Consider the following 288,358-nt stretch of genomic DNA (forward strand, 5'->3'; position numbering starts at 1 on the left):
GCCCATCATAATATGGCTGGCGGTGTCTATTAGACACCGCCACCATATTAAACCTTTTCCGCCCCGGTCGCCTTGCAACCAGGGCGGAAAAGCGCGGGCGGTCTTTCCGTCTGCCACGGTCCCCCCCGCCATCCTAATATGGCGGGGGGAATATAGGTGCGGATGGCGGGCGGATTGCCCCCGCCAGTCTGGCGGTGGCTACTGCCAGCCATCCTAATGGGCCCCTATATTTTTACTTTCGATATTTTTAACGAACACCAAATGACGACATTTTAAACACTCGATATTAACTACTCGATATATAAATATATTTTTTTAATTAATAAAACATACCTCGATATTACTTACCTCGATATTATTGCCATCTCGATATTCCTCATTCGATATTCTGTCCAGTCGATAAAAAAAACCTTGATATTTAGACTGCACACCCTTATGTTTCTGTCACCGGAGTCTAAAGGGGAAAGGACCCCCTACAATCCCACTCGGCAGTTGAGATCGACAGGAGCTCATCTGCTCAAAATACCGAAAATCAAAAGAGAGAGGATGAGTGCATACTCATTTGGCTATCTGGCAACCAAAAATTGGAACACTCTGCAACCTTCGCTGGGCGCAGAAAAATCTGAGAACGTCTTTCGTAGAGGCATTAAACCCTGGCTTTATCAGTTATAAGCTGCGTCTTCCTGTTTGACTCTTGCATGTAACTGCTTCTATAGCCCGAGGACACACCAGTGGGTGTAGCCAGGCTCTTTATAAATGTCTTTATTATTATTATTATTATTATTAATATTGAGGATCTTCTTTCGAAACCTGTGCAATCTAATAGCATAGCAAAGAATATGAGGAAGAGATCTCTGCTGAACCTCCAGCAAGTCAGATTTATTAATGTACATGGCATGTAAGCCATCTTAAAGGAAACATTAAGCCCACCTCTGTCCTCTGTGTGTAACTCCTGAGGCTGTATTCTAGAAAGTGTCCGGGGGGCGCAACAGGCATGTGAGCCCGCTTTGTGCTCCCAGGGGCACTTTGGTATTACAGAAGGGGCAGCAGACTCTTGTGTGGAATCTTCTGTAATATACATAGCGCTATTGCACATGTAGTGCCAGGGCTATCTCAAGAGAGCTCTCCCTCATTTGCATGGGGGTGGGGCTTCATGCAAATGAGGGAATCTGTTTACCTCTGCTCCCCCACCATATTAGGAATGTGGGCGCAAAGGAAAAGAAGCTGTCAGGGTGCCTTGAAAGTGCTCAACAAAAGGTGGCGCACTGTCAGTGCACCCCTGATGGCAGTCTTCTGGAGAACAAAGGGGGCACTATGGACCCCCCCAGACATCTCCTTGCAGTCAGGTGCAGTCACTCACACCTCTAATCCCTCTTAGAAGTACAAGCGGGTTGCCACCTGCACAGTGAAATATGGATTGGCTTTGAGCAGCCACTCCGTATTTTACCTGAATGTGCTGTCCCCAGGGCAGCACGAGTTCGTGACTGCCCTGAGGACAGCGCGTTCTATGTACTAGGACCTACTTTCGCTGTTTGTGCTTGGCGCACCTAGTTAAAAGCCGGCCATGGAGCAAACAGAAAAAGTGCACCGTATCTGTAATTTGGCCCCTGGTAGCTGAACAGGCTATATCCATCCAATTGTCTTCAGTTAGTGCCTTCTACTGCGAAACGTGTATCTGCCATTTTTTAGGTGGGACTGAACCTCTCAAAATGATATAGATCTGCAATGTGAAGTATCTCAAACTTTCAGGGTGGTCCCCAATGCAAAGATTTTGTCGTTAAAAACAGTCTGTCCTTCTTCCTGGTCCACAGAAGTTTCCTCCTGGGGTGTCTAGCAAAGGTCTGATCCAAGATGGATCAATGCTGTTTCTTCTTTTCCCTCAACCACTCCCAAAGATATCGGAGTTGGCTGGCTTTACAATGATGTTTTGTTTTTAGTTCTGCCTACAGATATATTTAGATGTCTAGCCACTTCATGTGAGTAGATTATTAAAATAATACAATACGTAGTTGTTTTGGCTACTACCAGCTATTGGCTTCCATGTTGTTTGACTGCTTTTTTATTGTTTTGGGGTGCCTTCTATTAAGACCATTCCATTTTGATAGTGTTTATATTGTCCGATTTGTGTTTCCATTAAGTTTTGTTGATGGGGCATCATGTGGTCCTTTTGTTAACCTGCACATGGGACATGTTGTCTGCAACTGAGGCCAAGGGGTCGATTCCGATTCGGGAAAAAATCGTCCTGCTCCTGGTACGAATCGTACTTTGTCGTACATACGGGGGAATTTTAAAGGGTACGATTCGTACAGGAAAAATGCTCCGTACGGCTATTCGGAGTGTTTTTTCCCGAATCAGAACCCCAAGTGTGTGTTCCTTGGTAAATTTATTTTGATAGCACAAACACATTTGAATTTATGATTTATAGTCTGAAGACCCAACTTATTCACGAATTTCCCTTCACTGTTCATTTGTTTCGCTTTGCCGTTGTGCTCATATGCTGTTGGGATTTTGTCACCAAATAAAGATGAGTGCAAAAATAGGCTTTTATAAAGATGCAACTAATATATCAGTCCTTTACGAAAGTACCTTCTCTGAATGGATTTTAAGTTCACCAATTACTACTCAAACTTCATCTTGTGACTCATTTTCGTAGCATTCCTCTAACAGGGTACAGTTCAACTCTGCAAGTGCGGTATGCTAGCATACTACCCGAGCCCCAGTTTCGATATTGTTGAATCCCAAGATACTGCTTCTTCATCAATATTCTTTATGGGACAGCAAGGGACAACACAAAGGAATCACTCAACTATGGCTATACACTTCTCATAATAAAATGTCAGACCTATCAGCTTTGCCATGCTTGTTTTTATTTCATTCTGTCCCCTTTGATTATATTTGCCAAATGGCTTCATGTGACGTATGACATGCTCACTAATTCCTAGTCTCAGTTTTTGTAACCTCTGGCACATTGCATTCTTTTTTTTTTATAAACCGTTTTTATTGATGAAAAGAAAAGAAAAACATAAGGCAATAATAAAGCAATAGTTGGGTCCACAGTACACATTTACAGACTTTAGTGCAGATGGCATTCGAAAAACACAGAACACGCCCTCCAGTTTAATCATAGTAATAATGGCCAGTATGTCCACCAAGTACCAACACATAAGAGATTAAATTTGCAAAACAGATACTTATGCCAGTTGGTACTTATTAAACGAGCAATCACCTTATTCAGTTCCGGGTAAGAGCACAGTATCGATACCAGAAATGTCCAATAGTGTATGTCATTCACGTTGTGATTCAACTGTAGGAGATAAGCAGATATTGCCTCTGTATCTATTCCACTTCCCCCATTTGTGGTCCCATTTCTTAGGGCAACCCCTATGTTTGAATACATCCTTCTCGGCGATCATTGCCCTGCCCATGTCAACCGCCCAGTCTTGTAGGGTCGGGCCGCCCCACCCCCCATTTTTGCATAATATTACGATTTGCGATGGCCCACCCCAGTGAAGCCCACATTTTCTCTGTTTGTATTAAATCAGTGGCATCCCATATATTTAGGAGACAGAGGCCCCCATTAGGATGACGGGCGGACTTTGTCCGCCCACCATCCCATCGAAAAAAGGGACCGCCCGCCATAAAGGCGGGGGTCCCTATTGTGGCATTAGGATGCGCCCGCCACAGTGGCGGGCGCATCCTGTATTTTTCCCATTGCGGCCGCCGCAATGGTAAAAATGCACCGCGCGGTGCCAGCCATGTTGCACTTTGAAATGCGGGGGTACCATAGGTACCCCCCATGTGCACCCCCCACCCCACGGAGTCCCTGGGGGCCCGCAACGGGCCCCCACAGGGATTCTCCGCATGCCTAAAGGCATTCAAATTGGCCCATCATAATATGGCTGGCGGTGTCTCATAGACACCGCCACCTTATTATACCTTTTCCACCCCGGTCGCCTTGCGACCGGGGCGGAAAAGCAGCGGACGGTCTATGGCGGGGGGGGGGGGTTTCAGAGCAAGGATGGCGGGCGGATCGCCCCCGCCAGGCCGGCGGTGGCTACCACCAGCCAGGCGGGGGCGATCCGCCCGCCATCCTAATGGGTCCCATAGTTGGGGGGATGCCTTCAGAGTCTTACCACCAGCTCTCTCCATCTGCTTTGTAACCCTGCTCCAGTATTGTTGCACTATTGAGCAGTCCCATAGGATATGAAAAAAGATTCCCGGTTGGTGGCATTGCCAAAGGCACAGGGGGTGAGTCCTCCTGCCCATTTTGACCAAGATCCCTGTGTCTAAGTATACACGATGGAGGCTCTTCAATGGAACCAGGCACAATCTTATTGGGATAGCCACTTTTCTGGGAGAAGCCAAAGCATCGTGCCAATCATTCTCATCTAAAATCCCCCAGGTGTGCCTCCCAGTGTTGCTGCAGGTGCAGCACGGGGTCCAGGCGATTAATTAACAGCTTTTTATATGTAAGGGAAATGGCTTTTTTTAGGCATATGGTCAAGTATCAGTCTGTCCACCAGCGGAGAGTCCTCGGGTAGAGGGGCATCCTTGGGTAAGGCAGCTGTGACTGCGTGGCTAATTTGTAAATATCTGAATGTCTCGGTTTGTGCTAGTTGGTATTTAGTCTGCAGGTCTGCAAAGGTGGCCAATCCCCCCCCACCCACATGTCCCCCACTGTCAAGATGCCTATCATGTCCCACCTGTCAAACCCAGGGCATTTGCTGAGCTGACCCAGCAGGTCTAGTTCCCAGAGTGGTGTGACTTTTGTAAGCTTGTTATGCCAGCCTCAATTCCTATTCACTCCATGCCAGACCTTCACTGTGCGTGCAATGGGTCCCGTGAGGTTAAGATTGCGGGGGTTTGTGTAGAGTGCCCTATTATATCTCCCCGTCCCAGGAGCCATCCGTCTGTATGGAAATTTGGGTTGTCGTATTACCTGTGTTCCCATTTGTTGATTGCAATCAGTTGGGATGCTTGATAATAAAGCTGCATGTCGAGTATTGCAATACCCCATCATACCATCCCATCATCAGTTTTTTCATGGCTTTGCGCGGGGCACGACCTTCCCACAGCAGCCATCGCACCACGCTTTCAATACTGGCAAAGTAAGTGTCAGGAATCGCATTAGGGGTTTTTTGCAATGCATAGAGGAAACGTGGCAGTGCTAACTTATTGAAAAGTGCAGCCCGTCCCAGGCGAGTAAAGGGGAGGGATCGCCAATGTTTAGCATCGGATCGAAGTCGGGTCAGGGGTACTAGCAAGTTTGACTCATAGAATAAAGTCGGATCTGGTGTAATATATAGGCCAAGGTACTTGAAGCCCTGTGATGCCTCTGGTATGTCATAGCCCCTAGGGTTGTGTGGCGGTGTACCCCACAGCACGAAGAGTTGGGACTTAGTCCAATTAATAGCATACCCCGAGTGGGCGGCAAAGATATGAAATATATGGAGGACTCGGCAGGGGGACTGTGAGGGTGAGGCCAAATATAGGAGTATGTTGTCCGCATATAATGAGATACGGTCTTCGTTGTCCTCTGTCCACTTCAGACCCCTGATCTCCGGGTCTCACCTGACCCAGACAGCCAATAGCTCTAGTACTAAGGCAAAGAGCAGGGGCGACAGAGGGCACCCCTGTCTAGTGCCCCTCCCCAAAGGGAATTGCTGTGATTGTTAACTGTCACATGCACGGTCAGTTTGGTATAGAGCAGTTGGATCCACTTTATAAAGTTAGGTCCAAATCCCATCCTTGTCAGCACTGTGAAAAGAAAGTCCCACTCGATGGTATTGAACGCCATGGATGCGTCCAACGATAGTAGAGCTGCGTTCTCCCTGATGTGTCATGTCTGCCCAGGACGCCATGCAGTCGCCTTAAGTTCAAGGCTGTGTTCCTCCCTGGCATAAACCCGGATTGATCCAGGTGTGCTAGCTCGGTAATACAGAGGATGAGTCTTTTGGCCAACGGTTTTGCTAGTATTTTCGCCTCAACCGTGAAGAGTGATAGGGGACGATAGGCTGTACAATCATTTGATGGTTTGCCCTGTTTGTGGATGACCACAATGGAGGCCATCCTAACATCAGCTATTAGGACCCCTACGTCAAGGCTTTCGGTATACATTTGCAGTAAGTGGGGAGAGAGTTTGGAAGCCATAGGCTTGAAGAGGCACATTGCATTCTTGGACTGGTACTTAGTCTTTTTAGATTGTTTGTATAGGGGTCAAATATACCAGAATGCAAAGTGTCGTTGGCTAAAAAGCAAAGACTAGCAGAACATTCAACTTATTACATCGGGTCAGTTGGCAGCTACAGGTTCCTTAACATCAAGTAGCAAAAACAGCCAAGCGTTATGAGTTTTTTGGGCATTCTGTGTCACCACCGCCTCTAACAAACTGATGAGGGGAGGTATTTACATAGTATCTAATGCAGTTTACAAGCTCAGGAAAATGGTGGTGTTGCACAGCACAAACACGTGTTTGGTTCACATTGATCTTTTTCAATCTGAAAACACATATCTCAAATTCCCACATGCCAGGTGTGAGTAGGTCATCTGTGCTTATTTTTAGGTCGAAGCCTACCAGACAGCACAGCTGTCTGGTTATGAAAAGACAGCTCAGGATTGCAATCTGCCCATTGGCTTGGAGTTTTGAAAGTCACATCTGCTTGCTTTCTGTTTGCTGACTTTATTTGTTTCAGGTTGTCCGGCATGCCTTTGTTCCTCCGTAAAGCATAACCTGTTTACCATCACTCCTTGAGCTCTTCCACGAGTGCTCACATTCTGTAAACAGGCATTTAAATATTGTTCTTATCTTATCACATTTGCTGTGCATTTAAAGACTGAAGTCAAATGTCAGGCTCACTCTTCCAAGGGAGCTTGGTGTGTACTTTCCTTTGCTGTTGAGAGGGTTTAAATGAAAATAATGCTGGATACTGGGGGTGGGAAAGGAAATGTTCTTTTCTAGCACTCAATAAAATGTAATGCCTGTAAATGATCTGTGCAAATATTTCAGAATATTTCAAAATTAGCAAAGCATAAATGAAGCACATTCTTTTTTGTAATTCTGAAGTGTGGTGGAAATAAATATTGTAATAAGAATGAAAACAAATCAACACACTGGGTGGTGCCCTTTTCCTCACATTATATTGTGTGTGCTGTATAGTTGTATGTGCCAAAGTAATGATCATTTCAGTTGAAAATGTGTTCTTTGTAATGGCAGTGCGCTACCATACCATACATACTGCATTTTATGCCACTCTACTCTATGGCGCTCTTCTCCACTCTGCGACACTCCACTCTGTGCCCCTCTATGGCACTCGGCTCCACTGTACTCTATGACACTCTTTTCTGTTAACCATTGTTTACCACAAATACTTTTCCCCGCAGGGAATTACAACGTGGTCGTTCCAACAACAGCGTTGTAACCACGCATACCATTACTCCACAAGTCAGACCAAAGACTTGCGGAGAGGGCAGTAGGTGTTGGCTTCTCTCTTGTGAAAACACTAGTGTACAGCCTTCTGCTGGAGAGATAGGTTTTGTGTGGAATCACAGGTTTTCCTATAAAAACTAAAAGTCCAAAGTCCAATTTTCAATATGGACACTTTGAAGACCTTTGGCTTCAGTGAAGAGCAGTTAAACAAAATACTTGGCTCAAATACAAATAGTGGCAATATCACAGTTATCCGAATGGAGGGGAAAAATGGAATCAACTAGTAAACCTAAAGAAAAAAATAATTCGCACTGAACTCCATGCGGAGTTCATGACACAATATGTAAGGGCAGGAACTATACCCATAGGACTTCAGGTACGTAACAGCCTGGGCTCTTTGTAAATAACACAAAATTTCTGGAGACGTGGACATTCATCTCGAACAGATGCAGTAGAGACTGGATGCTCCTCATAATAGAAACAGCCCAAAATACTATAATAATAGAAAAAAGAGAAATAGAAGAGCTGGAGAAAGTACTCTCAGATACCAATGTCTTGGAAGATGCCAAAAAAAAGATAGAGGAAATAAATCAGGACATGAATGGATATTATGAATATCTAACAAACAGGAAGACTCAGAAATTAAGAAAGGATATAAATAAGTTTAGCCAGGAGGTAATTTATCCTTTCTTAAACAAAGAGTACTATACAGAGAAACCGGAATAAAGTTGGGAAAGGGGACCTAGAGTCAGATTCCAGCCCAAAAGGCCGAGACATATAAACTTGTCAGGGACCTCAGAAAGCAGTGGGGATGATGAAGCACCCCTAAGGGATGATGATGAACATGCACATCCAAATAGGGAATATGAAAAAAAAATTAGGACAGCTCCCACAAAGATCTCGAAGGGGATTTTCGAACAGAGGCAGGGGATCCTACACAAGGAAGCCCACAATAAGAGACCAGGACTATCAGAAACCCCAGGCCCCTCAGGACTACAAAAGAACAAGGAACAAGGTGTATTGGAACTAGTGAAAACTCCTATAATAACCTTTCCAACAGGATACTCACAAAGCAGAAAAACAAGTATTAGGGATGGGATTTAATTTTGTCCCCACGGCAGGCATCAATAAATTCCAAGTAGAGAAAGACCTTAGGGCGTTTTTTAGAAAAATCAGACTACGTCGATTTTTCGAAAACAGACCTGAAAGAGATGCTCCAACAGACTCAGGACTTAGAGTAAAAAACACCTTCACCCCTAGCACAGGAATGGTAGATAAAAATATTGAAATTTTTGAATCGGTGGTAAAAATGGAAATAGGAAATCTAGTGGAGAAAAAACAACACAAATTCCATAACATCTCAAAAACTCAGAGAGAAGCCATAGAATCCTTAGCAAATGACACCCAAATCCCTATTAAACCAGCAGACAAGGGCGGGGGGTTTGTAATCTTTAACACAGATGATTACAATAAAAGAGTGATGTCCCTCTTGTCTAATGAATTACATTACACAAAAGTATCACAAACAAGACTTAAAACACTTAAAATGGAAGTAGAAATACTTCTACAAACAGCAAAAATGAATGGAGAAATTAGTGAAGATGAGTTCAAATTTTTGAGTAACAACAGCCCGAAAACTCCAGCAATCTATGGACTTCCAAAAGTTCATAAGAATATGGAAGACCCTCCCCTTAGACTGATAGTAGCATCCATTGATTCACTATTGGAACCCTTAAGCAAATATGCAGATATATTTCTCAAACCCATAGTACAAGCCCAGAAATCTTACATTAAAGATACATCTGACATGATAGGGAAAACAGAAGGCATAAGTTTTGTAGGTGAGAGAGAAATTATGGTGACTCTAGATGTAGAGTCTCTCTACACCAACATACCTCAAAGAGACACTATTGAAGTAATTAGGACAGTTTTGGAAAATACAGAGATTAGAGGAGCCAGTAAGGAATTTATATTACAATGTGTGTCCATGGTCCTACTAAATAATATTTTCCTGTTTAAAAAAGATCTATATATCCAGCGCAAGGGCACCAGTATGGGTGCAACCTGCGCACCAAGTCTAGCCTGTATCTACGTCAGTATGTTTGAAGAAAAACGCATCTATAATGAGGTCAGTCCATATTATGAAAACATCAGGAATTGGACCAGATTTATAGATGACATTTTCTTCATCTGGGTAGGAACGGATAATGATTTGAAGGATTTCTTAACCTGGATTAATCTAGGAGATGAGAATCTGAAGTTCACTGCATCCTATAGTAACTTTAAAGTGAATTTCTTGGACATCTGTATTAAAGCTGAGGGTAATCAACTAATGGTGGAGCTTTTCAAAAAAGGAGTCAGACCGAAATACGGTTTTACATTACAACAGCTACCACCCAAAGAGCCAAAAGGATACATACATTTTGGCGAATTTCTTAGTTTAAGAAGGGACTGTACAACAATCAATGACTACTACAAACACGCAGAAGAAATTAAACAAAAATTTCATGAGAGAGGCTATCCGAAAAAACTAATAAGCCATTCTTGAAAAAGAGCCCGGTACTATGATAGGGACAGTTTGCTGGATAAGGAGAGAGGTAAAAAAAAGGACATGGACAAAATAGTGATGGTGAGCCAATTTTCCAGTATCGCTAAGCAGATGAAAAATATCATTAATCGAAACTGGAAAATTATAAATGATGGTAAAGAAATCAGTATACCGCGTTCAATGTACGCCTATAGAAAAAAGCTATAGGACACCAATAATGTGGATCCTGTAGCATATGTGATCTATGCATGGTAACAAAAGAAGTTGTCCTAAACTCAGTTAAACATAAGATCACCCCCCTAAATAACTGTAGAAGTAAAAATGTGGTCTACCTGATTCTTTGTCCTTGTGGCATTGGATATATCGGTGAAACAGGTAGGGAACTAAGACTCAGAATAGGAGAACATAAATCTGCAATACGAACCAACAAAGAAAATGCCCCACTAGTAAACCACTGGAGAGAAAAGGGACACAATATTGAGGATATACAGTGGGTTATTCTGGAGAAAATAAAAGAACTAACTAGGATGGGCGATAGTAAAAAGAGGCGCAAACTGCAGGAACAGTGGTATATAGTCAAGTTCAACACCATTAAATTGGGTTTGAACTCAAAAGAGGACTGGGAAACACTAATCTGAAATATGAATAGATCACTAATTCAATGAAGAACCAGAGACTAGTAAAGATGAATTCTAAGTAATAATACAAATGTAGTCACAGGAAAATGAACGAAGGTTTCATACATTTAAGAATATAATAACAACGTGCTATAATACTACAACATGAGGTTTCCGCTTTATAGAAACCTAATACTGGGAATGTTTTCCCCGATCAAACAAATATAGCAAACATCTCTAGTGTTGTCGAACATATATAATGTCTCCTCTTAGGAGGGTAATAATTCCAATAAAGACTTGTAATTAGGTGTTTAAAATGTATTTAGAAATTTTTAAAAATGGAAGTACGGCAAACGGGAGAAGGTTTCCTTTAAAATTAAAATAAAAAAAAGACTAGTCGCACAATATTTATGAATAAGATCGCACGCACTCGCGCGCCGTAGTTTATGAAGAAAAAAGATAAAGGTTGGACATAGACTAACAGGAATACAGAAGTATAAACTAATCTATTTGCCGAAATAAATATATATAATTAAAACGCGTAGCAATCATCTATAGTATAAGGAAAATCTAAGATGGCGGCGCTACAAAATAAGGAAAAAACAATGATATGCGCATGCCTGGGAAAACGAGATACCACACACCTGTGTATCATGATTGATGTTTTCTTACGGGATAAAAAGGGTGCAAAATTTAGACTGACACCAGAACGAGGAAACGAGGTAGACGCACGTACTGAAAAGAACTCCGGTAAGTGTCCCCAAAAGACCCCGTAAATAGAAGTATGTAGAACCGGTAAATGCGACTTTAAATTCTTTCAATGTTATTTTAGAAACCCTCGGCTTATCTATGTAATAAAATTCCTTTTTTTTAAATAACGGACACTGATGCCCCGAGATTTAACTTTCCATGGGGATAGTTTGAGATATATAATCTTTTAAGGGCTTTGAAATCCTACCATTGGAACCTACGAAATCCTCGGGTTACATATTTTTCATTAAAAAAAAGGCTACTGCTGTCCCGAGGTTTATCGTTTTATCTGGTGATTTAAAACATCGTAAATCGTGTGTGGGAAGGTGGTGTGGCTATTGCCGCCTCGGGTGACCACACGCTTTCAGCATATGTTAGACGTTAATAAATTAAGTTCTAAACCGCAAACGACTCAACCACGGTAAATGGTTGGAAAAGGGAAGGGGGTGCGCCTTCTAATATATACATATTGTTTAATTGCGAAATACGTCTCAATTAGGAAAAAAAAATGTTCTCTTAGTAGTAAGAAACCAACGAAAATATATAGCACAGACATAGTTTAAAACATAGTGTGTCTCCTTAACGCATGTACCATAACAGGGGGGATAGTGATCACTAATTTGAAATACCATTATTATTACCCTACAGAACATATCCGGTTCATGAAAAACAGAAACAGGACGCTATACCTCGTTCTGAAAATGTTAATGCTAGATGAGGTAAGAATCGTTTTAATTAAGAAAACCAAACTATAACCTAGAGAGTGGGATAAATAATTGATATGCTGTAACATATTCTCAACAGAGCATAGTTGCTGAAAAAAAGAAAATAAGAAGAGTACATAGGAAACATTAACTGATGAATAGAAAGGCCGTACTGTTCCTGGGCATGCCGCTCAAAGGTAAATCAAAAGTATAAGAGAGAGAAAGATTGAAACAATGGATACATTGGAAAGAGATCTAAAATTATGTTTCCGACTATCTAGGTCAACTAGAAAAATAACCAGATTGAAGAAAAGTGGGACAGGAATATCAGCCTGAAATACAGAGTTCTTCTTTTCCTTTTTTGATAAAGAAAAGGTAATTCCTTTATAAATCAAAGGTAGAATAGAGGACAAACAAAAGATCAGTTATCTGAATATCGTCTATTGATCCCACAGGATAACATACGTAACAGGAAGCGAATACCCTATAAAGAAAACCCCTAAGGAGTAGAATCAATTCCTGGGCAGAAACATTGCCTCTCATTCTTTTTGGAGCTAAGGCAAGTATCGGGATTTGAGTGAATATATAGCTGATTATAGATATGTATAGCCCAACACTAAAGTATAACGGAGGGAGATAAGAGTCTTACTTATATTTGAAACCGTTGTGACTATGTTGTGAAGGAGAGGAAAAAAGAATTTTTCTTCCTCATATTAGCTATAATAGGGAGAGAAATAATAGGATAAAAACATGCTTTGTTCTTATAGTAAAGACATAAACTAGAAATTAGAATGTAAGGAAAGAGAATGTTTTTAAAATCCTCTTCTTAATTTGTGATTCATTACTGTCTTATATATACAGAAAGGAAATTTAGAAACGATGACCCCATGAATTTTGCTGTCCTGAAGAAGGTGTTACTGTACCAGTGAAATAACACCGAAACGCGTCGACGCATAGAAAATTAGAATCCAATAAAAGCCCAACGAAATAGCAGATATACCAAAAGTTTGGATACTGTAATTTCTGTTTTGAAAATAATATGAGGCTATTGGGTCACTAAAGCACGTTAGTAGGAACCTTTGAACCTACAGGTTAAAAGGGGTTGTTGAATGTGATTTAATATGTACTGTAAAGTCTTGATAATTTAGTTGTAAGAAATTTGTGGTTTCATTTTTATTTTGTTTTTAATATTGTATGTTTTATGAATTATTATGAACAATTGTTTCAAATGTAATATACCATGTATGTTTTTAAACAATGCTTTTCAGAAAGTTTTCTGATTTTTAATGAAAAAAACACAAACTAATAAAATACAAAGAGTGTAAACGTCATATTTTTGTGTTGGTTTGATACATATATAAAAATCCTGTTGCTCTTAAGGTTTGGGTGTGTATAAGTAAAGTCCACATTTGTAAAGCGCACAATCACCCGTAAGGGTCTCTAGGCTCTGGGGGCCGTCGTGAAGATTAAGCGAGCTATTGCCCAGAGTCACATGGTGCTGGGCTAATCTGCCGCCGGAGCCGGGGATCGAACCGTGATCCCCAGATTCCAGCATCAGTCGCCCTGGCCGCGGCGCCACACCTCTCCCCTATATGAAATTAGGGGAGACCTAACACCTCTCCCTGTATGAAATTTAAGAGTGTGAAGAAGAGCATATGTAGTCCAGGGATCCTTTTTTGACGTTGGATTTAAAATCCAACACCTTCCCTACTGTTGCACATACTGGAGTAGGAATAGTAAATTATATTATTCCAACATCCAGCACCCCTCCTCCAAAAGTCATTGTTATGACTTTTGGGGTAATGGTATGCGTGGTTATAATGCGGGCGTTATAACAACCGCATTGAAATTCCCTGCGAGGAAAAAGAATGTGTTAAAAAGAGGTATATTTCTCTTCTCTACAACACTCCACTCTACGGCATTCCATGCCACTACACTCTATCTGACTCCACTCTACGACACTCCACTCTAGGACACTCCACTCTACGCCACTCCACTCCATAACACTCCATTCTATGCCACTCTACATCCCACCTCTCTACTCCACTCTAGGCCACTTCACTCTAGGCTACTCTACTCCACACTGTACCATTCCACTCTACGCCTTTTCACTCTACACCACTTCACTCTACGACAGTCCACTCTAGGACACTCGACTTTAATCCACTCTCCGCCTCTCCGCTCTATGCTATGCCACTCTGCTCTATGACACTTTACTCTACTCAACACTACGCCCCTCCACTACACTCTATGGCACTCCACTCTACTATACTCTATGACACTTTATTCCACTCCACAACACTCCACTCTACACCCCTCCACTCAATGGCACTCTACTCTACTCTACGACACTCTACTCCACTCTACACTGCTCCGTTCTGCGTCACTCCACTGTATGTCACTCCACCATATGATTCTACCCTATGACTCTACTCCACTCTATGCCACACCACTCAATGACACTCCACTCTACTCCACTCTACACCACTAGATGCCACTCCACTCTATGACACTTTACTGAACTCTATGCTACTCCACGCCATACCCCTCCATTCTATGACCATCAACTCTACAATGCTCCACTCTACTCTACTCCACTCTACGCCACTCCATTCTACGTCACTCCACTCTTTAACTCTTTACTCCACTCTACGCCACTCCATGCCACTCTACTCTATGACACTTTACTGAACTCAATGCTACTCCAATCCATTCCATGCCACATCCCTCCACTCTAAACCCCTCCAGTCTATGACCATCCATTCTACAACACTCCACTCCTCTCTATGACACTCCACAACACCCTACACCCCCCACTCTGTGACCCTCAACTCTATGACCCTCCACTTTACAACACTCTATTCTAACACTTTTCTTCACTCTATGCAACTCTACAATACTCTGCTCCACTCTACTTCACTTCACTCCACTCCACTCCCCTCTACGCAATTCCCTCTATTGCACTTCACAACACTTTACTCTGCTCTATGCATCTCTCATCAATGACACTCCAACCTATGCCACCTCACAACTCTCCACTCCATTATATGCCACTTTACTCAAATCTACGCCACTGCACAACACTTTACTCAACTCCATGCCACTCCACTCTACGCCCATCCACATCTGACACTTTACTCCACTCTCCGTACCTTCACTCTCCATCCCTCCACTCTGTGCCCCTCCTTTCTACGACCCTCCACTTGACGACCCTCAACTCGACTCCACTACACTCCATCCTACATCACTCCACTGTACTCTACTTAGTCACTCCACTGTATTCCACTGCTCTACTTAACCCCACTCCACTGTATACCACTCTATGCCACTCCAGTGTACGCCACTCTGTGCCACTCCACTCTACGACACTATTCCACTCCACTCTATGACACTCTACTCCACTCTATGCCCCTTCATTCTGCTCCACTCTCGTCCCCTCTCGTCCCCACCACGCGACAACACTCTACTCTACAGCATTCAACACACCTCCTCTCTATCCCAATCTACACTGCTTCACTCTACGACAATCTATGCAAATCCCTTAATGTCACTCCATGTCACTTTATGCCACTCAACACCACTCCCCTCTCTACAACACTGCAGTCTCCGACACTCCAATTTATGGCACTCCACTCTGCTCTATTCCACTCTATTCCACTGATGCCAGTCTATGCCAGTTGACTCTATGACACTCTATGCCCGTCCACTCTACATTTTGACCCTTTAGCCCACTCTAAGTCATTCTATGCCAATCCATTCTACGCCACTTGCGCTACTCCACTCTACTCTATGCCACTTTATCCCACTCTACGTTGTGCCACTCCAACTTGCGCCACTTTGCTCTATGCCACTCCACTCTATGAGACACCACCCTATGACACTCTACTCCACTCTGTGCCACTCCACTCTACCACACTCTACTGTACATTATGCCATTCTATGACACTCTACTCCATGCCACTCCACTCTACTTGAATTTACATAACTCACTCTACACCACTTTATTCCACTCTACTCTACTCCATTCCATGACAAACTACTCCACTCTAATCTACTCAACTCCTCTAGTCTACACCACTCAACTGTACGCAACTCTATGCCACTCCACTCTATGACATTCTATACCGCTCCACGACACTCTACCACTTGACTTTATGACACTCTGCCCATCTACCCCACTTCACTCTACAACACTTTACTGCTCTCTACACCCCTACACTCTATGTAAATGTAAGGGTCTCAAGGCGCTTGTACGAATAGCGCTGTGGAACCCATCCTGGCTTTCCCTCTGAGGTGTCCACTCCTGGGCACCCCCAATGTGGAGGCCAGGCATCCTTAGCGTTGTGGGGGCCGTTGTGGAGATTAAGCAAGCTATTGCCCAGTGTTACAGAGTGGGACTCCATGATTGGAATAGGCACCGAGGCGAGAATTATCAGGTCCGTGGAATTTTTGAGCCCAAGACCCGCCGAGGCGGGGAATTGAACCCTGGTCCCGGGCTAGACCTCTGCATCAGGGTCTGCCGCTTTAACCATTGAGCCACACTTCTCCATGACACTCCACTCAATGACACTCTATGCCACTCTACGCCACTCCATTCTACAAGACTTTACTCCACTCTACACCACTCCAAGCTATGTCCCTCCACTCAATAGCACTTTACTCCACTCTACACCACTCCACTTCAGTCGATTGCACTCCTCTTTACACCACTCCACTCTACAACACTTTACTCCACTATTCACTATTCTACTCTACGGTACTCCACTCTTTGCCCCCTACTCTATGCCTCTCCTCTGTATGACACTTTTCTCTATGACAGTCGAATCCACTTTATGACACTATTCTCCACTCTATACCACTCTACTCCACTCCGCTCTATGCCAGTTCACTCTACTCAATTCCACCCTATGGCACTCCATTCTACAGCATTCCACGCCACTCCACTCTATTACACTCCAGGGCACTCCATTCTATGCCACTTTACTCCACTCTACACCGTGCACTAAACTCCACAATACTTTACTCCACTGTGCCCTTCCACCCAATTACCCTCCATTATATGGCACTCCCCTCCACTCTATACCGTTTTCACCCCTTCAGTCTGTGACCCTCCACTCTACAACCCTCCACTCTGTGACACTCGACTCTATTACACTCTAATCCTCTTTATTCCACTCCACTCTGCCCCACTCTCCTCAATTCGCTCTATGCCACTCCATGCCACTTTAGTGAATTCTATGCCCCTCCAATCTACGCCCCTTCACTCTGTGACACTCCACCGAGGCGAGAATTATCAGGTCCGTGGAATTTTTTAGCCCAAGACCCGCCGAGGCGGGGAATTGAACCCTGGTCCCGGGCTAGACCTCTGCATCAGGGTCTGCCGCTTTAACCATTGAGCCACACTTCTCCATGACACTCCACTCAATGACACTCTATGCCACTCTACGCCACTCCATTCTACAAGACTTTACTCCACTCTACACCACTCCAAGCTATATCCCTCCACTCAATAGCACTTTACTCCACTCTACACCACTCCACTTCAGTCGATTGCACTCCTCTTTACACCACTCCACTCTACAACACTTTACTCCACTATTCACTATTCTACTCTACGGTACTCCACTCTTTCCCCCCTACTCTATGCCTCTCCTCTGTGTGACACTCTTCTCTATGACAGTCTAATCCACTTTATGACACTATTCTCCACTCTATACCACTCTACTCCACTCCGCTCTATGCCAGTTCACTCTACTCAATTCCACCCTATGCCACTCCATTCTACAGCATTCCACGCCACTCCACTCTATTACACTCCAGGGCACTCCACTCTATGCCACTTTACTCCACTCTACACCGTGCACTAAACTCCACAATACTTTACTCCACTGTGCCCTTCCACCCAATTACCCTCCATTATATGGCACTCCCCTCCACTCTATACCGTTTTCACCCCTTCAGTCTGTGACCCTCCACTCTACAACCCTCCACTCTGTGACACTCGACTCTATTACACTCTAATCCTCTTTATTCCACTCCACTCTGCCCCACTCTCCTCAATTCGCTCTATGCCACTCCATGCCACTTTAGTGAATTCTATGCCCCTCCAATCTACGCCCCTTCACTCTGTGACACTCCACTCTACGACACTACACAACCCTCCGTACCACTCTAGGACCCCTCACTCTACGCCACTCCACTCTGATACTCTACTCAGTTCCCTCTATGCCACTCCACTTTACCTTACACCACTCCACTCTACGACACTCCACGACAGTCTACTCTATGACATTCCAGTCCACAACACTCTACTCCTCCCCACTTAGCAACACACCACTCTACGCCCCTCAACTCTACACCACTCCACTCCTCTTCTCCCCTCTATGCCACTCTACTTCACGCCACTCCATTTTCTGACTCTGTACTCCACTCTAGGCCACTCAACTCTTCGCCCATCCACTCTACTTCACATAACTCTACTCCACTTTACTGCATTCCACAACAGTCATCTCCACAACACTCCACCCCACTCTTTAATACTCTTCGCTACTCCACTGTAAGACACTCCACTTCAGTCTCATCTACCCCAATAACTTTGAGCCATGCTGAACAACAGCCACTCTGGTGCACATCATGACTAAAACACATTGGCAAAGCCAATAGCTCTTGCATAGGCGGGACCTATTTGCTGTGTCATTGCTTGTTTTCCTTACCTTTTTTGGAACTGTGTTTTTCCTATTGCAGTGACAGGACTACAGGTGCCAGAATGTCTAGAAAATAAATATCAAGGTAACTTAAGGTACTCATGATTGGGGCGGGGATCATTATGACTGCCAACACTGATGCTACCTGTCTTTTAGGCACCGTTTTCAATAATAATGTGTTCTATGTGGCTCGTCATACTGCATTTCTGTAATTTCTAAGCGCTTAAACCTCTGGTCTTCTCAGCTTTTCACTGGTTCTCTGGACCAACATACAAAGCTACCAGGTTCCCGAGGTCCACGTGAGACTAGTTAGTCCAGTACCTGTTCTTAGAATTCTGGAACTTATGGTCCTGGCTTTATACTGGGTGACTACAAGATAAGACTACAAGTCCCAGAATTCTACGCTGGTCTAACTAGTCACTCATGGACATGGGAAAAGTGCCTGAAATTAACATACTGAAAGATATTAAGGGGTTGATTATACTGACGGTGAGACCGCCACCGACAGCCTGTCAGTGCCGGTCTCACCGCCATCGTGTGCATGTTTACTACCCGCCATATTATGCTGGTGGGCAGGCGGTCGGGGTGGAAAGACCATCTAACAGTAATCCGACTGGTAATATTTAACAATGGGGCAGCCATTCGTTTTAGACTGTATATATGTATCATAATGTTACTGTTTTCACTTTGCACCATTGAGCACTATGCCGAATACACTATTGTACAGCACAATATCATGGAATAGTGTATAAAAATGTGTAATTGGATACAACTTAAAGGCTGTGTTTATTCTGTGTTCTGATAGATAAGGCATCTCCAACAAGTAGCTCGTGAGCTACCAGTAGCTCTCCAGCTACCTGTGAGTGGTTCTTTTCTGTGCAGCCCAGACCACTAAATTAGAAGCTTTTGCTTGGTTGAATTATTTGTTTACCAAAATTAACAAGCATTGGCATAGCCAATAGGTCTCACCTTTGGGACCTTATAAGTGTTTAGTTATCCAGCACAATATCCTTGGTGCAATAACATCAAGTGTTGCATGGCTAAACACTTATAAGGTACTAAAGGCGAGACCTATTGGCTATGCCAATGTCTGTTTGCTTTGCGGCGGGTACTGCAGCCAGCAGTACCTGCCGCAATGCAAAATATAGGCATTGTGACTGTCGTGGTGGCGATCGCTTCCTAATGCCTACAGCGGGACCGCCGGCAGCCTGTCGGGCGGTCCCAATCGCCGCCATCGTAAATCAAGCGTTACTAGTTAGTTAGGTCTCGCTTTGTATTTACATGATGCTACATGCAGCTTTGTTGTACCTTCATGAGATAAAGCCCAAGAGTACTAGGATAAGCTACTCCTACCTCACACTAGGCGCTTCCATTTGTGTTATGGTATAGCTGGCACGTGCACCATTGCCATGCGTGACACCTTCATCGAGAGCCGGTTTTCCAGCCACCAGCGCTTCGAAACAAGTATTTTATGGCATCTTTTTAGAAGAGGAAAAAACTCAAAAGTACCAGAATTCCAAGTGGTGAGGACTAAAAGCCAGGACTGGCGGAGGGTGTCACGCCTGACTTGCAGCCCTCGGGCTCTCTGCGGGACCCGCGGGATGCCTGGGTGAATTCTACGTGCTTAATAATCCAAGGAAGTGGCGCGGCAGGTCTGGCGAGTTCTGGGTGCCTGCCTGATTACCTGTGCCAGGTGCAAGGAGGTTCCCGGCCTCCCCTCCCTGCCCTTCCGCCAGCCACAAGAGCCTCACTCCCTCCCAAACTTTCAGAAGCCGCGGTTGGCAGCACCGCATGGTCCACCCGCGGAGGCTCTGACTTCTCGCCTGAAAGGTCGCCATGGCCAGCTCGCAGGTAGGTGGGGAGGCTTGGGGGTTCACCCTGCGAACAATACCGTGGATTCATCCCAGCTCGGGCATGTCTGTGCTGGGTGCCCGCGGCGTGTGTGTGTGCGCGCCTTGTTTTCCAGTTTCGCTGCGAGATGTTGGCACACGGGCGTTGCCTGGTAATTTAGGGACAGGTACAGGCGGTATGTATACAATTATTATGCTTATTCAAAAAAGAAAAAATGTATTATTATCCCGCGAAACAGCCATCATGCCTGTTTGTGTAAGATCAGGCCACGTTTTGAGAAAGTATGAGCACTCAGGAAACGAACTTAATAATTGCTTTTTAGAAAACTTACTGAAATAACTTTTTTTCATTGTGTTGTTTTAGTTTTTGTGTTTCATTCTTGCATCGTATTTTGTCAGCCAACACTGTAGAATAGGAAAAGAAGAGGACAGCGCTGATAAACTGGTGCTGAAGGGATGATAACTGTTAGAAAAGCCCTATTCATTTGAAGGATTGTTTACTTGTGGCAAGTGCTTAATTTGATCCGGTGGTTTCTGGTGCTCGGCACCAGCACTGGCACTTAATTGTCAATATCGGAGCTTGTAACAATCTGCCAAATGGTGTAAGTGAGAGATGAGCCCAGCAACAGTTGTTTATTCATTCAATATACATTTAAAAATTACTATTGATTGCCTCCTAAACCATTCTTATAGCTTTGGGGGCCTTGCATAGGCTGAATTGTCACTCTTGTAGGAGTGTGATGATTAGTAATTGTATTGGCGCTGCCATTGGCAGCACTGTCTGTCTGGGGCAGTGTGTGGTGCAAGCTGCAGTAGCCTCCCGATGAGGGCCCGGGTATTTTTATTTATTTACCAACTAAGCACTGATCTTGAGGTGTTGGGATTTATCTCTGAGGCGTTATCTTTGACACCCCAGTCTGTGTGGTTCCTCTGGAGAACGTTCTCGCTTTGCTGCAGTATTTTGGAATCAAGGGTGCTAGTGTTTTGAATCCTGAGTGGGCGTGGTCTCAATAAACGGAAAGTATACATTTTAAACCATTTGTAGAGCTCCCGAAATTCCCGATTTCATGCATGACTTGCTTATGTAGACCAGTTTTCTTTATTTGCATTCTGGTAGTTGTAGTCCTGACTCCTGGACTTCTAGTTGGATAAAGACAGAGGACTACAAGAGCCAGAATGCAAAGCGGAAAAAATTGTTGTTGTGATCCCCTCTACCACGAGCGCCACTAGTTCAGCAGCTGTGCCCTGCTGTGTTCCCTGGGCTGGTAGAGGCGCTTTAAAACTAGCGAGTGAACGAAACAAACTGGGAAAACGCTTCAATGTTACGGAATCGGGCTCAGCAACAGTAGTGGCTGCTTCGCCGCAAGTCATCCGACATTGTTCCTGTCTTAACTCGTCAGAATTATGTGTTCAGGATGATGCAGACAAGATAGGGTTGGATGCGGAGAATTAGTGAGACAGGAAAGACTAGAGGAGGGGAAACAAAGGGGTGGAAGGGAAGAAGGCGACGAGGACGAGTAGAGACGGCGGTAGAGAGAAAGAGTAGAAGGGGGAAGGGGAAGAGAAAGTCAACTGGCAGGAGAAAAGGGGAGAGAGATGGAGATAGGGAGGAGAGGGGAAAGACAAATAGAAAAAGAAACGCAAAAACCCATAAGTAGTGGGGTAGCTTTCATTGGTGCAGTAGGTGCAAAATCACGTGTGAACAAGGGTTCGAATGATCCAGTAACCTACATCTATGGCTGTCTTTTTATATCGAGCTGAATGTGAGCTTGCATTAGGGCCCAGGATCCTCTCTCTACACCACTGGTTTGTACTACAACTGTGCACAATCAGACACACTCTCAAGTGTCTTGATTTCATTTGTGTGTGTGTATATATATATATATATATATATATATATATATATATATATATATATATATATATATATATATATATATATATATATAATATAATATAATATAATATATGTTTGTATATATGTGTGTGTGGGTGTATGTGTGTATGTATATATATATGTGTGGGTGTATGTGTGTGTATATGTTTGTGTGTATATAATATGTGTATATATATATATATATATTCACAGCACACGTTCTCCAGTCTCACAAGAACGACGTCCAGGCCAGCTTAGTTTTCAAAAAACCGGTGTTTATTCACAGCCCACTCAACGTTTCGGGAACCACTTCCCTTGCTCACGAGTGATCGTGTCTGTTTACACCCAGTGTTTTATGGTTTGACATGTGATCAGAAACAAAATAAACATAATCAACAGACTCCCATTTCATTCGTTCTCTGGAGCTGCGAAGACAGACTTCTATACACAGTCAGTAGAACGTGGCACACTTTTCGAAATTCTCATTTAAATAAATGAAATAAGTTTATGCGTCCTTCAATTGTGAAAATAAAATAATTTACATAATTAAATACTTGCATTGGCGGTGTGTTTTGGCCATACTCATAATGCTCAGGTTTAAACGCTGTTTGGCCTCTGTTTCACCTCAACTGGTGATATGGTAGTATTTCATATCCTCACGTGATTCTCGGCCCCAGTGGGCAAAACAAAACATTGCAATTTTAAACTTTGCATAAATCATGCAGTGTCAATTCAGCATACTCCAAGTTGACTCACTCGTGGTAGTTCAAAACAGATCCTGCTGCTCACGTCGTGAATACTACTCTGATACAGCCCAAGTGGGCGTTTAAGTCACCAGTTCTCAGTAGCCAATCATTTACCACTTGACGCATTGTGTCACATTCTTTCCGTGCTGCATTAGTTGTCTCACACTCTCCCAAAATAAACGTTTTTAGGTACCTGTAAAATAAATAAATACAGTGATTAACTTAATCTAAGTTATCTTCCTACCAACCATTAAAAACAACAAAATACTTTGAAACAGCCAGACACATTACTACTTCGTCCAATGTACTTATCATTCACTGTCAGTTTTTATCCAAGGTGGACACTCAATGCCTCATCAGAATTATGCCCAACCGGTTGCATAGTATGGTACTTGATTATAAACCTGGACTCCAGTCTCCTCAGTTCCTGCAATCTATTCCCCCCTCTCTCCCTTGTAGGTATTTGATCTAACACTACAAACGATAGGAGGTTACAGTTGCCTTGGTGGTGCGTTGCAAAATGCCTTGCTACAGGGTACTGTTTGTCATGATTTTTTATTGCTCTGAGGTGCTGCAACACCCTATCCTTTGCAGGTTTGATAGTGCTCCCTACATACCATTTTTTGCAGGGACATTTCAGGGCATATACCACATATTCAGTGTGGCATGACACATGTTTGGTGATTCTGTATGGTTCACAATCATTGGACAGTTTAATTTCTTTGACACTGTGGCTGAATTTACATGCCTTGCACCGCCCACATACGAAAAATCCTTGGACTGGATTCTCGTTCCGTTTCTTGTGTGTTACTAGTGTTTGGCAGATTCTGTCTTTCAGAGATGCCGGTCTCCTGTATGTTATCTGCGCATGCTCTTGGATGCCTGCTTTAATATCCTTATCTGTCATGAGGGCACTCCAGTATTTGTTAATAGCTCCTCTGACCTGTTTGGCTTGGGGATTATAATCTGTAATAAACCTAACCCCCTCCTCCTTTGTGTTACTTACTTCTGTGGTAGCAGGATTCATGTTAACAGTCTGTACACTAACATCCCCCATGAGATGGGAGTTAAAGCCTGCAGACATTTCTTTAAAAGCAGGTCAGTCTCTTACCTCTTTCATACAGACATGCTATTAGACATGATCTATACCTGCTTAACCCAAAATTATTTTTTATTCAATGGCACCATATACCACCAGTTACTTGGGACTTCAATGGGCACTTGCTTTGCTCCTTCTTTTGCTGGAATCTACTTAGGTTGGTGGGAAGAACAAATTGTTAGACAGCTCAACCAATTTCGTACCGGAGTATGTACTTGGCTCCGGTACATAGACGATATTTTTATCGTTTGGAAAGGTACAGCAAAGGAGGCAGAAGAGTTTGTGGACGTTTTAAATGTAAATGACTACAATCTCTCCTTCACAAGCCACATAAATGAGGTATCTGTGGATTTTTTAGATCTAAGGGTCACTAAAGAGAATGACCGGCTGGTAACGACTCTATACCGGAAGGAGACGGCTGGAAACAGCCTTCTGCACGCACAGAGCGGCCACCCGAGAAATCTGATTAACTCTATCCCCTATGGCGAACTGTTGAGAGCAAAGAGGAACTGCTCCAAAGTAGAAGATTTTGAAAAAGAAAAAATCATTATGTGTGAAAGATTTAAAACCAGGGGGTACAGCAAAAAGTGCATTAGTGAAGCGGTGCGCAAGGCAATGGAGAAAAACATGAATCCTGCTACCACAGAAGTAAGTAACACAAAGGAGGAGGGGGTTAGGTTTATTACAGATTATAATCCCCAAGCCAAACAGGTCAGAGGAGCTATTAACAAATACTGGAGTGCCCTCATGACAGATAAGGATATTAAAGCAGGCATCCAAGAGCATGCGCAGATAACATACAGGAGACCGGCATCTCTGAAAGACAGAATCTGCCAAACACTAGTAACACACAAGAAACGGAACGAGAATCCAGTCCAAGGATTTTTCGTATGTGGGTGGTGCAAGGCATGTAAATTCAGCCACAGTGTCAAAGAAATTAAACTGTCCAATGATTGTGAACCATACAGAATCACCAAACATGTGTCATGCCACACTGAATATGTGGTATATGCCCTGAAATGTCCCTGCAAAAAATGGTATGTAGGGAGCACTATCAAACCTGCAAAGGATAGGGTGTTGCAGCACCTCAGAGCAATAAAAAATCATGACAAACAGTACCCTGTAGCAAGGCATTTTGCAACGCACCACCAAGGCAACTGTAACCTCCTATCGTTTGTAGTGTTAGATCAAATACCTACAAGGGAGAGAGGGGGAATAGATTGCAGGAACTGAGGAGACTGGAGTCCAGGTTTATAATCAAGTACCATACTATGCAACCGGTTGGGCATAATTCTGATGAGGCATTGAGTGTCCACCTTGGATAAAAACTGACAGTGAATGATAAGTACATTGGACGAAGTAGTAATGTGTCTGGCTGTTTCAAAGTATTTTGTTGTTTTTAATGGTTGGTAGGAAGATAACTTAGATTAAGTTAATCACTGTATTTATTTATTTTACAGGTACCTAAAAACGTTTATTTTGGGAGAGTGTGAGACAACTAATGCAGCACGGAAAGAATGTGACACAATGCGTCAAGTGGTAAATGATTGGCTACTGAGAACTGGTGACTTAAACGCCCACTTGGGCTGTATCAGAGTAGTATTCACGACGTGAGCAGCAGGATCTGTTTTGAACTACCACGAGTGAGTCAACTTGGAGTATGCTGAATTGACACTGCATGATTTATGCAAAGTTTAAAATTGCAATGTTTTGTTTTGCCCACTGGGGCCGAGAATCACGTGAGGATATGAAATACTACCATATCACCAGTTGAGGTGAAACAGAGGCCAAACAGCGTTTAAACCTGAGCATTATGAGTATGGCCAAAACACACCGCCAATGCAAGTATTTAATTATGTAAATTATTTTATTTTCACAATTGAAGGACGCATAAACTTATTTCATTTATTTAAATGAGAATTTCGAAAAGTGTGCCACGTTCTACTGACTGTGTATAGAAGTCTGTCTTCGCAGCTCCAGAGAACGAATTAAATGGGAGTCTGTTGATTATGTTTATTTTGTTTCTGATCACATGTCAAACCATAAAACACTGGGTGTAAACAGACACGATCACTCGTGAGCAAGGGAAGTGGTTCCCGAAACGTTGAGTGGGCTGTGAATAAACACCGGTTTTTTGAAAACTAAGCTGGCCTGGACGTCGTTCTTGTGAGACTGGAGAACGTGTGCTGTGAATTCGTAGGGAGTGGCGCTCCCGTCCTGGCCCGCCGCTGCAAGCGGCCACTTATGCTTCGCGCCAAACGTTGGAGTTGGATATATATATATATATATATATATATATATATATATATATATATATATATATATATATATATATATACAGGGCTCGAGTCAGGGTACCACACGGGTGGACGGCGTCCCCCCACTTATTTTACCGGGGGGACGCCATCCTCCCTGCCAAACAGCTGTCCTTCTCTCTTTGGCCTCTCTGGGACGTGGAGCTCGGCACCTTTCGTAACATCACTTCCTGTCGTGACGTCACTTCCGGTGACAGCGTCTCCCCAATTCTTTTTTTTTTTACGACTTGTGCCCTGTATATGTGTGTGTGTGTGTGTGCGTGTGTATTATGCGTTACAGAGAACGTCAAGGCCTTGTTTCTGTTTTAAAGTGTGGATTAAAGTTTCTCGGAGTATTTTAAATAGAAGATCGTGGCCTGTCTCTTGCCAAGGAGTTCACACCCTTGGAGGAACAGGTTGTAGCTCAGCTGGTTATCAGCTCCTCCGTCATAGACACCTTCCGCCTACACAATGTACTCACTCTGCTTACGTTTATATAATTAGGAGTAGTGCTTTAAATGGGCATGTACTGTCCGGTACTTAGAACCTGCACGTTATGCACTTCTATATTTCCATTTATAGCACAGTAAATAGAAACCTTTAATAGGAAAACACGCCTCTGAAGGTGGCAACGGCTTTTCTGTGTTGTATACAATTCTTTCAAGCCGCCGTTGCTGAAGCACTAGCAACCTTCCTTGCTGATTTTTTAAAACAAATAACTATAATAAAACAAAACTTGAAGCTTCTTTTATTCTCAGTAACTGTTGTATCAAAAGACCATGGACACTATAGCATCGATTAGATAGCCTGAGTGGATGGACATATGTGAAAAAATCTTTACTAAACATCTTCAAAGAGTCTTAAGGAATTGATTGAGACTGCAAGTATACTATTAAACCTCCAAATGGATGGGTGCTAATTACCCAATTATTTGTTGAAACATACTCATTTCAAAAGAAAATCTTCCTATATGTGGCTTAAATTGAACTTAAAACAGCCTTCAATTCACTCAACAGAAACATTTTATGGAACAAAATGATGGGATTAGGAGGCCATCTACCTGTGCTACATCTAATAATTGAGCTACACTAGGATTTTTGGTCTCAGATACAGATGGGGAAAATAGTGCCTTGTCATATAAAATTCTGACCTCCTTCGGGTTAAGGCAGGGATGTATCTTAGCACCGTTATTATTTTTAGTCTACCGTTCTGATGTTGTAGAAGATGTTTTCTGCTTCCCACCTAAACTACACCACAAAACCATACATTGTGTTTTTATGCAGATGACACACATCTTTGAGTTGATGCTGATTGGTATGCAGCATTCAGCAAACAAAGTTGGGGGAATAATTTTTATAAACTATCATTCACAAGACATGGACATAAAATCCTTTATGGTTCCTTTAATCGCTCCATCTGTTACTTGGATAATTGTTAATGGGTTAGGTTAGTCAACAGAGCCTTGGGGGAGATTGGATGCCAAGATGGGTTAAAAGTCTATCCAAGTTTTAAAAGAGGCTTATGAACTGAATATAGTTAATCTCTTATTACATAGGCTCAAGGTCGTGCGTAAGAAGGTCTTAAGTCGATTTTATTCCTTAGACATGTCTATATGGAAATGGTTGCTAAGACTTGCACAAGGTACATTGGGATTCACACTTAGATTAGAATTAGGAATGATATTTATCATTTTTAAACATTACAAAAGAAACCTAGCATATTGCAAACATATTACATCTGGAGAGAGAGCTCTATTTGGCACACTATAATACAATATCAAAGGTAATACTGACAGACTCTAGTATGAAAACACCCAAATGTCAATCTATATATAGATCTCATTGAAGAAAGCAATAAGGCATGTAAAAAACAAGTAAGGGCATAGCTAAACGAGAACATTGTAAAGGTCCCCAATGTGCCTGCTCTGGTAAAATTAAATATGAGCATATAAAAGTGATCATTGAGTCCCCCCTCCAACAGAACAGCCCAATGTGGTGGGCATATATTCACAAGCAGTAAGGAGATAAATACGTTTAAACCAGCTTCCAATCCTGGAGGTTAGGGTTCTGTGGAGCAAAAAGGGGACTCAAGAATTATTGTACCAGTTACGTCATACCACTCCCCAAACCTTGATTAATGCATTATTATTTCCTGACGCGCTGGATGAGTATGATAATAATTTGTTAATACTGATATATATATTTTAAAAAAAGCAAATCTGCAGAGCACAAGATTGGTAAAATACGACATACAATGTAAGGATTTTCAATTTATTTTTAATCTTAACAGGCTGTGTTTTTTTACAGTTTGTGAGAATAAGGTGAAAGATTGTAATTTAGTTTTTTGAAATGATACTTTAGATACCTTGTGCAGAATTTTTTTTACATAAAAAAATGGAAAGATGATTGCATATAGAGTATTGCCTGGATCGTCTAAAAAAACAAACGTAAACACAGTGGATGTCGTTCGTGGAGGATAAACTGACCGTCCATCGGATTCAGGCCTCGAAGCCAATTTCTAGACTTTGTCTTGGTGACAGGTGCAAATGGGTTATTACTCAAGGACAGAAGGAGTAGTTGGGTTGTTTCACATTCTGGGTGTTAACAAATGAGTAATAGTAGCTTTATTTAGTTTCACGATGCAGATAGCCTTCTATTATCGGATTTTCAAGAGGCACTTTTCTAGGGCAATTTAATGAATATCTTGTTACTAATGCATATTGTCATAGCAGATATAGAGAAAGGAGTGTTCACCACTTGTCCTCAGGGGGTTGCCGAGTAAGAGCAACACAGGAGACTGTTGAGGGATTTTACACGCCTCAAGACAAATTACACAATAATGGTGGAAAGAGAATCCACCTCTTATAATATTCCACTCTCTAGAGGGAGGCATAACTGGGTCATGTTCGGTGTTCAGGGATGTACTAAAGTTTAGAAGCACAACACAAATAAAATCGAACACCATTTTGGAAAAATAGAGTAAAATGTAATAAATTATTTGAGCCAAAAATGACAAACATACAATTAGTAAAACTGAGATATACAATTTCACAGGTTTTGTGAAGATCAAGCGATATGAAGCAAAAAGCGCCAAACTCCGTTATCTGGTCGCAGTAGACTGGGTCCATGTCACAAGTTCAGCCTGACTGTGAGGAAACGTGGACCTGAAACAGGACTGTGTTCAGTCAGCTGAGAAAGTACCTTGTGGGCCTGGGTTTGGAGATATGAAGTCCCTGCATTGCACGGAGCTGAGATGCAAGGTCTGTCATCGAGATGCATTGCATAGTGGTGGTTGATGAGCTGTCAACGAGGAGATGCATTGTGCAGCGATATGTCAAGGAGCCATTTACAAAGAGATATAATGTGAGGTACTGTGTCGTCGAGGAAGCCGCCAGGGTTAGCAAGGACTTGTGCTGAGATGCTTCGAAGTGCGAGCTGCGTCACACTAGATTGGAGTTGATGGTGAGCAGTGCCATGCTGCATTAATGTGTTGTCGTCGAGTAAGTCTGTTATTCCCCTGTGGCATAGAACAGGGGGGCAGCCAATTGACCCTTGGAGATTTACTGGAGTACCACAACCACACAGACAGGCTGGATTCAACAGAGCAGTTCACTGCAGCAGAAGTGTCCTGGTGCAGCACTAGTATGCCTTGGGCAGCAAAGCAATCGCTGGACAGCAAGCAGGGCTGACTACACAGCTGGGCAATCCTTCTTCCTGACAGAGTCTACAAGTGCAGAACTGATTGGACGTTTTGGGTCCGAAAGTCCATTATTTATAGCATGTGCCTACTTTGAAATGGGAGAAGCTTCTAGCCCCCCTTACCGAGATGTCTGGAATTTCCTTCCTCCCTCCCCCGACCCCTGCTTGTTTGGGTGCACAAAAGACTAGCTTGAAACCCTTTGTGAGTGTGCTGAGGCAGAGTCTTTGTGAAGTGCAACTGTGCTAGGTAACAACTTCTACCCCTTGTCAAGTCAGAGATGGCCCATCCCACCAACACCTATTCCCCCATTGTTTCAGTGTCTGGGAGCAATACACAAAGACCAACTGCCAGCTACACCTAGTTATGTGACCCAGGATATAAGCTGCAGGCGCCAAATGGTTTGGACAAGAAAATGCTAACTTTCTAAATGTGGTATTTTCAAAATTGTAACTTAAAATCCGACATTACCATTAAAGAAGCTTTTAAATTAAAAATCTTTAGACACCAAACGCAACATTCCTACATGCTCCCAATTGAAAGTTATCACTTATTCAATGTACCAAGGCAATCCAATGTTATCCAATGTGAAAGGCAGACCTTGCAGGAGTGAAAAACAAATGTAAGAGTTTTTCACTGCCAACACACGTAAAAGTTAAAAGTAAATTTCCAACTTTTTAAGTTCACTGTATCCTTTCCTATGGGCTGTTTAGGATCGACGCTGCGAGTGGGTTATATGTAATAAAAATAAAGGTTTAGGCCTGCCAAAAGCTTTATCTTGCCAGGTCGAAATGGCAGTTTAAAACTGCTCTCACAGGCAGCACTGGCAGGCCTGAGACACGTTTAAAAGGCTATTTAAGTAGGTGGCACAATGAGTGATGCCGGCCCACTAATAGCACTTAATTTTCAGGTCCTGGGTACATATAGTAAAACTTTACTAAGGACTTACAAGTAAATTAAATGTGAAAATCGAGTGTAAGCCACTTTGACCATCTTTAGAAAAGCAAGCACTTTGGCACTGGTTAGCAGTGGTATAGTGTGCAGAGTCCTAAAAGTCCACAAAAACGGGTTCAGAAAACTGAAGGGTGAAGGAAAAAAGTTCAGGGATGATCCTGCATAGAAGGCCAAGTCTAACAGCAGGCCTTGCTTCGTTCTTCAGTAAGGACAGTATGTGAACTGGAGTGGGTAGAGAAGAATGTTCATAAACTGAGCTTGGAATTAAGACTTTTTTTCTTGAGAATCTTGGATATGGTGACTAGGTGTTTTGGTTCCAGTGCTGCTAGTTGAACGTAGAATAGTTTCAGTAGCCTACTTCGATATCCATGTGCCAAGAGATCTGACTCAGTCTACCATGAGGCCTCGTCATTGTATACCGCATGGATAATGATGGTGGTATCTCTCAGGAAGCCATCTTGCTGAAGACAGCACATGCTTGTTAGAAGAACATCTATTATGCTCACTGATAAACCCTCTGTTGTACTGTGTCACAGAAATTACACTTCTCCTCAGTTTAAGCCATATGAGGTTTTGAAGACTCTAGTTCACAGCTGGCAGTGCTACACACTTGTGTTTACCCTTCTTTGTTTCCTTGGTTCCTACTTGTATAATATTGAAGATCACCACACTCCTGACCAGTCCACCAGTCTACTCAAAATCACTTCATTTCTGATCAGTCCACTTGTTTCAAGATCCCCGAGCTATCCCAACGTTATGGCACGGGAAGGCAGGGGGATATGACCCAATGACTTCTATCCTTAGAACTGTTTTCCACTAAAGACATTCCCACTTCTTCCCACAGGTGGCACTCTAGGTGATGGGCCTTTGGTTACTGATGATGGCCCTATTGATTCCAATGTCTAGCTTTAATTTTCCATTCCATTCTAAACCACTCCACTCTAGTCTATGCCACTCCCCTCTATGCCTCTCCCCTCTATGCCACTCCCCTCTATGCCACTCCCCTCTATGCCACTCCCCTCTATGCCACTCCCCTCTATGCCACTCTACTCTATGCCACTCTACTCTATGCCACTCTACTCCTCTACTTTATACCACTCTATTCTTTGCCCCTCCCCTCTGTGCCACTCCACTCTGTGCCACTCATTGCTGCGCCACCCCAATCTGTGCTGTGTCGTAGAGTGTCATGGCAGAGAGTCCAATATTATGAACAGCCACAAAGACAGTGATCAGGAATGAGACAAAAGGGTGGTTTTACCTAAAAGACCAATTTCACTCTGAACAGCAGACTGCAGCCCACTTCACCTCCACCTTCTAACAAATGGCAATGTCACAGGAAAGACCTATTCGAATTTCTATAGCAGCCTTATTTCATTTGTTCTCACTTCACTGTCTAGGTCTCCTCCAGTAGCGACTCCTGGTGGGAGTGCTGCCGGGCGGTGACGTGGGGCAGGGGAGAGGCAGGATGGGGGGTAGTAAACACCGGAATACGGATGAATGCAGGTAAATAAACAACTAAATAAATAAAACACATTTTGGTGCACGCGCTGCATCGCGAGCGCAACAAAATTTGCTTTATTGATTTAGTTGTCTACTTACCTGCATTCATCCTTATTCCAGCGTTTACAACCCCCCCATCCCACGTCACCGCCCGGCAGCAGTCCCGCCAGGAGCCACTACTGGTCTCCTCCCTCCTGCATCCTAACACAATTCACTGTCTGGGAAAACAACATTACCCCCAACTTGTCCACAGCAACAGGCCTGGGACGCTCAAATGGAACCCACAGGCTTTCGTCCCTGTGCTTCGCATATGCCTACAATGCTTATACTACAATAACTACATATACAAACAAACACAACTATGTCTTATTGTAATCCTGCAATTGGCTCATACCTTGTTTAATAGACCATAACCACTCCTCTTTAAAACCATATCCCTGTAATCTAACATTACCTAATCACTGCCAGCTAATCTATCTCACCTACCACTCGCTGAAGCCACTTGGCCCCCACTAATGCTCCCACCTATCTGGTATTACTATATCAAAATTAAATGGTGTAACTGCATGAAATATTTTCTTGAGAGCGCATGACTAACTGCAATAACCACCAAATACCTCTAGATTAGCCACAGACTTTGGGTTACGGAGTTATGTTCTACTCGCCATGAAGCGCTGCAATGCCTCGTTAGTGGTAGTAAGCGCAATATAAATCCAATTACTATTTGTTGACCTTTTGGGTCAAGACTGATTTGCATATGGCTGGGTCCAAACTGGGGTAGCTTGGTTAGCAAAAAAACAATGAATTAAACCCAAATCTTTGTGAATGGGGGCGAATGGTTGCATTGTTCAGCATTTCATCCATCATATGTTCCTTTTGCTTTTGTTGCCCTAAGTGGGAAGGGTATGCCCAGAAGTGGGTCCCGTGCTCACTGCACCACTGGTTTCAAGCTAGCCTGGCTAATGAGGGGTGATGCCCCGAAACCAGTCCCAGGATGCTTGTTTCTGGTCCAAGGAGGACCTGGCTTGGCTGTTTGGTCTGGACTGTTCCCATGAGAAGCAGGGTCAAGGCTAATTTGCACATGGCTGGGTCCAAACTCGGGTGGCATGGTGAGCAAAAGAATGAGAGATTAAACCCAGATCTTTCTGACGGGGGTGAATGTTTTCATTGTTCAGCATTCCGTCCATCATATGTTCCTTTTTGCTTTTCTTTCCAGCACTTGAAATTTTAATTTTCCTTCCTCTGTGTGAATGCCTCATATGTTCTGATGTTTTTGATGTTATTGCAGTGTATGTGAAGTAGGTATGGACATGTGGCCTTATTTTCTATTTGTATGTTTATTTCATGTCTTCACTGTATGTTCTTAAATTCATTACCTTTGTTTTAATTTTCTTAGAATTCCGGTATACAAAAATTGAACTTTTTGTATATATTTTACAAATCATTGTCTGGAATACTTCCCTGTGTTTCAGACTAATTATTTTAATTTGCATACCAACCGTCAAATAATTTCATACAAATACCATTGTCTGTTTTGTGTTTTGGTTGTCTCTACCTATTTGTTGTACTTTCGGGGTTAGCTTCCTCCATTATATTGGAATTTGTTGTTATGGCCTGTGAGGGTTGAGTGTGTCTCTTCTGTTTTAGCTCCTAGTGATTTGCTGTCTGAGCATGTCCGTTTGCCAGCTCTCTTAATAAGAGATAGAAACCATGTCTAGAGATTGAACAATGACATTAATAAAGAGGAAACGCACAGTTAGAAATATTCTACCCTGGGGGCGTGGCTAGCAGCCAACGAGAATGGCCGCTGCCTAACGAAGCACCCGTTCCCTGTATTCCTATCCTGCCCTCTCCTAAGCCATCCACGGCTACAAATACACTAAAAGTGCTTGGACTCCTTACCTGACTCCCCCCCCCCCCCGAGAAGATTGGCCAACCCTATGGTGTGTGTGAAGTGTTGGACCCCTTCTTCCTGAAGCTCTGGCCGGAGAGGTGATGGAGGCTCCCTGAGGAAGAGTGGGGGAGGTGCTAATTACTTATTGAATCCAGTAGCGGCCCGGCAGAGCCCCGTGCACAGAAGTGAGGCTGGTGACGCCCGGGGGAGATCGGGCGGCGCTGCCTTGTCTGTGGCCGCCCGACCTGCGAAGCAGTAGTACGTGTTGGCGAGACGCGGTGGGGGCCGGAGACCCCGGACCAGCGACCTGGGTGCTGCCGCAAGTAGAACAGCCTGCGCTGATCTTTGAGGCGTGAGGGTGAGCGAGCCCGGCCGGATGTGAATGACGGGCGCTGCCGGGTATTGAGGTCGGGCCCAGAGGCTCGGCCGGCACACTTCACTGCCTGGGAGAAGTGAACGGAGGTAGATGCGGAGGCCGGAAGATTGAAGTAGGCGGAGCTATTCCACAAATCAAGGCCCCGGCTTTGAGGCCTACCGCGAATCCTGCAACTGGTGAGGTGCTGGGGGCGAGAGAGCAGCAGGCGGGGCGGCGACTTAAACGCTGGGTATGAGGCGCCAAGAAATAAAAAGCGCACATGGGAGATGGTCCAGCAGGAGCTGCTGGCGCTGATTGTTAGTGCTAATGGACATGTCTGCTGGCCTTAAGCTACAGCGCGACAGGGCCTGCATAAACACATGTGGGTCCTGAGTCTCCTGCAGTCCGAGATATAACAGTTTAAAGTCTGGTGCCCACTTGAATGCCCGAATAGCTGGATGTGAGCAGGCCTGGTAGTACCATGGGGATCGGGCTCTCCACTGCAGGGTAAAGACTGAAGGCAGAGGAGGAGGTTATGAGTTAAGACTGTCCCACCATCGAGCATTCACACTGAAGTAACCCCTGTAAGATGCACAGTCTCCCAAAGGCCTAAGGCACAGTTTTCACTGGTCCACCTATTGAGAGCGGACTGGGGCCTGTGGTGTCCGGCGATGTGATATATAGTCCCGGCTTGGAGTGTGTACCTGGTGGGACAGCTGGGCCCAAAGGCTGTGACTGACCGGGACGGGGGCAAATATAAGGAGGTGCCTGGGGAGTGGATCCAGGAGGTGGCACTTGCTGGCAGCGGTAAGACGGGAGCGCAAAGGCGAAGCCTAAATTAGGCGGTGAGCGCAGCTGCAACCTGCCGGGGGGACCTTGTGCTAGTGGCAGAGCCTGACCTACAGAGCCAGAGACAGGGGCAGGAGCAGATGAGAGACGGTTCAGAGGAGTTGTAGTGTTGCCTAGACATTCCTCTTACCAGGTTGCAGATACCCCAGGAGTTGGTCTGTCACCTTGTCTGAAGTGCTAACAGTTTACCCGCACATATGGCATCGGGCGGGAAGGGTCCCAAGGCTAACACTCAAAAACAACCTGCCAAGTTTGCCTGGTCTAAGGCAGGAGACAAAGGGTATCTGGTGCAGATGGAGAAAGACCGTTGCCCCCAAGCAGGGATCGGAGCCAACCTTGCATGATGTTATGGCGGCTATTAATGGGGTGCGTACCTCGCTGGATTCGGTGACGGTTGAGGTCTCCCTTATTACGGCGGATTTCCGGAAGATAGATGAAAAAGTCAAGGAGCTTAAGATAGTTACAAGCGTTCTACAAACGGATACCTTGGAACTACAAATACAGATGCTCGAATTGCAAAAGAAGCAGGAGTGGATGTCGCAACAGTTGGATGATTATGAAGGCCGGGCTCGCCGTAATAATATTCGCATCCTAGGAGTTCTGGAGAGAGCAGAGGGCCTGGCGGCGGACCTATTTGTGGAAGATCTCATTACCAAGCACCTCAGGCCTAAGACTCTGTCCAGCTATTTTTCCATTGAAAGGCCCACAGAGTGCCGGGTGGGAGGCCGAAGCCGGGAGCACCGCCAAGGCCCCTCATAGAGTGTGTAACTATCGAGACAGGGACATAATCCTTCAGACATCAAGATCTAGTCCCCCGCTGAATATAGACAACTACGAGGTTGCCTTCTTCCCAGACTTTACGGCTAAGGTCCAGGCCCAAACAACGCAGCTTTCAGGTGGTCAAGAAGGAACTGCGCAAACATGAGGTTAAATATGCGATGCTCTTCCCTGCAAAGATATGAGTGGAATCAGATGGCAAATCATGGTGCTTTGAGTTACCAGACGCAGTTTGGGACTGGATGGAAGGCTGGAACATGGTTGGGGGAAATAGAAGAGATCATTCTGGTAGATCTGGAAACCCAAGAGGTAACCGCACAGAGACAGCGACTAACAGCACAGCGGAGGAGGACTCTCGGACGAAGGAGCAGGAGTGACGACACCTAGAGAAGGTGGTGCAGTGTTGGGACCTTGTTGAGAGTGCAAGTATGGGGGGAGGGGGGAAGGGGGATGAGGGGTGAAATACTCATTGGCGTGAGAAAGTTTAGAGTTGATCCAGTATACACACCGAGACTAATGGGACAAATAGATGTGATTTGATTCAGACTAGCACGATGGGAATCGTGGATGGCTAATATTCAAGACGATTGTGATGTGTACAGAGGGGGATGGGAGTTCAATAACCCCGTGCATCTTCAGCATTTCAGGGGGGGTGAGTGGCACTCTGCCATGTTCGGGTGTGGGTAGTTTTAAATCCACGGGCAGGGGGGCAAGAAGGGGGGGTAGGGAACAGGGGGAGGAGTAGAGAAGGGAGTTCCAATGTTTCTTGCTTTATTGGTGCACAATGTGGTTTTGATCAGGTATTGCGAAATGGGGCCTTACGTAAGCAACAGCAATTTAGGATGAGTGCGGTACTGCAGAATTTTTCTCACTTCAAATTGATCTGTAGGTTGGAAACTGAGGTTGCAGGTGACTATGGAGGGGATGGAGACCGGGTGCTTTCTGTATTGACTTGGAATGTGAATGGATTGGGGGATAAGATCAAGAGGGGGATAGTGCAACAGTACTTGAAGAGTCAGGCACCTGATGTGGTTCTCCTGCAAGAAACCCACTTGGTGGGACAGAAGACTAAGGCCCTCACCAGATGGGGATACAAACTTCTGGTACACGCAGACTACACCACAGATTCGCGTGGGACGGCAATCCTGGTAAAAAAGAGTACACCCCTTAAAGTTCATAAGACGTGGGCCGATCCAAGAGGCAGGTTCGCAGGAGTTGAGGCCCAATAGGATGGTAGAGATATAAATATACTGTTGGTTTACCTACCACCTGCTCTGGGTAAAACAGTGTTAGAAGACCTGAGTTGTAAGCTGACGGGACTCAGGGAAGGCACTCTAGTCTTGGGGGGGGGATTACAATATGACTCTTGATGGATGGATCGGTGCCCGCCGAGGCCTAAAGCAAAATCTGATGGGCAAATGGCTGAATTCATGAGGGCATTGGGGCTGGCGGATATAGGCCGGGTGCTTCAACCAACAGGGAACTTATACACATAATTCTCAAACGTGCACTGTAGTTTGTCGCAAATTGATTACTTTCTTAAGCACACGTCCGCCATAGGGAATTTTGCCCAGTCTCGAGTCCTGCCGGGAGGCATATCGGACCACTCCCCAGTCTGGGTAGACTACACACACTGGGAACGCCAGATGCGTACCACCATATTAATCAACCCATGCCTCTTACATATCCCAGACATAAGGGAGGAACTCCGCACGCAGTCAGAGAACTATTTTACTGAAAATTTGGGCTCAGTTGTGTCCACGCACTCAATTTGGGAAGCATATAAGGTAGTCTTGAAAGGCCAAGCTCTATCCTTAAAGATGGGTAATATTGCCAAGAAGCGTGAACTTCTTGTTCAGGTGGAGGAAGACCTCTTACTGGCAGAGTGGGAACATGTATGTGATCCCTCACCAGACACTAGTCACAGGCTTTTGCTGAGGCAGGATGAATATCGGAAAAAAAACAGAGAACACATGCTGGCCAAATATCGACATAGCCAACACAGGATATATGAGCTGGGAGATAGAGCAGGCAGGACATTGGTGTGGCTGGAAAGGTGAGAACAGGGTTCGAGATGGATGCACAAACTGAAAACGCCAGAGGGGGACACCGTGACACACCCACAGGAAATTGCAGATGCTTTCACTGCCCACCTAGAGAGGGTATATTCCCCGTCTACCCATTACACAGCTGAAGATTCGAGACAGCTCCTCCAGGATAGTGACGTACCAGCCCTCTCAGATGAGGAGAGAGAGCCCTTTGATGGGGACCCCTCACATGACGAAATCAGCAAGGCCATAGGGCAGATTAAATCTGGGAAAGCAATGGGGCCCAATGGTATCCTGATTGAGTTTCTGAAAGCTACTGCCTCTCTAACTGTGCCACACCTGAAGGCCATGTATTTGGAAAGTCTGGAGAAAGGCAGGCTTCCAGTAGACCAATGGTTGGCTACCATAGTAGTGATCCATAAGCCAGGCAAGCCACCAGATAGTTGTAGTTCTTATAGACCTATTTTGTGATAAATGTAGAAGCGAAGGTTTTGGCTAAGGTTCTGGCGAACAGGTTAGCGACGGTTATTACATCATTGGTTCACCCGGACCAGTCTGGGTTTATTCCAGGGAGGAATACGGCCCTCAATATCCGGCGTTTGCATAACGTGCTTGCTCAGAGGGAATATATCGAGGAAGACGCTGCAGTGCTGTCTCTGGACGCTTCAATGGCCATCGATTCTATAGAGTGGCCCTACTTGTTTGAGGTCCCGGAGAGGGCGAGACTGGGTCCTAAGTAAATAGCTTGGGTGAAGCTGCTATATACAGACGTTTTGGGGCAGGTGAGGGTCAATGGATACACATCCCAGACATTTGGACTACGCAGAGGCACCAGGCAGGGATGCCCGCTGTCCCCGCTTCTGTTCTCCCTTTTGCTAGAGGCCCTCGCGGCCTGGGTACGCTGAGATGTGATGGTGCGGGGAATGCGTTGGGCGACTGATGTGGAGGATCGTATATCTCTATATGCCGACGACGTACTGCTGTATTTAGGATCCCCATACAAGTCCATTAGTGTGGTACTTGATATCTTCGCGAATTTCGGGAAATATTCCGGGTATGCGAATAACTGGCACAAGTCCGTCCTGTTTATGCTGCATGGTCCGGTTTCCCAGCTTCCGGCTGGGTATACCATAGCGGTAGCTTAAGACTGCTTCCGATATTTGGGGATTTTCGTTACTGCGGATCAGGCTTGTTTCTATAGCTCTAATTTGGCCCCTCCATTGGCTTGTCTGCGTGCGGATGTGAAGTATTGGAGATCCCTCCCTCTCTCGCTGGTAGGGCGTGCTGCACTCTTTAAGATGTTGGCTGTCCCGCGCTTTCTTTACATTCTTCAAAACTGCCCGCACAGAGTCCCTTATTCATATTTCAAGGCAGTAGAAGGAGAACTTTGAATGCTGCTGTGGGATGGAAAGGCCCCTCGAGTGGCGTTAAAGAAACTCACAAAGGGGTGGTACGACGGGGGCATAGCTTTACCCAACTTTCAGCTTTACTAATGGGCGGTGAACCACTGGATATACTACCCCCCGATAACCCAGCGTATGCTCTAGACTGGTATCAAACTGACCGCTCCGGGTATTTGGGCGCCCCTATAATACTAATAGGACAAACAAGCAGAAATTCTTTGGACCCACCAAACATACGCAAGACGTTTGTCGCATAGTGCATTCCCATCTGGGCTGGGCAGGCGTCCTTTCCAAGATGGCGCGGTTGTGATACACGCAGAAATTGGGAATGCTGTGCTATCAGCCTTGGTTTGAAAAGTGGGACCTTATAGGGATCTCGGTGGTGAACGATCTAGTTCGGCAGGGAACTGTATTGACATTTGGGGAGCTTCAGAGCTGTTACCACTTGGCCCAGGGTGAACTGTACAGATATTTGCAAATTAGACATGCACTCCAGACGGCTTTCCCATCCTTTATGGACATACCTGATTCATCTCCATTGGAAGACTGGTTGTTAGATGGGCCCTTAAGTTCCAAGGCGATATCCCTCACATATAAAAAGCTATGTAATAACTTACTGAACACCTTTCCACAACTCGGGGAGCGGTGGCAGGACAATCTGGGCCAAATAAGTGATGACGTCTGGCTGGCAGGCGGCTCTTATGTCTCCTCGAGAAGCGGCCATCATGCTTAAGTTTTTGCTCATACAGCTTAGGATACTTCATTGATCATATATGACAGGTAAGACCCTGGCTAAAATTGGTTCTAGACCTGACGACCTATGTCTGAGGGGATGTGGATAGCACTCCACTTTCTATCATATTCTGTGGAGCTGCCAGAAAATACGTACACTCTGGGAGGGAGCCTCAGATCATATGCAGACAGCCCTGAGCAAAGAGGTAGTGTTGACACCACAATTGGGACTGATGAATATATGGGAGGCGACTGATCTCACTGAAACTGAACAACACTTCACAACACTGGGATACACATTGGTTATGCGGGAACTGGCGAGGGGGTGGGGGAAATCCAGTGTGCCGCATACTACAATGTGGGCGAAGGTAATGGACAGGTGCATGCTGGCGGAGACTGAGGTGTTTGTGGCCAGGGGAGGCCCCAGGAAGTGGGATCGGAAGTGGTCAAAGTGGAACAAATATCATGGTGAGCCTTGTATATCCCCTGTAGTAAAATTGGAGATGCAGAGAAATGTTGAGAACAATGTTGCTTTGTAATGATTCATTTGATTACTGCTTACCCGGAAACCTTACGGCTTGATTTGGAAAGTGTTGTATGCTGATATGTGTAAGGCTGTAAGAATACCAATAAACAAAAAAACAAAAAAACAAAAGCAGACTGAAAGCAGAACTGCAAGGACTTGCTGCTACACATTTATCGTGAAGCTTCTTCCTGGAATCCACACAAAAACTGAATTGCTGCTGCCAGCACTATGAAGATTGTTTACTGCTCTTCTTTCAGCATCTGCCTGTGAAAATACCCTCCTTATGTGGGGGCTAAAACCATCATAGTAAAAGCCATTATCATTCTGGAGTGAACCACTCCTCTCATTGCGAAATAAAAATGTGTGTGAGGTTTTTGTCCCCCCCCAAAAAAAATAATAATAAGATATTCTACCCATTATCGGAGAAAATGTCAATCTAAAAGGAATGCAAAACTGCAGTTGTAGTCAAACCTTCACTCTGCAGGTGTATATCAAAGCTGTGGTCGAGATGAGTTTATATTGTCTAACTATAGCATAGGTTGCAAAGTAAAGCCATTCATTCTTCCTCTCCTAATAGCATTGTGCCTAAAGTGATGGTTCATATATGGATAAGAAGAAGTTTAAGTAAGCCTGCTACATCTATTGTCCACTAATGATGCCGGTTGTCGCGGTGACTATACCCATCCTAACTAACCATGTGATCCTGTGCTGGGATGCGTTACAGCATTTCCTCCTGCAATTCAAGACACCACTCAAGCCATGATACTGAAGGAGTAGCGTGCCTTCAGCCAACAGCATAATTACCAATGCTGGGGAGTAGTCTCCCTTGCTAAGGAAGGTGTTTAAACCTGAAACATTGTCCTGGAACCTACCCCATTTTTAGGTCAAACCTACTAACCAGAGGTGGCCGGCACTGATCGGTGGTGGAGCGTCTGGGAAGTAGGGGTGGGGTAAGGGGGTGAATAAAAAAATTAAGAACTTGCCTCCTGCTCCGCGTCATCCGCGTTGCATCTCTCCACTCCTTACTCTGGAAAAGGAAAGACACCAGAAACACCCAGGCTCCCCTGAGCCTATCACAACACTACAATCCAGCATTGTGATTGGTCTGAGCGCCGTGGTTTGGCGCTCAGACGGGGAATGGGAGCCTGAGCATGTTTTCCACCCAGGCTGTAATGCAGCCTGGGTGGAGAGCATGCTAGGTGAGCATGAATGTTTGGGGGCCCGAGATGGCCGGTCCAACATTAATGCGCATGTAGGGAGTTAAAACCACTCCTCCCCTGCTCCTTTAGCTGAGCTGCTGTGCCCACTTTGAAAAACTAAAAATAAAATGAGAACATTGAGTTATTAGCATTTTATTGTTTCTTACACTGCTGAACAGCAGTGGGCCGACGTTCCTCTGCCTTAGCGGAAGAGCCGCCACTGCAACTAACCAATGCAATATCTGTTGCAAAGCATATCGTGGCATTAGCACATATAGGTGCTTTGAGCCCTGCCTGTGTTCTTCTCTACCCCCTACTCCATTGCTCTCAACCGACCATTGCTTCTTTTCTCTGACCCCTTCATCGAGTTGCTTCACCCCATCACCTGCCCCACTGTGCTGTTTCCCCCTCTCTAGCATTCCTACGAAATTACGTAGATGTTGTCTTTATAGAGATTTTACATTTTTTTACATTTTATTTTAACGTTTATTTCTATCCGGGATGCTGTACAGCATGGCTGAAACCACTGGTAATGTCAGTAGGTCCCAAAGACAAGATCCATGGCTTTGCCAAAGCTTGTTAAAAACTGTGAACCGTCTTTTCAGCACACCTTGATTTTGATAAAATGTTTAGAGTTTCTGGTCTACCAGCATTCTTGCACACGTTTTATCTTTAGTTATGAACAGACTACAGACCATCTCTGTATCATGGCTGATATTGAATTGATAAGAAATGGAAGGTCTTAGTCTACAGTAGAGAATTATTGTTCCATTCGCTCTTTTTGGATAAATTAAGCACTATAGCCCACTGATGAGGGCAATAATGGCTGTAAGGCCTGAACCAGGCCTGAACAGGCGAGAACTTCAGGCGAGGGCCTACATTGAGGGTGAGGGCCTTTTAGTAATGGATATAATTTGAGGCAGAATGACTGTAAGGATATTATTACATTCCACCCACTGGAGCAAGAATATTGGAAAATAAAGAGGGAGAAACCGGCAAGCAGATTATTGGAGCAGGTCTGTACCAGCCATTATGGGTCCTGAGCACTCTATTGTCTTCAGTGGAGCTCTCAACATTCTAGTGGCCTATTATTAATATACAGGCCCTTTGGCTCGAGCCTTTAACGACCGGTATAGCCCCCTACGGCAAGGTATAAGGCTATTAGAAAATTGCGCCCCAGGAGGGTAGAATGTGCTAATTAAAAAAACAAAGGCCCCCACGTGGCTCTTAAGCCTTTGTTTCACAGCTTTTGCTGTGATTGTTCAAAAGAATTTGGCTGTTAGCATCTTCACTGCGGCGCAAATTCCGCAGCAGTGCTCGACATTCCAATCGCGGGCGTGGTCATGACGGCTCCCGGCCGTGATGAGCACACACCCACCGTGAGTCATGACCGCCAGGGGCCGTCATGAGCATGGAAGAGGTTAACTGTTGAACATTCAAAGCTATAGCTGTAAAAGAAGGCTGAAGTCAGCCCCTTATTCTCCCTAGGCTCAGCTAAGCTGCATTTCCTCATTCAGCCGAGCCAGGGAGACCGGGAGGTGAGCAGCATCCCCCGTCACCCCCTTTCCTTCTGAGCGTCCAGTGACACTGAGCTACGGAAGAAGGAAGGGGAAAGCCTCCTGTGTGCCCTGCTGCAGGTTTTTAAAGGCCATTTTCTCCAATAGAGCTCTCAACATTCCAAGGTTCTATATACTTTAGCAAACCAGTCTTTGTCCACTGGCTTGATTACTGTATTTAAATTCAAGAAGCTGTGATGTAGTGTACAATATATTCTAGCATGCGACATTCCTACGGGTTGGTGTGCCATTTAAAGTGGGAAAGAAGCAAATCAAGAACCATAGAGCGGGTTATATCTGTCTTTCTGTATTTATACACAGAGTTTGAGTTAAGACTTACTAACATCCTATTTGAATATAAACAGAGGTTGCTCATTTATTGGCCTGGTCTTTTACAATCTGAAGAGGGCTCGTTGAGGCATTTTTTAAAGCTCTACTTACAAGGGAAATATGTAAATCAATGTGTAGACAACCTACAGGAAATGCAGTCTTTCCTGAATATCCCTGCCTGGTATGTCCCCTTAAACAGGTCATTGTTCCAACAGAAATAAGCAATAAAATGTTGGGTAAAAGAGTGCTCGCGAACAGCGACCTTGCTAATGTTTGTAATATAATTAACCTTCAGCATTTATTGGCCACAGATTATAGCGTTTTCATCCAGTCTTACCTGCCAGATGTGAAAAGTAGATCTATTAGGGGGTGGGCCCTGAAGGGCCCGCTGGGCCAGGTCCCTTCCTTCATTAGGTGGGAAGGGATTAGTCAGGCGGGGTTTTTACTAGGCTATCTGCCCTGTTTGCAAGCTTGATGCAGTGCCACTTTCGCACATACTTGTCTTCTGTGCTAATTTTGCTAAAATAAGGAGTAGCCTGTTACTGACGGTTTTTAAAAAGATGCAGGTTGGTCGCATCAATGACTTGATGAGCACAAGTCTGCAGTGTAATAACATGTCGGTGTGTTGGGTCTAAGCCTTAGACCATTCTTGTCTGTTGTAGCCGAAAAGTTAGCGACCAGGACTACTTTTAGTTGGAGATTTATGTTAGCTCTGTAATTGATCCTCTTAGTCGTAGCTCAGGCTTTCTCAGCCTGGAACTATTGTATGTACAATTTTTTTATAATAAGGAAATGTTGATTTAAAAATATATATATATGTTGTTCCTTGCACAAGAATGTTGGCCGTTGGGTCGGTACGCATTTTATTCGTCCTCCACCTCTTAACATTGATCAATGTTACCTTTTATGCAGCTTTGCACAATTTTCCTATATAGTGCATACCCAGGGGTATTTCTAGGACCTGGCTTGTGTTTGTCCAAGCAGCATCCGATCCTGTATTGAGGTTGGTGTATGCACTGTAACTATCTTTTTAAGCTTTATATGTTTACTTGTTTTCATCTTGCGTACTGTCCGTAGTTCCTCAATTGGAAGTATTGGCCTGTATGTGAATATTGTTTGTTTTGATTGGTGATTTTATAAATTTTGTCGAATATTGTCTTTTCATTGATATGTTGTCGGACGGGAGGTTTGAGTTGCCTAATTGGCATGATATCAAACTAATACAAATATACAATATGGTACTTATTCACTGTGAAGGCTTAATGCTCAACCGCCTCTGTCCCAACAATGTGAGTAGAAATGCATTAGTTCACAGGCCCACACTAAACAGATGAACCTTATTACCGAGGATACTAGGTATGAAGGGAGCTATACAGACCATGAACTGAAATCATGGCACTAGTCCTCCCTTAGTCAAAATTCAAATTAGTAAAAAGCAGGGATCCAGAGATGTATCACAATCTATTGTATTGAAATATAATCTATTGGTTGATGACCCTTACAAAGGTTACAAATATTGCTGAGGTGGTCACGTTATTAGGGACAAGCGAGACAGAAGGATGAGTCCCATACCTGTCCATGGAGCACCAAAACTGTGGTAGATGTCAGGAGAGAAGGATATTGACTTTTCGGTCTGTTTGGCCCATGCACAAATTGTCCTCTGTGTATTTTTCCAAGTCCACTGTTATAATTAGTGATGCGTTTCACAGAACTCCCCTGATTTCAACTTGTATTTCATTCCAGTTTGCAGACGTTTCGTCTGAAATTGAAGCTCAAACCAGCAGTGCTTTGAGGATTAAGTAGGAGGGATTGTTTGATGAACTGTTTACCCTGGCTCAAAAACAGAAAACTTAGGTCAACAAAATACTTAAGTGCTGAACACTAATGCTGTATTTGTGCCTCAGTGCCCAGTATTTGCACACACGTCATTCGCATTTGCGTTGTTTCTTCGCTTGTCTGGACAGACGTACTCAGTGGTTTGTATCGACTGTCTAAGCCTGCTTTATTTTAGAATCTTATTTCCTTCCATAAACTTCCACAACATTTTTGTGTATTGTTCATGTGGAATCTTATCAGAGAGACCACTCACATATTGTTTTAATGCTGCCCAGCAGACTTGTAGGCTCCTCTCCAAACAAAGCAGGCAAAAGACTGTCCCAAAAGGGTCCTCCTATTGTTTGTCCATAATGAGGCAACACCCCTCCTGCCTACCTTACTATGTGGGTAACGACTGAGGGTAGCGAATGTATCGTTTCTAGTAGGCCTACTCCAATATCGTCTCTTCCAAGGGGTTAGGTGTATGCTTCTCTCTCCCCCTTTTTTGCAGCACCGATGCTGTCTATGGCAATTAACTCAACAATTGTATTTGGGGGGGGGGAGGCATGTGTGCATGTACCTAAGGGTAAGTCAACTGACCCCCGAGTTAGTACCCCTCCATCGGCTCTCTAGGGCAACTCCCTGCTCCCGACTTCCCTTGAAACCCAGACTTCTATCACTCCTCCTTCACTCAGGGAGATATCTTTGTGAGCTTTTTCTCATGCCACCTTTTAATGCTTTCCAGATCAGATGGGGTGGTTGGGGTTAATATACTTCCTCCCCCCCTTAGTGGGGGTATAGAGGGAAAAAGGTTTTCATTTATATAGCACTTCCTACCCCTGACGAGGCGTTGAAGTGCTTTTTCTGCAAGTAGCACGCTACTCCAGAACCCATAATGGATTAGCCGTGATTAGTACAGTGAAATATGAAATTAATTTGAGTGGTGGACATGTTAGTAATTTGGATTAAAAAGGATAGTGGAGGGGCGTGGCTAGCAGCCGATGATGGCGGCCGCTGCTTAGGGAGGCTCCCGGGAAGAAGCGGCTTCCCGCACCGATCCGTAATAATTATCCTTTCCTCGTCAGCTGGGTGAGGCGGACCGGACCCGGAGTCCGTGCGGCAAACATTGCCAGAATTTTGGGAGCGGCGAAGGCTTCACCGAGTGCGGAATCACCGATTGCAGGCGGGGGAGGAGTGGGGCCTGCTTTCCACGACACAGCCGCGGAGCCACAGTGCGTTTGCAGCCGGCCGGAAGCGGCCTGAAGTCGGAGGTGGGGTGTCCGGAAGTGCCGGTGAGCCGGGTGAATCGATCCGAGCAGCCACGGAGCCCCGTCCGGAGCCTTCCAGCCTTGGGGGCGTCCGATAACAGCCCTAGCACATCTCTTGACCCTCGAGCTACACTCCGGGGAGCGGAGGTCGCTGTGCGCCTCGAGTTCGGCGCCGCCGCTTTCCCGCTGCACCGACGCGCAAGGGCCAGGTAACGGCCGTCTACTCCTCATGGTGCCCGCTGTGTAGGGGTGCTGAAATCGCCTCAAGGGCATCCGAACGGCGCTAACCAGTGGATCCATCGGCAGGGCAGGGGATCGGACAACATCACATTACGGGGGCACTGTGGTGGGGCGGCCCACGGGGCATACCACGGAGGCGAGGCCCGAGGCTCCCCGTCGGGCCCGCTACTGGGGTGCAGATCCGACTTAGATCCGGCGGACGGCCAGTGCGCAGCGTGGGCTGGGGCGACCCCCCCCCCCCGCCTGCTACAACCTTGCGAGGAACCGTCCTCAGCCCATATTGGATACTCTATTCACGCATTGAAACGACCGACAGTCGAGGTGTAAGGGGGTGACTCGGCTCCTCTCGAACGGGTCCAACGGCAGCCCCCCCCTCGGGGCGAATACAGCCTGCGCCATGTCAAATAGGGGCCCTCGAAACACCTCAACCCAAGCCAGGCTGGACAAGTTTGCATATGACAGACAGTCACCGCCCCAGGAGCAACGTAAAAATGCTGGTAAGATGGCGGAGACCGAAGGGGCGAAGAAAGCCACATTGGATGATGTCCTGGCGGCGTTGGCCCAAGTGCAGGCGACGGTGGGGGCCACAGCGACTGAAGTCACCTTAATACGGGCGGATCTCCAGAAGATGAACGAGAGGGTCAAACAGGTTGAAGTGGTCACCAAATCGCTGGTCGAGGACGTGTCCGAACTGCAAACGGCGATGGAACGGCTGCAGGCTGATAACAAGTTGCTCAAAGACAAGCTGGACGACCAGGAAGGTCGTTCCAGACGCAACAATGTCCGTATTATAGGCGTGCCGGAATCGGAGGACACGGGGGCGATGGATCTCTACGTGGAGGACTTGATCAAGTCTCGGCTGCAACCCAAGGGGCTGTCAAACTTTTTTTCGGTCGAAAGGGCTCACCGTGTTCCGGGAGGAAAACACAAAACGGGGGCGCGCCACGACCGATATTGGCCAGGATGTTCAATTTCCGCGATCGCGACGCCATTCTGCAGGCCGCGAGAGTGGCGCCAGCCATTCAGATCCACAACTCAAGGATTGCTTTCTTCCCGGACTACACGGCGGAGGTGTCCAGAAGGAGGAGAACGTTCCTGGAAGTGAAAAAGACCCTGCGAGAAAAGGAACTACCATACTCCATGTTATTCCCGGCTAGGCTTCGAGTGGTGGCAGACAAAAAGGTGTGGTTCTTCGATAACCCTGAAACGGCCCGAGACTGGCTGGAGGGCTGGCACACTGTTGGGAGACAACGCAAGACGCAATGGCCGAATCCAGACCGCAGGGGTGGCAGCAAGACAGACTCCCAAACCTCTGGTCGAATGGAGGGAGCGGAACGGTCTCCGTCCCATGGATTTGAAGGGGGAGGTGGGGACGAATGACTCCTACCCCGAACTCTGCATTGCTAAAGGTCGCTGGTTCCCGAGATGACTTGTTGTTTGAACTGCTGCACGTCGACTCTGGCATGGCCACCCCGACGGCTTACAGGGAGGCCGCCTGCCCGGGGAGACACTCTCCCCCCTACGCGCAAGTACTCTGGTTGTGGGATGGGTAAAGCACTCTGCTTGGTTGGGGTGGCGGGCAGTTCAAAGTCCGTTTGGCAGGGGAGCAGGGAGGGGGGTTTGTTCTGAATGGTGTTTGTTGATGTTGGGAATGTATACCTGCGGTCGGGGTCCTTGGTTTAGTCCCTATGTGCGCCAGTGCATGTTGCTGGGGAAGGACTGTGATACTATGCCCCCATAATGTCCCTGGCTTTTTTGCTGTGCAAGGGCGCGGCCACTAGTACTAATTGGCTTTTCATCCGGTACGCCCCGAGCCCGTTATGCACCGATGGCTGATGAATCTGGCCCGGCAGTGGCTGTAGATTCCTCTGACTCACCCTGTCCTCCCCTACGTTTGCTGTCCTGGAATGTGAGGGGCTTGGGGGACAAGGTTAAACGGGGGTTGGTGTTGACTGCACTTAAGCGCCAGCGACCTGCCTTGGCCCTGTTGCAAGAGACTCATTTGGTGGGAGGGGCAGTGAAAGCGTTAGACAGACGCGGCTATAAAATGTGGGTCCACTCTGAATTTACGTCAGGATCCAGGGGGTCCGGCATTCTGATACAAAAAAACTCACGATTCCTGCCCTTATCGACTAAGATTGATGACCAGGCGTGCTTCGCAGCCATTCATGGACAATGGGAGGGTAAGCTCTTCAATGTGGTGTCTGTATATATCCCGCCAGCTTTGCAATCGGTCCACCTCCCTAAGTTAGGAAAATTCCTTTTGACTCTTCCTGAGGGCGAGACCATTCTGGGGGGGGATTTTAATGCGGTTATGGACGCGCAACTAGACAAACACCCCGCACCGGTTCCACAAGGGGGGGGCTCCTACTTCCAGCGCTTCGCAGCAGCTATGGGTTTGACTGATATTTGGAGACACTTACACCCCAGCGCGCAGCAGTACACTTTCCACTCTGCGGTGCATGGCAGCCTTTCGCGCATTGACTATTTCCTTTCGCTGGGGGAGGGCCTCCAATATGTTGATGCAATGGTAATTCACCCTAGAGGGATTTCTGACCACTCGCCACTCACGCTGTCACTTTCCTCGCAGACTAGCATACGTAAACGCATCTACCCCATTAGTGCTGCATACCTCACGGTCCCACAGGTTCGTAAGGCTCTAAAAACCGCAACGAAGCAGTATTTCCTTGAGAACGTGCACTCTGTGCGCTCCCCGGCGACACTCTGGGAAGCTTATAAAACGGTCCTACGGGGGCAAGCCCTTAATTCCATCACGGGGCATAGAAAGCAGCTGTCACGGGAACTAGCCGATCTTGAGGTGGCACTGCAGGACCAAACGGAAGCCCATGAGCGTAACCCCTCCTCCACCGGTCTTCACGCCCTCACCCTCCAACAACACTTATATACTGCTCACCTGCGCCAGCTGGTAAAAGGACACATAGCTGATACTCGCAATAGAATATATGAGGTAGGGGACAAAGCGGGGAAAATGTTGGTATGGCTAGATCAGCGGGAGGGTAGTTCTAGGGGGATTCAAAGTCTGAAGGATGAGAACGGGGTGGTGCATACTGATCCACGGCGTATCACGGAGATACTGGCGGCCCATTTTGAGCGAGTGTACACCCCGGAACGTACGGTCACGGCTGAGAGGGCCAGGACCCTCTTAGCTCCGATAGCGGTCCAGACGTTGTCGCGGGAGGCCTCCGATGAGCTGGAGGCGGACATTACTGCTGACGAAATACAGTTGGCAATTAAGGCCCTACATCCGGGTAAAGCGGTGGGCCCGAACGGCATTCCCGTTGAATGGTACCAAGCGATGCCTGAGATCCTCAGTGTGCATCTGTTGGAGATGTATAAGGATTGCCTGGAAGGGGGTTCCCTCCCGCCAGACCAGCGGGCAGCGACCATCGTGACCATCCCCAAGCCCGGCAAGCCGCCGGTGGAATGTACCTCTTATCGGCCCATTTCCTTACTGAATGCCGAAGTGAAGATATTGGCTAAACTCCTGGCGCAAAGGGTCTTGCCCCATCTGTCATCGATTATACATCCGGACCAGTCCGGATTTATGCCGCATAGAAATACATCGTTGAATCTGCGGCGGCTGCATGGGGTACTGGCGAGGGCGGATACCATCGACACGCCAGCAGTGATTTTGGCACTTGACGCCAAAATGGCTTTTGACTTGGTGGAATGGGAGTACCTTTTCGAGACGTTGCGCCGCCTGGGATTCGGACCCCGCTTTATTGCATGGATCAAACTATTATACACCGACCCGGTGGCCCACGTGGTGGCTAACGGCCATATGTCACGCACACTTCCGCTGGGGAGGGGCACGCGGCAGGGGTGCCCTCTGTGGCCCCTGCTGTTTGCAATCTCTTTGGAGCCTCTAGCGACCCTTTTAAGGACCTCGCCTCTCCTCAAGGGCATAACGTGGAAGGGGGGTTGGGAGGACCGTCTGTCATTATACACAGACGATATGCTGCTATACTTAACAGACCCTGTGAACGGGGTGCCAGCGCTGCTAGATATTTGTGATACGTATGGCAGTGTTTCTGGTTATGCGTTGAATTGGACCAAATCGGAGCTCTATGTGTTGCGGGGTCCGGCCCCGGTTCTGGCCGACACGTGCCCACTGAAGTTGGCGGGCTCTTCATTTAAATACCTAGGTATCCATATCACCAGAGACCCGAGTGAATTTGTTGATAAAAATTTGAAACCCCACCTGGACAGGCTGAAACGGGATGTCAAGTTCTGGTCTGGCCTGCCGCTGACGCTCCTGGGCAGGGCGGCGCTTTACAAAATGATGGCGCTGCCACGTTTCTTGTACGTTCTCGAAAATACACCCTACCCCGTGGCTCCCCGATTCTTCCAGAATGTGGCTGCTCTGGTTTCGAACCTTCTATGGGGGAACCTCCCGGCGCGCGTGGCGCAATCGAAGCTGTATAGAGATTGGTACGACGGGGGTATAGCGCTGCCAAACCTTAGGTTGTATTACTGGGCTGCACACCTGAAGCCAATAAATCATTGGATTCACGCCCCACACACCGAACTGGCCTTCGAGTCAGATAGGGCACAATTGGGCACGAATACCTTGTTGGGTCCGTTGTATGATCACCGCAGGGTGCGGGCCTTAGTGGGCCCCACTAAATTGACCGTTCAGTTGTGGCATACGGCAACGGCGGCGCTGGGTTGGAAGGGGAAGATCACTAGGATGACTCCGCTGTGGGACTCGCGGGCACTGGGCAACATGAGGACTACTAAGGGTTTTGAACAATGGGACACGATAGGTATTTCCACGGTGGGTGATTTGTGGGAGAGGAATGCCGTGATGCCCTTTGTCCGTCTAAAAGAATTGTATGGTTTGGGCGACAGGGAGCTTTATAGATACATCCAAATACAGCACGCACTGCTCACGGCCCTATCCCCAGACACACCGTTACCCGAATCCTCTCCGTTGGAAGATCGCCTCATCACTGAATACATGTTAGAAAGGGCAACGTCACTCACTTACCGCAAGTTGCTCAACAACTCCCCGGATCCAACACTCCAACTGAAAGCGAAGTGGGAGGGGGAAGTAGGAGACATGGATGAACATGAATGGTATGAAGCTCTAGGATCCCCCAAAGAGGTGGGCATCTCGTCGCGCATGAACGCCTGGTACAGTTCAAAATCCTACACAGGGTTTACTACACGAGGACCATGTTACACCGCATACACAGGGCGCCCCATCCGTTTTGTCTTCGCGGGTGTGGGGAGGAGGGCACGTTTTTTCACACCATGTGGGAGTGCCCCAAGGTACAGGACTATTGGAGGTAAATACTCCGTATGATTTCCCAAGCATTGAATCGGTCCCTACTGCCCGACCCACGGAGGTGCTTACTTAACATTTGGGAGCCCAATGACCTGTCCAGGTATGAACAACTCTGGGTCGCAGTGGGGTTGATGGTGGCGAAGCGTGACATAGCGCAGCGATGGGGTGTGGCAGACCTCCCGTCCAAGTCCCAATGGTGCCTGCATATGGATACGGTGATGGTGACCGAGAGGGCGGTGTATTCTAGGCGAGCCTGCCCAGGGAAATGGAACAAAGTATGGTTGCAATGGAATGGATATAGGGGGGACATTTGTGATCCATTAGTGGAGGATGAACAGGAGGACTCTGACGAGGAGGGGGAGGAGGGGTGAACTTAATAGAAATGGTTAGGCAAGGGAGCGGCCGGGGCTGTTAAGCGCGTCACCTCCTTTGGCTGGCAGAATGAGGGACAGGGGTGGACGTGAGCATGATGTGGGTAGGGACACTGACATACTGGGGCGAGGGATAAGAGTAGGCCTCTCCCTAGAGGCGCTTATCATCTGCATTATTGACCCGTATATGACCGTATTATCATTCCTTTTGTTTTAGGTGTAGAGTTTGTTGTTATACAAAAAGACAAAATGCCATCAAAACCTCGTCTACTGTTTGCAATGATATTTCGAATGCACTTTTACTTTGTAGGATGCTCTACTGGACTCCTACGAGCGCTGTTGATTTTTGTGTTACACCGCACAGCTATGCCATGTTTATCATCCACATATTAGCGGCCGGCCCGTGGGGTTGTAGGCGATCCGCTGTGTGAATATGCAAAGTGCAATAAAGGTTTTGAAAAAAAAAGGATAGTGGAGGGATAGAAGAGTGAAAAAGGTTTGCTTTTATATAGCACTTTCTACCCCTGATAAGGTGTTGAACTACTTTTTCGCGAGTATCCTGCTACTCTGGAACCCATAAAGGATTAATGATGAATTAGTAGAGTGAAAATATGAAACTAATTTGAGTGGTGGGTGTTGTGGAAGCCACAACAGGACTCTGGGTCATGGTCCCTGTGTACTGAAAATAAATAAATCTCTATCTCCATTTCTCTATCCATTCACATGTGTGGGGGTGGTGTCAAAGAGACTCTCCAATTGGCTGTTCACAACAAAGACATCATGCTGTAGCAGGACTGGTGAGCATGGTCCCCTCAGAACAGCATTGTAGTGAATTCCAGGATTTGATGGTCACAAATAATGAGCACATGTAAAGGGTGATAACAGATTGTAGTCAGACTATGCATCATTTGTTGTTGATGTCGGTCTCATTTTAGGAATAGTGAGTACTCTGGTGAGTTTAAATTGTGTAAAAAAAACAAAAACAAGCTCAGCCTCTGCTGCGATTTGCTAAGCCATATTTGAAAGCAAATTATTTTCTCTGATGATTTTCTCATAGAGGTTATGGAAGGTGCTCCAGAAGCTAAAATGAGAGCACATATCCTATAATTTCACACTATTTTCCTCAGCCATTTGAGAATAAAGTCTGATATTCTAAGTAAAACATACTTCCAACAGCAGCAGCAGCCTGTAAATTGAATCGCCACAGTGTCCTAATGAACAACTAGAGGGCTAACATTCAGTTTTCATTACAAGTGTGGGACACCTAAACATCATCTTGGTGGAACAAATGGTAGCATTTCCTGCAAAGGAGACTGCAGTAAATGAACAAAATGGGTTTTTTGTTTTCATAGAAATTATAGTTAGTGAAGTAGAAAGCTAAAATGGAGACCTATATTCTATGGGTTCTCAAATATCTTCCTCATCTATTTCAGTAAAATATTCTGACATGCAGAGTAAAACATACTTCCCACACCGGAAGCAGTCTGTTAGATAACTCCATAGTAATCAACTAAATGTAATTGTATTGGGATGAGAGTTATTGAATTTAAAGATTTCCGTGAGGAGTACATTGAAGTAAATGAGCATTGAGATGTTAATGTAGGTCTGAAACCAGCAGGTGAAAAAATGTGAGGGGAGGAATGCGTTTTCACCAATTTGAAGCATCTGTTTACCTGTTTACTCGCCCTACTCATTTTCAGTCGCCTAATAGAGCCCCAGCTTAAAAATACATATATTCACGGAAAAAAAAGGTTAAAGAGGCGTTCTAGTTAGGCTAGGTATTAAAACCTTAACTTTTGTTAAACACCCCCACCAAGCAAATTCACAACAATAAACAGTGGTTAAAGTGATGTACTAGTTCGGTGTTGGAATGAGTCGTGAGTTAAAGTTAAAAATAAATAAATAAACAAAAATCCTCTGTAATACACCAGTTCTAGTTTAGGAAACGAAACTAATTTGTGCCTCCACCATGCACTGCTCATAACATCCCATATTGCATCACTCATGACCTGTTAGATGACATCCTGATATCTCAGTCAAAGGCCCCAGCCAGACCCTGCATTCAAGTTGTATTAAGAAGTGGGCTCAGTGCCAAAGTCCTGTAAGGCCCCCTCAGCTGCATGCAATCTTCAGCCATAAGTGGGATATGCGTGACACAGGGCTTAGCCTGTAACCAGGGTCTACACCCACCCATTCAAAAGCAGCCAACCTCCACTGTGCACTGACTTTGGATAAGTGGAGATGGCCTGCAAGGCCTGCGGTCACACCAGAATGTGCATCCAACATACAGTAGAGGTTGGGTGGTGGGCTTGCCCATTGGCTAGACCCTACACCCAGCCGTCCGCATGTGGTGTACCCCGGAGGTTTGCCACCGGATCTGTGGACTGACCATGCACCCAACTCTCTATTACCACCTTACTCCCTGCTTGCTCAGCCTTCAGCCCTGCACAGCAAAGGTTGATCACAGGGTCTAGTGTTTAATTAAATTTAGCGGCAAGCTTCCCATAAGTGACCTACCCCCACTGCACCCATCCTTTGTGTGAATACAAGTAAAAAGACAATTGCATCCATCAAAAGTGCTTCCCTTCAGAAATATCCTATTTCTATTCCAGCAGAATCCCATACCTTGCAAAATACCTATACAGTATGCCTTTACAAGTTTAAAACTAACCCGGAATGGCAACGTGGGCCACTTTTCTAGCTCTGGGGCCACCTCTACTAGTCTGGTGTCTGGGCCTATTTCTTATCCCAGTCCAATCTTGCCACTCTCCTGGACAGTGTGAAATCACAGTATCCTCTTCCTGCCAGCCCAAGTCACATCCTACAGCACCAGCCATTGAGCCGGGGCATGAACTGTAATCAAACAAAGCACGTACGTGCCCATATAAATGCCAGAGAAAAACATCTAGAACTCCAGACCAGTTGCAGCCGACACCAAGTCCAAAGAACTATCCTGGGTTAAACATTGTTTGGACGATTGATATGATATGTCTACGGAAACATCACGCAGTGCTTCACCTGTACCAGATCACTATTGACAAAACACAATTAACAAATGAAAGCTGACATCCCAGAGATGGTAACTGGCAGGAGGCAAGGTTGAGGCCGGCTCAAGTCAGATTAAGGCCAGCCAGTGCAGGGGTATACATCACATGAAAACAAAAGCTAAATTGATCTCTGTAGTGGGTGCATTAGTTCGTGTTCCTTGGAGGTTCCTGGAAAAATGAGTGCTGCTCAGATGGGTAATAGTAATCCGTGGTATCTACAGTGCTGAAAAGGAGCAAAAAATGCAGTAGGAGATAGGTAAAGCGCCCAATTAATAAATGGACATACCTCTTGTTCAGTCCTCTACTGCATGTCAAAAGTGTGGTCCGCATGCCTTTTTAAACTAACAAATCAGTAATGTTAGTGGTGAGTTTAAAACTGAAGCAAGTTTTAAGCAAAGTATTTAGACCCGTGTTAGATTTAATTCAGGGAATTTGTTTTTCCTTTTTCGTTAATAATCCAGTCCTGGGTGTTAGTTTTCTACTTCATCACGATTCCGTGAATACGGAGCACATAGAGAAATGGAGAGGAAAATAGAAGCGCTAAGACATGGCCATCACTTAAAAAAATTTTTTTTAGAGCCAGGCTGCACAGCTGCGCTGCTGTACAATGCGGCTAAAAAAATTGACCAAGTCAATAGCTCTCGTAGGACGAGAACTATAGACGTTGCCTGTGCTTTTTGACTTTGCCTTGACTGCTGAGCAGTCACCAAACCTTATATGGTGAACAGAAAAAATACTTTAAGAAGTACTACTGAGAAGGGGGATTTCACTCCATCCACATATTAATAAACTTGAGTCGGGGCATTTAATTGGATGATACTTGTGTGTCTCCCTTTATTAAGAAGTTCCATTGTTGTGTGTCTTGTCTGCCTCCCGCTTCTCTCTCTGGTCTTGCAACTGTTCAAAGCACGAAAGGGCGCCCCAGATTCTGGGTCTTTCAAGATTCCTTAACAATGAACAGCCATTAAGCTCCTTGATAAAGAACGGTTTGCTTGTAATTATTCTGTCACTCCGATTACAGCATTTCCTCTTTATTTTAGTATGGACTGTAGTCATTCAAAGAGTCGCATGGCATGAATATTATACTTGCATGCCTTCGATATAAATGATGTACATTTCGCTGCCGAAAACTTTAGTAGTTGGCTGTACAATAAATGTAGCAAAGAGTTAGTGCAAAATTTCACAGAACAAAAGTTGTGATAATCATTTTTCGTTCAGGAATCAAAAAACCCTGTGTAAAATCAGTATTTAACTTGTTATCCTACTTTTTATTTTATGTAGACTGTCTCAGCGTTTTATTGGTGGAACTGTGTCTAATTTGTGTTTTGCCACCTCCAGTGGCGGCTTCCTCGAACCTGGGTGGAGGTTTAAAAAAAAGAAATAGATAATCTTCCCTGTCTCTTCCCAAGACAAAAAGTTGTTTAAAAACGATTTTCACTTTCTGTGTTTACTGTCTATGCCTGTGGTTGTTACAGTTAAAAATTGTAGTTTTAGCCTGCCTGTAATTGCATATTTTATCACCTGTGTTGTGTTTTAAATTTGTGGTTTTCCCTGCCCATGATTGCCTTCATTTAGTGTGTTTAATTGTGGGATTTGCAGTCCAACCTCTGTAGTTTGTCCCTCTGATTCCTTGATGACAAATCTGTTTTCCCTCCAAATTTCTCCTTTGCTCTGTGCTTAGGCCTGTGTGCTCAAACAGTGCACCCCCAGCCACCATTTTGTGTTCACAAGCCAGTGAGGCCAGACCCCTGCCTCCCCCCCCCCCAGCAACAGGGATTTTCTACATCAGAGGGTGCTTCTGTCCGCTGTTAAAACTGTATTTACTGGGGCCTGTGCACTTCGTTTTTTGGCCAGCAGGGGGCGTAAAGATTTATTCAAACAGTATTGTTAGATTTCGAGTTAGTGAAGCCTTTACCTGCGGAAGTCCAAAGTTGTGGATTGAGCCTGTCTGTCTCCTAGGAGATTCTGAACAGGAGCAAGCAGCTGCCCAGTCCCACCCCCAGGCCAGCATTGACCATTGGCTATTCAGCTACCAGGCAAGTCTGAGCCCTCCTCTCACACCTGCCCAGTCCCGTTAAGGCCTTGCTGGGTGCATCCCAAATCATTCTCCTCCATCTTGTGAGTTTCAGGCTACATGTGCCCCAGATAGCAGTGAGCAGAGTCCAGGAAGTGGTAAGGAGACAGACTAGTGTTGTCTCTTCCCAAGACAAAAAGTTGTTTAAAAAACGATTTTCACTTTCTGTGTTTACTGTCTATACCTGTGGTAGTTACAGTTAAAAATTGTAGTTTTAGCCTGCCTGTAATTGCATATTTTATCACCTGTGTTGTGTTTTAAATTTGTGGTTTTCCCTGCCCATGATTGCCTTCATTTAGTGTGCTGAATTGAGGGATTTGCAGTCCAACCTCTGTAGTTTGTCCCTCTCATTCCTTGGTGACAAATCTGTTTTCCCTCCAAATTTCTCCTTTGCTCTGTGCTTAGGCCTGTGTGCTCAAACAGTGCACCCCAGCCATCATTTTGTGTTCACAAGCCAGTGAGGCCAGCCCCCCTGCCTCCCTCCCCCCTCCCCCCTCCCCCCAGCAACAGGGATTTTCTACATCAGAGGGTGCTTCTGTGAGCTGTTTAAACTGTATTTACTGGGGCATGTGCACTTTGTTTTTTGGCCAGCAGGGGGAGTAAAGCTTTATTCAAACAGTATTGTTAGATTTTGAGTTAGTGAAGCCTTTACCTGCAGAAGTCCAAAATTGTGGATTGAGCCTGTCTGTCTCCTAGGAGATTCTGAACAGGAGCAAGCAGCTTCCAACTCCCTGGCCAGCAAACCTTGTCTGAGGTTGCTGGGACCTTATATGGTGTGCTAGTGGTTGGCACATGTGTACACTGATTGGTGGTTGTATCTGGTGTTTCTATTGGGTTAGGGTTAATGTCCTCATTGGTTGGGTATTTGAGGGTTCTGATTGGTTTCTCGGTCTGTGATTCAATCATTGCAGGGTTGGGACTAGGGCTAGGGTTAGGATTTCTATTGGAAGTAGGGACTAGGGCTTCCTATGTTATTGGTTGTTGGGAGTAGGGTGGGACTAGGGGTAGGGTTAGACCTTTAATTGGAAGTTGCTATTTAGGACTTCTGGTGTGATTGGTTGTTGGACCAGTTGTGGGACTAAGAGTAGGGTTAGGCTTTCTATTGGAAGTAGGGACTAGGGCTACCTGTACCATTGGCTGCTTGGACTTGGGTTGGGACTAGTGGTAGGGCTAAGGCCTTTATTGGACGTAGAGATCAGGGTTTTTGAACTGATTGGGTGCTTGAACTAGGGTTAAGATTGGCTGCAAGGTCCTGGTCTCCTATTGTTTCTAGATGTTAGGGCTAGTGTTGTGATTGGATAGTGTTAGGGCTAAGGTTCCCATTGGCTGAAGGGGTCACCTGATTACCAGGGCTACAAAAAAGGCCAGGTTTAGGGCGTCTCAGCCCGGGCGTCGAGGTGAAGGGCGGAGAGGACAAGGGTAGTTGCCTGTTTGAGCCTGTTAAGGGCGGAGAGGACAAGGGTAGTTGCCTGTTTGAGCCTGTTAAGGGCAGAGAGGACAAGGGTAGTTGCCTGTTTGAGCCTGTTAAGGGCGGAGAGGACAAGGGTAGTTGCCTGTCTGAGCCTGTTCGAGATTGGTCGGTACTAGGGCCAGAAATGCTGCCCTTTTTCTCATTTAACAATACCCAGCCCACACCATCCACAATCACAAACAGAGCAACACACTCACACCAAATATACACCACGCACAACACTATGCACAGATTAATGTACCAGCATGCACCACCAACCCAACCAAACCACATCTACACACCCTACTATCCCAACTACCACACATATCCACCATCACCCACAAACAGTACACAACTCTATCCTATACCACTAACCAATACACTCATTACTAACACAACCCCAATCAACACCATAAATAACTACATCCCACTCAGACACACTCACCCTGCTATAAGTACACCTAACAGACCACATTTTATCACTAATAAATATATAATGATCCTTCCATCAGTTGTCCAACAAACACCCTCCTCTCCCTTCTACTATAATAACACTAACACACAACACACACACTGCACACCACTACACTTTGTAACTCTTGAAACTAACCAGTCTAAGATAAACACTCTCACCTCTACTTCATTCCCTCCTCCATACAACATACACTTTAACACATCACCACCCCCTCTATGTCACAATACCAATACCACTATTATGATCGCCAAAATAACGTTTTCTAGACTCTCTCCTGCTCCAACCCTCCTTGCATCATCTGACACCTCTTTTTACTACAAAGATCCCCTAAAACAAACATTTCTAAACTCTCCCCTCTGACTCCTTCCCTCCAAAACTCCTTTTTACTCATCCAAAAGCCTCTTCCTACTGCTAAGACTTAAAAAAAAATCCTTCACTCTTTTATCCCTCCACTATACTTTTTCAATCAAAATTAACAGACTAACATGTTCACTTCTCAAATTCCATATTCCATATTCAACTATACTAATATACTGCCCAAATAACTGAATAACATATGTACTACTCAAATTATTTCATATTTATACTATACTCATTTTCAACAGTAATCCTCTATGGGTTCCGGAGTGGCGTACTACTCGCCAGAAAAGCGCTTCAACACCCATCAGGGGTAACAAGTGCTATATGAATGCAAATCTTTCTTCCCCTTTTATACATCCGCTATCCTTCTCACTCCAAGTAACAGACTAATATCCACCACTGAAATTACCTCATATTTCACCATATTAATTCACCACTAATCCTTTATAGGCTCCCTGAATAGCATGCGTCAACAAGCAAGCGATAAATAAATACAAACCTTTGTCCTACTCTATCCTTCTGCTATCATTCCAAATCCAAATAACTGACTAACCTATCCACCATTTAAAATGTACTTGCATGTTTCACTATACTAATTTAACACTAATCCTCTATGGGTCCCGGAGTAGCGTGCTACCCGCCGAAAAAGCGCTTTGACGCCTCGTCAGGGGTAGTAAGCGCTATATAAAAGCAATTACAATACAATACAAAATCACGACGCTGGCTGAGCAGCGTTGTGATTGGTCTGAGCGGCCTGTTTGGCTGCTCAGGCAGTGTTCTGGAGCCTCTGCATGTTCTCCATCAGGCTGTGCAACACAGCCAGGTGGAGAATATGGTAAGTGCACTTAAATGTTTGGTCGGCCCAAAAGACCGGCCAAACATTTTTGCCCATTTAGGGAGTGCAAACCACTCCTCACTGTGCTCAGCCCTGCCCTGGCTTCAGTCCTGCACAGAAAAATAAAATTATGATAACTTCTTGTTATTAACATTTTCTTTGTCTACTGCTCAAATAGCAGTGGGGCGACGCTCCTCTGCCTAAGCGGAGGAGCCGCCACTCTCGGCATCTTGGTTTTTCTCATTGTGGCTGCCAACAGGAGCCACAACTTGGGGCTAATACTTCACTGTACCCTGTAGTGTGACTGTCTCGCAAGTCAGAGCACTGCCTGTGTCTGCCAGTGCCTGTGTTGTGGCTACACAATGTTTGTCTCCAGGTGCTCTTTAATGGCTGCGGCTGCAGCGTGAGCCAAAGATTCTAACTGTGTATACTGGCTGCCTAATGATTCAGCCTGCCCTGACTCCCTCCATGTGTGCGCCATAGTGCCGGCTCGCCCTCCATTCACTCTGCACTCTCTGCTATTGGCATTTTACTCTAGACCTGTCTGCAGTAGTTTTATTGTTGTTTATAATGTAGTTGTATTTATATAGGGCGTACTACACCTGACGAGCCATCGAAGTGCTCATTGGCGAGTATCGCCCTACTCTGGAAACCAAAAAAGGATTAGTGGGGAATTAGTTTGCGGAAATATGTGTTAATTTGAGCAGTGGACATGTGAGTCTGTTAGTTGTATTAAATAGGATAATGGAGGGATAAAAGAAGGAAGACTCTAGAAGGTGTTATTTGGGAGATCATAGCAGAAAAAACCCTGACATGGCTTCAAATCGCTTTTCAGCGAGTAGTATGCTGCTCGGGAAGACTAAATAGTTTCAGAATTTCATGTCTTAATTGATTGAAAGGTCCCATACAAGGCCTCTTCTGATCGCAAGTGTCACTACCTTAATTAGCGCTGGTGCTGATCCAGAAAAGTTAGAAGTGTGATCTACAACACATATATCCTGACATACAGTAGATCACATCTTTAAAATATGCACATGGATGCGAGTTGTCATTGCTGGCGTACAGGTGGGTGAACTGGAAGGCCTACTGTAGGTTTACTGGCAATGATAAGCCCCTAACGAATATATAACACAAGTAACATAGGAATAACTCTGCATGCTTGCTATGTGAACCATAAATACAAGCAGGAACTTAGCCTTCTGGTATTTGCACACAGAGGTTTGCCCACAGAAAGCCAAATCATCAAGGGTAGCTTTGGACTGGTAACAGTGGCGGCTCATAATGTCGACGAGTAGTGGGGCGGGCACGCACAAGCACACTCCCTTCCTTCCATCCCTCACAAGCACCCACACACACATACTCACTCCCACTCATCTACATGTGCACTTACACCCATCCATTCACAAGCGTGCACACATACACCCATCATTCGCTAGCTCATACCCATGCACACACCCATTCAAAGCACACAGCACTAATTCACATACATTCATGCAGTCGCGGCTGACATTACGGGCAGGTGGGTGGGGTGGAAATGGGGTCGTCACGCCGCGGAGGGAATGGGGGGAGGCGGGAGGGGTTTAAGGGAAAAATATATATAAAATAAAAGTTAAACTTACCGTCCCGCTTTTCCTCAAGTCCCGAGACTCCCGACTTCCGACTCCCGCCGTCCGGCTTTTTGAATTCTTCAGACCTCGTCATCAGGAAGGCTGCAGGCAGCCTCCCTCCCCTCCACCAGTCACAACTCCGCAATAGCAGCGTTGTGATTGGTGAGACGGCTGCTCCACCGGGGTCATTTTCTCTCTGTATGCTGCAGCATACAGAGAGAACAGGGAGAGTGGGCGGTGTTTCTAGAGAGCAGGGGGGAGTGGCTTGCCCACTGTTGTTCATATTCACTGTTTGGGCGGCCTCAGGCTGCCCAAAAGGTCAGTATGAACAACAGTGGGCAAGCCACTCCCCCTGCCCTCGAGAAACACCGCCCAGTCCCAACCATGAACTTCAGCTTTCTCGCCGTGCGAGAAGGCAGAAACAGATGGTAGTTATTACCATTTATGTATCTGCCTTCTCGCACTGCGAGAAAGCAGGGGGGCGGCGCCCAAACGCCCCTATAGAGGAGCCACCACTGACTGGTAAGTAAACCACATACATGAAACAATACAGAAATTATTAAAGGAGTGCGTCTCAATCTAACTGATAGCATGCCAGCAGGGAGAATTCCAGGCTAAATAAGACCCGATATAATGGGCACCATATTATCAAACGAGATGTTCGTCATTTATTGTCCACACAGTTAGAAGTGACGGCTGTTTTTAATATTTACATAGACGAAATGCTGTTTTAAATGTGAAACAAGTGAATAAGACAAAAGTAATAAAAAAATGACAATTTCTAATACAATTGGATTGATACAAAATATTTAAGCAGCACGCATGCATTCATAAACTAAGAGTTGAACTTTAATTGTGCTAGACTGCATTGCGAGAGCGCAAGGTTTCACTACATTCAAATACCTGGCATTATATGGTTTGTTGGTTGCCTACCCTGGGGTAGCCGACCTGTGGAGCCAGAATCATCATGAAGTCCTAAAAAGAATGATAGAGGAAACTAACCAAAACAAATCACTACACCAAGCAAACAAGACAAGGGCCTTGACAGTGGAGGAAATCCGGTGTGTACATTGATCAGTATGCTGACAGTGCCTGCCTGCTGAAAAATGAGAAACCCATGTGCTAGAAGTCCCTGCGTGATTGTTTGGGTGATGACTGGGGAGTGCTGCTTGGTGTGGTTGAGCTCTGCTTCTCCTCTTTGATAATGTTTCCTGTGTTGTCACAAATATAGTGGATTTAATAGCACTTGCTACCTCGTTCCTTGCCTCTAGCAAGTTTCAAGAATTAATAAAAATGTCAAGAAAAGTTTTGACTCATAAAGTTGCTCATAGGGTTAATATGCCTGCTGCCAAGCATGTGCACCATGTAGATCACAGAAGTGCATATAATGTAAATAGTTCAGTGGGTTACTGCGTTTGTCGGAGAGATCCATTTATTACTTGCACTTTATGAATTAAAACCCTAATATAGACCTGTGAGCTATTAACTGTCATCAAAGAGCTGGGTGGAAACTGCAAGGTATTGGTTAAGGCGTTGATTACTGCCACAGTCTTTCATAATCCTAATGTTGCCAAAAGGGGTCACTTGGGTAGAAATCAATTCTTATTAGTAAAGACAACCCCCAACCATGGTGGCACATTTTAAATTCTGAATTTGTGCTTCTCCAAATCAAGCACTCTTAAACTTTCCCCAGTATGATTAACATGTGACTCCCATTTACTAGTCCTCTTTATTATATACCATTTCCTATACACTGATTTACACATGTGTGATTCATTGTCTCTGTGTGCTGTAAAGTGCTACGACACCCTACACTGGTATGAGTAGCTCTATAAAACAAAAGAAAAGCATGTGAGAGAAGGGTTATGGAGACTTGACAGTCACTGTTAAAGGGTGGGTGTGAGGGAATTCATGGAGAAGGAGGTCATTGGGGAGGTGCCAACAATCATACTCGTACAGGGCACCACCAGCACTAATGCCGGTCCTGTCCCCGAATGCCTTGTACTCGGGCTGCCTGCCGCAGCTTTGTATTGCTGTTCTTTGAGAAGCAAAGCAAGCAGCGGCAGCTCCTCTCCTAAGGTGGAGGAGCGTCTCCCCACTGCTCTGCGAGCAGTTTGAAAAGGAAAAATTCAATGATAACGCAATGTTATTGTATTTTCCATTCCTGCTAAGGGGTGGGGCTGGGCTGGGCTGGCCAGAGCAGGGGCCAGGGGAAGGAGTGGTGAGCACACTCTAAGTCAGTGTTTAATTTGTAAAATATTAAGTGCCAGGGCTCTGACTAGGAGGCCACTGTAGCTTGCACCACCCATCGCCCTTGTCATCGCTGCCAAACAAGCTACTAACCATCTCTCTCATATGTAAATGCGACAGTTCAGATTATTTCAGGTCCCCAAAGCTAAAGGAATGGCTGGGGTGGCAGGTATTGGCACTATTTTAAAGTATATTGTATTCCTAAACAACCCTTGTTCTGCTCATCTCTAAATTAGATGAGCAGCACCACCGTGTGGTAGACTGTTCTAAATATGGTGTTGACAATTAAGTGCCGGTGCTGAGCACCGGAAAGCACCAGCTTAAATTAAGCACTGCTCTAAGTGCACATGACAGTTTGGCCGGCCGTCTTGGGCTGGCCAAACAATCATGCACACTTTGCTTGTTCTCCATGGGCTGTGTTGCACAGCCTGGGTGGAGAACATGCACAGACTGCTAGTCCCCATTTGAGCGCCAAACAACAGCACTCAGCCCAATCACGACGCTGCTGTCATGCTGGTGATAGCAGCATTGTAATTGGCCAGGGGAGCTTGTGTGATTCCTGTGTGTCGACGAACGAAGAGGACCAGGAGGCAGCGGCTTGCCTGCAGGCAAGTTGATTATTTTTTACCCCCTGCCCTGCCACCTGTGTTAAGCTGCAGCCGCCACTGGAAGCAAGCAAGCAGGCACAATAAAAGAGGCTGAGTGTGGAAATATTAAAACCCTCCATTGCAGCTTAACTGCATCAGGGGCTTGAGATTCCACCACTAATTATTTTTTAAAGACAGAGGGCGATGGGAACACTCTTTACTGTGACGTTTCAGGGCAGATACTATAAAATACTCTGTTTCCCGTTGAGCTCCCAGAGCAACTTTGAATCCAGATGGTGCCCATGTCATGATGACATCTTTGGACAAACAAGATTACATTTTATCTTGTTTTGTGTTTTTTTTCAAAAGATTTACCATAATGTTTATAACCTTTTTTTGTGAAGTCCAAAAACTTTGGGCAATGCATTAAGCCACCATTTCTTATAACAGCTATCTGAGGATGAGACCTGTTTTTTATGTAAGCTATTTTCTGCTCGCCGCAGTGCGTTCTCGGGGCACAGTGCACTTTGATTAAATATGTCTTATCGATCCAATTAAAATTTGTTCATAAGATGATACGTGTGTTTTTTTATCTGTATTTTTATCTGCTGATTGGAAATGACCTGGATAAACTGGCTATGCAATGTTAATTTTTTATTGCATTCCTGCACTTTTATGGCTGCTCTTGCAACCCAATAAAGTTTGTTTTGACTTTTGTATTGTGGTTCCTTGCACTTCTGGTATGTGGTTGGTTCCTGAACCGCTTTACTCCTCTGCAACTTTTTCCTTGAACTGTAGCTGCCTCTCAGTACACGGGACCATGACTGTATGCCGGGACCCTGTGCTGCAGTTTGTTTTGACTTTTGTATTGTAGTTCCTTTCACTTCTGATATGTGGCTGCCTCTGAACCGCTTTACTCCTTTGTTCACCAGCAGTTGAACTAGGGTCCTTGGGAATTAACTGACTGATCAAGCCCTCTCTCCTCTCATCCCCCATAAATGTGTCAACTGGCAGCAAGCACTGTTGGACATTGAGTTGGTTTGAGATTGAAGATTAAGTGCCACATGTATCAACCTATTTTGCTTTCTCAAATGGTGCGAATCGCTAAATTTTACCGTTTGCGAAATAGCCTTTCAAGATGTTTGAAAGGCTTTGGCAGGCATTTTAGGTAATCACAATTTTTTGCTATTACATAAAATTGCGACTACAAATAGGGAATCACAGCTATCATTTTCTAAATGCAAACTGTGCTTTTAGGAAGTGCTATTACCATTGACTTCAAGTCAATAATAACCATGTGTAATTTTGGAAAATGCACAAAAAATGAATTTTTCAAAGTTCAATATTCTGCACACTTGCCCCTAAGGCATCTGTATGCTTTAAATGTGCACGTTTGTTTTTGGGGTGCTTCAGAGGGGCCTTAGGCCCCCGGGCACCCTTGGTTGTGCATTACCCGAATTTACAGCTTGACTTGCACGTTAATAAAACCACGTCTACGTGCATGATGCTGTTACGCATGTTGCGTAAAGTTCTGCCCCTTCTCCCTGCCCATGCCAGGCCGGAAGTAGTTCGCGGTACTATACTAAGTCGTTTAGATTACTGTAACGCACTACTTCTGGAGGCCCCAAAAAATCTAGTGGGGAAGTTACAACGAGTGCAGAACATGGCCGCCAAGTTGGCTCTCTCATGGCCTAGGTCTAGTTCTTCTACCCTAGCTTTGAGAGAATTACACTGGCTCCCGGTACATCTGAGAGTGCTGTACAAAGCTGCTTGCTTAGTGTTCAAAGCTATACATCATTTGGGCCCGATACCTCTGCAGAATATGTTCTCCTGGTACTCTGCCCCGCGACTTCTTCGATCCTCTTCTGCGCATCTGTTGGTAGTCCCGAGGTTCCAGAGAGTCAGGATGGGTGGCCGCTCATTCAGTGTGGCAGCGGCCAAATTTTGGAACTCCCTGCCTCTCTCCTTGAGAAGCCACAGCAACTATCTTCCGTTCAGGAAAGCTCTTAAAACGCACTTATTTCCTAAAAATGCTGTGTAAGTGAATAGTGCTGTCGCTCAAGTTCAAGCGCCAGGATGCCCTCTGGGTGACAGGTTTGCGCTCTATAAATACACTAAATAAATAAATTACCTAATTTGCGATTACCAATTAAGTAATCTCAAATTAGGTAAAGCAAAACCATTCACACATATGGGACTTTAGTCCCATAGGAACAACTGGAGTAATATTGCCTCTGTAAGAATCGCTATTTGGTAATCGCTATATTCTTACATATCAATTTGCATCCCTTAAATAGCGATTACCTAAAATTCGCTATTTATGGAATACAAAAAGGAACTTTGATACATATGGCCCTAAGTCTTTTGCCCAGAATCATGCTTAGAATTTTAGCCCTATCAATAATATAGTGACTTTTCAGTCCAGGATGCTACACAATAGGTCCAGGATTGGACAAATGTACTGGCATGAGACAGTGGAATGTGGAGGAACGTGGTTTTTAAGGAGTGTAGTTTTATATGTTGGGCAGTCATCTTATCTTTTACTTCCATCAGCATAAAAGAAGAGAGCTGGATATTAGTAAGTGAAAAAATCTTGTGGTTAAGCTATTTGCCATAAGTATAATGATGGTAAAAAATGTGAGTGCTTTAACAAAGCTCCAAGAAGTTCTAAGCAAAGGTCGAAAAGAGTTGGAGGTAAAGTGAACCCTGATGAACACCCTGAGACAAAGGGTCGAATGTGAGATCTAGTTGTCCAGTTCCACCTGTTGGGTTCAATTAGTCAGTTGAGAAATGAACAAGTTGAGTCCAGTCCCCTCGATGCAAATACATTCTCTCAGGATGTTAATAAGAATACCATGAAGAACAGTATGTATTGAAGATGGTGGTAGATAAATCCAGTACAACAAGTAGTCAGTCAGTCAAGTTCACTTTATTCGATTTGTTAAAAATCATAAAAGACTTTAAAACATTTATATACAAATTTACAAAGTTTACAGGATTCATAAATTTACGAAGAACAGGCAAAAAACATTATGTACAATACAAAAACACAAGCAGTGCAAATGAATATGATTTAAATTCAGTTTAAAGAGCTAGGTGGGGCCCCCCAATGCCACCAAATTTGTTCTCGTTCAACAAGTAGAAAACTTGTTTGCATCAAGGATGCATAAGGCATTATCTGCCACCTGTAGCAAGGTTTTTTTCTACGCTGCAAACTTGTCTGAAGCCAGGTTGGGAGTCCTCGAGTAGATCATTGTTGAGTGATGTGTTGAGAGAGAGGCATGCCACTTCAATAATTTTAGCAATTAAAGGAACTGTAAAACAGGTCTGTGACTATTGAAGCCTCGTGAGTTGGCAGATGGGTTCTTCCGTAAGGGTGTGATCTGGCCTATTTTTAGTTAATACAGAATAACTCCTAGAGCCAGGAGCAGATTCACTAACCTAGTACAGTAATATAGATGTGGGGCCTGCTCTTTGGAGATGTGTGGCAGGGCGGGATTGATATGGTGATTGGAGGGATTCACATTACCAATAAGTTTAAAAAGCGTTTTATCTACGAATACAACAAGCTAAAGTCAAGTTTATTGCATGTTGCTAGTGTTTGTTTTTCACTTTTTCATCAAAAAAATTTGCAATGTCTTCTGCTTTTGTGTTAAGGTCTTCAAACCTAAGGGCAATTGAATGATTGTTAGCACATTTTGACTATTTTATTATTATTTTTTGGAAAGGCAATAACAGATTTGAAATGTCATGCCTTTGCTTCAAACATATGATTCTTTTATTGTTTTCTGGTGGCTCAGAGTTCAATTAGGTTGGAGTTAGATGGAGAACTTTACAAATTTTCTTGAGCATCCTAAGAATTTTCCTTTTTTTGTAAAGTTCTCTGGAGAACTTGGGGGAAAGGGAATGGGTCTTTGCATTTAGATTTGGGGTGGAACTACTAGTTCAAGGAAATTGAAAATTCATTTATTATAGCTTGACAGGTGGATCTAGACATATTGGTTGGTGATAATGGGGAAAGTAGAATAGAGGCTTTTAGTGTGAATAAACCGTTGTAGAGATGTTTTGTTATTGCGGTACACAGTTACCTCCTTTTGTACCGTTCAGCAGAGCAGAGAGCAAGAGAAAAATATATCTGGTGGTGATTGGACATGTCTATCTGGATTTTGTCATCAACCGTAAGCAGGTAAAACATGATTACATCCAAGATGGCACCTACATTGTGAGTATGTTTCAAACAGTTTTGTGTGAGGTCTTCATTATCATCACTGGAACTGAATGAGGAAAAGCGTGTTTGCAGGAATATCACTAGAATTCCACCCTTGAAGTTTAAAGTCATTTGTTGGATTTGAAAAGCATGAGTTTGTTGGTGATGTGTTTCATACATCCTTCTAATAAAGGATCAATTGTCACACAGTGGATGGTCCATGAAATTTAGAGACTAAGGGGGAGCATTTGAGGCTTTGATTTCTATGAGCAGGCATTGGAAAATCGAGTAGGATTCAGACTATAATTACTTGTAGCGTACTGAATTCTTATGTATGACTGCCACCCCTCCACTTATTCCAACTTCTTGTTCACATTAAGTGATAGTTTAGTCAAGAAGAAGGCCTATGAAGTTATGCGTATTGTTGTTATACCAAGACTTCATAAGAACAATGAGGTTAACATTTTTGTTTACTATAGTGTCAACGATTTCCAGTTTGTGTTTTATTGCAGATCTACGGTTGTGTAGGTGGCAGTTCAGGTATGTTTGCTCCGTTCTAGAGAAAGGTGGGATGGTTGGTTCTAATTGTATATGATACATTTCTTGTGGTCAATCAAACTCCATCCATGAGTCACGAGAGGGGATCGATGGCCCAAGAAGATCTGGCTTTTTGGAATGACAGCATGAACTTTCCGCCATGTGCTGGAGGGAGCGTGGTCATAGTCATCCAGGAGTGTTTAAATCTTATTGCCAAAAAGAACGGCCTTGGTCTATATGTTTATGGCTCAGTACTCTTTCAGCATTTATATGGTGCAGCAATGGTAACTGTTGAGATTAGGGGGGTACTTTTCTGAACCCAAAGATGAATGCAGTTGTGACATCCTCTCTCTTCTCCCTCTATCTGAGATCGCGCCCTAGCCTTTCTCTTTTTCCTGCTGCTGTCTTTCTGTCACATCTACCTCTGCTTTCCTCCTCTCGGTTCCTATGCCTGTGCGGTGCCTGCTGCTGACTGAGACTGAGAGAGGCAGCCCTGGGCCTTCAAAAAGCAGCCTCCACTGGCACCATCCCCCTTGGAAAATGGCTGCTGCGGTAAATGCCAGGATCTGTATTCAATGACCAAGAACTTGTTATGGGTTCCATTAAATAGTTGTGGAGTGACTCAGTAGGAAGCATGGTAGATGCTGAAGCATCAGCAGGACTTGGGATTGGAGCGCAAGGATTACAAATTGCACTTCTATGTAAGTGGGTGGCAAGTGTTCACTAGTGAAATAATATTGGCTTTTTATGTGCCAATCCAAACCTAGGTGAAACACTTAAAAAAACAGTCATTGGTAAATCCAATAGGTCACGCCTTTGTGAGAAATATTGGCTTTGCCAATGTCTTTTGTCTATGTTGTAGAGCAGTGTGATTGAAGAAGAAATAAAAAACAAAAGGAAGCAACACAAATGGAAGAAGAAAAAACAAAAATAGTACCACACTCAGCACGAGCAGTGGAAGGACACTAATCAAGATGAAGCAATCAGTACTTGGTCCGTTCTCTACACAAAAGAAAGGAAAACTGAAGCCAGCCCACGCTGGCCAATTATAAGGCAGCAAGTGAGAGTGCCAATGAAGCCAACATATGGTAAGCAGTTGGCAGACCCCCAGCCCCTTGTAGAAAACATATCTCTTTGTTGTGTTTTGCAATAGAGAATATCTTTAGTCCAATCCTCTATGGTCGGCACTGGGCCGTTAGCCCAATGCATTGCAACTCTGCAATTAGCAAGCAGCAGGCCCATCGCAACTAGTCTCCTCGCACTTTTATCAACCCCCATGTCATGTCCCAACAAGCCGAGCAACGGATCATGTTCGAGGCAGAGACCCATAATCTCATTCAAAGTGCGGAAGATCTTCCCCCAGAACTCTAGAATCCTTGGGCAATACCAAGCTACGTTTAAGAATCCAGCCTTTTGCTCTGTGCAGCGGTGACATACCGCCGAATCGACTAGTCCATACTGGCAGGGCCTCTCAGGTGTGTAATACACTCTATTCATGTATTTCAAATGGATTAGTCAGTGTCTACCATTTAGAGATGTGTCTTGTCACTTCGCAGCAATACTGCCAACTTTTTTGTCATCTATAACTAGGTCTAGATATTTCTGCCAGTCCTGGTGAGCTTTCATTGTGTGGCCTTCTTGATTCCTGTGCAAAGCTATAAATTCTAGTTTCCAGCTTAGCAGGAGTGGTAGATCTTATAGGAAGGTGTTGACATCTCTAGTGGTTCCTCCATATCTTCGCCCAGGAGGTCGCATAATGCATGTTGGGCTCTGAGGTATTGATATTGGGCAAGAGTCGAAGGTATATGTCCCTCCTCCAAAATGTCCTTCTACTTACTCACTACCCCGTCGTGAAAGTAATCGCCCATCTTCGATATAGCTAGTGTCCGCAATGTTTTTGAAGCATCCCTTTCTCTCCCTGTCGGAAACCAGGAACACCATTCTAGGGGGCATATGGGGAGTACATCAAAGCTCTTGCCTGTCTCACGCATGTACTGTTGGGTTTAAAGAATCAAGGGTAGTGTGTTGTCTTATTCTGAGAGACCTTTGGTTGCGTTGTTCCTCTTATGTTCTAAAAGCACTTTCTCAGACCCTGGCCCATCAGTAAACCAAAATCAAACTGATGTTTTACTGCCTTCTGACCCTAAGACTGGTGAAGGTGACTGTCCTGCTTCTTCCGCCAAATATGCTTTGAAAAACCATTCTATATGGATGTTAAAATCAGCAGCAGCAACTGACTGTGTTTTCCTAATATGATCACCTTTTTGTTTACTCTCTCCCAGCTCGATCAGTAGAAGAAAATGTAAATGTGTTGGTTTTTTTTTTAATCCAGTATGGCATTTAATACAGGGCTTTACTCACCTGTTTGCAGCCTTATTTTGGAAGTAGAGGTCTTATAAATGATTCGCTCGTTACCACAGAGTATAAACATATTTTTCGTTTTCTGCATGAGTATATTCAGGGCTCAATCCTGCAGCTCTTCTATATTCCATTGTTCCTTTTGTGTTATAATGTTTGCCTCTTTTTTTGCGCCCTTCCTGCATGTCACTGTTTGTTGGTGCTTGTTTGTTAATTTTCCATGTTTCTGTTTCGGAAATCTGGATCATTCTCTTGGTGCCTTCTGCTGTCTTGATATGTTTTAACTGGCTCCATAAACATCAAATGGTAACCACGCATCTACCCTTTTCTGAATAACCACCATACACCCATTCCTCAGCTCAATCTTCAACTTTTTCCAACATCTGGGATCTACGACCTCCCAAATATATCCAGAGTAATTATGTGCAAACCTAGGCTCTAAATATACCATGATTTGGCCTATTGTAACCTGTGTGGCCATTTTCTGTGTCCTCTGCTCTAACTGCCTGATTTGGCAATGGCCACACCCAAGCTAACATTGACTGTGTGGTTTTCCTTCCAGGTAACGCCCTTATAGCAGTTAGCTCTGCATTTAAAGAGCTGTACCAATAACCAAAGCAAGTCACTTGAATTAAATAGCTATTCTGTGGAATTCAAAAATGACTGCTCCTTTGTCAAGCTCCGCACCATTGTGTAGCATGTCACCCACGCCCCATGCTTGACACCATTATCGGGACGAGTCATAAACACGTTCTCTCCCTGTCCACACACCGTTCCCCCCAATGCCTCTCCGTTCTACTCGCTGGCTTTAAAGGAGAGCATCGCCGATTGGAAAATAACAGCAAAGAAAGCTTTGCACTTTCCCAGGTGTATTTTGTGCATTCTTGGCGAAGATTATGTATTTCTCTGCGTTCACAGGCAGTAGTTCTTTAAACTGATACCCAAATAATTGGCTTAGTTTCTTCCACTGCACCCTGGTCCACGCCTGCGATAAAAAATATCATTTAACCATGTTCATTGTAGCTTCACCTGTCCCAATCTGATCCCAATAATTCCTCTCTTAACCTTCATCTGGCTTCAAACATTTTGCTAAGCTATTTGGGGCACACCAGTAGGTGAGGGAGGGGGGAGCACTGACACAGACACCAAATTAGTGTGATAAAGGCCGCTTTATTGGAATCAGGTGCACCTACCACAATGTCCCACCTGTCCTGTGCCGAACAAAACTACTGCTCACTAAATAACAACTGCCTAACAGCCCCCACCCCCACCTCTAAAGTTAACCCCAACATTGCAACTGAAAATACAACACATCCGCTCAGCAACCTACCCCCCGACTGAATGCCACATTGACCTCCATGACCTCACCCCCGCCTACCATACAGTCCCAGGCCTCCAGCAAATCCACCATATCTCCTTAGGAAAGCGCCCCTAGTAACCGCACCTGTTCCAGCGACACCACAACTTAAACACCCTAAACCAGTGCACCATCGACCAACAAAACCCCTCAAAACCAGGACCAATCCCGCCACTAAAAATCCCCGAGGGAAAATTACAGGGAGGGCGGGAGGAACAAAAAGCTGCCTACAGACCCCTGGCTGCTGTGTCACTGCACCACAAAACAGTGTGCAGTGACACAAAATGGCCACATATATAGGGGCCAAGCTCAAAACAAGCCCAAAGAGCCCAACCAGCCCAACCAGCCCAAGCAGCCCTAGCTACGGGGAGCCCCGAGTGCCAAACTTCCACCCCCCCCTCCCCTGGTGCCCCAAACTTTCCCGGGGGGGAGAGCCTCCCGATGGTCGGCCACCCCCCCAAATCCCCATTGGGGCACACCAGTAGGTGAGGGGGTGAAGCACTGACACAGACACCAAATTAGTGTGATAAAGGCCGCTTTATTGGAATCAGGTGCACCTACCACAATGTCCCACCTGGCCTGTGCCGAACAAAACTACTGCTCACTAAATAACAACTGCCTAACAGCCCCCACCCCTAAAGTTAACCCCAACATTGCAACTGAAAATACAACACATCCGCTCAGCAACCTACCCCCCGACTGAATGCCACATTGACCTCCATGACCTCACCCCCGCCTACCATACAGTCCCAGGCCTCCAGCAAATCCACCCTATCTCCTTAGGAAAGCGCCACTCAAAAATCGCTTACGACTTTCGACCCCCCCCAGGACTCCTGCCTTCTGGGATACCTGAGCACCCCCAACGCCCCATCCAAAGCCTCCCTCAACTGGACGAGGTACAATTCCATGCCATACCGGGACAAGTGAACCCCATCCTCCCTGAAAAAATAGACCGCGCCATAGCACAACTCCGGGTGCTCCATCCTCCCCACCCCCTCCCTGGCACAAAATTCCCTCATCTCCCGATTAATCTTCCTCCGTGCCCTGTCTATGGCTCCTGGGCGCTCCGCTCCCCTCCAAACCCGCCTGGGGATGAACTCGGACCAGATAACATGACAGCCAGCCCATTGCTTCTTAATTTCCCTCAGGTCCCTCTTCATTTGCTTGAGCAATGCCAGCCCCTTGCACTGCACCAAATCATTTTCACCCAGATGAATCACCACCACATCCGGGCACCCCCCCCTCTCACTACTGTGTTCAACAATGGCAACAACTCATGCCAACGCCTACCCCATTTTCCCCTCCAATGACAACGGTACAGCCCCGCATCCAATCCCAAATTGAGTGTCCGATGCCTGTCCCACTCCGCCTGCTCTGCCCTCTTGACGAATGAGTGTCCCACAATATATAAATTCAGAACAGCCACCTCCGGCCCCCCCATAGCACCTGTAAAGACACACATATCAAAATCGGCAAACACTGTTACAACACCCCATCCGCCTCCCTCAACCGCACATACGTCCGGTAACAAACCGACTTCCACCGTCCCAGCCTCTGAATCTCCTCCTTACCCCACCCCCTCCGTGCCGCCTCCGTTGCCGCCCCGATCCGGAAGGAATGCGTCCCGAAAGCCAGCGGGTCCTCACCCATGTACCGCAGGGCGCGCTGCAGTACCCACAACGCCTGAGCCGCTGTCACCCCGTCACCCCCCTCTCGACCAAAAACCTCCCCCTCCTTCTCGCCGCAGCCTGCCATCAACCTCCTCCCCCACGCCGCCGGGCACACCCCCTCCCTGCTGCCAGGGCCCAGTACCACCCAGGTCCCGACCCCCGCTGGTCCGTCTTTGAGCGACGCAAACGCACCGCCACCTCCTGTGCTCGCAGCTCCACATCCTCCCACAACACCCCCCACCTTCTCCTTGAGCCCAGCAACTCCGACACCCGGAACGCTCCCAAGAACAGCCAGGACATCAGGGTAGAAAACCGCACCGCCTCACCCTCATCCCTGCACACCGCCGGGAGCGCGCCAATGACTCTTCCCAGCAACTCCACAGTGATAGGACGTCGCAGCCGCACCGTCGCACCCCGCTCTCTCGCCCACCCCTCGAGCAGCCGGGTCCCCAATTCCCCCGCCGACGGGGAGTAACCCCACCACAACTTTCCCATGAACGCCACCGCCGACAACTTGCCCGCAATCGTCACCCGCGACAGCCCTCTATCCATGAGCACCAACATGAACCTCACCACCTGTTCCTCGCGCAGCCACCGGTCCCCTCGCCTTACCGCGCCCGACTGCAGGAATTCCTCCCACGCCTGCTCGTATGCCTTCCACGTTGACACCGCCACTGACGCCTTCACCAGCTGAAAGACTCGGCCTCGCCCACCGACCACAGATCCTCCGGCAACGGCGTCCTGACGTCCTCCGCCGCCGTGGCTAGCCCATGGAACCTCTCCCACTGTGAACGAGACAAAGCATCCGTAATGTCATTGTCCACTCCTGGAACGTGGCGCGCCTGAAACAGGATGTCATTCTCTAAGCAACGCAAAACAAACACCCTCATCAACTTCAGCACCTGCGGGTCCCGGGCCGACTGTCTGTTCACCACCTGCACCACGGCCATGTTGTCTACCCGAAACAGCACGCGCTTGTGCGCCAGCGCCCTTGACCACACCATGACTGCCACCACCAACGGGAACAACTCCAAAAACGCAATGCTCCGCCCGCCTGCCTGCCAGTGCTCCGGCCACTGCTCCGCACACCACTTTCCCTCCCAATACAGACCGAAACCACCGACGCCCGCCGCATCCGAGAACATGGTGACGTCCCACTCCCAGTCCTCCGCCGGCGCCATGGGAACTCCGTTGAACCGTTCCAAGAACGCCCGCCACATGCGCAAATCCTCCTTCATTCCCGCCGAGAGGCGCACGTGGTGATGCGGCAAGGTCAAACCGGACAACGCCAAACCCAAACGCCTGCAAAACGTTCGGCCCGCCCGCACCACGCGACAGGCAAAATTCAAATGTCCCAACAGCACCTGCACCTCCCTCACAATCACCTTCCTTTTTGCCAACATCCCGTCACCAAAACCAGCATTGCTGACCGCTTGTCTTCTGGTAGGCGCGCTTCCATGGCGACCGAGTCGAGCTCGATACCGAGAAAGGACAACACCGTACTGGGACTGCACGTCTTCTCTGGTGCCAGGGGAACCTCAAATTCCCCCATCAACCCGACCAAACCGTCCAGCTGCCGCTGGCAGTCCGCCGCTCCGGGCCGCCCCACCAGGAAAAAGTCATCCAGGTAGTGCATCACTGACTCCGAGCCTGTGCGCCTGGAAAAAACCCACAGCAAGAATGAACTGAAACGCTCAAATAGCGCGCACGAAATGGAGCACCCCATCGGCAGCGCCTTGTCCACAAATATGAGTCCCTGAAACTGGATCCCCAACAACTGGTGATCCGTCGGGTGGACCGGAAGGAGTCGGAAAGCCGACTTGACATCGCATTTTGCCATCAGCGCTCCCCTCCCCGCCGCCGAGACGAGCCTCCGCGCCACGTCCACCGACGAGTAAGTCACCGACGCCAATTCCGCCGAAATGTAGGCATTGACCGACTCCCCCTCCGGCCAGGACAAGTGTTGTATCAGCCGGAACTGCCCCTCCTCCTTCTTGGGCACCACCCCGATGGGGGAGATGATCAAGCGGACCAGTGGCGGTTCCAAGAACAGGCCCGCCATCCTACCTTCCCTGACCTCTTTGAAAAGTTTCTCTCTCACAATGCCCTTGTGCGCGTTCACTGACTTTAGATTGTCCGCCCAGCGAGCAATCTGAGGGCCCTCGTAGCCCAGCCGAAACCCCTCCCGAAAACCCCGACGCAGCACCGCAGCATCCTCCGCCCGCGGATATGCCGCCAACCAGGGCTCGATCCGCTCGATCCTAACCGGCGTATGAGCCTTTGCCCAAAGCTCCGGCTCCCCCCCTCTGGCTCCTCCCCTCCCACCACCCTGTCCCCCTCCGGCTTGGGCACTTCCCTGCGCGGACTGTTGTCCCGGTGGGACCCCAACAGCGCAGCACTGGGTGCCGCCGCCCGCATTTCGAGCACTCGTGCCGGAAACGGCATGCCGCCCGCCGCATGCTCCTCTATTGAAGTCCCAGCAGGCCGCGACCGCGGCCTGGCCACCAGAGTCTCCCTGCCCCACCCTCCCTCGGGTGGGGCGGGCTGCAAAAGGGGGCGGCACCAGCGGCAAACCGCTGGCCGTGTAAACGGTGCGGCCAAACTTGGCCCCGCCCATCGTCTGCTGATACAGATCCGAATCCAGCTCCCCCCATTGCGCTTCCGGGTCCGCCGCCATGCGCGCCCTGAATTCCTCGTCGTAGTGCGACCACGCGAACCCACCGTAAGTCACCTGTGCCCGCCGCACCACATCCATGTACTTGAACAGCGCGACGGACCGGTCCGGAAACTTCTCGCAATACACGCTCGCGTATATGAGGAAAGCCGCTGACCAGTTGTCTAGCGTTAGGGGCACCTTTGGGCGCCTAGCTAACTCCTGCTCTTCCTCCTTCGACCCCTCCTTGGACGTCAACTCCCTGTGGAGAAGCTTCAAAATGTCAATGTACTCCCCTTTCCAGATCTTCTCCTTCGTTGCCGCCGACAGGTGCGCCCCCAGCGGCTTAGTCAGCCCATTGTACGGTAACTTACGCACCGGCACCACACAATTCTCCTTCCCCCCGCCCACCGGCTCCTTCTCGCCAACCGCCGCCGACCTCCCGCCCGTGCTTGTCCCGTCTCCACCCATCGCCGCGCCGTCCGTGCCCACTCCAGCGTCCTGCACGTACCGTCCGCGCACCAGCCGCCATCCCTCTTCCCCATCGCCCCCGTCCCCACCGAAACATGTACACAGCGCCGCTTTCCACTCCCCGCTCCGTCTCCCGCCTTACCTGGCATCAAGGTTGGCGTCCTTGCCGGATCCCGCTGCCTAACCAGTGGAGCTGAGGGGGCCGTCACTCTGGGCACTTCTCGCCTTGCTGGCACCGGTAATACACTGCTAACAACATTACAAGACCCCCCGTCCTCCCGAATCTCTCCTTCCTCCTCCAACTCTCCATCAGCCGGCTCCACACCACCCCGGCCCCCCACCTGGGGTTCCAGCCGGCTCAAACCCGCTCTCTCACGACACACCCGCATCAAATCCACCAAGTCCACACTCCCACTCCCATCCGTCACACTCGCAGTCCAATCAGAAGTATGCGCATCCGTCCTCACTCCCCTACCCCCGGCGGCCGTAATGACCCTTCGGGGAGGGGCCGGCGGAGACGAATCCCGCCTCCATTCGCCGCGGTCATGATCCAGGTCCCTCGCTGGAGCTCGGCCGCCCGCACCAGACAGAGCCGGCCCATCCTCTCGGTGGGTTGGAGCCGCATGCTGCTCACCCCAGCGCCGCGCAAACAGCTCCTGCCAAGGAAAAAAGGTGGAGTCCAGCATGCCAGGGTGAAAAGACCCCCCTTCCCCCTCCCACGCGCCGCCCCCTCCCCCGCTCCCCCAACCCAGTGCCGCCCCCCGCCCCCATCCTGCCGAGTGACCTCCGCGCCGTGACGGGATCCCCCCACCACCCAGGCCCCAACCCCCCTCCCAATCCCAGCCCCCGGCCCTCCCCACCCCCCAAAACCCCAACTCGGCCCGCACCCCCCACGCCCCCCTCCCCAGACCCCCCCTGCCGCGCCCCCGCTCCCCTCCCCCTCGCCGTAACACACCCCTGGCCCGCCACTACCCCCCGCCCCCCCACACCCCCCTGCTACCCCGCCACTACCCCAACCGACCCACCCACCCGGCTCTGGCCCACCCCTCCTGCCCGCCGCTCCTCCGCCTCCCCACACCCCCCCAAGACCCCTGGCCTGCCACACCCCCCTGCTTGGCCCCCACCCCCACCCCTCCCCCGCTGCCCCGGCGACACCTGCCTGCTCGGGCCTACCATGCCACCTCCCTGCTCCGATGACGATGAACCCCAATCCAGCTCTGTGTCCACCCCCCCTCCCCCTCTCCACATCCGTATCTTCAATCAATAGCAGTGAAGCCTCCTTACGCGGTCCCCGCCCTTCACCCCTCCGCCCCCCCTCCCGTCGCGCTGAGCCGGCCGCCGCCGTGACCACGGCGGCTCACGTGCAAGCACAGCTGCAGCGGCGCCGTTGGCAGCGCGCCGCTGTGGCCTTACCTGGAGTCGGGCCGCACGATGTACATGCGGCCCGCCTCGCCCAACAGCCGCAAAGCCTCGGCCACCCGTGGATCCGACCACGCCGCCATCCCGCAACAGCAACCACCGCCTAGGCACGACACACCGCGCACGACCACGCTGCCAGACAACGTCCACAGCGACAATCTAGCCTCGCCACGAGTCCAACAAAAAGCTGCCTACAGACCCCTGGCTGCTGTGTCACTGCACCACAAAACAGTGTGCAGTGACACATATATAGGGGCCAAGCCCAAAACCAGCCCAACCAGCCCAACCAGCCCAACCAGCCCAAGCAGCCCTAGCTACGGGGAACCCCGAGTGCCAAACTTCCACCCCCCCCCCCTCCCCTGGTGCCCCAAACTTCCCCGGGGGGGGGAGAGCCTCCCGATGGTCAGCCACCCCCCCAAATCCCCATTTTGCAGTTTTATATATTGTGAACCTGATCCGTAGGTATCAGTGCGCTTTACATGATCACCAGTTGTGTTACAGATAGCAGGGCACATACATTTTTTAGGCATGAGGAGACTATGTGATTTGCCCCGAATCACAGGATGTTTGAGCCTACTGCCAGAATCGAACCTAGTTCCCCAGTTTCAAAGTCGGCCACCCTAGCCGTTAAGCCACAAACTTTGCAAGGTCCCCTTTAAACGGGGATCTTTTTATTTTTAATTAGTGCCATTGTAATTGCATTTATATAGCGCTTACTAAACCTGACTAGGCGTCAAAGCACTTTTTCGGTGAGTAGCATGCTACTCCGGAATCCAAAAAGGATTAGTAGTGAATTAGTAAAGGGAAATATGTAATTAGTTTGAGCAGTGGACAAATTAGTCTTTTATTTGAATTGAAAAAGGATAGTGGAGGGATAGAGGGAAGAGTTTGAGGTTTTGAAGGACTTTTTTCTGGGTAGCACGCTACTCCGGAAACCAAACTGGATTAGTGGGGAAATTATATAGGGGAATATGAAATTAATTAGAGGAGTGGACATGTGGATTTGTTATTTGGATTGAAAAAGGAAAGTGGAGGGATAGAAGAGGGAAGAGTTTCAATTTATATCGCTCGCTACCCCTGATGAGGTGTTGAAGCACTTTTTGCTGGGTAGCACGCTACTCCGGGATCCAAATAGGATTAGTGGGGAATGAGTATAGGGGAATATGAAAATAATTTGAGGGGTGGGCATGTGGGTTTGTTATTTGGATTGAAAAAGGACAGTGGAGGGATAAAGAGGAAAGAGTTTGAATTTATATAGTGCTTGCTACCCCTGATGACGTCTTGAAGCGCTTTTTTGCGGGTAGCACGCTACTCCGGAACCAAACAGTATTTGTGTTGGGAAATATGAAATATGAAATTAATGTGGGCGATGGACATGTTTCTGTTATTTTGGATTGAAAAGCATAGTGGTTAGATAGAAAATGGAAAGGTCTAGAGAGTTTTTTTTTTCTTGGATCTCCAAGTAGTAGGAGGAGGCTTGGGGTGAGTAAAGGTGAGGTGGAGGGAGAAGAGTCAGAGGGAAGGGTATAGATTGGAGGCTTGTTTGGGAGATATGAATATTAAAATTGGTAAGAGATGATGCAAGGAGAGGAGAGTTGGGAAGATTCTAGAAAGGGTTATTTTAGGGATCATAGTAGTAGAATGCTGCTTTGGGATGAATGAGAGAGTTGAGGTAGAGGATATATTGAGAGGGGTATAGGGCGAGAAATAGGGTAGTGCATTGGAGATGCTGAATTAGAAGCAAAGTAATAAATATAAGGACACATAAGTGCATGGAAAGCAGATATGTATAAGGAACGTGATATATGTAGATTTAAGTTGTATTTAATAAACTCAGACTTTCAAGTGTTGATGTACTTTAAGTTATTTGAATGAGAATTGCTCTTTAGTCATTCAAGGGACAATTGGAAACCTGGGCAACCACCATGGCTGTCCTTCCTTTTATTTGATCTGCTCAGGAGGCTAATCAAAATAAATGGCCTATGCCGGTGACCAATAAAACGGATCATGCTTTTCTGTGGTGAATGTTTTGTGCTCTACTCCGATCACTGACACCCGGGTCGCACATAGGCCAACCCAACCTGTGGAATGAACCAACCAGAAACAAAAATGCTTTCCACAAAAAAGACATTGGTGTCAGTTAGTAAACTTGCTGTACAGCATAGCAACAACGTTATTTGTTACAATCCTCACATGAGCTAGAGGTAAGCAATGCTGCGCCTGCCTAACCTTTCCCACTTCACTCAAGGGACACTAATGTACTGCAGTGGGACTCATTTAATGGTACTGACCTCCCACACATCTCGCAATGTACACTAACACAATGCTTCATAAAATATCAAACCATCAGAACATCTAGATGGTCCTGATGAGGTGGCTGGGTCTTTGATTGTCCTTAAAAGAGTGGTGTCCAGCAGTTGTCAGGCAACAATAAAAACGTCAAGTTAAATCTGGTGATTAATGTTCCTGCTGGAGAGATAAGAGTTTTGTCAAGTGGCAGTTTGGGATGCAATAAAGTAGGGCAGGGGTTTGATATGAACTTTCTTTTATGTGGATAGTTCTGTGGGTTGCTGCTTTTGTCACAGAGATTCTTTTGTTGTAGTTCATCAGTTACAATCCTGACGTAGCAAAGGGACCTATGAACTGTCATTAAAGAGCTGCATCCACACTGCATGGTATAGGTTAGAACATTATGTTTTCCCAGTCTGTCGTTATCCTCATGTTGCTAAAAAGTGTGAGATTTTATAGAAATATATTCTTATTAGTAAAGCCAAACCCAAACATTGTGGCATGTTTGAAATTCCAAGTTTGTGCTTCTCAAAAAATGCACTGCCTACTGTATGGATGACATGTGAGTCCGACACCTTGCAGTTCTTTGATTTATGTAACATTTCCTATATAATGATTTACACATGTATGATTATTTGTCTCTGTATATTGTTTGTGTAATGTAAAGTGCTCTGCCACCCTACACTGGTATGAGTAGCGCTATAAAACAAATGGTGAAATGCATGTGAAAGAGGGGATATGGAGAGATTAGGGGCTCTGATGGAGGGTGGTTGTGAGGGAATCCATGAAGTAGGATGTCATGGGGCGGACTAATAAAATGATTGAACGGACCCCTCCATCGCTAAAGCCGGGCCTGCACGAGACCAGTACTGTGGCAACCTGGTGAAGACTGCCATGATGCAGGGATTACACCTGAAATACTGACTTTATATGCTTCCATGATCAGGGGCGGACTGGGAACCAAAACCGGACCTGGCAAAGTGCTCGGCCGGCCCCCCCCCCCCCACGACCCAGGGAGGGGTTGGGGGTGCGACCGCGCTCTTTGCCAGGGCCAGTTTTCGGACGATTTTGTTACAGGGACGATTGCCCGGTGCCCGCAACGGCCAGTTCGGGCCTGTCCATGATGAGTGTAGCTGACTCCGGGAGCAGGGAGGGGGCTAAGGCACAGGCACCGCCGTCCTCCCCCCCCATCACCAACCCCCTTCGAGGGCAGATACAAGCGATTCTGCATTATCCATTGCAAATTTTGGTAACTGGCTACAAAAAGCGTTGTCCCTGCTAGTGTACAAACTGGTTTAGCCTAGGCAGACCGACCTGATTAGAAGAACCTAGTTTCCGAGACAGGTAGCCTGTTTCGAGTTTCATAGTGAGTCATTGTACACACTTGACAGTGCTGCAAACCATCCTAATCAGTGTATTACTAGTAAACCCATATTCCACAAGCTTTGGCAAAGCCAATAGGTTGCACATTTGCCACAAGCAATTTGGCCCTGTCGATGCTTGTTTTGTCATGATTTTGTAAAACTTTATTGTGGGGGAAGTTGCCAGACTCATGTAAATGTAAACAACAAAAAAAAGTAGCTGAAACTAAAAACATTTCTCGGTCTCAAAATAAAAGTACATTTTGCCATAGTAGTCCCTGGCACTTGAGGGTAATAAACTTGTGTGTGGATAGGCTTCTCGTGAAAGGGCAGAATGGCATCACTCACAGTGAAGTTAACCAGTGGCTTACATGGGCTGAACCAATGCCCCATGCTGTATGGTTGCAAAACATGTGAATGACAAAACAGACCAATGGATCAAGAGGGCCAGTAAAAGTTGCTATAATTTGCTTTATTATATGCACAATTTTAGTAAAAATCAAAAGGCCACCAGACCTAAAATGCCTTCCTCCCCTCACATGCTGACGTTAGGCTGATTTGTGAGTACATCTGTCCAGGAGTCCTCGTTGTATGCTATTGCACTAATATCTTAAAATAACCTTTTATCCAAGCAGGGGGGCCACGTCCCTGGCTATGATCTGATCTCGTCCTTTTGTTTCCATTGATGGAGGGTGGAAATGTATGCAAGTCTAAACCTGAGATTGACTTCCTTTTCTAGCGTTTACTGTGAGGATAGTGTGCATACACCCACATTGTGAAATTTAATTGCTTCTATGCACAGAGGCACAGGGCTCGAGTATGAGGCAATTGGATCAGTCCCACGTAAGCCAGAGAGTTATTTATTGACAAAGTTTTATATAGTGCGAACATGACCCCAAAGGGTATCGGAGGTTAAAACAGTTCAGGGGTTGTGGTGCCATACTTGGGCCGTGGTGGTAATGTTGAACTAGTTCAGCAGGCATTAGCAAGGCCTAATACACATTAAACAGTATATGGGCAATGCATTTTTGACCAAACACATAGTGGAGAAATGGGGAGAGAAGGGTGTGCTTGAATGCAGGGGTTGGTGGCAGGCACGTAACTCAGGTCCCCGCAGCCCCCGCAGTGTGGGGGGCCCGTGCTACAGGGGGTCCTTCAGCACCGTACTCCGGCCTAAGAGCCCCATCTTAAATACTGAGTGGGGCCCCTTCACGTACCTTGAAGGGGGGCCCCTTCAACTTTCGTTACGCCAGTGGTTGGCGGAAGTGGGTCTTGGGTAGCGGTTTGAACTGCGTCAGTGGTTGCGAGTCATGGGTTGTCAGGTCATTCTAGAGGCAGGAGGCTGCATCGACTGTTGAGCGTAAGTTATGTTGAGGTGTGTCACAATTTTTGTCATGGAACATTTATTTGTAAGTGAGACATAAAACAGTCTTTGGTCCTGGTCTGAAAATACTCCAGGGTATCTTTAATAGGAAGACTCCTTCTAGAACGCTGCATCTTGTCTCTGGTTACCTTTTGAGTGTTGCTCTATGTAAAAGAACTAGATCTGTAAGGTGATACTTGAATGTTGGACCTGCCGCTTTGGAATTCATAACCTATGGATATGAAAATGTTAGAATATCCTTACGCCTTCAAGAGAGCTCCAAAACCATACTTATTTTGTACATTGTGGTGAGACCCACCCAAAGCACTCCACTTTAAGTGCCTGGTAGGCTTTTGGCATCGAGGCGCTTCATAAGCTGTTTCAATTCAGGCAGAAAATCTTGGAAATTATTCTGTTTTTTTACTGGCAATCTGGGTAGATTTTTGAAATAAACAGCTGCTGGATCATGTTTTACAGGCCAACACTCTCCCTGATGGGGTTTTCATATACCTGTCTTTTAATTTGGTAAGCTTACACCTCTAGTCTTGAGTTGACCAATACCACGACTGTGATGGGGTTGTGGCGGGTGGGTGCAGAACTGGGAGCAGTTTGAATTGATAAGAGATTTTTACTACTCTTCTTCTGGAATTTCAGTCTGTGGTCCACATACCACATCACTCGTAAATGTCCTGTTTTTATTTTGAAGGGCACTTGTTTGACATAAAAGTGAGGTGTCACTAGGTGCACAGAAACTTTGCACAGAAAACTTATCATAGAGCTACAATTAGGAGCTTCGCAAAACTTTACAAGCAATAAAAAAGTCACATCCCTTTTAGCCCAGGATCAGACATTCGGCTTTAGTGTACTAGGTGTCTACTGTGGAGCCATATGTTGGGTATGAGAGTTCTAGGTTTCTGAGCCTGTGGTTAGGGGTTCATGGTTTGCATCCTGCCTACTCCTTGACACTCTCTGGAATACAAGGCTGTGCCTAAGTGCACGGAGTCAGTGAAGACCCGACCCATCCTCTCAAACGTTCCGAAGCTCACACCGAGCGCCAGTCTGTACCATGCAGTTGTCTCACCTGAAGACCGTGGGGCTGTATCATGCTGACTGCACCCCCCCCCCCAATGCACAGTAAAGAGTAGCTAGCCCCAGCTTTGATGGAGGGGATCTGTCAGAAAGGACACATTGGCCCTCTTTACGATGAGAGTCGGAAAGCTTCTGACCTGTGATTGGAGGCTTTCTGAGGATCATCGCGAAATTAGTTTTGATTGCCACATTATGATGCAGGCATTCAAAAGTGAAACCGGCCGGTCATTCTGGCTGGCGGTCGGCCAGTTGGAGACTGGCACATAATCCCTATGGACGGTTTTTCCGCCATAGGGATTACGATGTTGGTTTCTGACAGGATTTCCAGGTTGGGCTTTCTGACATGGAGAAGCCTGTTGGTAAACAGCATTGAGGGCCCCTAGCAGGGCCCCCTTCACCTTGCGACCACTGATTGGGGTCTCCTATGGTGCACCCTGTTAATCCCTGCACCGTGTGGCAGACACCATGAGGGGCCTGCTATGGGGTGCAAGGATGAACAGATTCCCCATTTGTCTATGGGAGTTTTTTGCCGCAGACGGTTTACGACCACAGCGCAAGCTCCCATAGACAAATGGGAATATGCGACCGCACCATCGTAATTAGGCCCATTGTGTCTGTAGATGAACCAAGATTAGGACCAGAGGAGTCCAGTCCAAAAGCCAAGAATTTTGACACTGAGCAGGAGATGGGATGGGGGGGGGGGTACAGTATCAAGATACTTGCTCAAAGGGATTGAGTGCCCTATTAAAGTTAATATCCATCCATTCCAATGAATGGATTAAAACATATATAAAGAGCAACAGCTAGCCTAGCAGAGTGTCCAGGCGCTAGAAGAGAGACTATTACAGATGAGACATTAGCGCTTAGCACATTCATATTAATGCCCGGTTTGGCGGTCCTCGGTGAATGATCCAGAGAAGGGTGAAGATGTAGCTTACCCACAGACAGAGTTCTGCAAGAGGACCATTAATTCTCTGGCCTATCACATATGAGAGCATTTCTCATACCTGCTTTCGCGCTCCTTCAATAACAGATCAAAAACGATTGGAGCCAGTAACCTAGAACGATACTCAGGCCTTCACAGCAGGCGCATTCACAGATCGAGTCACCATCTACTAAAGTTCTATTAAAATGAGTCGGTTTCTCTGCGTGCAACACAGAGAGTTTGGATGCTGGTACCCAGTCCCCCTGCTCGGAGTACAGAAAATGCTCACCTGCGGATCCCACCCCCATCTCCCCGGACTACTGACGATGTTCACCTGTATTAAGAGGACAGGCGAATACAAACAGCACTGCCACATCCTTTGCCGGCATGATGTATGCTGTGTTATTGTGTGCCTCGGGCTCTCTTCCTTGCCGCATGCATATACCCAAGGTTCAAAAGAGTACCCTTCAGATTAGCCTCTGCAGCAGCAATATTCCAGAGATTAATGCAGGTTATCTTCAAGGATGAACCTAATCTTTTAATTTTCCAAGATGACATTATGGTCATGTGTGCTAACAGAGATGAACATGATGCCAGGCTAGCCAAAGTCTTAGAAATCCTTGAGGATAAAGGTCTTCTTGCTGATATTATTAAATGCTAATTTGCTGAGACCAGTGTCACAAACTTAGGGCATGAGATTTCTGGAGATGGCATTAAACCTAAGAAACAGTTACTGTCAGCTATAAAAGAAGCTCCTTCCCCCAAGAAACCAAGATAATGTTAGAGCCTTCTTAGGTCGCTCAGAGTTTTATGCCAAATTCGTGCAGGATTTCTCCACCAAGACTTTCATTTTAAGACTGCTTAGAAACCAAACAAAAAAAAGTAATGGACTGATGCTTGTGAAGTAGCGTTTACTAAGATTAAAAATGATATTTGTGAGTCACCACCTTTACAAGGGTTTGATCCCTCTTTACATTGCATTGTTACCACAGATGCTAGCGGTAGAGGTTGTGAAGCAGTATTGAGTCAAACTGATGTGAATGGCAATGAAAGGACCATCGCATTTACCTACTGTTCTATTACACCCACTGAAGAAAGGTACTCCGTAATAGAATGAGAGGCTCTTGCAATGCCATGGGGCTTGGAGCATTTCAGGTAATACATTTGGGGATACCTCGTCTCTTTTAGAAGTGATAACAAACCTCTTGTACAGATTTTTACTACCAAAGGACTACAAAGTGCCTCACCCCCCTTGGCATGGCTGTCTGTCAGAATGATGGATTTCAATTATGTGGTACAATACGTTCCAGGCGTTAAAAATGTTGTGGCTGACTGTTTGAGGCGTTTGCCTTTACCTGATGTATGTGAATCTGCTTTGGATATAGAGTCATTCTGTGTAGCTAACATTCTGGAAGAAATTCCCTGCATTTCTCAATCGAATGGTCATTGGCCCATGATGCCGATGCTGTTTTGTGCGAAGTGAGAAAGTAAGTCATGGGCGGTTGGTCTACTAAAAAAGACGTCTCTAACCACATGCGTAGTTTTTGGGAGTCAAGACATGATTTGTCTTGTGAAGGATGTCTAATTTTTAGAAGTGGAAAAGTAATACCCCTCCGTTTGCCTGCGGTAATAACATTTTGATATTTGCCACGAGGGACACTGGCAAATAGGCATTGGCAACTCTTTTGGTGGCCAGGGTTGGACCTTGAAATTGAAAGGAAAGTAAGGGATTGTTCAGCATGTGGAAATTCTGACAAGTTCCATTGCACTTTTAGACCACCGTTGCAACCTCTTCCAGCCCTAGTATGCCTTGTACTAGAATGGGGATCGAAAATTTCTGGCCCTATTAGGGAGAACGTTAAACAATTGTACCTCATTGTTTTGCTAGACCACTTTTAAAGATGGCCAGAATTGGAGGTTGTACATAAAACTGATACCAAGACCATTTAAAAAAATTTGCAGAAGTTATTTTTGAGAGAAAGTTTGCCTAATTGAATAGTGAGCGACAATGATCCCTAATTTGTTTCTGATGATTTCAAGAAATTTATGAAGGATAACGGTATCACTCAAAAGACTACCTCTCTGTACCACCCAGCTGGTAATGGTACTGTAGAGAGATTCAATTGAGTTATTAAAGGTATTGTCCAGCTTGCTAACCACAATGATCTATGTTGGAGGAAAGAATTGATACACAATCTGTGGGCTTTCCGTGTCACGCCTTGCAAATCTACAGGTTCAAGCCCTTTCGTATTATTGAGGGGTAGGACTCCCATCACTAAGGATAATGTGGGGTGGTTGTTAGCACCCAGTAAAGCAGTTTGGTCCTCAGAAGGGGTTAAAGAGAAACTCCTACTCTCTCAAATTACTAGCAAGAAATATTACGATTCCAAACATGGATGCAAATCTGTTAGCATTCGCATAGGTGACAAAGTCAGAGTTAAAAAAAGTGGTTTTGTAAAAAGAGGACAGCGTCATTTTTCACAGCCCTTGGTGGTTGAGAAAATTTTCTGCAATTCATCTCTTTTGAATGATGGCAATATTTGGCATGTTTCATCTTTTCCATTGTGTAGAGGAGAAGGAAAGGTGGTGCAACAGCAAACGGGTTCTGGGTGCCACAGGTCTTCAATCAACCTCAATTTTGATTGGCTTTTGGATGATGAGGCCAGGAGGGATGGTAACCTTGAAGGTGCTGTTGGTGGATCTACGAGTGTTATGGTGGTGCAGAGTGGTGACGCTGTGCAGAATGATAACAGGGATTACTGTGTCCAGGCCCAGACTGCCCGTCACAGGCACCGGGCAATTCCCCGGTGCGCCGCAAGGGTGGGGGCCGGTTTTGGGCCCTGGGGGCCGTTTTTGTTACAGGTCAGTTTTTGCAGCTTAGCTGCAAAATCGGCTCTGTGACAAAATCGGCCGAAAACCGGCCCCAGCAAAGAGCTCAGTGGCACCCCCAGGGGGGCCGGCCGAGCACTTTGCCAGGGCCGGTTTTGGTTCTCAGTCCGGCCCTGACTGTGTCAGTGATGATACTGAGGATGATGTACTGCATGATCCAGTTGTGGGTAGGGAGAAAGATATGCAAAGCAAGGATGATGAGACTGTTGAACAAGACTGTTCATTTCATAATGACTCTTATAAGGAGGAAGGAACCACGAAGTAACCCCTCGTGAGCAGACGAGGAAGGGAAGCCAAAGTACCCGCAAAGTTGCAGGACTTTGTGTGTGAATAACTCCATCCATGTCCCTCATACTCATAGGAAGATGTGTATTAATTTACAGGTATCCATCTAGCATGTCCTCACACTGCATTGTTTTTTTCTTCTCCCCCATTTATATCGCCCCCCCTTCATTTTGTACCCTCTCCCTTTAGCCACTTATTGTTATCCAGTTTATTTCCTTGCATTGCTCACCATGTTTCCACAGATTACACTTCACTTTATTGTTTGATATAAAGGAGATGTGTTGTGTTTTACTGTGTGCCTCGCGCTCTCTTCCTTGCCACGTGAATATGCCCAGGGGTCTCTGACACCCATACGTTCTAGAGTAGAACCTTGGGCATAGACAACGGTTGGGAAGACAGTTGAGGCTGACTTCTTGAACAGACTACACGCTGTATTGGTGTCAGGCCATTTCTTACAATAAAGACTTACCTTCTTCAAGTTGCTTCGCCTCACTGAGTCTACCTGCCTCTCGCTACCTCTCCCCCTCGGTCCCTGCACCCAGGGTCATGCACCTCTTGCCCCACTCCGTGGCTTCTCCCCGGGGGGTCTGGCCTCCCACAGTCACAGCCACGGTAGCCAATGGGCTCCGGCCATCACTAGTCACTGGTTGAAATGAATTAAATGAAATGAAATGGATTTATAGAGCGCATGGCTGCCCGAGAGCGTCCCAGCGCTATAGAACAAGGAATGCCAGGGACAGTGCCAGCGTCTAGGGATCCTGGGGAAACAGAAAAGTTTTGAGGAGCTTTCGAAACTTCGGAGGGCTCGGCTCCATCCGAATCCTGGGTGGAAGAGCATTCCACAAGGTCGCTGAGTTCACTGAAAAACGGCGACCCCCAGTCCGCGTCCGCCTCACTCTCTGCACAGTTGCCAGATTGGCATGATCGGAACGAAGCGATCTAATGGGCTTATACGGGCGAACAAGATGCCCTAAAATGGGGGTCCGTTCCCCTGCAGGGACTTGTGAGCAATACATAGGGACTTAAATTTGACCCTTTCACGAATTGGTAGCCAATGGAGGGCTTTGAGTGCGGGTCTGGCTGATGATCTGCGCGAGGTACCAGTAAGCAGTCTTGCTGCTGAGCTCTGGACTCGTTGAAGAGAATTAATTGTAGATTCGGGGGCTGCCAGAAGAAGGGCGTTACTATAATCCAGTCTTGATAGGATCAGTCCCTGAATAAGTAGCCTCCTCGAATGCTCTGGCAATAGAGAGAATTTTACGAGCAGAAAGAAGTAACCCTATGCAGATGCAGGTTGGAGGAGCCTGAAGAAACTTGTCAAAGTGAAAGAGGGGAGTGGAGGGCTGAGGGCAAGGAGGAGGGAAAGGAATCCGGTGAGGCCTCACAATCACTGCCAGGGCAGCCCCTGCCCGAGGCTGGGCGGCAGGAGAGTGACTCATTGTCACAGGAGAGCACTGTTTGCTGAGGCTGCGAGCATGTGCACAGCACACTGGACTGAACCGCCTCTTGGCGCTGTGATGTGGAACAGAATTGTGCAAGCTAGGATTAGAACTCTGTTGAAGTTGCACAGGTCACATTGTATCAGATCGACCGCTCAACCATATCCGCCCCTTCTTTGCAGTGTGCGCTGGACAACAGGGAAGAGTGAACTAATAACAGCATTCTCTCCACTCGAAGACAATGTAAATTGATTTACGACAATCCTCCTGTGGGTAGCCCCTCACAATGGCCCATAAAACATGCCCAGGAGTACACGGCGCCTGCGCATTATTCATGGTATACACCGCTGTGCCTCTCAGGGTAATGAAGGGAAGCGCTGAGATGTATTGCACCACTTTGTCACAATAACAACAGGAACTGGGACGCCAGGCAGGAACGAGATATTTTATTACTTTAGACTGTTCTCATTTTTCGGGGCTGAAAGCTCGTAATCAGTGAGCATGGAGTGCTCCAAAGGCAAAACCCCTTGTTCTGTTTAATTAAAAAGCTCACTGAAGAATCTATTGTTCGGCCCCCATCTTGTAATCTGACATTGGGACACCCTAAAGCTGGAATCTTAGTTCAGGAAAGTTTTGGCACTGGCTGCAAATACATTTGGGGTGATTTCAGACAAGTGGCGGGTCTGTTCATCTGCAAGGCTTGAACTTCATGGGGGCACATTAATGGATATGCTACTTGTGGTTTTGGGTCTGGCTGCAGGCGGCTTCAGTTATCTGAAGACCTAATGTCATCAATTCTTAACGAAATACACAATAACATGAAGTACAGAGAGTGAGAGGGAGCTTTGCATCTCCTCCCTCATCCCCTGGCGTTCCTACGTTTTGTGTGTTTTGCCATTGGCTGGATGGGCTGTTTATCAAGTCCATTGCTTTTTAAGGTTGGTTACACAGTTCCATCTGTGTTTCCATTAGGTTTATGTGATGGGGTTTTAAATATTTCTTTTGTTAGACTGAAGATGTGACTTGACGTAGCTTGTAAGTGAACTTCCCTGATTATTTTTGGGGTAGTTTCCCTTGCTGGCAACTTAACAGCTGCTCCCTCTTCACATATGGAAGTTATCAGCCTTCCAGAGTCCAGAGAGGCAAGACTTTCTCAAGCACAACTCTATCTTACATGCACAACCTCAGGCCGACCCTGAATGCTGCACGTGGTGCTTTATGTACTAATACCTGTGTGTTTAGGTTAAAATTAATGGGAAAGGTGACCTGTCTGGGCCTTGATGACTTGATCGTTGGTGTGATGTGCTTGGCTCGGGGATCATTTTGCAAGCAGATCAGTTTTAGGATTCTGGATTTTTATTTTTACTTGTTTCTAATATTTTCTTCATACATGTTTTTTGAAATGTTATATTTGGATCCACTTTATTCAACAATTTTTAGTAAATGTGTGCTGCAAAATCCATGATTTGAATCCATTTTTTAAAAAAAATGTTCTTGCTGGGTGAGATATCCTTATTTTGTACTTCGGACTAGCTCTCTCAATATACTCTGGTATAAAATGTACGTCCCACCACTTTCAAAATCCACCAGACGCCACTGGATAAAACCTGAAGTGATGCCTCTTGAGAGTGCTCGCTAACTTGATGTGCTCGTGGTGTTGAATGGTGTTTATTCTTTCAGTATTTTTTAGTTCTGCTGAAAGCATAGGTCTAGTTCGGCTTTTGGAGCATCAATGAGATACGGGATTGCTTATGCGTGTCAACCACTTTGCCTTCATTTGATGACTTTGGTCACTCCGGTGGCTAGTATGTCTGGGTGGACTCAGTGCAAATGCAGCGGGCAGGCATCCCCTTCAAGCTTTCTAGGACAAGGGCTTTCAAAGAAGGCAAGCACATTGTCTCTTATTGTTTAAGTGAAGCTAAATGCTTATAGGTCTGTGCACAAGTATTGGAAGTCCAAGAATTGGGAACGTTGTTGATATTGATAACTGGTTTTTTTGTTTTTGGTGGTGGGACTTTGTTTATGAAGAAAGTGGGCAGAAAGTTACAAAATAGCTGATTTTGTGGTATAGATGATGCTGTACAGTAGGGGCTGATGCATTTTTGCACACCCTTTGAAGGGGCTGTTCAATGATAACATGGGTATGTTTGTGGAATAGTTCTATTTTGCATTGACATTTGCTTAGTCGTATCGTGTGCATGTATGCTTGAGATTTCGGAATGAGGCTAGAATTTAATGTTTGCACCCGGTTGTTTTACATTTGTGACAATTGGTGTTATGTCTATTTTTGCTTTTTGTAGAACAGTGCATATCTCTTCAGCATGAGTGATGTTCTTTGTGGGAACAGAGGATGTTGTTATGGGAGGTTTTGATGATCATGCCATGTAGGTTAGTTCCCAGCGTGGTGTTCCACATGTTTAGGCTGTCCTGTTTTCAGTGTTTATTTTGTGTGGATTTCACTGGTCTTTTTTTCACTATTCCTAAAACCTGTTAAAAACGCTGTTTATCAGTGTTTATTCAGTTGCCTAACTTAATAAAATAGCAAACACTGTGTTTTCCAGTTGTTCATTGGCAGTGATTGTTATAAAGCGGTAAACATCGTTTACAACGATGTTTTCACAACGCGGTACCTTTACACCGCGGCTGTGACAACGCAAGTCGTTACCACGACTTGCGCTGGAGGGCGCTCAAGGTCTAAAAATAGTTAATTTACTATCCTAACACCTTCCCTAGGGTCCACGGGGACTGGTGTTAGAATAGTAAATTAAACTATTCGAAATCCGCGCCCCCCCAACGCAAGTCGTGGTAACGACTTGCGTTGTCACGGCCGCGTTGTAAAGGTATGCGTTGTGACGGTACGCGTTGTACCGTCATATATCCTTATAAAGCACATATTTAATTTAACGGGGAAGCACTGCATGGTATGAAGTGTCTTCCTATTGGCAGTGTGTCCAATGGATGTATGTTACAATGGTTTAAGCATAGAAAGTCTGTGTATTGCTTTCACACATATTTTAGTACCTCTCACACTCGCAGTCAGGACTCTTTCTGGTTTACAGGACTGTTAATGGTTTAAGAAGGTAAGAGTTCTACATTCAAATGTATCAATAAACACATTTCTGGACTCAGCTGGGGGCCATTTACGTACTCCTTACTGAATATTATGACATTTTAGAGATGGTCAAACCCTGCCCAGCAGCATGATAATGTCTGAAAACTTTCCATTTAAAAGAAAATTTGATTTGAACCAGATTAATTTGTACTACTGCATTCTAATGCACCTGAAACGTCACGGTGTAAGAATGTTGTGAGAAGTTGGCCTGGTAGGGGATGTTTCCAATTCTGGAACCACCTACTACCTGACCAAACAATCCCTTATGGTGTCTGGTTGTAAGTCAACCTTATTAGACAAGCTATCCTAGGGGTAGCATGGACTAAGCAGCCTAAAGGCTTAACTTAAGAGGTCGTGTTAAGCGAGCTGTTTTACCACATACAATCCTGTAATATCAAATGAAAGGACACCACACAAGTATATATTATAAAAATATATGTGTGTATTACTAAAAACAATCCCCAGTATTCTTTATGAATAAAGGGGCACAAGCGTTAAATCAAAAGCACTGTTTAAACATACAAGTTGCACAATTATGGATGAGGGCGGGTGGCCACTCAAACCATATACTAAACAAGTGGTATAAGAGAGGCCACTCGAACAGTGGTTAGGCCTAGGGCCTAGGGAATCGCTGGGAGCAGTCAGGACAAGCAATGCTGAAGTCGGGAATGGCCCTCGGGATTCGGGAGATGTGCGGAAAGCGCACGCATGCACCAATGTTAACCAATGGTGCGTAAAAGTCATAAAGTTAAAGTTTAAGGACACTTCCGCTGGACCTAGAGGAACAAAACTTAACACACAGACCCTAGAGATGTGCACCAGTGTGGGAACACCGGCGGAGCAAAGTTACCTCACCCACAGGAAGTGGGTGCACAGGGTCGACACGGCGTCGGGTTTTGACACGCAGGCTCTTGGTGCTTGAAGCTGAAAGGGCTGCAGGTGGGTTGAAGATGAAGTGTCCGGTGGAGTCCAAGGGTGGACTCAAGTTGTAGAGTACCTGAAAGCAGAGGGGACAGAGTCTGGGTCACTCAGCAGTGACCAGGGTGGAACCAGGACGGAACCAGGCAATGTCGGGCGCAATCAGGTGGTCGTCGAGGAGCTTCTCTCCGCTGTCACGTGGGCTCTGGGGCATCTGCGACGTCCAGGAGCAGGTCACGATCTGTCCCACGCAGGCTCTCACCGTCGGTGCAGTCGGCTTCAAGTTTGGAGCAAACAAGCCTTGGCAAGAGCAATCCACGCGGGATCAGAAGATTGCTTCTCACTCGGACCAGGAAGGTCAGAGTCGGGGCTCCTTTTCAGGGGAGCTGGTGTGGATCTGGAGCAATCAGATTCACGAGTCTTCTTTGTAGTTTCGTCGGCACAGGGACCACTAGCCAGCTGGCAAGTGACCGGGCCAACGCGTTGAGCCAAATAGAGCCAAAGGGCCCCACGCAGCACTCGTCGAGTGTGGAGGGCTGAACTTCGGCTCAGGAGCAGCTCAGGGTGGGGGCTTCTCAAACCCCGGTGCACAGCTTCGAGGGTCACTCGTGGGCTGCACGGTCAGCGTCTCGTGGTCAATTCAAGATGGCGTGCCCCACGCTTCCGGTCGCCTCCACGGGTCTCAGCTCTGCAGGGACTGTGGATCGGGCTGTTGGAAGGCAGGCAAGCTTGATCTCGTCGATCTCAGTCGCTCGAGTTCCGGCGGGAACTGCAACTAAGTAGACGTCGAGGGCTGGATGGTGCCTGCTGCTGCAGGGTGGTCACTCCTTGACCACAAGGGAGATTCTTCGGGCTTCCACGTTGAGATGGAGGTCCAAGGGTCCAGAGTTTTGTTTCTAATGTTTCTTCCAGGAAATCTGCTGTGCATTGGCACTGCTCCCACTCTTATTCCAATCTGGGGGGCGTGATTACCTGCTAGGTCCCCTCCTATGGGTGGGACCCAGGAAGTGGGTGGATACACCCCCTTCCTTTGATCCAGGCCGCCCTGGCACGAGGGCTGGAGTGCCCCAGAACCGGTTTGGCCGGATTATGCAAGGGGCAGCCTTGTGCGCCCCAGGCAGTGTCTGGTTTCTTTCAAACCTCCCTGCTACAATCCACTATCTCCTGTCTGGAGGGCGGTGACACCCTCCTGTGACAGGAAACCCTTTGTCCAGGACCCATTTGGTTGAGTTTCGGTCAACTGCAGGGGTCCAGACATTTGTCTGTGGCAGAGGCATCCATTTTGTGGATCTTAAGGTCTTTGGAGAAATTAACCGCATTTAAGTGAAGTAACATGTCTTACCCCTCTAGAGGGGTGGAATGCTATCCCCGTCACCAGAACTGGCGAGGGGATAGTATTCCAAATCGTATGACACCTTACACGACATGTTTTGATAAAGCCAAACCAAAGTTGCTATTTAACCGCGAGGATTATAAGGCACTTAAGAGTATATGGTATGGCATTATCCTGAAACAGCTTAGGGAGTTGTTCCCGACAGCTGCAGACAGGCTCAGCTCATGCTAGAGCTCCATCTCACATAAAACCACGCACTCTGCCTCCAGGATTGATGAGGCCTTCCATAGGAGTGGCTCACAGGTTCACATGTGTCCAGATATAGGTTTAGATACAGGTATACTATATCTAAGCAAGGGGTGATTACACCACCTTACCCCAGCTGAGTGATCAGCCAGTTGTGTCAATTTAAGAACCAGCCAGGGGTGGCAAAAGATATGCTGCAGCCCCTGGTAGGCCTTGGTGGCCCCTATGCCCTGGGCACCTATAGTGCATTATACAGGGGCTGACAAGGAGTCCATTTCCAATTGTGGTATGTACCTAGGGTACATGGAATCCATTTTACAGAGAGAGCAGATGGCCTGGGGCCCTGATTAGCAGGGAACCAGGTCAACTAAGTCAAAAAACCAGCTAAACACAGGCAAAAAATCTGGGGTAACCATAGTCAGGTAGCCACCTTCCTACATAACCCCCCCCCCAAACGAAAGGAGATAAGGCTATCCTTGGCCAGGTAAGCCTATATTGCCTGAGTGGCCATATAAGGAAGTACCTGCACTAGCATGGGTACCCCCTGTCTCATGGTCCACTAAGCAGTCCCTCCCCCTTGGGGTATCAGAGGGTCTCCACCATAGGGAATCACTACCTTGGGTGTGTTTATGCAAGGTTAAAGGCTGGTTTGGATATGGAGTATTGAAGTGAGGCCCTACTAAGTTAGGGCTTGGCTTCCTCCAATTATCTTCCACCATGTGTGCCTTTCTTTCTTTAACTGAGTTGCACTGTGCTCTCAGGGTCAACCTCTGGCTACCTAAAGCTGGAGGCTGGGCCCCTCTGTTTGGCTTGCTGGGGGGACAGTTCAGGTTTGGGCCCTTTGGGTCCCAGGTTTGGCTGTGCCCAACAGAAGTCATCTGTGGGAGGTCCCTAACTGTATTTAAGGGGGCTCCCTCAGGAGTTTTTAAAGTTTTCACCTTACTAGGGCTACTAGTTTTGGTGCACCTAATCTTTTGATGGGGGTGCTTTATTTGACAGGGGGCCCTCTGGGTCTCACTGTCCTTCTTGCCCTCTGCAGCCCTGGGCTGGCTAAGGCAAGGTAGAGAGGGGCAGGTTACCTGCTCCAGACTGGGTCCCACCTGAGAAGGGTCCACCGCCATCAGAGGCTCTGTCAGGCCAGGCCTAACAACCTCTGGGGCAGTTCCTTCATCAGGGGTAAGATCAGTTCCCTGAGGAGGCTGATCCTGTCCTAAAGTCTGGTGAGGGGGAGATTTCTCTTCCTCCTCCATGCTCTCAGTTTGTGTGGAGTTATCCATCATTTCAGGTTTCCCAACACACATATCAGTTTGAGTTTGGGCTGTGGCCATCACAGCCCCACCAACCTTTTCAGGAGGAGACTCAGTTTGGGTTTCTGCTGTTATCATAACAGCTTTGCTATTCTGTTCAGGAAGAGCTTTTACTAAAGATGGGGCAGAGAGTCTCTCAGCCCTACCAACCTTTTCAGGAAGGACATCTTGCATTGGGGCTGTAGCCATTACAGCCCCACTAACCTTTCCATTGGAATTTACCATTCTAGAATGGGTTTCCTGTTCAACCTCAGCCCAGGCTGAGATCTCCAAATCATTACCAAGTAGGCAGTCTACAGGCAAGTTTGGTGACACTGCCACTCTCTTTGGGCCAATGACACCTCCCCAGCTGAGACTTACTACTGCCATGGGATGATTTGTTTGGATTCCATCAATGTTTGTAACCTGGTATGTGGCACCAGGTAAAAGTTGCTTAGAGGGGACTATGCCATCAGCCACCATGGTGATGCTAGCCCCTGTGTCTCTAAAAGCTTCAACTTTCAAACCATTGATGATGGGTTCTTGTCTATACTTGCTCAAAGTATTTGGGCAAGCAGAGAAGTTGGCAAACCCCATGCCAGTCTCATAAACAAGATCATTGGGTGATGGGGACCTGGATAGGCCAGGGTCCACCTGAGCTCCAACAGTAAACCCACCCAGATTCCTGGGTGTGCTTCCACTTCCTGGGGGATTACTGCTGACAGTAACAGGAGGTGTTGAAGCTGGCTTTGGAGGTATATTTTCTTTATTGTTATTCTTGGGACAACAGTTGTCTGTTTTGTAATGCCCCACCTGTTTACAGGCATAACAATAAGGCTTTTTCTCAGTTGAAGAAGTGTCTTGGGACCCACCCCCATCCTTGGAGTTTTGGGGCCCTGGGGAAGTCTTTTCTTTACTTTTATCCCCACCCTTATCTTGAGGCTTGGTAGACTCCTTCTTCTGGTTACTGTCCTGATTCTTAGGCCTAATCCTGGTTCTGACCCATTTGTCTGCCTTCTTTCCCAATTCTTGGGGAGAGGTCAGATCAGAGTCCACCAGGTGCTGGTGTAAGAGCTGGTTCTGACAATTACTTAGGATCTGCTCCCTCATAATCAAATTATACAATCCTGTAAAGTCATGTACTTTGCTGCCATGTAGCCAACCCTCCAGAGCCTTAGTTGCACAATCAACAAAATCAGTCCAGTCCTGAGTCTGTGTCTTCTGGGTATCTCTGAACTTCAACCTGTACTGTTCAGTGGTTAAGCCAAACCCATCTATCAGAACACTCTTCAGGACTTTGTAATTGTTTGCATCCTCATGTCTAACAGTGAGGAGCTTATCTCTCCCTTTTTCTGAAAAGGAGTACCATAAGATTGCTGCCCACTGTTCCTCAGGAACCTGCTGTACCATGCAGGCTCTCTCAAGAGCAGTTATCCACTTGTGGATGTCATCCCCTTCCTTGTAGGGGGGCACAATCTTTGTCAGGTTTCTACTATCATAGGACCTGGGTTTCTCTTTAGGAATATTGCTGCCACCAGTGGCATCTAAGCCACACAATTTCTGCTCTCTTGCCAAGGTAAGTCTAGCTTGAGCCAAGGTAAGTTTAGCTTGAGCCAGGGCTACCTCCTCCCTCTCTATCTGGAGTCTGACAGCCCTCATTCTGGCCCTATGCTCAGTCTTTTGAGAGGCAGTCATACCTCTCTCAGATTCTCTGGAGGCACTAGAAATATGAGAGTCCCCTGAGGGAGATCTCACTCTTCTGTTGCCTGGGAGAATAAGACTGTGGGATCTGGGGAGGTGCTGGCCCTCTCCATTTCCCAGTAGGTTTAAATTGGCCTGGCTAAGCCTGGCAAATCCAACCTGGCTACCCTCCTGACCCTGGTCTTCTGTGTCCTCAATCTCTGAGTCCTCATCCACCTCTTCTCCTTCTTCCTCCTGAGGGGTACCAGTTACAGCTGGGTTCTCTCCATCTCCTGACCTTAGGGGAATTCCCTTCGCCCTTTCTAAGTCATCCTGTTCTAGAATGGCTATCAGGATTGGACAGGTGGGGCTTCTGCCCCTTTTTAACCCTCTTGATTTGCACAAGGCAACCAAGTCCTTTCGGGTTAGCTTGTCATAGCTGGAAGTTGCCTGGGTAAGGTCAACTGTCACAGGAGTAGACCCTGAGGCTTTTCCTGTGTCAGACATGACTCTAGTGTGGTGTAAGTGATGCACCTACCTACACTAAGTGTTTTCCTACTGTACCTTACTAGTGAGTTGTAGTCAGGGTGTGCTAATCCCTTCAACCTACAACTACTAAGTTCAGTAGAACTTAATATGCTAAGCTTTTGATTTTATATGTACCTAGAGGTACTTGATGTGATCTTTCAATTTGATACAAAGATTGCAATGGTAAAACAACAGCAAGCTCAAATCCGCACCGCTGCTCACCAATGTGAGAAGTTGGCCTGGTAGGGGATGTTTCCAATTCTGGAACCACCTACTACCTGACCAAACAATCCCTTATGGTGTCTGGTTGTAAGTCAACCTTATTAGACAAGCTATCCTAGGGGTAGCATGGACTAAGCAGCCTAAAGGCTTAACTTAAGAGGTCGTGTTAAGCGAGCTGTTTTACCACATACAATCCTGTAATATCAAATGAAAAGACACCACACAAGTATATATTATAAAAATATATGTGTTTATTACTAAAAACAATCCCCAGTATTCTTTATGAATAAAGGGGCACAAGCGTTAAATCAAAAGCACTGTTTAAACATACAAGTTGCACAATTATGGATGAGGGCGGGTGGCCACTCAAACCATATACTAAACAAGTGGTATAAGAGAGGCCACTCGAACAGTGGTTAGGCCTAGGGCCTAGGGAATCGCTGGGAGCAGTCAGGACAAGCAATGCTGAAGTCGGGAATGGCCCTCGGGATTCGGGAGATGTGCGGAAAGCGCACGCATGCACCAATGTTAACCAATGGTGCGTAAAAGTCATAAAGTTAAAGTTTAAGGACACTTCCGCTGGACCTAGAGGAACAAAACTTAACACACAGACCCTAGAGATGTGCACCAGTGTGGGAACACCGGCGGAGCAAAGTTACCTCGCCCACAGGAAGTGGGTGCACAGGGTTGAAGTGGCGTCGGGTTTTGACACGCAGGCTCTTGGTGCTTGAAGCTGAAAGGGCTGCAGGCGGGTTGAAGATGAAGTGTCCGGTGGAGTCCAAGGGTGGACTCAAGTTGTAGAGTACCTGAAAGCAGAGGGGACAGAGTCTGGGTCACTCAGCAGTGACCAGGGTGGAACCAGGACGGAACCAGGCAATGTCGGGCGCAATCAGGTGGTCGTCGAGGAGCTTCTCTCCGCTGTCACGTGGGCTCTGGGGCATCTGCGACGTCCAGGAGCAGGTCACGATCTGTCCCACGCAGGCTCTCACCGTCGGTGCAGTCGGCTTCAAGTTTGGAGCAAACAAGCCTTGGCAAGAGCAATCCACGCGGGATCGGAAGATTGCTTCTCACTCGGACCAGGAAGGTCAGAGTCGGGGCTCCTTTTCAGGGGAGCTGGTGTGGATCTGGAGCAACCAGATTCACGAGTCTTCTTTGTAGTTTCGTCGGCACAGGGACCACTAGCCAGCTGGCAAGTGACCGGGCCAACGCGTTGAGCCAAATAGAGCCAAAGGGCCCCACGCAGCACTCGTCGAGTGTGGAGGGCTGAACTTCGGCTCAGGAGCAGCTCAGGGTGGGGGCTTCTCAAACCCCGGTGCACAGCTTCGAGGGTCACTCGTGGGCTGCACGGTCAGCGTCTCGTGGTCAATTCAAGATGGCGTGCCCCACGCTTCCGGTCGCCTCCACGGGTCTCAGCTCTGCAGGGACTGTGGATCGGGCTGTTGGAAGGCAGGCAAGCTTGATCTCGTCGATCTCAGTCGCTCGAGTTCCGGCGGGAACTGCAACTAAGTAGACGTCGAGGGCTGGATGGTGCCTGCTGCTGCAGGGTGGTCACTCCTTGACCACAAGGGAGATTCTTCGGGCTTCCACGTTGAGATGGAGGTCCAAGGGTCCAGAGTTTCGTTTCTAATGTTTCTTCCAGGAAATCTGCTGTGCATTGGCACTGCTCCCACTCTTATTCCAATCTGGGGGGCGTGATTACCTGCTAGGTCCCCTCCTATGGGTGGGACCCAGGAAGTGGGTGGATACACCCCCTTCCTTTGATCCAGGCCGCCCTGGCACGAGGGCTGGAGTGCCCCAGAACCGGTTTGGCCGGATTATGCAAGGGGCAGCCTTGTGCGCCCCAGGCAGTGTCTGGTTTCTTTCAAACCTCCCTGCTACAATCCACTATCTCCTGTCTGGAGGGCGGTGACACCCTCCTGTGACAGGAAACCCTTTGTCCAGGACCCATTTGGTTGAGTTTCGGTCAACTGCAGGGGTCCAGACATTTGTCTGTGGCAGAGGCATCCATTTTGTGGATCTTAAGGTCTTTGGAGAAATTAACCGCATTTAAGTGAAGTAACATGTCTTACCCCTCTAGAGGGGTGGAATGCTATCCCCGTCGCCAGAACTGGCGAGGGGATAGTATTCCAAATCGTATGACACCTTACACGACATGTTTTGATAAAGCCAAACCAAAGTTGCTATTTAACCGCGAGGATTATAAGGCACTTAAGAGTATATGGTATGGCATTATCCTGAAACAGCTTAGGGAGTTGTTCCCGACAGCTGCAGACAGGCTCAGCTCATGCTAGAGCTCCATCTCACATAAAACCACGCACTCTGCCTCCAGGATTGATGAGGCCTTCCATAGGAGTGGCTCACAGGTTCACATGTGTCCAGATATAGGTTTAGATACAGGTATACTATATCTAAGCAAGGGGTGATTACACCACCTTACCCCAGCTGAGTGATCAGCCAGTTGTGTCAATTTAAGAACCAGCCAGGGGTGGCAAAAGATATGCTGCAGCCCCTGGTAGGCCTTGGTGGCCCCTATGCCCTGGGCACCTATAGTGCATTATACAGGGGCTGACAAGGAGTCCATTTCCAATTGTGGTATGTACCTAGGGTACATGGAATCCATTTTACAGAGAGAGCAGATGGCCTGGGGCCCTGATTAGCAGGGAACCAGGTCAACTAAGTCAAAAACCCAGCTAAACACAGGCAAAAAATCTGGGGTAACCATAGTCAGGTAGCCACCTTCCTACAAATGTTCACCCCTCCTTTCAAGCACTCGTTGCCTGGCAACATTAAGGTGGTGCTGCTGTTGTGTGAACATTCCTAATTGAAAAGTGTGCCCAAGGCAAATGTCTTGCATGAAGTCAGTCCTGACCTTTTAACTGACATTACATTGTATTCTGGGATTTAAAATGTTGCTGTTAACTTTGCAACTGTGGGCTCATAAACCCTCTGAGCGTGCAGCTGGGGTTTAAAGCCAGGATTCGCTGAAGGTATCCTACATAGCAATGAGGCGCCGTGCAGCTATGGATTTTGTTATGAGGAAAGTCTTGTATCATGTTTTCACCACTATCCCAACGCATGGGATCTCTTTTCACAGGTACCTGTCACTACACCTTGCATTAAATGGTTAAAACCACGGGGTTCAGCAGTTGACTTGCTATCAATACTGACTTTCTGGAAAAGGGGCTGATGTATCAAAGGGTTTTACCCATTCTGTGTCTGTGGGTATGTGTTATTGAACATATTGTCAAAGATTATTATGAAACGGCCATTTCACCAATCAGTTAAAGAATTAAACACAGCCAAAAGATAAAATGTGATTTTAATATTCTCAGGTTCTCTACACTGTAAACAATATTCAGACATAAAGCATGCTTTAAACCCTACACGTTTAATTCAAGCACAGCAAGCTAGAGAAGACACAAGGTAGAACTAACAGTATTTACTCGACATCCCTAAACAACAAACCTCAACCTGAATAATCGTGTGCCAGTGTTTCCTGCTGCGAACGGGTATAATGAAGTTTCATTGTGTTGGTCCCTTCAGGAAGAAATAAAAATGATATTTTATTTTGTGGATGTGCAGGTGTTTATCAGTCTTTATATGTTTACACTGATGAGGGTCAAACCATGGAAGAAGTGTAAGGGGGAGGAGTGGTGCCTACAAGTCTCACTTAGGTACAGTATCTCAATAGTGATATATTTTATATAAAAAAACGTTATTTATGCATTTGAATACATACAGAAAACCCCAAAAATCCAACACAACAGGTAGTGCATGTTCCATATCACGTTTCCTACTGGAGGAATTGCCAGAACCATCGCAGAGTAAATAACATCATATGTACCAAGTCGGCCTACAAATCACGGACACTAATAACCCAAAAATCCTACTTGGTAATGTCAACTCTCTTACTTAATAATGCACTATGTATCATCGCGTCTCCGGATCTCCCCACAGTAGTGACATTTGTTGTGTGACTGAAGCGTATAGAGTATTTCCAATTGTAGGATCTCCAAAGTATCTGTACTGTTTTGAAGATGGGATTGTGCTGTCCTGGAGCTCGTCATTCTCTGCAAAGTCTTCACAATACAACTTTCCTGCTAATCCTTAAGAAAACACAGTGTTGCATTGAGTAGCTGATCATAAAATGTAGGTAGCTGGAAGTCCTCTGCAAACTTGGGGACTGGGATGCCAAGCTCCCTGACTAGATCTGCCTGCATCGTCATGTATAGTTTGATAATGTGAAAGACCGGACTGACCCTTGGATACCTCTCCGCAATGCGACAGCAATCCACTCTGGATTTTACATGGTTAACAGTGAGTGAATTGGGAAGACTTACTGCCATGCAGCTTTCTGTAAGTGGCTTTAGGCTTCTTGAGATGTCCATGAATGCTTTTGATGCGGGAGGGTGAGCACTGAAAATGTGCACCGCTTTTTACATTTTTAGGGCTCGCCTGCTGATGCGCTTCAGCGCATAGCTGGCGAAGCTCTATTGCGGCTTAAACAGAGGTTAACCACCACTGGCGATTTCACTGGCGATTGCATGTAGTGCATGTGCTTTTTAGGTCATTGCGCTTGCGCAAGCCCTAAAAAGCGCGTGCACAATGCCACCAGCCGCCTGCCTGCCTGCCTCGCGTTACCACATCAAAGGCAGCCCTCCGAGCGCATTTCTCACCCCCTAATTGTTCACGGACGGTCGGCAGGCACATCAAAGGCTGCTGCTGCCATGACTCGCATTTCTCCTCCCTCCTCCCCTATCACTGCCCAGGCCGGCCGTACTTTCTCTTTACACGGGCGCCCATTCCTGAATCACTTGAAATCTCTCCACATTATTTGCATTTTGTTAATTAAAAAAATAACGCTATCTGTTCTGAACTTTACCAAGGTGCTCGGCCCCTTCTTTCTTCATTTCTTACTGACACGTGTCAAATATATTTTAAAAATTTACGTTGCGTAGTATATTTTTGTCATTTTTGCCCAGTGTTTTATCACGGTATTGACAACATCGAGTCTGCTGTGTCCTAGAATAAAAAAGATTTGGCGTTGTGGTTATGCAAACACTTTCCTTTTTTGATAGCATAAGTCATATGCTTGTGTTTTGATGTGGACATTTTGCATTTGCAATGCCAGCTTCCATGCACGTTGTGAAGGAGGGCTGCCGCCTTGTCCACGTTGACGATGATGCTTGATGGGCGCATGCGATTTGTCCAATGCGCTATTTTCCATAATCGTGGGTTCTCCGGTTTCAGTTAAACAGTTACAAGCTGTCTCTGGAATGCGGCCATGAATCCCCCGACGTATCTGGCTCAAGGTTGCAGTAGGAATGTTTCTGTTACATTTGGCAGCAGTGCGATGACATCGTGCTGTTTTGCTTCGGTAGAAAAAAACAGGTCGGGGAAGGCAGTACCAGAGGATGCTTTGCTAGGGTACTCCCAATTCAGGCATAGGACGCACGCAAGGGCTGCATGTGCAGGCATTCTCCACGAGGAAAGATTGTATGGCTTGGAGCGAATGTTAATTACATTCTGTTTTTGCATGCCGTGTGTCTCTTGCTACATTTTATAGCATCTCGAGGTGTCGAAGGTACATCGTAACCCATGTAGAAAAATTATTTTCCATTTCCATGGTGGCCTATTGTTGAAAAATCCTTACTTCACCCTTAGAAGTTAAAACAAAACTGGAGCTTGACAATAATACATTTGATTCATGATTGATGCTACAAGAAAGCGAAGTTTTTTTCTTCTGAAATAACTAGTATCGCTGTAGTTTAATTTGAACCCAATTATGAAAATGTTTCTTATTTGATGTTTGCATTTTGTGTTTAAGGGTTCTTCCGAGGCCTATTTAAATGAAGCGTAGCCACCACAGTTTAAAGGCCACAATCTCCACCCTCACTCACCCTCACTCACCCTCACCCTCACTCACTCTCACTCACCCTCACCCTCACTCACCCTCACTCACCCTCACCCTCACTCACCCTCACCCACACTCACCCTCACCCTCACTCACCCTCAACGCCTCACCCTCACTCACCCTCAACCCCTCAACCCCTCACCCTCAACCCCTCACCCTCACCCACCCTCAACCCTTCACCCTCAACCCCTCACTCACCCTCACTCTCACTCACCCTCACTCACCCTCAACCCCTCAGCCTCACCCTCACCCTCACTCACCCTCAACCCCTCACCCTCACTCACCCTCACCCTCACTCACCCTCAACCCCTCACACTCACTCACCCTCACCCTCACTCACCCTCAACCCCTCACCCTCACCCTCACTCACCCTCACTCACCCTCACCCTCACTCACCCTCAACCCCTCACCCTCACCCACCCTCACCCACCCTCACCCACCCTCACCCTCACTCACCCTCAACCCCTCACCCTCACCCACCCTCACCCACCCCCACCCACCCTCACCCTCACTCACCCTCAACCCCTCACCCTCACTCACCCTCAACCCCTCACCCTCACTCACCCTCAACCCCTCACCCTCACTCACCCTCACTCACCCTCAATCACCCTCACTCACCCTCAACCCCTCACCCTCACTCACCCTCACTCACCCTCAACCCCTCACCCTCACTCACCCTCAACCCCTCACCCTCACTCTCACTCACCCTCACTCACCCTCACTCACCCTCAACCCCTCACCCTCACTCACCCTCACTCACCCTCACTCACCCTCACCCTCACTCACCCTCAACCCCTCACCCTCACCCACCCTCACCCACCCTCACCCACCCTCACTCACCCTCAACCCCTCACCCTCACCCTCACTCACCCTCAACCCCTCACCCTCACTCACCCTCAACCCCTCACCCTCACTCACCCTCACTCACCCTCACTCACCCTCAACCCCTCACCCTCACTCACCCTCACTCACCCTCACCCTCACTCACCCTCAACCCCTCACCCTCACTCACCCTCACTCACCCTCACTCACCCTCACCCTCACTCACCCTCACCCACACTCAACCTCACCCTCACTCACCCTCAACGCCTCACCCTCACTCACCCTCAACCCCTCAACCCCTCACCCACCCTCAACCCCTCACCCTCACCCACCCTCAACCCTTCACCCTCAACCCCTCACTCACCCTCACTCTCACTCACCCTCACTCACCCTCAACCCCTCACCCTCACTCACCCTCAACCCCTCACCCTCACTCACCCTCACCCTCACTCACCCTCAACCCCTCACACTCACTCACCCTCACCCTCACTCACCCTCAACCCCTCACCCTCACTCACCCTCAACACCTCACCCTCACTCACCCTCAACCCCTCACCCTCAACCCCTCACCCTCACCCTCACTCACCCTCAACCCCTCACCCTCAACACCTCACCCTCACTCACCCTCAACCCCTCACCCTCAACCCCTCACCCTCACCCTCACTCACCCTCAACCCCTCACCCTCAACCCCTCACCCTCACTCACCCTCACTCACCCTCACAACACATATTGTGTTACAATAGGTGTCACATTTGCGAAAGATAAAACTATCTAGAGATGTAGCATAACGACCAGAGCTGCCATATAAGTCACGTAAATACAAAACATGTTGCATTCCAAATGCTATAGGTGTCACATTCGCGAAAGTTATAACTATTGGCATTGTAAATGACAAAGCCATCAATTTAGCAATTTTAACAACGAAAAAATAAATAAATTATGTCATTTACAAGACCAATAACTACAACTTTTCTAATGCGAGACCTATTGCATTCCAACCCCACTCATCCACGCAACGCCACTCACACACGCAATGCCACTCACACACGCAACGCCACTCACACACGCAACGCCACTCACACACGCAACGCCACTCACACACGCAACGCCACTCACACACGCCACTCATCCACGCAACGCCACTCATCCACGCAACGCCACTCATCCACGCAACGCCACTCATCCACGCAACGCCACTCATCCACGCAACGCCACTCATCCACGCAACGCCACTCATCCACGCAACGCCACTCATCCATTTGCAAAACGAAAAATGTCAAACTCTTCTATTGCGAGACCTATTGCATTTTCAATGCTTGTTTTATTTTATTTTTATTTTTAACTTTCCACCCTGGTGCACGAGCACTGCTTATGAAGAGCAGGCGTTCAGTCTCTTTTATCCAGTCCTTAGTTTCACTCTTGGGATTTTTTTTTATAAAAGGGTCTAACTGTGAGGGTTCTCCTGCCCTGCAGTTGTCTTAGATTACTTGCTCACACTGCAAGTGCCACTGAAATTCCGTCATACTCTGTCAGCTTTTCTGCTGCCTCTGTTTTATTTCAAACTACGTTTGCCAAACCTCTTCTTAAGAGCCCTGGTTCCAACACACTTCAAAACGCATCAGGAAATAGGAAAGGCTGAAGACCCTACAAAACAATCTTTCTAAAAGCAGAACTGGCAACTTTAGTAGGGTGACCAGAATTTTAAAGCAAAAAACCGGGACATTTCACACAAATAGAAGAAGGACTATAACTTTACGTCAAGCGAGCGCACAGGATGACAGTGCTCCTCAGCAGACAATTACAAAACAGGCAGTAAGAACATACAACGCTGCAACGCATCCAGAACACCTCGGCAGAGAGGCCTGCATTGGCTACCTGTCAACAACAGGCTCACTTTCAAACTCCTCATCCACGCACACAAAGTCCTACACAACGCCGGACCAGCATACCTCAACGACCGACTCAGCTTCTACACCCCCACCCGCAGCCTCCGCTCTGCCAACCTCGCCCTCGCCACGGTTCCACGCTTCCGGAAAACCACCGCCGGCGGCAGATCCTTCTCCTACCTCACCGCCAAGACCTCTCTCCCTACCAGCCTACGACAGACCCAGGACCTGCTGGCCTTCAGAAGACTTCTCAAGACCTGGCTTTTCGATCAGCAGCAGCCCCCCTCCCCCCCCCCAGCACATTGAGACCCTCACGGGTATGTAGCACGCTTTACAAATGAAATGATTGATTGATTGATACATAAGATGCAATTTTTAAACCCAGTAGCTTGCCTGTGAATTAAATAGCTTTTTTGGAACAACTGCTAACAATCCCTGCTTTGTAAAACATAAAAAAACACCCCCCCTCCCGTTTTTAGTCGACCTTCTCCAAAAACCGGGACATGAGCTAAATTTCTTGAAATCTACCCGGGCAGCTGGTGAAAAACGGGGACCGTCCTGGCAAATCCGGGACACCTGGTCACCCTAAACCTTAGTCACATTTACAAATGAGAGGAACACCGAAGCACCAGCAGCAGATGGTGCAGGTTGGAGAGGTGGGGAGGGGGGGATGTCCCCATTCGATGGGATAGGATTTATTTATTTATTTATTTATTTAATTTTCCCTATTCCCTCACCTGTCGACATTCCGTCCCACCCTGCCCCACTGCGCTTACCTGCACCGGCCGCTGCTGCAATGCCCCACGCAAGTGATTGTTATGATGGAGCAACCGTTCTGTTTTTAAAACGTCCAGTCCACTGAATTGCAGCCTTTCACCGCCGAGCACCATGCTTGCTACTGGAGCATGAAATTGCACGTAGAAATCATAGAAAGAGTTTGGGGCTGCCTGTAAGTCCAGGACACCATAGCAGGGACAACGGTCAAAGGCAAAAAATATCCTCTCCAAGTCTTTCTATTAAAACCTCAAACCACTACTTGTTCCAGCGATGACAACCGTCAAACTAATCATAGCAGCTTGTAGAAACTTGCAAACTATCTCTCACCATACCTCAAAACCATAAACGCCATTATCAAGGCCACTCTTCTCCATGCTTTGTCGGATGCCTTTAGGGTTTTGTGCTGCCCTTGGGTTGCTCCAGACACTGCGGTGACAGAAGAAATGGAAAGGATGGAACATAAATGAAAAGGAGGGAGCAAAAGTGAGGTATGAGGAAGGGCCCTTGAAAATGGAATAATGTTCTCGGGCCAACTGGTCTGTTGGTTAGGCAGGAGGAAAGCAGAAGAGGCAAAGGTAGGGTTAATGCAAAGTATAGGCAGGTGGATGCACGAACCATCTGCCCCCCCCAAACACTACCACTTGGGCACCAATGACCAAGGGCCTTCAAATGACATAGTTGTGATGTAGTATTGTGACCACTGCGTTCCATTCAGCATAGGACCTCAGTTGAGGGTCATGACTTAAAGAACAGCACAGTTTCTTCCTTGGAATTCTGATGAGTCAGATGGACAGGAACACAGAGCCTTAGTGGTTGTGTCATAAGCCCAGAGATATATCCTCACAAGTGATGGGGAGTTCAGAGGTCTGTGTAAGGATTTTCCGGGCTGTCCAGGTTTAGATGCACAGGTGGTGAGCCAAGATGGTACAAATGGACCACATGCCACTGAGTATTTGGCAGGCATAATGCATGTGCAAGGGCTGAATTCCGAAAATGGCGACAAGGACTGGCAAATACCTCATAGGTCTTACCTCGTCCTGCTGGTGTTCGGAAGTACTTTGAGGCAACTTGTGGACAACAGCAAGCAAGTCAACCAGAGCTAAACATGGCACATTCTAGGTTTACAAATGGAAATTTCACTACTTGGGTTTTAATGCGGTATCTTCCATTCTCTCTTAAGCGCCCACTTATCTGGCTGGTACATAAAATAATATGGAAGGACCTTTTTTGCAGTTGTCAGTGGAATATAGGGGCCATACTCGTCGTAAAATCCTACCTTACTTCCAAGACACCGTGAGAGCCCATTTTGGCTTTAATTTTTTTTTTTTAAGTACCGTAATGCCTTGTTTTTATGTAGGCATATCTCTGAGCTTCGCAATTCTAAATAACTGAGCAAATAATATAATCACAATTGATTAAGCTATAATTCCATTTGTATGTTTAATTTTTTTGTTTTGCATCATTTTTGTTCTGTTTAGAGGGCCAGTCGAAGTGGCTAAGTCTATGAAGGTTTGGCCCCAATCTGATGTTTGTGACTATAATGATCAACACATTTGAGGCATCAGATAGGACGTTCACTGTGCCGGTGTGTTTAAAGGCATATAATGTTGTGTTTTTGTGGGTCTTTGTTCTTTACTTTATGTTATTCACTCCTGCATTTTTCTAGTGATCATATCTGGCTACGTTTTGGAAGAAGTAGAAGTTTAGCGAAAATAAGACCAGGCAACGTATTGTTTCGAAGGAGTCTAAGGGGCACATGCATCAAAATTTCAATTTGCGATTACCAATTAATGATTTATAAGATATCGCTATTTGATAATAGCAAAATGCAATGCAACAACACAAACCGCAAATAGAGATTCTCTAATTGTGTTTCCTTAAGAATCGCTAACGCAATTAGGGAATCGTTATTTGCAATTGCAACTCCATTCTTTCCTATGGGCTTCAACGGCCCATAGGTGAGAATAGTCTTGCATTGCCTAAATTATGATTACCTAATTGTTAATTGCAAACTAGGTAATGCAAAGGCAAGGGTGCCCGGGGTCCCATGGCCCACCTGACGTGCCCCTAACAAAAAAAATGCACATATAAGGCACACACATGCCGCTCCACTTGGCACTTTGAAAAATGCAGTTTTGTGCATTTTTCAAAGTATGCACGTGGTTACAATCAATTTGAAGTTGATGGTAATTAGTGTTTCCTAAATGCACAGTTTGCATTTAGGAAATGCATCTTGCATGTGCATTAGGTAATCGCAAATTGCGATTCCCTATTTGCATCCGCAATTTAGGGAATCTCAAAAAATTGCAATTACCTAAATTGTGAATAAAAAACCTTCATGCATTAGAAAAGGCCATTTTGCAAACGCAATCGGACGATTTTTGCGACTCGCACTGTTTGCGATCACAAAATAGCTTGAGGCATTTGCCCCTATCACTTTAAACAGGAGCAAAGGCGAATGTCTAGTCTTGAGAGAGGAAAAGGTATCTGCCTCCGACTAGCTCAGCAATGCACAAATAAATCATACAGTTCTCAACAAGATGCTACACGCCCCACGATTCCTCGGTCTTTGAAGCACTACAAATGTGACAAGATAAATACAAAATGGAAAGACATCTTTATTTATTACTCTTTTGCGACCCACCAGAAATCAGCTGGCGACTGTTTGTGAAAAGCTGATCTATGGAATCCCTTATGATTTTCCTCACTTTTCTTTAATTTCTTATAAGCATACCACAAATTTAGGATTAACCTTTCCTAACGTTTTCTGACAAATCTTTTGTTCAAATCGTTGAAATAGTTAATTCTTTACTACAGAAACCTCTTCTTTCAGTTTTTTTTATGACTTTGGACAATTCTTTATAGATTTACCATGACAATTCTATGAGTACTTATTGAGCGTAGCATACACTTTAGTCATAAAAGCCTTATTCTGCTTCACAATGCAGGTTTTGTTGAAATCATCAGGCCATGTCCTTTGCATTTGTAGTACTGGATCAGGGTTGTGATATGTACTCTCTGAATACTCTCCCTCGGTGGCTGATATTCTGCTTGTCTGGAGTTTTTCTCAGTGTTGTTATGGGGTGTGGTGTTAGTTTAACTTTCTCGATTAAAGCATATAGGGGCATATTATCAAGGGGGTTTATCTCCGCTTTTTTGGCTTTAAAAGCCAAGAAAGCGGAGATAAAATTCTCTCCCTATTACCTAGCTGTCGCTAACACCAGTTAGCGACAGCTAGTAGGAGATAGCGACCATCTTGGGCCCCACTTTGCATGTCAGTGATATTTATCACTAATGACATGCAAAGTGGGCGTGCCAAGATGTTAGCGACTGGAAACAGTCGCTAACATCGCTATCTCCTATTACCAATTTATGGAGATATTCGCTCTAAGCGCGAATATCTCCAAAAGATAACACCTGCCCTGAGCAGTTCTTAGCCATGTTATCCAATGGGAGGTGGATAACATGGCTAAGAGCATTAGCTCGATAATGCATGAATATCGCTGACTTTTCAGCGATATTCATGCATTGCGGCCGATATTTATCGCATTTGCGATAAACCTTGGTAATACCAAGGTTTATTTGCGATAAAAATCGCCACAGCTCAGCGGTAAATTTTTGTCTCTAACCAAGCAATAGCGATATCGCTATTGCTTGGTAATAAGCCCCTATGTTCCTGTGCTTGGTCATTTGAGTAGGTCAGTGCTGAAGCTCGATTATCAGTACTGAGTGTAGTTTCCTCAAACGACTTTGTCAAGTTGCAGAGGCTTAGTGTGCTGAAAGCCTCTAAATAATATGTAACCAATACTATAAGCCTTAAGTATGCACACTCTTTCATTTAGGATGATTTTCAATGCTCTTTGTGTGTTTTAGCCTGAGAAGAAGGTCTCCCACTTGGAACCTGGAAGTCCTTTGTAACAGACCGGGAAATGTTTACTCAGCCACTCCCATCGCTGTTCTCATAACCAATTCAAAGATAACAATTTTTTTCTCCCTTATTGAATGTTTCCTCCTACATAACTGGTTGTGTAACCAATAGGTGCAAGAAGTTCAAGATAATAAAAATCCCCAAAAATTATGTTGGCAAGTTGCCAGTAAAATACCAAACAAATATTTACTTGAAGTAAGTGAGAATTGTTAAATAGGTCTGTGTTGTTGCTGTATTTTCGCCATGTATGTACAGTATGCTTTTATGACTTATTGAAATCGAATAAAGTATTTGATGACGATGACTAAAGCTGTGGTTCATGCGATTCCCCACCAAACAGAGGGTCGTTAAACTTTTTTTGATGTATTTTTGAGAAAAGGTTTAGAATAAACTTACATAAGGAACAATCTAGTCTAATCTAGTGAACCATTTCATTAAAAAACATGCGAAAAGCTCTGTACAGTACTGCTTTGTACAACTCCAGGACATATTATATTTAGTCGAGAGGGCAAATATTGTAGGAGTGCTTACAATGAGCTGTTGACCGCTGCACTCCTGTTGGCGTTGTCTAAAGACCTTACTTTATACCTCTCATGCCAGCACTACTCACTCTGTCATATGGAAGATGCAATGGGAAATTATGAGGGGCAAAGTCTCTCTCCATGCCCCTGTTGGCTCATTAAGACCTGTGCATTGGCCAATCTTCATTCCAAGAAGTACCGGTGGTAGCCAGAAGGCATGGATGATGCACTTCTTAGGAAATAGGAAGCCTATTGATGGATTGCTAAACGGGTCACTGAGGTTTATTCCATACATGCTGATTATTGTCCTACTCCAGCCTTGAGGGCACTGTGTACTGTAATGGGTGAGTGTGTTCAAGGATTGCATTCAGCGAAGGAGGTTGCTTCCCTTCCGAAATAAGTAATTAGGAAAATGTCCTTGTGAAATGAGGAGACGTACCTGAAATAGGGCGGAATTTCAAAATGACTTTGACGAGCGGATAGGGATGGTGGTTCTGGTATGACATCACTGGAGGCTCTATGCTGGTTTGGGCACTGCATCATACAGTTTTTTGTATCTGAGGAAGTACTGTCATCCTAGGTAGACCAGGACCCAGAGATGTAGTCAAGTAGATTTATTAGTTAAGGTAAGTATGCTTCCTCTTCACCTCTTGCTCTTTGTGAAATGTGTTGGGTACGTCAATGAGAAGTTTTGTCTGGAGTGCTTGGGCTTCTTATCCTAGATTTTCTTGTTTGTGCCTTGACTAGTTTGTAAGGCAGAAAAAAAGTGTGGTGTTTTGGAATGCGAGTAGCCGGCTGAAGATGACCTTCACCAAGACTCCGATTTTAAGTTAGGCTCTTAAGAATCTCAGCTGCGAAAACTTCAGAGCCTGGTCTGACCACTCTCACAGGTGCAACATTTGACAGTAGGGCAATGACTAGGAGAATACTGGTGTAACGTGCAAAAGAACAAAGCTATTCTTTTGGTGGTTAATACTTCAGATTCTAAGGATTATTCTCAGAAAATCCTCTTCTTGAATTCTGCAAGATGATGAAGAATTGGCTTTTCAATTAACCAGCCACCTCTAGGCCTGGCTAGGCACACATAACTGCTCAGCAGGATACCCTCACAGGTGATAGTGTGCTTTACAAATACACTTGTTTTAATAGACAAGGGAACCCAAATGTGTACAAGAGACTATGGGTACAAGTATTTATAAAAAAACAAGGGGTCCCATACTGCATAATATCACTAAACATAAGTAATAGAGGAAAAATGTATTCTATGTCAGAAAATCCAAATGGATATATACATGTGTTTATTCAATCATACAATGCACACCAAAAAAGTAATAAAAGTGAGGAGCAACAAGAAAAACAAGAAATAAAACTTCTAAAGCTCAGACATTTTCTAGTGACTGTAGAAATAATAAACAGGTTATGTCACATTTCAGTTTGAAGTACCAATGCTACCATAATTAAAAAACAACAACATTTGCCGTAGTCATTGTATGATTTGTCGACGATGTTTCGATCCCACTTTACAATATGGGGATCATCATCAGGACTTAAATAAATATGCCGGATAAGAAAATAAATGCCTATTCACAAGCACAAATTGGGGTACTGCAATTCCTAAAAGGGGGGGCATCAATCCTTGTCCCAGCAGTGCATGATATCTGCTGGTAAAATAAGGTGTCCAAACGGATAAAAGTTGGATATTGAGAGAGCAACAAGACTGGGGCTGCAGATCGTGAGTAACGTGTTTCGGCAGCTATCGCTGGTACGTGAGGCAAACACCAAGTATGCATCATCCTGTTGGTCAGAGTGTGGAAGAAGGTGCCCAGGTTTCATACAGCCTTCAGTTACAGGATCACAGCTTCTGAAAGGCACCCATATGCGTTTCCAAGCAGCCTCGCACAAATACACATAACAAAACATACTGACCTCAAAAAGTGCAATATTCCTTCAGGGAGATATAAGCAATATTAACACCTATTGTACACAGAGTGCACAGGGTCTGGCTCTACTATTTATTTGTCTATCAAATTTGTTTATTGAGTAATTAATGTGGATGACACAAAGCAACAGGAAACCACACCTACAGGGATATGCCTGCAGTGTAATCTGATGCAATAAATCTTCCTCCCAAGTTACTTGGAGAACCTGAAACCACAGCACTAAAGTTGGCGTCTGCCAAAAATTAGTTGCTTATCTAGTTCTGGGTTTAACTCCGCCTTCTTGTACTTGCTGTTTCCCCCACAGTAATTGAAGTACCTCAGATATAAGTATGTACATTAAAGAATCAGGTGGACGGGAATACAAAACGTAAGTTTACAAAGAAGTTGCTGTTTACACACAGCCTTCAATTGTTCTGTGTATATACTGTTGCAAAATGCCCATTTGCTGGGATTTGCAAAAAATCCTACCTTATAAAGAGGCAAACTTTTGTTTTTAAATCATATCAAATGGCTGTGAATGCAGATATGGAGGTCTGCGAGGGACCACAGGTCCGCATTTGCACTTGGGGCCAGATGTAGGAGCCCTAATACTGGTCGGTAACGGCCGAATTCGGCCGTTACCGACCGGTATTTGGTGATTGAGATGTAGGGGCCATTATTTTACAGAATCGGTAAATTTCTGTAAAATACCGAATCGGTAATTTTACCGATTCAGTAAATCCATATGTAGGTGACACTCCTAAGAGTGCCACAGGTCCTTAAGAGTCGGTATTTTACCAAACAATCCTATTGTGTGGTAAAATACCGAATTCAGGTGTGCATGCACATCTGTGCATGCACATCTGTGCAATGTGACACACAGACATGCCCTTAGGGCATGTATGTGTGCCACATGTCACGCATGCCTGAACTTGGGGTGCTAGAGGGTGTCAAAGTGACACCCCCTGCACCCTTGCAGGAATCGGTATTTACCGAATCGGTAAATACCGATTCGGTATTGCCCATTGATTCCTATGGGCTTCAAGGCCCATAGTAATCAATGGGCAATACTGAATCGGTATTTACCGATTCGGTAAATACCGAATATTACTGATTTGGTAAATCAAAAATAAAATTTACCTACATCTCCCTCCTTCAAATTTACCAATTCATAAATACCGAATCGGTAAAGAGACGAGTTACAATGAAAAAAAAAACAACACATGATGCCAGCTGACTTGATAGCCACCTGCTCCCCAATATCTGCAGCTGTGAAACACAAAGTGGAAGCTGTCCTTGGATAGCTTCAACTTTGCAAATTCAGTACCACCTTTTTGAAGTGTTGGTATTTTAGCAGGTTTACGACCATATTTGTGATCACAAACCATTGATACACATCATTGCGAACCACTAGGAAGCCGGCCATTGCTAGGATTCTGAATGCGGGGCAATGTGTGCATGGCAAGTCGCAAATCCATTACTGATTCATTATGTACCTTTGGTGTTTGTGCTCTCAAAACCTGTGACTTTGTTCACCACAAAAACATCTTCTACCTCTGCCCCATTACTGGAAGAGTTAATCACACCTAACATGGGCCATCCTGAAAGGTCTTCTCAAATCTTTTAATGTTGCCATTCCATTCACCATTCTCACCCTGAACGAAGGACAGATGACGATGAATGGAAGTGAAGCGCTTTGTAAAACATACTTCTTTATGCCTCCCGTACTGGGGCTTCCTTCCAGTCTCCCTGCAGTTGGGCTAGCTGGACCGGAATTTAAATCACAGTGCTAACCTTCAGGTAACCTTCAAGTAACCTTCAGGTAACCTTCAACTAACCTGCAGGTGACCTTCAACTAACCTTCAGGTAACACTGATGGAATACATCGATCTTGGCTAGCAAGAGAGATCCACAAGGAGTGACTGGAGCTCTAGGTAGCCCTGATGTATTTGCCTGAGTTGGTATATTTTTGTTACTTGAGGGATAGCTCTGACATACCTCATTTGGTAAGGCTTCTACTGGTTTGGAAGAAAAGTTTTGAAGTAACTAAGCAATTTAAATATTTAAGGTTCTTTGGGCTATTTATAAACCACATGCCTAGGCTCAAATGGCTGGAGCATGTTGTAAAGAGCAACCGGGTGTGTAGCCAGCAAGTGAGATTAGGGACAAGAAGGAATGAAGCGAACATGAAGATAGATGCAAACCGGTACGGTCACAATCAGAATGTGGATCTGTAAATGTCTACATGTTAAAGAGAAACCCCATTTGGGTTGGGTGAGGTAGGGTGTGGTGGGGTACAATGTAGGTTTTGAGACTTTTCCTTAATTGCACCACAAAACTGAGATGTAAAGTGTGGTTGCTTCGGACCATTTCTGCACATGCTAAGGAAGCATGTTGGTGCATACATTTAATAAACAGAACTGGTGGTAGGCAATAGGTGAATGGCGCTCTCAGGTTATATCACACTTGTCAAGTAGTTATAGCAAAATCTGGCACGGTGCATTAGGTAGGGCAAAACTACCACATCCCCAGGTGTGTGCCAGCTACCAGACCACTTTCCTACATAGAAAACAAATCCTCTGCACAGGTTTTGAAATTATAAGCATGAAATAGCATCAATGTATCACAAATACGACAAGTCTTATATAAATCAAAGTCATTTATTCAGTTTCATCTGTAAGCGAAGTATGTGCTGTACTTCACTTGGTTTGTTTCTTAGCCAACACGTGTGGTTCGTCTCTGTTACATGGGATTACCCCGTGACTTCTTCAGGGCTATTGTCAGTGTCTTGAGATCTATTATTTTCGGTGATACTTTCAACCCGAAAAGGGTTTCTGTATGAGGAATACTGATCCTGGAGATGTCCTCTCCTGTGGTTTATCTTTTTCTTTTTTTTTTTTTCCTTCTTTTTTATTCTTTGGTATGGTGCGTAAGGTTGCAGAATAACAACCTGCTGCCCAATCCGGCAGGATTGTTGAAAGGGTTAGGTTCCTCAACTCCGGCGTGTACGCCGCTTGAGTCCGCATTGCTCGTGCATACATTCTAAAATAGTCTGTGCTACGACATTAGAGGTTTCCCTCCAATCACACATTTCTCACATGCCCACACATAAGGCAATGGATCTATATGTCTGGTGGTGAGGCGGGTCTAAATGCAGAGATGCTACTGATGTTGCTGGTTTAGAACTGGTCCCATGCTTTCTAGGGAACAAGTGTTTGTGAAGACCTGCCTATAGAGTTGGAGCACTATCTTCCGCCAGCATTATCAAATTCCATTAATGTAAATGATTCAAGTTCATTAGCAGAGTGTTGACCATCCCCAGCCAGCGTGGTGCTCTTTTGATAAGTGATGGAGTATTTTGAGTGTTCTAATGATTGTTCTTTCATTGCAGGGTAACCAACATCCGCCATATGATACTCCTCCACCACCATACAATAACGTCCCTTTTGATCTCTACTATGCTACTCCCAATGGTTCCCATGTATACCCTGCTTCACAAAGACCAGCGGCAAGCCAAGGGACAGTTTATCATCCGAACGTCATACAACCTGCGCAACCTGCAGCAAATTGTGACAGCCAGCATCCAAATAGAGGTATGGTTTTCAAGCAAATTGCCTGCAGCACTCACAACATAAGCCTCTAGGAAATATTGCCTCCTCCCTTGACCCTCCAACTGCTTTCTCAGACCCTCCAGCTGCCTTCCCCGACCCACCAGTCACCTTCGCCAACTCTCCAGACCCCTATCCCACCAGGGCCCTTGTCAAACATAAGGCACACTTATCCTGTTTGCTCCATGGGATACCTTCAAATAGGTGTGCTGTGCACAAACAGGGAACATGCACCCTATTACAGAGAATGTGCTGCAATCAGGACAGCCGCAAATTTGTGCTGCTCTGGGGGCAGCGCATTCAAGGGAGATCGGAGCAGCTGCTTCAAAACAGCTCAGTGTTTCACAGTGCAGGTGGCAACCTGCCTGCACCTGGAGGAGGGATTGTAGATCTCTTGAAGGCGGGTGCAGTGAGTGAGGGCACCTGTCTGCTATGTGACGTCTGGTGAGTCCATTGGACTCTTTACCCTCCTCTAGAGGGCTGCCGTTAGGGGGTGCACTGACAGTGCGCAACCTTTCTGTGGCGCAATGTCAGTGCGCCTTGTGATGACTTCTTTGTCTTTGCGCACGCATTTGTAACACAGCGCAGGTGAGAAAGCAAAGTGAGTCCCGCATGCAAATGAGTGAATGCCCTCTTGAGATACATTGGCGCTCCACTTGCGCCAGGGCTATCAGTATTACAGAAGGGGTCGCACAAGTATCTGCAGCCCCTTTTGGAAAACCAAAGTACCCTGGGGGTGCCGAAAGTGCACCCCCGGGATACTTTCTGCAATACAGCCCAAGGTAGGTAAGTCCAGGCTAAAGCAGAAACAACTCAGTCTCCAGTGAACCTAGCATCTCCCCCTCCCCAACCCTTTGCCCGTGTAGGAAACTCCTTCCAAAGGCTCAACTCCATCTTTAGGCAGACTAGGAAGCCCCCACCGACTCCCCCCCCCCTCAAATCTGGTCGGTAACTTATGGAAAATCACAACTTGATCTCCTTGGGATAGGCCGCACGTTGGACACTTGTTGACAGATTAACTGGACTTCTGTAACACTGCGGCTTTGTGTCAACCCAAGGCTTTGTAGAAATTGTGAAGGGTATTTCTACAAAACAAAGAGATTCTAGAAATAATCAGAGCGGTGTATATAGTGCAGTAAATAAATGCTAAAACTGAGTTTTAAGTAAAATAACGTTTATTAAATAGAGCCCCTCATTTCTGCCTTAATGTTCTTCTGGGAAAATGTATCGACTTGCTGGCATATACAATCATTCAGCAACCCAGCTGCTGTGTCTGAGACCCCACCCAAGTAACTATGAGATACGTCAATAAATGTTTTGTTTCATTTTATTGGATATTGTACAAGTAATAAATAGGGAGTAGGCGGGCTTCGCTTTAATGGCTGCTTGCACTATTGTGTGGCAATACAAACGATGGCGTATGGGGCTTAAAAGCTTTCACAGGTTTTTTTTGTTCTTTATTGTTTTTATGATCTGGTGTATTTTTGTACTTCCGCCTCAGTGCTCTCCCTCACAAATTCTCAAACGTTCCACATCTGTTGGGTTTTAAGTAAAATAAATGTGTTGTATTGAACTTCTTGAGTTCTTGTCTCCTATGTACTGCCTTTGGAAGCCGGAAGGAGAGGGCCAGCAGGTCAGCAAGGGTAAAAAATGCATGCACCAGAAACCAGCAAACAGGGTGGTGTTGTGGGGTTTTCCAGAAGATATCATGGCAGGAGAGAAGCAGCTGACGAGCATATCCAAATACCAAGAAGGGAGAGAGAAAAAAAAACACAAACCACAGAGAGCAGAGCACAGGAGGGAAATGAGGGTGGACCTCTTGGGTCATAAAGGTGGCTAAAGGGATGGGGAAGCTTTGTCACTATTTTTAATTTTGCATAACACATGTATTAATTTGCACCACATATACAAGTATATAAGGTGTAATGTTCACATTAAATTAGCCATTGTTTACATACACCTCCATTTAAATGATTCAAGCTAAGATGGAGATGTTTTTTAGGCTACTGTGCTCTTTCTCCCATTTCAGGAGCTAAGCTGGAGTAGTTCACACTTGTTAGAAAGTTACAAAATGTTTGGTTTCTGTGAGAATTGTTTATCTGACTGTGATGTAACATCCTTCTATGAGATATCTCTCAAAGGACATGCAGCAGAAAACTTTCATTGTGTGATGGCAGGGTAGAATGTTGACCCCCTCAATATCGAGAAATCTTCGATCCTTATTGGTCTCCTCTATCTGGGTAATTGTGGGGAGTGTTACATCTTTTTTTTTTTGTCCTCATACGCCATTAAATCTTGCCAGAGCAGCTTGATTACCTCGGCTATCCCTACTATCAGATGGGAACAGCGCGAGAGCTCTTATTTTAATGGTTTGCACTTTACACAGAACCTCTCGTACTTTGTCTGTTCTTTTCTTCTATCTGTGTGCCCCAGAACTGACCCGAGTGGTGAAGTAATGCCATGTAAAGGCATAATCATTGGACAAACATACCCATAATTCAAAGATTATCCATCCATTCTCTACATGGTATCCAAAAAGCCCTTTTCTTGTTATAATCTTTACGTATGTCAATATACAATTTCATTACATATTTTATAGAGTGAAGCCAATCTAAATTGATTCAACATTCACAAATTTCTCTACGCGCTAATAGGAATTTCTCTACGCGCTAATAGGAATTAGGGGTAATAGGAAGGGAGTGTTGCATCTTGTCAAGAATTGTATGATTCATTTGTGCATTTCTGTACTAGTTGAAGGTAGATGCCTCTTCCACTCTCAAGACTAGACAATCACCTTTGCTCCTGTTCAACGAGTTAGGCTCCTGAGAAAATCCATTCTCATTTCGTTGATTGAATCTGTTTTTGATTTGAAGCGTTTTAGAGGTTTTACTTGCTGAGCCCCTCAGCTTGACTTCCTGATTTCCACTAGCTTAACACACTAGATACTCTTCATTTCAGGGGAAACTGAATTTGCTTATGACCACTTTAAACAGTTTTTCTTTTGTATTTGCTATTTTTTATCGCTTTGAATTATACTGACAAATGCATTTATGTATATGATGAATATTGAGCTATGACTAATTTGGACACTTTGAGTTTGTAACTTTAATAATCTGCTAATAAGCCTTCATGGTTTGCAAATCTACTACTCTGTCATTGTGGGGCTACGCGCTTCACCATTGTTGATGTATCTTTGACTTGTTGGTGATAAGCCTAAATCCAGGATTAAAGGTCCATTGTTTGAGTGCAGTTTGTATTTGAGTTTGTGCTAACGATCTGCAAGGTGCAAATCTCATTCTTGCTACACGGTATCAGAGGATGGTTCCAGCTGAGGTTTAGAGAGTTAACATTTGCCTCAGAGTTAGCCAGAATCTGCCCAGCCCAGTTCGCATCCCGAAATTCCTTTGTCCAGATCAGAGAGTTGGCTTGTTCTGGCGTTCCTTAAGCAGATACGGTGTACTAGGAGTTTGAGTATTAGCACAATTATGCGTCTTTGATTATGTGTTATCAAGCATTGTGGTGTTTGTGACTTTGCGGTAGTGTTTCACAGTGCGGTGTCCATTTGGATCCACGAGGGCTCTCTATTGAAGTTGAGACTTAAAGAGAAACATACTTGCTACAACGAGTTGAAGTCTGGCTTTCAGATTTGTTGTAGTCTAAGATCCCAGGATAGATATTAAGTTATATTAATTTGTAAGGTTTCTGTTCAGGTTTGCGATGTCGGACCTTGAAGTGCTTTCAGCCACACTGCACAAAGGGACTTATTAAACGTCCATTATGGCGGTCTATTAACTGAGATTGGTGTTCGATTGAAACCTTTGGGCATAAGAGTAGACCACACTAGTTGGGTTTATTTCCCACTGGTCGAGAATTCACTTTGCATGTGTGTGATCACATCAGGAGGTCATCATTCCCAATTTTTCCCTTAGAATGATCAAGGACTTTTAACTTTCTTTAGTGGAACATACAAGAGTGACTGTTTTGTTTTTCAATAATTTGCTGGTGAATAGCTGATCACTGCTGAGTGGGAGCTTCTGTGGGACGCTTTGAGTTACATCATGAAGTTTAGTTTTGCTATTGGTCGGTTGGTGTGTGTGCCATGCTGGGATTGGTCACTACAAGCTATGCATGGTCTGTTCTGTGATGTCGTGCTGAGGTTAGATGTTAGTATTGTTGCATATTTGATTGTGATTTGCTGAGAATTGTGGTAATTTCAATTGAGGTCTATTGATTTTTGTGTTGTGCTGCATACAGAGTGAAGATGATAATTTTTCAAGAAGCTAACAGCTTTTTTTTTTAGAGATGTCAGTTTTCCTGTCCATGAGGGCAAGTGGCCCCTCTAGAGGCCACACCCACACATTACTTGACAACCAAGGTCGGTTTACACCCATGTATTTGTTTCAAAAAATGGAATAACATCAAGCGGGCGAAGGATCCCAGCAGTTTCCCTGCATGGTAGCTTTAATCTGTGGATAATTGTGAATTTGAGGCGAGCGTTGCATGAGATGAACTACCCCACCCAGACCAGCCCAATATGAGGCTTTGAATGCATAAGAACATGCCGCACATGGGTGAAAGAAGGAGAAATACAAGATCCGAATAAGGGCCTGCGGGTGGATGGAAGCAAGATTAGATGCAGAACAACAAGAATGAAGGGCTAGAAGGAATCGACGGCATGGAGGGAACCCAACACCTGTACATCCAGGTACAAGTGCGCCTGTCAGTCGGAGTCTCCCAGAGGGTGGTTTACCCTTTGTAACACCATGGTCCTTCATTAGGAGCCCTAAGTACCACTGTAATTATGACAGCCACAGTCGTCTTACAAGCATGCCTAGCAGCTTTGTTGCTCAGGAATAAGAGTTTCTATTTCTTCTAACCATGTATGAATCCCAACTCAAGATTTCCTCAAACTCTGCCTCTACTATCAAAACATCCAAGACCCTCAAAGGGGCATTCCCCCTCTGGGGTTTGAGGCTTCCTCAACTTCTACAACAGGTGCACTCACAATGGAAGTTGCTCCTGTTGGAGGTCGTGCTCCTGAATCCAAGGTAGCACCATCACTTGGTGTAGTGCAACTGTTATAACTGTGGATGGTTCTGTTTGCACCTTAGAAGGTGTAGTAGAAGCCTCCTATTTGTGCATTGTAACCTCCGCACAGGTGGCTGAAATGTTCACTCTTCCTTGAGCCTATTGTGTCTCCAACAATTTATGAGTTACCTGTTACACTGATAGCCAATATGGGTTTGGTGTGGTTCATGATTTTGGATAGTAGTGATCTTAGTCGGTTTCATGACCATAGATGGCTGCACTATCTGCAATGGAACTTATGTAATGGATGTGCTTGCTCCTGGACGGCTACCTGCTGAATTAGCACTTGTGAAATGTGTAGCACACAGGTGTGGATGTGATTTTGTGACTGCTGGCAACCTCTACACGGATGGGATGGCCAGATACTGCACTCTTAGGTCTTGCACATTGAATATGGACCATTCAATGATTCTGAAAATGGTGTTGCTGCAAGCTTTCTGTTGACTGTTGATGGTATGTGGGGAGAGACCACTAAATATGCAGGAGAAAATCCCAGAAAGTAAGGAGGGATCACAGCAGTGTGTGTGAAGGACCAGGATGAGATTATGAATTTAACAGATGGGACACCTGTTTTACAATGTCTAGATATTTTCATGGTCCAGCCCATGTAGGGAGAGACACAATGGTGCGCTTGTTTAAGATACACTGGTTCAACTGCCAGCAGTTAACTGTGGGCAGGATAATGGTGGTAACAATTAGTCAAATAGAACAATCAAGCAGTACTTTCAATCACTTGCAACTTGATTTTGTTGGGATACCTGTATCCAATAGGCTCTGTTACATCTTAGTGGTGATGTGTATCCTTTTCCGTTGGGTAAAAGTGTACCCGATTAGCAGGAATGACCGCTTAACTGTGGCCAAGAGGGAATTGATTTCTCGTTTCAGCTTTCCGGTTTCTCTGGAATCTGGAGTCTGATCATCACTTCATTCTTGAAGCGAGGTTCATGAAGATGCTGTGTGTAACCCTGCAGGTGGACCAGAGATTTCATTGTAGTCACAGGCCTGAGGCATCTGGTATCATCTAAAAGATCAATGGGATGCTAAAGTTCCATCTTGCCAAAGTGTGTGTCTAGGGGCCTATTATCAAGGCCAGGCGATAAACTTATTGACGCTTTAGCGTCTGGTTTCGGGCGTTAAGCGGCGATAACTTTATCGCTTAATCAACAAGGACACGCTAGTGCGTGTTTTGCTTACTTAGCCCCTGTTTCCAGCACGCCTAACTTCGCATCGCTAATGAGATGCAAAGTAGGCGTGGCTGTGAAACCAACTAGGGAAAATATCGCAAAGGCAGCTTTGCGATATTATCAAGGAAGGGTAACGATATTTGAAATCGCGTTACGTATGCCTTAACACAGGCATTTAACGTCTGTTAAACTCCTGACTAAGGCATACCTAACATGGGGTGTGGATTGTGTGGCTAAGACTACAGGCCCCATCCTCAAGGATATTGCCGTTTTCCATGTAACATCGCTGGAAAACCAACGATGTTCCATGGCAAACACCGCTATCACTGGAAAAATTATCACCATTGAGCTATGCGTTGTTGATACAGTGCTAGCATGGCGATAATTTCCAGCGATAGCCGGCGATATAAAATCTCATGCTGAGAGCGGCCAGCGATAATTATCGGTGGCCATTGATAATATGCCCCCACATTCCTAAAGTAGCCTTATACCCTTCCCTTGGTGCTGATGAGTCTCCAAAACACTCCTAATCAGAATACAGAACTGCCCCCACTGATTCCTATTGGGTAGAGCCTTGAGACCTCTGCTATGTTTGTGAATATTGTCGATTATCTGGTTCTCGACTACTGCACAGGACTGGCTAATATGGTGCGGCTAATATGGTGCGTTCTGAATCTCATCAGGTCAAGGCAGTGATCCCCCTTCCAAGCCAAAAACAGTTCAGTGACTTAATTCCAGGAGTGTGAGTCCTTGTGAAGAAACATGTCAGGAAAAGTTGTCTGGAGCCCTGATGGCGTTTCTTTCAGTTCATCCTTCTGACAAATTCTGCTGTGAATTGTGGTGGCCTTGTGAACAGGATTTATGCTTCTCATCCCCGAAGAGTGAAACAAGCTTGTGAAGAGGTGGTGACCACAACTACTGATTTGCAGAGTCAAACTCCAGTACACCTTGATAGATCGGACGGGGGAGGGGAAGGGAACGGGGGCGAGAAGAGTGTGCCGCCACGATTAAAGATACCACAATGAAGCTTGACTGATTTTTGACTGACTTGATCCAAGTGAACTGAATAAATAGACTAAGAACTTTGCTGAGATATATGTACCTTATTAGGGTCCAGGATCCAGTAGAAGAGTAGAGTTGTATTTTTGGAAGAAGCTGATGTAGGGTTAGGGATAACTTTTGAAGATATATATATATGCTCCCTTGTGTCTGGACAAAGCTATACCTCTCTGAAGAGCTCTATTGAGAGCGGAACACGTGTCAAGGGTTGCTTTTATTAATTTCAGGTTGGCTTGGATGGTATTTTACCAATCCAAAGCTGTAATACTGTGCCTGAAGTGGTAAAAGGCTTTACAGCTCGGCATTGATAGCACTGTGCTAATCCTATGCTTATAGACTTTGCTGTGGAAATGGTAAAAGAGTTTGTCCCTTTCTATCTTGGTGTTGATGGCACTGTGCTAACCCTACGTTTCAAGACTTTGATAGAAAAGCAGACATTTGAGGTGAGCACATTTTGGGCCTCATTAGGATGGCGGTTTTTCCGCATCCTCCGGGCCGGCGGAAGTGTCCGCCGGCCTGGAGGATGCGGAAAAACCACGGCGGAGACTCCAAAGACCCACCGCCAAATTAGGATGGCTGGTGGGTCTGGAATTCCGTCCGCCGCTTTTCTGCCGCGGTCGGCTTCCGACCGCGGCGGAAAAGCTATAACATGGCAGGCGGTGTCTATGAGACACCGTCCGCCATATTATGATGTTTGTGTAAATATGCTTTTCCACAGCGGCTTTTCCGCCATGGAAAAGCATACGGACATTCACTTTGGGGGCCCGTTGCGGGCCCCCTGGGTGAATGGGGGGTGCACATGGGGGGTACCTATGGTACCCCCCTGCATTTGCGTACACAAAGCAGCAGGCACCGTGCGGTGCCTGCCGCTTTGTGCATGTAAATGCAACACATGCATTTTTAACATTGCGGCGGGTGCAGCTTGAAGCTGCACCCGCCGCAATGTTAAAAATAGAGGATGTGACCGCCACCCTGGCGGTCACATCCTAATTGCCATGGAGGGGCCGCCGCTGCCCATGCGGACGGTCCCTCCTACTCAGGGGTGGCGGACGGACGCAAGTCCGTCCGCCATCCTAATCGGCCCCTTTGTGTGTCACTGTTGTTGAGAGTGCTCTATACTGGAGTTGCTTTCCACCTAAACTTGAGTACTACCCAGAGTTCTCAGCTTCTCTTTTTTTGCGCACACACACACACACACACACACATATACATATATATTTATATTTATATTGCCTACTGGCGGTTGCCAGTAGGTAGTTATAGTTAGGACCTAGTTTCCATAGGAAAACAGTTTTTTGATTTGGCAATATCTTTGGCGCCGTTTGACAAATCTTCACAACATTTTCAAAACTAATGGGGCGCTCCGGTCAGCTCCTGTCTTAAAAGTACCGGGTGATTCGCCAAGCGGGGGCCGAGAAAAAAGGGTGTCCCAAAATGTGTTTTCTCCATGTTCATTTCCATAGGACACTTTAGAACAGGCTATAGCTCAAACTGCTGAACAGAATTACACCACATTTGGCAAAAATGTAGCTCTTTGCTCAGAAAGTGATCTTTTCTTTTAAATGGTGTAAATCCGCTCAGTAGTTCTTGAGAAATTCAAAACATAAAAAATATTGATATCTGGTGACCGCAGTGGATCCGCAAACCCTCCAGAGCACAAGCTTCTTGTAAAACCGAGTCACAAGAAAAAATGGAAGAAAATGGTTTTAATAAAAAGAAAAGGGGGGCAGGGTAGAAACACCCTAACCCCCTAGTCCTGGTCAGGGCATCCCACAGGGGACCCCATGGCCCAAAAAAGCATTAAAAAAAAATAATTCGGCAGGATTCACGTACAGTATGCGAATCTAGCTGAAAAAATAAAATAAAAACGAAATGCGATGTCCCGTGCTTTGTTTTAAAAAGCCCCAGGGTGGGCCAGGTCCCGAGGGCAATGTTATTAATATTTGCGGGCACCGCAGCCCCAGGGACTGCCACCTCCCTGGGGCATTTTAAAATTTTGGGTGGTGGGCTCGCGGGCCCCCCCAAGTCCTGGGACCGGCAACTCCCCGGGGCTTCGATGTTTAAACGGGGGGGGGAGTCACGCCCCCCCCCCACCCCCAGAGCCCCTGGGACCACCACCTCCCTGGGGCATACAGAAATTAGAATATGGGGGTCCGTTGCAGACCCCCTGGGACAACCACCTCCCTTGAGCTATGTAAATGTTGGGAGGGGGGCTGTGCAGCCCCCTCCTGGAGCCCTAGATAGCCCTGGGGACCGCCATCACCCAGGGCCGGCTCCAGCAATGTCCCGGGGTGCGTACCCCATCGACATTAGAGTTTGCTGTAACAGGGTGGGAGCACTGCTCCCTCCCTGCCATAGCAAACACTGCTTTGCTTCATGGAAGCGAGAGCAGGAAATGTGCTCTCTCTTCCACAAAGCAAAGCAGAATTGCTTTTGGGCAAAGGGAGCTGCATGTCAGCGGCTCCCTTTGCCCAAAAGCAATGCCAGCTCTCAAAGGAAGCGGGGAGCCAGCAGGGACCGCAGGGACATTGGGGCGGTCCCCAGCGTGGGGGCCGGCCCCGGGGTCGAAATCGGCCTCAGGATGGGGACCGCGCAGGCCCTTCCCGTATTTAATTTTTTAATCAAAAGTGGCAACCCCTGGGGGATGGGGTCCCCAGGGCCCAGAAAATATTGATATAAGGAGGGCCACACAGCCCCCCTTATAATAGGGGAAAAAAAGCTGCCATCTTGCTGGAGGCCCCACCCCCTCCCTGCAGCACACTGCAAACGCACCTCCTGGCACGTTGTGGGTTGGGGGATTAAGTCCCCTAGAACCTTAAAGGCCCTTAGGGGCCAACTAGTGCATCAGGTATCTCCAGCAAGTCCCACACAATGGGATTGCTGAGAGGTGGTCCGAGGCCATGTCCCTCCCTACACCCTACTACGCACACTTCTCATCTGAAAAGGTATGGGGAGGAACCAGCTTCTCCTTTTAGACCTCTCTCTGAGATGATGGGTGTGCGTAGTAGGGTGTGGGGTGGGACTGGCCTCTTCTTTCAGATCTCTCTACTGCGTACACTCTTCATCTGAGAGGGAACGATCTGAAAGGAGAGTCCAGTCCCTCCCCACAAAATAATGTTGCACATAGGATATATATTCTCCAGTTATTCTACCATCCATGCACTCAAAAAATAATTAATTTACTTTAAAAAACTTTAGACATTCACTGAAAAAAACAAAGGTTAAAGTAACATTATAGTCAGGTGTGTTAAAAAGATCTGTTTTTGTTTTAAAAGAAAAAATGTCACTGAAAAAAGCAAAGGGTAAAGGAATGTTATAGTGAGGTGAATTTAACAGTGACATCATTAATGTTTTGAACTAAAAGAAACACAAATTCACCAGTTTTCACGGATTTTTTACACATAAAAACAGACAGAAAACCATGTGTTTTCAGTCTGCATTTATTTTTAAAAGTGGATAAATACAGAAATGTTGCTCCTTTTAAGTGACTCTCCATGCTGTCTTTGATGAATATAGGTCAGCAGCTGAGCATATAGACAGCACGGGAAATGACAGGATGAAATGTATTTAAATAACAGCACGGGAAATAGACAGGATGAAATGTATTTAAATAACGGCATATGTCAACATACATATATGATATAATGCTAGTATTTACCAGTGGATGTATTGTTATGTAATATTTGACAGCTTAAATAGCTAAAACACAACAGACATCAAAGTATGAGTGCGCATCTATCAGTTAAATAAATATGGAAATGTACAGTTTTTCAACTACATTTAAATGCAAAACACAAAATAAATATGGATAAATACAGATAAAATGGCCCAAAAATAAATATGGATAAATACAGACGGAAATGTAAAAAAAAAAATACCATAAAACCGGGAGCCCTAGTTATAATTAGCAGCACTAACTATAACTTGCCCCCCCGCAATGTACTGCTTATGTCCTCATATATAAAATCACTCACAACATGTTCTATGACATCATGTAAACGTTTTGAGATCACTACTGCACATAAGCCCTGGCTCACCACTCCTCCCCGTGTACCTGGAAACGGCCTGGTTTCCATCTCAGACCTAATAGCCCTCGCTGCGGTACTGTATTGGCTACGATTAAACCGCAACCAGTCTTTTCTGAGATCAGTGCTTGAAGTGTTTCCCCTGCATGGAAAATCTATCATAACCCCTGGGTAAGTTATGTAAAAAGCGATCTCCAAAACCTTGGTTTTGAGAATCTTTGGAATGAGTCAGCTAACATGGACAGCACCACCATCCAGGCCTGGACTGGCCGTTGCAGGCACCGGGCAATCCCCCGGTCGGCCGCATGGGTGGGGGCTGGTCTTGGGCCCCAGGGGGCCGGTTTTGTTACAGGGCCGTTTTTTGCAGCATAGCTGCAAAAACGGCCCTGTAACAAAATCGGCTGAAAACCGGCCCTGGCAAAGAGTGCGGCCGCACCCCCAGGGTAGAGGGGGGGCCGGCTGAGCACTTTGCCAGGGCCGATTTCGGGTCCCAGTCCGGCCCTGCCACCATCTGCATGGTAAAGAAAGCATTTCTGCACACCAAACGTAAGACAGGCATAGGAAAAGCACGCTCTTCTGTTCTATCCTGCAACTATTTGCACACCCTGGGCATGGAGCAGTATCTGATTGATATTAGCCCTGATGCACGCCGCAGCCTATATCTAAAATTCCGTACGTTGTTTAATTATCTCAAGGCCGCACCATCTCCAAACACTGCGAATGCACAGTGGGTGGTAGTAAGTCCATAATACACTTTATGCTATTTGCACCAAAACCAAGCACTTTCGCACAAAGTGGTTCATCCCACTATTTGAACTGTTTTTAATTACACCTTGCGCAGATGCACTAGTATTTTGTGCCGGATTCGATCTGCCAACTATCTATAAGCCCATGTTGAGCTACAATATGGGAGCATTGCTTATTGTAAGAACATCATAGAGATTTCCTCATCGTGGCAATCAAGGAACTGATACCATAATAGATGCTGTTTAAGGTATTCAGGTCCTGCCACCTGAAGAGCCTTAAAAGCCAAACATAAGGCCTTAAATTCAGCTCTCTTCTTCACCGGTAACCAGTGAAGGTGTTTAAGGCCATGGAACACAGACTGGAACTTAGGGATATTCAACAACATCCTGGCAGTGGAGTTTTGAACCTGTTGCAGTTTGAGGAGGTGTTGTTTCTGTAAAGCCAAATAAAGGGCATTACCGTAGTCCAGTCTCGCCAAAGTTGTTATCAGTGTTTTAACTGCAGCTGGCGGAATATAAGGTTTCACCTTCTGAATTAGTTTTAGAGTTAGATGCACCTGAGAGGCGACCTTATTGGTTTGAGATTGAAACGTCAGGCCATCGTCAAAAATGACTCCTAGATTTTAGGCCTTTTTTACTGGTTTGGGAAGAGTTCCCATTGTATGAGGCCACCATTTCTCAGACCACATAGAGGAGTCAGAGCCCAGGAGAAGCACCTCAGTTTTGCTTCCATTCAGCCTTAGGCAGTTCGTACTCATCCAATGATCCACGCAGGCCATACATCGCCTGAAACAGGCCGCTGTTTCATCTGGATTCCCAGAGATAGAGACTACGATCTGGGTATCATCAGCGTAGGACACTAGTGAGAAGCCGAACTGCCTGATGACATCCTCTAAGGGGGTAACGTACAGATGAACAGCGTAGGGCTCAGAGATGAGCCCTGCAGGACCCCACAATGAAGTGAGAATTGCATTGAATATGAGTCGTCGATCTGAACAAACTGTTGCCTACTGTTAAGGTAGGATTTAAACAAACTTAAAGCTAGGCCTGAGATTCCAAGCTTCTGTAGCCTTAGAATAAGTATGTCGTGGTTCACGGTGTCCGAGAGATCTAAAAGGATCAAGGCGGCCCGTGCACCGGAATCCAGTGAGGAGCGAAGCTCCTCTGCTGCCGTAACCAGGGCTGTCTCTGTACCATGTCCCTGCCGGAAACCATATTGTGTGGGGTCCAACAAATTTTTCGAGGCAACGATGGACGTCAGTTGAAGGTTCATGATTTTTTCTACAACTTTAGCTGGAAACGGAAATCTAGCTATAGGTCGATAGTTACTATGATCACTAGGTTCCAGACCAGGTTTTTTCAACAGGGGAAGAACAGAGACCCTCTTCCACACATCTAGAAAAATACAGGAATTTAAGATTTCTTTAAAAAGTAGACAAAGTTGTTCGCTGATTTCCTCAGCTGCATATTTAAATATTTTTGGAGAACAGGGGTCAGAGGGAGCCCCTGGTTTCACCTGTCTGATTATTTGCGTAACCTGTTCAATATTTGGAGGGACGAAGGCAGTCAAGCTGTGATTGGGCTGTTACGATGAGAGGAAGGTTGGACCACTTGAAACTCATTGTTATTTCCACAGAATGTATCATAAATTGTAGTGTAGTTCCTATTATCCCAATAGGCTCTGCGCATTGGAATAATACCTTCAATAGTAAAGGCCTAGACCAGACGTTAACTAGGTCTACTACTGTCGATATTAGACTTAAAGTTTTGGGTTTGCCAGCTAGCTCAGAGTTCACTAGAAACTTTCTCGAATGTTCAGGAAGGAATTAACTTCCCTGATTAGACAAGAAGGGATTTAGTTTCTGACAACCATAGAACATGACAACTTTGCTCTCCCCTAATCAAGAGTGTATCTCGAGAGTCGTGTGAACAAAAGGCAATTTATTTTACTCAGTCAGTACGTGCATTCTTAGTCTCATCAGAATGTAGAGAAAAGGAAGAGACGGGCGTGTTCAATAAAAAGGTGTTATTTATTGATCAGTCTCTTTTCTCGTACAAGAGAAATGGATCGATATTATTGCAATACTTATAGCTAAGTAAAGTGCATACATTAGAAGCAGAAGTATAAAATAATACTGTAAAAACATTGATATGGTTTCTAAGCCATAAGATGTTTTAAAATGAATAAAATATATTACATACACATATACATTTGACTAAACGTACTCAACTGGTGTTTCTAAATACGCCTATCCCGTGTACCTGACCTAAGCCTAATACGTGGGCGGGAATAGAAAGTTACAGTTTAAGTTAAGTTTGTTTTTGCCAAGTGAATAACTAAAGAATTCTCTGCGAGGGGTTATTCAGTTCTGTACCTGGAATCTAGGTTGAATGAGGGATGGTATCTCTCTCTCTGGTCTCGATATTCCAGGCTGCCTGCGAGGGCTACCCGGAAGCGCCGGTGCTGGATTTCTCGGCAGGAGAAAGCAGCGCGTCTCGTTCTCAGCGCGTCAGGAAGGCGGGGCTGCGCCAGCGGGGTCTGCTCTGCTCTTCGCTTCGGCAAGTATGGCTGCTCCGTCTCGTCACCACCGCGTGTGTTTGCATAGGGCAATATCGGTAATATTTATACCTTTAAGGTGCCGAGATTGACGTAAGGATGGACATAGATACGTCAATAAGGATGTCATACGACTTGCTCGTTAGCACATTCTTTTGCTGAAGTTCTCGCTGAAATCAAAACAATGGCCGCAGGGTTTTGCCCAGGTTGTCATAGGTTTGATTTGTTATGAGAACTCCGTATGCCTTATCAGGGGCTGGAGGAATATCGCTTGTCTAATTAGATCGCAAGCGTTATGACCTAATCAGATAACACGTTCCTGTGCCGTAGTGTGACTGCGTCAGATAACGGTATCTGCATCATGGGGGTTTTCTGCCTCATGGGCTGACTGCTAGTTAACTTGTTGGTTTGTTTAACCAGAATAGGGTCAGGAATAGGGGGATCGATTCAGAACCTATAGGAATACATCAAACCCACTCCACGCTAACTATGGACATATTTACTAATCTATGCATAGTAAAACATACTATAGAGTATAGTGTATACCTTACCACCCCAAAATACATAAATGCATTTTGAAATTTTTCAAATATACGGAAGAATTGCAATCATATGTATTGTATGCACTCAAGCTGTAGAATAATGCCAAAGTAATCACGCATTTGTATACATTATTGCTATTTGGTATATGAGAATTTACACATGAAATGGCTCTTAATACAGAAAAAAAGTTCGAGACCATTCCATCACAGAATACAATATTTATGAACATACCAGCAGGCAGCTAATGTCTATAAGCTATCTAAAATTTAGAAACCTTAGTTCTCTAAGAATAGTTCTTACTTTAAGCAGAAGATAGTGTCCCGAAAAATATGCAAAAATATTTTGGGGCTGCTGAAAAATTGCTGTCCGTGAACTGGAGGTAAAATTGTTCATGTGACTTTATTTTTAAAGTTGAAGGCCGAATTCAGGGAACGCCGTGTGCGAGCTTGCTCAAAAGTCTCTATTTCTGCTCTGGTGAGAACATCATATCATTTAGGCTTTCGAAAAAGCTGTCAACAGCTTCCTGGGAAAGTTCCACTAACTCGGAAAAAGGTGTAACCATGCATTCGTGCGCATGATTGTCTCCATTGACATTCTGATTCGCATTGCTGACAGAAGGTCGTACCTGTTCGATGAGGCTTTCATCTTGAACTTCACTACCCCTCAATCGTAGTGGTAAAGCTTCCACGAATGCCGTCATCAGGATTGGTAGCCTTTGAGGGCAGCACAAAGCGTGAACCTTAATCGGGCTCAACAATGTTTCTGCATCCATTGGCGCATCCGATTGTAGCGTCAGACAGGTGTCTAACACGCATTCTTCTCCGCATAGCAGACACCTTAATACAGGCAAAACACATCTTTGCCACATTGGTCGAAATGATAGAAACCAAGTCATGTTCAGGTCTCTAAGCCGGGAGAGTCCCAGGATTTTTGATATCCGGTCCCGGTATCCAATGGCTAGGATTGTTTCTTCCCTTGTCGCAAGAGTTTTGTCTGTGACATGGGTTGCCATAACGAAAAATAAGGACTAAGAATAGGATTCCTGCAATTAGTCCCAAGTCAGGGGAAGTCCGCCAAAAATCGAATGGACGAAATCTGGAAAAATACCCAGTATGGCTTTGAATGGTGTTAATGCCATCGAAAATACTGTCTTAAATACCTTTGAGACCCCATTGGTATCAGAAATATTTAAGATTTCATTCAGGATTTCTGCGAAATGTATGGGGGAATTAGTTGATAACAACGAATGTATCTCTGCAGTCGTCCTTGCGACTTGTAGATCATACGTTTCTTTTGATGACGTGAGCTTTGTAGGCGTCTGAAGAAGCACTGTTTTCATTCTGCTTAAAGTATCTATTCGAATAGAAGTAATTTTCAAATTGGGCCATGCCCTTGCCTCCCTGTCTGGAAAGGAGCTGGGGAACAATGAGCGTCCACAGCACTTGACCTTCGCAGTCGTAGTTACGAGATAAGGAGTCCCGGGCATAAGACTACAACATCTGCGATCTACAATAAGAATGTAACTCCCATTATAGAGTCTTTGAAAGAATGGTTCTATCTCTGTTGCAGGTGCGCCTTGCTGGTGACATGAAAGGTTGTATGAATTCCCTTCACAGGCTCCATGCAAACTAATTCCGTTACACAGAAGCGTGCCGCTTAGTGACATCGCACAATTATTGCCACTAAGAAACACTTTCTGTCCTTTATTACTGACACATGCATGTGAATAGGGCAGGTTCCATGTTGTTTTAATGTACCCCTTTCCCAATTTCTCGTACATGCCAGCCTGTATATATTTTTGGCAGTATTGAAACCTGAAGGTTGAGATTGGAATATTTATTATCCCATGTATTATCCATTCACTGACAGGTCGTTCTGACATTGTCACTGGTAATCTTTCGAGTTTTTCAATGCTCAAGATTGTATAATCAGCACCCTTTTGTGCCATACTGACTTGTCTATCAGTAAGGTTAAAGATTTGGAATAGTGACGTTGTGTTGATTAAACGCCAAGGCACATAGCCTGAACGTAGATTTTGTAACGTCCAGCCAAGCTGTACAATAGAACGCAATTGAGACTGACCGTGTTGTAGCAACAGTAAGTCTTGCGATAATATGTCGATTGCTGAAGACACAATGCTGTCCAAAGAAAAAATTCTGGAGGACAGAGTCATTAACCCATTGTCCACTACAGAAAGTGATTTTTCCAAATTAATACGGCCAATTTCCCGTATTCTCTCTGCTGTTTCAATTTGAGTAACCTTCCAGGCCTCATTGTATGCTGCATATACAGAGGCTGCTATGAAACGTTTTTGACGCTGTTTGCGCGGTCCCATAATGAAATCACGCAAGTCAGCACCATCAGTAAGTAAAGTTAGGTGTTGCTTAATTTCTGCCAGTGTGGAAGTTTGTAGCCATTGAAGGCATAATTTGCCCACACTGTAGGTGGTTATTATCCCTGGGTGATGTCTTTGAGGATATCTAGGGTCTGGCCTGGTCATTTTGAACCCCTGTGTTTTGTTCAGGAATCTGTCTTGACAGTTATTAGTATCTGTGGGCCAGATCAACCACTGTTTCCAATCTGGATGTGTTCTGTTTTGGTTTAATACATAATTTACGTCTATCTCTTCATCTATAGAGCTATTGCTGCTCATTGTTGGCTTTGGAATAGACGGTTTATTTAAGTCTTTGATTTTGGCTAGGCCAAGACAGGTAGTTTGTTGAACAGTGTCATTTAAAAATATCATTTGTTCTGGGATCATGCAGGCTCTAAACAAAGATTCTATACCCTGTACTTGCCATTCTTTTGTACCCCAAACACTTTTCAATTCAACATTTTTGTCCCAATAATCAAAACCAAAAGTATTCATTTTTTCAAAGAATGAGTCTGAATATATCAATTTTGTGTTTGTTATCATGGTCTTAGTTCCTGTCTTGTTCGACAATTTGAAATAAAATGCTTCAGCATTACTTGTGTTAAAACCTGAAAAGTATGAATATTTGGCATAGAAGGTTCTTGAGCTTCCTTTTGGAGGGGTTGCACAATGTTCCCATTGATTATAATTTAAAACATTTCTAGGTTGTGCAGATCTATGTAAAAAATGGTTACCATAGTGGTTATAACAGTACATACTATCATAATTTGTAGAACCCTGCAAATAATCATGTTTGGTAAATTTAGCAGACATTACTAAGTCAGACATCATATTATTAATGCTTTCGAAGTCCCAATCATCAGCAAATGAGCTTGGTTTTGCAAAGTCACTCAATGAGATCTTAATTTGGTGTGGATATTTCAGGATTTCGACCGGACCATAAATTTCATAGTCAGTGTTGTCCCAGGCTACCCCACCCGGTATCGGATTGGCTGTGAAGTTGACTGAAGAAAGTTCTCTTTTCTCGACGTGTGAAGATGTGTGTGGTTTGAGGATCAAGTTGATTTTCTGACTTGCTGTGTCCATTTTAGCATATTTTCCCTCAATGAAGCGTCCCAAAGTAAGTACCATGATGAGCCAAAGTATGAGGATAAATGCACCAAAACCCACCCAAAATTCGATCCATGGAGAAATCAGATATGTTTCTTTTAGTTGATTCAAAAGTTCTTTTGCTTTATCTTTAAAGGTTTTTGATGATGGCTGTGTCTTTGATTCACTGAAGCCTTCAGAGGAATCATCGAAGTTTATGAAGTAGCCGGATGCAGTTCTGTCAATTGTTCCAATTGTTTCTGGATTACTGTTTCTTGCATTTTCGCTTGGTACTTCATTATAGATTGGTGTGTCTCTGCTAAATGTTTTTATTTGGGTTTTCAGAGGTCTGAGTTCTATTGCATTGTTGCATAGTCCTTGTTGTTCTTCTGTAGGCGTTTCGAATGTGATGAGCCTCTTCGTTAGGACCTCTGTACTGGTAGCAAACCTTGGTGTTCGGCTACTTATTGGGAGTCCACTTGGCCTACTGTTTGTTATCGGCCACATGATTGTGGTTTTACCAGGTCGATGGATACAACTCGGTTCTCCTTTTTACCAGCAAGTGGCGGTAGTACAACTGATCTTGTCCCGTTGATAGACAAGACAGGAACTGCTTTTCTGTAAGAAGGCCCAAATTCCTTCTTTACCGCGATCTTTTCCCTGACTAGATCCCCGACTTTTGGAATCCAGACAGGTCTTGCTGGGACAGGTGGTGGTTCTTCAGTGGTTGTTGGCTGTTGTTTCAACTTTATGTTGCTCAGGTCTTTTCTTGTTTTGTTTAAGTCCTGCAAAATAGCCAAACGGTCTTTGATATCAAAGCTTTTTTCTTTCACCACTGAAGTCTGACTATCAATGTCAGAGATCAACATCCTAGTTCCAAATAATAATTCGTACGCACTGAATCCCTTCAGAGAATTTCTTGGCAAGTTATTTAGACTACGTTGGACACTTATTAGATGTTTGACCCACCCAGCTCTCGAACCTAATATCCTTTCCGTTATAGATTGCTTTATGCCTTGGTTTTTTCTTTACACCATCCCGTATCCCTCAGGAAGGAAGTGAGAAGATTCCCGCTGTGCTATGCTCATTTGGCCATGTTTCCCCTCAGGCTGGAGGGCTAGAGTGAAAACAATGGTCAAACGTAGCATGCTCTTAGCGTATATGCCATTTAGACTCGCAAATCTTTGTATAACAGTCCAGACGTCAGCCGAGTGCTGGTGATCTACATTATAAGTGGAAACTAGCCTGTATATGTTAATCGCAAGCCTTCCTTTTTACTCTTGATTTTTTCTGGAGTAAAACGACGAGGTATTAAACTTTTTCTCTCCCCACTGCGATCTCTGTTGCAGTTTGGGCAGTTTTTTACAAACATGGTGTGACGCAGGCTCATGCCTGGCCACCAGTACCGTGATTGTAATTCTTCCAGAGAATCTTTTAGTTTGAGGTGTCTGAGACCCTCGCCCATATGTGCGTCTGCGATTAACAAGTTTCTCCTGTCCATGTTTGGAATCACTCCATTGCAATTTCGAGCAAAAGGGACGGAGTTTGCATCGATTATGTATGTATAATTGAGTGGATAGTTGATAGGTAGCGCTGAGCAGTCGCCTTTTGATGACGTTTTCACCGCCAGCACTGTTTCACCGTCAATGTATTTTAATGTACGCTTTTTTCGAACTACGGGAGCCGATTTAGTGGCTGCCGCTGTGGCTGTCTCAGCCAATGAATTCCCTGCAACGTGAACGCCATCACGCTGATGACTCAGTGAGTGTGTCACGTGAGTCTTTGGTAGCTCTTTTTGTAAAAGAGCTATTTGTTCCCAGAGCAGTTTATGCTTTATTGGTGCATCTGTGTCATCTTTGTAACCGTTTTGAATCCATGTCTGCAAATCCTTGTTATATGATTTGACGCAGTAATATGAATCTGACACTATAAGTGTCGGGAATTCGTGATCCGCATTATCTAGCGCCATTTTCAATGCTAGTATTTCAGTTTGTTGTTCTGAATTAGTTTCTACTGAGTGTGTTTTTGTTAATAGAGGTTTTAGTTTACCTCCGCGCCACACTTCTTTTGTAATCCCACATGTGGGGTTGTATGCCTGTTCTCCCCAAACGGGGGGTTGAGCATGTCCGTCTGTATAAATTACACAGGCGTAATGTCGTAAAGGCAGAATGTCGATTGGCAGAGGATATGTTTCTTCATATTCTAGATTTTTTAATTCTTCTAGTTCTGGATCAAAGTAGTAGTATACTTTGTCCGTTGTAATTGAATTCACCCATTGTATCCATTCCAGATTCAGTGTTGTTGTTGGTAAATTACACGGTGTTGTTAGTGCCTCAAAGGCTGATTCTGCTGTTCTGACTGTGACATGTCTACCGTCAGCTTGATCTTTTTCTCTAGCTATTGCGGTTTGAACAGCATGAACAATTTTTTATTTAATGCTGAACTTCTTTTCAGCTTCTGTGTACAAGTGTGATTTGAATGCAATTGGTACCTTTTCTCCCTCATTAGAGGTCAGGTATGTGAATCCGCATCTCCCTGGGATGACTCGAATCACAAGATTGCGTGTGTTATCACGTGTTTCTAATTTTGTTTTAATTAGCATGTCTGTTTGTAAGGATCTCAAAATCTCTGTGTGTTTTTGAGTCCAATTGGATCTTTTAAAATCTGGTTTTATCAGATCATAAAGGGGTTTGACCCTTTCTGCGTAATTTGAAATGTATGTTCTTCCGAAATTTAGGAAGCCTAGAATCGACTGTAGGTTTTTTAGTGTTCTAGGTGCTTGGATTACGGCACATTTCTCTAGGAAATTGTCAGCCAGGCTTTTGCCTTCACTTGATAATTCATATCCTAAGAACAGGACTGTCAGATGGGCAATTCTGGATTTTTTAAAGTTGAATTTGTAACCCTCTGCTGCGAACCCAAGTATTATGGTGTTCACTCTCTTCAAGTGAGTCTCCAAGTCATCATCTGTTAAGTAAATGTCGTCGACATAAGATAATGCTTCATCATCATATATTTGTAGTAATTCTGTTACTCTTGCTGAGAATACTCCCGGGCTGTTCTTGTACCCCTGGGCTAACCGACAGAATTGTTTTTGAGTGCCATTTATTGAGAACGCAGACAAATATCTGCTCTCTGGTGCTATGTTTTGACAAAAGAATCCATTAGAGATGTCTAAGGTTGTTTTGTATTTTTTGCGCACTATGTTATTCATTAGTGCAGCACTATGCGAATTTTGCACTGCAAAAGTTTTGCAACATGTGTTAAGGTGTCGGTAATCCAAAACTAGACGATATGAACTGTCTGGTTTGGAGACCGGAAACAAAGGGTTGTTCATTTGTGAGGTGCAAGTTTCAATCACCCCCTGGTATTCTAGCTGATCTAGTATTTCTTTTACCTGTTTTTTAGCTTCTTGCTTAATTGGGTACTGCCTTTGTGCAGTAGGTTGTGATTTTAACTGGATTTTGTGAGGAGGAGAGTCCTCATCCCATCCCACGTGATTTTTATATAAAGCAGGAGCTAGAGCCACTGCCCACTTTCTAGCAAGTGTGTATTTTTTATGAATTGGGATATGATTTGAGAAGGCAGGCATAATTACTTCTTCGCCATGAGGGCAATCCCTGACAAACTCTGGTGGCCAGTCTTTTTCAGCTAGAAGGATATCATAGCCCTTGGAGAGATTATCCCAAAATAGTCCCCTTATTTTTCTAGTCTTATCCCCCTCTATACGCAATGTTATTTCGTATATTTTGTGAGGTTTGCTAACTCTGGTGTCCGCAGTTTCCACTTGAAGATATTCATTCGTGTCCACTGTCTCCAGATGATTCATAAGGACTTTGCGAGCTATGCTCACTTCTGCTGCGCTGTCTAGCATTGTCTGAGCCCATTCCCCGTTTTTCAGTTGTGTCCTCAGAATTCTCGGCATTGTTAACTATTTTAATGCTAGCTACCTTCTTCTTTGGAAATTGTAATTTCTTTTTTAGCTGAGCAGGTTCCTTGTCTTTGGACTTGGCGTGCTCTTCTCTTTGTTCTGATCGTCCTCTTCTTTCCGATTTCTGCGAGGAAGTCTGAAAAGATTGAGAGGGACGTGTATCAATGTCTTGATATCTATCAGGCTTTTTTATATTATCCCTGTTTCTAAGGTTATATCTTTTCCCAGAGGGGTCACTCTGGGGTGACCTGTGTCTTTGGTTCGGAGATTTCTCTCTTCGCCTAGGAGACCTTCCTCTGGACTGGAATTTCTTTTCTTTGGGATTGGATTGTTTGTTTCCATCCCAGCTCTTTTTCTGTGATGTTGAATTATTATTAAAAAATATTTTTTCAGGACTTTCAATCAGTTGTGGTTTTACTGGTATTCCACCTAAACTATCTCTACCTAGTTCCTCATAGGATTTTTCTATGATTCTGGCAATTTCAGCTGGTTGGTCTGCTATATCTGTTTCCTTTAACCTCTGGCGGATCGCCACGTTTGCTGCTTCTCCCTTTATGTTGGCTAATAATATAGCCGAGACCTGCTTGAAGTCTTTTAGTAATTTCATACCAAGAGTTAAAGCGGGTTCTGGACCGTATTCATCTTGAATTTGTTTTAGCACATCTGGTATTACCGAAATGGATGGAACACCGTGCGTTTTTGTGTAGATGGAAGCAAAGACTGTACCCCAAGTGTCACAGTCCTCAATGTGTGGTGCGATTCCCATTGGAAGACAGATAGTCAGAATCCTGTGCTTTTCTAGCGGGGTGGTGTCTGGAAACACCGCCTCTATTTGGGTGATTTTCTGCGCTAGCCAGAATGGTATTTGTTCCCGTTTAGCCGGTACTTTACCTAGGCAGGACTGGATGTTCTGTGGTGTAATTTTATTTGTGTTCCCCTGGTGAGGGGTCAGCTGTGGGAGTTTAATCGCTGGCTGAATTGTTGAAGTCCGCATCACATACTGGACTAATTGTCTATGTATTTTTATTAATTGTTTTAGCTGTGTTAACAGGTTAGCTGCAGACATCCCGTCGATGTCTGGATGTGGTGTGTATCCGGCTAGGACCGGCCACGTTGCTCCTAGTCTACCTAAAGGACCGAGCCTGGTGATGTGATTGTTATGTTTTAGGGCGCCATCAAATAAGAGCAAATGCTCTTGAAATTTGAGTGGTACTTCCACCTCCTCGAAAGGAGTGTACGTTTCAGGAGGTTCCTCTATTTTGTAATAGTGGAAGTACTTTGTTACAGGATTTGCTGCTGGAAAGTTTATCCATGAATAGTATACCTCTGTCTGCCGATATTCGTGTGCCTCAATTACGAATATGACTGTACCACCTCTAGGTGTCAGTCCATTTTCTATAAGTTTTAAAGTTATAGATTTCCTTTTGATGACCGGGATGAGTATTATATCCGGGTCTGCTTCTTGCATGGTAGCATCAGCTGCCGCGAGTTCAGTTGCTAATCTAACTGCCTCTCTTTCTTCATCACTGTCTACCATTTTACTGACAGGATGGTTATTTCTTTTGTTTGCAGATCAGGTTTCTTATGGAAACAAAGATTAGATGCACAATATTTTGGAACAGTGTATCCTTCAACGTTGACTATACCAAGAACCATACATAGGAGTTCCCTCCTGCGAGGTCTGGCGGATATAACCTTTTACCCACTCCAGACGTCTTTGGAGTATTATGGGAGAAAGGGGTCTGAGTGAGAAAGCACGACTGAGTTACTTTAAATGTCTTACGTTAGTTTTATCGCCCTTTCCAAACGCGTTGGGCGCCATGTAGTGTAGTTCCTATTATCCCAATAGGCTCTGCGCATTGGAATAATACCTTCAATAGTAAAGGCCTAGACCAGACGTTAACTAGGTCTACTACTGTCGATATTAGACTTAAAGTTTTGGGTTTGCCAGCTAGCTCAGAGTTCACTAGAAACTTTCTCGAATGTTCAGGAAGGAATTAACTTCCCTGATTAGACAAGAAGGGATTTAGTTTCTGACAACCATAGAACATGACAACTTTGCTCTCCCCTAATCAAGAGTGTATCTCGAGAGTCGTGTGAACAAAAGGCAATTTATTTTACTCAGTCAGTACGTGCATTCTTAGTCTCATCAGAATGTAGAGAAAAGGAAGAGACGGGCGTGTTCAATAAAAAGGTGTTATTTATTGATCAGTCTCTTTTCTCGTACAAGAGAAATGGATCGATATTATTGCAATACTTATAGCTAAGTAAAGTGCATACATTAGAAGCAGAAGTATAAAATAATACTGTAAAAACATTGATATGGTTTCTAAGCCATAAGATGTTTTAAAATGAATAAAATATATTACATACACATATACATTTGACTAAACGTACTCAACTGGTGTTTCTAAATACGCCTACCCCGTGTACCTGACCTAAGCCTAATACGTGGGCGGGAATAGAAAGTTACAGTTTAAGTTAAGTTTGTTTTTGCCAAGTGAATAACTAAAGAATTCTCTGCGAGGGGTTATTCAGTTCTGTACCTGGAATCTAGGTTGAATGAGGGATGGTATCTCTCTCTCTGGTCTCGATATTCCAGGCTGCCTGCGAGGGCTACCCGGAAGCGCCGGTGCTGGATTTCTCGGCAGGAGAAAGCAGCGCGTCTCGTTCTCAGCGCGTCAGGAAGGCGGGGCTGCGCCAGCGGGGTCTGCTCTGCTCTTCGCTTCGGCAAGTATGGCTGCTCCGTCTCATCACCACCGCGTGTGTTTGCATAGGGCAATATCGGTAATATTTATACCTTTAAGGTGCCGAGATTGACGTAAGGATGGACATAGATACGTCAATAAGGATGTCATACGACTTGCTCGTTAGCACATTCTTTTGCTGAAGTTCTCGGTGAAATCAAAACAATGGCCGCAGGGTTTTGCCCAGGTTGTCATAGGTTTGATTTGTTATGAGAACTCCGTATGCCTTATCAGGGGCTGGAGGAATATCGCTTGTCTAATTAGATCGCAAGCGTTATGACCTAATCAGATAACACGTTCCTGTGCCGTAGTGTGACTGCGTCAGATAACGGTATCTGCATCATGGGGGTTTTCTGCCTCATGGGCTGACTGCTAGTTAACTTGTTGGTTTGTTTAACCAGAATAGGGTCAGGAATAGGGGGATCGATTCAGAACCTATAGGAATACATCACAAAATAGAGAGTACCTTGTCCCTAAAGAAGTCTGCCAATTGATTGCAGAAGGCAGTGTTGCTGTTCAGTGTAGATAGGGTCGGAAGTGTCACTAATTCCTTTAATACTGAAAAGAGTGTTGACTGTGCCAGCAGGCACGATGGACCTGAATGTTAATTGTCTAATTTATGTAGTTTTATTGTTAGTGCAATAAGATGGAAATGGCTTTTTTTCTCAAGGTGAGTCTTTGTGTCCTTAAGGAGCCTGCCACGGTCATTGAGACACTCCAGAGCCCCCAACTTTGCACCAAACCCAGCACTTTATTTGCGGTTTACACGGTATGGACTAGTACCAGCATGCAATTTTACTGCCTTATAAAAATGTATTGTTTGTGTATTTAAAATTGTATGATGAAGAGCTGAAACAATACAGTTACCCGAGAGACCTCACTGATAACATCTCAAATGGCATCATTGATTACATCACTGGTGACTTTATCAGGGAGTGTGTTAGCTTGTTTTATAATTTATATAGTGGCTGGTAATCATCATATTTCTTTTCTACCTCATTTTATACAGCATGTTTCCAGCTAATCAGTATATTTGTTTACAAAACACATGTGCTCCTAATATACCATAGGAGTGTAGAGGTATTGAACAAGTTATAAATCTTTGTATTCAAGATTAAAATCTGTGTGCAGGTGACTGCTGACCTGTGATTATTACGTTCCACACATGTTTTACTACTTACTAAGTATTGTAAGCAGCCTTGAGTAATTAGACAGAATCGTCTCAGCAGGACACTTTCTACTTAACATACAAGACTATGTGCAGCAGGTACTAACCTATGGACATGTGCTTGTTTTGCTTTGTAAGATGGACTAGCTGTAAAAGTTTCACAGAATGAAGGCTGCTGGAAGTATGATCCTTAGCACCTTCAGACCTTTGTTATTTTAAACGAATAGTCGCTCTTTGAACAAGTTTTGCATAGACTGTACACTGTTCTTAATAGATACTCTTTAATATTTTGTAGTGTGTTTCTCATGAGTGTTCCATTGTCTACAAACAAACTGGTAGAGTAAACAGTGTCAACAGTACACAATTTTTACTTATATCCGCTTCTTTCCTCAGTGTAAGTTCGGTGACTTTTAGGGGTTTTAAATACGTAAAGATTGTCCGCAGTGGGGCATTAGTTATGTAACAGGACTTCAGTATCTGAAGGAACTTGGTTTTCCTGAACAGTTGTATACAGATTGAACACCGTGTGCAGGATAGGTCACCCTTTAATCTGTGGCTTCTAGTTAACATTAACTCAGCTACCCATGAAGTGTATTTGATAGGGTCAATTTTTCACACAACACAAGTTTGATTTACCTATAGGAGTTGTATGTATGATAGCAGTAATGACGCTACATATTATTCTGAGCTATTTAATTTATTTATTTATTTATACAGGATTCGTAATGCGCATGGCTGCCTCAGCGACGAGGCGTCCCAGCGCAGCCAGAAATCAGAAAAGAGACAGGGAGACACAGCGAGCGGCAAATATCAGATAGTGGGAAACAGCAAAGTTTTTAAGGATTTCCAAAACATCAGAAGATTAGGGGTGGCTCGGATGCTTGCTGGAAGGGAGTTCCACAGTTTGGCTGCCAAAAGGCCAAACGAACGACCCCCTGCCCTCGCTTTCTTAACTTGAGGGACACAGACCAGACCATGGTTAGCCGAACGCAGAGCGCGTCTGGGCAAATAGGGCTTCAGTAAGCCTGATAACCCCATAGGGGCTTGGAGCCGCAGAATTTTATGCGCAATGCATAGTGCCTTAAACTGAATGCGGGCTTCGATTGGCAGCCAGTGCAGCTTCAAGAGCTCCCGGGCCACTGAGTGAGATCTTGGGAGTGCCACTAGCATACGTGCTGCTGCGTTCTGAACCCTCTGCAGGCGCTTGATGCTAGCTTTATTGGCACCTAGATATAAGGCGTTGCCATAATCAAGCCTCGCAAGGATGGAAGCCTGCAAGATGGTTTGGCGTACTCTGGGAGGAAAGAAGCCAAGCAAGGGCCTCAGTCCTCTCAAAAACCCAAAGCAGAAGAGCTACAGCTCTTGTCTGCTTATCGAATGTTAGTCCGGGGTCGAACCAAACACCCAAGTTTTTTACCGTCTCCTTCGGTGACGGCGCGGGTTTCAGATGATCAGGCCACCATTGCTCTGACCAGGGCTCCTGGTCCTTCCGATACAATAGAATCTCGGATTTACTGGTGTTTAATTGAAGGCAGTTAGCCTTCATCCAGTCCGAGATAATCGATAGATCCTCCTTAAAATTCTCCAGGTTGGTGCGGCATTTTTTAGAGAAAGCGATCACCAGCTGGGTGTCGTCTGCATACGACACCAAGGACAGCCCCCTGCCTCTGGCCACCTCCGCCAAGGGTCCCACATACAGATTAAATAAAAGTGGGCTCAGGATGGAACCTTGAGGAACCCCCCGGCCCAGGGCATGTTCCTGAGAATGGAACGGTGGCACAGACACTTGGAACGACCGCCCAGCCAGGAATGACCGGATCCACTCCAGGGCAACATACCTAATGCAGACCATCCAGAGACGTTGAAGAAGGATCTCATGTGACACCATATCAAATGCGGCACTTAGATCCAATAGGACCAAGGCCGCAGAATCACCTACATCCAACCTACTACGGATGGATTCCGTGACCGCAAGAATTTTGCACTTATTTTCATAGTTTTAATGCTATACCCATTTATAGAGCAATGTGTACAAAAGAAGCTTGGATGATGTCTTCAGTGATACGACAAATAATGCCATTTTAGATGCCACCAGTGATGTCATCAATGTTGTCATAGAACATGTCATGAGTGAAGTAATATGTGAGGTCATAAGCAGTGCGTGGCTGGGGCACAAGTTATATTTAGTGCTGCTAACTGGTGAATTTCTGCGTTTTAATGTTTTTTTTATTCCAAAACTTTAACAATGTAACTGTCAAATTCTCCTAAACATAACGCTACTTTAACTTTTGGTTTTCTCAGTAAATTTCTACTTTTTTTTTTAACTAAACCAGATCTTTTTATTACACCTAACTATAACGCTACTTTAATCTTTCAGTGGGCTTAAATTCTCCTGTTGATCATGCTTCCACTATAGCTAAGCCTAATTCAACTCACCTAGATACACAGCGTAGATTTAGTATGAAGATCTTACATAGAGATTGTTTGAAAGAAATGATTCTAATAATGTCTACTTTAACCTGTTGCATGAATATTCAGTCATGCACGATTGCTATAGCTGCACATGTTTACCCACATCCACTTCATTTTCTGTAGTGTAGCTCTTAGTCTTTTTTATTATCTGGGTCGATTTGAATACTATTTTTCAAATTTGATTTAGTTTTGATGAGGTGCCTCTGTAGATACATTTTGAGCCTCATTATAATGCTAGATATATAGATCTGGAATGGCATTTCTTTATGTCTCAAACAAAGATTGATGTTCCCCGTTTCTAGAACGAAAGAACAAGCCATAAGTTGACTAGATCTGAGATAGATTTTATTGAAAAATTAGAAGACAGAATGGAAGAATTTGAGCTATAGGCAAAGAAAGAGAGGAATTGAGGGTGAGTGGGAGACGGAAGAACAACTGAAGATTGCTGGGATATACCCAAAGTTGTTTAGAGTGGCAACATTAATGAAAGCTTTTTTTGTGAAGGGAAAAATAAAAGATTAGAAACCCTCAAATGATGAATTGGAGTAAATTAGTGGAGACGTTTGAAGTTTTGACAGATCGAGTGTTTGGTGGAAAGGATCCTGGTAACCCTGGGATTTATTATATTTGCGGGGAAGATACTTATTTTCAACTTCCTGAAAATTGGTTTGGCAGCTGCTATTTAACTTTAATGTTCCCTAAGGTGTATCATGTGAATTAGATACATAAGGGAATAGTGTTTCATGTGACAGCTAGGCTTGTGCTTCACACATAGTTGGAGACATCTTAAGCACTGTGATTCTTCTGTAGAAGTAGTTTTAAATGACCTCAAGATTAGGAAGCTCTCTACATTTGTAAACGGTCTTGCATCCAACACAGCCAGTGCATTAAATGCTAGTTTCAACAACAAGCTTGTAGCAATTAGAGCAATCGTTCTACTGAATAGACTTGCTTTAGAGACCTTAACTGCAAAAGAGTGTTGAGTCTGTTGCATGTTACGTGTTCAGCAGTGCTGCATGTGCTTGCATAACAAGAGTAGAGAAACAAACAAGTTTATCTCTAACATATTTGATTTTTCTAAATATTTGAAGGAGTTGGAGACAACAAGTGCTTGGGAGACATCTGGGAAAGGATTTTCAGCATTTGGTTGATGACTTGATAGCATTGGCAATGGACTATTAGGAACCACTTTGTCCCCCATATTGATCATTGCTATTTTAGGCTGATACATATATTTGTATAAGGGAGATTAGATCGATTGGAAGGAATGGATCGAAGTGTAAGGGACGAGAATCCGTTACTAAGGGGAATGGCAGAAAACGAAAGAGCGAAGCAATGAAGCTTTAGGATTTGCAGAGTCACCTGTATGATGAGTAGAGTGATCTTGGGGAAGTCTAGATGTAAACAGTAGAAGTCAACAACTGCCATTTGAGAATCTCTCAGAAAGGAACTTCAGAATGTATAGTGTGATAACTCAGAGCATCACCAGTCCCCCCTCTGTTGACTCGGACACAGTTTGTTCATTTTGTATAACATATATTAATCTGCACCACATATACAAGTACATAACATGTAATATTCACGTTACGTTAGCTACAGTTAGTGCAAGTCTCAGTTTAAATGATTCATGGTAACACGGAAATGTACTTTTGGCTGCTATATTCTTTCTCTTTCTTTCGTTTCAGGAGCCAATCTGCAGTAGTTCAGACTAATTAGAAAGTTACAAAATGTTTTCATTTCTGTGAGATAGTCAATTTTTTCACCTGTGCCTGGGAAAAGCTGACTGTAATGCGGCATCCTGCGGTGCGATATCACTGGAAGGTTTTGCAGCTCAAAACATCCTTTGTGATGAATCCCCCCGACCTGATACTGTGCAATGTTCGATCTTGATTGGTTTCTCCCTGTGAATCATGGGGAGTATTGCATCTTGTTGAGAATTGAGGTTTTTTTGTGCATTGCTGAACTACTTGGAGGCAGACACGACTCTTCCACTCTCAAGACTAGACATTCACCTTTGCTCCTGCTCAAAGAGTTAGACTCCTGAGCAAATCCATTCTCGTTTGTTTGATTGAATCTGTATTTGATTCTGCCTTTTAGAGGCTTTACTTGCTGAAACCTCTTACTGAACTTCTCATTCGGGGTGGGTGGTAAACTTCACTCCTCCGGCGAAGTTTTGTCCACTCCACTTGGAGCACAGAGGTCAACAAAAACTCTGTCAACCACCCCATGGCAGAGTTTTTCTCGCACGTGGCTCGCCAATGTTAAGGTGGTGAGCGCGAGCGAGGAAAAAAGAGCACTAATTTCTCAATGCGGGCGGTCACGACAGGTCTCTTCCACTTGCGTTGAGAAGGTTGCCACGCACATTGCAAAAGCTGCCGGTCGCGTTGCAAAAGCTGCCGCTAGAGTAGCAAATCTACTGGAGAGGCAGAAAGGAGCAGCGCCCTCTGGCATGCCGTGAGGTGCGTTTGTTCTAAATTTTACAGTGCGGGACAAGCTCTGATGCTAAACATCAACACAGGCAGCACGACGTACCAGAATTCCCCTGCATGCTGAACTCTGCAGAATCTCGCAGAGTTTTTTAAAGTAACTGCGGAATTCCACCAAGCAAAACATCGCAAATTCCACCCACCCACACATCTCATACAATTTTCCTGAGTTCCTCTAGTTTAACACATTAGGTAATCTTCCCTTCAGGGGAAACTAAATTTGCTCGATTTGTTTATGATACCTTTAAACAGTTTGTCTTTGTATTTACTATTTTGAATAACTTTGAATTATACTGACCGATGCGTGTATAACTGGTTTATGGCTAATTTAAGTTTGTAACTCTACTAATCTGTTAATAGACCTTCTGGTTTGCAAATTTAGTACTCTGTCATCATTGTGGGGATTAATATGTTCACCATCATTGATGTTCTGTTGGCTGGTTGATGATAAGCTGTACTCCAGGACTAAGGGTCCATTTGTTCGAGTACAGCTTGTACCTGAGTTTGTACCAACAATCTGCACTGTGCAAATGCTATCCCTGCTGCAGCAGGGAACAAGTGCCAAACACTACAGCCTTCATTACAAGTGCCCCCAGTAATCCCGATAGAGCTAATAACTGAACCTGTAATTCAGATGGGGCTGATGAAGCCAATCACTCTTGGGGGAAATTGTCACAAATTAAACATAAAGGGAGTGTAATATTGCTAATTCTTGTCTCAAAGAAGTTCTATTAAAAACATAATTTAACTTTCAAAACTGAATATCAGAATATGAAAAACCGAGGTAACTCAGTCATCAGTGAAAGAAACATTCAGTTTCTACAAAAACACTACACTAGAGCCATAAATTATTATATAAAATATTTAGAAGTTTTAAAATACCATTGTTTGTTAAAACAATATTTAATAATTGTTTAAGCCATTATCATTTTTAACTTATGAATGTTGTAACTTCTGTATGTTTAAATAATGCTACCTTTATTATCATAGATGACATGTTTCATAATTCTATAAAGTTGGCAGATTAAAACATTTGAAGTAACTCTCATAGTAAAATAACAAGACTAATATTTTTTGAGTAGTAAAGGTGATTGAAAAACATTTGATGAACAATATCATAAGCTTTAAAAGTGAACTATGTTGGCGTGGCTAGCAGCCAAGCATGGCGGCGGTGTAAAGCGGGAGCTCCCCACGGCATAACGGCCTTGCATGAAATCCGACGCACTGATCCGTCCCATTGCCCGCCTGAAGTAGCGGTGCCGGCTCAGGAACCCAAGCGGCACCACCCGGTCCGGTTCCGGTCAAAATAGTGATCCGAGAACTGCTCCCTCCGCCACTGACGCACGAGGGCCTGCGGCTCCCAGCCGGCACCGGACTTGCGTGCCAGCCGGGCCCGGCGGAAGTGCGACCTGACCGGCCAAGGTCCGGTGACAGTGACCGCCCCCCTGCCGGGGACGGAACGGAAGACACACCGGCGGAGGCGGCGAAAGTGAGAGCCCCCTGCGAGCTCGCCGAGGCGTGAGACGCTGGACAAAACTATCGGAGACGGTGAGATTCCGCGGAGGACCCGCAGCGGAGGCTGCAAGGTAGAGGTCTCCGAGCGCTGAGTGACGCTTCAGTTCTAGCGGACCGCCATAGTGGAGACTGCGCCTGATCGGGGTAAGGGACACGGGGGAAGCCCTGACAGATACCCCTTCAATGCGATATCGGCCCTTGGGACACTGCGCAAAGCGGTCGGCGATGAGGGAAAGTGCCCCCGGAACCCTGCAGAGACCCGCATAAACACAGGAGAGAGACAGTGTGCTGAGCCGTTGGCGGTGTGGCCCACACCGGGGGGGGGTTTAACAGAGAGCACCCCAGCGCCTACTGATCCGGTGAACTCCTGGGCAGCCTCCAAGCACTGCTGCCGTGTAGAACCTGCCTGCCTGTGGGACTGGCGGTGGCGCAAGACCAGCGCTGAGACACTCCGGTCAGCGACACGAGCCATACGGTGGGGTTGGGGCCACATGCGCCAACTGAAAACGGAACGCGACGCTACGTGCGAGACGCGGGAGGGCTGCTTATCGAATTGATGCCCCGCCGCCACGGTCCAGTACCTACTGACCAAGGTCACACTGCGGAGGTATTCCGAGACCGGAGCAAGAGAGAGGGTGCATGAGTGGCTGCGCTGCGTCACGCGCGTTAGGGGTCTGAGAAGGACGGAAGGACGAGACACCTCTACCAACGGACACTGGACCTGCCGGCACAGAGCACACTCCGGGACCTGAGAACAGGCGACACCCCAACCGGACCACGTGCCCCTGACCCTCGGCGCAGACACACAGATCCCTGCCGCGAGCGGACCGCGGTGCTGTCGGAGACGGGGTACAAGCGCCGCACGTCTCGAAAAATGGCAGGTAAAGGGACCAGGAGTGGTTCGACGCAAGCTAGGCTGGAAAAATTTGTATATAGCCAGCACGGACAGTCCCAGATCAATGGACGTAATTCCACGGGCACTGCTCCAGACACGGAGGGGACCAAGAAAGTAACCTTGGAGGACATTATGAAGACTCTCTCAGAAGTACAGGCAACAGTGGGCTCCATCTCCTCTGAGGTTACTCTGCTCCGAGCGGACTTTCAGAAAATGACTGAAAGGGTGTCTCAAGTTGAGGTGGTTACGAAGTCACTTATTGAGGACACCTCGGAACTGCAAGTGGCAATGGAACGCATGGAGAAAGTCACCAAGATGCTACAAGACAAGCTGGATGACCAGGAAGGGCGTTCACGAAGAAATAACATACGCATCCTTGGTCTTCCAGAAACAGAAGGAAAAGAGGCGATGGACTTGTATGTGGAGGACCTCATCAAAAATAAGCTTCAACCTAAGGGCCTGTCGCACTTCTTTTCAATAGAACGGGCGCACAGGGTCCCTGGTGGAACACCGAAACCAGGAGCTGCGCCGCGACCTGTCCTGGCTAGACTTTTTAATTTTAGAGACAGGGACGCGATTCTGCAAGCAGCAAGAGTCTCACCGCCTGTCAAGCTCCAGAACTCGACTCTAGCCTTCTTTCCGGACTATACAGCGGAAGTGGCCAGGCGCCGGAAATCGTTTACGGAGGTGAAAAAGGCGCTGAGAGACAAAGGCCTGCCATACGCTATGTTGTTCCCTGCGAAGTTACGGATTGTGGCCGATGGAAAAGCGTGGTTTTTCGACAAGCCTGAAGTTGCACGGGACTGGCTGAATGAATGGCGACAGTTGGGCCAACACCAACGTCCGCATAGAGATCGACCGCGCAATCGTGACAGCAGGCATTCGACTACGCCGCCCAGTCATCCTGCAAGCCAGGACGATGCAGCGAGAGGGAACTCTGATCTGGAACGGGACCCACTGGACTCCGGACAGCCGAACCTGGGGTAGTGGTGGCTCTTTCTACTCCAGGACGAATGCGACACGAGGGAACCTGATGCTGGTACAGCTGAGTAGGGTGGGCATTAGCCGGTGCCTGTAGGGGACTCACCAACCCCACGAGCAAGTAAGATGGTTCAAATTGGGGGGAAAAAGCACTCTGCCAAGTTGGGGAAGCGGGCGGGGAACAGTCCGGGGAGCAGGGAGGGGGGTTGGGGGAGGGGTTGCAATGTTAATGTTATTGTTGACTGTCATCATTTCTGTACCGAACTTCACAAACACGCCACTTGCCACATGGTTCCGAAGCACCAACGCACGGGGCAGCATACGCATTGAGATAGGCTGCCGATCACCCACACCGCTATTCACACGACCCAATGGCCCAGCAACTACACGCAGCACCCGCTGAGGGCCCCCGTACGACCACGGAAGTGCCCCCCCTGCGCCTGCTCACTTGGAACGTTAGAGGCTTGGGGGATAAAATTAAGAGAGGGCTGGTTCTGCAGGCCATCAAACGCCAGGTTCCTGACCTAGTGATGATTCAAGAGACACACCTCACAGGGACGACGTGTAAGGCGCTGGATAGACGTGGGTATATGATGACAGTGCATGCAGAATACACAACGGGATCCAGGGGGACTGGGATACTCATGAAAAAAACGTCACCTTTCTTGGTGGAACATCGTAAGGCGGGTGACCAGGGTCGATTCGCTGCGCTCCATGGCCAATGGGAAGAGAGGCCTCTCAATATAGTCTCTGTGTACGCTCCCCCGGCGCTCCACTCTACGACACTGTCGGCACTGGGCAAATTCCTCCTAGAACTTCCAGAGGGTGACACGATCATAGGGGGGATCTTAATGCAATAGCGGACCCCATGTTAGACACCTTTCCCATAAGAAACCGCCCAGGGAGTGCTACCGCACTCCCTGGCTTCCTGGAGGCCATGGGACTTACAGATGTGTGGCGACAGCTGAACCCGACAGCGCACCAATACACGTACTACTCCGCTACACACAACAGCCTTTCACGAATAGACTACTTTTTGTTTCTGAGAGTAGGCCTGGGATCAGTAGACAAGTTAGAAATCCTGCCCAGAGGCGTGTCAGACCACTCTCCAATATCCCTGTTGATCACCACCAAAGAAAGAAAATGCGCTAGAATATACCCATTATACCCAAACTATTTAAAAGTCCCCAAGGTCAGGAGGAAACTTAAATTAGTGACCGCACAGTACTTTCAGGAAAACAGTGGGACAGTGTCCTCGCCATCGGTCCTATGGGAGGCTTACAAAGCGGTCCTCCGAGGGGAGGCAATCGCAGTGATAGCAGGTTATAAACGGGATTCGAGGCGCGAACTCACGGAACTAGAACTGGCACTCCATAACGCAAACACTACTCACATGTCGGACCCCACCCCAGAAACGACGCACCTTCTACAACTCCGCCAACAGCAATACCAGGCCCACCTCAAAACGACCGTTAAAGGCTATATCGCAAACACAGCACATAGAATATATGACGTGGGTGATAAGGCCGGGAAAATGTTGGCATGGTTAGACAGGAGAGGGGGCAGTAGCAGAGGTATACAGAGACTTTACACTCACGACGGTCAGCTGCAGACACACCCTGAACAAATAGTATGCACCCTGGCGCGTCACTTCCAGGAGATCTATACCCCGGACCGGGATGTCACTGCGCAGACAGCGGCAACCTCACTTGAGCACATTACCATCCCCAGACTCCCGCAGGAAGCACAGCAGGAACTAGAGACTGATCTGTCAGAAGAAGAGATTCAACTGGCAATACATGCACTGCAATCCGGCAAGGCGTTGGGTCCCAATGGGCTGCCCGTGGAATGGTACAAAGCAATGGCCTCAACACTAAGTAGACCACTGCTGGATATGTATACCGAAAGCCTCGAGAAAGCGGAATTACCGCTTGATCAACGTACAGCCACGATTGTGGCCATTCCGAAGCCAAATAAGCCACCGACTGCCAGCACCTCGTATCGCCCTATCTCCCTGTTAAACGTAGAAGCTAAAATCCTGGCGAAGCTCCTGGCTAGCCGCCTGACGCAACACCTCCACACACTGATACACCCTGATCAGTCGGGCTTTATGCCTCACAGAAGTACAGCGTTGAATCTCAGAAGGGTCCATGGGGTTCTGGCACGGGCACACCTACTCTCTGAACAGGCAGTGATCCTCTCCCTTGATGCCAAAATGGCATTCGATCTCGTAGAATGGGAATATTTATTTGAAGTGCTTGCACGTATGGGCTTTGGTCCAAAGTATATTGCATGGGTGAGACTCTTGTACACATCACCAGTGGCACAAGTAGTGGCTAACGGCCGCATTTCACCGCCATTCCCACTGAGACGTGGGACCAGACAAGGATGCCCGTTATCGCCCCTGCTCTTTGCCCTAGTACTGGAGCCACTAGCGATCCTGCTTAGAGAGACACCGCTGTTTCGCAGACGATATGCTCGTCTATATGGTTGACCCTGACGCCGGGATCCCTGCCTTATTGCGTCTCTGTAACTCACACGGGAAGGCGTCAGGTTACACCCTGAACTGGTCCAAGTCGGTGGTATACGTGCTAAAAGTTCCAGAACCGTTGCTGCAGGAGGATTGCCCTCTGACACTGACGACAACCTCCTTTAAATACTTAGGTGTCGTAATCACGGGCGACGCCACAGATTTTTTTGAAAAAAATGTAAAGCCACCACTAGATCGCCTACGTGCGGACGTCAAACACTGGGCGACCTTACCCTTGACCCTCCTTGGGCGAGTGGCCCTCTATAAAATGATGGCGCTCCCTAGATTCCTTTATGTACTTGAAAATACCCCGTATATGGTTACGCCACACTATTTCAAACACATAACGGCCCTAGTCACCAGTCTGCTCTGGAGCAATGGCCAGGCGCGTATCGCACATGATAAACTGGTGAAAAGTTGGTACGAGGGGGGGATTGCACTACCAAATGTACAGTTATACTACTGGGTGGCCCAACTCAAAATTATTAACCACTGGATCCACACCCCACGAACGGACCCAGCTTACAGGGCGGACTGGTCTCAACTGGAGACGGATTGCATGCTCTCAGTGTTGTATAACAAGTCGCAAGTCAAAAAACTGGTGGGCCCAACACACCACACAGCGGCCCTGTGGCACATAGCGCAGACACGTATGGGATGGAAAGGGAAAATCACCAAAATGACACCACTGTGGGATGTGAAAGCACTAGGTAACCTTAGGTCATGCAAAGGGTTCGCGCAGTGGGACTACATAGGGATCTCCACGGTAGGGGACCTGTGGGACAAAGGCACGGTGGTGGCGCTTTCCCACCTTCAACAGCAATACGGTCTAGGCCCCACCGAGACGTTCAGATATGTACAGATATGTCATGCACTGCTCCAAGCGATCCCGGCTGACACCGTACTGCCAGAATCCTCGCCACTAGAGGACAGACTATTAACAGACTTTATGCAGCAAAGTGCGACCTCCCTCACGTATAAAAAACTGGTAAATAATCTGGATGACCCTACACTTAAACTTAAAGAGAGGTGGGTGGAGGAGATAGGCGAGTTAGATGAATCAGAATGGAATGCAGCACTTGCCTCCCCAAAGGAAGTAGGTATTTCGGCAAAATTCAGACTAGTGCAACTCAAAATTCTGCACCGCACTTACTACACTAGAACACTACTTCACAGGATACAAAGTGCAACACATCCCTTCTGCCTGAGGGGTTGCGGGGAGGAGGGAACGCTATTCCACACACTGTGGGATTGCCCACTGATTCAGGAATTCTGGAAGCAGGTTATGCGCACGGTCTCACAGACCCTCAAGATCTCCATCCTACCTGAACCCCGTAAGTGCCTATTGAATATCTGGGACCCCAATGACCTGGATAGGTACGGATTGATATGGGCCACACTAGCAATAACAGTAGCTAAACGAGACATTGCGCAAAAATGGGGGGCTCCGGATCTGCCTACTGCAGCTAGATGGACTAGAAATATGGACCTGCTGATGGTGGTGGAAAGAGCGGTGTATGTGCTCAGGGCTTGCCCCCGTATATGGAACAAGGTCTGGACCCATTGGAATGTTTACAGGGGGGAACTCTGTGAACCCTTGCCAGAAGAAGACGACCTAGATTCCGAAGAGGAGGATGAGTGAGGGGATGGGCGGTGGGGTGGTGGGTGCCTGCTTACGACACAATGATGCGCAGTTATGGCTTTATCCTGGACCAAAAAAAGTAGCCATAGAGGGTGATGTTGGTTAACTATGGACGTATGTGGCAAACTGGACAATGATGACACGGGTTAAGTTTACTCTTCTTTGTTTTTGAATTGTACTCTTCACATATTACGGTTTGTGTTATGAAGGGACGGGGGCTACACCTTATATAATGTGAGACAGTATGCTGAGTTTCATCACTTGTACTAAGACAACTGATAGCTACCAACCAAGTCGTGGTTGGGATACCATTCGCATGCATGGGACTCTACACTGAATAAGCTGCCCTAAAGTAACGTATTTACATGGAAATTGTTATTGTTTCTGGGCTACCATATTGTACATGCATCTTATGCCTCCATATTAATAAATATTTTATAAAAAAAAAAAAAAGAAAGTGAAAAAAAAATGTGAACTATGTTTATATACAATGTTCTAGCAGTCACAACCTAAAACAATGCCTAAATATTTTTTGGAATGTATAAACAAGCTGCCCCAATTTCTAGTTCTAACATAAATTACGAATTTGATAACAATCCCTAAAAACTGTGTAAAAACTTCTGCATGTTATTTAGATGTACAAAAGTTGGAATTGGTACTTAAAATTATGTCTGTGTTGAAGTTATTTAGGATGGCGCTTACGTTGTAAACAGGTTGCAATTTTGAGGCAGAAAATGTCACCACTGGCAAAGATGTTTTATAGACAAAAACCTTGTTTGCTTCTTATAAGTAGAGGGCAACAAAATTAAAAAGTCTTCCAATTGGGAGGGAGATTTGGCCCAATCTAAACTAAAGTCATTTGATTTGCCTGTCAAAATAATAGCACATTATACTTAAAAGTGTGTGATCACCGTATGAAAAAGAGAATATATGTAGTGTTTGAACAGAATAAAAGAAACATTATTTTTCTGTAGGAATCGATGTCCCACGGATGGCCTTTTGCAGGAAAAGTAGTGCTTTTTTTGTTCGTATTTTCAAGAGTGTATTAAAGTGTATTTTAGCATTTATATGCGCTGCTTCATAAGCCTAAGAACATGTTAGTTGGAAAATAACAAGGTTTTCATTCTGATGTTTTGCAAGAGACCTTTCATTTAAAATATTGCAATGTTTCTGATTTTTCCCTCCTTTTTTTTTCTTAGCGGGATCAAAAGGTATTTTCCCATCGTGCAGCAGGAAAGTGCGCATGGCTTTCATCATCATCATTCTGGTGGGAATTGCAGCCATCGTTGGCATTGTCCTGGCCTGTAAGTTTCTTGTATTCTCACCTAAGTTTCTCCTCTTCTTATCTGATTAATTTCAAAACACAAGCGAAGGTCTGATGTAAACAATATGCAAATGTGAGGGAGCTGACATGGCCTCACTACTTTACAGAGTTGAAGAGGTCGTGCCACATAAAGCAGTGATCCCCATATGTCATTAACGGTGGACCTACCACTGAGATTTATGTGAAGTCCTGCTGTCAGTGTTTCTCTCTCCTACTTTCCATGACCATCAATGGGTGGCATGATATTACACTTTGATGGAGCCTAGATGTTCAGTTCATTTACTCAATTTATTTGTTTAAATCTGTTTATTAACATTTTAACTTTCTGGTATTTCTTACATACAGTTGCATAATGGTGGCCTGAGAACATCATAATATTGTAAAACAGACAAATGACAAGTACAGCAGTATACAACATAAATCATGAATCAACGATTGTATACCTGTGGATAATAGGCCACGTGATATGATGAGCAGATGCTCATTAAAGGTGAAGTGCATGACATCACCCATGGATCAATCTTGCAACATGCATTAACGGTTCATTGACTCTATAATGCAAAGTTTAGCTGGGAGCACTGAAGGACTCTGCCTCACTGCATTCAGCCTTAAAAAGACACAAACCTATTGCAAAATTCTAGATTTGTTGAAAAAAAAAACACAGTTAAAAACTGATTTACTATTTGGTTGCAAATGCAAAAAAAACAGAAATTCACCACTTACGGGTTGCAATGTGCATACCACACGATAACTCATACCCCCTTACCATGTTGTTCTCATGATAGCTCTTTTTTTGCATCTGTCATGTTGGCAAATTGGCAAGGGCGTCCAGCATGGCTCGCTGGTGGAGGCGGGTGCGGGGGTTGCAGGGTATGTCGCGTGGGGAGGGGGGCGGGGTTTAGAAAGTAAAAAAAAAACTTACCTGGAATCAGCGTCTTGTGTGCTCCTGCTCTCCTGAGTCCACTTCCAGGAATAGAAAACAGCAGCCAGGCTCCCTCCCCTAAGCCAATCACAACGCTGCAGTGCAGCATTGTGATTGGTCTGAGCGCTGTGACACAGCGCTAAGTCAGGGGCTGTACGGATGGGCATGTTCTACATGCAGGCTGCAATGCTGCCTGCAGGGAGAACCGGGAAGTGCGCATGACTGCTTTGGGTGGCTGCAAGGGCCAACCAAACAGTCACTGCGCATTTGAGTGGGTAAACACTCCGCCCCTGCCCTGCACCATGATTAGAGCAGCCCCGCCTAACCTCCCACCCACAAAGGAAACATAACTTGATAATAACTGAAAGTTGTTATCATGTTATGTTTGCTCTTCTCGCACTGCTTGAAAGCAGTGGGGTGACGCTCCTTTGCCATAGCAGGGGAGCCGCCACTGAAAATTGGTGTCTGGAGCCTATGGCTGCACGCAGCAGCAGTTGGCCACAGGGCCATATTACATCCACTATACCTTTAGAAGTTTGAGCCAAGGTCAAGGAAAACATTCAAACACCAATCCTGACCCTGTCTATGACTCAGTGTATCGTGAAATTTCTGGCCAATGTATATTGCGTGCTTGCACTCCCCAGCAACACAATTTATAGTTACAAAGAGCTCTTTCTAAGAAGGTGACACATTTGTAGTTTACTATGGGGCCACTTGCGGTTGGCATCACTCATAATCCAATTGTGCATTGGTGCCATAAAGTGAGCATAAAATATGTACGTCGCCTATGATGACTAAACATCTTTTGGTGACCTGAAACTGAGAGAGCGGTTGACTCCCTGACAACTCTCAAGTTTTGCTGGAATTACTAATTGACTTTGAGGGGAGACTAAGGGACACATGCATCAAGCCTGTTTCTGTTCGCAAACGGGACCATTGGCAGAATTGGCCCATATGCGAATGGAAAAAGGCCTTTTCAGATGCAAGTACCTTTTTTTCATTTGCAATTTAGGTAATCGCAAAAAATTGCAAAGGCATTTAGGGAATCGCAATTTGCGAATCCCTATTCGCTAATACATGTGGTCTTTCCTAAATGCGAACTGTGAATTTAGGAAACGCTAATTACCATCAACTGAACAAGATGACGGTATTTTGTGCATGCTTTGAAAAATGCGCAAAGTGTCATGTAGTGCCATGTAGTGTGTGCTTCACATGTGCACACTTACCTTTTTTGGGGAGTGCTTCAGGGGAGCCTTAGGCCCCCGGGCACCCTTGGATTTGCTTTCGCAATTTGCGATTACCAATTTGGTAATCACAATTTGCGAATGTATTACCATTCATTCCTATGAGCCTGGAGGTCCATAGGAATGAATGGAGTCAAAAAGTCAAAATCAGCTATATTCGGTGCAATTAGAATCACCATAAAAGCATATTCATACAAGACAAACTAAGGTATTGAACATCATAATAAAACTACAAAGATAAAATACCATATACAATTTCTTCTGCATATACCATACATAAAATACATGGTACCGATAATGAAACAGCCATAGAGGGTTAGGGATATGTGGAGGAAATTCATATCAGTTAATGTAACCTGTAATCATGGTTATAAATTGATGTGTATAAAAATGATTTAAAATTAAAAATATTTCTAAAAATCATCATCCAAATTTTCATATAACAATGGAGTCACATTAGCTAATACCGATTCGCAATTTCCGAATCGCCATTAGCTAATGTAAAGGAATCGCAAATTTTATTGCGATTCCTACATGCATAGGCATTCGCGATTACCAAATAGTGATTCCTTAAAAATCGCTATTTGGTAATCACAAATGAGGATTTTGATGCAGGTGCCCCTAAGTGCCCATACAACGTAGATGGAAGTCCAAGATATGGTAAAAGCCTGTGGTTTTTGCAGTCCGACCAGGAAAGGTTGGATGTAGAGCGACCTGGCAGAAATTCAGCTTTTGCAGGCTCTGCTGGACTGTTTTGTGAAAGGTGTTCAGTGGATGAATGAACCCCACAAGAGGTACTTTTGAAGGTTCCATGGGACCCTAATCACCCACAAACAAAAATTAAAAAAAAACTTAGCACCTTGGATGTTTCAGGGAAACTGAAAGATCCAAGGTGCTAAGTTTCTGCTTCTAGAATTGAGCAGGTACTTTAATAGCAGCTTCAATAATTCATGTACTGTTATTAATAACTTTTCAACTTTTAAGTTGTTTATTTTTTAAGCCCAGGAGTAGAAAACCAGTCGGTCTTATGAACCAGATCTACAGAAGAGCAGATTTTTTCTTTTGGTAAAGCTGAGGCCCGCCGATATGTAGAGACCAGTTTTTGTTTCATGGTTCTTTTGTTCCTTAAGCCCAGCCAGTACTTAACTTGAGCCCGTGGTCGCAGGTGAGGGCCACAAGCACTCATTTTTGGGGACCAGTACTTATTTTTTGCATCAAACATTTGCTGAGAGAAAGAGAGGGGAAAATAAGCCTGGTGGAAAGACAGAGGGAGAAAAGAACAGAAAAAACATCCTAAAGTGAGAAAGCAGAAAGCTGCACTAGTGAGATAAAGGTGCAGGGAGTGTCTGAAAGTTGATTACAGAAGCATGAGGTAGATTCAAGTCTACTGTGCCTTGGTATTGGGTGCGCCAACATTCAATTGCAGCCGTTGCCGGATTCTTTGGGCACTGGCACTCATTCTTCTACAAATTAAGCATTGAGCCCAGGTCCATAAAAGTATAGTCAATTGACTTCAGAACATTTACGCAACATACTGTTACCGAACAGGGTCTCCTGAATAGAGAGTTTTCGGTTCTCCAAGACCGTGCATGCAGGGTTGGATTTGGTCCACAATTAGCCCCAGGCAGCCAAAAACTCCTTTTGCAAAAAGCTGATCATGGAGCTAAATGTTGGCAAACATTTGCGATAATGGCACAGACCTAGACTGCCTCTTACACTCACCCTGGGCTTTCAGATATTTATTTTTTACCATACATAAGAGAGGCACTCCACTGTTCAGAGACTGGTGAAAGATGTATTTTTATTTTTTTTATTTTTTTTTACTCCTAACTGCACGTGTAAGTTCCAATATTGGGAATGATGCTAGTGTGTATATGCAAAAAATAAAAAATGGTGTCACTTTCCTCAAATACATAGCACGAAATTGGCCTAGATGAATTGGAGTGCTTTACATGAGCACCAGATAACATAAAAGGCGGTCAGATCATTTTTTTTGCCTCGTGTAGATTGTGATTTGCCCAGAATCACAGTATGTTGAGCATACGCTAGTACTCAAACCTGGTTTCCCATTTACAAAGTCAGCTAATGCAACAATTTTGTAGTGTTCCGCTCTAGTCTCCGGCGCACTGCGTGATGACGCGCCGCGCCGAGGCAAGAGCGGAACACTGGCGCATGCGCAATAGGCGCAGAGGAGAGCGCGCGAACGAGAGAAGGCGGCAGCAGTCGTCAGAGCTGGACAGTTAGACGCTCGGCGCTCTATGTATAGCGTAACTACTAAGAACGAAAATAAACAGCGTTCTTCACCTACCTGGCTTCATGTGCTATGTGGAGGGGGGCTGAAGAAACATCATTACAGTGGCGACGAGGTTTGGGATCACACCCCAGCCCCACACAGCAACTCAAGAAGAGCGAGACAGAGGACACTGCAAGGAAAACAGGTCAGAGACTGTGGAAAGGGACACCACACTGTGAGCACACTCTTATAAAACGACGCTATTTACAACAGAGCGCGGCAGCAGCGCCAGACCACAGCAAACTGCAACCACGTGGCACCCGATCAACAAAGAACAGGTCCAAGCCTACATAACGCGCAGAGGGGCACATAACTGGGAACCTGGCAGAGAGAAGGTACAGTGACAGGGAGGAAGGAAAGGCGCACCTCCCCGGTGGCTCACGGAGTGGCGTTACCAGCACACCTGGCAGTCCCAAAAGCCAAGGGGACGTCTCAAATGGAGAAGGGAGTCCCACCACACCAGGCAGCCCAGGGAACAGTGGCGGAGGGCCAAGAACAGCGCCCAGAATGAGCAACCAGATGACGTCATTGACGGCGCCCGTCCCATTCCTACCCAGACCGGGGGAACCCTTGATGAAATGGGAGGACTGGAGGGAGTATTTAAAAAACTATGTGGGTGCATTGGAAGATGAGAATGGTGAGGAATTCCCCAGCGCCAGGAAGAAAAGGTTGCTACTGCATAACCTGGGCCCGGAAGGTGCAAGGGTGTTTGCGAATATCGTGCCAGCGGAGAGACCAGCCGCAGCAGATGACGTCTTCAAGAACGCCTTGGAGGACTTAGACAACCATTACCGCCCATCGGTGTGTGTATCCATCGATCGGTACAACTTCCAACAAAGGAAGCAAGAGCAAGGGGAGTCGATTGATGATTATGTGGCAGCTTTGAGGCGGCTGGCCATAACGTGCAAGTATGGGCAACTACAGGATGAGTACATCAAAGACCAAATTGTCATGCACACCACGAACAAATCGGTACAGGACAAGTTGTGGGCACAAGGAGAGGCCTCACTCAAAGACGTCATTGCCATGGTCAAGAAAGCAGAACTTTCGAAGCGCTGTGCGGAATCGGCAAAAAAGGAGAGTGCACTGAGACAGATGGTCAACAAGATAGACGAAGCGTCCTCATCCACGAGGTACAAGGGATCTGCGGGAGACAGAAAACAAGAACCCCGGTGGACAGGAAAACAGGCGGCTCCGGGTAGACAACCCACGGACAGCAAGTTTGCGTGCTACAGGTGCGGGAGTGCGGATCATTCAGCTCAAGACAAACGGTGTCCTGCATTTCGCGCCAGATGCTCTTTCTGCGGCCTTGTCGGCCATTTTGAGGAGGTGTGCCGCAAGAAAGGGAAGAGACCTGTGGTGAAGTACATAGGGCAGTCCTCGTCGGAGGCCCCGGATGAAGAAGACCTGGAGAATGACGACATGGTCTTGTGCATCGAAGAACAGGTCCTGGATGTGGCGGGCAAGCGCTCGGACAAGCCGCGCACAGACATGTTGATAGGCGGAGTGAAGGTCCACATTGCAATCGACTCGGGGTCCCCGTACTCCATTGTGCAACGATCAGTATGGGAGGATGACTTCGTGCCCGTCCTGGGTCCCCGGCTAGAGCCTCCGGACATTCGTCCCATTTCATACACCGAAAATGCTATTCCCATGGTAGGCTTCCGCACCTTGAAATTTGAATTTAGAGGCAGATCTGCGAACTGCAAGCTGTATGTGGCAGAGCTGGGACCCTCTGTGCTAGGCTGGAGAGACCAGGGCGACCTCGGTATCAAGCTAGATCCGGGTGGCAAAGAACAGATCCTGCTGACAGACGACAGCCTATGGTCACAGTACGAAAAACTAAAGCGGACCTTCCCCAAGGTGTTTGGTGGCTCGGTAGGGAAGTTGGACAAATTCGTGCACAAAATACTCCTCAAGAAGGGCGCCCGACCGGTGTCACACAAAGTCAGGAACATCCCCATTGCGGTCAGAGACGCTGTCCAGCAAGAACTCCAAAGATTGGAAGAACAAGGGATTATAGAACCGATTGACAGCTCAGAATGGTTGGCCCCCTTGGTCGTGGCCAGGAAACCAAATGGCAAGGTACGTTTATGTGTGGACCTCCGCGAGCTCAACAAATGCTTAATAGTGGAGAAGTTTCCCCTGCCGAGGATTGAGGAAATGCTGGCAAGAACAAGGGGAGTGTCGTGGTTTTCCACCATAGATCTCACATCAGCGTATCATCAGATCGACTTACACCCCTCAAGCAGGAAACTTACCTCTTTTATCACACCATTTGGGTGTTATCAATTCCGCCGCATGCCGTTTGGGCTGGCCTCAGCGGCTGCGGTGTTCCAGAAGTTAATGCATCGCTTATTTAAGGACCTCCCAGACGTCCAGTACTTTCAGGATGACATCCTGATCATGGGATCAGGCAAGGAAGATCATGACGAGAAGTTCACAAAGGTACTGACAGTGCTTCAAGACAACGGTCTCACAGCTGAGTGGAGCAAGTGCCGGCTGGGCATGTCGTCCGTCACATATCTAGGACACGAAATTAGGAACCGAGGCATATCCCCCAAAAGGCAGAACGTGAAGGCCATCTGCGAGGCCAGTGCCCCGATCAACAAGGAACAAGTGCGGTCATTCCTCGGGATGACGGAGTACTATAGTAAATTCGTCAGACATTTCGCCACCAAGACTCACAAACTCCGCCAGCTCATCAGAGACAAATCGCAGTTCAACTGGGATGAAGAGGCACAGAGCGAATTCGAGGTGTTGAAGAATGACATAAGTGGTGCAATACCCCTCCACGGATATGACCCTACAGGCAACACCATATTGACAACGGATGCCAGTGAAAGAGGACTGGGAGCGGTGCTGGCACAGGAAAGGGCGGATGGCACTGTAGAGACGCTCAGTTTTGCTTCCCGTGCGCTGTCTCCCACGGAGCAAAAATATAGCGTCATTGAGAAAGAAATGCTGGCTGTCACGTGGGCCATGGGCAAGTTTCGACAATTTGTCTGGGGCACCCGCTTCAAACTACAAACTGACCATAAGCCTTTGGTCAAGGTGCTAACCTCAAGCAGCCATGACACTACCACTCCACGCATCGCTAAGATGACGCTCAAGCTGTTGGACTATACCTATGATGTGGAGTACCTGCCGGGGACAAGGAACAAGGTGGCGGACTATTTGAGCCGAGCTTCCGCCATGGAAGACGCACCTGCGGTCCCTCCTGAAACAGACGAGATGGTAGCCGTGATGGAGGATGCGGAGAAGGTCATCAGCAGGCAAGAATGGGCCTTGGCCCACGAAGAGGATGGAGAGATGGGGGAGGTCAAACAATACCTGATCTCTGGATGGCCAGAAAAAAGGCACCTCAACGCAGATCTGAGGAAATACTATGAGATTTGGGAGGAGATATCGTAGAGTGACTCGGGCATTTTCGTTTACCGGGGAGACAAGGTGATGCCCCCAGCAACTCTTATCCCCCTGCTACTGAATCAACTCCACGAAGGTCACCTCGGCATTGTGAAAACGAAGCTGAGAGCGAAACAGATGTACTGGTGGCCGGGAATGGACAGTCAGATAGAAAGGCAAGTGAGAGAATGTGCCCAGTGCCAAGGAGCTGATAAAATACTGAGACCACTGAGGCCGGCGTTGGGAGAATTTGAGCGACCCCAGAACCCCTGGGAAGATTTAGCAGTGGACATCTTGGGGCCTGTACTCGACAACAGAGGCATAGCCAAATATCTATGCGTGGTCGTAGACAAATACTCTAAATGGCCTGAGATAGAGGTACAAGAAAACATGGACACAGACACAGTGCTGAGATTCCTCACCTCATTGTTCCTTAGGGAAGGAATACCAAGGACAATATTAAGTGACAATGGCCCGCAGTTCACCTCTGATAAATGGAACAGGTACATAGAGAGGAACGGGATAAAGTCCAAACACACTGCGGTGTATCATCCCACTTGCAATGGACAAGTAGAACGGTTCAACCGTGTACTGATGGGATCCATACAGGCGGCTATTATGCAAGGGAAAGATTGGGAAATGGAAGTGCAGAACATGCTGTGGGCGTACAGGATCACCCCGACAGCCCTAGGGTACAGCCCTTTCCAGATCCTGAGGGGCAGACTCCCCTTCACGAGAGACAATGTAGTATGGAGAGAGAAAACTGTGACGAGCAAATGGTCGCCGGCGGTAGTACAGCACAACCTGGAGAAAGCCCGTAAGGTGTACGCCGCACATTACAACAGAAGACACAACACCAAAGATACGAACCTGGAAAGAGGGGAATGGGTTAGGGTCAAGCTAGCAACCCTCCAAAGAAAAGGCGAAAGCAAGTACAGCAAACCTCTGCAGGTCCAAGAAGTGTACGGGAGAGCAGCTTTACTCAGCGATGGGAGAGTATGGTCCCAAGACCGCATGGCAAAGGTCAACAGGATCATGCAATGGCCGGCAGGAAAAGAGGAAGAGAAAGAGGATCGGTGGCTAACCAACGGCGAGGAAGAGATGGAGAAAGGTGACGAGAGGCAGAATGAGAGATCTGCCTCAGAGGACAATGAAGTGACAATAGGAGCACAGGCAGAGGAAGAGACAGTGGAGAGTGCTGCCCCGGCTGGGGAAGAGGAGAAAAGCACACCGAGGGACTTGAGGAATCTTCCCTGTGAAGGTAACAAGGAAGAGCTCACCCCAGTAAGAAGAACCCGCACTGGGAGGACAGTCACCCTGCCCTCTCGGTTCAGAGACTATGATATGAGTGACTATTAATTTGGGACATTGTTTTGTGTTATTGGAAAAGAAGGAGATATGTAGTGTTCCGCTCTAGTCTCCGGCGCACTGCGTGATGACGCGCCGTGCCGAGGCAAGAGCGGAACACTGGCGCATGCGCAATAGGCGCAGAGGAGACCGCGCGAACGAGAGAAGGCGGCAGCAGTCGTCAGAGCTGGACAGTTAGACGCTCGGCGCTCTATGTATAGCGTAACTACTAAGAACGAAAATAAACAGCGTTCTTCACCTACCTGGCTTCATGTGCTCTGTGGAGGGGGGGCTGAAGAAACATCATTAAAAATTTCTCCCTGTTGATTGTAGTAATTTATTTCTGACCGGCAAAGGAGTACAGCCGAGACTAATTTATCTCCACCTGTTCCATGCAAGGGAGGGAGACAAAAATAATTGAAGAGCACCCGCCCCCATCCCGTAATGATTTGCAGATCGTTCTTATGATAATGGATTAGTGAGCAGAAATGTATTTCAGGATATTCCAGTTAGTATCTTATATACACATGAGAGGTTTGTGCCTGGTGCCATGTTTTGTGGGTAGCCAGTTTACTTGTGATGCTTGAGGAGGAGAGTGTTTAGGAAGGATGAAAATAGTTCTAGGGGCAAAAGTTTAGGACCTTGAAGAAGGGTGAGTAATTGGGGAGGCCAGTTGTCTATTCAATCCAGTTACTGAGTCAACAAGCGGATCTTCAAATGTTTATTAGCTGGTATTGTGCAACAGTAGTGGTGGTGGTGCTCAAGCATTCCATGTGCATTGAAGTACTGAAGAGTATTATTGCAGGACAGATGTAAGTCAGGAGGTAGGAGTTGAGTGGATGTGGATAGAGTTAAGGAAAAATGTAAAGATGACGAGAGGATGCAGGGTACAAGATCCCAATCGTTGAGTTCAACGTGTGGAATCACATGGCCACCCAGTGACGAATAGCAGCGAGACACTCAGAAATGCTGGACTGGGGAAAGGGTGAAAAGGTTGAGAAAAATGTTGATGTTATCCAGAGATGATCGCAAAATGCAAATGAGGATTTTTTATCACCAGCCAGGCTGGAATAGTGGGAGTGAAAGGGCCCATCTGAAAGTGAAGTGGACGTAAAATAGTTTTGGACAATTAGTGACTATAAAAATTCAATGAGAGGTAGAAAGCGAATCATTCATGTGAAAGACCTTTGATACTGGTGGTAGTGAGAGAGAAAAGTAAAACGGGGTTGTTAACCCCTTCGACGCTCATGACGAGCTCAGCTCGTCATGAGCCACGGTTCTCGTGTGCTCATGACGAGCTGAGCTCGTCATGACCGTTAGAACGCTCAGGTGCGGGGCTAATTCCCCTGCTGTGCTGGGCGTTCTAAAGAACGGGCGTGGTCATGACGAGCTCAGCTCGTCATGAGCACACGAGAAACGTGGCTCATGACGAACTGAGCTCGTCATGAGCACCGGGGCTCTGTGCGCGGCCCCCCTCCCCCCAGCACAGCGGGGGAATCAGCCCCGCAGCCAAGGGGTTAATGCTATCAAAAGTAGCAGATGGGTCGACCAGTAAGAGTTTAGTTCTGAGGTAATGCCATTTGTTACATGTGTGCTGTTTACATGGGGTGGAGTGTATGGAAACCAGACTGGAGAGTGTAACGTCTCCACTTCAACAAGAGAGACTTGCCTTGTTGGTGCACTAGTTGGGTGTTGCATACCCTATGGAAACCCACTGAATTGCCTGTCAGCTTTTATTTTGTTATGTGACTGAGTGTGAACTTCTGACAATGCTTAGCATGTTACTTTGACACAAGATCCAACAATTCACTTTCCCCTAGGTTTCATGCTGAAATTACCCATTGTACCTTTCAGATATGTTGGGTAAGGAACTAATTCTGATGCTCTTTAGTCGGAAATTTGCCAGTAAATCCAGTATTGGTGTTATGATGTATGCAACAGATTCTCTAATTGCTTTGGATATCATCCCACACAGGTCTCACCTGCATTGGGTTCTAATTACCCACTACCTAACAGATATGATGGGGAATGTCTGCTTTATAAATTAGCATAATCTAGGTCCCAGGCAGTAACTGACCACTTTTATATCATTCATTCTCTGATGCGACATTCTATGTTACCATGATCTGAGATCCCCTGGGTCCCAGGCAGTAATTGCCCACTTTATCTTCCAGATACAATGGGCTAAATGGCTGATTCTGACAATGCCTTGAATGTTATGTTGCAAAGTCGCTCAGGTTCAATGGAGCAAGATCAGTTCTTCCTGCACAATGCAGTGTCTAACCCCCGGCTCTTATTTCCTGTTTCAGATAAATTTGGATACTTAAACAGCAGCAATTACAAGCAGATACCTACGGAATCCTGCCTTGCAAACATGACGCGTTGTAATGGAATCGCAGAGTGCTCCCAGAGAGGCGACGAAATAGGCTGTGGTAATGCATCTGCATTCTAGCCTTTCATTATGTGCAACACAAATGTACTAAACAAATTTAATCTAGAATTTAGGGCTCACACGTGGGCAGAGAAATACTGGGCTACATAAAATCAGATGGATTATTGAAATATATATATATATATTTTCTGCACACATCAGTGTACATCACATTTGTTTTATTACAAAAAATACATATTTAAGTGTTTTTACACCTCACTTCAAATGACGAAAGCTGTGCATTGGAGAAACGCAGGATCACCCCTCTCAAAGAGAAATTGAGCACATACTTCCTGCTATTCACAACAAATACCTTAAAGCGATGTTTTTCTTCTCCGAAGAAAGTAGAAGTGAGCTTGCCTGGTCAAAGAAATTTTAACGGTGGATGATTAGCAGTAAAGCATTATCCTTCTGGTGATCCTGGGAAAATGTCCCACAGGACCCCTACATCTCTTTCTAAACTATGAACATCAATGTTCGAGTTGCAGGTGTTCATTGAGAATATGCTATAATGTAATGGCCAAAACATCTACTCCAGGACCTGGAGACCTCCATTATTCTCTCTGTAAAACAAGTTGGCCAAAGTATGGGACTCAAAAAATCAAAAAATTCCCCTACCTGCCAAAAGTGGAAGTGTGCAGAAACAGATCAACACCGCTGAACATTTATGTAACTCATGTATTCATTCCACCTGAACTATAGGCTACACTGTTTGCCATAAAGCTTCTACTCCATGCTGAATGCTGTTTTAGCTTTATTACAACAATCCTAAACTGGCTAGGTTTAAGCTGTGAAGATTCCATGTTATGAGTTTACCATTTACCCTTTTCTCTAACCACAGCACGCTTCAGATGGTCCGATTCCCTGCTTCAGGTGATGTCCAACACTCCACAGAACCTGAGGTCAAGGGCTCAAGCTGACACATGGCTGCCGGTGTGTTCAAGTGCCATAGATACGTCCTTCCCCTCTACGGTGTGCCGAAAGCTTGGGTTTCAGGGGTAAGTTTCCATTTTTAAAACCCAGCAAGATGAATCTAAAGTAGTAAAATAAATGCTTTGCAGCTGATAGACATCTGGAAGTCCAAATGTGTGCCAATAAGAATGTCACAAAGTTATTGTGTCATGTAGAGACCACTCATTCCATTATTACCTTAAATTTGATATAAATTAACTTTTCACGGTGTAAAAAATGCACATCTTTAAACTTAGGAATGCCTTGGTGATTACAGAAGGGTCTAATCTATAAGACGTTTTGTAGACTTTCTTAGAGGTTTTTGTATTTGAAATGCAAAAAGAACTACTGCATTTGAACAATTGTTCCAAATTAACTTTCATGTCCACTATTCCCTCATTGCAGGAATTGGTGTGTATGGCAAGTATTGTGAGGGAGAGATAACCTTAATGTAAAATGCTTGTGCTCACTACCCTAAAACGTGGTTAAATAGGCTTATAGGTAATTGGCATATTTAATTTACTTATAAGTCCCCTTTAAAGTGGTAAACCATATACCCAGGGTCTGTAAATCAAATGCTACCAGTGGGCCTGCAGCACTTATTTCCCCACTAATTAAGTGGCACCTTAAGGCCTGTCCCAAGTCTGTCACTGCAGCCTGAATGCAGTTTTAAACTGCCATTCTGCCTTGGCAAGAACCCTCCCTTGACAAGCCTTACACGTCCCTTCTATTACATATATGTAACCCTTAAGCTAAGCCCTGTATAGCCCAGAGGGCAGGGTGCATTGTAATTCAAAGGTTTAACATGTACATTTAAGTATTACATGTCCTCATAGTGAAAAACTCCTAATTTCATTTTCCACTACTGTGAGGCCTACCAGTCCAATAGGATAACATTAGGGATTCCTTTTTACATTTAATGAGCTGTAATTTCCAATTGGGAGCAGGTAGCTATTTCATGTTGGTGTCTGCGGATTTGTTATAAAATACCTATTTAATGATTGTCTGGTTTTTTTTTTATTAAAATTTTGAAAATGCCACATGAGAATTGGAAATATACTGCCCTTAGCCATTTTGTGCATGCAGCTTGTCTCCAGTCACATGGCTGGGTGTTATTGACAGTTAGACTTTGTGAAGTCCTGCTATACAGTCACACAATAGAGGAATTAGGTGTGCCTTATTAAGCCATCTGCTGGCATGAATGGGGTGGGCAAAGCTGAGTACAGCCCACTTGCAATTGAATAGGGAGTGTTCTGCCTTCACACAACAGACCTATCACTTCCACATTATCACTTCAGCCAGCTTGAAGCCAGGCAGGGCAGTCGGAAAATTCTATGCATTTCTTTTTTTTTTTTTTTTAAATGTCCTCATCAAGCAAAACAAAAAAATTCTTAGAGTATGAAGGAGTCAGAGGCCCCGTTTTCTAGTTTGGACCCATTCCTCTGCGGCCGCTTTTTTTTTATCTTTCTCTCGGGTGGTGCGGTTTACCTTGTCTTCAGGGGCCCCTTTTTGCCCATATCTAGGAACACGATTATCGGAGGAGGGGGAGCTAGTCATTATGACTACTCAGTTCAAGACTCAGCTTGAAATCGATGTTACCTTTGCCTTAATCATTGGACCCCCTAATAGTTGCCAAATTATATTTTTCCCAAAAACTCCAGAACCTGTTTTTCTTACTTTGCCTCCCCTGTTTATCTAGTTTGTATACCCTTAAAATTGAGTTTAGCCATTCGGAGTAACTTGGTGGTGTTTGCTTTATCCAATTAATACAGATTTCCCTCCTGGCTAAGAGAATTAATAAAAAGAGGATATTTTCTTGGCCCCTGGACAGTGTGGTGTCTTGTGAGTTATTTTTAGCCCCAAAGATAATTAAATCAATGCTTACCTCGATGTGTTGTTCTAATACCTCGGAAAGAGTCTTACCGATCTGGTCCCAGTATTCCTCCAGCATCGCACACTCTCGAAACATGTGTAGGTCGTCTGCTCTCTCTGTTCCGCATTTGGGACATTTCTTTACTGTACTGTTTTTAAATTTTGACAGCTTTTTGGGGTCCAATATGCTCTGTGTATTGTAAACAAGTGTTTTATTTCACATAGAGCAGATTTTACCACCCTGCTGGCAATGTTATTCGAGGTTTCCCAGAGATTTGCAATGTCGAGGTCTGGCATTCACCTTCCCCAGATGTCTTGAGGGGCTTTGTATTCTTCCTCACCGGATCTTATCAATGCCCAATACCAATATGATATCTCTTTTTTGAATGACTCTGTGTTCAAGAGCTTTTGTTCGATGATTTCATCCCCTTGTAGATCTTCTTTTACTCCTTTAATCCAGCTGTTTAATTGATAGTATTTAAATCTGGATAGAGTCCCCTAGGTTTCTCTATTTAGTATCTCCCATTCTGTGATCTTGTTATCTTTTATCAACTGACTCCAGTGGTTTATATTGGCTTCCTTTAGGGGGTTTATTAAACTATCTCTTAGACAGTCCGGTGTGCCGGGGGATTCCCAGATTGGGGAAAATGTACTATAGTAGGGTATTGCCAGGGTAGTTCTTATATCGTACCAGGTTTTTGCTGCTGATCTTGTCATCTTTAATTTAATTTTTTGGAAAAATTTGGGGTGTCCAAATTTGTATAAATAGTGATCCTTTCCAGGTCCAATTAATACTTTCCAGAGCATGGGCCACTTTTCGCTTATGCCTAGCAAAATCCTTATGTTTTTTAACTGAAAAGCTTTATAGTACTCCAGTATATCTGGGCTGGCAATGCCGCCTTGTATCTTGCTTCTTTTCAATTTTTTCCAGCTGATCCTTACTCCTTTTGAGGCCCATATAAAGCCAGATATGTCCCCTTGCAGTTGTTTAATCTCTACCTTGTTAAACTCTAGTGGGAGCGAGTTAAACAGATAAGTACATTTCGGAAATACTGTCATTTTTATTAGATTGGACTTCCCTAAAAAGGAAAGATGTAGGCCAGACCAAGCCTTTAGGAGTATGCTTATTTCCTTGTGTACTCTTGAAGTTTAGCCTCGCTATTCCTTCAATACTTTTGATGTATTCAATTCCCAGGTACTTTATTTTGTTCTACACTAGAGGATTCCCAGACAAGTCGTTCCACTCCATTATTTCTGATTTTAGTTGGTTTACCTGGTAGCCTGAAACTACCCTGAATTTTCTTATGATATTTTCTATTTTTGGAAGTGAGATGGTTAAGTTTCCTGTGAATATCATTAAGTCATCCGCAAATAGTGCGACTTTCTTCTCCCATCCTTGATAGGTGAAAGGTATAATCCCTTCTTCACTTCCTAAAAGGCATGCTAAGGGCTCTATATAAAAATTAAATAATAAGGGGGACAGGGGACAACCCTGTCTGGTTCCTCTTTTTATCTGCACACTTTCTGTAAGTGCTTCGTTTACCAGTATTCTTGCTGTTGGATTTTTGTATATGCTCTTTACCGCGTTCTCAAAATTATTCCCCAGATCAAATTTTGAAAATGCCACATGAGAGTTGGAAATGGACTGCCCTTAGCCATTTTGTGCATGCAGCCTGTCTCCAGTCACATGACTGAGTGTTATTGACAGTTAGACTTGGTGAAGTTCACCCTGCAAGGGATTGTGGCTGTTGCTTGACCAGGGCTCATACTCCAGTCAACCAACAACCACATTTTTAACACTTGTTATCCTAGGCAGCCACAACAGCATCTCTCCCATCAAAGAGCTCCGTTGCAGTTTACAACCATAGAAAAATGTCATCCTTCGGGTCGGGCCATGAGCAACAAGTAACTGGAAGCAGGCAGTGGAATCTGGGTGAATATTATACTTATATACATTTAGAAAATATTCTGGATAGTACTGGGATTAGTGAGACAGGACACTGTGGTAACCATTCTAGATTTTAAATAGCAACAATCCTTTAATTGGGATATCAAAGATGTGCCTTATTTTGTTATTTCTCTTATACACAGACAGCCTGTTGCAAGTGCAGTCACCATGCCAGATAACCCAACTGACCAAGGCCTTGTTGTGGACAAGACATCTGATACCATTCAAGGAAGTCTCCGAAGGTAGGAAACTACAAGTGTAACATGTTTCAAATCGACATTTCTGGAGCGCAAGGAGGGAAAGGTGATATCCTTTTTGTTTCTCAATAGCTTATGTCATGAGGTTTAAAACCGGTATTTTTTTTAGCCATAACAATCAAAATGATTCTCCCTGGTCATGCTTTAAAATGCAATAAAAGGGTGCGGTCAGCAAGTGGAACAGAGAAGCAGTGATAATATTGCATTCCTCAGAATCTTTTAAGAAAGACAGAACTCTGCATCCCCGTGTTACCAGAGAGAGAAGGAGGGTATTGCTTAAGTAGTGGTCAAGAATCCACCATACTAATGTGAAGAGCAGAGCAGAGATGACAAAAGTGAATTGGGTCATGCTTGGAGTCCAGGTTCTCAACCTAAACCAAGCTCACATGTAAAGAGACACAGGAGGGACACTTCTGCCGGAAACACCCTTGCACAGAAGTGAAGCCTGAGGACTACTACGCATGATGGTTATGGGTGGAGGGGGTATCCTTCTTACTGGAGTGCTTAAGTCAAGAGAGTGTGCACTGAAAACAAGAGGCTGTAATGTACTAGATCTTACTAAGAAGTGCAGCAGTATATTTTAGAGACACCTACAATTGCCTGAGGTGAAAACTCGGCCAGAGGGTAATCCAAGCATGGTTATTGCTGTAGCCCAACCACACTGGCCTTAGGGGCATCAATCAGTCCCTGAGGCCAAGAAAGAAGATGGAGCAGCTGCATCATAATGTCCAGATCTGGGTCAAGTGCGCGTGTATGACAAGGCAGGCATAGGAGGCCTGCAACTTCGTGCAGTATTCAGTACGGATATCCCTTGGGTCTACCATACACCTCTTGATATGAAGTGCTGCCCCTGGGAATGTCATGCCCCGAGGCTGAGCTTGCCCTAGTGCTTAGGGGTGATCATCCAATGGAAATGAAGGCAGTGGTTTTTTGAGCTTACTACAGAAGCTTTGCATGGGGCAGCTGTCTGTTTTCCACATAGCAGAGTTCAGCTTGTTACATCCTGCAAGTTGTGAACAATAGCGCATGAAGGGAGCTGTCAGTGAAAGATTTTCTAATTAATAAACAAAGAAAGGCAAGGGTCTAAACAAGCCCTTGCCACCCTATTTTTCATCAGAGAAAAGATAACAGAGGCAGAGAAGATTGGCATTACACTAGGGGTCCTCTAACACTTTCTTAAGGAAATCTAAACTGGAATTGGAAAATTGAATATCTGGAAAATGGAGCAAGAAGAAAGAACATCTGCATAAGAAGCTTGCCAAAGATCGTTGAAGACAGGCCATCAAGAAATATGTCTGAGTAACTCATTAGAAAAAACCTTCTCGATTTTGACTGCATACACGTTAAACCAGCTTAGGAGGGCCCAATGGGGAAACTCATGCAGACTTTTTAAAGAGGCTACACATCTACGAAGAGAAGGAGGACCTGTTAACATGTGCTTGTGTCATATCATGGACACACTGCCAATCTCTATCAAGATCTACCACGTGCACTGAGGAGACCTGGGGAATTCAGACTTGCCACTAAACTCCTTCGTATGATGGAAGCGCCATACCAGCGTGTTCGCCTTTCTGCCTGATGTTCAAATAGCCGGACTTAGAAATAAATGCAAGATCTCTCAGAGAAACAAAAAAAATTGTAGGGCTATCTAAGAAAATGGAATTTGCTTCGGATTTTGACCCACAATGAGCCCTCAATGGTGGAGAGACCCCTGTGGCACAAGATTAAATCATGCAAAAATAAAAAGAGGTATCCATTGCTAGATGAAATCAACATATTCCAGCACCTGAGATGAGTGAGCAAGGGGCTAGAAGCCCCCACCCCCACCACCGCCCACCCGGAATTTTAAGGGCTACTCAGATGCACAAGGAAAGGATGAAAGTCTTAATTCTGTTCGGCAGACTGGAACTCACCTGTATTTTCAGCGGGACGTGTGAAACTATAGGGACTTAGGTGGTGCAGGGTGTGTAGTTTAGGGCAGACGTCGCCAACTTTTTCAACTGTGAGAGCTACTTCTGAACAATTAAATCCACCCTGAGTTACTGCCTTATACTAACTTAAGCTCTCTTGAAAAATAAAGGCGAGAAAGGAAGAAATAAGAAAGGAGAGGAGAGGAGGAAAGAAAAAGTGAGAGGAAGGACAGAAATCAATTGAGTGGCAAAGGAGAGATGAACAGAAGATAAGGAGAAAAGGCAGATAAGAATAAATGAGGAAAAACGAAAAGGAAAGGACAAACAAAGAATGAAAGGAGGAAAGAAAAGATGGAACAAAGAATAGAAGGAACAAAGGTGATATGGATGCAATGAAAGGAAAGGGAAAGGGGAGAAAGAAAAGAAAGAGTACGAGGAGCGAGGGGAAAATAAGTGAACCAAGAGAAGGTATGAAGGTAAGAAAGAAGGAAACTAACATGAAAATAAGAGGTAATAAAGAGAGAAGTGATCGAGAAGAGAGGAGAGACTAAAAAAAAATATAAGTGGTGAGAAAGACTGTAAGAAGGCAAGACTGAAAGGAGAAAAAGTGAAAGAAAGGGGATAAATAAAATAAACAAAGGAGAAAATAGAAAAATATTGACATGGTAAAGGAGAGAAAGGAAAAACAAAAGAATGAAAAGAAGAAAGAAGATGAATGAAATGGAAAGAGAAAGAGAGGAACAAAGCAAGACAAAAGAAAGGAGCAGAGAACGGAAGAAGGAAGAGAGGAAGGGTAAGAAGAGAGAAAGAGGATTGTCGGTGAGTTTCGGGTCCTGTCACCGCATCAGTTGAGTTGGGGGACGTGCTGTCGCTAGCAAAGTACTGGGTGAGGCATCAGCAGTGGCGGCTCGTTCACAATGTCAGATAAGCATCGCACCACTGGCTCAAAGCCAGCAGCTGAAAAATAAAACAATCTCTTACTATTGTTTTATTTTTTAGCTGCTGGCACTGACCCAGTGTGTGCAGGGTGGGCCGGGGCGGGGAGGAGGACTGGCTTGTGCACTTCTAAGTGCGCATGTGTGTTTGTGCAGCCATCTTAAGTCGGCCAAACACACTTGCCCATGTAGGTTTTTCCAACCAGACTGCATTGAACAGCCTGGTTGGAGAAACAGCAGACTCCATGTCCTGAGTGGAGCGTCAAACCAGCAGACTCTGGCTAATCCCTGCTATGCTCTCATGCTTGAGAGCAGTGCAGAGATTGGGTGGGAGTTGTGATGTTGTCCCAGGGACTCCTGGGACAGGAACTGCAGGAGAGGAGTGCAAGGTGGCTGGCCGCACTAAGTAAATGATTTATATTTTATGATTGACCACCCCGCGCGCTCCCCCACGTTCTTCCTGCTGGCCTGTTCTCCCCTTCCATACCCCTTCCACCCGCCTCATTGGTATTTTTTTTGTGTTGACTGCCACTGGGCATGAGTCCATTTAAAGTTGCATCCCAGCAGACTCCTGTTGTACTGATAATCACTCAGCTGTCTCAACAGCAGTGATGAACTCCGGACGCCTGCAGCCCCGAGTCATACTTGCAATGTTGGCAGTTTTCAACACACTCCAAATCAGGTCTCCTGGTTAAAGAAAGATCTTTTTTCAGTTCATCCAGGAGTGCTGAAAGCCAACAAAAGGCTCAGAAGCGACTGATCTGTAAGGTAAGGTGGTCAGTTGTCAATAAACCAAGTTCGGACGGTCCTATGGGACAACCAGGCAGTGCCAGATGTGCTAGTCTGACGGGTCAATGTGTGGGCCAGTTTTTGGGCTGTTTGTGGGCCTGGTTTATGGTCTGCTGGGCCTGCTTTTTCTGTGAATTTCCTTGATATTAAAACAAACATTGGCTACAGCAAGCTCAAATGCGTGCAATCTTCCATACCTTGCAAAATGTTTATATAACGTATCTTTACAAGTTCAAATGAAACTACTACAATTTGCAAACATAGACCACTTTTTTAGTCAGGCCTATTTTCCAACCCAGTCCGACTCTACAATAAACATATAGCTAGTGTTCTGTAAAGCATGATGTTTTGAGGAAGATAATTTGAAGGATTGAAGAAAACCTATGGCAGTGATACTCAATACACTGCCCGCGGGCTACTTGCGGCCCTCCTGACCTTCACATGCAGCCCTCTGTTGAACAGCAGCACTGGGCTGCTGTTTACTAACAAGAGCACTAACTTTCAGAAAGATGGTAAATAAACAGGCAAGCGTTTATTTACAAGATAACCGAAGTAAAAGGACAGAAGCAAAAAAAGAAATCCTGCACCACCACCTAACTTTCAGAACACACTAATTTTTAAGCCATCTTGCAACAAATGTGTAAAAAATGACAAAGCCTCTTCAAAATTCAAAATGTTTTTTCATTAACATGCAGAAGCATTTCACCCTAATACATAAGATTATAGCAGTGCATTTAGAAGTATTTTTTTTAAGTGATAATTTTTAAAAACGAACATAATAACATTCATGCCTCCTCCCACCCTGACAACAATGCCAATATTCAACTAAGGGACAAGTCCGTTATCCAGTTGAAACCTCTGGGTGGCTTGGGTTCTAACTGTACATGGTCAATATTATAGTTTATTAAATCAAACACATTAGAAGATTTTGTACCATGTGTATCCTGAACACAGACATGTCAAGTTGCTCTTACATGCAAAATGAAGAAAAAATAGGCAAAGTGAAATAAAACAGGGATCACACAATTTGGTCAAGTGAGGAAGTTGGGATTGATTATAGGTTTTTTGGTTTCACTTTGCACAAATCTATTTCATCCCAATTCAACAATGAAGTTACTTATTTTTTTACACTTGACTCTCCTGAGTTAGTGATAGCAAGTAGAGAAGGCTGGTAAAGTGACAGTGATTCAGAAATTGCTTAGCACAGTATTGTCAAATCTGACCCTTCTTGAGACTAGGGGATTAATTCAGAGGGCACTTTGCACTGAAACTCTCAAAACAACTCCATGACTCACTGACCACACTATGTACATGCTTCGCTTCCCCAGCGTCCAACTTGCACCCAGCCCGCAAAGCCCAACTTCCAAACCACTGGCATCAATGGGCCCTCGGGACACCAATCACCATATTTTGTGGCCCCTGGGAAAATGTTTGTTAGAACCCATGGCCTGGGCAATGCTATTTATAATTTTGGTCTTAAATGCTTGTTTCCTTTTCCTTGGAATTTCTCTGAAAAAATAGACAATTTTTCTTTTTCCACAATATGCTGGCCTGAAAAATGGAAGAGTGACATTTTTTCAAATGTTTGTATCACTTCGTTAACAGCGTCATTCTGCCTTTTTGTTTGTGAAATAGAGCGTTTTAAAGGCTCAACTTACTGCTAATAATCTGCAGAATAGAATTGTACAACTTGCCACGGTTGATTCAACCTTGCACCCTTGCTAGACTGGTAAAGGTGGACTATGAAGTAGAGTAAGAACACAGGAACCAATTTAATTTGTGTCATGGGTGTTCTCAATAGTTAACATCCATAACAGACTTGTTAGTGAATCACTACATCTTCACACGCCTTAACAGCAAAAAGTGGTATAAAATGCTATTTAAAAGCTTCTTTTTTTACAGAAAAAACACTTAATCTTTTAAATTGTATATATAGAAAATACCATTCATCTCTCAAATTTCAAATGTGAGCCTCTGAACACTAAAATATTATTTTTCTACAGGGCAAGTAGCAAGCTAGTAATTCTTCTGCCCACTTCAAAATGGCACAAACCACTGTTATGCAGCCCTTGTAAGAGTCATGGCGGTAGGACTGCAGTGTGCACAAGTGGTGAAATGCACCACTGTACAGCAGGAAGATATAGCCCTTAACATTAACTATTAATGTCTGACGTTGCTTGTGGTCACTTCTAGAGGGGGCCTTGCATAGCAGTTCGAGATGGTCTGTTCCCATGAGGAGCATCTTTGGTACCGATTTGCATAAGGTCGGCCTTTGTCTAAAGTGGCATGATGGGCGAGAAGCGATGGACTGGAATACAGACCGAGCAGTTGCTAATGGTTGAGAATAATTCAAGTATTCCATCCCTCACCTTGTTGATGGCTAGAAATTAGGCCTTGGGATTGGGATATATCCATCTCCTGTTAGCAGGGCCACTGTAGCAGTGTAGGAGAGGGTGGTTTGCAGACTTTGCCTCACCTCGTTCCATTTGCCCATCCTCCGACTGGTGGTCAATCTATCTTTTACAACAGCCTTCGAAGGGAACTCATTTAATAATCTAGGGATACATTTGGCTGAGTGACATGTTTGCCTGTCCTAATATCAAACCATTCAAGACTGTTAAAAGTTAATTTAACAACCCTGAATCTGAGAAATATTACGGCTGCCTGATTACATAGTTGGCATTACTCAAATGATTAAACCTCTACCTAGTAGATAACTAACTAAATTCGGGTACTGTCTCTGTACTGGACTAGTTAGCAACACTAAGACCTAAAGGAGAAGACACTGGAACGAAAAGGTGAGAGGCGGAGCTGGGGCATCCACTAACTAAAAAAGGATTGGGTGACCTCTTCATTGGGAAGGAAGGTCATGACCAAAATGACCCCTCAGTGGTGCTAGACACCTGTTAAACTGCAGGAGTCGACAAGCACCAATTGACAACTTATTGGTGTGGCTGTGAACATCGGTGTCTGGCGCAGTGGACACAATGTCCAAAACCTCAATCTCTAGATTTCAGACATGCAAGCGGATGGACCTTCCTGACACTCTGACCTTCCGCCTACACGCATTAAGGAGTAGGCCAGTGTCCCTGGCTCTATGGGCTGTAATCCCGCCATAACAACTCTGTTGATAAAGGTAGTAGTGCCTGAAGAACGTCACTGGTTGCACTGCATTTGGCAATAATTGCACATGGTGAAACTTGCAATGTCCCAAGATGAGGTGGAGCCTTATGAGAACTAATTGGTATCATTCTAATCCAATTAGTCGAATCAGTTTCGAGAGTGCTGAATTGCTCTTAATACTTAATTGTGACTGATTCGGTAGATTAAATTTCCCCATTGAAGTGCACAATTTGACTTATGAAGTCGGAGATTCTGTGAGTAAATTCTCAATAAGTGTTCGCGGTTTCCTCATACAAGGCGCAGTATTAAGGAAGCGTATCACATTTTCCAGAAGATCCAGATCATATTGTGGACAGAATTGGTCTGGCTCTGCCTTACAGGTGTGTCTTCCTTCTGACAGGGGTGTAGCTCAGGCCCCTGCGGCCCAGGGAGACCCCCAATCGTCCATGAGTGCCCGACCCTACAAGGGGGCCTGTGGCCCTCAGCCTTCTTCACATTCTGCAAGGGACCCACATGATTTGCGTTACGCCACTGCCTTTCGATGCACTCCTTTTGGTAGCTGGTTGACTATGTTTGTGTTTTTTTCTCTTTGTTAAAATATTAAGCTACAGAGTATCTCCTACATAGCATTATGTTGCACTTCATTTTGGTTTGTATGCAACTGTGTTTCAATTTAGTTTCTCTAGGATGCAGCGCCTGAGCCTATGTTGTGAAGTGATGTTTTCCAGCTATCAGTGGGTTTGTTGCCTCATGTTTGCGGCTTGTAGGGCTATGAACTTAATCGAGAGCGGTCACTGCAAATTTTCCAGTTCGGATTCCGAAGTCAAGTAGTAGTGAGTGTATGCTCAACATGCAGAGCCGCGGGCATTCCTGGGGGTCTTTGGTGCTTGTTATAGCAGGTGCCTACTTTTTGTTGTGATAGGATCGAACTCCTTCCAACCTCAGTTGTGGGCAATGTCCCAGTCGTTGTTACCTTACCAGGTGTTTTGCTGGGAGGTGATGGGTGGTTTCAAGAGATCTAGTTTAGTCTTTATGGCACAGAAACCACGTAGGGGCTTCTTTTCTGGAGGCATTTCAGGACCTGGGTGAGTGTTCTAGAATAACTTAATGTTTTTTGTGCCCTACTTTCTCAGTTGAACCGTTTTGGTTGTTTTTACTTTGCGTTTTCTCTGGAAGATCATGTTTTTTTTGTTCACTTTATTTTCAATTCGTTGATTTGTCATAGTCTTGTAGTGTTTCATGTCTATGCAATAGTCCTTACTGTTTTGGGGGAACCGAACAGCATGCTTAAGTGTATAGGAGCTAGCAGGGCCTCCTAGACAAAAGGGTGCGCCAGAGCGAATATCACCACGAACAGTACATAAGGCATGGAAATCCCATACAGCTATCCTCAATACCTACATCATATAGGAAGCGGGCTCCCAAAGTAGTTCTGTGATCTGCGAAAGGGTGAATTGTCATTTATCCAAAAACGTGGATGTGGATCAACGAGTGCCCTGAATGTACTTTTATCCATGCCACTGATGATGTCAAGACAGTTCCTGGCAATCGCGCTATAGAAGAAGGACCAAATGAATGTAATGCAAATTGCACCATAGCTCAGTTACTTTTTGATGGAGTAGTGAAAAGGTAAATGATGTTCAAGAAGGAGATACCAGCCACACGTGCACGATGGAGCTGCCCTGCATGCTCAAATGTTGTGCGATATTGTGACTGTTAAAGCAGCATAAACAAAATCCTATAACCCATTCCACATGGAGAGGCGAAAAAAGCAATCCATCTTTACAAAGCACGCTGTTGATCCTTCTAGTAGCTAAAAGGCGATAGTACTATTAGTCTTAGCACCCATTTACAAATGAAACAAAGTGTGTACTGCTTTAGCCTGGGCTATTGGTAGATTGTAGTGAACTTGAAGCGAAAGGAACAAGTATTAGGGTCAGTCAAGCGACTTTGCCTTACACCTTGCTTCTGTTTACATATGTTACTCTGATCGGTGGAAATGAGACTGATCAGGGTAATGTATGTACACAGAAGGTGCTGAAACAGTGGATCCTTCAAGGAAAAGATTGGTGCCACAAAGTCATACCTTCATTCCAAAAGTGAAAGGCTGTTTGGCTAAGAGGCACCACAAAAATATCCAGCTCTGCTAAAAATTAGAGTATTAGTGAGATAGCTAAAGTAGGACAAGGCGATGATAAGGGGTTACCCTGATTTGAAACTCCATGCGATGTTTACAATTATATTAATACATTTACATATTTGCATTGTGATTCTATTACGACCTCGAGTCACTGCTACTACCAGAATTATCAGGAAAATAGGGATTTCTATTATGTTAACGTCGTTTACAAATCTCATAGGATTTTTCATGGAATGCCCTTTAGAGAATGTTGCTCTATGGAAGTTCTGTGAAAATATGCACTCATTGTCCTGGCACTCAAAGCAGAAATTTCTTCCAATTTTTAAGAATACTAACATGAAAGGGTTTGTAGTACCCATTCATTTCTACAACATAAAGATTTATCTGATAGAGACTATTAGCCGCAGATTCCTTAACGTAGAATTATCCCCTGACGTGAGACTGGATACAGAAAACTTTTTTGCCACAGCATCCCGCACGCCGGGGGGATGGCAGCACTTGACTCCACCCTGACGTTGTCCACTTTCATGACGTCAGCGAGGATACATAAGTCCCACCTCGGCGCGCCTACATCAGTTTTTTCCTCTTTTCCGCATGCAATGCGGATCCAGATTGTGTCCTGGCCTGTTTTCGGGCCTTCTATTCCTTTACGCGATTTGGCGTTAAGTAGAACAGCGTGCTAATGCCTTCGGGCTTTAAGACGTGTACCTCCTGAGCGCGTCCCATGTCGGCGACGGACCCTCACCCAATCTGCTTGTGGTGCCTGGGTGAGCACCTCGACTCGGAGACCTGCGATACCTGCCAACATCATATGCCTAAGCCACGGCAGAAGCGCCGGATGAAGTTCCTGTCAGCGCCCTTATCCAGGTCGGTGTCATTTCAGCGTCCGTCTCCCACCTCGGAAGCAAGGAACCGCCGGTTTCGTCTGCAACATCATCTTTCGCCATGGCCCCTAGGGCGTGGCTCGCCGGCTGGTCGGTCCTTCAGTTTATCTCCGAGGTCTTGCCCTCCTTTCGCGGTGGGTGCCTACTTCCCCCGGGACATGCGTCCCCCCCGTTGCCTTCCTACCCGCCGTTTCCCAGCGTGGAGGCAACAAGGACCCAAATGACAGCCTGTGCAGTGGGGCTGCAGGCTTCTTTGGCCCTTCCTCCACCTCCTGAGACATCCGTGGATCCCTTGCCTCGTGCTGGGACTCCCGCGCGTCGCCGCCGGCGCTGAAAATTTAGGCTCCTGGTTGTAGGAGAGTGGTGTCGTCGAGGTGCGGTCCTTCGGGGCTCCCCTCTTTGGCACCTGGCATCCCTGTCTTGCCGCAAATCCCTACGGGCTCCCTGTGGCATTGCAGTAGACCGCAGGGACTCCAGGCTTGTCCCAGAGTCCCCCTCGGTCCTCTGAGCAGGCAGCGGCCTCAACAGAGGTCGAGCCAGCACCGTTTTGGTGCCAGAAGCCCTCCTCTCTGGCTCCGGTGGAGTCACGGGTGGAGGCAGGGACCTGGGGTGCTTTCCCGAGTCCCCCTAGGTCCTCGGCGCGGGCGGCTGCCCCGTCTGAGGCCGAGCCAGCACGGTTCCGGCACCGCTCCCTCGCCCTTCTGGCATTGACCCCACCCCACCCTCGTGGAGAGCACGTGGTGGCAGGAGTCGGTCCGGCACCACGAATGCCCACTCCAGCGCCGGTCGGCACCAACCAGGCGCCAGTTGCGGATTCCACAGAACCAGGCCGGCATTGGGTTCTGGATTCGTCCCCTGAGGCCCCTTCTTCTCCAGAGGTCAGCCATCTATTGGTGTGTTCCTCCCCGGAGACAGGGCGCCGTGTTGTTGTTTGTTCACCGGCATCTTCCAGGGAGGGCTCCTCGCCGTCCCCATTGCCTAAATCCTTGAACCCTTCTTTCTGTGGCTCGTTGCTGGCTTTTCCACCGGCCTCCCCGCCTCCTGGGGCTCCTCAGGTTCCCCATTCATATGTGGACCCCCCACTATTCCGGGGCTGGCCAATTCCCCCGACATGTGGATGGAGGGCTCAGCCTGCAGCCGTCGCCCACGGAGGAACTACTTTCTCCTCCGCGGTGCCCTACGGAGGCTAGTGTTGCCTTTGTTCGGGCTATTTCCACAGCCACTGGTATTCTGTGGATGGGTGAACCTGTCACTACGTTTCCTACGAACAACCTTTTGGAAGTTCTCCACCAGGGCTCTGGTGGACGGGAGTTGTTCCTTCCCTTTGAAGTGTCACTCCACAATTCTCTGATGGGGGCTTGGGGGCGCAGGACCCTTTTTGTCTTTCTTTCCACTCTTCTACTCAAGGTGATCTTCTGCAGGATGCCTTTCCGTGTTTGCCTGTGGTGTTGTTTCGTCCATCTCAGGAGTCCCGGTTGTTGGATTCATGGGGCGTAATGTCTTCACTTCTTCTAGCGCTGCCTTGCAGGCGCTTAACACATTGTGTGTCTTGACCAGGGCTACTTCCAGTCTGTGGGACTCTGTGCAGTCTCTTCTTTCTCACGTGTCTCATGAGAGTACCCATGCTGACCTACGAAGCCATGTGTTGGATGGTAGGGAGTTGGCCGCATTTATTCATCATGCGGCTTTGGATGTCGCAGATGCTCTAGGCCATGCTATGGCCACTTCTGTGGCTCTCCGTGCCATGCCTGGCTCCATGATGCTGTTTTTCCTGAAAATATCAGGGAACGTTTGGTTGATCTACCCTTTGACGGGGTCCTTTTGTTGAACACTCATGTGGACTCCGCCATTCAGCGTCTTCTTGTGGGTCTCCGTCCTCCTCCTCCTCCTCAGTAGGTGGTTTTGTTGCTTCTCCGGGTCTTAGTGGGAGGTGTTATCCCACTGCTCCTGGAGTCTGGTGTTGGAGTGAACTTTACACTTTCTGTGAGATATACTGTGCCCTCGGGGTCCTGGGTTGGCCTACCCCTTCAGTTGGCTGCTGGCTCAGCCCCTTTTTGGCATAGCATGTTCTTTATGGCTGCTGACTAAGCCTTCTGTGGTTTTTGCCGCAGGTTTTCTAATTTGTCTCTGTTGCGGTATTTTCTTCCCTAAGACTGGTCCCATGCTTCTTGGGCCGTGTCCTTCCCTATGTGGGGTATTTGTAGTATTGGATAGCCCTGTCTTACACTGGGAAGGTGTGGACTTCCCTTTTGTAGGTCCCTTGCCCTTCCTGGTGTTGCTGTATGCCGCTGGTGCGTTTTCTTGGGCAGCTGCGGCATTGTACTGCGGTGTTTTTGCCCTTGTCTGCCGTTCGGCCTGGTCTTCTGTTTTGTGTCCAGAAGGATTATTTTCCTGTGTTGACTTGGTCTGTCCTACTTATTCCTCCTCTTAATTTATGTCTGGTTGCTTGTGGGCACCCAGCTGTGCCCACTTGGACGTTGTGGTCTGGATGTTTGTTTAGTGGCGCTTGTCAAGGTTCAGCTGCGCCCGTCGGTTCTTCTGGTCCAAGGCCAGGGGTCTTGGAGTGAGGCCTGGCGCCCCTGCTTCTGGTTTTTTGGGAGCCATATGGGACTGTTTTTCTCTTCCACCTGCCTTATTACTGAGGCGCTGTTCGGTGTGGCCTGTTGTCGTCCAGCTGTGATGAGTTCGGCCGCCCTGTTCACTGGGTGTCTTCCCGGTGGAGGACTCTTGCCCTTGTTTCTGCTCTTCTCCTTGGAGTCTCTGAGTTGCTCTTCTTCCTCGGTACTCCCCTGCATAGCCTGTACCTGGGGCTTTCGGTGGAGGTCCCTGGTGCATTGGCTTTTGGCCTCCTTTAGCATTGCCTGTATCTGGGGCTTCCGGTGGAGGTCCCTGGTACATTGGCTACTGACCTCATTTTCTATTGCCTGTACCTGGGGCTTCCAGTGGAGGTCCCGGGTACATTGGCTGTTGACCTTCTTTCCTATTGCCTGTACCTGGGACTTCTGGTGGAGGCCGCTGGTACATTGGCTGTTGGTCTCCTTTAAAGTTGCCTTAACCTGGGGCTTCCGGTGGAGGTCCCTGGTACATTTGCTGATGGACTCCTTTCATATTGCCCTTCCTTCTCCTGTTTGCTAAGGGCGGGACTGCCGCTGGTTGTTGTGACACATCCCCTGTGGGGCGGTGTTCTCCGTGACACTGAGGTTCTAGTCTGCTTTTGGGGGGACTGGGCTCTTTCCCCTGTCCCTGTGGCTCATCCCCTGTTGGGGAGGGCTAGAGTTTTTTTCCCTGTCCCCCTGTCCCAGCGATTGTTCCCTGTCAAGGTCTTCGGTTCGCCTGAGCTGGGGAGGTCCTCTCGCAGACCCTCCATCCCCTTGGGTATGGCTAGGGTATCTATTCTACGTTAAGGAATCTGAGGTTAGTAGTCTCTATCAGATGTACGAGTTACTTACCTTCGGTAACGATGTATCTGGTAGAGACGATTCTAGCCACAGGTTCCTTAGCGACCTGCCCTTCCTCCCCGTTCTGCAAAGGCCCTCTTGGTCTTCTGCACTCGCCTGTCTCCGGGTGATTGTCCTTTACGAGTGCCTTTTCTTACTCCCTCCTTCGGGGGAGACTCGCCTTGTTGTTGCTCCATGCATGGCTTTTATAGGCATTTCTACGCCCCTGCACCCTGGTCTCCAGTGTGAGGTTCACTCGTGCTCTTCTTCCCTTTGTTGCTTGCACTTCTAACTCTTGGCAGCCCTTGGGGTTGAGGTACCTTGGCTGGGTCTCGACCCTTACCTTTTCGGGAGACTTCTCCATGCTGGTGTTGTCTGAGGTTAAATGGCCATTGCTCTACGTTCTGACCTTGATGCCCCCTTTCTGTTCCGAGTGGTGGCTGCAGTCTTGTTGGTCTGCTGTGTATTGTTCACATGCTTTTGCCCCGGGGAGGCTGTTGTACTTGTTTGCAGGATTGCTTTCCAGTAGCGGTGCCCTGTTCTTTCATTCCAGATCTTGGTGCCTCACTGTCTGGCTTTATTCTGGGTGGTGCTGTTCCTCACCATTTGTTTCCTTCCCTTCCAGTATTCTCACAGTTTTGTTGGTGATGGCTCCGCGTTGTAGTGCGGAAAAGTTCTCCGAAGAAAACTGCAGTAGGCGCGTCGGGGTGCGACTTATGTTTCCTTGCTGACGTCATGAACGCGGACGATGTCAGGGCGGAGTCACATGGTGTAGTCCGCCCGGCGCGCAGGGATGCTGTGGCAAAAAAAATTCCGGATCCAGTCTCACGCCTGGGGATAATTCTACATTAAGGAATCTGCGGCTAGAATCGTCTCTACCAGATACATCATTACCGAAGGTAAGTAACTCGTACTTTTGGGCTGCTCCACCTCCCCTCTCAAAAGTGGAGAGACACATTAAATCTGAATTTGTACAATACTGGAAACTCTGCTTTCTGATAAAGCTTACAGAACGATATTCTCGATCAAACAAGGTTCATGGTTTTAAATGGCAGCCATTTGTAATAAAGTATTTATAGAGATCAAAGTACACCCAGACATGCATCTAATTGATTTATTGCATAAGTATCAATATCCTCATTATTTGTGGCTGCTACTTCGTTGTCTCATCTATTACTTTTCATCTGCAGGAGACAGGAGAAGTATACCAATAGATCGGTGGCTAACCTACCTGATATTAAGGTATCCCTAGATGGTGCAGTAGGGGCTGAAATTCAAGGGTTGTCTGCTACTCAGCAGAAACAAACATTACACCTTTTAGTAAAAGAGGGCTCCAGGAGGAGTGACTTAGAAGATGTGTGTAAGAGAGATCCCTTCTGTCATTTAAAGGAGTCGAGGTATGGGAGACCTATTCACCCTACACCCTACAGTTGCTTTTTATATCCCTCAGATAAGGCTCTGAGGGATATAAAAAGCACCTGTATAAGAAGTTGGGCCTTGAAGGTTAGGTTGGGGCAGGTACCAGCTACCATACCTTGGAATGTGGCCAGAGAAATAGAGTCATGCATACTTAAGTTCACATTCTGCCAAAAAAGTACCATTAAACTTTTTTCACTTACTCATAGCCTGCTCTTGTTTTGATGTTAGCAGCAGAAAATTGCTGTTACCGGCCTTTAGAATGGCACAGGTTCATTATACAAAAGATTTAATGCTATTAAATTCTCAGATGTGATAATATATCGTTGTGTTATGCAGTAGGGAAATTCTTGTCTGCTGTTTATGATCAGTTAGTTAAGCAGAATGGTTCTGCATTAGCGAAATAGCATGAGTATACTAAGGTTGTTTTGTTATAGTCTTACCCTTAATATGTATAAAGTTAACGTTTACCTTTCCTAATAGTATTCGGTGTAATAGTAAATACATTTTGCACTACTGCCACTCTATTTTGCACGGAAGGAATTGTATTTTGCACAATAATAATTGCCTCTCTTGTTTGGACAACCTTAATGCCAGTCTTGACGAAGTGCATATGGTATAAAAACGTTTGTAGAGTTATTATTGTATTTTGTACCGCGGTTTCCTTATTTTAGCACAAATTAAATTCCTCGTTGCTCTTTGTGAATTGTTTACCCAATGTCTATCTCGCTTAATTGAGCATGGGCTAAAAATAACTGTACCTGTAATACTACTGCTCCACTTTGCACATAAGTGAATCGCATTTTGCACATTGATAATGCGTACCCTCTTTGGAAATCTGATAGATGAAATACTTTTGTGATAATGGGTTAAAGGCAGTGTGGTCATCAGAACCCTTTAACTTTATCTCTAGGTGATAATGGTCAGGGCTACAAAGGAAACGTGGGTGCCTGAGCCTTTTAAATGTGTGTTTTGGATAGTGTGGGTCTTCCTGAGCATGTGCCAGTGGAGCAGGCCCCACAGTGGGGCAAGTTAAAAGGCTGGGGGGAGACTTTCCACACATACCTGCTGACGCCGCCACTGCCAGGAGCATTTCTTTGGGGCTGCGGGGGCACCTGGAGACAAGCCGCCACCGCCGAGATTCATCTGCTAACAGCCTACACGCGCCGCCGCTCCGGGACTTCAATTCCCGGCAGCCTACGCGGTGGCGCACTTTCCAGCGACGCGAGGGCGCCAGGAGGCGCACAAAAGCGCCGCTGACACCGGCGGAGTGGGGGAGACTTTCCACACATACCTGCTGACGCCGCCACTGCCAGGAGCATTTCTTTGGGGCTGCGGGGGCACCTGGAGACAAGCCGCCACCGCCGAGAGTCATCTGCTAACAGCCTACACGCGCCGCCGCTCCGGGACTTCAATTCCCGGCAGCCTACGCGGCGGCGCGCTTTCCAGCGACGCGAGGGCGCCAGGAGGCGCACAAAAGCGCCGCTGACACCGGCGGAGTGGGGGAGACTTTCCACACATACCTGCTGACGCCGCCACTGCCAGGAGCATTTCTTTGGGGCTGCGGGGGCACCTGGAGACAAGCCGCCACCGCCGAGAGTCATCTGCTAACAGCCTACATGCGCCGCCGCTCCGGGACTTCAATTCCCGGCAGCCTACGCGGCGGCGCGCTTTCCAGCGACGCGAGGGCGCCAGGAGGCGCACAAAAGCGCCGCTGACACCGGCGGAGTGGGGGAGACTTTCCACACATACCTGCTGACGCCGCCACTGCCAGGAGCATTTCTTTGGGGCTGCGGGGGCACCTGGAGACAAGCCGCCACCGCCGAGAGTCATCTGCTAACAGCCTACACGCGCCGCCGCTCCGGGACTTCAATTCCCGGCAGCCTACGCGGCGGCGCGCTTTCCAGCGACGCGAGGGCGCCAGGAGGCGCACAAAAGCGCCGCTGACACCGGCGGAGTGGGGGAGACTTTCCACACATACCTGCTGACGCCGCCACTGCCAGGAGCATTTCTTTGGGGCTGCGGGGGCACCTGGAGACAAGCCGCCACCGCCGAGAGTCATCTGCTAACAGCCTACACGCGCCGCCGCTCCGGGACTTCAATTCCCGGCAGCCTACGCGGCGGCGCGCTTTCCAGCGACGCGAGGGCGCCAGGAGGTGCACAAAAGCGCCGCTGACACCCGCTTCGCGGGACGCCCGGACGAAGCCCGGACAAAGGGCGGGCCGTCTGAGGCCGTCCGAGGTTGGCCACGGTTGGGTTGGGCCAGGGACTTTGCCTCTAGTTTCTTTATCTCCATCGCATAAGGCAGACCAGGCTTACCAAGCTCCAGGTAATCATTAACCCCATTACTTGTGTGTACATATTTTTGTCTCAAGTGCATTTCTGCTGCCAAATGCCTGCAAAAAAGCAACCCACAGTCTCTAATACAATGGAGAACTATCTTGTACAAGTTGTGACAAAAATTAATACTGACAGAAGGACCTCACTGGGATTAGAATCACCTTTACAATCACCACTGGTAGATATAGAGAATGAGGACTCATTCGCCTTGCTAAATAACAGCCTCCTGGGTGGGGCACATGCCTCCCTCCAGGATCCAAATTGCATTCAGCCTAGTGGTATTGTTGCAAACATAGAAGAAAATAGTGACACAGATGCACCGACTGTGCTTTCCGTAAATAGCGAGTCTACTATTTCTACCGCTCCCCCCATCCCCGCACCTAGGGTTTCTGGGGGCAAAAGGAAAGCCATTCAAAAGAGAGGAGGCCTAAGGTCATCTAAAAACAAAGTTGCGTCGCCACCAAGGAAATCTACCGATGATGAGGAGGAGGATTTGACTGGGGAAACTTATGTGACTCTTTCCGACGATTTATTACAAAAACTTTGCTGTCTGATGGATACAAAAATCAAAGGGATGGTAAAACCCCTGATTAGTAAAATCGATAAATTAACTGCTGAGGTAAGCAAACTGGAAGGTCTATTGGGAAAAACTCTGGGGGAGGTGAGAAAACTACCAGAAGTCATTTCAACATGTGTCCAGCCTTTGATGAGTGAAATTCAATCTAACCACTCTAATGGACCGACTCCTGTTGTTGCACCAAATCCCCCGTTGCCCTCAATGGCAAATCTATCTGATAGGCCCCCTGGAGATGCACCTTCTGCTTTACCTTCTGCTTTACCTCATGGGGAACCAAATATCACGAAAGGATCATCAGAGCTCGTCGTTGAAGCCTCACCATTAGTTCTTGTTCTTGCTAATGTACCCAAATTAGCCCCTGGTGATGCTGAGTCAACTGCGTCATTACTAAATAAATCGTTATCATGGCTAACCAATAACATGGCCATAACACCCTGGGGCAAGGAGCAACTAGCGGAAGAACTGGTGAATGCAAGAAGGGTCGAGTGGATTGGGAACAGGGCAAAAAAATTCAAGGGGGATTGTGTTGTACTTAACTTCTCTGACCCCGAGGTCCTGCCAAATATTTTGCCAAATCTCCACCCGCCTCAGAAAAGATTTACCCCTATTGTCCCTTTGACTTTAGATTTCTTTTATCCCAGGAAAGGTAGAGGTCCTAATTGCAGCACTCTCAGAACAAAATGGAACGTTGTAACCAAGAGGGGCAGTAAGAACTCTGATCTTGCTGAGTGGGGTCTAGGAGTGGAAAATAGATTTGCTGCACTTTCCAACCTAGACGCCTGTGATTGACTACCATCCACTTCTACCTCCTTGTTGCAAGTTCCCACGGCTGCAAGCCATACAGTGGTTTCGAGTTGTCCTATACTTTTACAAGATGTGACAGATACTATTGTACCTAGAGTTGGTGTAGCTATTGTAAATACTAATGAAACTGGTAATGTTGATCTACTGCTAACAGGGACGGCTCATTGCACTTGTTCTACAATAGGAAACGCCACTGGGAATTTATTGTCTTGGAACATTGCGGGGCTTTGTTCCAAAATGGATTGCGGTGTATGGTCTGGTTTTGTCAGTCAATACGATGTCTGCATTTTCCAAGAAACTTGGGCTGTAGATCCTGTATTTGCGCTTGGTTATTTGAATTTTTACCTCCCGGCCACCAAGGGTCCAAAAGGGCGACCTATGGGGGGACTTACGATATGGGTGCGCCAGGCTCTCATGGTTGATGTGAGAAACATTGAGCTTCACCAAAAAGATATTCAGCTCATTCGATTAAAGGGTAACTCATTTACCTCCATGGACATTTATAATATATATGCCAGAGGGGGAAATGTAAGAAAATCTGAGGTCCTTTTGTCTTTGTACAATTTATTAGAAACTCACTCATCAGGGAATAATATATTAATAGCTGGCGACCTAAATCGCACTTTTGAACCTTTAGACATTGGTGATGTACAACTGGGTATGGAAGAAGACACGCTATGGGATATTCCCGCTCTCACTACAGTTCCAATAACACGCTGGACTGAGGATATTCTTGGCCTAAACGCTATGTGTCTTGAACACGGGTTAAGGGCCTTGAACGGTCGGACAAAGTCTGACAGAGTACCAGCTATGACTTTCAACAATGGAAGAAACAAGAGCCGTATTGACTACGTAATATGTAGTATGTCTCTATGGCCAAAGGTCATTGATATGGTTGTGTTGGAAAGGTTAGAGAGCGATCATAACCCTTTATGTGTCCTTCATAATTGGTGGAAGTCTGATGCCGTCTTAAGTACCTGTGCTGAACCTCTCCCGCCATTGACTATACCCACAAATGATATGCGCAGGCTGAGGTGGACCAGTGTTAAAACTGACCCGCTGGCTTTGGAAAAAATAAATATGGCAACTGATAAGGCCATAGTGGCCCTTGAGGGTGTGGTCGGGCTACCCCCTACCCAAAACACGGTTACTCAGGTCCACAATGACCTTTTCAAAGAAATAAAATGCCATTTTTTAAAACCGACTAATAATAAAAAGCCTGGGAACCATAGGCCAGCCAAATGGTATAACCAAGACTGCAAGGGGGCCAGGGCCCGCTTATGGGCCGCGATTAAGAATAAAAACAAGGAGGCCATCAGGACAGCTAGGACACAATATAAATCTTCCATAGTTAAGGCAAAAAAAGATTGGGACGAAACCCACTGGAATTTGTTACAGAGTGCCAGTGACCAAAACCATTCCAGGTTATTTTGGCACATAGTTAAATGGGGTCATGACAGGATTGAAGACGCCACCACAAATAACGTCCCCCAGGATGCCTGGGTTAAATTTTTTAGTGAACAATATGCGTCGAGTGACCTGTCTACGGATAGCGTATGTGAACCCTTTGCCATGACAGAAGCTGACACCTTTACGCAGCACGAAATATTGATGGCACTTAAAACTGTCCATCATGGTCGTGCCCCTGGCATTGACGGTGTACCCGCAGACGTTTTTTTAAACGATACTGCAAGGTGGTCTAAATATATTCATCTGTTAATCAATCACATTGCCAGAGGTGCAGATATTCCTGTAACATGGAGGGGTGCTGTTATCATCCCGATATACAAGAAAGGGGATCGTGCTCTGCCTAGTAATTACCGCCCGATTAGTTTGATCGACACTGTTCAAAAAATAGTTGGTCGTGTAATTGTTAATAGGCTGCTTGATTGGGTTGAGGATAATAACATCTTATCCCCCTTTCAGGCTGGCTTTCGCAGGGCAACCAGCACTGTGGACCAAGTCTTCCGTCTTCAGCTGATTCAGTGGAGGACCGTGGTGCTAGGTGGAGGCAGCCTGTATGCAGCATTTGTTGACCTGCGGGCTGCCTTCGACCTGGTTCCAAGGTCAAAACTGTGGGAAGTTCTTGTGACACTTGGGGTCCCCGGGGAATTGTTGTCCTTAATCATGCGGTTGCATGAGGGCAATTATGCCAAAATCCGCTGGGGCGGGTATGGTAATGACACCGCTGAATTCCCAGTTGAGCGTGGGGTTAGGCAGGGTTGTTCAATGGCGCCTACTTTGTTCACCCTTTTTATTAATGGTGTGGTTTCTTCTATGCAGTCTCAGGCAGTGGATGCTCCCTTCCTTGCAGGTGAAAAAGTTCCAATTTTAATGTTCGCCGATGATACCTTAATTTTATCAAAAACACCAGCTGGGTTGCAAAAAGCATTGGCAATATTTGATGATTTCTGTGTAGCTCATGGACTGGAGGTAAACGGGTCCAAGACAAAACTCATGGCCTTCAATCCCCACAGAAATTTTAAATCAAACATTTCGTTGAGTGGTCGTACCCTGGAGGTTGTAAAATCTTTTACCTACTTAGGGATCCACATTTCCAACGATAATAGGTGGCGGTCACACCTTAACATTGCTACATTAAGGCACAAGCAATTAGCTGGCACAATCATCAAAGAGCAAAGGAAATCGCTCACTAAGCCCATCAAACCACCTCTGATAATCTACGAGGCAAAAGCAATAGGGTCTGCCTTGTATGGTGCGGAACTATGGGGGTATGAAAACCTTCAGGAGCTCCAAACCTCTGAAAACAAATTCTATAGGAATCTGATAGGCGTCCCTCAGAGCAGCCCGCAATTGCCTCTACGATATGAATTAGGTAGGAGAGCAATCTCTGAAAAGGCCAAACTACGCCCGATTTTATACTGGCGTAGGCTTTGGACCACGCCAGAGCTCTCTCACTATGCGAATGGGTTTAAAGATGTTGTCACAAGCGACTGCTACAACAAAATTAAATGGTTTAAATCATTGAAGATTGCCTTGTTCGATATAGGACTTAAGGCTCTCTGGGCTGACCTAGCTGGGGCCTCATTTCCTTCCAAGTCCACCATAAAAAGCATTTACTGGGATCATGTTGTCAATAAGAGTATGCTTAGTTTAAACAGTGGGTCTATGACCACTAGCTACTTAGAGACCAAGTTGTACCCAATTTATGAAATGTATTGGGATTACATATTAAAGCCCATGGACAGGAAACTGCTCTTCCAACTGAGGGTAGGCTCTCTGCCTCTATCTAACCTAACATCTAAATGGAAAGCAGGAGGTGCGTCAATTTGTCCTGTCTGTGGGGTAGGTAATGAGACTCTTGGTCATTTTCTGTTCTCCTGTTCAAGGTACTCCACTCCTAGGCGAGTTTGGTTGGCTCCAATGTGTAGGAACCTAGGTACAAAAAATAGCATGGTAGCATTGCGGATTTTAAGAACAACATCTGCTAACTGGATTATAATTGCCATTGCAAAGTACCTGGGGTGGGCTTGGATTATAAGGCAGAGAACGATTAGAGGATAATAATTTATTGTGTCGTTCATAGGAACTGTTAGATACACGTCTATTCTCTGTAATAATTTATGATATATTCAGAGACTGCTAGGCTACAGTCTATTCTCTGAAAAAATTGATTATTTGGTCAGTGACTGCTAGACTTGTATCTATTTTTTATTCCATTGTAATATATTTAATTTTAACGTATCATCGGTCAGAAACTCTATGATATATTTTTATAAATTGTTCATCTGTGATTACTATTTTGGCACTTTTTCATATCAAACCTGCTTTTGACATTTTTCTTTTCATGTACTGTGTTTTTAAATATTATCTGCGTGCTTAAGTCTAATATGACGTTGTAAATTTAATTGTTTTTTAATATATGTATGTTTGTCTGCTTTTATGAGTAATACTCGAACTAAAGCACTTTTGAAATTGAAATTTGAAATATAAAAGGCTGGGGTAAGTTTGATTTTCACCTTGTGTGCTAAGGCACCACCATCCAGCAAGGCCTTCTCTGCATCTAATTTATGACAGTCAAGTCTTATTATTAAGAGCTACCTAAGACTGAAGCACCTTTTGAACATGATGGTGTATATGAGGCATATTCTATTCACTGATGCACCCATCTTTGTCATTAACAAGGCACACTGCCTTACCAATTTGACTGGTGAAAATGGTACAATGTTTTCATTCTAGTTTTAACGGTCCTCTATTATCTCAGACCAAAAAAAGTTGCAGTTGGTACATATACTTCCCTTCATGCCGACACCCCTGGACACTTTGAGATTAACCCATGCAGAGTGGGCGGAGTCTTCCATTTATCACATCTCTCCTCTTCTGTCTCCTTTCCTAGAACCCAGTGTCCCAACGGACAGTACCTCTCGTTGAGGTGTTCAGGTAAGAAGGAAGCTGGTGGCTTGTCTTTTATCGGTTGCATGTGTACCACAGGGGTGTCCTACCTTAGGAAATGTTTGACACCCTTGACCTCCCTCCACTGAAGATCCATACCTCCCTATACTGCTCGCCTTTTGCTCAGTCTCTTCTGCCTTTTGTATTTTGGTTCTTTGGTGTAATCTCCATATAAAGGGTAAGGATCAATGATTTTCATTTCTACTGAATTTCTTACTTGGTACTACCTTGAAGACTCGATTGCACCAATGAGGACAAAGCAGTGGCTGCAAATTTCCCTGTGCCAACTGCTTCCCATCTTCAGATTCTTCAAAGTACCCAAAAGCCCCTGCTTAAACAGCGTTCTTTTGCCGCGGACATCGGGTCGTTCCCTGATGCCTTCTTGTGTGTGCCGTCCCTTTGCGGCCTCTTTACGTGTGAGAACTTGAGTGTTTGTGCCAGTGTCTATACTACATGCTGTTTCAACCTCAGACACCACTGTTCCCATACTTTGCACTTCTGAAACATTGGATATCCATTTTTTTCTGTGTGTGCTCTTTGTACGCTCATTGCTGCTTCCGGCAACATGACTAGCATTGCTCTTTGGGAATATGCACAATTTCTAAGCCCACTCTGGGCCTACAAGCATTTCCAATGTGTGGGCTGTTTGATTACTCTGACAGTATTCCTGGCTGAGGTAAATGAGGCAGTATGTTGCTTGCACAGTTCCTGGGTTAGTGGGATTGGGTGTTTTTAACACCAACCACATGACATGGATCTGGAGTTGCACTGTATGTGTGGATGAGTTTGCCTGGATGGTTCTACACTGGTGGAACGATTTCCTGTGGGTTATTTATGGCACTGTATATATGGCTCTGGGTGATGATAGTGACTAATGTGTCACATTAGTTGAGGCTTGATTGGCATGCGACACTAACCAGGATAACCAAGTAGATTACTCTGCAGAATAATTGGATGTTCCTTGGATGCTTTGCATGGTAGTTGCTGTTTTTTTTATTAGTAAGGTGAGGTGGCACCTGCAGATGTTTGTATTTTATTTCTCCTTCTGAACACTTCTTCCATCTCAGACTGCGGTGAGAGAAGTTCAAGCAGAATCATCGGAGGGGTAGCAGCGAGCCTGGGCGAGTGGCCGTGGCAGGCCAGCCTTCACTTCACCATGGGCAGGCAGTCTAGCCATGTCTGTGGAGGGACCCTCATCGCTAACCAGTGGGTGCTCACAGCAGCACACTGCCTCTTTGAGTAAGTAAAGTTGGCAATAGTGCTTCGGGAAAGAAACTAGAATGAAAAAGAAAACAAAAGCTAACACAACCCCCTTTAAAGGGAATTATATCCTGGAGATGTGTGGAAGGTTAAACAGCAATTGAACCAATCTTCTTGATTTTTGGGCTCACCAGGAGGCGTGTGAATTGATGACAGTTGTATCTGTGTGTCAATGAAGTTCATTTGCGGCACTTGGCATTCTGGTTGTGTGTGAGGGCTTCAGAGGAACTACAAATCAGTGAGGGACCAAGTAGAACCTGATTCAGCCATCACACCAAATGGCTATTTACAGTATGGCTCTCATGTGGCCTGCACCGTCCACTTCTTGATCAGTGTTCCACAAACCCCCCCAAGGAAGATATTGGAATTTCAGACGTGTAGGTTTTGTACAAAGTCAAACTGCATAAACATTTAGGGCCAGTAATGCTATACTATAGAACTGCAACACAACCTCAATACAAGTTAAATCAACCTTTGCAGGGAGCAGAGCAGCTAATATAGCAATGTTGGGGCATACATGCTCCTCTGGTCCCTGCTAAGGTGGATCAAACCTGTATTGTGAGCTCTGAACATCCTTTTAAAAAGGATGCAATGCTTGTCCAGGTTAGAGGATCACAGGGTCCTGAGTCTCGCCTGAGAGTGGTCTTTGTAGCCTTGCTGACCACTGTAAAGGCAGTGTGCAGGTATGTGGATCATACAAATAAACAAGAGAGGGGAGGTAGAGTAACACAGTAGGATTCTTACTCCACAGACTTACTCAAATAAACAAAAGGAATCCTACTGGGGGTGTTTTGAAAGTGTTCGCCACAGTGGTATGGGAGCACTTAGCGTTTTATAAAATACCCCTCACACACCAAAAGGCCCCTTGGTGTCATGCTTCATCATAGGGGTCTTCGCACCCCTCTAACGGGATGCGGCGTGCTGCGACCTACGACTACGCGGCAGCACTTTAAGGTATTTTTTAATTTTTGTCACTAAATCCCACCACTCACATAAATATCCCCAATCACATGCACCACACATGCACCACATATAGACATATAGTCATACTTGAAGTGCTCCCGCGTAGTCTTTTATAAAACACTAAGTGCTCCCATACCACTGTGGCGAACACTTTCAAAACACCCCCAGTAGGATTCCTATTGTTTATTCATGTATGTGGATCAGTCATTTTACTCCTCAAACAAATCTAAATCTGTTTTTCCATCTATCTTTCTTTAGGGACAGCAGATATATGCCAGACCACTGGCTCGTATACTTTGGGACAGTCAACCAAAACGACCTTCCAACTCCATCTCGGGTCGCCGCTATTATTGTGAACACAGCCTACAGCGACAACACAGATGACTATGATAGCGCTTTGTTCAAGCTTAAGGCCCCCATCACTTACACAGGTGAGACCACTCCGAACACCATCCTTTCCCCTTCTAAATGAATTCCTCTTCTCGTGCACAAAACCCAAATTCTCAACAAGCATCTTAATATTTACTTCTGTTTCAGTAAACATCCAGCCCGCTTGTCTTCCTATGGCTGGGCAGATCTTTCAGCCATCAACTACGTGCTGGATCACTGGTTTTGGCAAAACGAACGCGAATTCAGGTAAAAAGGCTCCCCAAAATGTTCCTAAAGTAATTTGATTCCCATTGTCACATGTTGGGCTGCAATAATAGATTTTTGTGTTTAACATGTCCATTAAAATTTTATTATGATTATTTTTTTAAAGGATCATCGTTAGAAAACCATTACGCCTGACCATTTAGGTATTTAATATCAAATTGTTTCTAGTATCAGGCAAAATAAACTCTATTAACTACGAAACACTTTAACTGTCATGTGTTAGAAGCCCTTTTACTATATTTAATACAATTTCCATATGGAAAAATGGCTGTTTTCTTACATCAATAGCATCAGTTTCCTCTACAGAGCAAACTACCTTCTAGTAAACTTGGAGAGAGAGAGCCTCTTTTGTTTTTTACTTCATATCCGAGAACTTCTCCCTGGTGATTATGAGTAGAATGATCTATGTCTAACATATATCAGCAGCAAGGTATCTATCAAGCTTCTGTTGTGCAAGAAACATCACTCAGGGTCACTCCTTCATTTTGGTGGGACACGGAGGCTTATCGTCGTTCCATTTGTCTCTAATTATAAATTTATAATGGCATTGCATCCCATGACTAAACTGCTAATGCTCCAACTGCACCCCATTTTCTTTCCCACATGAAGTAGTGAACTTTCCCAGCCAGCCCATATCGCAACTTTATTTCTCCATCTGTTATGTTATGTTATCCTCCATTTATAGCGCGCACGGCTACTCGGAAGTGTCCCGGCGCGAACATCTCGCAGCTTTATTTCTATAACGCCCAGTGCCATAACAGACTTGAAGCTTATTGCAAGGGCCCTTTTTGTAAGCAGCAAAGCAATATCTATGAATTTGGAGCTAACCTTTTTTATTTTTGGTCGAGGGATTGGACCCAAAATGCATGTTTCCACCTTTTCGGGTACATTCCTTCCTTTACCTCCAGCAGGAAATATACTACTGCACCCAGTATTTTGATACAACGAGACAACTCCACAGCATATGATAAAATCCTGTATCCCTGTTGCTGCACCTCAGGCAGGCTACCATGGGGAGTGATTATATTCGACTAACCCATTTTAGTGTAAGATAGGCTCTATGCAAAAAACTGAAGTGTAGCAGCTTGAACCAACATTCATGGATACTTTGGGGTCAGTATCATTACTCTACATTAGCATATTTTTGCCATAAGATACTAGCATTTAAAAGACAATAAGCTTTCCCGTTATACAAAATATATCAATTAAAATACAATAAAACAGTCCCGATTGAGTAAGTCTACAGTTAATCATTAGCCATAGAAAGACAAGTTTGTAAATGGCTGATGCAAAGTGCTTCTGCTTTTGTGCAAGATGAGATCGAAAATTGATTGAACAGTGGGATAAGCCATTGAGTGCATGAGTGCTTAGACTTGGTTCAACATAGCGTAAAGTGTGTTGTTGACTCCTTGCCACCCACTGTACAATCACAGAGCTCTGAGTTGATGCAGCTGTTGGAGAATTTGGCAATATACATTTTAATGGGCAAAATACCTATGAGGAATTTAAGTATAAAGTGTGACGTGCATTGGGGCTAGAGCCGTTCAGATATTGCTCCATGCCCAGTGTGTGCTTTTGTTGCAAGTATTTTCAAGCATACGTTGGGGTCATAACTAAGTATTAGTTTCGAGTCTGTGCCTTCTACTGTCCATCCAAGTCTCTAGACAATTTCTCCCCGAGTTCTTCTAAAGAGCATTTAGATATTTCTAGTGGTGCTCTGTAGAACTGGTTTACTTGCCACAAGGCCAGGCTGGAGAACCAAAAACAGCCCTGGTACAAATTCTCAAAAAACCCCACCCTTTGTCTCCTCACGCTATCTCGCAGTTCGTCAATTCATCCTCTCTCTTCATACATCCATTCTCTCTCTCTCTCCTTTATGTTCTCTCTTCTCTCTCTCTCTGATCCTCTGTACCATCACCTCCCTCCCTCTTGTATTCCTTTTCTTGAAGTCTCCCCGTGCCTGCTGTAATTAACCTCAGGGGATGCTGGGGAAAGTGAACAACACCATGGGCTCTTAAAACCGGCCTCAAAGGGTTCAAGACTTGCCTCCTTCTATGGGCAGTAACTTTAAGTCTCGATGTGCGAGCCATCGAAGGTCAGAGAAATGTCTGAGCTCACCAGCTTCCTAGTTTCCTCTTTGTCCCACCTCCATCCATGCAAGTAATGGTTGTCCAACCATGCTGGTTTATCCTGAGCAGTAATGCTTAACTCCTTAACTGCGCCGAACGTTCCGCGCTAGTGCAGAATGTTCTATTGAGTGGGCGGGGCCATGACGGCCAACAGACGTGCGCAGCACTACCAAGGTAGTGCACGCAATGGCCGTTGGCCGTCGGCAGCAGCAATGGGGTTAATATGGGCTGGTGGTTCCAGGTGCGGCCCAACGTGACTCATTTGTCCTCATCGTGCCAGAGCAGGGAAGTAAAAAACACAAAAGGGAGAGAACACCGAGGAAGAGAAAATAAGGATTAAACAGAGCCTGGAGGAGTACGCGAAAAAATAGGGGAGCACCTTGTGGTAACTTAAACAGGCATGAGGTGACCGTAGTCTTTTACAGCTACAACCGTGGGCATTTGAACAAAACTTTGGGTGCCGGCACTTATTCTTATATTAATTAGGCAATGGCAAGCAAGCCCTGAATCAGGACACATGGACTATACATTCTGTACAAACTCAACTCCTTTAAACAGGTGTCAACATTTGTGGTCACTTTGGCCTTTGGATTGATAAAATAACAAGTTCACATTGAAAAAGCATCTGCTGCTGTGGCTGGGTTTTTCCTAAACTAATGTTGGATTCCACCACCTTTTTTGCTTCTAAAGAATGAATCTTCCAATACAACCACCTGCAGTTTCCAATTTGGGATAGCAGCTCTGGGCTTTCCTGGCTGCAGTTCCATTAAGATGGGTTACCAAGGTATTCTGTTAGTAAGGCTGATGTAAGTTGAGATACTGTGCAAAAGATCCTATATAATCTAATGTGAAGATCATGTACATGGTAGTAATATTAACTAAGGATAGGGTTATGCACATTTTTTACCATTCTTGAAGTGCTTTCTTAGCATGTATCACTGGTAATAGAGGTAGGGGTGGATAGGACCTGCCCAGATCTGTCTCACACACACTGGTAAAGACTCCCCATACAAGGATAGGCAGGTTGGACAAGTGGCCCACATTTTCTGACAATGCATAAAGAAATCCAGCTTGATGTACACTGTGCGTATAGATACTAGTCATATTTTCAGGCCATCCAGCCTTCCACTTACCAAGATAAATCATCTCCACCTTTTCTGTTTCTACTTCATTGGCTGTGAAGGGCTCTCTCAGCCTCACCGATCCCACAACTTTTCACACTAAGAATATTTTGAAGGTACGTGAATACCACATATGCACGCCCCTACAAAATGATGCAAGTATTTTATTTATGTAAAATATACCCAGGACGCGGGAAAGCAACACAGAGAGCAGTGGTGAGGGTAATCTACTTGTGGGTGAAGGGTCATGAAACAAAAACGAAAGGCAGGGGTGGGGAGAACAAACAACGGGCAAGAGAAAGAAGGGCTGGCGGGAAGGAGAAACAATGGAGGAGAGATGATTGTGGAGGAAGCAACACGAATTTCATTGGGTAGGCAGAAGAAGCACACAGGGTGAGTGCAACATAGACATGGGCTGGAAGAAGCACATGGGCGATGGAGAGCAACAGCTAGAAAACTCATGCTTTCCAATGGAGTTCTTGACCCAAAGGAAAAAAGTAGTTCTTGAGAAGCAAGCAGTGGAAGCATAGAAGCCAGCCAATCAATAGATGGTAAAGAGGCTATGCTCCAACGGAGGGACAAACACAAGGTTGACAAGCTGGGACATGAATTACAGCAGGCAAATGAGTGACAAGAAAGCCAACCAATGAAAAGCACTTGGTGAGCTCCAAGCTCCTGTATGTTGCAGGTAAGCTCATAGCATGTCTTGCAAAAGACACTGCATGTGCTGTCTAGAAGGCAATACCTAAACAAACTGTCTAGGACAGCTGACCCCTCCATCTTTTTTTCAGGTTATTCCCTTCCTCTTGAGGCAGGTGAGTTTGCTTTTAAAAAATAATACGGGAAAATGCATTTTGGATTCAAAATATATTTTGAACCTTTTCGTGGGACTGCTCATGCCCATAATATTACAGATAAGTAACCTCTCTACTTACAACATGAGAATACTTTAGCTATGAATGGCACCAGTTCCTTCCCATGATTACCAAGGGTGAGTTCTTCGAAAACTTGTTCCTTATTATGCAGACCATTGGTGTCTTTGAGTTAAATGCTACCATTACAATCTCTCCAGGGCTAGTAATTAATGGCTCCTAGTCCAACATTTTTATAGTTACTGTAAACTCCATCCCTCCATAGAAGGAGGTTTGGAGCAGAGAGTGTGACAGTTTTACCTGGTCACCTCTGCCGGCCTCCCCTTGTAACGGCTCCTGGACACTACTATTTATTGTTCCTTGATAACTTTTCTAAAGATTATATATATCATATAGTGCTTATTATCGCATAGTTGTAGTTCGGACTGTAAAAATTCATAGTAAGTCATCAGTTGATCTCGAGGTCATTTTAGCCATAGAAGCATCCTCCTATAGCAGCAGCTCAGATTCGGAACCAGCATCGTTGATGTCAATTGCCATCCAAGCTGAGCCATCCGCAGGCTCTGTCTTCATTGGCTTCCATCAAGACAATGATTTCCTTCTCTCCCAGCACGACCCTGGCTCTGAAATGGTCTCATCACCCTTTGGGGTTGGATTTGTTTTTCCTTCTTCTACTCAGTGGGTGTTGGCAGACAGTAGATCTCTCTCTGTTCATGTTACATATTTCTATGCCAAGCTCTAGGTCTCTATTGGCTCAGTCAAGAATCTTGTCTTGGACCTTTCAGATTTGCAGGGACCAGGAGCATGTACCTTACACCATCTCTCCCCCAGTTTTCTTGTCACTGCCTAAAAGTCTGCTCGTCGCTGTGCAGTATTATCTCCAAAATATATTTGTTTACTATTCTTCAGTTGTAAATGATCCGAGCCCCTATGTAGTACTGTTTCACTGTCTATATAGTACCACAATCTCACTACCACAGGTCATGGAGGCAATCCCAGCATGGGGCAGTGAGCCAGCACCCTGTGTGCGCCTTCATTTCCATAAATGTTAGATCGACTCAGTAGTGACACTTCTCATAAGAGCCAAGGTTCCACGTAGTCCCTCCGGTTGGCTCCTTCTATGACCTCTGGCATTGCAACCACTTAAAGATTATTCCTTCTTGAGGCACTTCGGAGTCAATTCAATTCAATTCAATATTGCTTTATTTCGATTTTGGATGCAAATCATAAAAGCATACAAAGAAATAGACATATACATGTGCATAAATAAATACAATCAAATAACCCTTTATAAAACAATTTTTAAAATACAATATTTACAGTTTAAAATATTAAACGATTAGCAACCAGCGAATTGAATTCAGTTTTAAAAACTTGACGTTGCATATTACAGTATTACATTTCAGATTTAAGTGTTATAAAATGTTCAATCTAAAGTCATACGGTGGCGGACAAGACATTTGAGAAAGCTAGCCACTACGAATACCAGCCGCTCACCCTGTAGCAGTTGTAGAAAAAGCAATGCTGGACGATATTGTATAAAACCAGTACTCCTTAAAAGAGGTATCAGCCATTTTTTCCTGAGTTTATGATAAAAATTACAGAAAAAAATGGTGTGGGAAGTAGATTGGGAAGAGACACCATCACAAGGACAAGGCGACAGCACTTTTGCCCAATTATTTCTAGAAGGAAATGCAACCAATCTATAAAAAGAATTCATCCTGAACCTTACAAGAAGATGACGCTCATAACTCGTGGTGTTATAGGTGAGGTACGGCTGTATAGCGGGTACCGCTTGTATAAGCAAGGTGTGAATAACAGAAGGTTTGGTGATTTCACTCATCAATCTCAAATCCTCTAGATGAGACAGGCATTTCTTTTTTAGAACCTTTCTCGGTACCTCACGAATTAGGGAGGGATTTAAATAATATTGATCCCACCCCAAATCATGGAAAAACCTTGCTATATACCGCAACCACCTTGAGTTATCAGCGTTATCCATTTTCAAGCAGTCAGAGAGAATAAATTGAGTTAAGGTTGCCTTGTCTGAGGTCCAAATCCTATGCCACAATAACAAGGGTTCAATTTTTGCTAGGTCCGTTACATATATCCGAGACCCAGCTCAGTGTGACAAGCAAAAGTACCCGAGCTGCCAGGCACTCCGAGAAGGAACCTTAAAAAAGAGTTTTCTACCCTTTGGATACTATCAAGGGCCACAAAGCCCCAAAGACCAGCTCCATACAAGGCCACAGATAAACATTTGGCTTTGTATATCATGATAATATCTGGGGGAGCTCTCTTTCCCAGCTTTTTGGTGAAATTAATTAGGGCTGCTGTGGTTCTTAAAAAAAACAATTTTCGTGTTTCCACGACTGATGTCCACGAGAGTTTGTGGTCGATTGTTATACCCAAGTAAGAATATTTATCAGTAGTCGCTATTTTTCCTTGTTGAGGTAGATCCCCTCATTTTATTTTTACGACCTGAACCTACCCTCATAACAAAGGTTTTGCTCATATTTATTTTCAGATCCAGACCTGCCATAAACGTGGAGTATCTGTCCAGGTTCTTTTGAAGTTCGAGGGGGGTACGGGCTAGTATGACTGTGTCGTCAGCATAAAGGAGTGCGGGAATTGGGCGATTGTTCACCATTGGGAGATCCTGGCACCCCTTCAGCATCTCTCTTTCCAGCCCGTTCGTATACAATGTAAAGAGGAAGGGTGCCAGGACACACCCTTGCCTCACCCCTCTTTCTATTAGAAACTCCACCGTCAGCTCCCCCCCCCCCATCCCATAGCGGACTTTTGCTGTAGCATTTGTGTAAAGTTCTCTCAGGAATTTTATTTCATTCGGTGGTGCCCCCATGTCGATCAATATAGACCAAAGTTTGGAGTGGGAGAAGCAATCGAATGCGGACGATAAGTCCACATAGACCATGTACAGGTCTCCTCCTTTGATGGAAACGTATTTATCGATCAGGAGGGAAAGATTTAAAGCCTGTTCAGTAGTCCCCAAGCCTTGACGAAACCCGTATTGTAGGTCTGAAATGATTCTGCCATCATCTGCCCAATCTTGTAATAGTTCTAAAATTACTCGACCAGCCACTTTACCAAGGGAGTCTAGAAGAGAGATTGGGCGATAGCAAGAAACCGACCGTCTGTCCCCTTTTTTAAATATGGGAACTAACACGGACCTCGACCAGGATTCCAGTAGACCAACGTTGCAAGTTGCATTCAGAACTCTGGTTAGAACAGGGGGAGGGTCCATTTGGGCTTTGAACAGATCGATTGGGACACCATCGGGACCCGGCGCCTTCCCATTTTTGCTAACTTTCAGAGCCTGTTCAATTTGCATTGGTGTAAACTGTAGGTCAATTGGATAAGAGCTAGGTGGATCAATGGGTCTGGGGTCCTGTGGGTTTTGAGAATCCGAAATAAGAGAAAAAATCTTAGAGAAATGTTGGACCCAATCTTTCTCTTCTATTGCTACCTCTATTTTTGGGAGCTTATTATTGTCAGTTAAGAAAGGGGATTTGACCACTTGCCAGAAGGCAGCCGAATTCTTATAAGTGCAGCTGTCGTGCAATTGGTCCCATAATTAGTTTTTTAATTCCTGTTTTCTAATTTTAAGTGCAGAATTGTATGTCTTCCGTAATTCTTTTACCTCTTGTGAGATCCTAACTGGTTTCCTCAGGGCGGTTTTTAGATTAGAATAGGCAACCGTGCAAGCATGGTTAAACCAGCCCTTTTTCTGTGTGGTTTTATGTTTTACTTCAATCCACAAAGCCTCATTAATTACTTTTATAATTGCCTCAAAGTTGGTAATGATTTCTTGATCTGTTACATCCAAGCTAAGACATTTTGTGAGATGAGGGAAGGCCCTTGCTACCACTTGCTTTGTTATTTCTGTGGGGACTACTTTCCCCCATTTCAAAGCGTAACCATTTATTCTGTTTAAGACCAAGTTGTTTTGTGCTAAAATGGAGCTATAACCGCTTCTTGGATTCTGGGACAATGGGATTGAGATGCTAATTGGAGTGTGGTCACTTAATGCAGTTTTATGTGAAGTGAACACTGCTTCTGCCGACCTTTCGCCATTTGAGACCAGAATATAATCTATGACTGTTTGGTGCCCCCTCCCATGAAATGTTGGAGTAAGTAACAAATCTGCCTTATTAAGATTATTTGCTACAACTAAGTCTAATTTAAACATTGTTTCGTTGAGGAGGTTACCTAAGGTGGAATGCCTAAAGTGTGTGATTGGGTTGCTGGCTTCATCTAGGATACCACAAATGTCATTTTTTCCAGAAATACATGGTCCCAGATTAAAACCCCCCCCCAAATAATTACCTCCTCCTTGACTGCCTTTCTCTTGCGAGCTAGTAGTATAGAGTGAATCGGGGATCCCACATTCAGTGCTTCAAGATCTGACAGGTTGTTATAGAAATTTCCTACAAGGAAGCTATCCTTATTATTGAAGCATACCCTTAGAATCTGGAAATGTGGGTCTAATTTAATAGGCACAACTTCAGTTGTGTTGAGGAGGTTTGCAACATAAATTGTTAAACCTCCTTTCGCTCTACCTGAAGTAGATGGTTGGGCAGGTGAGAAATAGGTCTTAAAACCCTCCATATGTATCACATCACATGCCCAGGTCTCCTGTATTGCTATAATGTCAAATTTGGGGATAAAGTCATCCCATTTATCATTAGTCACTTTGGCCTGCTGACCTGCCACATTCCAAAATAGAACTGTGACACGATGTTTTTTCTCAACCCCTGTATGTCCCCCATTGTCTGATGTCAGTCTATTAGTGGTTTTAGGGGTTAAGTCCTGTTTAAAGGTGGAAGCTATGGAAGAATGGTTCTGACCGGCGGTCAAAGTCGCGAGGTCAATCACTATATCCTGCGAACAGGTTTGCTTTAGGCATTGAGTAAGTAAGATGGCATTAGGGGTTGTTCCATAGTAGTAAATGACACCTTTTGTGGGCTGTCAGAAGTGTTGTTAGGTAAGATCCCAGAATCAAGTCAGTCAACTCCCTCCATGCCTGAAAAAAACGGCATAACGAGTGTACACGGGAATGAAATGGTTAAATTGCTGGTGGGAAAAGAACCTAGGACAACCTTCCAAATTTGAAAATGGAGGCCCAAACCAATCACTCTGGTTTCGGAATAGGGGCCCTGTATGATTGCTCTGGGGATGAAACAGGGGCCTGACATTACTTACAGGGGCCATTGAACCTCTGGGATAAAAGTATGTCAAATCCCGCGCAGTAATTACATTACTGCCATTTTGGGTAATCCAATTTATAATATGTCCAACAGCTCTTTCGTCCCTAAAATTTATTAATATAATGTCCCCCTTTATGTCTTTTTTCCTTTTTCCTAGCCAGGGAAGACATCTGACATACAGAATTTTGCCGTTTATATTTGGAGGGAGTGGGCGATTCTGTTTTAGCCAAAAGATGACTTTGTTTCTCAGTTGGTATTCAGCTTCTGCGCTACCCTCCTCTAGAGGTGGCACGCCAGTAAGAACCGCCACATCTGGGACTGATTCCGGCGGCAATTCCACTATGGGCCTTTTAAGTGGAATTTCCCTCACAGCATTTTCTTGGTCATTCACTTTTGGAACACTCCAAGGAGGGTTCGATTTTCCTCTCACTAGGGCCTCCTTCTCTTTTCTTTTTATGTTTATGTTTGGCTCTATTGTTTTAGGGGGGATTAATTTTGTCACTTTTGTTTTAGGTGGATTCACAATTTTTGTTTCTTTTTGAATCGTGATATTTGGGGCTGGGACAGATATAGGGGGGGCTGGTGTGAACTTTTGTAGGTCCTTAGTGGCCTCTTTAATTTCCCCAATGACTTGTTCCAGCTTTCCCAATTGTAGGACTATTCTTTTCAGCCTCTCTGCTAGTGGCAATATGAGGGATCTAATTAAATGTTCCATATTGCCCACTAGGTCAGTGGTGGACGAGTCTTTTAATGAAACATGTGTTGGTGTAACTACTACAGATGTTAGGGATGGATTATCTAAGGAGCTTTTGGTGTTCCCCAAGTTGGTATAGGTGGTCTTATTTTTATGTAGACCACTGCCCCTCTTCCTCCTTTTTTTGGGGGGGGACCTTGGACTTGGTTGGATTTATGTGTCTTTTTTGCTTTTTTAATTGACTTAACTTTAGGTAAAGGTGTATCTAACAGAACTTCGACCTCTGGGATCGGGTTAGAAGAAGATGTTGAGACATTTATTGTCGGGTGACTAAATTCAGCTAGTGTAGGGGATCTATCCTGGAAAAGTAGTGGGATACTGTCATTAAGGGATTCAGCACAGCCCTCCTTTTCGTGAATGGAACTAGGGACGGGTGAAATAGCTTGCTGCAACGTGCCCAGAGACGAATGCTTATTCTTAATGAGCTCCACTGAGCGGCGTCTCTCGGCCTGTCGCTCTGCAAGCATAGTTTCCATGTCAGTGTCTGAGCCAACCCTGAAAATGTAATTATCGAGTGTGCCTCGATTAATTCCTCCAGGCCATTGTGATTTTTCCTTTTGGAGGGACGACATTATAACAATTAGTAGTGGGTGAGAGAGCCTAATTAGAACACGCTTCAGCTCTAATCAATGAACTCAGGTCAATTTCTACTAAAGCATTTTACTACAAGGAACCATTTAGAGTTTTTTAAGTGGGTGTGCTTACTCAGTGATTGTAATGACATCAATATCAATATGCTGATGGAAAGGGAAGGGGCCCAGCCCGGCCTCCTTCGGCCGATGAGGGCCTAAGAGGGCCCGCCCTTTGCCCGGGCTTTGCCCGGCGCTCCCGCGCAGCAGCAGACAACAGTCAAAATATAGGGCGGGCAGGTGCCAGTGGGCGGGTCTCGCTGGTAGCGCTGGACCAGGTGATGACAATCAAGCAGTGACTCTTGGGAGATTGAGTCCCTGCTACACTGCTCCTCGCGCCTCACAGCAGACACAGGCGTTCCTGATTGATGGATTCAGCTGCCCAGTACCGCCAATCCAGGTAGGGAAATCCTTAACGGCGCAAGATTTAGCGTTAGAGCGCCAAACCAGTCCTCTTACAAAAAAATAAGCATTCCACTCCTAGTGAAGCAATCTCACGAGGTGTCCCAGGGTCAGCAGGATAGCGTGGAGTTTTTGTCCCGTGCAGGCGCCAGTGGGCGGGTCTCGCTGGTAGCGCTGGACCAGGTGATGACAATCAAGCAGGGACTCTTGGGAGATTGAGTCCCTGCTACACTGCTCCTCGTGCCTCACAGCAGACACAGGCGTTCCTGATTGATGGATTCAGCCGCCCAGTACCGCCAATCCAGGTAGGGAAATCCTTAACGGCGCAGCGGGTGCGGCAAGATTTAGCGTTAGAGCGCCAAACCAGTCCTCTTACAAAGAAATAAGCATTCCACTCCTAGTGAAGCAATCTCACGAGGTGTCCCAGGGTCAGCAGGATAGCGTGGAGTTTTTGTCCCGTGCAGGCGCCAGTGGGCGGGTCTCGCTGGTAGCGCTGGACCAGGTGATGACAATCAAGCAGGGACTCTTGGGAGATTGAGTCCCTGCTACACTTCTCCTCGCGCCTCACAGCAGACACAGGCGTTCCTGATTGATGGATTCAGCCGCCCAGTACCGCCAATCCAGGTAGGGAAATCCTTAACGGCGCAGCGGCACCCGCGAATGGGTGCGGCAAGATTTAGCGTTAGAGCGCCAAACCAGTCCTCTTACAAAAAAATAAGCATTCCACTCCTAGTGAAGCAATCTCACGAGGTGTCCCAGGGTCAGCAGGATAGCGTGGAGTTTTTGTCCCGTGCAGGCGCCAGTGGGCAGGTCTCGCTGGTAGCGCTGGACCAGGTGATGACAATCAAGCAGGGACTCTTGGGAGATTGAGTCCCTGCTACACTGCTCCTCGCGCCTCACAACAGACACAGGCGTTCCTGATTGATGGATTCAGCCGCCCAGTACCGCCAATCCAGGTAGGGAAATCCTTAACGGCGCAGCGGCACCCGCGAAGCGGGTGCGGCAAGATTTAGCGTTAGAGCGCCAAACCAGTTCTCTTACAAAAAAATAAGCATTCCACTCCTAGTGAAGCAATCTCACGAGGTGTCTTCGGAGTCTTCCACTATGTACTTCACAAATTTCAGTCCTAGTAAGGTCGTGGACCTGTTTCTTCAGCTGCTCAGTCTGGGTGCAGTTCCTCTAGAACTATTTCATTCTTCTTGGAGCGTTCAGCTAGCTCCTTCCCATCTACACAGTGGCACTTTATCTATTGCCACAGAGTCTATTTTACTTTCCAGAGCCTCTCTTACGGCTGATATAGCATCAATAATGATATGCAGGTGGTTTGTCTCTGGTTGTGTCTGTCCTCTTCATTTCTCTACACTCCTTGAGCTTACCCTTCCTAAAAGCCTGGGGTTTTCAGTTGGTCTTACTATTTCCAGGGCTGTTCTTTGGTAGCCCTTTACTTGCTCATTTTGTTACTATTGCTTTCTCTTTCACCACCTGGGGGCAGATGTATCAACATCCTGATTTGCGAATCTAAAATAGCGATTTTTCAGAAATCGCTATTTGAGATTTCCAAATAGGGATGTATGTAGAAAATGGCATTTTTTTTGCGATTTCTTAAAATTCCTTAATTGCGATTAGCAAATTGTGAATCGCAATTAAGGAATAATTTCCCATTCATTTCTATGGGCCAGGAGGCCCATAGGAATGAATGGGAAGTTATTCTCAATTTGCGATTCGCAATTTGAGAATCGCAAATTGAGAATAATTTCAAGGGTGCAAGGGCGTCATAAGGACACCCTGCTGCACCCCTGAAATTCACATGTGTGCACATATGGCGCACATACATGCCCTAACGGCATGTATGTGCGCCACATGGCACCTTCACAAATGCAAAAAAGTGCATTTGTGAAAGAAATCGCAAATTACCACCAACTTCAAGTTGGTGGTAATTTGCAATTTCCTAATGAGAAATCACAAACATTGAATGCTTGATGCATAGCATTTAAGGAATCGCAATTTGCGATTCCTTAAATGCTTATGCAAAATTAAGGAACCGCAAATTTTGCGATTCCTTAATTTTGCTAGGCGATTTGCATCATACATACCGTTTTGCGAAATTTCAGTCGCAAACGTTGCTTTTTTGTGAATCGCAGCATTTGCGACTAAAAATTGCTTTGATACATCTGCCCCCTGGTCTTTTTCACACCCAGCACAGAAACCACAGGTTTCAGGAAACCTGGTGCACTCTCCTGCTCCCCTCTTACTCACCAGGTGATCCTTCCAGCTTTTGTTTGGGGCCCAGGTATGCATGCAAGTGACATCCGTTAATACTTCTCACTTGGTAGAACAGTTGCCAAGGTGGTCGCGTAATCTGCCACCCTGCCATAGTTTACACTTGGAGTTCACAGCACTGTCTACCGGTTAACCAATCAGTTCTTCTTTAAATTCAAGGTTTTATGTAAAGACTTACTCACAGCATCTGTAAGGGTTTTATGAGTACAAGTTATAGTGGCTCGCCTAAAAAGTACACACCTGTATCTTGCGTGCTTCTGAATATTAGGGTTTAGCATTGTGAAGTGTTTCGAATGGAGGGCCACAAGCCTTTCGCCTCTGGCTTTATTCTCAGGTTCCATGATGCCAGACTTCAAGCTCGAGCTTTCAGTGACTCGCCCACCTCCATTCAAGGGGGCTAGCAAGACATAGCAGTGGTTAAAAAGTTATAGTGCAGTTGTGGAAAAGGTGATGCAGTACTTCATTTGAGCCTGTGGTTGCTGTGGGGAGCACATGAATTTATGTTTGAAGACTCGTACTTCTATTTCCTCATCAGACATTTCCAGGGAGCAAAAGAAGGAAAAAATGCATAAAGGTACAGTAACGCAACTTGTGCTATGAAAAAGCGCTCTGACACCCGATACCTTCTGTTCAAGTTTGCGCTATATAAAACTCTGTCAAAAAAAACAAACAGAGAAAGACAGAAAACCTGTCACCAAGGGAGAAAGCAGAAACCTACAAGAGAAAAAATGGGGCAGGGAGTGTCTGGCAGTGTATTAAAAAGAAACAAAAGGAGGAGTACCACCAAGTGGAATCAGAGATTCCTAATGGGGTGTGTGGTTGAACAAAAGGAAGGAATTCTCCTTTTGTTAAAAACCCCTCACTCACCACCTAGTGGTGACATGCTTCATCATCGGGGTCCACCCTAATGACCTAGCGCCATCAGGGAGTGCTACAACACCTGATTACAGTGGAGCAGGTTGTGAGTGAAGGTGCATGAACAAAAAGGTGTGTTAAAAATTGTCCTGGTTTAACTTGGGAGAAATAAAACTTTATTTTCAAGCAACTGGACAATGTTAAAAACAATGGCGAGATAATGTGAGGGTAATTATGAGCCCGTGTATCACTATGTGTATCTGGTCTACATGTTTCAACCGTGAAGGTAATATTTAACCAGGTTTTCTTCAGGACCTAAATCCAGGGAAGTGGACGGTCTGCGCCCCCTAAAAGACGCACCCAATCCTACCCCCTGGAACCAAAGAGGCAAAAATGTGCCTATGGTGTCAGCTTGTACCGCGCTGGGTAGGCATAGAAAAAACAGATCAAAATACCTGTGAGGAAGGAAAGACAAACGTCAGAATATAAACTTATACATGCCTGTTACGTTGTGCAGTGTCTCAATATTGTGCCTGCATGCTGTCACTCCCATTAGGATAGTATATTGGCCCGGCGTCGCGAAAATGAGGGCGCGATGGCCTGTTGGGTGTGCCTGTTCTCAGTGAGAGATCGTGCTTGTACATGGCCGTGGATGGGCGATTGATGTTACCACACCATGCATGCTTATCAATTGCGCGTGCTGAGTGGTAGCTCTATTTCTTATAAACTCACGCGCTTCTCATAAATTTAAGTGGCGTGATCATACCTCGCATTCTGAATCGTGAGGGCGAGGCTGTATCAATAGATAGTGCATGAGCTGCCATACCTTACTTACATCACATAATTAGACTTACTGACATTTATACATGTAGGACAAACACACATATAGTTGTTAATATGATGCTTACTCTCATTGGAGTATTTATAGACATCGTAGGGCAGGGGAAGGATTTCCTCTTTATGAAACGTATTCTGAAACGAAATGGATGTACCGTTTTGTAAATAACGTTTTTGGGAAGACCGGCTCGAGTTCAAAGCCGCTTTGCCGTAGCAGGTAATGACACCGCAGAGCGGAGTTAATTAAAGGTGCCCGTAATGGTCCTGTGGCTTTGGGCTGGTCTAATGGGCTGTCTACTTACAGTTTTGATGTGAGGCTCCTGGCCGATAACCTACTTCTGTCCGCTGCCCTGCTGCAATGGGCCAGGCGCTCGGGGACTCAAATGAAGGATTACGGCTTCCGTGTTGGGCGGGGCTACGCTCCGGTCACGTGAGGCGTAGCCATGGGAGCCAAGGAGCTTACATCGGCTATGGTGGCCGTAGAGGTTCAAGATAGGCTCCTCATGAATGGGGTTCGATCCTGGGTTTGGAATATAGGGCGAGGCGCTAAATTAATTGCAAGGTCCGGAACTGAATAATCAGTATGAAGTATTAAAGTCATGCACCAATTGGTGCTGTGGCATGCTCAAAAGTGGGTTTAAAATGCCCTATCAGGTGCAATGATAGTCGGCATTACAGTGGGGGCCCTAACTCAGGTCCGGGATTAATAGAAAAGGTCAAAGCGCCAAAGGCAGGGGTAAATGGGCATTCCATGGCTGCCTGTGATTGCTGGAGGTGGTGTTCAATCACCGGGTGCATTATACAGACACCACATTGAGGAGTATTGTCATTGATATGGGTGAAAACTGCCCACTGGGCCATTATTGCGTGAAACCATCTAAAGTTGGAGCGGGGGTTCAGTAGGACTGGTAACTCATTGGGTGGGTCACCCTATGGGGTGAACCATTTTCATGATAATGTTTAAAGGTACATGGCTGGGATGGTATAATTAGGGTACACAATTGGTATAGTTTATTTAAGTACTGAGGCCCACGGAATATTATCATTAAGGCCTGTTTTGTGGGTCGACAATCTATAGACCCAGCGTTGCTCTTTCTCATATAAGCGCTGTTGTGTATTGGGTGCAGGTGGAATCTGTTCAATAATTTGAAACCAAATATCATTTGGTGTATGGTGCGCTTCTAGAAAATGATCAGTCAGTTTGGTTGCATTCATCTTGCAGCGTATGGTGCTGCGTTGCTCGCAAATGCGTTGCTTGACTTTGCGTGTAGTCATGCCGATGTAGGGCTTTCCGCATGTACACTTGATCAGGTACACAACGTTGGCGCTGTTGCAATTGGTATGCGATCGTTGTTCCCAGATTTTTCCTTCTTCCAAATTGAGAGTCTTTGTGTTTTCCGTGAGGTGACATACACTGCAATCCCCGTATTTAAAATGTCCTGTTACAGGGGGAAGGTTCCACGCCTCTGTAATACTTGGGTTCAGGTTAGGCGGTTTCACTTTTGGTCTGGTGTTAACCAGACTGTCTTTTAGACTGGGTGCCTTTTTGTAAGAGAAGAGTGTTTTTTCCCATTGTAACATGCCCGTATTTAATATTGACCAGTGCTTGCTGATACTTCTGCTCACTTGATTCGAAATTGTATTGTATGTGGTGACACAGGTGAGTGGAACAGGGTCATTGTGGACCGTTTTATCTTCTAGGAGCATGTCTCTGGGCTGGTTTCTGGCTCTTTTCTGGCATTTGTCTATGATCCTGGAAGGATATCCACGTTGTTTGAGTTTGCCAGTTAGGTCCTTTGCTTGGGCTTTGTAGTCCGTCAGTTTGCTACAATTTCTCAGTAATCTCAGATATTGCCCATAGGGCAGGTTTTCTCTGAGTGGGCGAGGATGAAAGCTTTCATACCTGAGGAGATTGTTCTTGGCAGTGGGTTTGAAGTAGGTCTTGGATGTCAGGCCATTTTCTTCCTTTGAGATTTCTATATCCAAGAAGACCATTTTTTGTTTGTCATAGCAGTGGGTGAATTTTAGATGTGGGTCACAAGTGTTAATCCATGTGATGAATTCTTTGAGTGTTTGTTCTGGTCCTTGCCAGATAGCTAGGACATCGTCTATATACCGTCGCCAGAACTTGATGTGGTTGGCGAAAGGATTTGTCTCTGTCAGGATGAATTTTTCTACAAAGGTGTGGACGTATAGTCCAGCCACACTCGGGGCAAAAACACTGCCCATGGAAGTCCCTCCAGTTTGGAGGTACAATGAGCCTTCATACTCAAAATAATTCCTTTTTAATGCAAGGGTAGCACATTGTAGGATGAATTATTTTGGTGTTTGGTGGTCCCAGGTGCTTCCTTCCAGGGTGGTTCTGAGCACATTGATGGTGGCGTCCTGTGGTATGCTCGTATATAGGCTTTCGATGTCAAAGCTAAGCATGATAGTTTCATCATCAACTCTGATTTCATTGAGGAGTACCAACAGGTTCTTAGTGTCCTTTAAATATGTGGATGTGGATTGTACGATAGTCTTGAGGAAAAAGTCACAGAACCTTGAAAGTGGTTCCAACAGTGAACCTATCCCCGAGACGATGGGCCTGCCTGGGGGGGGGGATTTTTCCTTTGTGCATTTTGGGCACTATATAAAAGTAAGGGATCTTGCCTTCCGTCTTACTCAGGTAATCTGCCTCCTGTTTGGAGATTTTTCCTGTTGCCTCTGCCACTTCTACTAGTTGCAGGATTTCTGCTCTAAGATCTTCTGTGGGGTCCGTTTGTAGGGGTTGGTAATTCCTGACATCCCCTAGTAGTCTCCTGCATTCTGTGTTGTAGTCATTCTTGTCCATTTTGACTAGGCCTCCCCCTTTGTCTGCCAGTTTGATTATAACTGTGTTGTCTGCTTTTAGTTTCAGAATGGCATCTTGTTCTGCCTTACTGTTGTTTTGAAATTGTTTGGTTACTCTCTTTTGCTCGATGTCATTGAACACTGCTTGTTCAAAGGTATTGATCTCCACTGGGATGGTGTGGGGTGGAGGTATGAATGTGGACTTGATTCTCAGTCCTGTTTCATTGGGTGTCTCCTCAGTGTCCTTGCTTGGGTGTTTCTCAAAGAAGGCTTTTAGTTTGAGTTTTTGAAAGAAAGTGGCCAGCTCGCAGTGGAGCTTAAATTTATCCGATCGTGTCGTAGGTACAAAACCCAGTCCTTTATTAAGGACCTTGGTTTCTATGTCAGTGAGGGTTCTGGATGACAGGTTGGTCACTAGTTCCTCGTGTTGCTGGGTCCTGCTTTGCTCATTCCCGCTCTGCTCCTGGTATTGCTGCCCACTGGGTCCTCCTCCTCCCATTGGACGCTGTTCCCTGTTTTTTTGCGGCCTCTTCCGCGCCTGCCTCTGTTGGAAAAAGGAGGGCGGTATTGGTTTGGCTGGAAGGAGTGCGGTTGGAATGGTGGTTGCCATCCATACATCGGGAATGATTGGTGTGGTGCAAATGGCGTGGGAAATGGAGGCTGGCTGTATTGTGGCCATTGGTAGTGTCCTCTGAATCCGCCTCTTTGTCTTTGTCTCGGATTGCTATTCCCAGAGCCACCGCTGTTGTTAGAGCTGTTAGAAGTGTTGCTAGAAGCATCCGATTCGGGGTCTGGTCCTGGTGTAGCTTTATACTCCGCATCCGAGTAGGGGTATGCCTTCACAAATGAGAACCGTTTGAGGTCCTTTTGGAATTTCTGGACCTTTTGCTGTGTAAGGTTATCCCTGTATTCGTTAATCTCCCTGTTCAGGTCATCAAGTTTCTATTTGTATCCAGTTATGCTGGCTTTTATTTGCGCTTCGGTGACTTGTATTTCTACCTGGATTTTTTCTGATAGACGTAGGGCAGTCTTGAGGATGAGCATAATCCAGTCATGCGTGCAATGCCACGCTATGAGGGCCCAGTCTTTCCTAAACTCCGGGTCGTCTAGGAAAATGTGTGGTGCGTTGGTAACAAGCAATCCCTTTGGTGCCATTTTGTTGGTCACGTATTCCTTTAGTATTGTACCGTGAAGTATTGTTCTGATCCGGTTTCTTTTCATCTCCGAGAGCTTGTCCCAGTCTGATGTTTGGGAGATTGTGTTGCTTATGTTTGCGTCTGCGAATGCCGCAGGGTCGCCCATGATCGAGTCTATTTCCTCTGCTGAATAAGTTAAGCCTTGGTTGTCCGTCATGGTTAGTCAGTGTGTCCTGTGGTTTGGTAGGCAGTTCTGCTGGGTATCAACTCTCGCAGCTGTGCGCTGCCAGGACATGAACTAACAAGGGAGAGAGCAAGGGATTCTGTTCACATTCAGTGAACGGGGAGTACTCCTGTACCCCTGGGTAATTATCAATAGAAACAAAAGGAGGAGTACCACCACGCAATAATGGCCCAGTGGGCGGTTTTCACCCATATCAATGACAATACTCCTCAATGTGGTGTCTATATAATGCACCCGGTGATTGAACACCACCTCCAGCAATCACAGGCAGCCATGGAATGCCCATTTACCCCTGCCTTTGGCGCTTTGACCTTTTCTATTAATCCTGGACCTGAGTTAGGGCCCCCACTGTAATGCCGACTATCATTGCACCTGATAGGGCATTTTAAACCCACTTTTGAGCATGCCACAGCACCAATTGGTGCATGACTTTAATACTTCATACTGATTATTCAGTTCCGGACCTTGCAATTAATTTAGCGCCTCGCCCTATATTCCAAACCCAGGATCGAACCCCATTCATGAGGAGCCTATCGTGAACCTCTACGGCCACCATAGCCGATGTAAGCTCCTTGGCTCCCATGGCTACGACCCACGTGACCGGAGCGTAGCCCCGCCCAACACGGAAGCCTTAATCCTTCATTTGAGTCCCCGAGCGCCCGGCCCATTGCAGCAGGGCAGCGGACAGAAGTAGGTTATCGGCCAGGAGCCTCACATCAAAACTGTAAGTAGACAGCCCATTAGACCAGCCCAAAGCCACAGGACCATTACGGGCACCTTTAATTAACTCCGCTCTGCGGTGTCATTACCTGCTACGGCAAAGCGGCTTTGAACTCGAGCCGGTCTTCCCAAAAACGTTATTTACAAAACGGAACATCCATTTCGTTTCAGAATACGTTTCATACAGAGGAAATCCTTCCCCTGCCCTACGATGTCTATAAATACCCCAATGAGAGTAAGCATCATATTAACAACTATATGTGTGTTTGTCCTACATGTATAAATGTCAGTAAGTCTAATTATGTGATGTAAGTAAGGTATGGCAGCTCATGCACTATCTATTGATACAGCCTCGCCCTCACGATTCAGAATGCGAGGTATGATCACGCCACTTAAATTTATGAGAAGCGCGTGAGTTTATAAGAAATAGAGCTACCACTCAGCACGCGCAATTGATAAGCATGCATGGTGTGGTAACATCAATCGCCCATCCACGGCCATGTACAAGCACGATCTCTCACTGAGAACAGGCACACCCAACAGGCCATCGCGCCCTCATTTTCGCGACGCCGGGCCAATATACTATCCTAATGGGAGTGACAGCATGCAGGCACAATATTGAGACACTACACAACGTAACAGGCATGTATACGTTTATATTCTGACGTTTGTCTTTCCTTCCTCACAGGTATTTTGATCTGTTTTTTCTATGCCTACCCATTGCGGTACAAGCTGACACCATAGGCACATTTTTGCCTCTTTGGTTCCAGGGGGTAGGATTGGGTGCGTCTTTTAGGGGGCGCAGACCGTCCACTTCCCTGGATTTTGGTCCTGAAGAAAACCTGGTTAAATATTACCTTCACGGTTGAAACATGTAGACCAGATACACATAGAGATACACGGGCTCATAATTACCCTCACATTATCTCGCCATTGTTTTTAACATTGTCCAGTTGCTTGAAAATAAAGTTTTATTTCTCCCAAGTTAAACCAGGACAATTGTTAACACACCTTTTTGTTCATGCACCTTCACTCACAACCTGCTCCACTGTAATCAGGTGTTGTAGCACACCCTGATGGCGCTAGGTCATTAGGGTGGACCCCGATGATGAAGCATGTCACCACTAGGTGGTGAGTGAGGGGTTTTTAACAAAAGGAGAATTCCTTCCTTTTGTTCAACCACACACCCCATTAGGAATCTCTTATTCCACTTGGTGGTACTCCTCCTTTTGTTTCTATTGATAATTACCCAGGGGTACAGGAGTACTCCCCGTTCACTGAATGTGAACAGAATCCCTTGCTCTCCCCCTTGTTAGTTCAGTGTATTAAAAAGGCCTGAGGTGTATTTAGAAATACACCCCATTGGTATCGGGCATGCTGACATTTTCTAGCACCTTCTGCAGGTTTCTCAGTGGCGCTTTGGGTAACAGGACTTATTATTTTACAAATAAGCATTGGGCGTGGGGGATTCTGGAGTTAGAAGGTGACTAGAGGATAGGGGGAGGCATAGTTATTATTGTTAGTATGTTGTTCAGGGCACAGTAGATTGGGAGTCAAAGGATCTATACATTGTTATTCTAATTTGCTCCCAAATTAAGCAGCTTTTTTACATACATCAGGGCGGAGTAATTGATTCCTCTCCCAGCCAATATTTTTGGTCGTGATTCACACAACCTATGAGCATGCAAGTGTGCAAGTGTATTTTAAATCGAACTTATTACTTTGGTGGTAAGCTCAATTTAAGGGAAATGGGTTTTCCCAAAGAGGGTATCATGGGAGTAAGCAATGTGAATATGGTTAACACACAAAGTAGCATTTGTAATGACCCACTTACTGTTTTACTTGTAAACAAAAAAAAGAGAAATAAAAAAATGCACACATTTATATTTTCTACAACACTAAGCCTAGTGTAAGCTTAGGAAAAAACAGATATATGTTTGGAAATTTAGGAAACTATTACATTCCTTACTATACCCTAGAAGCTTTATGAATATGGAATCTGTTGTAAATGTAAGCAATGTTTAGGCATTTATGCATCAGGCATATACAGCTAATCTTTTCTGAATCCCGCCCTATGAGAGAATTGGTCTGCACTCTTCTGATTCCCATAAATGTTTGTTTTTGATTTGGAGTTATATGTTGCTACACACAAAGTCCTACACAACACAAGACCAGAATACCTGAACAGTTGCATGCACTTTCACCAACTCACTAGACACCTACGCTCTGCCTCACTCACACATCTGCCCCGCATCCATTCAAGCAAAACTGGAGGTTGCTTATTCTCCTACATCACACACAAGACATGGAACGACTGCCCTCAACACCGTAGATCCTACTACTCTCTTCTTGAGTTCCGCAAGAATCTGAAGATCGGACTCTGAGTAGAAGCACCTTGGGCACCTCACAACTACACACCTTCCCAATTGCCTGAATACCCTCTCGGGTGATTAGTGCGCTATACAAATCAATATAACATAACATCTGAAGGATGGAGAAAGGTCAGGAGACAAAGTATATTTATTTATGTTTTTTCTTGGTAGAGGACACATCCCCATACTTGATGGAGGCATCTGTACAACTCATTGACTCGCGACAGTGCAACATGCAACAGATTTACAATGGAGCCATAACCAGCCGGATGATGTGTGCAGGACTCTTGCGAGGCGGAAGGGACAGCTGCCAGGTAAGACCGAGGTCGGACCCTTCTCAGCAGGAATTGTTGTGCAGAGAAGTGCTGTGTAGAGACTGGGGACACCTGTGAGGTAAGCCCTCCACACAATGTGCACTGAAGTTCTGTCACTAGCATGGTACCGCTTCTTGTGCGCTCCTCTCTGTCTGAGATAATGAGTTGTGGAGTCCTACTGAGGGCGGGGCTTCACCATAGTCAAGATCACTGTAATCAGATTCCTCCAAAGCGTCACAGAAACCAGCAGGCAGTGCTTCATTTGTAAAAGAATAAGTGCGGGAAGTTTTGCGCAGAAGCCTGAGGGCGACACTGAGAACAACAGGGGTGCCGAATACTGAGGCTGTATAGTCTTGAATCCACCCCATGCCTCTTTATTCCACCACTAGACACTCCCAGACCCTTTATATCAGTATTGTCTCTTGCAGGTTCTGTTTCATCCCTGCTTTCTCCATTTGTCACTCAAAAGATGCTAATTTGGGTAAAAACCCTGAGTAAACAAAACACATGCTGCATCTACTTGAGAGCCTTGTTCAGGATTGGAAAAGAGCAACAGCAAGCTCGAACAGACAAGATGAACTGTGTGATATTACCATATACAAGTGATCACCTATGCTTTTAGTGTAATTTCAAAAGCTGAGTGACTATATGCCATATGTTAAGTACTATATCAATCTCCAAGCTCAAACATAAAGACGACTGATGCTTGTGAAGCTGCAACATGTATGGTCCCCTGTGCCTGGCCTAATATCACCTATAGAATCAGAGTTTGACTTCAACGCTAGGATGTCCTGCTATGGAAGACAAAAACATGTTCAAACGATTGTTAGATCTGAAATAAACTTTGATTCCCCAACCAGCATATGAAGCACCAACGTTGCCAACATACGTCTACCAATCTAATGCCTGTAATCACCTTAATCCTTGATGTATTTTTCATAATGCAAACACCCATCAGAAACTGCAACAATTCATCAATGCTGCTGTGCAGCTGGACATGCATGCCACGTTCATACCAATTTGCTGCCTTCCAAGAGTATCATTTTCCTCAAACAGACACTACTTTTTCCTGGAATCACACAGGCTGCTCAGTGTCTTCCATCCTGGCTTTCGCCTCTAACACAGAGACCACCTTTCTGAGTATATGAAGGACTCCTCCTATCAAAGAATGACGTCTAATCCGCTGTCATATTATTATTAAACTGTTGCTTTATCTTTGATACCACAAATCACTCTTAAACCACATAGTCAAACATTTGCGATCTGAGGTCAGGAGCTCAAATGGTTCACCTCATACTTTGACAAATCTTATCACAAGCTTTAGCTCTGCACCTTTTACTCCAGAGCACCTATTATCACCAGTACAGTACCAGAAGATTTGGTTGTACCTCTGTTCCACGTGAACAGTTAGGTTGAGAAACAAATCAGAACCTGCCATTGTACAATCAAAGATTAATGTTTCAGAACAAAATGCCCCTGCCATATGTCAAATAGAAATTCTTCTCCTGAGCCCTAAGTACTTTGTTACACTTCTGTTTTGCTAGTTGACATTCCTGGGACACCATCCCTAACAAGTCCCAAAAGCAAGAAACCTTTAGGTTCTGAACCCTCATCCCTAATGTTGGCGCCCTCTCCAGAATTGTCTTCCACCATTTACGGAAACAAAGGTGGATCGACCACCTTCCTCCTTAGGTCCTTGGATTGGTCTTCACAATCGCAACATCAGGCCTTAACAAAAGATTCACTGAATACGCCAAAGTCAGTCTTCCAAAGTGTCCGATCTATGCATACTCTATACCCACACTTATTCACCATGATTGTCTTCCATTGGATTCTTTTCAACAAAAGATTCCATACCCATAGACCAGATTTGGGTCTATCGGCAGGGCTACCTCATGAACATCTTCTAATAAAAGCTGTACAGACACCGGTGGTCAGCATCTGACTTGCAATCCAGCCACTTAGACTAACACTGTGTTTTGGACAAAGTATACATCCACAAGGCTCAAACTTCAGCATGTCAGCCAGGCTCTTCAGGCAAGATTTCCAGGGATTCCACAGGAGTCTAGACTCAACAGCTGTAGAAATATAATGCTCTGTAAAACAGCACCGAGAATTTCCACTTAGTTGATTGCACGTAACCTCTAAGTGGCAGAAAAAAATATTTATATCCTTTTTGTGTTCCTGATAAAATTCCTTTATTGGCGTGGGATGCTCCAAGCTTACTGAATTTATTGGTGTAGAAACCCGGATATTCCGTTTTGCAAATATTTATCCTGTACCCTCTAAATCATGGCATTGTCCATGTATGTTTTATCTCATTAAGCTCTTTTTTCAAGTTCTTCCTACACCATCCTTCAACAGCAGAGAAACTGCTCTATTGGCTAATGTGAGATCTCAACTAGACCATGCCAAAAGTTATTACCTGGTCAGCTGCAACACACATATATATATAAACGATTAAACGGCACATCTTCTAGAAGACCACTCTGAGGCTTTTGTATGTTTCTAGTGCTAACAGATCTTCATAGTCCATTTGGACACCAAGAAATAATTCTGTTTTGGTCCCTGCATTTGAATCAGAGAACACTATTGCCCCGAATGTTGACTGATGAACTGACTTCCTTTTGTGCCTGTTCCTGTTGTGTTCTGGCAACCCGTATCATCCTCTAGTCTGTCAAACTCAGACTCTGGACCGATTCTTTGTCATCGGAGCATTTTTGACTTGGAGCATCTGCCCTCGCCCCTGAGGATGTGACTTGTCATTTCACCTTCTTTATACATTTTAATATATGTTTGTTCCTCTGGACCTTCAGTCAGCTGATGTGTCCTAAAGAGAACAGCATCCAGTTTTGGTTTAAGATGTGCTAATCTAATACAAGAGTTTCAGAATTTCCTTAATTGAGATGGGAGAGAGAACTTTTTTGCACCACTTCCCCATGATGGTAAAGGAGAACCAACATCCCCTCTCGCTCACCCTGAAAGATGTCAGTTTCCTGTATTTGTATGGATGGAACAGCCATTTTTCAAAATCAAAAACGTTGGTTTATAAATGGCCAAGCAAAGTTACTAGTGATGCCTGATATTTCATCTCCGAGTGAATAGGTCAATGGCAATTGATGAATTTCTTTCTCGTTTGTGGCAAGCTCCTATCAATCAGATTCTGCTTTGCACTTACAGAGACGTCTCATGTCATTTTCACAATATGCCCATTCAATTTGTAGAACTGGGTTCTGAGGACCTGTTAGCAACATGTTACGGTTCTGGATGTGGGGCTATTTTAGCAACATCTCTAGCAATAACTTTATTTGACTCAGAGCTAGCTCCTACCTAATTTTCTAATTAACAAGTGTTAACTTTAATAAACTTGACTGAGCCATTTTTTTTCCTTTTATGAAGCTTGGATGAATGAATGGCTGATGTCAACCCAGTCATTATTTACACATAGGGAGCGTAGATTACATACAGCAAACCCAGCCGGAAGCACCTAGGTCACTGGCTGATCTTGGTAGCTGAGAAGAGGACAGGGGCAGTACAATAGTACATATATATGTGTGTGTCATGGGCTGCAAACACATCTGTCTATGAGGATATGGATTGACCCAACACATTTCAAAGGGGCCTTCAGACAGCAGCTAAATCCAAGTGGGAATGACTTTTGGAGCTTTTGGCCGGCATATGAATAATTATCTCAAATTGTGTAATAATGACTGAAGTTATCAAGCCAAAAGTATTAATGGGTTAAGAAGTCATCTTTGGGTTCGAAGATGCTTTGCACCAATCTAACAGTTTTCTTATTTCCCTTTTTGTCTTTTTAGGGGGACAGTGGTGGTCCACTAGTCTGTGAAGTCAATAACCGATGGTATCTGGCTGGTATAACAAGCTGGGGAACGGGGTGTGGTGAAGCACTGAAGCCTGGTGTGTATTCCCAGGTCACGGCCTTTCTTACCTGGATATACAGCGAAATCGAGGTAGGGGAATTCATTCTGAGCCCGCCGTCTGATATGGGCAAGGAGTAAAGTTAGTAGGTGGCACATGTATGAGATGGTGATGGGTGCCATAGAGATGAGCATTCTTGGGTTACAGCAGGGAGGGATATCGCTGAATGCCATCTGGAGGGTTTATGGTGGGTAATAGGGTGGAGAGATTCATGTTGAGTGACATGGAGCAAAGATGGCTGGGTGAAGGAGGCGGGAGAGCGGTCAACGTCAAGAATAGGCACTGCATTGGATGGAGGATCGTAGACTAGTGACTTGAAGAGGGAATAGTTCTGCAAAATAGGGAGGGACAACAATGGGCATCAGTGAAATTAAGTGTTTTTAAGGGGGAGAAATTGGTTGAAAGCACAGTGTGTTTGAGTAGGTTGGGTGAGATGGATGAACATGCTGCTGAGACAAAATATGATGAAGTGTAAGGACTGCTTGGGAGCAGCAGAGAGGAAAACTCTATGAACAGGGGTGGGTGGGAAGCAGGAACAGAAGGTGCTAGACCTGGATGAGCAGAGACATGAGCAGAGGACAGTATGTCTACGTGAGCAGGGGGAGTGAGCAGAGGTAAGGTCAACTGAAGTGTGGAACAAAAGGAAGAACAGGAGGTCAGCTTTATGATCTTTGGAGGCCACTTCTTTATCCTGGTACAAGAGGGAGAGCAGGCCCAGTCTTCAATGCTCTTCTCAGATCACAGGCAGTAGGTCCAGTCTTCTGCTGTTCTTCCAGGGGTCTAGACATTTTCGGAGGAGGATTCTGGGGGTGCACATTATGGCCAGTAACTCAGGTCATGCTGTCCAGCCCGGGAACAGCGTCCCTTTTGCACTCCTTAATATCCTCACCCAGAGGAATGAATCCAATCTTCACAAATGTTTTTGATATACTTCTTAAAAATGCTTAGTTGCATTCGGTCTCCAAATAAAAATCATACGCTGCTGATGGTTGCTTAAATGTAATTTAATCATTCAAAATCTGTAATTTATTTCACGGTTGCAATTACTTTTTCATTGTTTAAATAGATCCCACTAGGAGCAAATCCTAATGCATTTTGGGCTGTGTGCCCTTAATCAGGGAATAGCAATTCTGAAAGGAGAACATAAGTATACTTTCTAAGCCACCAACCAAATACAGGATGAATCACAGATTCATATTTATAACAAAGAAAAATATATAGTCTTATTTACATTTGAAAATCTGTGAATTATCTAAGATCCTTAACCTCTTGGGCGCGTCCGCGATTCTGCACCTGTGCGGCCGTTTTAATGAGTGAGCGGGTTCATGACGCCCCCCAGCAGCACACGCCCACCGTGGTGCATGACGGACGGGGGCCGTCATCAGCATGGAAGGGGTTAAATGCATACCCGCTATCGCCTTCAACCCGAACACTGATAGTGCAAATTGTGAAACTGCAATATACAATGGACTTATGGTACCATTTGTTTGGATCATATACTATAATAACGAACTGGAGTGTTGCAAATGTTGCTATCTCAGAAAAATAAATACATTTGTGAACTTGTGCGGTTCATGAGCGTACGCCTCCTAAGTATCTAAGGTCAAGGGTGACTCACTGAAATGTAAATTAAAACCTAAACTCGTTGACATTGTTCATGCCATTACAGCCCACAGAGCAATTGGGCATGCCATACAAAAATATAAATCGAATGCAAATTATCCTGTGCTATGAGATTAAAGTGTGCTAAAAGTGCTAAAGTAATACAAACACTATTCTGAGGTAATCATTTGAAGCAGCCTGTAAGCAGCCGTGGGAGAACATACCTATTCCACTAAATGAATTCTAAAGGCCTCCGAATCTAAAAGCGTGCAGTCAAGTCTAATCCCCAAGCGCCTCTTTTATCTGTCTAGCGCGCACCTCCTTAGCATCTTACCATTCAATGTGTGAGCCCCAAAACACAAAGCTGCGTTTTTCTGTTGTTTTTTTTGCAGTTTTATAAAGCGTGAACTTGACCCGAAGGTATCAGAGCACTTTACAGGAGGACCAGTTGCATTACAGATAGGCACATTCTTTTTTTTAGGCATAGGGAGATTAAGGGCTAGTTGTAGGTAATTGTAAATTACTGATTCGAAAATACAGATTTTTACCAATTCGGTATTTTCGAATCGGTAATTGCTATGTTGATAAAAAATTGGTAAAAATTACCGAATCGGTAATTCTGAGCCTGCCAGGGACTTTCCTGGCCCCACCTCCTGTCGGGCAACTGATGGCCCTGCCCCTGCCAGTGACAATGCTGGCTCCGCTCCTGCTGGGCGGCTGAAGACTCTGCCCTGCACAGTGAATAGGCCAGGTGCCTAGGCCTGGCAACACCCACAACAAACCCAAGATGGGGGGAAATTCCCCTGCATGGACAAAGGGATCAAAGCCAAAAAGGGGTATAAGAGAAGGACCCCTGAACCAAGAATTCAGATCACTTCTGACAAGGAAACCTGAACCAAGGACAAGAAGCCTGCTGATCCAAGGACTGCCTACCCCTTCTGCCAGAGTGCTGTTTGTTGGGGGAATCCTGCAGTTGCTTCTTTATTTTTGCCAAGGAACCAGGAGAGAGGAACTGAGTGTGTACTCTCAAACTTGCTAAAGAAAATCTCCAAGGGTTGGAAGAGTGCCAGCCTCCTGTTGAAGTCACAGGGCCAAAGGACTTCATCTATTTGCTAAAAGTGGTTGTTGCTGGAACCTGAAAATCCAGCACCTCTGAAGAATCCAGCAATCTCGACGCCGACGGACGCCGCCGAATCCAGCTCGACATCGTGAGTAACGGCTCCAGTGTCCCGCACCTTCGATGCCGGCCGCCGGGCCCGATCGACGCCAGTAGCGACGCCAGTGAGTAGCGAGTTCGGCTCCAGCTCCAAGTGACCCTGTGTCGACGCCGCCGCTGATCGCATCGACGCCGAGCCCTCTCGACGCCGTGAGCGCTGCTCACTCTTGCAACATCGACATCGACGACGACGCCGTATCCTGCTTCACCTCGTGAGTGCTGCTCCTGCCTGACCTCGGTCGACGCCGCTGCAGATCGCCCCGATTCCGAGGCCCGATCGACGCCGAAGACGCGACGCCGGACATCTCGACGCCGCTGATCATCGAGTGCTTCACTTTTCCAAGGTACTGTGTTGTGGGGGTCTGTGCGACTCCGGGCTCGACGTAGCGCTCCTCGCGGTCGACGCCGAACCTTTGGATTAACTTTGCCTCGACGTCGTGTGACTCCCGTGTGGGTTACATTGTTGCCAAGAACTGTGTTTTAAAGAAGAAGAGTTGCTTTTGATACTAAAGACTTTGTGCTAAGAAGAAACCGTACTTGAACTATTATTTTTCCTTCCAAGAGTATTTATTAAGATTGTGGTATATTTTTGTCGTTATTTGGTCTTGTGCTAAGCCTTATATAAAAATCCTTATTTTTATAATACTACTGTGTCGTGTCCATTTTTAGTGTATTCACTTTATTACTGTATGTGGTCATAAATGCTTAACGCACTGCCTCTGAGATAAGCCTGTCTGCTTTGCCAAGCTACCAAGGGGGTGAGCAGGGGTTATCTAAGTGTGTGATCCCCTTGCCCTGACTAGAAAAGGTGTGTCCCTATTTGTCAGAAGTGTATACCTCTGCCAACTAGAGACAGCCGCTTCTAACAGCGCCCGTCTTAGATGCCGATGAATACCTTCTGTGCACCCCGTTCCACAGTGAACAGTAAATATTTGGCCACCAATTTGAAGGCAACCCACATTCACTTGAGGTGGAATGGTTGTTTTGTGTATTATGGCAGGATTAGCACCAAGAAATTTAACATGGGTTGAGTTATCCTCATGTTCATTAGCATGTTATACGTTTCCCTATGACTTTTGTGATAGTTAAAGGACAACCAGCTAGGGAATTAAGAGCACTGTTGTATTTATTTTCGTTTGAGTTCACTTTTTAAAGGTTTCACCATTATCTTTGGGTGAGGTACAGCAGGACTGAAAGTGAGTGCTCTGTTGTGCCCACATTATGGTAGAAAGGAACGCGATAAATAAGCACATATGCTCCCAGAAAGCGGACATGTGGTCCCAGACAGCCATTGTTTGGAGTTTTTTCACTTGATAATTTAAACCACAGATTTGTCTTCTTTGGCTCATATCTTGAACAGTCAGGTAAGGGGGTACGTGCTAGACGGATACAAGCGGCGCTTGGAGTTTTGACTACAATGCGTGCTTTGAGATTCGGAGGCCTTTGGAATCCGCTTAGGGGAATACATTTGTTCTCATATGTCTGCTTTCAGGCTGCTTCAATTGATTACCTCAGAATAGTGCTTGTATTACATTGGCACTTTTATCACACTTTAATCGTATCGTACAGGATCATTCACATTAGATTTATGTTTTTTGTGAGGCATACATGATTGCCCTGTGGGATGTTTTTTTTTTTAGTTTTATATAGCATGAACTAGACCCAAAGATATCGGGTATCAGAGCGCTTTACATAGCACAAGTTTTGTTACACATTCATTTTTGTCAGGCATAGGGAGATTAAACGAACTGCCCAGAATCACAGGATGTAATGGCATGAACAACGTCAATGATTTATCGTTCTAATTTACATTTAAATGAGTCACCCATGACCTTTGACACTTTGGAAGTGTGCGCGTGTGACCCACACAAGTGCACAAATGTATTTCTTTTTTTCTGTAATAGTAACATTAGGAACATTCCAGTTCATTATTCTAGTATGTGATCCAAACAAATGGTCCATAAGTCCACTATATATTGCAGCTTCACAATTTGCACTACCATTGTTCGGGTGGAGGCGATAGCACGTATGCGTTTAATGGCATTAGATAGATCACAGATCTTTAAATATAAATATGACGATGTGTTTTTCTTTGTCACAAATATTATTCTGTGATGTTTGATCCTTTATTTGGTTTGTGGCTTATACTATATACTTATGTTCTCTTTTCAGAAGTGTTAACCCCTGTTGAAGGGCACACAGCCCAACATGCTTTGGGATTTGTTCAAAGTGGGATCTGCTTGAACAATGAATGAGTAATTGCAATGACGAAATGAATTACAAATTTTGAATGAATAAATTACATTAAGCAATGATCAGCAATGTATGATTTTTATTTGGAGCTCAAATGTAATTTAGCATTTTGAGAAGTATATTAAAAACATTTGTGAAGATTGCATATATTCCTCTAGGTGAGGATATTCAGTAGTGCAAAAAGGGGATGTTGTCCTGGGTGGGACAGTGCAGCTTGAGTTATGTTCTCATACACCCATGATCAGGAGATGATACCCTTCCCTAGGCAGTGAGTTTGATGAACAGCAGATTACCCTTTAGTGTAAAGGAGTGCATTACCTCCCCCCACTTTTTTTTTTTTTTTACATTATGCCCAGTGCCAGCCTGTGGGTGGGGGGGAATTCAAGGCCACTCCCTAACCAATGTATGGTAATTGTTCCCAGGTGTGACCCTAATCTCTTTTGCGCCACCTCCTTTTATGTTTTACTGTAACAATCCCCACTGTGTCCCGCTCTGCCCAAAACCAGCGTGGCAGATCCTTTTTTCCCTTGTGCAGAGCTCCTGTGCCCACCATGTTGGTGTGGCCAGTGATACGAGCAATCCCTCCACTATGGTAGCTCCTTGCCCACTGGACCTGGTCTCTAACTGGCTTAGGGGACAACACAAGGGGCAGGCTCGGGTTTAGCTATGTCTGTCTGTGTTGAGTAGGCTCCTTTGAAACTAACTAAGTTCCTGGATATACCCTAGATGGTCTGTCCACCAGAGAAACTTGACTCATTCCCATATCTAAGGTCTTTGTCTCTGCTCTGGGAGCGAATTCACACGGTGTTATGGCGGCTATTTAGTTTCTGGGTGACAGTTAGAAGCTCATGCAAATGAGCTTCTAGAGGCTGTAGGCAAATAACAGGTAACTACAAAAGTACTGGTAAAATATTTCATACAGTTCCAACTTTATAATGAATTAGGCTTGTAATAAATATTTTACAAAGTCCAATGATGAACTTTGTAGCAGTTTCCTAAGAGGAGATAGCAAATGCTAAATTCTATATTGTATCCCAATGCTTCCCTATAGAACAGCTAACCTACCTACAGTGAAAATAGCTTTGAGGTTTTAGCCACTGTAAGGGCCTATTCAACGTTAACCTTTACATGTCCTACTTTTAAATACAATGCACACTGCCTCAATTGTGGTCGGTAAGGCTTACTTAGGGGTGAAATATAAAAATGTTAATGAAACGTTTTAAGCCTGTCAAAAATGATTATATTGATGGGTTGAATTATCAGTTTAAACCTGTGCTGACAGGCTACTGGTGGAAGGCCTGCAGACATGTTTGCATTGTTGCTGCAGAGGTTGGCAGAATCAGTGCTGCAGCCCGCTGATGACATTTAACTTAACAAGCCCAGGGTACACTTTGGGGACTATGTACTAGAGACTTAGGGCTAAGTTAAATATGTCAGTTAAGAGTATACTCATTTGGTCATGTTGAAAAGTGAGCACTTTACCACTTGATAGCAGGGTTAAAGTGCACAGAGTTCTACAGCCAGTAAAATTGGGGTTCAGCAAAAATGCGAAAGAATTCTTGGTGACCGTGCAGAAAAAACACAGTTCCAACATTCCCGATATTCAGCCAACATTATTCCTCCCTCTGAAGCTATGTGCTACTGCAGCAGAGCTCACTGTATTGAGCAACTTTAGGCCTCTATCTTAACTCCCTCTATTCACAAAAATAATTGATAGATCAATAGTCAATTTGTTGACGCTAAACATCTTCTCCATTCATCTCGACCAGGATTTCAAATTCAGCACAGCATGGAATCAGAAATGTTATTTGTTATGGGATGACTACATGAAATTCTAAATAGACGCAGCACTGATCATAGAGCGGAGAACAGATTTTGATAGTCTCTCAAACCATTCAAGAAGAGGAACTAGAGTGGGTTACCTCTTTTTATTTTTTTTATGAGGTCTGAATGTCGAGCTTTCCATATTCTATTCAGCATCTTACTCTATTATTCAAAGGAGTCCACGGGGCTCGTCACTCAGGCCTACACGATTCAATCTGCATTTCGCCCTTAGCTGCATTGATCGGATCATGCCGCTTTCAGTAAATATACTACTCCGAAGAGAGGCAGACTGTCATCTCCTTTATTGAGGATGCTCAATCTGTATTGACTACATTTAAGCACAGTCAGTTAGATGTTGCTCCCTGGGTGGCAATTAACTCATTAAAACTGAATGGTGACAAAATAGATTTGGTGGTCCTTGGGGGAGGGGAGGGGGCTCATTCTACTTGGCTCCCGTTTTAGTCGCGACTCCTGTAGATTCAGGTAAGAGCAGGGGAGGTGCTTGTAGATAATAAGTTAACCTTTCAAAAGCAGATCAGTAAAGTCTGCCCAAATTGCTATCATCTGCCAATGGCATTGGCGCTTGCTTGCTTTAGTGATGGATCACTGTAAAGCAGTCTTTCGGGCAGTAGTCTTATCAAGATTAAACTACAGCAACTCCTTGTATGAGGGAAAAACTGCAGTTCTCATTAATAGATTACAGCTTGTGTGCTGCCAGATTGCTGTTAAACGTCCTCGAGCACCATCCCATCAGAACCCTTGTTCGAGTCTTTCATAGACTCCCAGTTCAATGAAGGAGCGATCTTTAAAGCATTTTTATTTAATATAAAGCAGTAGCAATGAAGGCCATGAAACCTAATATTAGCTTTTATCGTCCCTCACACACCTTGTGCGCTACCTACATTATTGCAGGCGTGATAGTATCAACATTGTGTCAGTTTAGGGATCAATCTTGGGTTCTCTGGGAGTTATTTCTAAAATCTTGGGAGCTTGGCTAGATCAGTATATTTGTTTTCTTTTTATTTCGGGATCGCCCGTAGGAGACAGGATTTACCTCTGGTGCGCCTCTTACTGTTGAGGTTAGTACCTTGATTTTTTTCAGGTAGCTGTAGAAGCCAAAGTATAGTGCTCTGTGTGATTCTGGTCATTTTGGTCCATTCTGGCTTCTGGGGGAGCCAATGTAGCACTTTTCGAAATGGGATTATTAGGTCTATCTTTTTAGAATGATGACTTTGTGTGGCACCAGAATAGGGTGATACCCTTGTCAAGCTGCACGAGGACTAGGGCCTGCGCTGCTGTTGTAAAATTGGTATAAGGGGTTTACTGTTTTACTTCCTTTAGTAGGAATAGTTGAAATGAAGCAATTTTCGTAAATTTCACAATGTGAGGCACGATTGGGAAATTTTTGGCGACAGTGAAACAGCAGTTTCGCAGAGGGCACCCTTTTGTGGGTGACACAGAGGTGAGACAATTGTACGTTATGTTGAGTTGATTTGAAGCGCTCTGGTCATGTATATACAGTGAGGGATTGGTTGATGCAATAATCTTGAGTTTTATTATTATTATTTTTTTTATGTTGCCCATTCTTTAATGTTTTCTTTGAAATTTCCAGCTGGATTTTTACACATCCGTTTTATGTTAAGTTACTCGTATTTGTTGAGGGCACATACAACGGAATGGTTTCTTGGCGCTAGGGTAACAGGAGTGCATCATGCTGCACGCTGTTTTAGTCATATGCCTGTTTCAAGAGCCATGTTTTTAGAAGTTGCCTGAATCTCACATAGCAGGGGGTAGTTCTGATATCAAGAGAAAGGGAGTTCCATATGCGGGGGCCAAGTACTGAGAATCTGGAATCACTTGTTTTCTTCTTTTTGAATTTTGGGATTATCAGGAAATTCATATGGATGTATCTGAGTTTTCGATTGGGGGTGTATTTTTAATTCAGGTAGATAAAAAGGCTAGGCTTCGTCTATAGAGGGACTTAAAAACAATACAGCCAGTCTTGAACACAGTCCTTTATTTTACTGGAAGCTGGTGTAACTTTCTCATCAGCGCGGTGATGTGGCAGTGCCTGGGCTGATGAAACATTAGCCTGGCTGCCTGGTTCTGTGCTAGTTGGAGTCTGCGATTGAGACCTTTTAGGAGGCCCAAACAGAGATAATTTGGACCTCTATCCAAGAGATGACTAAGGTGATGATAACTTGGAAGGGCTTCGAAGGTAAGGAACTTACAGATTTTCCTAATTCAATCGAGTTGCAAGAAACAGGAGGAGGTTACTGCTCCTAGTGGGGTTTCATTGAGAGATTCTCGTCAATGAGGGCCCCAAGACTTTTTACTGATTGCTTGAGCATAGGGGGTAGCACCCATCGCAGGAGGCCAGAATGAAGGATTCCACAAATCGGACTTGTTTTTGGTGATGACAATTTCTGTTTTGTCAGAATTTAATTTTAAATGATTGTTGTTCATCCAGTCACGGATGTACTGCATCATGTTTTGGGAAGCTTTGTTTGATTCCTGGGAGTTGTCAATGGTAATAAATAACTGTATTTCATTAGCATAGTTACAGATTCAGACATTCATTTTTTTAAAGGGAGCGCACTAAAGAGTGAATATACAGATTAAAAAGATGAGGGGTCAGGAAGGATCCCAGGGGTACTCCACAGTACAACTGAACTTTGGGTGAACTGAGGGGAGACAGTCAGACCGACTGTGAGCTGCCCTTCATAAAGGAAATGAATCAGTCCAGCACTGTGACCTATAAACCCGCAGATCTGACACTGTCCACCAAGAGATCATGGTCTTGTAGAAAGCTGCTGATAGGTGCAGGAGGACCAGCGCCTGAGTGATGCCCCTGTCTGCTTCTTCTTGCATGTCATCAACTACAGGAATGAGGACGGCTTCAGTAGAATGGGCTGACCGGAAATCCGCCTGTGAGGGTCTAGGAAATTGGACTCCTCTAGGTCATAACAGAGGTGTTGAGCGACATATGCCTGTAGAACCTTTCCTAAGTAGGGGAGTAAGGAGATGGGATGGTAATTTTTCAGGAGCAATGGGTCTTCATCGGATTTCTTTTGGAATGGAACCACTATAGCCTCCTAAAAGGATCTCCGTCGGTCTGCCTTGATTGAGGGACAAGTTAAGGAGGGAGATGACTTGGGTCAGGGAAGAGAGAGAATACTGTGTTTAGGACTTGTGGGGGACAAATGTCATTTGGAGATCCCAACATAACTTTGATCAGCAGGTCCACAAGACAGTCCTTGCCGATACCGGGGAAATCAAATAGTGTAATTGAGTTTCTATCTTCTAAGGATGTTGCGTTGAGGAGTGAGCTAGGAGGAATGCTGTCTTTTATAATCTTGATCTTGTCAATCAAATAAGAGTTAAGGGTGTCCCACAGGTTTTCAGTGGATAGGATGTGTAGCGTCACTCTATCAGAGTTCTGAGACAGTACCGAAGATCTCCTTTGATTTGATCACAGAGTTTAAAATTTTAATTTAGAAAAAAGCAGATTTAGCTTGAATTATTGATTTCTTATTTACTTCAAGGTGCTGTGTATAGACTTTCTTTTTGTCAAGCAAATAACTGTTCCACCATTTACGTTCCGCACGGCAAAGTTAAAGTTTGGCTAATTTTAAGTCTTCTGAGAACCATTTAGACGCATCATGGCAGCTCGCCTGTCACAGAAGGCAATGAGGTGTACTCGGGTTTAGTGCCTGGAGAGAATTCCAGGTCAATGTGGGGTGTTTAAGAGGGGACAGGCCAGTCAATGGGCATTAAATTAATGATGTGTAGCTCTTTGTGTTTTTTACAGATCTTGTCGATGGAAAAAGTTGCAATGTTGATAGCAATGGAAGTTAGGTGTCGAGGGAGCCTGATAGAGTGTGGGGCTACATACAGTCCGCTTCCACTTCACTTTACACTACTAGTTAGTTTTTGTCTGGCCTATCGGACGCAGCCTTTGACTGGTGGAACCGTAATGTCTTCATTACTGAAAAGTAAATAGTTTGACTCATTTTCAGAAGTATTTGGAGAATCTTCCACAGGTTTACGCCCTTATTACCTTCAGTAACCTTCTCTTGTGGACGTGGTTCAGCTTTCTGCTGGGAAGGTGGCCCATCCGTCGGCTGAATCAAGGTTCACGACTTGGAGGCTAGAAGATAAGGTTTTAATGTTTTTTGTTTTTTTTTAAACTGGTTTAATAGATTTTCCTTTTCCGAGAAAGGACGGTAGGGCGTTTTTTACATTAAAATGGTTTTACATGTATTGCTTTAAATCTGCACCAAAAAAAAAAACAAGTGTCTGAAAATAGTAGGGAAAAAACAGAAATTCCAGTTACAACGTTTGGAAAGAGACACATTCACCTCGAACAAACATCAATCGCAGCAGTCCTTGTCACCTTATACAGAATGTCCAATATTTGTGCCATGTCGGAACCAACCTGTGTGTCCTGAATCCTAATGCTTGGCACGATCCACCATGGGGCGATCTAGTCCCGTCAATGTATCCTTTCATCAGCAGTTTCACATACATAGGAGGTGTATGGTATGACGTCGCTTTGTTGTGAGATGCTGGCACACATACTCTCTCGCGATGAAACTAAAAGCGAATCCTCTCGGTGTTCATGACAGATCAAAACAGTGTTTTGCGTCACAGCTGTCGTTCTCTGCATTGCTTGTATTATTGTACTTGATCTGGCTTGAAAAAACTGCACTGCATCTAGTTGCGGACACGATGCATATTTTAGTGATTAAGTTCTGTGGTGTACAAAGGAGAAATTAACGATCTATACATTGTGCCAATGTTGTTAAAAATGGCCCAGAAACGCTTACTTCTGACTGTATGAATTTTGAAAATTCTTCAACCTAAACCCTTATGTGTTGTTTTTTTTTTTTACCTCTCCAGCGCAATCAGTGAGACCCAAAATGGCTCCGGATTCTTCCCTGCAATGATTTCTAAACAGGACGAAACAAACCCATGTTAGCAGGGCACACCAGAGGAACTAAAAGCAAGCACTGAGCTGTTTTAGGACACTTTTTATTTATTTGCTGTGTTTTGTACCGTTGTTCTGTGGACATCGCCTCTGGCGCGAAGAAATGCACTTTTCACAGCGTAAGCCATCACAACTGTATACTGTAGAGCGGATTTATTGTGAAAGAGGGACCAGCACTGAGAATGACGTATGTGGGACCAATTATAACAAAAAAAGTCATGGCACATAAAACACGCAAAAGTGGAACGCATCGTCAAAACACAGACCCCCCTAAATGTAGGAAGCACTTGATTCAGAAATGTAATATACCCTGGTGTTCGCAGGGCATGCAAACGAGTCATGATCTCTTCTCTGAAGGTGCTTTCGGCATCTTAACATGATGCTGCGGATTTAATGGTCCATTCCACCCCAACACTCCTGCTGTAATGGGGTTTGTATGCACCAGGCATAGACCCGGTCAGTTACATCGGTCCGTAATCTAGGAGCCACGCTGAATGAGAAAATGAACACTGAAACCCAAGTTGCAAAAACGGTGGGAACTTGCACAGCTCTCATACGTTCCCTACGCAAAATTATGCCATTGTTACCCGCTCAAGCTCGGGAGCAGATAGTCAGGTGTACCATCCTCAGTCGCCTGGACTACTGCAACGCGCTGCTTCTTGAGTCCCCAGCTGCCCTGCTTGACCGACTTCAACGAGTTCAGTCGGCCGCAGCCAAACTAGTTCTAGGCTGGACTAGGAGAGCTTCCGCCACAGCGGCCCTAGCTGAACTACACTGGCTTCCGCTTAGGCAACGTGTGGCCTTCAAGTCCCTCTGCCTGGTATTTAAAGCGCTCCACGGAGCTGGACCTAAACCTCTGCAGGCTATGTTCACATGGTACATCCCTTCCAGATCTCTACGTTCTGCCTCGGCTCGCCTGGTGTTTGTTCCTAAATACAACAAAGTCAGGACGGGGGGCAGATCGTTCAGAGTCGCTGCGGCTAAATTGTGGAACAGTCTTCCTCCTGATATCCGGCAAATCTCACAGCTCCTCCCCTTCAGGAAACGCATCAAGACGTGGTTATTCCCTTAGAATTTCCACCCCCCCCTTGCTCCCTGCTGTTGTTCCCCTGAGGTACGAGTATTCGCCAGCGCCAGGAAACCTGCAAGGTGTCAGCCGCGCTTTACAAATGGAGAAAAATAATAAAAATAGACCCGTAACCTCTCTGGATATCACAGCTAATGCGTAATAAATCCCTAGAGCCAGGATTAGTTCTAAAATACAATTTTGCATCCAGTATCATCAACCTATATTGTGGCTATGATCCGAACGAGAGTGGCGCTGTATACAGCTGCATGAGCGACCTCTGCTGGGCATTCTAGGAATTGCAGCCTGATTTGGTTCTTGTCCCAGGGGCTGCTTGCCTACTTCTGGATTCTGCCCGTAGATCTCATTTAGCCTGTGTTTCCTCCGGATCATTACTGGGTCTCATCATCTGCACTGGAAAGGAGTTGGGCCTGAAGAGAGGGCATATAAGGTCCCAAAAAGTGCTCCTGGTCAAAACGAAAGGGAAGGGAAAGCTAAGTGCTTGGCTGCAAACATGACCTACCTCCAAAAAGGGCATCAGTATCCCGGAAATGTAACACACAGATGCCAAGTATAGACAGGACAGCCAAGTGCTGCGTTATATTCATCTCCGCAAGCATGTGTGTTGCCAGGCACATAACCGACTGTGCTTTCTTTGTGAAGTCTGTCAACGTTTAGGACTGTAAAGTAACATGGAAAGGCAAAGAGGTTCAGCACTTTCAAGCCCTTTCATGCCAGCCGGAATTGGTAATGCTTGCACATTCAGCATACGTAGGGCGTTCACAGCTGTCCGCTGTATGTTGGCGCTAGTTTGGAGATAATTCAAGCCCAAAGAATACCTTAAGCAATACCCCTACCCAAAGTAAAAGCAACGTATTAAAAACAGGGCCGTTTGGGTGAGCGTCAAATTTTCCAAAATGGCTGGGCCAGTACAGCTGCACAAATGAATGACAAGACAATAGCCTAGGAACAAGAATAGCAAACACAGGGCTTTAACCCCTTCCACGCGGGGCTAATTCCCCTGCGGTGCGGTGGGGGGGGGCACGCACGGCGCCACGGGGCTCGTGACGAGCCTCGTCATGCTGGACAGTGGAGCTGTGCTCATGACGAGCTGGGCTTGTCACGACTCCGCCCACTCCTTTAGATCGTCCGCACAGGCGGGGCATTAGTCCCGTGCGGGCCGTCCGTGGCAGTTATGACAATCTCAGCTCGTCATGAGCACAGCTCCACTGTGCCTCATGACGAGCTGAGCTTGTCATAAGCATGCAAGGGGTTAAGTGTGGGGGGGGTCTGAGCACCCCCAGTTTTTTTTAGGGCCTCGAAAGGGGTCTCTAGGGGGCTCTATTTTCGGGCGTCAAAGGATGGGTGACCAGACGTCCCGGTTTTTGTTGGTGTTTCGGGTGAGCATGCACGCACATTGCTTAGCAAATCAAGCTAATGCCTCCCAGTAACCCTGGCATCCCCACACCAGCTCGATCAGGGGTGCAACTAGAGTGCCCACAACTCCTTGGTAGTGTGCTTTCATTGCACCATTATGTCGATCAATGGTAACTCAAGTGGGATCATTTAGCAGCTTAAACCACTTCGTGTGAGAAACTGCCTACATTTTGATATCTCTTCTTAACTTATGATCATGGGAAACTTGCTTGTAAAAGTCCAGTCAAACAAAAGTTAGACGTGCAATAATACAAATATGTTTGCACAGAAGGAAATTTTATGTGACAGCATCATAACGAGAATGTGACAGCCCTATATTGCATGTGTGAGAACAGCAGGTTGATTTTGTGCGCTGTGACGCTGACCTGCAGCATTGCCCAGTTGTTTGGAACACCACAAGCCTCTCAGCGTGTTTACCGCCAGTGTTAAAGCCACAGAGGGGCCTATTCAGTGTCCTGGCGACAAGCACCCACTGGCATACCCACGGGGCGACGAAGGGGAGGAGAGAGCATTTGCACTGTTGAACAAAACACCCGTGGGCACAGTAGTAGGAAGTGTGGAGTTGCAGGGGCTCTAAGAAGGGGTGAAGAAACGACAAAGAATCATTAACATGCAAATGGTCTTTTAAAGACATGTGAAGTACTCAGGTGCGGCTGTGTGTGCGCCCGGGAAGCTGTCTCAGCCTGGGCTGCCACACAGAGGAGGCGGGGGGGGCTCTGAGGAGTCTTAGAGCTGACTTCTTGTCAGAGCAGGGGGTACTGCTACACTAGTTATCTTTATTTAGACCATTCCCCTACTTAGATAGGCCACACACCTTCGAGGTCAGCCCCGCCCCTTTTAGAGGATCCACTGTTTTTTTTTCTCCCACTTAAAGCCCTGGATGAACGACATACCACCATGGCTTCGAAAGACGCTAGGCCATCTCATTGGGTAAATCCACCTTCATATGGGACAATTTCGCTGAGAACAGTCATGTTCAAATGCTGTCAAACACTATTTTCCGCAGCCATTATATATGTCAAATGTTTTTTAAACAACACAGTATGTAAAGAATTTATATTTTAAGCCATTGTGTTAATAAGCCTACAAAATGAGGTACTGTTGCAGTTTTTTCCTCCCATACTTAAACATTTGCTGAACACAAAAGAGAGAAGGAAACAAAAGCCTTCTCTGATGTACCCTGTGGGATCCATCTGGTTTATTTTAGGATTTCCAATTGTGTGGTTTGCCTGTAGAAGATATTTTTACCTTTTCTGCTTTTTCAAAGTGGACAACGTCAACTGCAAATGAGGTCACTTGCGTTCACTGATATTGCAGTGCCAAATGTTGAACCAGGAAGCAATACGGTGCTTTCCCTGCCTCTTCCTCAGGACTGGATGCTGTTGTATGACTGTAAGCCTGTACCACTTTAAGCATGGGCCTGTAAGAATTGGATCAACGAAACACAGGAGAACTTGAAATTGTACATATCATAGATTATTTTAAAGCCATTAAAATATGAATCTAGAAAATATTGCTATTTGAGTACATTCACATTTATTGTTTACATTTATTCGGCATAATCCTTTCCATGGGGAATTAGTCCCTTCATCCATCATGTCTCTTCATTATTTGTCGACATCGGTATAAGAAAAATAATAATATTTTATTCTTCATTCACTTCTCTGAGATGTAAAGGCAAAGAAGGGACATCATTGCTTTCATATGATTAAAAAGAATATTTAAAGCAGAAAAAAATGCACAGTAGTCCACTTCAGGCAGCACCAAAACATACACTACTAACTTATTGTAATTGTATTGTATTGTAATTGCATTTATATAGCGCTTACTACCCCGTAATTCTTACGGCATTCCATTGAAAAAAATGGAACATGCAATATCATTTTTTATTTGTAGGAATGGGATGGATAATGTTCCTACCAGTCCCCAACAAAAACGTGTCAGTGTCATGCATATTTATGTAACCTATTCAGCTTCCCTGTGGTATGCATGATGCCAATGTATTGATCCGTGCTGAGTGGACAGAAGTTTGGACCATGAGGAATAAAGTCCAGGGGAAGGGATGTGGCGCAGGGAGACAAGAGGATTTATTTGGCTATCATGAAAGAAGCAAGTGTTAAAGTGCTGAATAAGGGGTTCTGGGTGGTCCAGAGTTTTGGGGCTTTTACTTTTCCTTACAGTGTTTTGGGTGGGACTGCCAATGTAGGTGGCGGAATCTGGGGTCTGGTCTCTAAGGAAGGATGCAGTGGGTAATACGAGTGTTGGATATGGTGTGAGTGACCCCTAAATGACCATATGGGCTGATGCCTTGTTGAGCGACACCCATGTCCAACCTGATCTTTAAGAGAGGTGGACGGCAGGCAGGGCGGGTAATAAAGGCTTTCCATGGATACATATATATATATATTCTGAAACAACTCAAAGTTTACAGGAACTTTATAGTTCAGAAACACAATTAAAAAAGCCATTGAAATTCACTGAAAAAACAAAGGTTACAGGGACGTTCTAGTTAGGCTCAGATTTTACTCCTATAAAATAAATGAAATTCAGCATTTATAGTTACTTGAGCTAACTATAACTTACGCCCCGCAATGCACTGCTTATGATCTCACATATTACACCCCTCATAATATGGTCAGTGACCTCACTGATGACATCTGCATTTTTTTAAATGTTATTTCCTAACTTTAAAGTCCTTGTAGCCTTTGCTTTTTTTCAATTAAATTGTAAGATTTTTTTTTAATTGTATTTCCTAACTGTAACCTTTGAGAGTGGGTGTGTGAGTGCCTGTGTGGGTCTGTGAGCTGGTGTGTGAGTGCCTGTCTGGGTCTGTGAGTGGGTCTCTGAGTGGCACAATAGGTCTGTGAGTGGGTGTATGGCAGTCTGTGTGGGTCTGGAAGTGGGTGTGTGCGTGGTGCTATTGATTTTGAGCATTTCCATACCTAGGGTATTTAAAATGGAGAACCATGGACTCAGGTCTTACCAGGAGACGACAAGAAAGAAACCTCTCATCACAGTCTCTACAGATCAGATTACGCTTCAATAGATCAACAATGCATTCACTTCCATTAAGGATTTCATATAGTTTTCAACATTTGTTTTGCCTCAGCCAAGCAAAACCAAAGGGGATGATGAACGGAGTGTTGAACATTGCAAGCACTCCCCCCCCAGTCAACTGATCTGCCACCCCAGTTCAGACATGGCTATATGCAAATCAGTCTGACCCTGTGCCTCATGGGAACAGCCCAGCCCGAACTGCCAAGCCATGCCTTCCCTGGACCGGAAACAAGCATCCTGGGACCCGTTTCAGCTCGCAGCCCTCATCAGCCAGGCTATCTTGAATCCAGTGGCAAATCCAGTTTGCCTCAGCCAAGCCCAAGAAGATAAGATAAATTGTGCTTTACTAAAGTGGAGCTTCCACCAAGGCACCTGCTATGTTTATATTTGTTTGTGCTGTGAAATGACCATCAGGGCCAGAACGGAACCTCGTTTAATCCAAGAAGGGCCCGCAGTTTTGCTAAAAACTTCTACCTAACTGGAATGCTTTATACTGGCTAATTAGTAAAGGCTACCACTTTTGGTAATGTCTCATGCATATTCTACACCCTAGCTGTATAAAGGAACACGAGGTAGTGTCTCTAGTGAACCTGTGTGAATGCAATTTCGGCAACAAGACCGTTCCTCACATGGTCTTCATCCACAAATTTGTGATAATATGAATCCTCAGCAAGAGAAAGCAACAAGACTACAAAAATTAAATCTCCAGCAAACAGGGGTACTTCGACTCAATTATATGGTGCAAGTGCATCTTTGGTGGAGATATCTTTGTATTTCTCTGCATGAAGAATGTGTCGCCAGACTCTGCAAATGCACTCAGGGGGCCTTTTAGTAAGGTGTTCATCAACGTGGAAAAGGAGGAAAGACCTTTACTTACTATAAAGGTTAACGGGGCGGGACAAAAGGTACGGAGCCTGCAGGTGATTTTGAGCATTTCCATAGTCAGGGTAATTGCAAGGGAGAACCATGGACTTTGCTCTCAGCAGGGGATGACAAGAATGAAAGCACTTGTCACAGTCACCCCAGATCTGATTGCTCTCCAATAGATCAACAAAGCATTCAACTCCATTAAGTATTTCGGATTGTTTTTCAACGTGAAATACAAGAGGAAATACACTTGCTTTCCCTTCGAAAAGGCAGATACTAAATGAGAGAGGGTTGCTCCGCCCCATCCCTGGGCCGATACCCACTCCAGGGACCCCATTCCCTAGGTCCAGGCCAAAGCATATTGGGGGATGAGGGCCGTGCTGCCGCTCTCCCGGGGCCGATTTTGGCCCCGGGGCCATCACCTCCCTGGGGCATGGCCAAAGTTCAATAGGGGCACTCGGCCCCCCTCCCTGGGCCGATTTTGGACCTGGGAACCCCATCCCTTGGAGCCGAGCCATGTCTTCCTGTTTACCCTGGAGCCCACCCAGGGCACCCAGTGTACTACGTTGGGTACTGCAGGGAGGAGCCTGAATGTCCCCGTTGTCCCTGCCGGCTTCCCGCTTCCAATAGGAGCCGGCATTGCTCCCACATGTATGCAGCATCCAAAAATGCTGCTCTGTGCATGTGGGAGCAAGCCATTCATCTGTTTTCCTGCCTGCACAAAAACATGCAGGGAAACAGCCAAAAATTCTGCTTCCAACAAGCGGGTGCAGTTTTACATCACCCGCTTGCTGGGACCAGAATTAGCGGTTGCTCTTGCTTGGCAGGAGGAGTCACAGCTCCTGTCAAGCAAAAGCAAATAGCTATGTACTGGGGTGATCACCCACGGACATAGGGAGCCAGATCTGGGGTGTGGAGTTTCTCAGGGCCATAATTGCCTCCAGGAGGGTGGCTTCGTGGCCCCACTCCTTTACTTTGCATGGGCCGGCCTGGGGTGGTGGTAGTCCCTAGTGGGAGAAGGAAAAAGGTGAGTAAAACATTAAAAAGAAGAAAAGGGGGCAGGGTAAAAACACCCTGACCTCCTAGGCCTGCTCCCCAAAAAAGCATTTTGTCCCCATTTTTGGCCGTAGTCGCATCAGTTGCACCAACCCGGTCTAAAATAAAAAAAAAGCGAATTGCGGGCTCCCGTGCTTTGTTTTTTAAAGCCCCTGGGTGGGCCAGGTCCTGGGGGCAATGCTTATTCATGTAGCGGGGGCCTGCGGGGACTGCCACTGCCACTGCCACTGCTTAATTGTTTATGCGCGGGGGCATGCAGACCTCCAGCAGCCCCGGGGACCACCACCTCCACGGGGCTTATTTTTAAAATGTGTGGTGGGGTCCTGTCCCCCATGCTGCCCCGAGGACCGCCCCCAGGGACAATCCTTATTAATGTGCGGGGGTCTTGCAGGCCCCCCCAAGACCCAAGGATCACCACCTCCCCGGGGCTTTAAATAAAAAAATGAAGTGTGGGGAGGGCTCCTGCCCCCCCACACTGCCCTGGGGACCCCTACCTCCCCGGGCATTCTTTAATTAAATGCGGGAGTCAGTTGCAAACCCTTGATCCCCGGGGACCACCACCTTCTCGGGGCTTTAAACAGTAAGGGAGGCGGCCGCGCACCCCCCCCCCCCCCGGAGCCCTTGATGGCCCTGGGGGAAGCCACCCCTCAGGGCCGGCTTCTGCAATGTCCCCACCCCCAGGACATTGCCGTTTGCAATGACAGGGAGGGAGCCACGTAGCCAGAAGCAAGTGTTAAAGTGCTGAATAAGGGGTTCTGGGTGGTCCAGAGTTTTGGGGCTTTTACTTTTCCTTACAGTGTTTTGGGTGGGACTGCCAATGTAGGTGGCGGAATCTGGGGTCTGGTCTCTAAGGAAGGATGCAGTGGGTAATACGAGTGTTGGATATGGTGTGAGTGACCCCTAAATGACCATATGGGCTGATGCCTTGTTGAGCGACACCCATGTCCAACCTGATCTTTAAGAGAGGTGGACGGCAGGCAGGGCGGGTAATAAAGGCTTTCCATGGATACATATATATATATATTCTGAAACAACTCAAAGTTTACAGGAACTTTATAGTTCAGAAACACAATTAAAAAAGCCATTGAAATTCACTGAAAAAACAAAGGTTACAGGGACGTTCTAGTTAGGCTCAGATTTTACTCCTATAAAATAAATGAAATTCAGCATTTATAGTTACTTGAGCTAACTATAACTTACGCCCCGCAATGCACTGCTTATGATCTCACATATTACACCCCTCATAATATGGTCAGTGACCTCACTGATGACATCTGCATTTTTTTAAATGTTATTTCCTAACTTTAAAGTCCTTGTAGCCTTTGCTTTTTTTCAATTAAATTGTAAGATTTTTTTTTAATTGTATTTCCTAACTGTAACCTTTGAGAGTGGGTGTGTGAGTGCCTGTGTGGGTCTGTGAGCTGGTGTGTGAGTGCCTGTCTGGGTCTGTGAGTGGGTCTCTGAGTGGCACAATAGGTCTGTGAGTGGGTGTATGGCAGTCTGTGTGGGTCTGGAAGTGGGTGTGTGCGTGGTGCTATTGATTTTGAGCATTTCCATACCTAGGGTATTTAAAATGGAGAACCATGGACTCAGGTCTTACCAGGAGACGACAAGAAAGAAACCTCTCATCACAGTCTCTACAGATCAGATTACGCTTCAATAGATCAACAATGCATTCACTTCCATTAAGGATTTCATATAGTTTTCAACATTTGTTTTGCCTCAGCCAAGCAAAACCAAAGGGGATGATGAACGGAGTGTTGAACATTGCAAGCACTCCCCCCCCAGTCAACTGATCTGCCACCCCAGTTCAGACATGGCTATATGCAAATCAGTCTGACCCTGTGCCTCATGGGAACAGCCCAGCCCGAACTGCCAAGCCATGCCTTCCCTGGACCGGAAACAAGCATCCTGGGACCCGTTTCAGCTCGCAGCCCTCATCAGCCAGGCTATCTTGAATCCAGTGGCAAATCCAGTTTGCCTCAGCCAAGCCCAAGAAGATAAGATAAATTGTGCTTTACTAAAGTGGAGCTTCCACCAAGGCACCTGCTATGTTTATATTTGTTTGTGCTGTGAAATGACCATCAGGGCCAGAACGGAACCTCGTTTAATCCAAGAAGGGCCCGCAGTTTTGCTAAAAACTTCTACCTAACTGTAATGCTTTATACTGGCTAATTAGTAAAGGCTACCACTTTTGGTAATGTCTCATGCATATTCTACACCCTAGCTGTATAAAGGAACACGAGGTAGTGTCTCTAGTGAACCTGTGTGAATGCAATTTCGGCAACAAGACCGTTCCTCACATGGTCTTCATCCACAAATTTGTGATAATATGAATCCTCAGCAAGAGAAAGCAACAAGACTACAAAAATTAAATCTCCAGCAAACAGGGGTACTTCGACTCAATTATATGGTGCAAGTGCATCTTTGGTGGAGATATCTTTGTATTTCTCTGCATGAAGAATGTGTCGCCAGACTCTGCAAATGCACTCAGGGGGCCTTTTAGTAAGGTGTTCATCAACGTGGAAAAGGAGGAAAGACCTTTACTTACTATAAAGGTTAACGGGGCGGGACAAAAGGTACGGAGCCTGCAGGTGATTTTGAGCATTTCCATAGTCAGGGTAATTGCAAGGGAGAACCATGGACTTTGCTCTCAGCAGGGGATGACAAGAATGAAAGCACTTGTCACAGTCACCCCAGATCTGATTGCTCTCCAATAGATCAACAAAGCATTCAACTCCATTAAGTATTTCGGATTGTTTTTCAACGTGAAATACAAGAGGAAATACACTTGCTTTCCCTTCGAAAAGGCAGATACTAAATGAGAGAGGGTTGCTCCGCCCCATCCCTGGGCCGATACCCACTCCAGGGACCCCATTCCCTAGGTCCAGGCCAAAGCATATTGGGGGATGAGGGCCGTGCTGCCGCTCTCCCGGGGCCGATTTTGGCCCCGGGGCCATCACCTCCCTGGGGCATGGCCAAAGTTCAATAGGGGCACTCGGCCCCCCTCCCTGGGCCGATTTTGGACCTGGGAACCCCATCCCTTGGAGCCGAGCCATGTCTTCCTGTTTACCCTGGAGCCCACCCAGGGCACCCAGTGTACTACGTTGGGTACTGCAGGGAGGAGCCTGAATGTCCCCGTTGTCCCTGCCGGCTTCCCGCTTCCAATAGGAGCCGGCATTGCTCCCACATGTATGCAGCATCCAAAAATGCTGCTCTGTGCATGTGGGAGCAAGCCATTCATCTGTTTTCCTGCCTGCACAAAAACATGCAGGGAAACAGCCAAAAATTCTGCTTCCAACAAGCGGGTGCAGTTTTACATCACCCGCTTGCTGGGACCAGAATTAGCGGTTGCTCTTGCTTGGCAGGAGGAGTCACAGCTCCTGTCAAGCAAAAGCAAATAGCTATGTACTGGGGTGATCACCCACGGACATAGGGAGCCAGATCTGGGGTGTGGAGTTTCTCAGGGCCATAATTGCCTCCAGGAGGGTGGCTTCGTGGCCCCACTCCTTTACTTTGCATGGGCCGGCCTGGGGTGGTGGTAGTCCCTAGTGGGAGAAGGAAAAAGGTGAGTAAAACATTAAAAAGAAGAAAAGGGGGCAGGGTAAAAACACCCTGACCTCCTAGGCCTGCTCCCCAAAAAAGCATTTTGTCCCCATTTTTGGCCGTAGTCGCATCAGTTGCACCAACCCGGTCTAAAATAAAAAAAAAGCGAATTGCGGGCTCCCGTGCTTTGTTTTTTAAAGCCCCTGGGTGGGCCAGGTCCTGGGGGCAATGCTTATTCATGTAGCGGGGGCCTGCGGGGACTGCCACCTCCCCGGGGCTTAATTGTTTATGCGCGGGGGCATGCAGACCTCCAGCAGCCCCAGGGAACCACCACCTCCACGGGGCTTATTTTTAAAATGTGTGGTGGGGTCCTGTCCCCCATGCTGCCCCGAGGACCGCCCCCCAGGGACAATCCTTATTAATGTGCGGGGGTCTTGCAGGCCCCCCCAAGACCCAAGGATCACCACCTCCCCGGGGCTTTAAATAAAAAAATGAAGTGTGGGGAGGGCTCCTGCCCCCCCACACTGCCCTGGGGACCCCTACCTCCCCGGGCATTCTTTAATTAAATGCGGGAGTCAGTTGCAAACCCTTGATCCCCGGGGACCACCACCTTCTCGGGGCTTTAAACAGTAAGGGAGGCGGCCGCGCAGCCCCCCCCCCCCCCCGGAGCCCTTGATGGCCCTGGGGGAAGCCACCCCTCAGGGCCGGCTTCTGCAATGTCCCCACCCCCAGGACATTGCCGTTTGCAATGACAGGGAGGGAGCCACGTAGCTCCCGCCTTGTAATTGCAAACTCTGCTTTGGTTTTTGGGCGCTCTCGCGTCCAAAAACCAAAGCAGATTGCTTTTGCACAAGGGGAGCTGCATGTCAGCAGCTCCCCTTGTGCAAAACCAATGCCCGCTCCCACAGGAGGCAGGAAACCGGTGGGACCTTGGGGACATTGGGGCTACCCCACGGTCCCAAACGCAAAGGGCCGGTCCCTGGGGATAGGGATCACCGAGGCCAGAAGAGGCCCGGGAGGGGGTCAATGCTGCCCCCCCCTACAAAAACCCCACAAAAAACAGAAAGGCTGGCCCGGGGATAGTGACCTAGGGAAGGGGGGGCCACGTGGCCCCCCTTCTCAATAGTTACATTTTGAAAAGGAGGCCATGCCCGGGAGAGGGGTCCCCGGGACCAAAATTGGTCTCGGGAGGGGTGCCACACAGCCCATTTCCCATTTTATTTTTAGGTTTTTTTTAATAAAAAGGGGTCAGGCCCTGGGGGATGGGGTCCCCAGGGCCCCCAAAATAGTACAATAAGGGGGGGGGGGGCACACAGCCTCCCTTCTAAAAACAATATTTTTAAAAAACTGCATCTTGCCGGATGCCCCGCCCCCTCCCTGCAGCACTCTGAAAACGCACCCCCTGGCGCATTGTAAGTTGGGGAATTAAGTCCTCTTGAATACTGAGGGTCCCTGGGGGCCAACTAGCCCACCAGGTATCCCCAGTAAGTGCCAAAGAGCTGGATTGCAGAGAGGTGGTCCGAGGCCATGCCCCTTTTTACACCACTCTGGAAACGCTGGTGGGGTGATGAGGTTGTCTTGTGAGGTCGTATTGTGTCCAGAGGTCCTCAAGACACAAGTGAACTTCATCCCCAAGCAGCAGTGCGCCAGGAGGCGCATTTGCAGAGTGGTGTAAAAAGATGGCGTGGCCTCGGAACACTCTCAGCAATCCAGCTGTGTGGGGCTAACTGGAGGTACCTGGTGGGCTCGTTGGCCTCCAGGGACCCTGAGGATTCAAGGGGGGTTAATCCCCCAACCCTGAACGCGTTAGGAGACACCTCTACAGAGTGGTGGAGAAAGGGGGCATGGCCTGGTATGAGAAGTTAGCAATCCTACTGTGTGGGACCTACATGAGGTAATAGAAGGGGTAGTTGGCCCACAAGGTTGACGTTGGGGGCTGACTGCCCCTCCTGTTACCTCCAGTAAATCCCATACAGTGAGATTGCTAAGAGGTGTTTGGAGGCCACGCTCACCTTTCTACACAATCTGCAAACACGACTGCTATGATATAGCTAGAAATGATCATTTAAAAAACCTTAGCTATTCACTGAAAAAACATAGGTTTCAGGGATGTTATAGTTAGAAATTAGCATTTAAAAAACCTTTGAAATACAGTGACAAAACCATAGGTTTTAGGGACGTTCTAGTTAGAAATTAGCATTTAAAATACCTAGGAAATTCACTGAAAAAAACCCATAAGTTTTAGGGGCATTATAGTTAGAAATTAGCATTTAAAAAGCCTTAGAAATTCACAGAAAAAAACATAGGTTGCAGGGACGTTATAGTTAGTTGGATATTTCACTTATATAAAACCAGAGAAATTTGAATGTTATAGTTAGTAGAGCTAACCATAACTTGCGCCCCTGCAATGCACTGCTGATGACGTCACATATGTAAATGTAAATGTGATGTACTTGTAAAGTGCACGGCTGCCTCAGCAACGGGGCATCCCAACGCTGCACTCATACCGCTAAGGACCCATTCCTGGCTTTTCCCTGTGAAATGTCCACTCCTGGGCATCCCAGCGCTGTTGGGGCCGTTGTGGAGATTAAGCAAGCTATTGCCCAGAGTTGCAGCATGGGACCCATGATTAGAATAGGCACCGAAGCGAGAATTGTCAGGTCCGAGGAAATTGAGCCCAAGTCCTGCTGAGGCAGGAATTGAACCCTGGTCCCGGTCCAGACCTCTGCATCAGGGTCTGTCGCTCTAACCATTGAAGCACACTTCTCCACATCACTTCACATCACTCATGACATGCTCAGGGACATCACTGATGACATCTCAAATGACATCACTGATTAAATCATCCATGTGATCCACTGATGCACATCCTCACACCCTAATAAAACCTTTCATACACCCACTCTAAAATACAGACTACCAATATCAAAATCAGACACACCAATAACAGTTAGTACATACCCGCTCACTGATTCATACGTCTATACACACATTCACCCACTAACCCATACAGTCACTCATACACAAAGGTATTCATCAATACCGCCACTGATATATCTACTCGTACACCCAAATAGACACTCACACACTGCCACTCACCCAAAGAGTTACTCAAAAACCTAGTTAGTCACCTAAAGAATTCATTACACTGCCATTTACTCACCTATACAGTTATACACACCACATCACTTATTCATACAGACACGTACTGTCTTCAACGATTACTGACATAAGCACACTTTTATCCATGCAGCCACTGTCACAATCACTTACTGTTACATATACCCACCTATATACTCCAACACTCAAAAATACTGCCTTTCACATATGTAGTTACTTACACATATACCACTAACACATCCATTCACTCACCAACACAGCTATACGTACACTCACTCACCGATACACTACCTAACACACGCACTCATAAACACATATACCCAGTGAATCACCCACTCACACATCCATGCGGGGAGTCACACACCCCCTACCCACACAGACACTCAGGCACCCATACAGGTTCTCAATCAACCAATCATTCTTCAATATACCTTGGCATATATAGATATAACGATCTTAAAATTTTTAGAACCACTCAGTCACTGAATGATGACATCAGTGATGTCATCAGTGATGTCATTGGAGATATGCAAAATAAATTCTCCCAGAGTGCGACGGGTATGCCCAGACGTGGATCCCGTGCTCTCCATGCCACTGGAGTCAAACTATCCTGGCTGAATAGGGGTGAAACCCCGAAACCGGTCCTAGAATGCTTGTTTCCAGTCCAGGGGAGACCTGGCCTGGCAGTTCGGGCTGGACTGTTCCGATTAAGAACAGGGTCAAGACTGATTTCCATATGGCTGGGATCAAACTGGAATGGCATGGTGAACAAACAAACAATGGATTTAGGTGCAGATCTCTGTACTGGGGTGAATGTATGACATTGTTCTGCATTCTGTCCATCAATTGTTGTTTTTGTCATTTGAGATGTCATCAGTGATGTCACTGAGCATGTCATGAATGATGTAATATGTGACGTCATCAGCAGTGCATTGCGAGGGCGAGAGTTATAGTTAGCTCAACTAACTATAACAGCCAAATTTCTCTGGTTTTATACGAGTGAAATATCCAACTAACTATAACATCCCTGCAACTTATGGTTTTTTCAGTGAATTTCTAAGGTTTTTTAAATGCTAATTTCTAACTATAACGTCTGTGCAACCTATGATTTTTCAGTGACTATATATATATATATATATATATATATATATATATATATATATATTTACTGGAAAAAAACATAGGTTTCAGGGATATTATAATTAGTTGGAGATTTCACTCATACAAAACTATTGAAATTCGACCTTTATAGTTAGTAGACCTAATTATAACTTGCGCCCCCGCAATGCACTGCTAATGACGTCACATATTATATCACTCATGACATGCTCAGTGACATCACTGCTGACATCACTGATGACATCTCAAATGACATCACTGATGTGAATGTGTGTTTCTGTAAAGTATAAAAATATGTATATATATATATATATATATATATATATATATATATATATATATATATATATATATATATATATATATATATATATATATATATATATACACCAAGGTGTATTGAAGTATGAGTGGGTGTATGAGTGTCAGAATGGATGATTTAGTAGGTGTGTGACTGACTGTATAAGTGAGTGATTAAATGTGACTTACTGAATGCATGGGTTAGAGACTAAACTGTGTGCATGTCTTCATTAGTCTGTTAGTTGGTGTGTAAGCGGCTGCATGGCTTGGTGAGTAGCTACATGAGTGACTATATGGGTTATTTATTGGTTGTCTGAGTATCTGTATGGGTGCCTGAGTGTCTTTGTGGGTGGATGGGGGTGTGTGACTCCGTGCATAGATATGTGAGTGGTTGTTTCACTGGGTGTATAGGTTTAAGAGTACATATGGAAACAGCTGTACGGGTGGGTGAGTGTGTGTATGGGTGTGTTGGTGAGTGAAGGGATGTCTCAGTGGTGCATGTGTGAGTAACTACATGTTTTAAAGCAGTATTTGTGAGTGTTAGAGTATATAAATGACTATATGTGTGAGTGAGTGATTGTAAGAGTATCTGTATGGATGAGTGTTTGTTTCGATGAGTGGTTGTTTAAGAGAGTAAGTATGTGTTAGTATCTGTATAAATAAGTGTGGTGGTGTGTGTGACTGTATAAGCAAGGAAATGGGTGTGTGATAGTTTCTTTGCATGACTGACCAGGTGTATGAGTAACTCTTTGGGTGAGTGGCAGTGTGTTAATGTCTATATGGGTGTATGAGTGTATATATCAGTGCCTGTATAGATGACAGGGGCGGTGGGTGACATTTGAAAGTGGTGAGGCGCAAAGTGATTTGCATACAGCACCGTAGCGAGCAAGCGCAGCGAGCGAGCCCGAACCCCAAAAGGGGAGTTTGGGGGGGTTACCCCCATGAAAATTTTGAAAAAAAAGAAGAAAAATCGTGCATTTTCAAGCAAATTTGAGAAAGCAGGAAGGTTAATAAAGCAATTGTGAAAGTGCAGTTATTACATTAATAGATGGCATAACATAGGTAGCTGCTTATTCAGTATAACCACAGAGCTTCATACATTCCGTCCTATTATGCTCAGGTGCTGAATTCAGACTATAAGACTTTCATGAAAATCTCAGCTCTAAGAGTAGAAGAAGTTGCACAGCAGTTGGGAAACAGCCTTCACAAAGCATTGTGAACCACGCCTTACCTTTACCATTAGAACGCATGCGACTATCACTCATGTCTTTCCACACAGATGATAGTGTTAAGGTGAAACAAAATGTACTTAATATGCCATTTGATCAGTAAAATCTGTGTAGTCTCCAAATAGAACAAACACTACAAAACTTTTAAAAACAGAGATAAAAATGCATTTCTGAGTACCTCAATCAGTATTTTTTTTATTCAACAAACAAGTAGCAGCATTCACTTTTTGTAAACTAAATCAGCACGTCTGTCTTTCAGTGTAGCAAACTTATCAATTACTTTCATGTTGAAGTCCGGTATTTTTTGGACTAGCTTGCTCTCTACAGAGAGCATCATCAAAGCATTGAGTCTTTCCTCTAGCATGGTGTTCCTGAGGAATTTCTTTATGCGCTTTAAGGCTGAAAAACATCGTTCAGCTTCTACTGTTGTCATTTGAGTGGTAATCACAATTTTTAATACAGTCACTGTCTCTGTAAGTGAGTTTTCCATATGCAGTTTATGTATTAAACTCAGCAAAGTCAAGGCGCTTGTGGCCTTCCGGCATTCCGTAGAGTACAGTGAACTCAGTTCTCAGCTGCTCTTTTTTGAGCATAGGATATGCTTCCACAGCCTGATTCAGAGCACGCTCAGGGAAGGATTCATCATATTGTGCAAACTCTTTACTTTGCAATAAAGTGGCACTCACCAAATGTTTTGTGAATGAAAAACGTTCTTGTGCCTGCACAATTACAATGTCACATATCTCCTTTCCAATTCGAACCAGAGAGGTGATGTTTTGCCTGCGGTTTGCAAAAGTAGAATGCTCCGGCAGTTTGCTCTCTAAACCGTCAACCCCATCTCTCACTTTCTTTATCTTTTGTACAAATGTAGATGTAGCGGCTTTCACAGAGACAGTATCTATGTTTTTTCGTTGTAACTGATCGTATAACGCATCAACATCACGCAATATTTCATGAAATAAAAACAGTAAGAACTGAAACTCTTTGTCTTTTAGTGTTCTAATAAAGCCATGGCCTTCATTCTGACTTGTGTGATCAAAGTCTTCTCTGGATCCTATGGCGAAAAAACATTTCTCAAGGCCCTCCCTATGTTCAAAGATTAAGTTGACTGTACGAATGTGAAAGTTCCAACGAGTTGAGGATCCCCTTGGTACGCTTTTGTCCACAATCTCATGAAGGGCTTCTGTTCTTTTGGGGGAACGTGTGAAGAATGCTGCTATGCCTCCGATATCCTGAAAGAAAACTCGTGTCTCTCTGATCTTTGATACCGCCTGTTGCATAATAAGATTGAGTTGGTGGGCGTAACAGTGCACAAAATGAGCATTAGGGTACACATCTCAAATTCGTTTCTGTACTCCACCAAGGCTTCCACTCATTACGGACGCACCATCATAGCTTTGTGCGATAAGTTTTTGTTTTTGAGGCAGGTCCGGGAAAATTAAGTTCAGTTGACACAGTATAGCTTCAGTGATGGTTGCTGCACTACAGTCTCTTAAATGTGTGAAACCATAGAACCTCTCCACAACGTTTCTGTCACTGTCAAGGTACCGAAACACTAACACGGACTGTGTTTTAGTGGCCACATCAGTGGTGTCATCAGCCTGAATAGCCACAGAGTCTGTGTTTCGCAACTCTTGCACAATATGGCTTCTTATAATTTCGAGCATACAGTCAAGGAGTTCATTTTGTATTGTATTAGAGGTGCCCTTAAAGACTGTAGCACGTGCTAAATGTGTTTCCAAATCCTTGTCTATGGTTGCCATTAAATCCACTAGGCCTCGGAAGATCCCAGGTTTTGAGGAAGTTCCTGATTCGTCATGGCCTCGCAATGCCAGTTCGAAAGCACCGCAGAATCGAATGCAATCAATGATCTTGGATAGATTTTGTCTGTTCTTTTCAACGGCTTCATTGTGTTTTTGAATGGATTTGCGATATGCATCATTTATCTGCTGCTCAATTGGTGCGTCTTCCCTCATCATTCCCAGTCTTGTCAGGTTTTCCATATGATTTCTTGTGAGCGCATGCTTCTTTATTTTTTCAGATATATGCTTCAAGTCAATCATTCCTTGACGTGTCCAAGAAAAGTCACCACTGTGGTATTCCATGATGTAATATATTGTAGAACCTATGATGTCATTGCTTGGATCTGTAGAATCTTGGCATTGAGACTGAGCTGAGGTCTGAAGAAGACGGTTACCACTGTGTCTCCTTTTGTGGATGTTAAGCTGTTCTGTGCCAGAATAAACCTACTTCTAAGAACCCATCTTCTACATTGTGTTCATTTACGACAACCACCAAACAGCAAGCAGGGGAAGCAGAACAGAGAATTTTTTATAGGGCACCCTGTAAGCCAATCAGCTTTTGTGTACCAGGCATTTGAGAATGTACGTTTTGACATTTTTCCTCTGTCCTGGGTAGTTTGCCGTAGGTTTATTTCAGGCTGATGAGGTCCTAATTGCTTTATCTGTAGTTTTTGTTCAAGTGGCCGTGCCTGGAATGACCTTGCAATCAGCTCTTGTACTGTATTCATGATGGTGTGATGCTGGCCTTACCAATATATATATATTAAAGAAACCTGTCAATAATCAAAGTACAACGTATAAGGTGCAGTGCAATAATCTCAAATTTCAGCATAAATACATATATCTTGTGCATTATCGTAATACATCTCCAATAGCTCCCCTTTCCACAAAATGACTGCTAAAAATACAGCCTTACTGCCTCCTGCCTCTCTGTGCCACAGTGGTTGCTGGAGGTACTGAAATAGACACTGCTTGAGGGCCTGGAGAGTGCCCACATACATAGCCCTAACTCCCATGCAAAAAAATATAGCATCAGTTTGCTTACCTTTAACACTGGTGTTTGCTGGGTGGTAGCCGGGGTGAAAGAGCAGCAAAGGAGGTTGGGGTCCTCTTGTTGTTTGCTGAGAAATGGCCCCGAAATGCGGTAATGTTTCAGGTTGTCAGGTGCTGAAAATGAAAAGATAACAATTTATTTTTGAAACAGTAGAGTAATCAAACAAAGACTGTGGGTGCGGCAGGTTTGAGTAAATTATGCAGAAGAAAAGCATAGTTTTGCAGGTTTGCTGCACAATTTTTAATAGATTTACTTCGTTATTTTGTACTTTTTACACTTCTTAACACTGTCTGGGCATTGGGTGCACCTTAGTAGTACTGTTCAATACCCAAATATAGCAATAAGCAACAGAAAGGTGACCGCGCAAAAGTCCTACCACTGCGAGGAATCACGTGCAGATGCGTTTTTAGTAACTTTGGAACTGTTTTAGCTAGAAACAAATATTTTTGGGTCAAACTCTGCCGATTATGTAACAGATGATGGATTATGAGGCAAATGGAGCAAATCTATAAATATGCTAAAATTGCTGCGGCCACACAGTCACATAATTCCAGTGGGTTGTCAGTTAGCCCCACTGTAAGTGAACCACACCTCAAGTGGAATCTCTAACGTTGATGCACCCATCTCTGCAATTCACTACTGCCACCATATCAAGTGTGGCCCCCTCGAACCTTGAGTCTTCGGTTCTGAACTTTGATAGGCATGCGGACAAAAATTCAAGCCATGGGCCCTTTACTGGCAGCAGTCTTTCTTCACTTGTAAACATCAGAACTTAAGTCTGTAACACAGAAGCACATGGAATGCATAGCTCTCCCATGACTCTAGGTGAGGGCTTGCTGATTCATTGCTGGTTGCTGCTCACAACTAATCTCGGAAAATTCACTGAGATATATTAATACCATCCCTTCAACATTTCCATTACACTGACAAACAAATCACACTATGAATTAGGAAATATATGAAGCCATATGTTGCCATAGAGGTAAAAAAAAAAAGAATACATAATATCTTCCAACATCCACAAACATGTCTGCTTTGCTTGACAACCTCTGTGTGTCCAACATGCACAAAAAAACAACTCTGCTTGCAATATTAAAGAAGATTAGTGTCAACTCTCACTTGTGACACACTACAGTGCAAGTCACCCAGGCCACCATGACCACCCCATAAAGAAACACTAGTGCACAAGCAGACTAACTTTGTTCAAAAGCACTACATTATTAACCCAGGTTAGTGCAGACACTCATCTCTGGCTCAAATCCACCCAGCAATCATGATGGTCCCATACACAAACATGGTAGGTACAGAAATGTCACTATCTACTTCTACAACCATGATGATTCAGGGCAATGATCACTATCTGCTGACCTTCAATTATATTTTTCGAAACCTAAAAAAGTGAATACTAACCACAGTGAAAATCCCCTCAGCCCAAAAAAAGCTGCCACCCCCAGATGACACCCACCCTGTACGATTTCTTCCCTATTGCTCATGCTTTGGACTTGCCCATCACTTAACCAGTACTACAGGACATCACTGCTCGCATTACGAACTGCACAGGGCGCACCTTACTGAGTGCACACATGGCATGGGAGGTGTCTTATGGAGTATGCTCCGCTGGACCATGAAAAATAAGGTCACTACTCTCTTTATTGACTTCGGTCTTCTACTAGCCAAACATCTGATGAGTCGTAGGTGGAGGGCATTGGCTCCCCCCTGTGAACTCTGCCTGAGAACAGTCAATGAAAACCTGGGCTCGAGCTAAGAGCATGACCTCGCTCAGAAAAGATGCAAAACCCTATCTCGGCCAGCTGGGATGATCTACTTATTGAGTTCCAATCTGCCCTGCTGAGTGTGAACACCCTATGGACGACCCTCGATCCCTGACCTCGCCACTGCTTCCCCAATTGCCCATGTAGATCAAAGCGCTTCGAGTCCCCCCCCCCCTCCCTTCCATCACACACAGATATCTATTTCAATCTCACATTTTGAGGATAGACATTTCCCTGCATACAGCACGGATGTGTGCTTGTTCAAATGTTTGTGGTATTTTTTTATCCCAACTTGTTTGTTGGACGACTAAAATGTCTTTTGTTACTCATTTGAAATCATTTTTTAAAATTTTTTGTCGCAATCGCTTCCAGACAACTGCATGTGTGGACACAGCAGAAAACCTGCCCCCAAGCGCGACCTGCACCGCCCTCAGGCCGGACTACACGCTAGACGCTACCTCCACCTGGCGTACCGTCCCTTCTTACAGCGGGTAGTGGTACTATGCTTGACATACTCCTAAATAAAAGAATTATTAATAAATAAATGAACTTACAAAATAAATGTAGACACCTTTGTCTATGAATGCACTGTTCAAAAGAATAATAAAGTAGTCGCCGTGTTCTATGGGTGCACTGTTGATTATACATAGGAGAAAATCAAAATAATAATATAGTAATCACCGTTGTCCAAGGATGAAAGGAAAAACAAATAATGTAGTTATCGTTGTCTTCTCACCTCTACTGAATGCTGCTCAGATTTAATATCTTTCTTAACTATGGACAATATTTGAAGACATGTAATTTAACATGCATTGAATGATTTCCAAAAGGAAAATGGCAGCAATATGCAGAAAATCACAGAATATCCTAAATTGTGGCCAACGTCAGGGAAACAACACAGTATAAAATGAAAATGGCCACCGACAATATGCAACATCATGCTCACAGAACTTCAACTGCACAATGACGCACGCTCGATACCAGATGAAAGAATGCAGAGGTAAGAGATTGCACTGAGTGAGTACTCCCACGCACTGAATATGGCCAGGCAATTTGATGCACAAGCTTCGCCTCGCCACACTCTAAATACAGCCGCAGACACACTCCAAATATGTTTGCAGCCACTACACACAAAATGTTAAACTTCCCAACACTAGCCCAGACTCTATCTAACCGCAGAGAAGGGCACACATTGACTGCATCTCTGACTCTGAGGAATTAAAAAAACACATATTTATTATTTTCTGTAATCCGTGTGCTCAACTTTTTGTTTCACTTTCTATTATTTCACTGCTGGTGCTGGGAACAGATTGACGCCTGTGAGACTTCCACAAAGGACTTTGAACACACACTACACACACACATGGATCCCTTGGAGGGGCGATGGCGCCTCATCACTTTTTCATTTAAATTAGATGTATTTTTTGTTACTGTATAATGAAAGTGATGAAACTCTTTATCTTGCCTGGTCGCCCCCGCCCCCCGGTACATATATTTGGCGTCGAAGGGGTCTGCTCGCAGACAGGCACACCCGCACGCACAGCAGCGGGCATGCATGGCATTGGCTGCCCCGGCTGGCTCACAGCACAGACCTAATTCTCCCTTTGAAGTTCCTGCCCACCACGTGCCACAGAAGCCTCATTTGAAGGCGCGCTCCATGCGTGTCCTGGTCCCTGCTGGCCCAGGCTCTATGCTGTGGTGTTGCACTGCACTGGTGCAGGTGGTATCCGCATGGGCCTTGGTCTCAGAGGGGGCCGCCTCTCAGTCGGGGCACCTGTCAGTCACACACAAATAGAATGATCATCTAGGTTAATTACCAGGGCTGCCGGCTAATGAGGGAACCTGGCCAGGAAAGGGGGAAGAGAGGCAGGCACTGCCGCGGTTACCGCACAGCCTTAATCTAGAACCCTGCCTGCCCCCAAGCGCGACCTGCACCGTGACCATGATCCAGCGGCCTATAGGAAATATGTCATAAACTACGCTACCTAACTTCACCACACACTCTAAAAATCACTACTTAAAAACATGGACCCATTAACAAAACCTGACATATTTTGACCAACTGAATCATGTGGCCTAATTAAACTTATATACAACTTATATACATTTATATACATCCGTGGTAAAAATTGACATTATTTAAACAAATCCTAACTATTTAATTGGCCACCATTGGCGATGGCATCTAGCTATTGATAACCTGCACTCCTGAAATGACAAGACCAGCTTGTTTTCAAAAGTAAGATTTTATTAGCTATTTATTTGAATTGTAAGAATATAGTTTTATTTAAGCATTTTATTAGAATTGTCATAAGCATATTTGTAAGCATCATATAGAATTCAGATTATTTGCAAAGAATTATAAGTTTAGCATTTTCTAGAACCTAAGTCCCTAAATAAGCTAAATAAATGGAAATAAAGTAAAGTCTTTTGAGTTTCTTACGTGCTCCAAGCAAAGTCCGACAGCACGACACCCTCATCCAAAGGTTAGAAAGCAGCAGCGTGACCCATCCACGGGGCATGGATCTTTATACCTTTCTGCGCTAAGCTAATCTAAGTAAAAGTAAAACTTTCCGCAAAAGTCGATGTCCCATTGGCTCATGAGTGACAAGTGACATGTCACCCCATAATTTCAAAACATCAGTTCCGTCACTTTCTTAGACTCCATTGTCTCTACTGTACGTGATCCGAGGCTTCCTTTGCTTGCAACAATTTTGCCATAGTTTTTCACTAATTTCATTTCACTTCCTCGGATGCCAAGTTATCAAATGTTCTTTCTGCCGGTTCCTGGCCTTGGCCACGTCCGACCAGAATAATGTCAGAGCCTCATCGCAGTTCAACAAATGTTACTTCGATGGTAAACTTTAGAAAGGACATCTCAGGCTTCGTGCAGAAATTAAATTCATCTTTTTAGTAAACTCGAGTGAACTAGGCCCAAAGCAGTCAACTTAATTTCTCTAATGTATAAACAAACACAAGAAAATAATTAATGAAAGAAATATTATTCATTCTGTTTCCACCCTTTGTTTGCTAATTATTTCACCCACCCGTTAGTATAATATTACCTAGCACAAAGCAAACAAATAAAGCAGCATTTTATATCTACCAGTCTTCATTAATCCATGAAATTCTTTATGCACCTTTAGAGAGTAGAATGACATCACATAGACAAGGAAAGCAAAATAAGCACATGCCACTTTTTAAATTCAGCTGCAGTTAGTTATGACATGACAGAACGACAAAATTAATTTATTATTTTTCACGAACAAAAAGATGCAACAGATTTGCACATTTATGAGCACATGTGTTAGTTTTCCCACGTATAAAAGTTTAATCTAAGTTGATTTAGTACGAATACATCACAAATCATTAATAGGATTATTTTATTTTATGGAAGTATAACTTCACGAGTTGGAATAAAAAGTTATTCTCTATCTCGCTCCATCAACTCCCTCATCTGGTGATTAACAAATCACTACACCACACCCAAAATTTAGAAAATTTTAACTAAAATAGAAAATGATTCAAATTCACTTGAGTTAGTATTCTAAAAATTTGTTTCTGCAAAATCTCAGCAATTATCATAACGAGCCCTATGTAATTCTTGTAATTCTATTTCATTTTCTTCTTCCTTTTTTATTTTATAAATTCTCTTCTTTTCCTTCATTTGTTTCTTTCTCTTGTGTAATAAACAACCAATTTTCGATAGAACTATTATAAATATTATCACAATCAAAGGTGTTAGAATCTTGCCAAGAACTGAACCACCTATTTCTTGAAACCATGTTTTTATAGCTTGAAACCTTTTTGAAAGTCGCTCTGAGAAATCATCCTCCTCTAATGGAACTATCTCGGAATGTATTTCTGTAATATTCTTAATGTACATATCAATATTCTTACTTTCGTCTGGTATGTAGGTACAACAATGTTGTACATGTAGAATGCCACAAACTCCTCCCTCTTTTGCTAGCAGTATATCCAAAGCAAGGCGATCTTGCATCTCCATAGTTCTAATTGCAATGACTTCAACATTCACTAATTGGAAACCATCTGCTGTATCAGTGGACAATCTATCAACAATTGTGGATAATTTTCTAATTTTCCCTGCATTCAAGGTTATACCCACTATGGGTATCACTGCTTCAAAAATATCTCCTAAAAGTTCTGTGAAACTTTCTCTTCTATATCTATTTACATGATTATTAATTTTGAACAATCCTTCTGTATTTCTGTCACCATGAAATATTTTTGGAAAAACAATTCCAACAAAACAAGTCCCATACCAGTGGTCTGGGAGATTATAATAAGCGTTGTCACCACAAATAAAATAGATTCCAGGAAAAATTGGATCCTTGCCACCTTTGAATCCCCAACCACCCATAATCTGATAAGTGTCTTCACAATTACTAGCACCCACAAAATAATTATCAAAAAGTGTATTATCTCTTCTAATACAAAGCTTACCACTAACTGGTTTATCTATGTGAATTGCAACATTATCAAAAGTTTTACCATTAAGCTTCTCATCTTCTTTTTGCCAGAACCTAGATTTAGTCTGCTTAACTAATTCGTTTCTTTTATAAATTGCTCTTCTCTCCTCAACAAGGTTCAGGAAATTCTTGCCTTCAGTACTTAGTTTACAGGTTAGATTATTCTTGTAAGCATACTCATAAGTGAGTTCGTTAGTTACTAAGAAAAATTCCCTCATCTGTTTGGCTTTCTTATGTTTATTCAAAACACTCTCAATTTTTAAATTCGCAAAAATTTCGTCAAAATTTGAATAATAGTATTCTAAACGTCCAGTCTGATAGAACAAACTAGCTAACACACTACATGTTATACCATATGTAAGAGGAAGCATATTATATGTTACTCCCTCAGAAACAGAAGCAGGTAATTTTACACAAACATAGCAATCTTTAGCATCCATTACTTTAACATATTCTCCTAAAAGCCTTGTGAATGTATTGCTTGAAAAATCACTAATAGATTTGTCCTGATGAATTTCAGGTTTGTGATCAATAACTTTGCGTGTTACACTATGTTTGTTTTGACTAATTGAAGCTTTGCTTGTCATATTGACTTTGTGTAAATTTTTGTTGATTTCAAAAGGAATAACAACAGCTAAAACTAACCAGAGCAGAATTAACACGAGCACACACACCAGAGTCATCTTACAGCATCTCTTGAATATAGAACACTTTGAAGTACTCCGTTCCATAACGTAAGGCATTTTTTTTTTTCAAAAAACTTTATCTTAGAAGATAAAAGAAACAAAATTATTTAAAAATATTAATTTCTAAATTGTACACCCCCCTTTTAAAAGAATTTTTTTTTTTTTTTTTAACTTAGCCCTAACAATGTATCTTCGACCTTATGTCACAAACAATTTCACAACTAAACAAGTTTTCTTCGACCTTGTGTCACCTAACAAAATTTCTTCGGCCTTTTGCCAAATAGTAAAAACCCAATTTAATAAATCAGTACTTCAATCATTGTCACTAATTTCTTCAATTTCATCTTCCTGGCTGCTACTATTAATCTCAATAACAGGAGGAATTATCAGATAAGTCCATTCAGGAGACCTATATTTCTGATTAGGCTTCACAACTCTCTTAGTTTTTCTAGACACTACTTCTATTTTCCTCCCTTTCTCAGCTTTCTTTTCAGGCTCCTTTTGACTAGTGATTTCATCCACCTGCTCCTTCGAATTTTTAATTAGCCTGACTCTCAATTTTCCACTTCCGCTTGGCCACAAATCACCTTTCTTCAAGATCTTTCTTTTCGGTTCTGAAACATTTGTTTCTGACTTCCAAGATCTTTTCTTTACTTTTCCATCTTCATCATACACGTCACTTTCTCCAGAGTCACTGTCAGAAATTTCGATTCTTGACACAGGACCTTTTCTACTCAGCAGTTTTACTCCGTTAGGAACTATACTCTGTCTTCCATCACTGGTACTTGGTAATTCGTTCTCCTCCTCCTCTTCAATTACCTTCAACTTCCCAGTTTCTGGTTTCTTGTTCCTTCTTCCAGAGCTTATCCTCTGCTTTTCAATACTCTCCTGGTCAGAAATTTCAATTGATTCAGCTTCTCTTTCTTCAAAATTTTCAATAGTCTCTACTCCATTCACTTTCTTGACAGACTCTTCTGCTGAATTTCTTTTAATCAGATCTTCATCACTTTCAGAGTCTATTTCATGATTCCCAAATCTTCTTTATTCAAGTCTTTATTCACTTGCAGATTTTCCAGATGTCGACCTCTCTGTCGATCTTCAGAATCTGGATTTCTTTCACCTTCTATTTCGGAATCAGAATCATCTGTAGAATCACTCTCTTCATCAGAGTTTTCAGGAGTAGGAATTGGAATAGTGTGGCTTGGATGTATCCACCTCTTCAATCCTTTACATTTTACTGCATTTGTAGTGACTAGAATTATTTGCCTAGGTTTTTGCCACCTAGGAACCAAACAATTTCTTCTTCGATGAACTTTTGTCCTGACCCAATCTCCAGGTTTCAAATCATGAGTCTGTACTTTTTCATCAGATTGTGCTTCAGTTCCCACCTGATTAGACACAGAAGTTACTATGTCAGACAGTCTCTTGCAATATTCCAAAATAGCACTGTCATTAATGCTCAACAATTTGCCAACTGGAACAAAAGCTTGCCTCATGACCCTGCCCATTAAAATCTCATGAGGACTCAGACCTGTCTTCTTATCAGGTGTACTCCTTAATGACATTAGAACTAGTGGAAGAGCATCTGTCCACTTTACACCTGTATCTAGACACATTTTTCCAATCCTGTTCTTAATTGTTCCATTAATTTGCTCAACAACTCCAGATGCCTCTGGTCTGTATGCACAGTGTATTTTCTGCTCAATATTTAATGCTTCACAAATTAACTTCATAAGTTTGTTATCAAAATGGCTCCCTCCATCACTTTCAATAGTGACAGGAAAACCGTACCTTGGAATGATTTCTCTAAGTAACAGTTTTGCAACTGTAATTGAATCACAATGTCGAGTAGGAAAAGCTTCTACCCATCTTGAAAATAAACAAACAATCACAAGAACATATTTCAAACAGTTGTGTAAGGGCATCTCAATGAAATCCATTTGCAATCTGGTGAAAGGACCACCTTCTCTACCTATAATTCCTGTACCCACTATTGACTTTCTGTTTGGGTTCATTTGCTGGCAAGATAAACACCTCTGACAAAAAGATTCAGCAATAGTTCTAAATTTGGTATTAAACCAAGTTTCTTTAAAAAGTCTTATCATGGAATCTCTTCCAATATGGCCAGGACCATGATATAATCTAGCCATGTCAGCAATCAAACAATTTGGTAAAACTACTCTGCCATCTTTGTAAGTCCATACTCCATCCTCATCACGTGGTCTACATTCTGCTCTTAACCACGAATCTTTTTCCTCATCATCAGCTTCATTTTGCAAATCCCTGATTTCCTGCCATGTTTCCACTACTGATGTTAGCATCAATGAATTTGAATCACATTCTTTGCTTTTTTCCCGATTGTATGCACGACAATTTTTGGCACAATACTTTGCAGTTTCGTCTGCATAAGCATTGCCTTTAGAGATAAAATCTACACCTTTTGTATGTGCTGCACACTTAACTACAGCAATTTCTTTAGGTAACTGTATTGCGTCAATTAATCTTTTAATAAAGACTGAATTTTTAATTGGGGACCCTGCTGAAGTTAAATAGCCCCTCTGAGACCAAAGCTGTCCATAATCATGCACAACTCCATACCCATACTGGCTGTCAGTTATTATGGTAACTCTCAAATCCTTTGAAATTTCGCAGGCACGAATCAAAGCAATTAATTCAGCCACCTGTGCTGAACGAATTCCTTCAAGACATGATGCTTCTTCAACATCAGCAACTGTACAAACTGAATAAGCTGCTTTTAAAATACCTCCTTCTGACCTCAAACAAGAACCATCTACAAAGTAAACAAAATCTGATTCAGGCAAAGGAACATCCTTAATGTCCTGCCTAGGCTTGGTGCAATATTCCATAACATCCAAGCACTCATGTTCCACATCATTTTCATCAATAATTTCAGAATCAGGTAACAATGTGGAAGGATTAAGATTCACGCATCTTGCAATAGAAACATTATCTGCTCCCAGAATAATTTTTTCATATTTGGTCAACCTACTACTAGTTAAATGCTGAGTTTTACCTCTTGTCAGTAATATTTCAACTGAATGAGGCACGAAAACTTTCACAGGAAATCCCATTATGATTCCTTCACTTTGTTCAAGACTGATACTTGTTGCAGCAACTGCTTTTGAACAACCTGGTAAAGCTTTAGCAACTGGATCAAGAACTGCAGAGAAATATGCAATGGGCTTCTTTAAATTCCCATGTCTTTGTATTAACACAGACAAAGCACATCCCTCTCTCTCACTGCAATATAATTCAAATCCTTTTTCATAATTTGGCATGCCTAAAGCTGGAGCTTCACACAAGCTTCTTTTTAGATTTTCAAAAGACTCAAATTCAGCTTCATTTAAAACAATTGAGTCTTTTACATCTGATTTTGTCAATCTCTGTAGCGGTTTCGCAATTACAGAAAATCCACTTATCCATTGTCGACAGTAACCAACCATTCCCAGAAACATTCTGACTTGTCTTTGTGTTCTTGGAGGTTGCATTGCTTGAATCATTTTAATTCTCTCAACTGTCACTTGTCTCTTTCCCTTTGCAATTCTGTGACCAAGATATTTTACTTCTTGTTTACAAAACTGCAACTTAGCTGGAGATACCTTATGTCCCTCATCTGCTAGATGATTTAACAGTATAATTGTGTCTGTCACACAATTTTCTCTTGTTTTAGCAGCTATCAACAAATCGTCAATATACTGCACCAACGTTGACCTGCCAGGTAAATCTAGATCTTCCAAAGATCTTTTTAACAGCTCATTAAAGATAGAAGGACTCTCTGTATGTTCTTTGAGGAATTCTACACCATGCGAGGGTCCTACTCTGGAATCTGAAAGCGAAAATTTCTTGACTCTCAGGATGTAATGGTACAGTAAAGAACGCATTGCAGAGATCACTAACAGTATACCATTCTGCATCATGTGGAATCTGGTACAAAATAACTGCAGGATTTGGAACCACAGGACAGCATGGAATAACAATCTGATTAATTTTTCTCAAATCTTGAACAATCCTATATGTTCCATTTGATTTCTTAATTCCCATAATCGGTGAATTACAAGGACTACTCTCAATTTCTTTTAAAACACCTTGTTTAATGAATTTTTCAATCACAGGAATAACTCCCTCAATTGTCTCTGCTTTCATTTTATACTGAGGGATATTTGGAAATTCTATTCCCTGCTTTAAAGATATTTTGACTGGATCGACATGTTTCATCAGACCCATCTCATTTCCAGTCAAATCCCAAATTTCAGCTTTTACTGTTTCTTTAAGCTCTTCTGGTAAATTATCTTTTTCAAAAGTTGGAAACAATTTTGATTCTTCTGTTTCTACCAACATCATAGTCATTCGATACAAACCATCTTCCTCCATTGTTTGTAGTTCAACTCCCTCAGGAGAACAATATATTCTACAATTCATTTTGCACAATATATCCCTCCCCAACAAATTCACAGGACTGCTGTTACAAACCACAAATCTGTGTTTGTCTTTGAAATTTCCAATTTCAACTGGTACTGGATCAGTTAGATCCGTTCTGATTTGTTGATTACTTACACCGACTACTTGGAGGGTTTCCCCAGAGAGAGGTAGGTTTTCAATTTCCACTGATCTAACAGTAGAACGGGTAGCACCAGTGTCCACTAAGAAAGTGATGTCTACATCATTAACTTTCCCATTTACAAATGGACCGGACTGGACCGGACTGGTCAACCTCAAGAGTGGCTCCAATAACACACTCTTCCCCCTCTCTCCGTCAGAAGTAATCATCAGAATCACTTTCTTGTTGCTCTGTTAATAAAAACTGTCCTGAAGCATTTTGCACAATTTGCCTATGGTTTCTTATTACCTGATCATCTCCTTGAAATCCCACACTTGGATTATATTTTTGACTTCCCCCACAATTAGGTAAAGGAGGTTGCGGAATTTGATTTTGCTGGTGATTCAATTGGTTGTGCAGCTGTCGCTGAAGACTCAAATCATTTAGATTTTGTTGTAACTGTAGCTGTCGCTGCAGATCAACATCACTCTGCATCTGTGGATTTAACAATGGACTCTTTAAATTTCTAGGTGGTTTCTTACACTCGTCTCTCCAATGTCCAATTTCTCCACAATTGAAACAAGGTAATTTCTGTTTTAATTCTTCAACTTTAGGATTACATTTTCTGTTAATATTAAATTTAAATTTTCCTTGACCTTGATTTGAATTTTGAGTTTGAATAAAATTAGTATTTTTATTTCCAAGACTAGCAATTTGTTGCTCAGCCACTTTCACTTGAGCCCACATTGCTTTCTCCTTGAGCTTTTTCTGCTTCACTTCTAACTCATCACTGCAGTATTTAGCTTTTCTTAAAATGTCATCAACTGAAAGTGATTGCCAACCCACAATATTATTTCTGATCATTTCTCCAACCTCTGGTCTGAGACCATAAACAAATCTATAGATGAAATGACTCATATCCTTTTCATCCAGCTTCTCATAGCCACTGTATTGTTAAAAAACTAACAATAACCTCTCATAAAATGAATGTACTGATTCTTTCGGTTCTTGATTAGTTCTATCTATTTTGACCCAATCAACCTCTTTTGGTGGAATTTTTTGTTTTAACCATAAAATCACTCTTTCATAAAAATCCATTACTATTGGAGCTGGAGCACCTGTTTCTTTAATTCGTTCAGGTTCCTCTTTTGGCCAACTTATAGAAATTTTACATTCTGTCCAAAGATCTGATGGAACAACAATGTCAAAGAATCCATCCAGATCAATCCACAGAACTTTTGAGACATTTATAAATCTGTCTACCTGACGATACCACTCGACAGGTTTTTCTCTTAATCTAGGAAAGTCATTTGTAAACAACAGAATGTCTTGTCTTGAGCAAGGGACATGAACATACCCTCCTCCTGCAATCTCTCTCATTGGAAACTGTTTTGACAATTTTTCTAATTTCTCATCTTCCTTCTTTCTTGTCCATTTAACTCTCCACTTACTCAACTCTCCCAATTTTTTGATGTAAACAATTAATTCTTTTATATGCATTATTCTTCCCATTGAATTCAAGTGTTCAATATCCTTTTCTGAAAAATCTAATCTATAATGTTTTCCAAAATTCTTTTGCCTGTTCAAATCAATTTCAAGTTCTGCTGCCAGTTCTTCCAATTGATCGTATTTATTTTTTGTTTTCCACTGAATACTCTTGCAGATGAACAGGAGTTCATCATCACGATAAAATTTTAAACTGTCAGGACCAATTGTACCAATAATTAATTCCTCCAGATTAGCTTTTAATTTTGCAACATCAAGTTTAGAATTTTGTTTTCTAGCATCAGAAGATTCAGCATCAGATTCTGCACCCATCGGTGTTTTGGAAAAAGAACATTCATTAAAAGTCAGATCAGGCATTCTTGTTTTTCCCGAATTAACTTCAGATATATCTGAGTAAAGTTTTTCAGCAACTCTTTGAATTTCAGCATTTAGAGGAATTGTTAAACCTGTTTTGTTAATTTCATTTCGTTCAAAAACAGGCTGAACAGGACCAATCGTTACTGGAACTGTCACAGCTTCCATGCTTTTTGTCATTTGTCGAATTAATTCTTCTTTTGATCGGAAATATTCAGAAGAATTTTCAACTTCTTCATTTTTAACTTCCCTCATATAGTTTTTGGGAGCTTCCCTTTCCCTTGGAATTAGCGAAAAATGTTTACCTCCAATACAGACATCTGCATTTGTCCTGATTTCTAATTTTTCTGGGGTTTCAAATGATTCAGAATTATTTGGATATAATTTAGAAGATTCACTAATCGGAGGTGCACTCGGTGTAGTTTCTGTAGAAACAATCGGAGTAGACCATGATTGCGGAGGTCTCAAAGGCTCATTTCTTTTGTTAGAAGTAAAAATTTCTTCTAAAACTGCATCTTCAGTCTCACTTTCTAATAGAGCATTATTTTTCTTTTCAGTTCTTTTTTCACTAGGAGATCCTAAAACCATTTCTCTAATTAAATAAAGTCCATCGCTCATGCTTCCCTGTCTCCACATTCGCATTCTATCTTCATGAGTTTCTCTTCTATAGCTTTGTATTTTAGGAGGTCTTTTAATACCACTTGCTTCTCTTTGTAATTGAAACATTTCATCCTCCCATTCAACTAAAGCTTCAAATTGAGTAGGTCTCGGCTTTGGTACAAGAGCATTCATCTTTTCTCTTAAATTTCTTAAAATCTTTACATTAAAAGAACCATCGTCCGGCCAAGTTAAAACACCATCATCTTTTGTGTAGTGTTTCCAAATATCAAACCATAAAACAGTATGATAACCATATTCACCTTCCATATACGCTGCAGGTGTTTTATATTTATGAGGTAATTTACCACCTCGCGTTTCTATTTTCTTGTCCGGTGAAATAAAATTTTTACGTTTCTGAAATAACGTAGACTTTTTCTCAACATGTTTAAAATGATAACTCATTTTTAAAAAGTCAAATTCAATTAATAAAATTGTTCGTAAAATATTTCCGGGATGTTCCGCAAAGTCAGCCAATCCGTGCGCGAAACACACCAACAAGCCAATCAGGATTGAGCTACGTCACTATTTTGCTCAACCAATAATTATGAAGTTTTTCTGAAGAACCAATCAGCTTACAGTTCATCAGAGATTCGAGAACCAATCAGAACACAGCTCGTGACGTATGTCACCCAATCACAGCGTGGCTCTGTGACGTACACAGCAGCTGCGGTTTCTCGTGTCTCACTCCCAGCGCTCACCCCTCCTTCACAAAATCTTTTCACAGCGCCATTTTAAGAACGCTCTTTCGGTGAAAATTAATTTTTAACAATGACAAGAAAGACTCATCTGTCTGTTTCTCTAATAAGTGATAGAATTACATTCATTCAAGTATTCTCAGCTTGGAATAGTCGGCCCTATTCTCATAGAATAATTTTCAATTGCCAGTAGAGCAACTCTTACTCTACCCTTCAAACAAGTAATTAATGAACTCGTTTTCCCTCTAGAATGCACAATTAAGTGACTTATTTCGAAAGTTCGACTTGAACACAATTACAAAACATTCACGCACTTTCAAACAGAAAGACCCTAAAATCAAACACACATGAAATCCGTACAGGACTCTCACCTGTTTATAGATATCATGCACCGTTAATAAAATAAACGACGTTATCCGTACAGGACTTTCACCTGTTTATAGATATAAAACATGTACCCCTACAGGACTCTCACCTGTTTATAGATAATCATGTACCGACATTATCCTACCCTTCATTCAAGCTCGAATATATACTATTACTCTTATCACAGTGAGTTTTAGAACGGGCACATTGTCCCTATACTCATGCTGTTCAAATTTCTTAGATAATCCTCACTATACAACATTCACACCTAGCCCTAACATGTGTTGCACGGCCACAACACTAGTGATACACGGCGATACCACTACACTGAAACAGATCAAATGTACTGTGTGACTACCTTCTCATCACACTATCTGTACCGGTACAACTCACATATAGCACGAAAAACAAACTCAACATGTGTTAAACATCGATCCTATTTTCATACCATAATACATTGATTACCATAGTAACCATCAAAATCTGCTACCAGAAGAATTGATCCAGCGGCCTATAGGAAATATGTCATAAACTACGCTACCTAACTTCACCACACACTCTAAAAATCACTACTTAAAAACATGGACCCATTAACAAAACCTGACCTATTTTGACCAACTGAATCATGTGGCCTAATTAAACTTATATACAACTTATATACATGTATATACATCCGCTGTAAAAATTGACATTATTTAAACAAATCCTAACTATTTAATTGGCCACCATTGGCGATGGCATCTAGCTATTGATAACCTGCACTCCTGAAATGACAAGACCAGCTTGTTTTCAAAAGTAAGATTTTATTAGCTATTTATTTGAATTGTAAGAATATAGTTTTATTTAAGCATTTTATTAGAATTGTCATAAGCATATTTGTAAGCATCATATAGAATTCAGATTATTTGCAAAGAATTATAAGTTTAGCATTTTCTTGAACCTAAGTCCCTAAATAAGCTAAATAAATGGAAATAAAGTAAAGTCTTTTGAGTTTCTTACGTGCTCCAAGCAAAGTCTGACAGCACGACACCCTCATCCAAAGGTTAGAAAGCAGCAGCGTGACCCATCCACGGGGCATGGATCTTTATACCTTTCTGCGCTAAGCTAATCTAAGTAAAAGTAAAACTTTCCGCAAAAGTCGATGTCCCATTGGCTCATGATTGACAAGTGACATGTCACCCCATAATTTCAAAACATCAGTTCCGTCACTTTCTTAGACTCCATTGTCTCTACTGTACGTGATCCGAGGCTTCCTTTGCTTGCAACAATTTTGCCATAGTTTTTCACTAGTTTCATTTCACTTCCTCGGATGCCAAGTTATCAAATGTTCTTTCTGCCGGTTCCTGGCCTTGGCCACGTCCGACCAGAATAATGTCAGAGCCTCATCGCAGTTCAACAAATGTTACTTCGATGGAAAACTTTAGAAAGGACATCTCAGGCTTCGTGCAGAAATTAAATTCATCTTTTTAGTAAACTCGAGTGAACTAGGCCCAAAGCAGTCAACTTAATTTCTCTAATGTATAAACAAACACAAGAAAATAATTAATGAAAGAAATATTATTCATTCTGTTTCCACCCTTTGTTTGCTAATTATTTAACCCACCCGTTAGTATAATATTACCTAGCACAAATCAAACAAATAAAGCAGCATTTTATATCTACCAGTCTTCATTAATCCATGAAATTCTTTATGCACCTTTAGAGAGTAGAATGACATCACATAGACAAGGAAAGCAAAATAAGCACATGCCACTTTTTAAATTCAGCTGCAGTTAGTTATGACATGACAGAACGACAAAATTAATTTATTATTTTTCACGAACAAAAAGATGCAACAGATTTGCACATTTATGAGCACATGTGTTAGTTTTCCCACGTATAAAAGTTTAATCTAAGTTGATTTAGTACAAATACATCACAAATCATTAATAGGATTATTTTATTTTATGGAAGTATAACTTCACGAGTTGGAATAAAAAGTTATTCTCTATCTCGCTCCATCAACCTCACCTACTTTGTAATATATTCAAAGAATCGATTCTTCAGTCGGCGACTCGATGGATTGACGATTCTCTCTTAGTCTCAGACTCAATAATAATCACACAATGTCTCTCTCTCTAATGAATCTCATGTGGCGATGACTCGAGACAGAGAGAGCCCCCGCCCCCTACTTGCAACTTAAGTACAGCAAGTATCAAGCAACCAAGCGTCACGGCGCGCACCGCGCGCACGTCCCCGATAATTCCACGAATGGCCAATCACTGAATGGCTTCACATGCTGAAGTCACAGTGATTGGCCATGATTGATATAGTGCTGAGCGGCCTGAGCCAGTGTGCCACCACCCACGAGCGGCAGCCAATAATGGATTGCCTGTCCTTCGGCACGGTGGACCAGCCAATCCTAGCGCTGCATAAGCGCCAGGATTGGCAAAGGGGGGCACACAGACTACTCGCCCTGGCGCCTTCTCAAACGACGGGGCCTGGCTAAAGACTCACCCCCTGGCCCCTTCGGTCCGTCTCAGTCAACTTGACGCTAACGCGCATGCGCGGGCTAGTTTCTGCCCGAAATTCCTCATGCGCAGCAGAGTCGACTCGCAGACACTGACAGACAGTGTTTGTTATTGTTTGTAACCCAGCCCCACCCCCTGCGCACTCCCTATTCCATTGGGTCTGTCCCGGAACCCCCGATTGAAGCGCTGCGCTTCATTTTATTTAGGTGCTCTCTCTTGTCAGTGACTCAGTGACCGCAGCTGCAGGTGCGTCCACCAGGCTTAGTGGGGCTACGCCCGTACGCCCCAATGGAAGCACCGCGGCTGATAGATGAATGACTGTGTATATGAGTGGCTGTATGGGTTAATGGGTGGATGTGTGTGTAGACGTATGAATCACTGAGCAGGTATGTAGTAACTCCTATTGGTCTGTCTATGGTTTCGATATCGGTGGTCTAATATTTTAGAGTGGGTGTATGAAAGGTTTTATTAGGTTATGAGGAGGCGCATCAGATAATCATGTGGATGATGTCATCAGTGATGTCATTTGAGATGTCATCAGTGATGTCACTGAGCATGCCATGAGCGATATAATATGTGACGTCATCAGCGGTGCATTGTGGGGGCGTGAGTTATAGTTAGGTCTACTAACTATAACGGTTGATTTTCAATGGTTTTGTATGAGTGAAATCTCCAACTAACTATAACATCCCTGAAACCTATGTTTTTTTCAGTGAATTTCTAAGGTTTTTTAAATGCTAATTTTTAACTATAACTTCCCTGAAACCTATGATTTTTTTCAGTGAATTTCAAACGTATTTTTTAAATGAAAATTTCTAACTATATCGTCCCTGAAACCTATGGTTTTTTCAGTGAATTTCAAAGGTATTTTAAATGGTAATTTCTAACTATAATGTCCCTGAAACCTATATTTTTTTCAGTGAATTTCTAAGCTTTTTTAAATGCTAATTTCTAACTATGCCTACAAAGATAAGACATGTGAAGAAAGAGGAAGAAAATCGCAGCACGAAGCAAGACAAATGCAGACAGAGGCAACAAAAGCCCAGAAAGACAAAGAAAAGTGCAGGAAGAAGAAGAGATGTGCAGAAAGAACCAACAGAGGAGCAGAAAGTCCTCCTCTGCCCCAAAACTTTTGCTGATGGGTACTGGTGGTAACTGACTCTGACTAGCCAGGCCTAGAGCCAGTGCTATGCTAAAAGACACTTAGAATGCAGTGAAAACACCTACATACACTAGGGAACACTATGCGTTGGGGTACCCCTGTGATTAGCAAGCCCTCCTCTGTATTTGCCATGAGTTAATGCCTGGGTCATTGCATGAGTACATGAGTAGTGACTGAATGATTAGAGTGCTACAAGGAGAGTGTATGGTGATTTTATAAGTGCTTGGATTTTGTCGCAGTGATCGGATAAGCACATAGGATTGGCTGGGTGATTGGAGGACTTCATAGGTAGTACCAGGGAGATAACTGGACTGCATAGGTAGTCCTCAAGGTATTGCAGCAGTGCATGTGTTAGTGACTGGGTCATTGCATGAGTACATGGGTACTGAGTGGATAATTAGAGTACTGCAAGGAGAGTGTGTGGTGAATTTATATGTACTTGGGTATTGGAGGAGTGTTTGGATTAGTACATGGTAGTTGCTGGGTGACTGGAGGAGTGCACAGGGAGTGAGAGTGTGATTGCGGGACTGCATGGGTACTTCCTGGGGAATTGAAGGAGCAAATGAGAAGTGTGTAAGTGGGTACAGGACTGTATGTGTAGGGCATATGGGATTGTAACATTGATCAGCTAGAGCCTGGATCATTGCATGAGTACATAGATACTGACTGAAAGATTAGAATACTGCTAGTAGAGTGCCTGAGTAAATTTATAAGTGCCTGGGTATTGGCGGAGTTTTTGGATTAGTACATGGTAGTGGCTGGGTAACTGGAGGACTGCACGTGGAGTGACAGGGTGATTGCTGGACTGCATAGGTACTACCAGGGGAATTGAAGGAGTGAATAAGAAGTGTGTAGGTGGTTAGAGGACTGCATGGGTAGTACACAGGGATTTTAGCAGTGCATGTGTTAGTGGTTGGATCATTGCATAACTACATGGGTAGTGACTGGATGATTAGGGGTCTGCGAGGAGAGTGCATGGTGAATTTATAAGTGCTTGGGTTTTGGCACAGTGATTGGATAAGGACATATGACTGGCTGGGTGATTTGAGGAGTGCATAGGTAGTACCAGGGAGATTACTGGACTGCATAGGTAGTTCTCAATTGATTGCAGCAGTGCATGTGTAAGTGACTGGGTCATTGCATGAGTACATGGGTAGTGAGTGGATTAATAGAGTGCTAAAATGACAGTGCATGGTGATTTTATAACTGCTTGGGTTTTGGCAGAGTGATTGGATAAGTACATAGTGCTGGCTGGGTGATTGGAGGAGTGCTTGGGTAGTGACAGAGGGATTTCCGGAGTTCATGGGTAATACCTGGGTAATTTGAGGAGTGAATCAGTAGTGTGTAAGTGGTTAGAGGTCTGCATGGGAAGCGCTTAAGGGAATGTAGCAGTGCATGTGTTAGTGCATGGGCCATTCCATGAGTACATGGGTACTAAGTGGAAGATTAGAGTACTGCGAGGAGAGTGCATGGTGAATTTATAAGTGCTTGGGTTTTGGAGGAGTGATTGGATAAGTACATGGTGCTGGCTGGGTCATTGAAAGAGTGCATGGGTTCTGACAGGGTGAAGGCTGGACTGCATGGGTAGTGCTAAGGGTATTGTAGCAGTGCATGAGTTAGTGCATGGGTCATTACCTGAGTGCATGGGTACTGACTAGAGGATTAGAGTACTGCAGGGAGAGTGCATGGTGAATTTATAAGTGCTTGGGTTTTGATGGAGTGATTGGATAAGTACACACATGTCACATCAGTCCCGCCTCCTCCCTTCACCACTGTGCAAACGCGTCCCCTGGCAGGTTTTAAGTTGGGGGATTAATTCCCCTTGAATCCTGAGGGTTCCTGGGGCCCAATTATCCCACCAGGTACCTACAGTAAGCACCACAAAGCTGTGTTTCAGAGAGGTGGTCCGAGGCCACGCCCCTTTTTATCACCTCTCTGCAATGCAACCCTGTAGCGCTTACTGAAGTTACCTGGTGGGCTAGTTGGACCCAAGGATGTTTTTGCACACGTCACCTCAGGCCCGTCCCTCCCTTCACTACTTTGTAAACACGCCCTGTGGCCATTTTAAGTTGGGAGATTAAGAACCCTTGAATCCTGAGGGTCCCTAGGGTACAACTAACCCTCTAGGCACCTCCAGAAAGCACCACAGAGCTGCATTGCAGAGAGATATAAAAAGGGGCGTGGTCTCTGAACACTTCTCTGCAACGCAGTCCCTTGTGCATACTGGAGGTACCTGGTGGGCTAGTTGGCCCCCAGGAACCCTCATTATTGAAGGGGAATTAATTCCCCAACTGACAACTCGCCAGGGTGCGCGTTTGCACAGTGGTGAAGGAAGGGGGCGGGGCCTGAGGTGACATGTGTGCAAACATGCCCTGTGGTGCGTTTTAAGTTGGGAAATTAATTCCTCTTCCATCCTGAGGATCCCTGGGGACCAACTAGCCCACCAGGTACCTCCAGTAAGCGCCACAGAGCTGCGATGCAGACAGGTGTAAAAAGGGGCGTGGCCTCTGAACACCTCTCTGCAACGTAGCTCCCTAGCGCATAATGGAGGTACCTTGTGGGCTAGTTGGCCCTCTGGGACCCTCAGTATTGAAGGGGAATTAATTCCCCAACTTACAACTCGCATGGGGCGAGTTTGCACAGTGGTGAAGGAAGGGGTGGAGCCTGAGGTGACATGTGTGCAAACACACCCTGTGGAGCATTTTAAGTTGCGGGTCATTGTGGGAGCCCCTGAGCAGGCCTAGGGGGTCAGGGTGTTCTACTCTTTTTGTGTTTTGCACGTTTGTTTTTCTCTTTTCTTGTGCCTCGGTTCTACTGAGGCACAAGATGACTGCCAACACTTCCTGGTTTGGAGTGTTGACAGTAAATTAGCATGAAGCTCGTGATCGGGAGGGTGCGTGGATCCTGCGCGGCCATAAATATCGATATTTTTTTTATTTCGATTTTCTCAGCAACTACTGAACGGATTAACACCATTTAACAACAAGCATTTACAATGCAATGGTTTCGCCTTTTGAAAAGTTTGAGCTATTGGCATTGTAAATGACAAAATTTGTATTTGTGTGTTGGTTTTGAAAACAGATCAATAAATGGCATTGTCATTTACAATGCCAATAGTTTAATCTCTGGCAAATGCCACACAAAAACACACAGACCCACACACATGGCTTACTCCAAGCATAACAGCACCTAGGATGCTGAGACTTAAAGCCTCAGTAGATAAGCATTGTAATGTTCTCATATCAGAAAATGCTTTTCATCACATTGTTGCTCTGTCTTTTGGGTGTGAGTTTGTAGCATGTATCAACCCAAAAGTTATTTACTTTGTCAAAGTGGTAGGGGATACCATCTGCTTAAGCCAGGCTGCAGTTGGGTCATATGTTTACCACACTTCACAACTTAAGATCTCAGATATGGAAGAATTTAATTTCAGAATATTTTGTAGCGCTCCGGTTTGTTCAAAAGCATTCAGTAACTCCAGATGTCCCGAGGACTGATGGTAGTTAAAGCGTACAGACAATCTGAGTGTCTGAATACTCCAGAAGTACAACCAAAAAAAGCATAAATAACCAGGAGGACTGTGAAAAACAGGCTACTGCTGTATTAAAATTTCCAAGAGTCTCTTCATCCTGAGGGAGGTGTTTCCGCACAGGGCACATAATAAACGATAACCTGATCTGCAAAAACCAATTGTGGTATATCAGGTCCCAACCTGCACAGCACTGCAGCTTAGCTAGGCCTTGAAGGATTGGGGAAGCTTCTTCAGGAAGTCAAGTAAGCTTTTGAGATCCAGCTTGTTGTGCATGGGTGATCCTGTGTGAACACTGAGTGTATGTCTAAATTGTTTCCTGTGTGTTAAGTTCGTGCGATGTGTTTGCAGAATGTGTGGTGGATGTGGCTGCAGTAAACACCCTCTGCTTAGGGAGTGGAGGGGCACCTTGACACAGTGTTCAATGTGCTTTAACTGTGGTTATTTGTGCATGACAGTGAGGTGAAGTGTGGTAGCTGGTATTTGCTGTATGAAAATTGCCCTTTATATACTCTCTTTTGAAAATATGAACTGAAGTTTTGAGCCTGTCCCCGAGTTCAGTGTTGGTGCTGGGTTACATGCTTTTCTGGGTCTAAAGACAGTTATAGGTCCAGTTCTAGGTACGTCTGGAGACTTTGGCTCCAGTTCTCATGCGATGGACCAGTATCCCTCTCTCATGGTAGATATGTATTTTTGGGACATTAGCACCCTATAGCCTGGACCTCCGTCAAGTTCTCGAGTTATAAACCCATTCAGAGGTTTTGACGTTGGCTCTCCGATTCTGGGATCTAGCTTGGCTTTTTTCCCATAGTCTTCGCCTGATTCTTAAAAGTTAATTCCAGCACTCGAGTTCTATGTCATGCTCTGACTTCTAAGTCAAAGGAAGTTGTTTTCGCACTGTGTCCAGCTGTCTAGTTCCTTTACGTTCTATACTGCCTCTGATTCTACTGTGCCTCTCTTGTCCTAGTTAATGGGTCACGATGCAAGAAGATGGCATACTCGATCCTTACCTTCTAGCAACGGTTCTCATGTTCTGGTCAGTGCTCCAATTCTTAAGTTCTGGCACCGGTTTTGGTCCTTAGGTTCAGACACTTTACTACAGTTATTTTGTTCTGGCACCGGTTTTCTGTTTCTGTGACCTTTTCCAGTAGCTCTTGGTCAGGCGAATGTAGTAGTTTCAGACTAGCTGTTGTTCGCGCTGTGATCAAACTCAACTTTTTTTCTGACAAGCTCTAATTCATCCTCGTTCACCGAGTCCCGCCGCTTCTTCAGTTACCAAAGCAACCAACAAGCAGAACCTCAGTGCGCCTGCGCCATTTACTGCCAGTTCCTGTCGCTTGACTTCTTTCAACTTCTTTTTTTTTCCCCATAAACTTTATTCGACAATTCAAGTCATAAAAGTGTACATAGAAAAAAACAGTATTTTAAAATCCATTAAAAATCCATTAAAATTCATACAATAAATATTAAAAAGGAATTAAACTACAATAGACTATTGACGAATATCAGCTTACATATTTAAAATCAATCTGATCAGTATACAATTCTTTCAGGGGTAAGTTACAGGGGACTCACAGCTAGGGCTAAATCATCATATTTCTGTCGCTATTTGTTTTGCACGAATTACCCAAGCCCATTTTAGGAACTTAGCCATAGCAACAGCAATTGTAGGGGTTGGATCAGAACATAAAATTCTAAGAGCCTCCTTATGCCTGTATATCCCAAGCAGTTTGCATATGGGTTTAATCCACATCGTTCTAGGGGCAGTGTACATGGGGCAGTAGAAGAGGAAATGGCTTATAGACTCTTGTTCCTCCCACACTTTGGACATCTGTCATTACCATTTTTTCCTGCCCAATTTGCTGTAAAAGACCTTACTGGGAGGGTACCCACTCTTAGCTGGAAATAGAGCTTACGATCCAGCTGTTTCCCAATTATATCCCAATAGGGCTCCAGGGTCGGGTGGGTCTTAATATCCATAAAACTACCTGTCAAGTGCCGGGAGAGACCCTCTGCCCTCTCTTCTGCGATCACCATCTCCCAGTACCCTTTTTAAGAAGAGTTTTGGAGGGGAAAAGAGCATTTTCTGGATCTTCCCACAATTCCCTCATTCCCAATTTAAAAATTAGAGACTGAATGGCCTTTAACCAATGTATTTTTCGAGAGGGGTCCTTGTTCATTATCTCCCTCAGGCCCTGAGCATAGTGGCTTAGTTCTTCTGTAGTCCATAAGCGGCGCCAATAAAGCAGGGGCCGCAAAAGGGCGAGGGCCTGCACCGCTTTTTTTCCAAGGTCCCACATTAAGGGTGTTAGCGGGGTACTTACGGGAACGCTAGTAGCTCTTCGTAGAAATTCATTTTCTGCTAGCGTCAATTTCCCTAGATCTTCAAAACCCCAAAGTTCGGCACCATAAAGGGCTGAACTTAGGACCTTCATCCCATATACTTCTAGTAGAGGGCTAATGGGCTTTGTCAATGAAGAAGAGAATTTTTTCAAAAGAATGCCTGCCTGCTGTCTATGTTTTAAGGCTGCAGTGTCTATTTGTCTAGACCACCCCAGATCTTTCTGAAGAGTGACCCCCAGATAGGTGAAGGCGTCTACATGCTCCAATGGGGAGCCATTCATATTTATCGTCCCTCTATAGGGCCTGGAGGTCCCATGTGGTTTACGGCCCGTAAGGACCATAAACTTGGTTTTAGCCATGTTTATTTCCAGGCCCCTGTCAAGACAAAAATCTTCATAGCGCCGCAGTGCTAATTGAAGCCCACTGGGTGTTTCCGGTCGAAAGAACCTCTCTGAGTCCAGTAAAGAGCACAGAGGAGATATACTATTAGAACGCCAACTGTACAGTAACTGTGGCATCATTGGGCGCCAGCTATGCTTTGGCTATGACAGTTCACGTTCAGAATACCTCATTTCACTACAGAGGAATGGAACTTCGGTGACAGGAACGATACTAGCTGGTGTTACGGTTTTCTTTTTCCCCGCAGTATGTAGCGCGAACTCGGGCCAAGTGCACTGTCTGGAGCACATTACATGAGCACCAGATAACAGTAAACAAGGGCAGATTCATTTTTAAGGCATATCAACTGCTCGTCAGTGGTAGAACGTGCTGGTTCTATCTCAAAACTCTGTAGCAAGCTGTCCACAAATGTAAAGCTTTCGCAACATATGGGGGACGCCATAGTAGTGGCATTTAACATGGCTGTGCTGGGTGGTAAATGGCACAAAACTCCATTCAACATGGCGCAGAAGAGCTGTCAACTGTAGGCGACAACATGGCGACTAAAACCAAACAGTGGGTGGCACCACCTGTCACGCGTTGTAAGCACCATGGGCGGAGCAAAGCAATCGCCCCCAATTTGTTGAAGGGATAAACGTTCAGCCGTGATTCAAGGAGGCGTGGTTGTGATCAGTTGGCGATGGAAAGCACCAATGGTTGCTGAAATTCAATATAGTGGGCGCGGCATGTAATGAGGGATCCGAGCTTGTTCAGGTGGAGCTCTCGTTATACAGCCTACGGTTTGGACGTGTGGTAGCAGGGTCAAGTGAGTGTGTTCGGGGCTAGAAGTGAGTGAATTAAGACTAACCTTTGGCTGATATGTATTTTTAGTTGATGTCTATTTATTTTAAAAAGGATTGCGGAGTGGTTTATTTTGCTGCACAATGGAGACTACTTCCCAGCTGGAAAGCAGTTAATGGGAAGGGCTTTATTTCCTTGAAAGTAGGGGCATATCTGGCATCTCCCAATCGATGAGAGGACGCCGTTCTCTTTTCAATCATATTCAATTAAGCAAAATACTTTAGTAGGTTTGATTTGGACCATCCTCCTGGGAATGATGGTCCACCCTCCTTTAATGGTTTACATTCCATTCGCTTGAATGGGACTAGCTTCATACATATTCGTTATTTATAAGGAGGGCAATACAATGCGCAGACTGTGCCAACGAGAAAGGGTGGCCGGAAGTTGTACAAAAGGATGAAAATATAATCTCAATGCGGAAAAATAGCAAAACAAGTCAGGTCCCGGGCCGGCAGGACTTAAAAAAAGAGTCAGAAATG

The 288,358-nt window shown here is 45.0% G+C and overlaps 1 protein-coding gene across 1 annotated transcript; it reads left to right on the top strand.

Moving 5' to 3' along the window:
* Positions 1–20,451: 20,451 nt before the first annotated feature.
* On the top strand, positions 20,452–242,806 carry TMPRSS13 (transmembrane serine protease 13). Its single transcript, XM_078682266.1, has 13 exons — positions 20,452–20,600; positions 120,920–121,121; positions 161,368–161,472; positions 173,013–173,135; positions 173,976–174,132; positions 178,049–178,147; positions 200,875–200,918; positions 201,998–202,169; positions 203,412–203,584; positions 203,691–203,789; positions 226,390–226,532; positions 230,351–230,503; positions 242,269–242,806. Exons 1-13 carry the CDS (start codon positions 20,586–20,588, stop codon positions 242,278–242,280), a joined length of 1,497 nt encoding a protein of 498 aa, XP_078538392.1. The 5' UTR covers positions 20,452–20,585; the 3' UTR covers positions 242,281–242,806.
* The last annotated feature ends 45,552 nt before the right edge of the window (positions 242,807–288,358 follow it).

Source organism: Lissotriton helveticus, chromosome 3_1 (assembly GCF_964261635.1).
Source record: "Lissotriton helveticus chromosome 3_1, aLisHel1.1, whole genome shotgun sequence".
NCBI classification, from domain to species: domain Eukaryota; kingdom Metazoa; phylum Chordata; class Amphibia; order Caudata; family Salamandridae; genus Lissotriton; species Lissotriton helveticus.

What these genes read in the sequence shown, in the direction of transcription:
- TMPRSS13 (XM_078682266.1), top strand. An exon ending in CCTCTCGTTGAGGTGTTCAG is followed by an intron (nt 200,919 to 201,997) that starts GTAAGAAGGAAG and finishes CTTCCATCTCAG; the next exon opens with ACTGCGGTGAGAGAAGTTCA. An exon ending in GCGGAAGGGACAGCTGCCAG is followed by an intron (nt 226,533 to 230,350) that starts GTAAGACCGAGG and finishes TTGTCTTTTTAG; the next exon opens with GGGGACAGTGGTGGTCCACT.